This window comes from Temnothorax nylanderi, unplaced genomic scaffold (assembly GCF_030848795.1).
Source record: "Temnothorax nylanderi isolate EJ_2023f unplaced genomic scaffold, tnyl_v1.0 TNYL_tig0005_pilon, whole genome shotgun sequence".
Classification (NCBI taxonomy): domain Eukaryota; kingdom Metazoa; phylum Arthropoda; class Insecta; order Hymenoptera; family Formicidae; genus Temnothorax; species Temnothorax nylanderi.
In genome coordinates this window covers 908,330-1,152,122 of record NW_027249067.1, presented here as the reverse complement: position 1 = coordinate 1,152,122, position 243,793 = coordinate 908,330, and the positions used below count along the sequence as shown (strand labels likewise).

The 243,793-nt window shown below is 42.7% G+C and overlaps 2 protein-coding genes and 2 long non-coding RNA genes across 7 annotated transcripts; 3 read left to right on the top strand and 1 right to left on the bottom strand.

The window, feature by feature from the left end:
* Nucleotides 1-614: 614 nt before the first annotated feature.
* Nucleotides 615-229,091, top strand: Ed (hemicentin protein echinoid). 3 transcript variants are annotated; one of them, XM_071712358.1, is made up of 8 exons: nt 615-914; nt 1,469-1,521; nt 218,453-219,932; nt 220,456-221,684; nt 222,345-222,513; nt 222,631-222,809; nt 222,932-223,207; nt 223,496-229,091. In XM_071712358.1, the coding sequence occupies exons 3-8, from the start codon at nt 218,485-218,487 to the stop codon at nt 223,648-223,650; spliced, it is 3,456 nt and encodes a 1,151-aa protein (XP_071568459.1). In that variant the 5' UTR covers nt 615-914; nt 1,469-1,521; nt 218,453-218,484; the 3' UTR covers nt 223,651-229,091. The 3 variants fall into 3 exon arrangements, with proteins under 3 accessions (XP_071568459.1, XP_071568466.1, XP_071568453.1); XM_071712365.1 differs by lacking the exons at nt 615-914; nt 1,469-1,521 and adding an exon at nt 190,878-190,994; XM_071712352.1 differs by lacking the exons at nt 615-914; nt 1,469-1,521 and adding an exon at nt 198,232-199,347.
* On the bottom strand, nt 13,039-37,164 carry LOC139775294 (uncharacterized). Its single transcript, XR_011718794.1, has 3 exons — nt 37,134-37,164; nt 14,279-14,434; nt 13,039-13,254 (listed from the first exon to the last, which is right to left on the bottom strand). It is a non-coding gene; the product is annotated as an uncharacterized lncRNA (long non-coding RNA).
* On the top strand, nt 46,671-47,751 carry LOC139775958 (uncharacterized). Its single transcript, XR_011718969.1, has 3 exons — nt 46,671-46,862; nt 47,149-47,319; nt 47,421-47,751. It is a non-coding gene; the product is annotated as an uncharacterized lncRNA (long non-coding RNA).
* A 749-nt stretch (nt 229,092-229,840) lies between the features above and the next one.
* Nucleotides 229,841-240,352, top strand: LOC139775945 (uncharacterized). Of its 2 annotated transcripts, none has more exons than XM_071712338.1 (11): nt 229,841-230,006; nt 232,308-232,810; nt 233,103-233,526; nt 233,820-234,026; nt 235,490-235,560; nt 235,637-236,915; nt 237,050-237,171; nt 237,257-237,541; nt 237,667-238,204; nt 238,653-238,909; nt 238,968-240,352. In XM_071712338.1, exons 2-11 carry the CDS (start codon nt 232,388-232,390, stop codon nt 239,127-239,129), a joined length of 3,768 nt encoding a protein of 1,255 aa, XP_071568439.1. In that variant the 5' UTR covers nt 229,841-230,006; nt 232,308-232,387; the 3' UTR covers nt 239,130-240,352. The 2 variants fall into 2 exon arrangements, with proteins under 2 accessions (XP_071568439.1, XP_071568429.1); XM_071712328.1 differs by lacking the exon at nt 229,841-230,006 and adding an exon at nt 230,679-231,192.
* The last annotated feature ends 3,441 nt before the right edge of the window (nt 240,353-243,793 follow it).

Sequence of the window (243,793 nt, the reverse complement as noted above, 5' to 3'; positions counted from 1 at the left end):
AAGGGTGTTTTCTCGGAAGGGCCGCGCTCGAGACGTTCGCAATTCGGCGCGGCGCGTACCTACCCTCTTCTCTTCCACCTCATTCCAAATTTTCCATTAACTTCAGTCGCATCGTATTCAGGGCCGCGAGCCGTGTCCGGGTCTTCTACATATCTGGCGTCGACACTGATTCGCGGAACGGAAGCCGAGCCGGCAGGCAGGTAGGGTGAATAGGGTGATTCGAGTACAGCTCCGTGTGTCGTCGCATTATCTTTCGAAACGCACAATAGATACTGATTATAAGAGAAAATGCGATCATTTTCTATGAACGATTAACGGTTGCCAGCCTGCGCACACGGCCGAGCAAGGAGAGTGTATTTTTGAATATCGTATTCCGGGCATATTTTAATCTTTAATCTTACTCTCTCTCTCTCAATTTTTCTAAATACTATTTTCTAATTACATTTATGTAACAAATTAATCTGAAACGCAAGAATATTCGGCGCATCTTAACGCGTATATTCATTCATGTACTTTTGTATTCTTAACACAATAATTATTTTAAAACTTGGTGCGGTGAAATATATATGATATACGTATGTCGTCAGTTCGAGCGATACGTGAAGCGCGGCGCGGCGGCCGGCTAGTAGCGTCGCTATGAAGTTAGCCGTGCAATCTTTGAATCCGTCCGTTAACGCTAATTCGCCAGATGTCGTGGATCTCGAACTCGCGCTATTCTTTTATCGTGACTAATTGTAAGTGCGCATACAGTTAATACCGGGAGTGCCGTGTTAAACGCCGCGCGAACGTAATTAACCGTTTTTTTTCCGCGAGTGAGTGTCCTCGTGCCACGAAGGTGCAGCGACGGGGGAATCCGAGAGCCGAGAGGAGGACGAGGTCTGGGAGGCATCGGGCAACGGCGGAATAACCCTGCGGTAAATAAATTATTACCATTTATATACGAATAATAATGACTGTTCAATTACACTTTTATTGTTATATTATTCACGTAATAATTATTATTTATACTATTAGTAACACATATCTGTTTCTTGCGGGCTTATGTCCATTTCTACCAATGCAGATTAATTTTAATCTCGGTTTAACTTTATTTTTCATCTCTTTCTACGTCTAAGAATTAGAAGAAGATGAAAAGTAAATTAAACCGAGATTAAAGTCAATATGCATTGGTAGAAATGGATATATTAATCGTTTATTTTCAATTACATTTCCTAAAACGAATGATTTATATGAAAATTATAGAAAGAAAGATTTCTATGTATAAATGTTAAAAGAAGCTTGCATCTAACGACAAAGTTTTTCGTAAAAACTATGTAAATAATTTAATAAATATATTTACTTGAAAGAATAAAGATTTTGACGCGCGCAGTTATTATATTTCCTGAGATAATCATTGCGCGCATATGTACGTAGATATCGATTATCTTGAGCGCTGCTATAATTTGATTTGTACATTTATATTTTACAGATCACAACGTAGCGACGATGCAGTTACGACTCCGCTGTTGCGCATCGGTGCCGGTGAGTCATCTCTCATTTTAAGTTACAATGAAATCTCGACATAAAATCGTCGTAATCTGTACGATTTCCATACAATTTTTATATTAGTAATTGCTCTCGAGATGTTAAAAGCTCAGAAATATTTTTGATATTTCTGAATTTCTAATAGATGTAAAAATTACACGATGATTATATGCCAAGATTGAACAACAACAAATCGCGGATATATTGCCTCTTACGTTTTCAGTCTTCAATCTCTTCGACAAATTGTAAGTCGCGAGATCTTTCGAACAAAAAGCCGCCCGATCTTACGGTAAGAAAGACTCAAGTGCACTCGCGCGTCGGCAGCGGCTCGTTTCTTTACCGAGACGCTCCATTAAACATCCTCAACTACTTCTACTTTTGCACATTTTTTAGAGCTCGTTTACCTCCTATTGTTTCGCCTCGGCTCTTCCTCCGATTCTACTTGTCAAGGAAAGCATTTCTTCCCTCTGGCAATATTAATTGCGATTAATAAGTCAAAACAATTACGGAACAAAATGGAGAAAATAAAATGTTTTCCCGTCCGCGCGGTTGCATTAATTATTTCTCTAATTAGTAATTTCCATTGTCAGATCTACGACGTTGTATTTTTTCCCCCGTTATTAGAAGACGAGTGACATACACTTAATTTCTCGTGACTTCTGAACAAAATATCTCCCGCAAGGGCCTCGCCGTCATTATTTTCTGAGAGAAGGCCTGGCCTATCCTCGCACCGAGAGCTGCATTACACGAACAGACCGTATTCCGCACCACCTACTAACCGTCAGAGCGTGGCCGGGTTTTCTCCGCATTTAGCACCGAATTATTACGCCCCCCGAGCGTTCTCCATTCTCGCCATTTTACCTCTTCTCGCGTAATCTGTCGCACTGCCGAGCGGAACCGATGCCTAGGGACGTGGGTGGCACGACGGGGAAATGAGAATGTGAAGGTGAAACTGCTTCCTGGTTAAACGTCGCGTTTTTTGACAAGTTTGCGGTTCTCGCTGCATCACGCTGTCATTATTTTTCCACACGGTGTCGTCGCCCTTTTCACCTGCGATCGAACGCGAATCGTATATATAGCTGCGGAATACTTTTGCTGCAACGATTCAACACGTTGAAGAACGCGCGAGGTTGCGCGTGACAATTTCAATAAATTCTCAAGTGTTTATTGTCAAAATCACATATTCAAAGCTGCAAGAAACGTGAGAATATTTTCCAAAGCCGCATGGAAAATAATAATGGAAAATAATCTCCTCTTTTTATATGAATTAAATCAAAATAAATGTAATATTATTCTCTTTTGATGAAACTTCCGTTTGCCGGGATTGTGAGAAGCTCAATTACGCGATGTATATCAAATAAATATCTCCGTTTTCTGAGTTTTAGTACGAGACAGGAGCGTGGAAATTATGTGCAATTTTGTACGTGACTTTTATGAATCCGTCGCGACTTTACGACTCGGAAGACACGCTCGCTCCTAGGTATCTAGATTCTTTCATTACATCGATGTTCTCGCAAGTTACTGCGATCCGTCGCAGATCCGTTGAGTGTGTGCTCTGCACTCGAAACGGCTCAGCCGCCCTTTGTATTTGAATATTGCTGTCCGGGATCAGCGGGGCCGTCTGCACGTTCGCCTTCTCGCGGACACCGATCCAGACATGTCTGTTAGTTAGCACTCTACAAAAAACCCCCCTACAAAAAACCCTACAAATAACACATATGCAGTAAACGCGATCATTTCGCCACGTTCATATTTCTTCATATCGACAGCAATTTCCAAGGTACTTTCTTATATTGCTGAAGGCTCGCGTGCGCTTCTTCTGTCCGAGATCAAAGGAACACGAATATATGGCTGCGCCGGATATGAGAATTTGGGCGCCCGTTTTCGATAGGGAATTTGCGATAGGTCTATTCCGTTACAAATCTTTCGCCGCCAATAAAGGTCTTTATCCGAAAAAGCTTCCGCGGGGGATTACGAGGACGGTGGTTTCTCTATTGGCTTTCCCCGGGGCCAGGGGAGCTTCGAACGTTCTCTCCGTTCTCCAAGCGTTTAATTGGGATTTTATACGACGAATTAGACTAAAAGGCTATTCGCGTAGAATCGTTTAACGAGTATGGAAGAAAACCTCGGACGTCGGGCTCGCGCGCCGTCCGTCCCGCGGATATCCTGCGCACGACGGATATTTAAGCTCGCTGACTTTCCAACACTTTTTTCTCGCATAATACCCAGGCAAGACTGCTTGAAAAAACACCTGCGAAATCGTCTGGCTACTTTGCGCTCTCAGTTCAGGTGGACGACGGCCCGTAGAAATCTTTTCCAACTATGTAATGGGCCCGCGCTAAATCATTCCGCTAAAACTTTCAAGCGCGCTGAAAATATATTTTTTCGTATTATTTGTAATGTTGTACGTGAAAACGATTTTTTACTTTCATTATTTTTTATTATAAAATAAAGATATAACACACAGACTGAGAACAAAAGAGCTTGGAACTATAGAGAGCGTGTTTTACACGAAGAATCATCCCCTTTTCAATTAAATTACGTCGCTTTCTGTTATTTTATTATTATAAATCAATGTTGCGCAATGCTGTTTACGTAAAAAAGTTATTTTAATAATTATAACATATTTGATTGCTACAAATGAATTAATAAACGTTCGTTTGAGAAAATACAATTAGTACATTTGCTGGTGTGCACGTAAAGATTAAGCGGTGTAAGGTAAAACAAATTATGCGCAGATTGTCCGCGAAATTATTTCAAAGGCCCGTGTAAAAAGATAATATGGCGTTTGATACGTCGCGATTGGTGTCCGGTACCTCGTTACGATGGATTTACGACGGGCAATACACGCCGACCGATTTTCTTGTCTATCCGCTGGCAGTCGATGAAAAAGGAAGGACCGTCCGGGTGGACGAGGGGGAGGGGGGCGTGCAGGACGAGAGGAGACGACGGGGAGGATAGGACGGAAGGCACGCTTCGTCGATTCCGAACCCCCCTTGATTCTTCCCACGTCCATTTCCCTTTGTCGTCGCGTTTTCCTGCGGTTGCCAGCACTATGGCCGCTCTACATCGTGGCCGCCCTTTTCCCCCCCTATCGATCGCGAAACGCGAAATGGGGATTCCCTTAATTTAGACCCCGTTTTGATGGAACACTCGCCCGATAATGGATTCGGGATGCTTTGACGTTTGGACGTTTCCCGTACAGAGTACTCTGATTTAGTGTGGATTTGACTCGCGGAAGAGCGAAGAACAAAGGCGCTCATAAAGAAGGACCCGGGACCGATGCTCCCGATGCTGGGACAGCGTTGGATAAAAAACCGTTAATGTTTCTATACATCGAGAGGGATAACGCTAATAATAGTTAAGACAAAGAAGCGCCGTGGAAGTTTCTTTCGATCTATGCCTATAATAATCCGAGAACGATTTTACGTCTTGAATAAAGGAAAGTAATCGTGAGAGAGCGATAGCTAATAAAGCTGCAGATTTCAATAATTACAGACAAATGGAAGAGAAATAAATTATAATCGGATATAAATAGAATTAGATTGCTAAATATTAACACTGCAACAACGATAGACTCGCGCAACAACAGCTCCTATTAATTTCGCTAATTTTCCATTGTTTGCTAATATGTGCGCCATGTTTCTCAGATCAGTACGCACACATTTTTCGCGTATTTTTCACACGTTAAGCTCAATTTACGATTATACACATGCGGTGAATAAACAATTGATGTTTACTCTGCTTCAAAATGCAAGCAATTATCAGTACCATAGCAAAACAAGAATTGCTATATTTGGACAATTACCGCTGCTTGTTGAAAACTGACAATATTTTCAAATAGCTCGCGCGTCGACACGTACGGGAACGTAAAAATCTTTATTCAGCCAACGATTATTACTCGTTTCTAAAGTGTCGAGACGCTTGCTTCGTTTTTTCGCTAAGCAGGTGATGGCGGATATTGATAGGACCTGCCGTAGAGCCGTACGGATACTTTTGTATCAATTTTTTGGCTTCATTCAGTATTTGAGTGCATTGTGCTCGGCGAACAATAACTCATCTCGATATTGCTGGGTTGGCTCTCACATCCGATATTCCCTGTGCATATCGATACCGCTTACTCTTTCCTTTCGTCCCTTTCCGCTCTTCTCTCCTTCTCTATCTAATTCTCACGCTATGTAAATCTTTCACTTTCTCTTTCTCGCTCACGCTTTGCCTTTCTCTCTCTCTCTCTCTCTCTCTCTCTCTCTCTCTCTCTCTCTCGCTTCTACCTTTTCTATCAATAAAGTGCATGCCCGTTTACGATTTTACGAGGCGAGACGAAACTTCGTCCATTAACCCGTGACTTATTAGTCGTCGGCTGCGATGCACACGAGCTGCAAGCGATCACGTCAATAACATATTTGGCTGATGAATATAACATATTCATTGAAATGCTAACGAGGCAACGAGTATGACGCGTCTGCCGCCAAATAAAGTAGACGAAATTTTGTTGAAATGCGGTATCGGCACGCGGAGGTTCGCCTTTGTGGGGCTAAAAGTGTTTCATTCAACGTATTTTACACATAGGTATGCATAACTGCAACTACTTTATAATTTCGGAACAAATTATTCGGGTTTGACCTCGGAAAATCGCTCGAGTTTCGATCTCGCTTGTTATCGACTTTAACCTTCAGTTCTATACATAAATAATGTATAAAATTATTAAAAACATTAAGAACGACTCTTTTATCGTTGTGTAATGTCGGTATAAAATTTTTCTATAAAAAATGCATTGCTTGAGAATCTCTTTTCCTACTGCGATCATTAAATCGAAAATCGTAATGTACGTTATCTTTGAATTACATTTAACATTTTTTCCCTCTTCTAAACCATCTTGAATAAAATTATAATTCGCTCCCAAAATTCACGAGGATATTTTGCCTGCAACTTAGCACCTGCTCGCATTCTCTCGGCTTCTACTACGCTCCGCATCTGTCACAATCCCAAAGATCTCTCAATACCTGAGCCCGGTTGTCTGATACTTTCTTGCAAAATAATCTTTCGTGACGGACCTGGACGGCCTTGCCAGGTGTTTCTAGAAAGCATTGAGTTTAGACGAGCTTTATACAAGTATTCAAACCAGTTTGAACATGAAAGAAGATTATTTTTAAAAGATTCTTCATATATGACGGAGTCGTGTGAGAGTTAAAGAGAGAGGGAATGAGTCACACAAAACAAAAATTTTCAACAAGAATTCGCAGCAAAGTAGTTTAATAGGAGATACAAACAATTGAGTTATTTCTCGCAGCTTCCTTTTCTCAAGGGTTAAGTCAGAGTTCCTCCGGAGTTTAGAATAATCTCTCAGTGTCGCGTGGCGTCTTATTATGCGCGCCGGAGGTTTCGCGCTTTCGTTTATGTTTGCGCGGCACGTGGACTTCTCTCACTTGTGGGATTGTCTCCGCTCGACAGGATGGCGGGCACGAACGGCGCTAGATAATGAAGGATGGAGTCGGCTGCTGGCCGGCCGACACGGTCAGTGTTTGAGAAGCACTAGTCCGGTCCCAGCAGAGTGGTCGGTCTTCTGCAAGGCTATCCGGCGACGGACCCGGCGACGGAACGGGCCACTTCCCGTGGGAGCCTGTTCCATCTATCGCTACCTGGCCGAGTGTCTGAGCGCGTGAGTGAGAAACCAGGTTATATGCAGATACGTACTCCCTCGCCGTTCCCCGTACTCCCAACCCCTTCACGCGACCGCCATCCCCTTCTGCCTACTTTCCTCCGGATTGTCACCCACGAGGATCTCGCAACGGTACCCCGCGGTACGTGCTACGCCGAGAAAAGGAGCCTTTCCCCCTCACCACGTACGCTACATACACGCGCGCGCGCACACACACGTACACAAAGGACTCGTTCTCCACTTCGTGCGATATCCTCCGGCTTTCATCCTTCGCGAATCGATATTACGCGTAGCGCCACGTCTACTTTAAAACCACTCTCGACGTTTTCTCTTTCTCGCCCGCTCTCGACGAAACCTTGGAATCGGAGGCTCTCTCCGACAATGGCGAGAGGGTAATGTTGCTTCGATATATCATTTGCTTTTATACCACGCGATACGCGCGTAAATCTCTCTTTCGTAACATATATAAAAAACGGACTCCCTCTTTATTTTGTCAATCCTATAAAACGTATATAAATTAATTTTTTATACATTTTACAATTTAAAATTAATTTCTTAAAGATATATATGGAAACAATCGTTTTTTTAATGACAAACGATTCTTGAGATACACAAGAATTTCGATGAATATTCTTTCCGCAGTGTGGTTTTTTTTTCGAAGAAAAAAAGATAGGACGTTGAGTTAAGACTTCATGGGCTCTTACGAAAAATGATGAAATTATCTGCGTTATCCTGGATGACGGGGAAGCCATCGCACGTGCAGGGCACGCGCCTACTCGAGTTACGAAATAAATGATGTAAACGTAAGTTTTCAAGACCTCCGGACGAGCCAGATGCGTAAAGTTTTTTTCCCGGAGGACTCGATTGGATTGCCGGAAGTTTTATGTTGCTTCCGTCCGAAAGGATGTTAACGAATCCTTATCGAATTTATATGGCGGGGAATTGATTCGGATTGACAGGAAGAGCGATAAAACACTGAAAATTCTCTCGAGCTGCTGTAGAAGTCTTGACGATTTGTCCAGTCTCACGAAAATTTTTCATTTAATAGCGCAACGAATGCAAAACGACAGTAATTACTCGTTCGGACTGAAGCACACTCGCGATTTTTCTTCGCTGTTTGCGTCGCCATTGTTTCTCCGTAACTGAGACTCGTTATATGAACCGGGCTGGTGGTCCTCGAGCGCATAATAATCTCCTTTACCCTACGATACGTCCGAGTAGCTGGTATTTTGCATGAAAATGGGCAGATTGTGCGATTGTCGCGTAAAGGCTTGCACGATTCCATTGTCAATGTTACGTGCGCCATACCGAATAATCCCGTTCGATTGAAATTCACTAATCTTTTCTTTCTCTCGCGTGCACCAAATTACACGGTACATTTGCTTCTACAGCAACTATACGATTTCGATAACACGAACGTCAACATTTGTTTCTGTCGTTTGGCAGTTTCCGCGTCGCGCAATTCGCGGCACTTTATTTTTTTGCTTCCTCGCAGATGCTTTTTCCGGAACGCGAGATGTAATCTGCATATAAGGGAAGAGTGCAGTGTATTATTCGGAAGCACCGCGCGCTTCGCCGTGTTTTTAATCTTCAAACCTCGTTGACGACGATCGATCATCGAAACAATTTGTCGTCGCTTGGTGATTCGCTTATCGCTGGATCGAGCGGCGAAAAATAAAGGAAAGTTTGCGACAGTAAATGCCTTCACGCCGTCCGCGTCGCCGACGACGACGAGTTCTGTCCGCGTTCTGGATTCGTCGCGGCGCGGCGCGGCGCGGCGCGGCGCGGCGCGGCGGCAGATCGTTAATCACGTTAACAGATCGAAGCAGCGAAGACCGCGATCCCTCGAATATCCCGGGCGCGCTGTTGCTTTACTATTTTTCCGTCCTTCGTACTTCGTAATTCTCCACTGTCAGATTCGATTAGACGTTTTCCTTCCGCAGGTCGGATTATGCGAGAGGGTCTCTCAACCGGGCGGGGAAAAGAGTTACACTCTCTCTTCTCTCTCTCCGCCGCTGCTGGGCTTGCCCTGCTTCCTTTCGCACGGGCGCGGGAAACTTCTCCGCAACTATCCTCCACCCTGAGATCTGCGTTTTCTTTCCGATTTTCCTCTTGAAATATGTATAATGTATATAAGCGCTCGTCCGTTTCGAAAGTGGGAAACTTACCTGGCCGCTCTACGGCCGGGCTGACTTTTCTCTCCCGGTGTTTCTTTCCATTCCGGTTGCTTCCGAGATTACGAGATTTCATTTAAATTATAATCGCGAGCGCCATAGCGACGCCCAGACTCGAGTGGATTTAATTAATAGCGTCTACGGGAACAGCGCCGGAAAAAGGGGACGGATACCGAGGAAAGAAGAAGTCGCAGCGGAATCGCGGACTCGTCTCGTTAGCTAGGACTTAGCGCGCCGGACGGAAGACAGTTCTCGTCAAACAACGGAAACGAGACGAACTAACGATTAGTCGACAATTTCTTCCGCGCTGTTTCTACACTGGAAAGTCATTATTCAAACCGCGGTTTTAAGTCTACATTGTTTTTACAATAATAGAGAACAAATACAATAAATAGATGAGATATCGACATGATTTGTTGTTTGTAACTACTTTCATATTTTTTTCTTATGTTTATTACAACGTTACACCAGACTAGGGTATCTTTCTTAGACAATAACTATTTGAGAAAAGCAGGATATAATATTCCAAGAAATGAACAGTTGCAAGCTCTTAAATTATTACACTTCGAGAAGTGTACGGAATGCATTCTCGTATTCATGGGTACTGTACGCGATAGGCTTAATCTAGCCAATATGGTAACGGCTGGCAATAACGCATTCGCATCTCCGTCGAGACTTCAATGATGGCCGGTGCGCATCCATAAAAAGGGATCGCTACCGCCCCGTTTTTCAAGCCCGTTTAACAAGCTCGACATCAAAGTTTGTGCGTAATGTAATCTCTATGTTCGGAGTTTTTAAACATTGACGAGGTACGACACGCAGCGCGCCTGGACGATAAATAATTTAAGCTCAAAGCTCTCTTAACGGTGTCGCGACGGTCGTGACGTGCCGCTTCATCGAATCTATTCAGGCTTGGGAAGAAACGGAAGGATGAGAGCGGCTGGCGATGTTAAAGGCAATGGTAAGAACGAGATCGTAATCGAATGGACGGAGGACAAAAAAAGAGGACGGATGAAATCAGACAATAAAAAAAGGGGCGGACGTCTACTCGGTCTTATTTAATTCGTATATACCGGATGACGTAAACGTCGCACATTTTCTCTTTTCCATAAATACTAAAGATTGAGAAGAATATAGTTTGTTTCTCAATGTCGAGGAGTACGAATAGCTTTTAAAATCACTAGCGATTAAAGATTAAAAAGTTTTCACGAATGGACGTTCACAGATAACGATATAACGAAAAGACAAACAAAAGATTATTTAATTGTGTAAAAAGGAGCTTCATGCTTTTCAAAGACAATTAAATTTACAATTTTATTATCAAGATTTAATATAAAACATTAAGAAATTATTCATGTAAAATATGTCACTATTAAAGAGCAGAATACATAATGTAATATTTAACGATGAAAATTAATTATGAAAGAAAATAATTAAAATTCAACTAAAGAAAATAGATTGTCATAAAGATATTCTTGATGGAAAAATAGTAATATCTGAAATATCCCGTAGCGTTGAACGTATAGTGTAAAAGACGTCTCCAAGAATCGAGCCAAGTAGTATCTCCGGGAAATTATAACGGACGCTCAATTTAAATCCTTAGGGATACACCTGGAAACCCGAGTGGTTCTTTCTATGCAAACTCGGCTGACTCTTACTTAACAAAGCGTAATTTATCGAGCCGCGGAAGCGAGATGGAGAAAAAGGATGGAGATGGGGGAGCCTTCTCTTCTCGATATTACGCGTTTTCCATCTCGTCGCTTCCGTCTGCAGCTCTGGAGAGCAATCTCGGTACGACGGACGGGCTACGTGTCTCGCAATTTTTCAAACTATTGCGTCATAACACCGGTAATCAACTATACGTACCGTGATAACACTGAGACGTGCGAGAATCTCATTTACGCGCTTTTCCCGTCCGTATGCTCGACTGCGCATAATTTTTCGTACGTTTCTCTTTCGTTTTTTTTTTAATTTTAGAAATACCGACCTAGAGTAAAAAGCTCCTGGCAACTTTTAAGCCATACAAGTCGCATTTATTTTCCGACTTCTTACATTACATGCCATTTATTTTTCTCCTCGATTTTCCTTTTCTTTTCTCTTGATAATAATATCACGTGATTGCTCCATATCTAATAATACTCATATAAAACCTAATAATACTCATACAAATATATACATGATATTTTAGAAAATAAATAGCAAGTAACACATTAACAGATTTGGAAATCGGGATGTTGCGAAGAATTTGGATGATCAAACTCGTTACGCCGCACAGATTTCGGTAACAGTGAAAAATCCAATAGCGATAATCCTCGAACGCTCGTAATAACGTATCGAACGTTTACGCTCATTTTCACAGAAAGTAAAAGGGTTCTCTCGTTCGCTCCCCACGCCGATCCTCTCCCTTGCGAATACCATGGGATCTCCGCTGCAGTGCTGCATTATTTTCCACGCAAATTTTTCCCACTAGCAGAATCTCCGGGATTAGGTTCCTGCCAGTCAAGTGGCTTCGTAAACTCCTCGTTATAAGGCCACACGCACGAAGACGACGATGAAACGAATAAACACGCGCGTGTGTCCCCTCGTCTCGGTTTACGATTTACACACGCAACCGGTGTATGTACAACCGGTTCTCATAAACAATGTTTGGTTCTTATATAGTGAAAAAATACCAGATACTCGAAATTTCAGATACCGAAAATTAAGATAAAACCTATGCTCTTTTCTTCTGTATAAGTTTATATTAAAACTATATCACATTATATATCAAACTGTATTGAAATTGCAGACTTATATAGTAGGTGTATTAGAATATATTAAAAGATGACATGAAATTATTATACGATACATGTAAAAGAGAAAAAATGTAAAATTATGTGTGTATATAACTTATAAACAAACAAATTATAAATATCAAATCTTTTTGTTACTCGCTATAACTTCAAGTTTGAGAACCACTGACGCATACATTTTATCCGGGTTTCATCCAACCTGCTTGTCGAACGGACCTGCGCCGGCAATAAAAACAGACCTATTCTGCGTCTCGAACGGGGCGAAAGAGAGACACATGGTTACCCTTACAGAGAACCAGATCCACGCCGAACAATGAATCCCCGGCTCGAGCTTGCGGACTCATCTTTCATCTCGACGTGGCACGCGCCGCGGTCGCATCTGGCAGGTTCGTGGGGGGTCAATTGAAATTGCGACGGAGATTATACCATGGATCGCGAGTTCGCGTTACTGCATAACTTAATTTCGATCGCACGAATTCGTGTCTCTGCGCTCGCGAGGGATTATCGCGCCGATGAGTTTATCAGGGTGATAATAGCTCTTTATAAACTGAGATAAAAACGGTATTTGTGAGATAAAAACGGACGATATATTGCGGTGATTTTGCAGGTGCATTGCTCAAGTACGATGCTTCGCCTACGAGATTCCTACGATCTGGATGCGTATATCGGTATCGATCGTGCTAGTTTTTAAAATACTAAGGAATTTTCTGAGCGCGAAGAAAAGTATAGCATATACATGTACATATATTGTGTATTCGATGTAGAATTGAGGGCATAAGACAATAGAAATTTAATAGAAATATTCACAATTGTTTAATTAATATAAAACAATTATAATGAGGCCGAAGATAACAGAGATATCAACTAGTATTCGATAACGACCATTCATCAACGCGTCGGAAATTAAATCGACTAATCATTTCTGGCTGGGAGGTATTTTGCACGATTTACTTACTTGTGATATGAATCGAAGCTCTCGGGGGCATAGGAGTTATATAGAATTGCTCCATCGCGATGCCCATGGGCGAGAATCTCTTTGATGACGCTAGGATTCACGTCGTGCTTTGAATTTTTCACAGATCCGGACGTAACTCATCCACCGGATCTAGAACCAAGCAGAAACGTAGGAATATCTTTGATATATATTTTTGTCATCTCCGATCTCACCGTAGTTATTTTTGTGTTAATCGAGCAATTATGAATATTTTTATAAGATTATTATATTGTCTCTTTCGATCAATTCTGCATCGGATCGACACAAAATCGATAAGCACAGTATATATACGTATATACCGTGTAATCTTATAGAAAAATATTCATAATTGCTCAATTAACATAGAAACAATAATATAATAATAAAATTAAAGATGACAAAAATATCAACCAGTATTTAACAGCGATCATTCATCGACGCATCGATATCAAATCGACGTCGATTCTAATTATTTCTTGGCGGGGAGTAACACGACGAATCGCTGAATATCGAGGAAAAAGCGGTGGACAAACCTTGGCACAAAAGTAAATAATAATTATCGCGAAACGCGGGGCGAACGGAGAGCGTTCGCGGCGTACATTTTCGCCGTGCGCGTTAAATATGTATCTCGTATTTCGCAGCGCGTTAAATATTTCGCGGAAACGGCGAGTTGGCTGCTACACGGGCGCTCGGTGTTTGTTTTTCTTTTCCGCGCTATCGCTTTGTATTCGGGACGCGTGCCGCTCGTCCCATTACTCTGCGAGTCATCGCGCAGGCAACACGAGACCGGTCTTTACGAAAGACGTAGCGCAAAACAGTCTTGCTTAGCGTGTCGGGACTCGGGAGGCGACGGTTACTCACGGAAGCCGATATCTCGGCCGATAATGCTTTCGACGGTGCGTCGGTACCCGGGCTTGCGTTATCTCCCTGCGCCTTGAATTTGAATCTCTCGCGGTCGCCATCTTTACTCGCGAATCTCGCGACTTGCTCATCGTTTCCGGATTAGCGGCGCGAATGCCGCGAATACGCGGATCAGAACCGAGTCAACGGCGATACGTCGGTTGTTTGTAATACACGCCGTATTATCGTGATTATCTGGGAATTTGACGCGTGTATAATACGGATTTTCGATTGTATATTCCACCGGGCGGTTTACCATGGTTCATTAATTAGTCGTTGATTTGACTGCCATTGATTTGTATCCGAAGTTGCCGTCGGCTTCGCCGCCTCGGCTCGCCTCGCCGGTCATTAGCGGGAACGGTCGTCGGTCGGTTGATAGGTTGAACGGGCACCGTGATATCGGCGGTGATATCTGCAAAATGAATCAGAATCGTAATATCGGCGGTGATAGTGGTGATACGAGAATGCAGCGGATGGAGTCGCGGCTTAATTCTCGGCAACACGAGTGGTGAGGATGGAGGGCGGGGGGAGGGTGACTAGGTACAGTAGGTACGCCGAACGCGCACCGTGCCTAGTCGCAGCCTACCACCCCTCCGGCCCCACCATTCTAGTTTTCGAAGATTCGCGGCCCCATTGCGACACACTTCGGGAGTGCGGGACGGGAGTCAAGCGGCGTCGCGACGCGTTTAATGTTCTGTGCGCTTAAGTGAGTACGATCGCAAATGAACCCTAGGGGTCAACCGCAGCTGCGGTTCAATATTTGCCAAATTATCATGCATCGCAAGGCGTTCAACGCGACGCGGTGATTCGAGCCGCACCGCGTAATCTCACGAGGTTCACTCGTGACGTAGGACTTTATCGTGTTTTCGAAATATCGCATTCCGCGAATGCTCATCATCGATTTCGTCGCGCGTGATCCTTCGTTGGCGTTATATCGCGTGATAGCGATCGGCGAAAATGCGTATCATTTGTCGCGGAAAGTGCACGAAGGTGTAAGTGGTGCAACAGGTGTAGCGTCGGTGTGAAGTTGGCCGCGCGCGGTCTTCGAATTCCCTCTCGCCGTTGGGCGAGGGACGGGAGGGGTCTCGTCCGCTTCGCTCGTCGCTCGTCGTGTGCGTCGGTACGGATCGCAGCATCTCGCGAACCACGAAGCAGTCAAAGTAAATTACAATACGCACGTACGCTAATTGCCACAACGATGGCGACGCTCGCACGGCATTCCCGGCATTCCCGGTGAGCGACGCGCGCTTTGTTACGTCACGGCGAGAGAAAACGCGAAAATCGTGAGTCATGAACTCATGGAAGAAGCCGCCGTCAACCGCGAAGTAGAGAGGAGGAGGAGGGGGCTTGGGAAGCATCGGGCAACGGCAGAGTAAACCGTGCGGTGAGCAACCAATTTGTAGCTTGTTTCATTTATTATTTATTATATTCTCTTTGTTTATTTGGTTTGACAGTGCATACGTATTCCTTCTTACTGCATTTTTATAAATTTATTGAGTAGGTTATCTAGGTTCAGTTCTTATCTTGTTCCAGAATTTGGGGTAGTACTGCAAAAAGAAATAAGTGAGACGTATAAAACTCTCTTCTTTTTTATTTGGTTTGACAGGGCAAATGTATTCCTTCTTACTGCATTTTTCTTTATAAATTTATTGGGTATCTTATCTAGGTTCAGTTCTTATCTTGTTCAGAATCTGGGGTAGTACTGCAAAAAGAAATGAGTGAGACGTATAAAAATCTCTTCTTTGTTTATTTGGTTTGACAGTGCATACGTATTCCTTCTTACTTTTCCCCTTTGTCCGTTCGCGACGGGGCAGAATCCAAGATAGCGCGCGGCAGAATCTCTCCCGTTTTAGGACCTACGAGAGGCCGGGAGGCGATTGTCTGCATGCGGCAGGGAGCGAGACTAAACATAAAATATAGCCGGAGGTACACGCCCACGCATCGACGGCGGTTCGCTGCCGTTAAATACCTAAACCGGCCGTCAGCTGCCCCTTCCCCCCCCCCCAAATCCCCTCAATACGTACGAGCGGCATGTTAAACGATTAATCGTGCTGATTGGATTCCAATTAGCCTGCTAACGGGTACAACCGTGGCCATCCCGAATGCCGGATACTTTTTGGATTTTGCGTATTAATGTACGGTATCACCCTCCTCGTACACCCCCCTTCGAGTTCCGACGTATACGCGCGCCCTAACGTGCGGCACGTGAGCGCGTCGCGTTTGGCGCATACATTTTCGCACGATGATTCTCACGTTTGGTATACGCGATGAAAACCAATTTTCCACGTACCATGAATCACGTATACAACGCGAGTTCTCGAGAAAGAAAGATAGAGAAGGTTCGAAATTACTGCTCTATATGAACAGGCTAAAAGTGAGGATGATGAACAAATTAAATCTGATGAGTTTCTCACGTCTCGAGATTTTTATTGTTGCTTGACTGTTTTATACCAAATTCGCGATTTCCCAGATTTCATTCACTACCTTTAGGTCCGAAAGCCTTCTATTTGTGAATCTTATAGTTTACAAAATTTTCAACACTTTGTCATCAAAATCTCGCTCACGATCTTGTCTTTGAACGCGTTACGAACGACGTACGCATCTATGTTCGATAAAATCACAGTCGCAGACATCCCACGTATATCGACCGGTCTTCTCTTTTATTAAACGAGCTTAAGTGCTCGCGACAAACTTGATAAATTTCACAGTGCAACGAGTTCGAGTTACCTTTCTCGCTTTCGCGGCGGAATCGCGCGCGGGCCTCGGGGAGGGTAGCCGAAATCGCGCACGCGGCACAGCGTCTCTCGCAGTAGCGCGGATTCGCTTCCACTAGCCGCTAAGCCGAACTAAGCCCCGGTAAAGTGTCGTCGACTTAGAATACGAGCGACTGCCCCGGCTAAGCTGCGCGCGTGTAAAGTAATTCCGTTTAGTCTCATGGTGAATTAATAAAGAGTCAACCCCGATGGGACCGTCTGGATGACTCAGCGCCGACGGAACGGTCCATTTTGCTCTTGCGCGAGAGCACTTTAAGCTCTTCCCTGCTCTCCCTTCAGTCGTTACGACGTCTCTTTTCTGTGCCACGCGTGTGCCCCGATTCGAAAGTGTCGAGAGCGATTTCGGAGCGACGATTTCGAGCAAACTGTGGCCGAACTGCAAATGACTATTCTCCCCGAGCGAAAGGAGGAACGAGAAGGGACAGCGAACCGTGTTTGCGTATTTGCATTCGATTTCTCGTACCCTTCAAGAAGAAAGAAAATACGGAGGGGCGACTGATGGCCTCATATAGCCCGTTAATAATTTTTCAAAGATACTGCAAGGGCGTATTCTATCTTTTTCACGACGCGTATCTTTAAAGCGAACGGTAATTTTTAAATGAAATAAAACTGAGAAAATATTTGGCAGTTGAGAGATATTTTCTATACACTTATAGCAACTCAGTCTCAAGCGTTCCAGAAATAAAATCAGTGGTCTGACTAAAGAGCGTATTGCTCGCGGTAAAGAAAGCGCAAACTTTAGAAATTCCCCAGGTATTGACCCAACTAAATGACTGCGTATAAGCCCAATAATTAGCTAACCGACTCCGGTATAATCTAACTCCGCCCATATAATGGCACACGTGTACGCCTTCGTACACACGCGGCGATGCGTGTCGTGCTACAAGAGCGCGTGCACCACGACATTATGTACGCGCCATCCTCCGGTTGTGTAATAAGCAGCATCTCCTGTAATCTGTAGCGCTGTTACCACCCACGCTGTAATCGCCCGCGTGATTCATCAACGTCTCGTTGTTACGTCGCGCCAAGTGTCAGCGTGCTCAAGACACGCAAGTCGAACTTACGCCCGTCCGCGATCGACAGAACATTCTTCCCTTCTTATTCGCCTTTCCTCCTTTCTCATTTCGTTCGTTATCGTGTTCCGTTTTCGTTAACTCAACACGGATTATACTACGCACCATGCAACGCATACACTGTTTTGTTCCCGCAAGTGTTACAAAGTTGATAAGCATCCAATTGTTTATACGACAAACAATTGCCCTGTTTGTGGGCTGTCTAATTCGTGTTTCGCAAAATGAGTTTGACTTGGATGTCGCATTGCTCACCCGCGGGCAAGTGCAGTCCGAGTTAGGAATATCCGATGAAAGGGAGGCGGATTGTTTGCGCCTGGAATAAAATAGGCATACGTGTTATTTCACTGCGAGTGGATTTAACGCCTCGATTACATTTTGAAATATCCTCGTGTAATATAATTTAATAATGACGGATTTTGAACAGGCGACGTGACAGGGAGACGCGGGATGATTCATTCGATTGGACCGTTAAGAATCGCGCGAATTCATCACGACTATTCATTAGGGGATCGTGAATTATTAAGAGACTCCCTCGACTTTAGTCCGCCCTACCCCCCTCCCCCGTTCCCCTGCCCCACTCTTCTTCTGGTATAATCTGCATAATTCTAGACGGCGCGACTGCCCGTGTTTTATCTTCAGTTACACAGAAACACGGGAGACGCCTTTTGAATGCCACGGTAATCGATCAGGTACTCGTTCACATAAATTTTCTGTGAACGCCGAGATGCCGGCGCTCAAACGACGCGCTTGCACCGAATATCTCTTTAATAATTTCATCTGGAGTGCGCGCGCGCGCGCGCGCGAGTATTCGTATCCTTTCATCCTTTGGAACGATAATCCCTCGTGTCTGAGTAGACTCCGTTCGTGGCAAATGGGCCGGAATAGAGAGAATTTTATCAAGTGAGCTCTCAAATCCTTAAAAATACTACCTTTATACGCGGATAAAGGCCACTTAGGCAAGCAACTATTATTTCATCTTGTGTGAACAACGATTTTTTTTCCCCAGTTACCTTTGTCTTTTAATCGATATTTTCCTACAGATAGAATTACAATTCGCGCATATCCCTTTTTGAATTTTTCACAATTATTCTTGAAATGTTGTCATCGCATATTATATTTTTTTGCGCGGCGTCTGTCGTAGATAGTTATCCTTTCTTATGTAGAAAGTACCATTACCGCAGGAGACGCGAGTTTGCGAGAAGAAACGGAAAAGAAAGGCCAAAAAGAACGGCGCAAACGGAAGGAAGATCTCGAAAACCAGGTAATTTGCGCTCCCAAACAAGAATTCCTCGTGAAACTTTCAATCCAGTTTCCGTGCTTTCTCGTAAGATACTCTGTATTTCTCTCATGTCGCTTTTGCGAGAATCTCTCCTCCACGGAAACGGGATCCGACTAATTCATTCGTTGAATGTACTTGAGTTAATCTATATTAAGAAGATCGCCCCCCCCCCTGTGCTTGGGAAGGGATGCATTAGTATTTGATTGCTATTCAACGATCGTTACTCTTTAAATGCTCACGCGATATAATGATCAACAAAGTATCACATGAAAAGCTTTCGATATGATGTATGAAGGAACTATCTAACTCGAAATACACGAAATCTTTAGGGTAAGCGAACGTATTTCGGAACACTTTAATTTTTCTCATGTTAGCCGTCATCATAATGCTCTTTGTCACCAACATCAAAATTTGACATTACGTGACGGCTAACATGAGAAAAATTCAAGTGTTCTGAAATAGATACTGTTCCAAAATACGTTCGTTTACCCTATATATTTTTACATATATGCCGTCATAATACTCGTTTTATGAAGGACCCATTGTCTCCGGTTAATAATATTTCATTGTAACAATGGGTCGATTAAAATTCAACGAAACTTTCGGCCGTACTCTTATAACACGTGGCGCAACGAGAGTATCCTCGCAACGGTAGATGCGGAATTAAAATTAGAGGCGCTCGTGTATGTAAAATCCTCCTAGATATTTATCCGAATCTAGGTATATGAACGAAAAAGACAGAGAGTGAGAGAGATAGATGGATGAGTATAGTATATCGTTGAGCAATATATGATGGTCCTGGCTGGCGGAGTTGGTGGGCCGAAGTCGGCTGCGATCGTTGGCGAGATACCGTGTCCGGGAAACGAGCGGCAGCGCGATGAAGTGTGCATTATGCAACGGTTTATGCATCGTCTCCCTTACTCCGGCGCAACCCGCACAATCCTCGCAACCACCGACCCCCTCGTTCGCGGCGGCGGCGGCGGCGTCGCGCCTATCTAGGAGCGCATCCGCGAATTAATTAGTCCCCGAGTAGATAGCTCGAATGCGAGCTCGTATACATCGAAAATTGTCGTCTGATCGGTAACGGGCGGGAGACACGTACACCACGAGTGCATTTTAACGACGGTTTCGCCGATCGATCGCGCCTATTATTACCTCGCGGATGCTCCGACTGCTCCTACCAACGCGCGTGGCTGCTGTTTCCCGTTTTGAACCGGATGTGTCCGTGTTAACTGCGATACGGTCCGATTATCCGATTTATCGGCGATCGTGCGGCGGCGGGCCGTTAACGGGTCGCCCGCGCGGACGCACGGGTGCGCGCGAATTAGCGAGATTGTTTTCTAACGAGGCGTACGCGCGCGTACGACATCGAATTAACAATCCGGTGGCTGTATCCGATGGCGCCGATATCCGACGCGTGCTAACGTAGTTGGCCGGCATTTCAACGGAAAACACGCCGGCCTGGGGAATGCGGCGTATGCGTCACGCGGCCTCCGCGTGCCCCCCGAAACTAATTGCACATTCCGACGGAGGGAAGTCCCGGAAAGGCTTCGCTTGATTAAATGTTCTATCTTCTTTCCGGTGACATCTTCGACAAGCCGCCGCATGATCGATGCCGACGCACTTACGTTGGCTACGCTCGTGTCCGTTCCACGATGAAAAGTCGTCGAGCCTAGGGCGACTTTGAAAGAACGCGTGATAAATGTCCCTTCACATATGTTACAGTAATTTGTTTAACATCCGTTAGAAAATTCACGTTTGCGATCCTGACAGATCGCCGATATCGTTTAAAAAAAATTAATCCTGTTATTTTGTTATTTTCGATATTTCTTAGGTTTTTCTTACTCAATAACAGGTGACTGACCATTTCCCAGTCAGATTCAATTTAATTCTAAATTCCACCGCATAGATTTGTTTAAAGACGAAGATAATAACTTTGATACGAGAGAATGATAACGAACGATCCGTAGATTACGGCGATGCTATCGTCGATTAAAATGTAGAAAGTAACCGAGGTGCTTATAGAGAATCACTGAGGCGTGCCGTTTATCTTGAAGAGGGTCTCTGAATTAAGAAGATCCGGAGGAAATTTCAAAGAAGTTTAACCATACCATCTTTGACAACTTCACCGAGCGACCTTTTTATCGATAGCTTCCCGGGCTATTCGATCGAAAGTAAAGATGTTATTACCGTCTGTACGGGCGCATTGAAATTTTATTAAATTAATATAATACTTCTCGGGGTAATATCGCCTCCTATACACTAACGCCGAATGATTCACAGATTACGGGTAAACTCGACGTCGACGACGTCGATCGTAACGATTGGCGAATATAAGAAGCATTGGGAGTCTCTGGAGCATCATTGGCGGCGTGTCATTGATCGTGAAGAGGGGTTCCGGGTTGAGAGGACTCGCAAGACAACTTCGATTTCAGCAATAGCGCTGTGTGCGGCTGTCGTGGCACGCGGGCCCGAAGCACATTGTCGATGACGTTAACGACGTCTTGTCGTGAAAACGCGACGGTACTAATGCCGGTAGGGCGGGTGAGAAAACTATTAATAAGAGAAAGGCCATAAAGATGGATTGGATAAGCCAGGTGTAACGACGCGCGCAACGCGTTCATCTTAGCATTATTGCGGATCGATACAAAAGCACCACCGCCGCGGCGTTTACACGGAAATATACGAGGGGGAGAAAAAAAAATCGCCGCCGTGTCGCGCCGACGCGTAATTGGGTATTACTTGCATATCTAATTAATATACGAGCGAAAATTGCGCTTGGCCGGGCTCGACTCGATCTTTATCGTTGCGTAAGCGGTCATCGGTAGCGTTGCCGCATTAATTTATCGCGGTTATTTTCATGAATTCAATTATTCACCGTAATTATTGAATATACCGAGATTTAACCGATATCCGTGTTACGTGCCGCAACGCTACACCATCCCGGAAATCTCGTTTATTAGAGGCATCCCGGTATCCCTCTTTTGCATATTAAGATCCGCGCCCCGCGGATCCATTAATATTCATTTTCATTCGTCGATAACGGATTCCCTCCCTTCTTTTTCCGCGAAGGGTAAGGCGAAGATAGGTAAGGTCGAGCGTCGTTCTGTCCTCGTCGAGTCAACGCACGATCAGATTATTTCACTATTAAAATAAGGAAACTCTGATAAAGAGTTCGCGGTGGGAGCAGGACGACAGAGATCATACTTTCAAATGCAATCAGCTCGCCGCCTCGGGAGGACAGGTAATACCCAAGTATCCGCGCGATACCGATGACCGACTTACCTACCTTCAAGGTGGGTATCGGGATCCAGCCGGCATATATTACACCGGCGGACAATGTGATTTATAGGGAACACTCGCGCCTTGAATACCACATCCCCGATTCTCCGCGCGAAAGTCTATTATCCGAGGCGATATTCGCGGCGGTGCGCGTCGGTGCGCATGTTCCAACTGGGAATGAGATCAAATCCTTCGCCGGTAGTTTCCAAACAATAGACTCGGACTCGTACGAGTATTATAGTGCTTAAAGAACAGACGTGTCATGGCGCGACGTCGAGATCTGACAAGGTGACGGCTATAAGTGATGTACGGCATATCACAGATCAACCGCGCTTTCTTCGATTCGCGAATTTCTCCGGCCAATTTCTCTGTATTCAATCTCTCATGTCAGTAGTCTTATCGAGCAAATTAATTTCAGTAGAAATTAATTTTACCGTTCTCTAAATTATTACTTGAGTCTAACAACATAATTATAAATACGACACATAGTCTGCTAAATACGACCGTTAAATAATGTCGAACTCGGTTTGGTATATATTTTCAGTTTCAATTAAGCTCGGATAGTATAAACCGATAACTCAGCAATTTTCTCCGGCCCAATGATATGATACTCGAACGGCGGATTGAATCGAGATTCACGAATACGTATTGCCTTGATTCCATCCATGGTTCTAAAGCGCATTCCGGAGCACGCCGCAGCGCGGGCGCGGTATATCTTTCGAAATTGAGTGGTGAAGCGCGGCTTCTCCTGGGGTGCAATCGGCCGGTAATTCATCACAATCGTCGCGACCAGCTTGACCAGAATCGCAAAACGCGCGGGTTCGCTCCGTGCGAATCGTTCCAGGAGCGACCGGAGATTACAGAGGGAACGCTTACACGCTGAATATTTATCCCGCTTTTCCCGTGTGTCGCATCGTCGGCGTAACTTTTATTATATTATTGGAGCCCGCTCGCGTATGTGCGTCCGACTTTAAAAAGCTCGACACAGCGGTAATAACGTGCTCCGGGTCGTGTTAATTACACTATCGTATATAATCGCACAAATTACTCTCTCTCGATCGGCACGGGGGCGAGTCGTTCCGAATGAGGCAGCCGAAATAAATTTTTATGTTTTAATGTTCGTGCCCCTCCTCTCCTGTCCCCCCCGGACCTCGCCATCCGAACGTCCGATTTGAATAATGCTTCGGGCTTTCGAGCGAAGCCACGTCCTCACCGGCGGCTATTTTCGCAATTTCCTCCCCAGATGAAATCGATCCCCATTATTTTTAATTGCCTGCAGCTGCTTTATTCGCGATTTGTCTGTCTGGCGTCTAAATGCTAGTAGCAGGCCACAACAATAGCGCGGATTTCGGATGAGCTGAATAACAAAGATTGCAAATACGCGTTGAATACTGACATCTCATCGCGACATCCGTATCGATAAACGGCACAAAAATAGCCGTCGAAAGGCTGCGCGTCATCGAATCGTTGCCTCGCGAATCGGATGCCATTTAGATTAGATTTATTAAAATGATAGGCTGTCAGTTATCGTATATACCCGCTGCATGCCGACGCATATCCTATTCACCCTTCACCAATTCCCCGTGTGTTCAGATTTTAATGGCTGTCGGCTACCCCGCGCGCAATTATTATCATCGTTCAGCTGATCTATTGGCTGGCTATCGTGTATATTATCCGGCACCGCGATTCTCCGGGATGTTTGCCGACCCTGACTAAGTATCTCTCATTAATTAGTTAGCCGCGATTTGTCGTTGATTATTTACGAATAATTGATAAATTTTCCGAGGCCGTGGTATATTATCGGCTCTGTTTATGACCCATTAACCGCGCGCGCACAATTTTTGCATAATTAAAACACTCGATGTGTGCATACACTGTTATAAGTTATAAACGGAATATTTCATTTGTTTTATATATATGATAATCGACACAACCCATTTCTCTTTTCTATTTGTTTTTCCTTTGAACATATATTTTTCCGAATTAAAATGCGCGCTTTCGAACCGATTTCGTGCGGACGGCGTAAACGTCAAAGAATTACCGGACTTCTTACTGCTTTTTTCTTTTTTTTTCTTTAAAAATTTATTGGGTATCTTATCTAGGTTCAGTTCTTATCTTGTTCAGAATCTGGGGTAGTACTGCAAAAAGAAATAAGTGATACGTATAAAACTCTCTTCTTTGTTTATTTGGTTTAACAGGGCATATATGTATTCCTTCCTATATACTACATTTTTCTTTATAAATTCATTGGGTATCTTATCTAGGTTCAGTTCTTATCTTGACAAATAGACATCGCCTCGATACGTTCATTGCTTTGCTGTTAATAAACAATTCTTTTATTCTAATGAATGTCTGAAGTACGTTAGAGTCTAAGAGATTCTGCGGCTCAAGCTGTTTTGATGCGCGATAAATGTCTCTATATATGAAATCGTGAGAGGAACTTCCTCATTGCAATATCTCGGAAAAGCGCTGTATATATCTTGATCGGGACCAGTCGGCAAACATCTCTCGTGCATAATAAATGTAGCGACAAGAAATCTGTTTACGATTGCTGCAGACGGTTCAGACTCTTGCAAAGATCGGGACGAGTCCAGCTTCGAAAGTGACTCTCGAAACTTACCATGAATAGGAGACTTTATGACAAACGCGCTCGTACAAGGAACTCTTCACGTACGAACGTTTTACTCGGAAGTTTCGCGATACATGCTTTCGCCAAATTTTGTTAATGGTAACAAGAATATATCGAATGGTTCAGTAAAAAATTTTCTTGCAAAGAGAATCACGTCTTTTTTTATTTGGTTTGACAGTGCATATGTATTCCTTCTTACTGCATTTTTCTTTATAAATTCATTGGGTATCTTATCTTGGTTCAGTTCTTATCTTGTTCAGAATCAGGAGTAGTACTGCAAAAAGAAATAAGTGAGACGTATAAAATTTTCTTTTTTTTTTATTTGATTGAATCACCTGACCTGTCTATCGTCTCTACTGTTTGACGGCGGCTAAATTCGATCGGTCAGCAAAACAGCGATTTCCGCAGCGTTTATCTCTTTTTGGAAGGCGAGTTTTACGTTTCTTCCGGCGTTTGTACGTGCTGATCCTCCAGTTTCATACGCAACCCTCGTAGCCAGCCATCCACTTCGGTGCCGCTTCGCATTTTCGTTTTCGTCCGATGCCTCGCTATCTCTCGTTCTTCCCTCTTCTACCAGCAAGCTAAACTCGAGACGTCTGGCGTTGGCGGAGCCTGATTAACTCGAAAAATCGACTGCGCTCGCTTCTTTCTCGGGAAACTTTGCCGGTACCCCTCTGTGCCTATCCGGCATCTCTCTTTCCTCAGATAGAAAACGGAGGAGCTGAGGAGAGACAAAGAGCGAGAGAGGCCGCGTACCATTGTCGACGGTGGAAAGTAGTGAACGCCGGGGAAAGAAGTTAAAGGCAAATAATGGCGCGAAGGATAGACGGGGTAGCGGGGCAAATCGAATAAGAAAGCGTGCCGTATTTTATTTCTCTTCCTCGGGAAATCTCGCGCCTCTCTCCGCGGTCATGAAACTCCGCAGCTCCGCGAGTGTTGAAGGAGAAACGCCTTGTTCCTGAGGGTGCCATAATACCGACAAAACGGATCGAGAGGATATAGGCATTACCGTGGAACGGAAAAGGAAGAGGACCGAAGGACCGTAAAATACTATCGCCCGGTGAGTCACCGGAGATCCGATGAGCGGTATTTCCGCTTTTAACGTGAGACTGCAAACGGCATGCCTTCGAATTGAATGTAAAAGGACAAATGTCGAAAAACATTACGAGTTTACTCTGAGATTTCTGAAGATTTCTCGAAATATTTCTCTATCGATATCGATTTAATCGCAGTTTATTTTACGTTAGATTAATAACGCATCTATTAGTACAAATGAAAAAACCTGCTAAAATTTGGTTTAATTTCCAAAGACGACAATAAAAAAACCGGAGTAAAATGTTTCGTGTTTTGAAACTGAAGCCTTTCTCGCGATGAAATATGCGAACGGTAATAATATGCCATTTCTATATCAACACTGATAAATTACTAGTTGATACCTCTTTTCATCGGGTTTTTAATCACGCGGAGCAATTCTTTTTAGCTGTTGATCTGGTGCTAGAGCAGCCCTTCGTCTCGGTTCATTATTTAATGAGACCGGCGTATAGAATCGCGCGGTTACGCAAGAGATCTTTGTTTATCGTGGGCGCGAAGGGAGCGAACTGGAGGGTTGATTTAATTCATTTACAGCGTAGACGCATGTGGGGTGCGGGGCCTCTTTTCTCGTGTGCCAGGGGCGACGGGGCTTCTGCCAAACATCTGCGAACTCTTGCGTGTTACCGGCACGGCTCCCCTGGGAAGGAAACCCGATAATATTCTCGCGGCACGAGCCGAATCTCCAACATCGTGAGAAAATCCGAGGCCTCGATCGTGAATTTCGAGATCAGTCCTCGTTCCGTTCTGTCACCCACCGTCAATTAGAACGTCCTCGTAATCTTTTAGTGCACCGCCAATGAGAAACACTGTCTTATCAGTTACAATTACAGAAATACAAGAAAATGAGAGTTTGATGATTAATTCGAACAACTACCAACGTCAAGAAATGTCTATTTGCACTTCCCTTGTCCATTAAACAATGTCGCATTTACTATGTTATTCATTACATCCTTGGAATAAATATCTGAATTGTCGCGGATTTTACTTGCATAAACAGCGTTTAATTTCTTCTTCGGACTTGATCGATTATTTTATTCGCAATGAATTTTGTCATGTTGAAAATGCACGTACCCTAGATTCTCCAATGGTTTCGGACATAATACACGACGCGAAGTGCAAGGTGCAAGGTCGACAGTGACGCAATGCTTTCGTAACATACGTACGTACGTACGTGCATACATTCGCGGATGACACATGCTAGTGACGGTAAGACGCGAGCGTGCAACGTATTACGTAGATCCGGCACGATGTGTCATGTAACCCGGAGCCGTTATAAAGCGCGAGCGCCTGTTGGGACGGGATTTACTTAACGAGTGAGCGTTAACCTGTCGGAATAATCCACGTGGCAGAGGTAATAATGGACTCAAGTGCAAATGCGCCTCGGGGGTGTCCGGGGCCGCCCCGTGCCCGTAAATAGTGCACGCTTTAACCGGCAGCCGTCTCTGTCTGTTCGGCGGACAGTTGTTTCAGCCCCTGGCTGCTGCCGGGTCTCGACATTAGCTCCCCTTAACGAATGACCACGTTCGCGTTTGCGCTACGCGAGTAGACCCCGAGATCGCGTTCATCTATGACGATATAGGAGACGGGACTTAGGAGAGAAGCATTTTACCTATAAGCCGCGACCTCGACCGGTCAAAGCTCGTAGCCTGCCGAGCCCGGGTAGCTGATGGTGTCGCAACATTTCAGCTTAGGTTACCATAGCGATAATAGGATTAAAGATACGTAGCTACATAGTAGTTGCACCATGTATCCCGAGTATATAAGATACTCCAAAATACGCTGATACATGCTGCAACGACGGACGTTGAAGGCGAAAGTGCGAAAAACGACGATTGTTGTAGGTGTCAAATCACATTCAGCTAGATTTAGTGAAATTAAATATTCTACAAACTATCGTAATGTTTAAAAAAACGCTTATACAAGTACTTTCAAATTTTCCGGGATGCTAATTGGCAAGAGTTATAGAATCTGCGAGAGTCACATTTGAACTTACAACGAGCTGCGGCAGGCGACAAAATTGCGAGTGGCTTCTCTTGCTTTAATGACGATTGTTCAAGTAAGATTGCACGCGACGGACGTGCGAGATATTAAGATAATTACAGCGAAATCGTAGACGCGAGACGGGAGCGCGGAGCGTAACGGAACAAACGTGACGTTCGCGCGCCCCGACGAAATAAGAGGATATTTCACCGCGCAAATTTCCCGGGGCTTTCCCTCGGAGATGGGCACGCACGCGCGTCCGTGAGCGTGCACCTACGCTCACGGTTTAGCGAATACGAATAAACTTCAAAGAGTGGCGGGACCGCGACGGCGGAGAAATGTCGTTACGAGCGACGGCCGTTTCAACGACGCCGCTTAATTGAATTTCTCTCGGTCGCGTGATCGCCGCCATCCCTGTAAAAATGCAACTACCCTCGCCAACGAGCCACCCACCTGTTTCTCTTCCTGAAACTTTCTTTCTCTCTCTTTCTGTCAGAAGAAAAGTGTAACGCCGCGGAGTATCTAGCTAATTTTTTGTGTTCGAATTTTATTGAATCTTTTTAACTTTTATTCTAAAGAAACTGCCAAAGGGAGGAAAAAAGAGAAAGAGTCGTACTTATATGCTTAGCTATGTATAATATATAAGCAACATCCACCAGACTCGAGTACATCAACGGTGATGACAGAGCGATGAAGTCGACAAGATAATCAGAAAGACGAGTTGGGTTTCAGATCCTGAGATAAGAACGAGAGAATTCATGAAGATGAATTTACATGGTTCAATTTTCGTGATTGTCTGTATTGATGAATTAAAATAATCGAGTTGAATAAAGTGAGTTTTATGTAAAGACAAACTTCGGGCAGAAAGAGATAATTAATCAATTATTTCAACTATTGAAAAAATTATTAATAAAACATATTTTAATATGATATTAAATTAGAAATGGATAAAACATTATATAACTTTTATATAAATAATATTAAAATATTTCTAAAAAATAGAGAAAAAAGAGGAACGAAGAAGAAAGAGAAAAGCAATATGATTCTTCAGCGTCTGTAATTATCTTTACAAAAATATTATCCCTTTTCTCTTTTCTTCGTTTTGTCCCTTCCTACGATGAGTTCATCTGGAATGTTCATCAAAATGAGTCGCGCGAATTTTACCTTATACCGAGAGAGGCGCAACCGCAATGACTGGCGGTGGAGGAAAATCAGACTAATTACTTTGAACGTGCGGCTTTCAGCAAAATGGGCTTGCGATTATTTTCACGACTGGTTATAATCACGGGGACGTCTCTCTTGTTCCATCGCGACGAATTTATCAACGAACTGCTCGTGCTGACGCACAAGAAGCGGCGACGAGACAAGATTTTGCGCGTTATCTCTCAGTCGCGGCAGCTCGCGCAGCATTACGGAAATTCGTGCTCCCGGCAAACCGCGCAAACCGCCGCCGAATAATGAATTGTCTTGATACACGCGATTAATTATCTCCCCCGTGTGTAACACAGTCGGCCGCCGGGTGTGCTACACGGCCATATATGCAGATATTCTTTATTCCCTCTACGGTCGAGCGAGGCTCCAACCGTAATACGTCGGGAGGCGATTACGTTGTTCTTTCTATCGTGATACCGCAAGTTTTGCTGAAAGAGATATATTAGACGCCGTGCTATTTTCGAGCATACACGCGCGCTCGCCGATGAGAAACAGGTGCATTTTACAGCGAAAACGCAAAAAAAGAAGTAGGGAATTCGCGATAGATTGTTCCAGCGCGGCGACTCGACTTGAACCCTCATACGAGTGAGGGATGAAAACGTCGTGGTACTTTTTATTTTTATACCCGTCGCGTACGTGCTTGGCCGTCTCGCGCGACCACTTTCATAAATTTCAATTAACGCTATTTGGTCGCCCAACACGGGAGCACCTTGTTACCCGGTCTCGCCGTCTGCATTTTAGCACCAATTTACAGTTTATATAGCTTACGGACGCGAAGCTGTAGTACACATCCAACGTTATCTTCATAACTTAGAACGCCCGATGTTTTCAAATTATTTCGGCGGCTTTCCTCTGTAATGTTTCTGTCCAAAAATTAATCTGAGGAGCATGAAGTAATGAAGCGTAATACAAGAGTAAGTGTAAATCAATGAGTATAAATAAGCGCAAATCAACGTTTCATAAATCGGCAATTTCTGTGTGAAAACTTATTTGATGAAGTTAGAAGTTCGCGGAACAAATAAACACAGGGTAACGATCAGTCATAAGTTTCCTAAAATTATGGTTATTCATCAAATAACCCGAGGCTGTGAATAGCTTCCCCGGAAGTCTCTTCTGTGGAAATATCCTCTCCATTTGGCCAAGACGCACGATTCGAAATTAGGGCATATGCATACGACGGTGCTTTATCTAAGGCGGCCTCGTTACGACGGATATATCTTGGATAAAGGAATTTCCGTACGAGCGTACTCTACGCGTGGACGAATTTTCAAAACGGAAGAGCGAAGCGATTCAACAAGTGGAGCCCGTCGCAATCCTTTACAATCCGCGACATCTTCCTCGTCGCTAAGCAATATCTCGGCCAAGCAGCTGGAGACTATTCTTCTCCCGAAAAGCGGATTGGCGGAGTCTCTTATCATGCGACTCGGCACGTGCACGTATTTCATAGCAACATCTATTTCAACTCAGTCAGTTATAGTCAGTTATATATCTTACTTCTAAATTGGTACTATATATGCCTCCACCTGCCATTTATATTGTGGTTACACTCTGTTATACGTTTTACACGCGTATAACGTATTAACGTATACTCTCGTTAATAGTAGTTCGGATTTAAAAAAATGGCGATCTGACTGAAAAATGATGGGACTTTTTATCGAGATTTTTGCTTTGACAACTTGTCAGACAAATTGCCTAGCTGGAAAGATTAATGATGCAGTCAGATTTTACAGAGGCACGAAACAGTAAAGCGGTATAAAACTTTTCTAATGAGAGTGCATGTATACATCTCTTATTTTTTAAATCTTTTATATACATAATTTATCATTTTGATAATAAAAATACAAGAATAAGTGTCATACTATTAATTAAAAAAAGGTAAAAATATCTTTTTTTAATGAAAAATATATTTTTCATTGCTGAAGACGCGAAAATAAAATAAAATGTAACCCGGATCAGACTATGAAAACTAATGTGCGAAATTTGTATTCATTCACTGTCATACGTAATTTTTAGTTATTATTTTGCAAGTCAAATTTGTACGATATTCTAGACACCATTAAAATTGAAAGAAAATTAATAACGAATAAATTAATGTCTCAGTCACCGGAAGACGAGAATTAATGATTAATACTCTTATTTCATTATTACAGTAATATTGAATTATCAGAAGCGAGAAATGAACTTTTTTTCTTGTATGTCGAAATAAATTAATTCTTTCGCGTGCTATCACGCAATTTTGATTTGTAAAATTATACATAGCTGTAAATCTTGATCACCTGTCATAAAGCCCATTCTTATCAACGCGGAAAATAGGACGCACGCAGACTAAATTACACGTTTACATTTACTGATGCAAGGGTAGTAAAAAGAAGTGAGATTTTTATGTACTTTACCAATCTGTACTATCAAAGCGGTGTGGCTTACAGAAAACTAAATTTATTTCGACATGTAGCGTAAGAAAAAGATTTATGAATATAAAATAATTTCTCGCATCCAATGTCATAGTTCAATACGATTGCAGAACGACGAAACGGAAGGCTTAATGCCCACGAGCGATGCGGTGGAATCCGTTACTGCAAACGATTCGAGAGGAATATTCGAGAGGAGTCTTGATCCCCCGGACGAAACGGGTTACAACGTTCGAAAGCGCAGTAAAATTGCAGCAGAGGGTTTCGGAGAAAACCGGGCGCGCCATCGTGATACTTGGCTCCCGCTCGTAACACGCGCATATATGCGCTCGTGCACACACACCTATAGCACATGTCGATTGGGCTTCGAGAATCTCGCGATTCGGGAGAATGGCGCGACGGAGCGAAAAACCTGAACGCGCCCCGAAGGTGGAACTTGCTAGTAAATTGTCCTAGCCTCGGGAAGCGGGGCCACTCGAGTCGGTTTTACTGGCAGGGCTAAATCGAGAAACGATCGGTGCCCTCGCCGACCTCTTTCAATTACTTTTCCTAATGAATTTAATTTAGGGAGCCGTCATTCTTCTCCTTCTTCCCCGGACCGTCAATAATCTCCGACCGGTTTCGTCGACGAGGCGGAATCGGATCGACCGCGTTTTCCCGACGCCCGTAAATAGAATTCGTGCCACGGGGGGCGAGTATACCAGTTTAGAACGCCATCTCTGCCGAGTGTCTGATTGTGATCCCGCGCGCGGCGCTTTCGCAACGGCTGCGCGAATCGTCTCGACCCAGCTTGAACTTTCGCAGAATCTCGTGCGTGCCGTAACTGCGGGACTACTCTCTGAGAATACTTCTGGCTCGAATCGATAACTGGAGTTGAAACGATACGGCCAAATTTCGATACTGGCGAATTTTCAAATATTAATATCTCGAATGTTTACAAAGTAGAATTTCTACAAGTCTTATAAAGCCATCGTTCTAGAATAGGATCGGTCATTGATCATATCGTAGCTAATATCTTCCTCTTAATAATATAACATAACAATATAAACTAATTGTAAGAAAGACCCGATGGGGGTTTTTTTTTTAACCGGGACCAGTAGCTTGCGATCTCTCGACATCTTTCAATTTGTTATCGATCAGCACCAAACGCGGTGTTTACCTCTCAGAATATAGTCTTGAATGTGTCCTGTGGCGGGGACGAAGTGGATGTGTACGATTAACAGGCAAGACGGCGGTTATTTGTATTATCCCGCGGTGTGGGATCCGCGCAATGTACTATAGATCATCGGCCACGATCTCCGGATATACTTCGGCCGTTGCGCGTTGCACTCGACAAAATGGGATAAGAGCAGTCCATTTGTAAAGGCTGAGCTGAACGTCAGCAGGTGGATAAGAGCAATTTGAGGCTGTCTTTCGTGCCCCTCTGTCATTCTCCTTTCAGATCGACGAAGAGAAACGTGCTCCGTCGTGAACCTCGGTCGCCAGGAAGTGAAAAGCATGGATCTTTCCTCTTCTTCACTTTCTCTTTCTTTCCTTCTTAGTGGTCATTTATGTGGCCAATTTTGTCCACGCTTCCACGTACGGTTTCCACGGGCGAGCTTCCTCGAAGCGATCCAATCGTGTCTCCAACGATACGTATACGCTCGCAGTTAAGCTACAACTTCGCCGCACTTTTTTGATAAGAGATCGCTACTTTGCACGCGATATTAGATGCGACAAATAAAATGGAGAGTTGAAAGAAACGTGACTTAACCAGATGGACGGTTTCACTTGTTTTTACGTATTTGATTTTGCTGACAGGCTATTAGTTCTTTCCGAGTTCCGTGCTTAAGGCCGAAGCACAGACTTTTGCATAACGCATAATGCATAAGAAAATGGATTGGTCTATTTCCTTATGCACGTCTATATAGATCAATCAATTTTCTTATGCTTATGCATTATGCGTTATGCAAAAGTCTATGTTTCAGCCTTTACAATACAATATAAAAGCAGAGATTATGTTTAAATATGCGTGTTATTCATGCGTATAGTATCGAGTGATTGAGCAAATTACTGCTGTCGAGAAACCACATATATCTGATCTACATTACGATTTCAAACGTTATTACTTTGAAACACAAAACGGCGAGCTTTTAAATATCTTAAAGTTTTACAAGCGCATCGAGAAATCAAACATTTAACTATACAATCTTGACTAAGAGCTCGCTGTCGAGCGATCATAAATGAAGAAACGAGGATATGAACTCCAAGCTCGGGCGTACACTTTTAGATTTGCGAGTATACACATATGTTTCGTCGAGCAGCGAAGCGACCGAGAACAGGCATGAGGCGAGTGTCATAAATTCGGCCGCGGGCGGTGTGAACGTCTTCCTTCGTTTCAGGATTCTGTACTGGCGTACGTACCGTCCCGAACGTAGGATGCTGGAGTACTCGCTCGTAAATGATCACGATTCACGCGGAAAGGTAGCTCATGAGTATAGAGTGCCATTATCGTGACGTACCGTCACTAGAGCGTGGAGAAGTCGAACTCGAAAACCGGAAATGATGGTGCGGGTGCGTCGGCAAGGGTTGAGGCAGAAGAGCGGATGTAGGCAACGTAAGAGGATCGAAGGAGGTATCAAGAGGGTGGCGGGGGGAGGGTGGAGGGAAGCTAGGAAAACAGCGAGAGACTGACGGGAACGGAGACGCGAAATTTACGTGGGGTAGTAAGTAAGGGGGGCATCGCATGTAAATTGCAGAATATAAAATCGCGATACGACAGAACTGTCAAGAAGGAAGAGGCCTCAATTGTACGAAGTTTACGATAAATCAAATGGGGAAAAGTCTATTGCAAGCTAAACGCTCTAGATTTTACGATGCGTCGAAAGAGACGCGAGCACTAATTACAGCCGTAGAATTACCAACTAATTTAAATTTAATTTTAATGAGAGATCATTCAGTCAACTTAGAAATGTAGATTTTTTTAAATTGAAATTTGACATGTTAATAATTCTCGAGTTGTCAAGTACTTTTGATTTCCTTTGAAGTCGCTGCTACGCGCCGTAATGAAAACGTGGGTATTTGCTTGGTACTTTTGACGCTTTCCTCTTTGCATATGAAAAAAGCCCCTGTCTTCGTCGACAGCACACCGTTTCTCTCGCATTTCAGGAAAGTAGTTAATTCGAAATCACTATCGCATGATTCACTATTAACGTATTCCTTCTTACTGCATTTTTCTTTATAAATTTATTGGGTATCTTATCTAGGTTCAGTTCTTATCTTGTTCAGAATCTGGGGTAGTACTGCAAGAAGAAATAAGTGAGACATACTGTCTTCTTTTTCTATTTGGTTTGACAATGCATATGCATTCCTTCTTACTGCGTTTTTCTTTATATACCAACTCATTGAGTCTTTTATCTAGGTTCAGCTGTTATCTTGTTCAGAATCTTCTGAATGGATGTGCAAAACCGTTAGGTCTGGATGATCGTAAATACGTTTTTAATCTTCTTAACGTCGAAAATGAATGCTCAGCTGTGCAAGCAGAGTGGGGTATAGTCAACATTAATCTGATCAACTTTGCGAATTGAGGTAGTAGAGTAGTAACTGAAGGATTCTGTTTAAGAAACGTCACCACACATCCATTAGATTAGTTACTGTGTCATTTCTCTGTTGCAAAGATATGATGAAACCTATTTGTATGAAGTCTCAGTTGCTCTGTATCAAAGTGGTTTCGTTCCTCGATTTTTTCATTCTTTTCTCTTTTTTTTTCGGGTATGGAGTTTCTATACCCGGTGATGCCCGCGATGCGAGAAAAGTACGGCGTCTGTTTACACCCTTCAAGATTATTTTTCGACTCTACGCCATTGAGACGCGCGCACGCACGTACGCAGTCCCTTTGTTTTGCCAGTAGGTTTATTTCATTTCGCCGACCCTCGTCGTTCCCTGTGGATAGAAGGTCGATTTCGCGGTATAACAATGGACACGCCACCAAATCACGGCGCTTACGTATGCACTGGACGACGATTCCTCGATAATCCACCGACGCGCGATCGTATACATACACACACGTACACATATATATTGTGTATATATATATATATATATATATATATATATATATATATATATATATATATATATTCAGTTTGCGAAGTTTGCTCAACCTACAGCCATCGGCACCGGCTTTGCGTACGATCAGCAAATGTTTACACCGGACGGCAGTGGGGAAACGCCGAAAGCTCGAAGCTCCCTCGCAGAGTCTCGCTTACCCTTTGTTCCACCCTCGATTGCCGCCATGAGTTCGATGTTTCGCCTCGACATGCATAGGATGCACGTATTCTAAATTCTAAGTACTGTAAAAAGATAAATAATAACTTTAAAAAATGTGTGCTCGTCTCTTTCTTTAATATGATGATACTGCCAATCTGGTGGGTATGGAGTACTCTAGACTTATTCCATGCTACCGTTACCAGTCATTCACATCGGTCCGGAGGGCCTCTTTCGTACTCCACTCTACGCAATTCCTCGGGGTTGCTAACAGCCGCCGCCGCCGCCACCGCGAGTTCTCGAGTCTCTCGCGGCTGGTGGGTTCTTTGTGTTTGCCGGTTGCCCGGGCAACCCTCGAAGAGTTTGCCCAGGATTAAATATGTAGTTTCGAATTAGGCGAGTCTCTCTCTGCCCGTGAAACGCAGTCTAAGACGACGCGTTCTCGAGCTATGCGGACGAGCGGTTCTTTAGATCCAAAGGCAACAAAGCGCGTCTGAGGGTTGAAAGGGGTCCGCGTGTGGCCGTCGGGGGCGGATCCGGTGTTTTGCGATGCGAGATTACTCATTTCGGCGACAGAGAAGTATAACGCCGCGACTGGAAACAACAAACTATTTTGTTTCTTTTCTTTCGCTTCTAAAACGAAACTGTTTTCCTTTTGGAGAAAAATTTCACTTATTTTATCGGGATATCTGACGACATATATTCAGAAATCTTTAGATTAAACAGAATATCGATATTTTTAGTTATTCCGACATTTCAAACTTTTTAGCTATTTAATAAGTAAAGGGAAAAGCCCAGAAAAGTACGTGGTTTATTCATTTTGTCTTCTCTATTTTTGTGCGTGTTTGGAAGATTAGGTTAATGCAGATTTATTTATGGTTACTGCAAAATTAATTAGTTTTTTACAAACAAAAAATCGATTCTAAACTCGTTAAAATATTTTCTTTTAAAATATCTCTTGCTTGTTTGTCTTGTGTAAGTTAATTGTATACATTATTTGATTAATTTCTTTATAAGTGCACAGTTTTTAATTAACTAATTATAATATTTAACTTTTTATTAACTACGGCTGTAGCTTTCGTTGCAGTTTTCGCTCTAGATTTTATGCTGTATGTGAAAAAATAATTTACCACTCACCAGTACGATGCGCAGCAGCGGAGTTATACACAATGACGTCAATCTGTAAAATACAAATATATTCGAGAATTAAAGAAATGATCAAAATAATTAATGTTCCAAAAAAATAATTATTGCGCATATTAAATGCTTTATTCGTTTTTTAAGCAGATACCCAATAAAAGAAATTTTAATTCAATAAAACACAATAAATTTAATTTTGACAACAAATGATTTCCAATATAAACTTTAATAAATTTTTAATTCAATAAAACAATTAATTTAATTTTACAGCAAATGATTTCCAATATAAACTTTAATAAATTTTTCCAATATTAATTTTATAAAATTTTTCAAAACAAAAAGGAAAAATAATGTACATGTCTGAAACATATGTTCAAACATTTTTTATCTATAAATATCAAATAATTTTATACATATGCTCTCTAAATTTTTTAGAGTGGAATCTCAACTCTTTTGGACTACGTATCTATATCGCTATACCATGTTATTATATTTTATTATATCTTTTCATTACCTATTTATATGTTAGATAATAATAGAATTATAATTTAAGGGATGCATCCTTGCATTTGTTCTTTCAGTTGTTCTTAAATGTTCAAAAATAAGCGTGACAGAAAGTTAACGTAGCATTCTCTTGTATGACGATACTTTCAATGTATTACCGATTGGAAAAAAGTTTTAATAGGCGAGCACTTTCAAACACGCGGAGTCTTGCATTCTTAATAACGATAAAAAAAAATAAATCCCTAGAGTTATTATTGCAACTTTAATACTTTATCGATGCGGAATACGGCTATTGTATAAATAATGAGATTGCTCGTAATAATCAAATTATAAAATCGTTATAAGCCTTCGAGTGTGCCAGGTAACTGTTAACTGATTAATGTCCAAGCTTTTAGCGGGCTAGCGGAGTATAAAGTTTCATACATCATTTATATCATATTTATCAGAGCTTGATAGATCTATTACAATATGGTCAATAATGGTCTATTTTAATCGCTTAAAATCGTCAGAATTTTTGACAAGACATTCTATTCTAAAATTTTCACGTATTTCGAAATTCTATGAATACTATATGAAGATTCCAGATAAAAAATATTATCAGTTAAAAATAAAAATTGGAATATAAAGTACTTAATACACACAAGTAAAAGTAAACTTTGCATTTAAAAAATCCGTTTTCTTTTCATTTACAGAGTTATATATATATATATATATATATATATATATATATATATATATTGTACAGTACGTTCCTTGAAAAAATCAATGCTCTAGAAAATATTTAACACATTCGCTAGTTAAATAAATCATTTTGCGTCTTTTTTATTCGTTTTTTATTTCTCATTGTCAATTGTCAAAATTTCCAAAACGGTTATCCAAGGATATGATAAGCGCGTAGATTTCCGGATAACATGCTAAATTTTCTTTCGCACGTTTTCTCGAAATTCACATCCGTTTTGGCATCACTGGTCGAATATATCGATCAAGGGTCAAAATAATTTATGGGAAAACCAGTGAGACGAGTAGCCGCTTTATTTCGAACTCGATGCGCCGTATAAAAAGCAGTTAAATAAAAAACACGGAAGCTCTTTCTCATATTGAGAATATGCTATCCATTTTATCTTCCACTATATCTGGCAATAGGGATCGAATAGGATCGAAAGCTTAAATCAAGCGTGGAAAGATGTTTTTATTATAGGGGAGAAGGGGGCACTATAGGACACTTTTTTTTAAAGCTCATATCTCTTTCAATTTTTAAGAAATTGGTTCTTCGACTCAATTATAAGTTAATTTGGTTGTTAATGCTCAGATGTCCTAAACTGCCTCTGTCCTAAAGTGCCTTCTTCTCCCCTATAGATTCATGTCTGACTGACAATTAGGATTAGAAAGGATTACGTGCGGGTTAGGCCTACGATCCGATCGGGATTCCGATGTTCGTGGGGAGATTGGGAACGTATCGGGATAATGGGACCTCGACGTAGAACATTCCGACGCGGCGCCACATCTCTTTCTTCTTCCTCCTCTTCTTTACGCCTCTCTTGCTTGTTCCTTTTCCTCAGTATTCGTTCGTGCGGATAAAGAAATTATGGGATTATCCAATTTCTTCTATGCTATTTGTTTAATCGCTCGATTTCCCGATTGCCATGCATATGCGCATTCTCGTCGAAAAGATTTGTTCATTGCGTTCATGCTTTTATATATTTTCCAAGTAGCCAGTTAATCGATCTAATTGTAAGTAAACAATTCGATACAAATGTTAATTTTAAATATAGAAATATATAAGATATACCTACGATTTTATCGTCTTAATTGAGACAAGAGAGAGTTCCTTTTACGGTTAAAATTGACATAAATTGCCACTTACGTGGCTTAGTTTAATCATCACAATGGACGCGCGAGAATCGAGGGTACAAGTCGCATTTATTTCAACCACTGCCTGTCCGTGAATAACAGTAATCATTGACGGAATCTGCAGGGGGGATAACATCGCCCTACAGTTTCGTGTGTCGCTAATCCGAAACGCATACAGACACAGATAAAATGTAAGGAAGGCCGAGGGTGATGAACTTAATACGAGATCGGATGAACAGCCCTTCTCATGATACCAACGAATCTTTATTCACGTTTCTTTTATAATGCAAAGAGCCTTTAGGCGATAAGAATCGATTAAAGTATCATGAAAGGGTCTCTCATCATTATTTAATTAATCGCTATATAAAATTTTTATCAAAAGATATCAGTATAAATAATAATCTATTTTAAAAACGTAATTTACGTTAAATTTGGGAAATATCATTAAAACGCCAAAAATTTTGAAAAGTTATTAAAGTATTCTCAGCATAGAGTTATTCTTGCATTTTACTTAAATCGTTATCTTAATTTGATCTCGCAACTATATTTAAACGTGATTACACACTATTTCATGCTTTCAGAAATTAGATTACACAGGTTTTAAAATAAGAGGTTCGAATTTACGTAACTCCGAACCGATTGTTAAAGTTATCTTTTTACCTTGGGTACGCGCACGCGAATAAAATGCAGGAGCGCTTCCCTATCCTTTCCACCACATATATCGAGATTTCGTTCGATTCAACTTCTTTCTTTTAATATCCCACGCCATACTTTTAGTTCGCAAACGGCTGCGTTTTTCGCTACCCCTTTCTCACTTATTACGGTTACTAACCCGACTATGTATAACGCTGTGCATTACGGTTAACACCGGTCCGCGCGGCACTTTACGAACAAATTACGACCACCCGGTAGTTTCTACTTTGCTCTAATCCTCTCCAACTTCCAATGCAGATTTTCCAGCGATGTCTCTCAGAAGGCAGAAAGATTCTCTTAATCCTTGCTAACGGGAAATTCGCCGTCGGCTCTGCCTTCGTTATTTAAAAATAATAAAATTGCTACATGTTTCGATTATAATAATATTATTTTTTTTTTAAGAGAAAAGGGATTATTTCAAATACTGGTGGATAATTTTATTCGTTTTATTTTTTTTTAATAATGCCGAAACATCGTTATCATTTTGAGAGCATTTTAACTTGAGAGTCAAGTTTTCCCCCTACGTCCAAGTGCGATCTATTTTAGTATTATGCAATTGTATAACGCGCACGTCATATAATAAATGTGTTATGGACGCTACTTCGTTACTGCGAGAGAATATAGCTCGACGCAATCGCAATGGGGGTGCAATACGGTATCTCGCGACGCGGTAAGTGCGCAAACTCGAGGGTTGCGATCCCAGCATGATGCTCGATGATAGATAGAAGACCCCGAGGCAACGGCACCCTAATACAATGGCAGCTCGTATAAGCGTTTCCTCGGTACCCTATGGGAATAGTAAATGGAGCGCCGTGGGCAACGAAACGGCCCCGGCCATCCCACGTTCGATCTTTGCGCGCTGGGCAGCGTTTTTTATTTCTCAGCCAACAAGATCATCGTAATATTAAACTTTATTCCGTCCCTGCGCGTTTCTCCTGTATACAAATGCCCGATACTTTGTCAGCATCTTACGTACAATTCGCCAGTTCGAAATCCAATGATCGTTCATCCGTATAATCACGATCCATTTTGCATCTCGACAGGCCCAATCGACAATCTAAATTCGATATGCTTACCTTTGAAACATCAGTCAATTTACTCAATTCTTATCCTAAAATTAAATTTGATGGAATGTTCAATTTTTTGGCTTACGTAAGCTTTACTACAAATTTATCTATGATAAATAAATGGCATTATAATTTTTGTACACTGAAAAAAAAATTTTGGTAAATTTGTGAGATACATTTAGCAATAGGTATTTGATTATTAGATATTATTAATTTTAATAATAATAACAAAACATTTTGTAATAATTATAAACATTAAAAAAATCAAATTTTGCGTTTAGTTGAGCCAATTAAATTATGTAGTACTTATTATCAAACAGTTTCGTGAAAATTACTCTAGTTTAGTGATAATTAATAAACAGTTTGATAATTTGTACTAAATTGTCTTAAAAAGCCTTATCTGGTTGATTGGTTTGCTGACAGTTACTCAATTATTTAGTAAGCAGTTTGGTTACATTTATCATTACTTGGTAATAATTATCAAACTTTGCCAATATTAACCAAATCATATCAGGTTTTGCTAGAATTATTTGTTAACATGTTAACAACGAAATTTGGTTAATAATGCATCAACCAAATTATTTCGTCGCAATCACCTATACGTTTAGTTGAAACTATATTTCACCAAGGTTCTTGCTGGTTCTTGGTAACATTAACCAAGCCTGGATTATTGCAACCAAGGATTATTAGACATTTTTTTCAGTGTATAATACGTTATTAAAAAAAATATATTCTAGAAACCAGTGCTTTTTATTATTTAATGGTCGAGAACATTTTTACTCCACGAGAGATAAAATAGAAAATGTGGAAATAATTGCTGGCGCGTCAAAAAAGTTTCATGATAGCTTGACAATTTATCAGGAGAGAATAAAACATCTAACTTCTGACAACAACATCTTGTAGTAATATTGTCTGCATGTAATATTGTCATCTGCATGCGCAATGTATTAGCTGTTCTCATAACGGATAACTTTTAAAACTTATCTCATTTTGCGAGAATTTATATACACGCAACGTATTCCCAATTAAAACGAAAACTTCGCTCTCGCGAAAGCAGGAAGGCGCAGTAGTGGAAAAGAATATCCATTTCACAATCTCGACTAATTTCTCAACGAGAACTAAATCCCATCTCGGTTAAGATATGGGTTCCGGCGGTATTCCATATAATACGCCTGTGGGTCTTCCTGAGTGTCAAGCTGTGTCCGCAGCCGCGGCTGCGCGGTTATGTCGAGCGCGTTAAAACGTAACGGAGAACGGTATCAAACGTTAAAATGTCTCGGACAGGCGGTAATAACGTGCGCCCTGACACTGTGGACCGGGCGTACCGCCGACACGCGGGCGCGCAACGTAAACGAACGACACAGTGCAGTGGGACAAAGGGGGACAGTGGCAGCGCGCGCTTAATGAAAGCCTGCCGTTATAGCCGGAAACTATACGCGGGATTACCGCGAGCCGCGTATCTACACGGAAAACAGAGACTTGCGAGATTATCGGACGTATTAATATTGTGGAAGCAATTTCTACGTCGCTGCGCCTCGGACAAAGACGCCGCCGTTAGCGATGTTGTCGTTTGCACAGAGGGTAAGGGGATCAACCAACACGACCGGAAGACGGGGATACTGTAGCCGCGTTGACGGATAAATGGATGTAATGTGGCGCGTAACGCCGCGCCGTGCGCGCTTCGCTATGCGTCACTGTATCTTCGGAAAAGGCACTATTAGAAGCACTATTAGAAATCATCCGTGGGGTCTATCGCACTTGAAAAAAGTGTACACCTATTGTCGAAAATAGCAATAAATTCCACATTTTTGCAGTTATTTATGCTCTTTGCTACGATTTGCCAATGCTTTCACACGGAGAGAATTTTTTCTTCAAATTTACCCTGAAATCATGGTAGTTGTGGGACAACTGGTTACCACAAAGAATTTTATACGAGCTATTCTGATTAATATCTATCATAATAAAAAATATTAATATCTATTACATTAAAATATAAAATTTGTTTTATTAATTTTACTAAAATATATGTAGGAAATTTCAATTATTTTTCAAAAATTACCAATCTGCTAATTTTTATCACGTTGTTTGTAAAATGTCTTTTGTATATTTCAAAAATTCCTTGGTTGCCAAGTTGTCCCAAATTTGTAGTGAATTTAACGGTAAAATATAACAAAAAATTCTCTCTGTGCAACAACACTAAGTGTCCCATTAGAATTTTAAAAATATCTGGATTACTGGCATAAATTTCATACCTAAATCAATTCTTTCTGATCTTGATGAATAAGTTTTATCAAATCTGATTTTGCAAAGGTTTCCAATTGGTTCACTTTTGCCTCAAAATCAAAGGCCCTCTCCCTCTCCCTATTAGTATTTATTTCCTGTTTATTTCTTCTATTGCTGCTTTATAAAACACCATTACTTTTTATTTCCGCCTATTGTCGTATTGCTTTTTTGTCTAATATTGCCGCTTATTTTCTAATATTGCCTAGTTATTTCCTTGTTTTTGCCGTTTATTGCCTAAAATTTGTACACCTATTGCCGAATGCGGTAGATCCCTCGAAACCATCATTGATTTCTACTTTCTTTCTCTTATTGTTACATCACTTTGCATCTTAAATTGCATCGATTTCGACGCTCATATTTCTCTAATTCTTTTAGTTTTAATAATAAATTTAATGAAACACTTCTCCCGCCGTCAAAGGCTGGCTGGCATCGGTTCACGCTTGACTGGTGATTACTAAAGCGCGGAGGTTGGTGAGGTTTCGCCGTGAGCCTTTCTACTCGGGTAGCCTAAAACGCATTTAGCCGGGTCACTTCTCCTGACAATCGCGAATCGCGAAACGGGTGGGATGTTTTGTTTAAATTAACCTACGATGTAAACGCGCGTAAACAATTCCACCATTTCGATATCGCTTAAAGCCAACCCGCCTGGAGAAGCTCACTTCAATTCTCGCGAAATTTCGCGCCTTAGTGATTATTGACCTGAGCTGAATGCTGCAAACTTTCACAGCAGGCTTTTAGCGACGGTAGCAGCGAGGATTCGTAATTCCCAATCGTAGGAAAAATCGCGTCGACGTTATCCCAAATGCAATTCGTTATTCGACGGCAGCAGCGTGGGGAATTCCGTAGAAATTCCGCAGTCACTTCGCTCTACTTCCCGGAGAAATCGGTGTCTCCGTATATCCGCGTTGTTCTTCGAGGGATTTTTCCTTTTCTTTCCCCGGCACGAAACGAATCACCCCGAAGCACACCGCATCGCGGCGCGGCGCGGCGCGGCGCATCGTAACGCTTACGGAAGTCGTGGTGCACTCGAATCCACCCTTTGTACGCATCGAGATATCTCGCCAGCGCTTCGCAGTAGGTAAAAATATTCCGCATAAATCCCGCGGCAACATTGTGCGCCGTGTATACGCGAACCGACCTGCATAAATGTGACTTTCGATCCTAGCCTCGTTTACATTGGTCGTCGCTGTATTCGCGATATTATCGGTATTCTATTCGTATTTACCCTATATGTATATCCAACATCGATCTGACTAGATCGGCCAAAGCCAGCTTCACGTCTCGCATTAGGGTTCATGAGCTTTTGTATAGTATAGTCCGGAATATATTTCATAAATACCGGTACAAGCAGACAAAAAGGCACGTTTTCGAGAAGTATTGTTTCGTCTTCCTGGAAAGAAAAAAAAACGCTCTCAAGAATCTATTCTTTATTTCGGTCATTTCATGTATAAGCGAGAAAATTTTTCTATATGTTTGTAACCGTAAATCCGTAATGCAAAATGCAATAGAAATAGTATAACATTCGCTCATCATTATACGATCGTACAGCTAATTCTGCATGGTGGAAAATAAAGCAGCAAAGAGACAAAAGCTGGTTTCACAAAAAGAATAAATTGTTACCGTCAATCGGATTTTTTTTATTTAATTTATTAAATATTTTGTAAAATTAGATAAAATGACACAAAATTAATCACATATATTTGTACATTCTGACAAATTTTCATTTGAGCAAAGTTTAGCAAAATAACAAACGTCACGGATATGTAATTATATAATATATTTTCAAGCGTAACATATGTCCTTTTCGTAAACGTGATAAAAAACACATGTCAACGGGATAAAAGTAAAACAAGAGGAAATTTGCCAGCGAGTCTATAAATGCGTCAACTTGTATAAACCATGAAGCAAATTTCTTCACAAAAAGAATTGACAAATTGAATTGATAAACTGAGATATTCTAAACTATACTTTTTTTATTTGTGCTACTTTCTCAAACATTCGTAATGATATGACAGTTTGCGTTTCGTGTAAACGAAATACAATGTAGACGGATATAATAGAAGCATTTCGCGTTTTATCTTTGCGTGATAAAACCAAAAATAACGATGGCCTTTCCATTTGTGACCCAACTCCTAAGGGAGCACCGTGGGGATCCGTGCAAATCGGCAATCTATTCCTAATGTCTCCACTAATCCCTGATCTCGCGAACGGTGTAGCCTATCCGCGTCTAATGGTCGTATTTACCAATCGGCCCTCTTAGAAGATCTCGCCGAGTTGTCGGGGCTGATACGAGTGAATCTTTTCCGATGGTCCGCGCTATCGTTCAGATTCCCTTCGTTGTATTGATCCTGGAATTCCAGAAGTCGTCGATCCTCCCCAATCGAGAACAGCGGCTGTCGTTTCCGCGGCGCATTGTTTAGGGTGTCGTTCAGGTCATCTGCGACAGAATTATGGCGAATTCAATTATTTCTCTCTCCACATTAGTGTCGTCTGTGATGGAAGATTTCGTTATTGGGCTGTTCCGTCATCTGAATCAGCGCTCCGTGTACGTTAAGTGCTGCTAATGTCGCGCACGTAGTATTCTGCCCTGATGGATGAGAATATTCCTCCACTCACGGGATGCCGCGCCGTTGCGTGAAAATCACGCAGCCGTGTCCAGGCTGTTATATGTACGGCCCGGACGCGTACAAGTAACGCACGGTGGCGGCCATCGGCCCAATCGCGGCGATAGCGCTCGCGATTCGAGTCGGGGTGTCGGTCGCGGTGCGAGGTGGCACACACGACACGATGCGGCCTATCGAGATGGTGTAGTAGTGTAGTGTAGCGCGCGCGCAAGGCGGGCCCCTGCGTGAGCGCGAGAGAAAGAGTGTGTTTTCGTCCTCGCCGTCGTCCTCGCCGTCATCGCCGTCGTCTTCGTAGTTCGAGAGTAGAGTGCACCTGCGGATCGCGACTCGTCTCCTGCCCTTCGTCGCTCCCGTTGCATCGTTGTTCTACTCTGTCGTCCTCGTCGCCGACGACCGTCTCGACGATCACTGTGCCATCGTCATCGACCTCGTCGTCGCCGTTGTCGTCGCCGCCGCCGCCGCCGTCGTCGTCGTCGTCGTCGTCGTCGTCGTCGTCGTCGTCGTCGTCGTCATCGTCGTCGGCGGCGGCGGCGGCGGCGGCGGCGGACGTCGCGAGACGCCCGACGTCGTCATCGAGACGGATTTCACCGATTACCCTGGATTACTCGCGACACGACGCCCGCGGATAATAACACAAATGTGTGTTTTTTTGTATTCGCCTTTACATGAACGTGAAACGAGCGAAGAAGCTTGTACGCATGAAGGTAAGTTTTTATTACAAAAGTAAATCATTTATTATACATTATCATCTTTAACCCTTTAAATACGGCTGTCGTCAATAGACGACGGAACGAAAATTTCGCGAAACACGGCTGTCGTCAATAAGAGACTATACTATATTTTTTTGCGTTTGGACAGCCAGTTTTATTAATATATACCAGTAGTTAAAGAGTTAAATGTATATTACATATAGATCTCGTATATTATATTGCGTATATTACATTATTATATTGCGAACAGAAATGAATAAAATTGTACTGGTTCATACAGTTGCAGTAGTGGCGATAGAAAACTTGACTGGCCCAGCATTTAATGAAGTCAACAATCAAGAGCAAGATTCTCAACAGACTGTGCAATCTGCAAGCAATGTAGTAGAGGACAACTACAAAGATATTTAGTTTACCAAGTTTACCAAGAGTAAAGGACTTTTTTCTCGAACAGGTAAATCTTATATAATAAATTGTTATAACTATTTTTGTTGCTTTATTATATGCTCAAAAATATATATTACCTCTAATTTTTGTTTTGTGTAATTTGTGCAGAAAGTTCCAGCATTTGAAGATCTAATTACACCTTTTCCTGGACCAAAAGTATATTACAATGATACTACAGCCTGGCTTGTAATCAATGAGATTGATCAACTGACGATTTATGTTGCATCTGCGGAAGAGGCAGTCGCTCTGGGATTAGCTGTTTACTACATAAAAGATCTGAGTTATCCATCATCTTTTAGCCAATTGCTTGGTTTAATTGAATCTTTGTGCCTGGGTAATAATAATCAATTTTTGGGCAAGCGAGCTAAAGAAATTCTATCCATGTGTGTTTCATAAATTGTAATGCAGAGTTTTTTCTATTATTATGTTTATATTTGTAGTTTTGTTTTTGGATTTTTGAGCTCATCCTTCCTTTTCTTTTATAGGTATATAGGGGAGACCGGGGCTAAGCCGACACTATTTTTTCAAAGGCAATTTTTAATATTTAATTAAATTTTTAGGCAAATTCAATGGTACATATTTAAAGAGTGTTTCTTCAGGTACAAAATTGATTCAGGAAGTTTTGCTGTACGTCGCTTTGTTTTGCCGCCAGGAAAAGAAAAGTGACGCGAAGACAAATTTTCGAATTGAAAAATGCCGGGGCAAACTCGACACCCCGCCGGGGCAAACTCAACACTTTGTCTGATCGACACAATTTGATCTGGAACTTATTTTTTACTGTCTGAAAATGAAAATACATTGTTTATTGTGTATTTAAAAAGTACAAAAATTTGGAATAAAGTAGCTAGAACAATCATTTGAAATAATAGAACAAAAATTGTTGAACTTTCAATTATCTTCATCTAAACTCATGTCTGAAAAACAATTAATGCAGGTAAACTCGCGATCGGACGTGCGCATACATTTGTCATGAGCCATACGGCTGCATGACAAGCATTGTTAGTTACTGGGAGCCGACGAAACGGCGTGGTGTTGACTTTGCCCCGGACGTCGTTTTTCACTTTTGTCACTTCAAAAACATGAAAATTTTGAAAATATGCAAAAACGATTATCGGATTCATATAGAGCATCAAATTTCCCATCAAAATCACTTACCGGTAGATTCGCAAGAGTAAAGCTCGATGAAAGAGTAGACATTTTCGAGAGATCAGAAAAATTACTTTTCACTATCAAAAACGCTTATGTCGCGTTAAAAATTACACTATAACTCAGAATGTTACCAAATTCCGTTGATAATACTGGCACATAAAGACGCATTTACAGTAGGAAAGGCAAGTTTCTACGATAGATTTAAATTGGCAAAAAGCCTAGTGTCAAGTTTGCCCCGTTGTCGGCTTAGCCCCGGTCTCCCCTATTATATGTATAACTATATATGGATAAAGATTATTTTTTAGTTTCTACTTGCTTATTCATACTTTATATATAAATTTTCTAATCACATAATATAATGTTTTATATACATATATGTAATAAGTATATGTGAGTACAATAAAATATTGTCTTTCAGGTAATATGTTCTTCTTCATATCCGGAAAAGAATCTAAAAGGACACCACACAAAACCACGGGAAAAGGCCTTTCGGTCAAATTGTCTCAAACTTCTAAATAAAAGAGGGCATAAAATAAGAATTTTAGCGCAAACAAAAGGTCGAGATGTTGACCCGTTCGGGAGTTATTTAGGGTCAAAGTTCGAAAAAGCTAATTATTTACCCTAAATAACTCCCGAACGGGTCAACATATCGACCTCTGGTTTGCGCCAAAATTTTTCTTATTTTATGCCCTTTTTTATTTACGAGTTTTAGACAATTTAACCGAAAGGCCTTTTCTCATGGTTTTGTGCGGAGTCCTTTCTAAATATATGTATATGTTATATGTATATACGTATATGTTACTTATATGTATATATGTATGTTATATATATAATATATATACAGACATCGCGTATTTCCACACATTCTCTCTCTATATATCATAGATAGATCACAAAGATCAAACTGTGTCTGTAGCAAGAAGGCTATTTGTTTCTATATCCAGAGTATAAAAAGCTTTCGCGCGCGCATATGTGTGTTCTACGTGGTCAAAAATAAAACTGAATTTAAGAAAGAGAAAAACAAAAAGAGAAAGAGAAAAAAGAAATAGAATAATAAAATATTGTTCTACATTATATGTTTATATAAAAGTTATCTAGATATTTTAAAAATTAAATTTATCTTAATATACGTATAAGAAATTAAGAAGATGTGAAACATTTATATTTGCAGTTTTGTTGAAAATCAATTTTGCATTTTGCATGGTCGTTAATTTACAAATTATACAATAAAACAGTAATATACGCGCAAGTAACAGTTCATATATTAAAGTTATCGAAAGAGAGGCGGCAAGAGAGAATATTCGTGCTGGTTTTGCACTGAATCTGATCTTTGTTACATTATATTGCGGTGTTATATCTATGATCGTTGCGCCGGGAGCATTCCGTGCCGGGTTCAGGAAAGTTGCCGCCATCTCCGCTAATTGTAAGGTACTCTAATAATAGTAATAAATATATGGCAGTTCGCGGCAGGGCGCGGTGGTTTTATGAAAATATGGTGGACTCGAGACAATACCATACCGTGGAAACAATTATCGGACTCCGTGGCGGCGTCTGCTGTTTGCATCGCGACAACGAATTTCCGTTGGGAAGGAATTACCGTTGCGTGCGGGCGACGTCTTTTGCGAACCGTGGTTGCTTCGGCCCTTAACTCTCCGATGCACATTTCAATTTTCCATCTACTTAAAAGTTATACATAATACAATTTATCGCGATAACAAAATATTTACATTGCTTGCGCAACGGAATATATAGTAAGCATAGAGTAGAAAATATAAATTCTAGCATGAAAGACCTCCTCAAGTTAAAATTCTGTTGAAATAAATTTGATTTAAGATTAAATAAAGAATGAGACTTTGCGCGCTTTCTAGTGGTTTCTGCTAATATCAGCAAGTCTATAGAAGGTTCTATTTGCCGATGTAATAATTTCGCATACTTGCCCCACATTTCGCTTCACCTGAACAAATCCCTCATTGTGTTTGGAATGACAATTAAAGATAAATAGTTAATCACCATGAAGTTGGGAATTTTTTAGCATATGTGGTCCAGCTCTGCTATTTTGCGTATATCTTGAAATAATAACAATAACTATTTAATTCAAAATCAACATATGTATTAATATTAATCATTGCAAACTCGTGACTTTGATATTTGATGCCTAAGCAGTTAAAAGTCTTAGGAAATAGAAAAAATATATAATTTAAGAAAGCCAACAAAATTTTATACAATTCGTGGTTTGACATAAAAAAGATTAAGAGAAAAGTGCCCACTGTGCTCGTTGAAGTTAAGAGTCGGAACAATATAATTTTATGACGCGCTGCTTTACGGTATAGGAATCTTATAACTGTCGATTAAAAGTCGCGAATAATACCGAATAATCGCTGACGACAATCTGCGGTGAGGGTTCTCTTTTTGCGGTTTACGTTATTAACCCTCGTTAACTGATGCTTTACGAGCCTTAGACAAGGTCGTCGTGAATTATGCGACAACGTAGACATATCATTTTCCTCGGAGCATCTTCTGGTGTCCGTCTTGGTGTAATCCACCTTGAGAGGATTGCACCGGCGACGGTCATCTCCGCAAAATTGCAGCCCTCATCGGGGCCGAGATTAAACCTCGCAGTCTCCGCCAGTGCAAACGCATGTATGGAGGGTCTTATCGTTATACGCGCGTGTACGTGCATACATGTGCATACGTGTGTGAGCTGGTGGTCGTGCGGGTGCTCACGTACGGAGGAGCGAGCAGACATCTGGTTCGCGCATCTCGTCTAAGAACGTAGAGGGGTAATGTGGGAAAAGGGTTACGTCGGAGAAGCATAGCTCGCGCAACCCTTTTAGCTATTTACCCTTCGCCACGCGCCATCAGCGTTTCCTCTCTCGCACTTTCGAGACATAGTCGCAGCGCAGCGTGTCGTCCTCGCCAATGGTGCATTATCGTACAGGTGCTTCGTGTCTCGAGAGATACCCGCAAGTCTGAAAACACAGGACTTTGGTGTTTATTAATTTCTTTAAAGATGTTGTGCGATAATGTGTCAAAAATACAAATAATATTATATATTTATAATGATATATACCATTATCACCGAGTGAATTTATCATTCTGATCGAGATACTGTAATCTGGCTACATTAAATGCAAAAACCGCTACATTTATCAATGGATACCACGACTGTCACGACAGTGTCCCGACGACACGTCAAATTATACAACTGTCGCAACATTCCGCGATCTTGCTAAGTGCTCAAGCACGCGTACACGACTCTCGAAAGAAAAATCCGCATGGTAAGATATGTGCATATACCCGGGACACATAAATATTTAGATTCGCGCGCGATTTCCATAGACGGACCATACCATGGCGATATATTCAACTGGCTCGAGCAGCGGTAACAGCGTCGGCGTAATTTTTCTTCCTTCGCGCAAAACGAAACGATCGTTGTTGCGCGACGCGATGAGAAGGGAGAACAAGTAAGACGGAGGAGAATCCGATGAAAACACCACTCCGAGATAACGTTCTTTACGGCGCAATCTCGAGGCCGGCGGGAAAGAGGAGCGCCTTGGTCATTACGGTGGAACAAAGGACTGAAGGAAACTATCGTGAACGTTAACCGGCGGGAAACATCGTTGTCGTCGTTCTGTGATTCGCGGGATATATAGCGATGTATAAGCGAGAGCCAGCTGGCAGATATGCTCGTCGGCAGACGAACGCCATAGCGTTCTTTCTTGATAATTGAGCTGTTATATGTTACAATGGCCTTACACCCCCTATACTGTTTGTTAGTGAAATAGATCCTTTGTACGTGTAACTCTTGAAATGGCAATTTGCCTCAATTTGTCGCAACGTCTTGAATTCTTCTTTCTTGATAAATTGGAAGATAAATCGTGGCCGGATTGTTTTTTTCGCGTTTGCAAATGATATGGATGCTCATCTTAATTATAAGTTGCTTTGCTTTAATCAGAATCTCATTTATTTTTAATTGATAACGACGCGAAGACGGCATTTCGAAATTACAGCCGTTAACTAATAAAAATTGTGGTATTCTGCGTATGTAATCTTTGACATTAACTTTTTTACAAAATGATTATACAATCACGTTGATGGAAGTTGCACATGTTGTTTAGCTGTTTTATAGCGTAAAGAAAATCACTCCATTGAACGCAGTTTCAATAAATTAACGGACACGATAATTGATAATTCGCGCGCTGCGAGTTTTTGTCTCTCTCGAGACCGACAAACCCGCGCAATTGAGTTATTTTTATGGATTGTCGGACAGTAACCACGGTGACGAGAATTCGACAGGATATTATGTGTGGGGAGAATCGCTTGATAAAACACAGTTCCCTGCCAAGCTTCTCTCGCAAACTCGCGTTCACCGACTAGGAAAGGACCGATTCGGCCAAACTTTCGTGGCACCGCGATAATGACTGTAATATTTCTCCATCTGGAGGAAAGGGCGCACTTCCTGCCCGCGCGCCCCCTCCTTTTACCCACGCCTTCCTCGCCACTATTCTCGCTTCGACGTCGTCGGGAATGCCCGGCGCCAGCGATTCTTCTTAAACCGACCGCGACGATTGCACCTCACCCCCTTTTTTCATCTTTTTGCTCTTCCGCACCTCATTCGTTCTATAGCGCGACACCGCGAAGTTGGGGCAAACTATTCAACGAGCATTAACAGTAAAATAGGATTATCCTCACGTTACATGAATACACTTACGTCACGTTAAAGTGAAACTCAATTAAAGAACTTATATATATCCCTTTTACTTTTCGCGAGAGACATACGAGAGATAATTAACCGAGGGGACAGCTTGAGATCAAATTTATATTCAGATTAGATCAATTTAAAATTAAAGAAAATACGAGGAGGTTTTATTATCGTGAGAAACCTAGGGGAAGATTTAATTCCGGTCATTTAGAGCTAGAAGCAAATGAGTATAGGAATCCTCTTGAGAAACTATGTCAGTGTTGTGCTCGAGCGAGGTTATTAAGCGGCAATTTTTCATGTCGCATGAATAAGAAATTTATTCAATGCGTGCATTTCAAAGGGGCGATAAATAACACAGGAACGTATCCGCGATATTCGATGATTAATTGCGTCTAGGGACCGGTGAGAACAGCGCACCGCGTTCAATTACTTTTTTATGCTGCATTTAGCCTCTATCCGTATCTATGCAAGCTCAACATTTTAAACAAAGGCTGATAAGCACAAATCGATATGTCAAACACATTACCGGTATGCATAATATATGTATATTAGATATCCGTGTTTCTCTAATGCAAAAAAAGATTAAGGATTTTAATGAATAAAAAATTCGCGTGTTTAAATACCCAATTTTGTTACAAATATAAAACGTTACGTATGTAATATTATTCTCGACAAATATCATTTGAAAATTAATGTGACTATACATATGTCACGTAAATATCACAGAGAAGTTTTCTCTTTCATCTACTTATCGTGTCATTCATATAAAAAAAGTTTTTAACAAGTGTATGTTATATTACTATTTTCCTAACATTTTTTTTGTAATGTGTTAATAAAATACACGGCGATAAATATTTTTGAATAAATTACCACATTTTACTTGTGTATATATATATATATATATATATATATATATATATATATATATATATACTAAGATATATAAGATAATATACTTTATATATTTGATTCTTTTTTATTTTATTTTCCATTTTATATATTGTTGGTCAATTACTTTATATTTCGTTAAAGTTTCGATCGTATTGGCTGACGTGAAACCTTTTGTCACGGTATTTTCTTGAATTCTGAGAAAGTTTTGTCTAGGACAATAATAAATGCGCCTCTTTTTATCTCTCCTCTCGTTTCTCTTTCTTTCTTCGTTACAAATAGATTCGAATTTGCGAGCCAGTTTACTAGAAGCATTCCAGCCATTACGGTATCTATCTCTCCCCATTTGCCTGCGAACTTTTCTCCCTTCGGGTGCATCTTTCAGGTAGAGCCGGGCGTTTACTCGTGTATGCAGACCGTCGATTTGCCGACTCGCAAACACCGATCGCTTACGTTTAGACCGACGTATTTGAGTTCATTACCCTTGCGTTAACATTTATGTTATCATTCGTCATGAAAAATGAAAGACGCGGATCGATGTCATCGTGAACTACGGTCGTTTTCACGGAGTATTAGCGAGATAGCGATATACACAGTACTCACCCGTACGATGCGTCAGTATTTCGCCGCTATTTTCATAATGTATAACATTGCATTTTATCTTGCATTCCCTATTTTACTCTTTCTTTTTTTTTTTAGTATTTTTTGAAATTATAATGAAGTCGTAATGACGTGCGAATTATGTAGCATTAATTTTCTAACAGCCCTTAACGGATAGCGTTTGTTGCTGATTTTGCAATAAAGGAAGTTCATAATCGCGAAACTAGCGATGCTTCAAATCAACGATTACTGATCGTATGCAATTGAAATGGCGTAGTTATAGCCGGCACAAAGGTTTGCGGTTTCCGGCGACACTGTTAGTCACGTTATCCGTTATATTACAATTGCTTGGGGCCCGTTAAAACTGGACAATGCGAAATGCTAGGCTGTGATTGATTTTAAGTGACGAACGTTGTCGTTATACGACGTTGTCAAACGTGTACAACGTTTCGCGTCGCTCGTACTGTTTGTCGTGTGCGCACCAACCGGAAATTTAATCAGCGGTAAATGGCTAATGTGTATACTCGCTGTCTCTAAACTCTTACGGTACGTTCTTACTTTCCTCCTCTTGACTTCTATCTCCACTCTATTTCTCTCCGTTGCTATTTTAAGCTTCGATCAGATTGAATTACATCGAAGTCAATTGCAATGCAGTTCAAGTGTAATTTTATATAGATCTTGTTTAAATATTATATTACTATAAACAGCATAAGAAATTTTATCTGTATCAAAAAGATACTATAGACATATTCTTCTGGAAATATTTTATAATTTTTGCACCTTTTTGTTGTAAACTAAGTATTTTTGAAATATTAATCTGCCACGGAAAAAAAAGGTTTTGCTGCAACAGCAAATCTATTTGTTAAATATAGGACAACTAACATTTTTTGCTGCGAGAGCTAATTAATTTTGCAATAATAGCAAAACATTTTGTTGCAATAGCAAACAGTTTTGCTGAACTTTGCTATTGCAGCAAAAGGTTTTGCTATTATTGCAAAATTAATTAGCTCTCGCAGCAAAAAATGTTAGTTGTCCGTATAGTAGCAAATCCTTTTTTTCCGTGTGTGTCTTCTCATCTCGCCCTGTATATTATATTATATAAACTGATCCTTAATAGAGTTTCGTTAAAAATTACTTTAAATTACTTTAATCAAAACTTTTAATCAAAACTTTAAGCGCAATCTTTATGTCTTTTTTAACTTTTCCATTGCACTGCTTTTTTTTGCAGAAAGATGTGTCAGAACTTCGAAATGCTTTTAGGAGTATATATATATATTTTTTTTCCTTTCGAACGCCTCTCCATTCTCCCGTTATTGACAGAACAGTTATTCACGACGCGACGAGATAAGCTTCGGTGAAATTGAATTAAATCAAAGCTCGACCGCGGCGGGCATTAATCAGCGTCAATTACGGTGCGTAAACGGAGCGCGTGCCCCGCACTCGCACCGTCTTGTTTCTTCGTTTACTCGCCGCCGTTGGTCCCGCTCTCTTCATGGCTCGACGCCATCGTCCACCCCCGTCGCGTATGCTCACGGCAGCGTGTTATTACGATAGCAAGCCAACACGAACCCACGGCGGAGTCGCGCAGCGCGACACGCGGCTCGTTTAATATCGATAACAACCCTCGTGCGGGTAGCCCGCGTTTCTCTCTCCCTCTCTCTTTTTCTCTCTTTCTCTCTCGGTTTTTCACCACCCCTTTTTCGTTTCCTCTTTCCTCGCGTGTCACCGCGTTATTCCGCTTCTTCTTTGCTTGCTGATTATTATCGACGCGCGGTGCTTGACTAAGAACTCTTCGCGCTTTCACGCTGGACTTGCAACTTTTATTCGCTATTTTCGATAATCGAAAACGTCTAGTCTCCGACATTTCATTGATATTCTATTCAAATATTAGACGCGCTGTACGATGACAAAAACGGAAGTTTACAATTTGAATGCGTCTAAACGATAAATTATGCAGTACAATGTCTGCTTTGAATCGATAAATAATTTTCAATCCGTTGTCTTCCAAGTTGACAAATCCAATCCAGGAAAATAAAGCAATTGGGAGCTAAAATTGCAACTCTTTAAGCGCGTCGTATTTAAATCCTGTTCTGCCAAGACTTCGTGCTTTTCGTCGCGCATACGATATTCTGGAAGATGGCAGAGACGATGGCGGCAGCAGTATTTCATACTTAATCTCTTAACTCTTAAACGTCTCCGCGATAAATTTCGAGTGATTAGCATAATGCGTTAGCGTATACGTGTGCAATTAAGTGAGTGTGCCATACTCGGCTTTTCGCGCGCTTTATCTCTCTCCTGAGGGGCGCCGAGATACGTGGATGTGTTGCACGTGTGCATCCTCTTTGCACCAAAGGCATATCGTCGTTGGTCCCCTTGATCCCCCTTGATCGATGAGCTTCGTCCGTTCGTCCCCTTTGTGGTACTTTTCGTTCATTCGGCGACATTGCCGTTTGATAGCTTGCCTCGGAGTCTGCAGGAGCGAGATCGTAGCATAAATGCAATTCAAAGTTTTCGACGACGGTAAACAGTTTCCTCGTTGTGTGTTGTGTTGATACGTCGGCGACTCAATCGCCCTTTGTAACAACATAAAGCGAAATAGCCTTTCTGTGCATCTTCATATAAAAAAAAATCATATGTGTGTTTTACATTAAATGCATATCTCTATAGCAATATTTTGCATTATGAAATATAAATCCCGATCTCGTTTAATATGTCTATAAAAACATATTTCTGATATAAATTGATTTATGAATAAGTCTAATTTATTTTTTCAAGGATAAAATAGTAATTTGTTTTATTTTCATATTATTTTAACCGTATTTTATATATATATTATTTTAAAAGAAATTTACTTTTCTCCCTTTTAATCTCTCATCTTTTCTAAAAGAAAATTCTTGTTCAGAGCAGTTTACATGTTCTAGCTAAATATCACTTGAATATATAACAATAACGATGGTTTTTGATTATTTACTTTATTAATAAATAGTAAGTAACATTTTTTTATTAACTCATTTTCTCACTACTGCGGTAGAGTTAATGGCACATTTTTTTTTAAGTGTAGTTATATTGTAATCAAAGGATTGCAATCGTATTCGTTTCGATGGTTCGGGTTGTTTATCGATAAATTCTTTGTTGTCATTATTTTCATGTACTTCAATGCTCTTCCTCTGTTTCACGCAGTACTAATTCGCATAATATCGAAACATCAGTATCTATCTGGATTTCTTCGTCATTTACGATTCTCAGTTTGTCTTTTTGTTTATCTGTTTTCTTTTCATCATACCACGCATTGGTCAGTATTTTAAAGCCTGTATTTTGAAAGCAAACGGCAGTCGTTTTTTTGTGTTTTTCAATAAGATCTATCTTCCCCGAAAAATCTTATGAATGCCAGTGTTCACTCAACGACCTGATTAGTAAAATAGAAGGTGATTGTTCTCCAGACTTGCGAACAATCAAATCTCATTTATTGCAAAAGTACGAGGAAGATATATCCTTATCATTGAAAAAGAGAAAAACCCTTGCTTTCGAAATACAGGCTTTAAAATACTGACCAATGCGTGGTATGATAAAAAGAAAACAGATAAACAGGAAGAAAGACTGAGAGTCGAAGTAAATGACGAAGAAATCCAGACAGACAAACATTGATGCTTCAATATTTTGCGAATTAGTACTGCGTGAAACAGAGGAAGACATTGAAGTAGACGAGGATAATGACAACGAAAGATTTAATGACGAACAATCCGGACCATCGAAACGAATAGGGGAGACCGGGGCTCGTTGACACAGTTTTCACAATTTCGGCATTTGAGTTTTTAAACAACTAATTATCATGCTTAAACACTACTACTATGATAGAGAGAACCTTTCTCTACATTTTCATGCCAGGAACGCTCCTGTATACTGTATAGTTTCTTTGTAATAAGTGAAATACGAACATGCTGCATTGTAGCCAACTTGCCCCGATAGTAGGGTAAGTTGGCTATGCGACAAAGTGTCTCCGAAGTACTTCCACACACATGACACGTCGCAACGGAGAATCTTATTTGATATGCAAACTTTTGGAAATTTGACACATGAGACACCTTTACTTTATGACCATGCTGGAACATTCCCATAAACACAAGGATGTCTTTTGATTACCATCTGACGATTCAAATTTGATGATTAGACTGCACTTGATAAGGACTCAAACCTAGAGTCGAAACGTAGTGCTTACTTTTTTATATTGTTGCCAGTTAGTCGAGTAATAAAATAATATTTTTGGTTTTAATCACTGACGGAGGAAGTTATTTTTTTCTATTCATTAGTGAGTCGTGCATCCAAGGATTAAAACATTCGTATTACTGAATCGCTGTTTTGATCACTACTTTGATACTTGAAACGTACGATTCGCATGATTTTTTCTAGAGGTCTTATAGCATTGCTCTCACATTATCGATCTCGGATTCGAAGTAGGCGTAGTCGACGGAAAAGTTACGCGTTGCGGAAACAGTCTCTGGAAAGTCTTTTCTCAACTGAACCCTCAGAACGAACGGTCGGCCCTCTTAAAGAACCACCCCCAGAGATTGGCTCTAAAATTTCCGATGGTCATCCACAAAGGCGTGATTTTCAAACATATGTCTCCCGTGGGGTATATCTTTATCGTCGCCACTGTTTCCGCGAAATTCACGGGGGTGCACTTGCATATATGTTACACGGTCTCTCTGGTTATAAGGAGAAACTACACACAGTTCGTGTGGTACACTGTTTCTCACTAGAAGCAAAGGCTCTCTCCGTTTGCATTAACGTTAATTTAAAGTCGCTCTGAACGACACGTCGACACAGAAATTGCTTTTACTCAGGATCTATCGCGCAGAGATCATCCATCGAGAGTGAACTATATGTAAATTTCATTTCAGGAACCCTCTCTCTCTCTCTCTCTCTCTCTCTGTGTGTGTGTGTCTCTCGCCTTCCCCTGTTGTTTGTCTCGTATTTTCCTGATCTTCCTCTCTCGCTCTCTCTCTCTTGCTCTCTCTTTCAACAACCGTCCACTCAACGACTTCGTCGCTCCGCAAATTGCCAACATTGTGCGAACTTCCGCTAATCCTAATCAACGTCGTCGGAGTCGACGTTGTAGCGTCAACGTGGCCTCTCGAGTTTCTCCGAGTTTATCGATGCACCTGAGCAAGACTATGGCTTGTCCGCGCTACTCTTGCCTCGAGAGAGCTCTCCTTTTGCACATTTCATTTCACCAGGAATTGCTAAATTCGGCCCGTGGCGGTCATGATTCGGATTATAAACGCTTACGTTAGCGAATATGCATAATGCGAATAAGCTCGAGGCAATAATTACTATGTACCTATCGCGTTATAATAACGCGAATAGGTAGGTGAATCGCGTAATTTAAAACGTTTGTAAAACGTCGTTTGTAAAACAAAATTTGCGACAAAAAGAAAGCAGTTTCAAATCCAGACAGTAATTTACGGATAGCTCATCATAAAACGTTTATTTTTTTTCGGCCAGGACTTTTTTACGCATTTATAAAAGCAAATAAAAAATAAATGTATATTTATAAAAACCAATTTTAAACCTTACAATAAAATATGTTGCGTAATTTAATCATCGCATGAAACGGAAATAATGTTGATTTCGACGTTTATGGTGCGAATATCCGCGGATTAAAAACGGATGAGTCGAGTATCTCTCGTTCGCGACAAAGTCAACCAAAGTGTATCGGCGCATCTGCGCGTAACGCGACAAAGAGGAGAGAACGAGCGTAGGAGCGAGGAGAACAGCAAAGAGAAACGATGCATACAGGGTCGAGCGAGGGGGAGAGAGAGAGAAAGAGATGGGCGAAAGAGCGATGCGGTGATTTGTGTATCCGCGTTAGGCGTGAGGTCGATGCGGCCATAATAATTTATCGTTGTAAAATATTGTCTCACCGACGATGCCAATGACGCGGAAAGCCCGCGGTAAATCGGACGAGATCACGCGAACGCGCGCGGCCAGGTATCGCGTGTCGATCGCGCTCGATTCGATTTGAATCTATTTGCCGCCGATTCGTTCGGCGCGTGACTTCGAGTACGTGCGCTGTGCGACATGGAAACTTATTGAAACACGTTCGACGTGTCCGAGTAAAATACCGCTTATCGTGCGGGGACTCCCGCGCGAGCGTCCCGCTGCGCCGCGCCCGCGCCGCACGGCTCGCCGATTGAATCATCTGAAATTACGGGGATCGCGGCCGCGATCGTTGTGTAATCTTAACCCATAGTAATTTAAAATTAACTTTAACTTATCGGTTTTAATCTGGGCTTCATTGAAAAATATGTTGCATAATAAAAGATTTACAGAAATTGCTTTTGAAAGAGTTGGCTGTGAATTTGTCGGAATTCTATTTGCAGAAGTCGAGAGAAGACACGTAACACCCAGAACGCCTTATATATTTGCATTTGTATGCACAACATGTATTACATATTCATTATTTTAATTCAATTTAATTAACAATATTCATTCGTTAAAGCCTCTTTCTTTGCAGCGCAAAATGTAGGTGAAACATTTATTAAATATCTTCCTTGCTCGAAGCAATTCAGAGTCAATGAAAACGGTAGTAACGTCAGTGACGATAGTGACTTCTGTAACTCCTTCATTGTCACAGGAGTTACGACAAACCATACTGCCGGCGAGAACAATCGGGGAATTACCGTTGTCGCCCGTCTTGTGTCGACTGTCCCCTCACCCTTTCCCTCACCCTCTCTTTCTCTCCTTCATTTTCGTTACTCTCTTCTTGTCTAATGGTTTCTCTATCGGTACCACACAAGAAGGGACCAAATCATGCCGAGAAATTATTTTTATCTAAAAATATCTATTTGACGACTACCGATGATTTTTTTTTAAGAAGCCATTCAAAATGATAGGCGATAAATGCGTCATTCAAGGATTAATTTTGTCTTACAATTCGAAAATTTACCAATCAGATTCTTCTCTCATCTCTGAGAATACCGAAAGGTACAAATGTACACTTACTTTGCGATGCTCATGTTCGATAATTGGCGTGATAAGGACGGCATGGACAGAATCGAGCGGCGCGTGGCGATAGACGAAAATCGCGCGGTGCTCATTCTCATTTTCGCCCACTTACGATAAGACCGGCGCTTCCGATAACGGCGGAAAAAAGATTTCGCCATTAGTATGCACCGAGTTCTCTCGTGGTGGGGGGGGAAAAAAAGAAGGGAAACGGAAGAACAAACGTCGGCACGGACGTGCACTTAGCGACGCGCCAAGCGTGTCGTAAAGCGATCGCCGTAATGTCGTCTGAAATAGAGTTACGGACATTTACGCGCTTCCGCGCGCACGTTTCACCGATATGGAAACGACTTGCCAAGGAGTTACAACGACCTAGGCGGACACAGTAATGGCGACGCAGGACAGTCCGAATAATGGATTTCTCTTAGGGGTCGCACGGCATACCGATCATGCGCCGACATATTCCGGTATCCGTGAATAAATCGATATCGACCAACGCCGATTGGCACTGTCGTTAACGTTAACGTAGCCTCGATCCGTTTCTCCATCCCACCCTGACACCGCATCGGTAATCCCGCTCAGCTGAATATTCCGTCGCCCCAGACTGTCGAATTTGCTCTGCATCAGCGTGATCAGCCAGCTTATAGATCTTGCAATCGCGTAACCGTGTACCCACCGCGTGATCGTCGGATGTGAAGCGATACATCCCTATCAAGCAGATCAAACCGCTCGCGCTACGCTGTAGTGTTATCGGATTGGGGTAATTTTAACCCAGAAATACGAGATCTTCGATACAATGGGGGGAGATTTCAGAAAAAATAAGATTAATCGGGATAAAACAAATATAACACACGGAAATACTTTTCAGTAATAATCTTATTAGTCGTAAAATTAATATTGTTAATAACTATTTCAGAAATGTCACGAAATTATAAACTTGATACAATGAACTATCGATAACCATTATTGGAAAATATCACGTTATAACAATATTTAAGGAAGGCATAACGAGCTTTTTCTTAATTGGAGAACTTTTCATTTTTATTTTTTAATATTTTCTGAACTTCTCTTTTTGCTCAGATATTACGAGATTGTCCGATTAATTCTTCTCTCGGTGCACTCTTACTTCATAACCGTTACAATTACGCTCGCGATTGGCCCGGATCCGGCTGGAGATAAATAAAAGTAAATGAAAACGTGCGGCAATAACGTGGCACGCGAATGTATCTCGAGGTTAAAGTCCGATGACAGGAGCCTCGAGGGAATTTCGATGGAGGCGGTCCGCGCCGCGACAAGGACCGTACCGATAAATTGAATTTCTTCGTGCTCGTGATTGCCATCGGCGAATCGGCTCTGGCCTCAGATCGACGCAAACCCGCTACATCCTGCACCTACTTTGCGCCGTTGCACACGACGCGTTCGTTGACGGGCGACGTATTTGCACGTCCGGATATTCAGTTAACGCCCGGACCAGCTTGGAACATCGGGATTGCCGTGTTAATCGGAACTCGGTCACTATCGTTAGAGAGAGGGAGAGGGGGAGGGAAAGAGAGACTTTGCTAGATTCGGAAGCCACTAAAACATCGGAATAGTCATTGGCGATTCGTCGATGTGATATGTTCATGCATATAAGTATACACATTCATACATCGACTGCACATTTCAAAGTAGAATTTTCGACGAGTTTTCTGGGGCACGTTCGTTCCATTATCGTTACTAACAACCTATTTTACTCTCATTATTCGAAATATATGAGCAAAATTATGTGTACATTTACTACGTTAAAATGACATACGCGAGACAGTTCAACGCTATTTAAAAAGAAATCTGCGCGTTAATTTTCCTCTTTAATGTTTTAAAAGGTTTTTTTTTAGCACGCGTTATTGACAATACCAGTTATTGAACGTCAGTTACTTCTTGCGTTATTGCTTGCTAGGCAAATCTCGTTAAATCTTTATACATCCATAATCGTTGGATCGACGCTAATCAATCACTGCCAACTTGGACTAGCAATACTGCTGTCCCTGTGGAAAAAACGGCGAAGGATAATTAAACGCCACTCGAAGGATCCCTCTAACGTTTCGGAGGGCAAAGTTCTATAGAGATCACGCTGCTGGGAAGAGTACAGGCGAAGGTTAATGAGTAGCCGTCAAAGAAGACAAAGACGAAGGTGGATCTGTTGATAGCGGCTAGACCAGGCGACAAGGACGGTAATTTAATCGAGCATTCTGCGCGCTGGACACGGACACAATGTTATTGTTATACCGCAAGTGATGGAACATGAGCGTCAAGCATGAAACTTAGACCAGATCTTAGACGAAAGTGCAACAAGACAGAATATAGCGGTAATAAAGCCTGAAGGTAAGCAGAACTTGGAATTGCAAAATAAGTGCAATGTTGTAGAGGATACTACATTGGTCGATAATATGCGCTCGGTTATTAAAAAAAAAAGCTGGTTAAAAAATTCATCAGGAGCAACTGATCAATGTGTGCTTCTTACACGAACGCATTAAGATCTTATTCTTCATGCATGTAAATTATGATTTAAAATTCTTACCTAGAACAAAATAAAACCTCGTACTCCGTCTTGACGTTTGTTCTTTTGATCCGATCAATATTATCACGAATACTCAGTTTGCAAAGTGGAGACAGATAGTTAAATGCAATAAAAGTTATTACACCGCATTTTTACATCGTCGGGCCAAATGCGCGATCTCCGATACTTCACACGAGTTGGGAGCACTCAATAGAGATTTTACCTTCGAAATGTCAGAATTAACTCAATCAGGTTATCTAAAACCAAACTCGAATTACGACTTATGGTGCCGGTAAAAGCATCACAATTGGTATCGCGTCGATAAGCAGAAGTAAACACAACCACATCGCTTTCGGAAGTTCTGCGCTTTGTTCGTAGGATATACTACCATTATCAAACAAACTCTCACGATACTCTCAATGAGTTAAAGTTATTGTCTGGAAAATTTCAAGACAAAATTATTATCTCTTAATGATAACACGTTGTGTGCAAGTCAGGAAATGCAACTTCGAAAATCGCATGCTTGCTGTACGGAATGTATACGGATTGGAGCTCTTTCTTTCTAGTCCTGTTCGCGAACCTTATTTGCCCGTTTCCATTATCTTTTCCTTTTTACTGCGAAGTACCATAACTTGCCGGGTATGTCACGCCGGCCGCCGTACCGAAACGGCCACGATCCGCGAAACGAGATTTCGCCGGACGAGCGTCGTGGAACGACGTGGTCGTACGTATCAGTCCTGTCTCCGCAAGCTTTTCCGCTGCTCTCTCGTTACTCTCGTTATTTCGTGCAAACGTAACACGTCCCTTACTCGTTTAGCGACAAATCATCACGACCCGCGTAATCTTAAACCTCTTAATAATAACAAAATATATAATTTGATCTATGAGAGACGTTAAAAGTGAATATGAATCTTAATTTTAAATTTGGTTTATTTTATAACGCAGGAAATATCGTTTCAAGACGCATTCTTATATTTGGAGTAACATGCGAGCTACAAAATAATAAAGAGAAAATATGTAGTAGGTAATGTGAAAAGGGGAAGCACTTGAGAATGAATGCATTTTTCACTCACAATCAGACAAAATTACGCGCTTTCGCGTAACTTTCACATTTAGGTATGCAACGGCACACTCGTCGTTTTGCTCCTATCTGAAACATACAGTACGCCGTATTTTCCGTCGCATAATAATCTACATTAGAATCTACATTAGAATTCTTTAAGTTTTATCTACGTTCTGATGCATACCGCGGCGTCACGCGAGAGGTTAAAACCACAGGCTTTTACGATTTGTTATTTCATATAAAGAGTTTGCATACGAAGCAGTTGTGCGCGTTGCAACATTGGCAGTGTGTAAAATAATATGAATTTAAGGCCAGTCACACGATGAAACGTTTACAAACACATGCACCGGACAGCCCAATAAAATAAAATATTCAAACGAACATCAACGCGTAAAATATTAACACATTCTCTCTCCGAGTTTCCCCCTTTCGGTTCTGGTTCAAAAACGTTTTAAGAGACGACTATTTTGACGCACCAAAACATTTCACGCTCAGCCCGTAGAAATGCAGTTGACGGATTAATTAGAAAATGTTTCGGCGTAGTCATGCGCTGCTACATATTTCGGCGTTAATGAAGTTCCCCTCTAACAAAGTTTCTAACGAGATAGAGAAATCGTTCTACCATTTTGAATAACCCGTATTGTTCGCGTAAATCTTCGCTCGGAGTAGTTTAGACTTGAGCCCTCTTTGATCCAAAGTTACATAACCGGTGGGTGGTTCGTGGCATTGCAGACGTGGAATTTTAAAAATCGCTAAGCGAAGCGCAAAATCTTGCACTAATAATAATATGAATTGAAAAATAACGTGTTTACGACTGTCGTGACATTTGTGCAAAATAACGTAATTACTTCATCATTTATTTATAATGGGAGCTTTCCAGCAAGCGACACAAGTCGACACAAGTGTCGTTTTGTCTTTGTTACACTGAGAAAAAAAATATTTTAATCCAAGTAAATATGTCAATGGTACCCACCAAATAAATAATTTTCTTGAATAAAGTAATATTTTTTTGGATCAAAATATTACTTTATTCAAGAAAATTATTTATTTGGTGGGTACCAATGACATATTTACTTGGATTAAAATATTTTTTTTCTCAGTGTACTTATTGCTAAAAAAGAAAGATAGAACGAAGTTTGTGTCGACTTGTGTCGCTTGCTGGAAAGCTCCCAATACTTATAGACATCACAGGCGCGCGCTATTTAACTTTAATATTTCACTGTTACTATTACACTATGGGCGGCATTCATAGTCGGATCTTAAGACTCCGTTCAGCCAATCAAATGACCGTATTAGCATCTTAAGATATTACTTAGGACGGTCTTAACCACTACTTACCACTACAATCTTTACATAGATACGTATATATAAAAGATACATATTTTAAAGGATTAAAGAATAAAGAGTTCAAAATCGAAGCATTATTATTAAGTTATAGGCCAGTTATTACTTTATTAATATTTACTTTATTAATAAATAGTAAATAACATTTTTTTTAAGTACATTATTAGAAAATACTCTCGAGGCTTGTTCTAGAAACGGTTATAATCGATATGTCAATTTTGATATATTGTGGCAGAAATGCATTTTGATCAATTATCGTATACTGATCAATCACTTATCTACTATCTTGTATGAAACATTTATTTGGAAAGTGATGTAAGCTCAGTTACGAAAATTTTGCTAAAATCGATACAGCGCACTAGTTGATATTCATTGAGTGTTTCATTAAAATTCATTACTGAATCGGATTCCGAAACTGAACCTGCACTCAAGATAAGTTCACATGAATCGATACTGAATATATCTATGCCATTCATGTCACGAAATACGCAAGAATGAAAATTCAGAAAGAGACAATTATTCAAAAATTATTGTACAATAATATAAATAGATATATGTGATATAAATGTATCCGACTGTCACTTTATTTCAATCCACACAATATCCACTGGATTAACTCATTGAATGTCAGCAGTCGTTTATTAATATTTTAATTATTTTGGAAAATTAATAAGTCAATATTCATTAAATAGGAAAAATAGTTATATAGTTACTTTAGTTACTAGGTGAAATAATGTCATAAGAATTTCTACTAATGTTAAATTCGAGAATGTAGGTATTTTAGACTTATCACAAAAATGTGTAATAAAAATTAAGTCGTTGTTGCTTCTCAAATTCTTAACATAAGGAATTTCAATAACAATCTTTAATTAAATTTATCAGCATTTGAGAATTAAGTAAGTATAAAATTGATAAAATAATCTTTTGTTCTAAAGTAAAATATTTAGATACGTAATAAACATGAATCAGATGTAATAGTATACTCGTAATCTTTTACATTCTCTTTTATCATGAAAATTCGAGCAGAAACGAATGTTTTTATATCGAATGCACGTTATCGTAATTCGAAGTGTTTGAGCCCTATGTAACGGGAAACGTTGTTGAGGAAGGACTTCCGTTGCACTGTAGCAACGATCGGTTTCCCATCGAGTCCGGTTTACGTTTACAAGGGCTGGGAACGACGGAAGGTCGTTAAAACGTCAAGCAAATTGTTCTCCGCTCTCTCTTGCCACTGCTGTGGTACGTTTAGTAATACCTGTTGTGTTTTTGGGAATGTTAGGAACAAGGTGTTAGAGACATGATGAGCAACGTAAAAGTAACACGTAGTACTTTTTTTTTATCCTCAACCGCGTGTTAACTAAAATTTACAAATTTCCATAGCTATTGGTTATCTATAATTAAATAAGGTTATTTTTAATAAATCAAACGAGGAAAGCATATAAATGGAAATTTATATTTTGATCAGCTTACATTTGCGTTTTAACGACTCTTACAGTATATTCATAACAATATGAAATGCCATATTTTTGCAAATTAACTATTGATTGTAAATCAGTTTTGCATCCAAATAAATTGTATATATTACAGTTTCGATTTGTAAATTGGGATACATTTCTGATAAATCCAAACAAAGCTGTTAGTCTCTTTTAACAATTAGTTACTAAATTAAATATATTCGGCCAATTTGTCACAACCTATTGATTATCGAGAATAATAATAGGTTACCAAACACTGTCAAATTAACATTAATATGAAAACAGCAGTAATTTCTACGTTACGAAAGTGTCTTTACGGTGCAATGTCATTGACCGTTTTTTCTTCGGTCGAGTACTTTTCACCTGCTTGTTAAGCAAGAAGAGTAGAATTAAAAGGTCGTTAGATGATTCATTATATTTTTCGAGATGACATCGTCGATACATCTTGAAGGAAATCCAGCGATGCTTCAGTCGGAACGTAAAATAAATTAATTTTTTTTTATTCTCTGACAATAGTTCCATTCTTTAACATTTTTTCAAGCTTCATTATTATTTCGAAATTATATTTTTCAAATGATATATCTAAAAATATCATTTTATTTAATTTTAGGTAATTATTAATTAATATCGAAATATTAGTAGTCACACAATGTCAGGATTAACATTTTGAAAATGTTGCTTCGGTTTTTTTCTATTTTTTCTATTATTAAGATATACTTACAATACGTTAAAGATTTACTTTTTGTATGTTTTTTGTTTCTAAAAATACTTTAATAATGAAAATTATTACATATATAATTAATATTAAAAATACAGTTAGAGTTAAATAAAAACTTGCATTTTCATGGTGATTATTAAATCAGACCTGTTCGATTAGATTGAACGAAGGAGCTTCTTATTTTTGTGTAATATAGATTTCAGCAGGCCTATATTAAATATTTTTTTCGCATAGATATCAAAACGTTAAATTTTTTTTAAAATCCGACGTCCATGATGGATGCTTCGATCGTTGCATATTGTGTGTCATCATCATGAAAGACGATAAACATAAAACTGCGTTTCAGCCAAATTTACGCGAGTTAACTACGTTGCTTGTAATTACTGTCTAATGGTTGTGCAGCAAGAGACAATGCGATTAATCGCGAAACGCCCGGGACGTGGAAGACGAGAGGCACGCGATCCAGCAGCGGCGCCAGCTTCTGCGTCGCTGTCATAAGCTCTAAACACTTTGTTCGAAAATGCCCTAAAAGCTTACCGCGCCTCTCTCGCGTTCGACAAATTGGAGCACCAGCCGGACAGTCGCGTCGTCGTTAAAGACTGCCGTAGCTCTTCGGGCGTGGCGCGCTTTGCCGCTCGTTAAATTGGAAAACTCGTTAAAAATTACCATTAGAGGTACAAAGGGCGCGAGCATGGAGAGAAAAAAGATTCCGCGAATAACGTGTGGAAAAAAAAGGAGAAAAAAAGGACGTGAACTTATAGCCATTGCCGTTTAACGCTTCATGATGAATGACATTTTCGCGATATTTAACATTATTAAAATTTCGTGTCATTACAGTTTTATTACAGTTAATATAATATTTAGAATATTATACGAATCAAATTTGTCGAATTACATTTGTCGGATTTATGCATTTACTTGAATATTTACTACTTCTATCTTGCAATCTTACAATCTTTAATGAAAACGCAAATTGGGAATATGACAAATCGGAAACTAATCAGTCGTGGAGCAGACGCGGCACAACGATCTTTCGATCGCCATTCGATTGCGATAGACTGCTCGGCATAATTACCCATCGAAGCGCTGTCATTCGGTTAAATACGAACAGATGGGGAAAGGGAAAGATAAATAGGCCGATAGTCGTGGGGAGACGAACGGAGCGTAAGGGGGAGGGAGGTTGATCGGGCGACGAGGAATGTGATTGGAACTGACCACCGGATACACGCGGTGGGTCAAGTTAATTAATCTTATCGCTAATTAATTTCACCTGGCGCGCGATAAGCCGCTTCCGAACGAATAACGCGGAAATCAGCCCGCGATGTGACTCGCGGGATGAGCACGCTCGCGCGCATACTAACGCACCGCGTTTTGTTAGTCCCGAAATAGATGCATATAATATATGCCTCTCGCAATGAGAGACTCGGAATAACACTTTAAGCATTATACGGCTGCCACGCGATAATACTCGCCACCACATTAATGTCCGTACGAACGATAATTCCCATTTAATAATTACCGGTGGCATGATAGCGCGCGCGAAGCCCGGGGCCATAATTACTACGCATCGACGGAGTACATCCCTGCCAATAATGTCCATGAGCACTATGGGGGATTGCTTAAATACGACTATGGATAATATTTTCATTAGCTTCCCCATTACCGAATTAATTAACGGATATATGTCACTGAGAAAGAGCAGGCTAGAGGGAAAAGAGAATTGACAGTAAGAAAGGAATTTTAGTTTCATTTTCTTAAATTATGTAGCTGCACTTAAGAAAATATATTTAAGATTTCATATATCTATTTAACATTCATGTAATAAAATTTTCATGCAATTAATATTCTACGGTAAACGTCATCGTGATGTTGCTAATTGACTGTTTATAATTATCAGAGAGACTCAGAGAAATAAAGAAACAGACAAAATTTTTATCTGCTAAGAAATGTACTATCGAATATTGAATAAACGGTAAATGTCGGTTCTCTCGATGTTTTTGCTGAAAATATATTTATCGGATTCATTTGGAACATCTCGTATAATATTTTTAAAAATTAACCAGCGAGTATCATATTTTTGTTTTATACGCTAATTGCCTAAAAAAGAATTTATAATTTCAAAATGAATATGTGAGTGCAGTTATACCTATGTATAATACATGTAGTAATACGTATGTATATTATATGTATTATACTAATATGTATTATATATATATATATATAATTAATATGTATAATACATAAGCTAATCATACAGATTACATAATCGAAATATGTGCATATGATTGCCTCTATATAAATACGGGACATAACATGTTGTTACGAAGCTATTGTTATTTCGATAATGATGCGACGATTGTTATTTCGGCGATACACCTTTTCTCGCTTTTGGTAACTGGTCTTCATGGTAACTAGTACGTCCGTTTCCATCCATCTCCCCCTTCTTGCATCACGCGTAAATATACACGTGCTGAGTACTCTCGCTGGGGCATCTCTTAACCGCTGATAAATAGAGCAAGTTTCGTGCAACGTGTTGCTTCGCCTTCCTCGTCTCGTTACTCCCAGTTCGCCTAAGTGCGCAAACTTTGGCCTGGATGTGCCGCCACGGGAATGCGGATAGGCAATGGCGCGCAACCAAGGTGTTCTGGGAACAACTTAAGGGGAGCTGGTGCACTCGCGACGTGGGAGGACGGCGAGTGCGGACGGAGAAGGAAGTGCGTATGCGCCAGCGATGCTAACGAGGGCAATCGACGGTACAGGACGGCGGGGTTAAGTTTCACGTCGAGGGTCGATGAAACGGGGAAGGAAATTGGCCACCCTTTTGACAAGACTTGTTCCAGTTCTTTAACCCTGGCACCTTAACATTTTAATCGTATAACTAAACTCAAGTACCTTTTCTTTTCTATCTTTTAGTTGAAATAATTATTTGCTAATATATCTAGTAAATAGAGTATTACTATAAATTCGGACTCCGCTAAAGATAATTTCCACGTATGTACAAATAAAACTGTCAAAGTCTCCAGATTTCTGTTTAATAGAATAGACTTCAAATAGCTAAAAGATTAGCGAAGGATTCTAGAATTGTCCCACAGCATTTCGGATCGCAAGAGGTGTGGACTTCCATGCGGTGTTCGGTCAGCGTGCCATCAGCGTAACGAACAACTATTTAGACTGTTATTTGCGATAAGTTTTTCTCGGCGCCGGGTGCACGTGTCGCCTCTCCGTTCCATCTGCTCGTTACTAAATCAAAAAAGCATGTTCGAAACTTTACGCTTTCGCGGACACACTGCAGCGGGTGCGTTATTCATGACGAAAACCTCTACGGATCGTCTTCCCTTGGTTCTCAGCCACGGGCTACAATTTCTTGTATACATGACGTAACGAATATTCGGCCCCTCTATTCCTCACCGTGTCCCTTTCCCCAACTAGCTAATTATACTCGTTTATACAATGATTATAAATACGATTTTAATAGATAATTGATTTGGTGACAACGTGATGTAACGAATCTATTTTCCCCCGATTAATAATTGTTTGTCATGTTTTGAAAGCTCTTACGAAATATAACCTTATAATTAATTATTTGTAACTTTGTATTAAAATAATAGTTTCGTTCTAAAATATACATATCAGTTTACACCACTGTGTTACCGAAATATTTAAAAACAAATGGAATAAGATAAATAATAATTATAATTTATATATTTAAAAATGATATTTAAAAATTTACTATATATGTTTCTATCGATATTGCCGAAATTTTCCTTAATCCCCGCCAGGCAAAGGGATATTTATGCATACTCTCGTGTCGTAGTTTAGAGCCCGAGGGACTCTATCTCGAAACACGTAGACAGTATCCATCTTACTATACGTTTATCTATCCTCCGGACTAAGCCACGTTCGCGGACCGCGCTTAAGGCTACCGTTACATTCGCCGGCCGGCGCCGCGCTTCGCAGCCAACTATCCAACCCGATACCGACCTCTCTGTGCACGTACGTAGAAGCGTACGTTAGGCACGGAAAAAGATGTACGGCGAGTAGATGGAGAAGGAACATATATATAAAGACAGAGAGAGAGGGAGAGCGAGAGAGCGAGAGTTACACCAGAGTACTTAGGTGCAACGTGCGAGTCCGTTGAACTCCGGTCGAGACCGCGCGACCCTTTCTCGACTGTGTTGTCCTCTTCTTCATCCTGCGTCAGCTCGTGCGGTATTGCCTCGTCGTGCCTTCTCTCGTTTTCTTTCTCGTTTCGCCCGTCCGCCTATTTACTCCCGTTTCTTCGTGGTTTTTGCCTACGGTGGAAGGGTAATCATGGTGCTTTACGCGTTACTGGACCCGCCGTCTTCTTTTCTTCCTCCAAAGACCAACCTCCACCTCCATCACCCCGATTGTCGCTTTCTCATCTCGTTCTCTTCTCCCCCTTTTCATCGTTCTTTCTTCGTGCGTTTCATTCGTGCCAAACGCAGCCCTCGTCCGGCTGGAGATCCCTTCTTCTCCGACTCGTAATGACAAAATCGTGCACTTCTGTCAACCGCCATCCGCCATTACCGGTTTTCTCAGGATAGCCGCGGGAAGCATTGGAAGATTTTTGTTTCTATTGTCTCCATGATATAGGTATTCATATAGTCTTTTTTACGCTGTTTATATGCTATTTGTAGAGAGTATAAGAAAGAGATTGAGTGTGTGGGTGTGTATATTGAAAAAAACATTACAATTAAATATATTGCGGATGCTAATGGCTCTCAAAATATTCACACCGCATCACGTTCCGTCGGTATCAATTTAAAATAATAACTGAAGTTTTACAAGTTTCGAAGATTTGCCTTAGTAAAAACGATATACATCATAGACGATGTATAGGTAACCGCAGACGCGCAATACTACGACCGCGCGGGGCCGTTTTCAGTTATAAAAAATACAGAATGGTTTCCCGATTCCTTTTTAGAATACGCGTGTCTGATCGTAGGCTATCCAATTGTAGAATCGACCTTCGTACATTTTTTCCTCTATACTTTTGTGCTCGAGCTTTTTTCAGCAAAGTTGTTTTCGTGAAATGGTCAATACGTACATGTTGCGCAGTGCACGGGGTATGTCGGGTGGATAGCAAGGGTCGGAAGGAGAACCGTAACTACGCGGGTACGCGGTTATGAGCTCTTGTTGCGCGTCGCGTACGCGAATGAACCTCTCATCATCCTCCCTTTTGGCCGACATTCTCTTTCGAGCAAAGAGAATCAGCTACCGCGAGTCGAAACAGCATTTCATTAGTCGGGCTGGTCTCGAAAGATTCCTCGTTTGCGTAATAACGCGGAGGCGGTTGCTGGATGCGGGAGAAGTGAGAAGTGTACTCTTGCGCGGCTACGCGAGGGCAGTAAAGGGAGAAACGGGGCAAAAGAGCGGAGCGAGGCGAACGGCGGAATAAACAAATTAAATCGCTCCGCTTCCGCTTTTCCTTCGGTTCTCTTTCTCTGCCCCGTAATTGCACCGCGAGGAGGAGGAACGCCGGACGTTTCCTGCGTGTAACGTTTACGCGCGTCGCAACCAACAATAAGAGTTTTACTGGGTCATGCGTCGTGTGTTACGTGCCGTGCAAGGAATTTTTATTCGCTGTTTAGTTTTAATCAAAACCGCGTGCTGGACGTCCGCGCGCGGTACAGTCCGGCTGCCAGCGTTCTCCTTCTACCTCAATGACGGCCTTTTTTTCGTTCTCCGACATGCGCGGGACGAGACTCAAACAGAGCGGGTGAAATGAGAACGAGGATACTAGACACAGAGGCCACCGTCCCTGTCGAGAAATAATTGAAAAAAACATGAAGTGGATCAAAATTCGGTGCACCGAAAGAGCAGCGCGACCCAAGTGTGCTACGGGCTCTCGAAAAAAATTGATAGCCCTCCGGGTTTTCGCATTGGGCACGGACCGGAGAGAGGAACAATGTCGCGCGGTAAAAGCGATGCGAAATTGTTTTCGAAAGTAACTACCGGGAATTATAAGAGGATTACTTCCCCGTAAACGGCGGACTAAAAAGTAATAAGCACTTTCATTAAATCATCTCCGCTCGCTATCGCGCATACGGATAAAGACTTCACCTTGGACGGTTTATAACGAAAGAGTAACGCTTACTCGGTGTGTGGGGATACGTTGTTTTTTCTGTTATTCGTTTGTAGGTCGAGTTACACACATGGCCGCGACATTCTACCAGTATCGCGCGATATTCGCGAGGAAAAAGCTTTTCAGTGTGCCGTATATTTAATCCCTTCGATTAAATAAACTACGGGAAGTAAAATAAAGTCGTTCCGTTCCGCAATAATTGCTACTAAAGTAAATATTTGGCTAATTCCATCTATGCTGTTACATTTTTAATCCCTCGTATTCTTCCAATGATCCGCAGTAGCTGTGCTGTTGCGCTATGAATAAATACCTGTTTCACGACTCGCTTATTTGTGAATAAAAAAAAAGGGGGTAGAGACCAATGAATTCTCGGTTAGTTGGACACAATGGAATATCGAAATCGCAGGACGTTAATCGTCTCGATGACGCACAGAACAGATCGCGTTTGCTTTTTGCTCTCGCTCGCTCGACTCATGCCGCATCAATAATTCCGCTCGTCTATAAATCTTCGCGAATTGGTATAGGCGGAAGAAACGCACGAGATTTAGCCATATCGTCGATCGTAGGTCACATTGTCCAATTTAACGTTCGTTACGCTCGCTCCACTTCGCGTTTGCGAATTAAAAAAAAAAGGAAAGAGTCTCCTCCCTGTCGGAGTATATTTGATAGCGGCTCGCGAAACTCCTGTGTGCCAGTAGATACCCGGAGCAGAGCCAGAGCGGTGCGCTGCTAAAAGTTATACCTCGTCATAGGTTGCACTAAAATTCCCGACGAGTTCAACCTTGCGCAGAGGTGAACGATTTACCTCACCGAGCCGGTAAAACCTTCTGAAAATCCGACGCGCGTGGGGCGCGCGAGTTTACGCTTTTCGCGTATCAACTCGCGGGATACTTTTATTACGCTTCACGGCACGTAGCGCGCAGTTTTAAAACGATTAATTCTCTCAGAGCGATAACGAAAGCTTTCCTGCAATCCCTTAAACCCGGGGTGATCCGAATCTTATCGTGTTGAGATCTATTGCGGAATGATGATGAACTACGTGGGAAATTTGTATTGAAGTCAAACAGAATAATCGTACAACGCGTCAGAGGAGTTTTCAATAAATAATAATCGCATCATGAGGTTGTTGAAATAATAATTATGTAGAATTATAATTACCAATTAGGCTTTTGGGAAATATTATGATATCGCGATATAAATATTGTGTTACCAAGTATCCCGATTAAAATTAATACCTTACACGAGAATACAATAACAAATACGAGATAATGCAAAATATATACAACGATATTTCTACTTTATTCTGCACAAAATTAGACCGCACTTTACGAGCAATATCATAACACGCAATTGGTAATTACCATCATATCATGTGTGCAGCTTTTAGGTGAAATAAAAAATGTGTGTAGCATTACAGGATTAAGAACATTTAGCTACGGGTCATAACGAGTAGTTGTTGTCGGGAACGTTGGGATTCACGACGGAAAAAATGCCGCTCGAGTAGATTATATATGCGCTCGTTGATTATCGCGAGACGTGCATCGTTGCGGACGCTATTGCGAAGCTACGAAAAGCCAGCGCTAGTCGCTGTGCCGGAGACTTTTTTAGCTTTTTTTTCCTCTTCTTATTCGACTTTTTTCCTTTTACCCGACTTTGCCGCGGTGTACCTTCCCTCCCCCTACGGATTCATCTGTACGGTTATGTGTGCGGGTTCTGGTCGCAAACCGACCTGGCTGGATGCCAGGAGCAAAAATCTTTCCGCACGTATTTACCTGATATCGCTGTTATACGCGGAGACAGGATGACCGAATCGGCTGAGCGTGCTCAGTGACTGCGGATACACAAGCCTTCCCAATCAAATTGGATTTGTTCAGTGGATAATTCAGTACGCGAGGAAATGTCAGAGACAGATTATTCCAACTTTCCCCCGTGCTAACTCCTATATTACACTTCTCCGATTATCCATGTAATAGATTAAATAGATCATTGATATCTCTTATTTCTAATACAAACCTGCTATTAATTCTACATACATAGATCTATGTAGATTCTATCAAATTTTTTGATTATGTAATATATATTGCGCGGATATTAACTTTTTAGTTATGAATGTCTGAGATAGTTTATATACAGAATTATTATTAATATATTAAAAGAATATGTCGAATTTTTCTTTTCATCAAATCGTTTTTCTCGACGAAAAGTGGCACAATGTTTTATATGGAGACTAGGGAGATTTTGTGTATTTTGTAATTATTCCCTACGTCTCGGCAGATCGAATGTGAACGGAGGTGCCACTAGACCATGGCTACTGTAGAAATCGTGGCTGGCAGGAGAAGCCGAACGAACGAAGAAGTGGAAAAAAAGAGAAGAAAAAAATTGGCGCACGCACGGAGGGGCGGAAATTGGTCCGCAATCTTTGCACGGCTTACGGACAATTGCTGTCGGAATTGCTTCCCTCTATATATGCTTTGTCCCTTCCTTCTGTTCTTCTTTTCTGCACTTTCTCCGGCTCGTTTCTCCGTTCTTCCTCTCCATTATTCTTTCTCCCTTTGCTCTCTTTTTCATTATCTTGTTGGATCACCTGCTTCGCGTCGTTCCACAGTTACAGCTCTTGTTGCATTTTCGAGTCGGCTTCTTCCGTATGTCGTGTAGGAATACCGAACAATAAGGAGAACGAATATCGAATGAATGTCTAGCTCGTAACATGCTTTGAGCTGACACGTGCTTCGTGTGCAAAATAATTTTTAAGTGCGACGTAAAGTTGAACGATTTCCACGTAACGTATTTACGTATATACTAATACAATTTAAATAAATTGTATTAGAAATATTAATATATGTATAATATATATGTATACATATATTTAAATTGTAGAAATATTAAATAATATATATAATATAATATTAGATAATAAATGATATCTTTTGCGCGCCATATTTTCTCATTCAATGCGATGTAAGTACCTTACAATCGCAGTGTTTTTTCTATTTTAAGAATATTTTTATTAGCACGTATAGTGAATCTTCTATTTCTAATTATTCTGATTCTAATAATTCTTATTCTTATAATTCCAATATTATGCCAACTCCTATATTATGTCACATCCTACTAATTAATTAATTTCATTGTCTAATGTATAATATAAAATTGCATATAATAATAGTAATAATATATATAATATATAAGAATTTCAGTGTATATACTATATATAGTTTCTGTCAGAGCTCCTTGAGTAACAGTTACACGATACCGTGGAATTAGCGAGCTCGAAACAACATTTTCTCGTCTACAATCACGCGTGGCATCGCAGGTGCCGTTGATAACCGCGCACGTACGAATAATTGCGTTTTTCGCCGTGTATTTCGGCGAGGCAATTGAGAGAGGCGGCAAGGGAGCGAGAAACAGTCCCGCACTCGAATATGCGTGCGCTCAAATTGCATCGACTATAGGATAGCGTTCCGCGCTTTAAACTTGTTCCGCGTACATTTTTCATCGCTTTTTTTTTTTCAATCGCGCCCCGTGTCTATCGCGCAAAATAGTATTAGGATCGCGTACAATAAGTCTCGGCGTTATTGCGAGGCATCGACAGCGATATTACTCCAACGTAATCCCGTTACACAAATACGCGAGTGCGAATTTCGTGTATGTTTTTGAATACGTGGATTGAAATGCCGTTATAATTCTGTTGGGAGTAATTTTCGGTATTATCGATGTTACAGGTAAATGTATCTTACAGCGTTTATAACGAAAGTATCAATATCGTAATATTTTCAATCCCTGGTTTGGTAAATGTATCGCGATAGAAATAAACTCTTCATTTTACTGTAAGCGTATAATCCTAAATTACGTTTATTGGGTTTAATGAATTGTTATCCGAAGCGGCATTAATTCTTAACCGAAAATGTTTATCTATATGTTGAAACATATATGATTTTGGAAACCATATTAAAAAAAAATCTATTTAGGAATTTCTGAAAACGTCATTTCTTAATTTTATTTGTCATTTTAGATATTTCCTCCACATGTTTATTTAATATTTCTTTTCTATAATAAATATCGTCTTATAACTAACGTTATCATTTTGCCAAACTGTGTAATACCTACGTTATATTTTATGATAAAAGACACACCAAAAAAGTATTATTTCAGTTAAAGATTAATCGCTTTGTACACAAACGCGTTACGTTTATTTATGGTCACCGTGTTCTTTCAACCATTGTTTGCGCGTTGGCGTTTAAATCCGCATGTCACGAATGCGAATCGCGGCGCAACCTAAAAATGCAAAACTGAAGCTGGCGATCTGTATCCTCCGGCGCTGACGCGCGTTTGCGTTTTGCATTACGCGTTAATCTGCATCTTTGACGGCCGAATCGAAAATACAACATATATGGTGGCTGGCAGCTGTTAGCTGAAACGCGGCTCCACGGTATATAGAAGTTCGCTTTTTAATCAGACTCGCGTGTGTGTTACATCGTCGCTGCTAAGCGAAGGTAGTTAAACGTTCGCCCGGACTCTTACTTCGCATATTGTGAGCGCGACTAACGCGCGGACCCAACCGCTGATTCATTAACGTGGTACGCCCCGAGTTTTCGAAATTGTGTTGCGCGTGACGCATAATTGCACGTGGTTTCTTGCCCGTCCTTTATTTAATCATCATTTCCCAACATCGTTGAAGAGAAAGGAACGAAATTTATTCAAAAAAGAGTCTGACTACAATAAAGAATATAATAACATAGATTTTTGAAAAGAATATAACATACAATAGGATGTATATAATGTCTCGTTTTTTAAATTGCTTATGAATGCATATAGCATGTACGAGTATTTCTAATTTTCACTTTTACCTTATTCTATATGGAACTCTCTTTTCTATTCAAGATAGGATTCTTTTTCAGCCTGCTTAAAATTAAAGTCCGATATAGGTAATTAGATAAAAGATCGACGTGGTAAACGATCGTAATATATATCAATGGAAAATCAAATGAGAGAGAGTTAGGTTAACTTATATAAAACCGTCCCGATAATCATTTAAATAAAACACAGATTAAAATTACACGAGAAAAACGAGAAAAACTATTTTTAAATTAACAATATTCTATTACATTAACAGGATCTGGAACAATGATATAATAGAGATGAACTTTGAATTAATTTTTATTATCTTGTATTGATTTATCCAAATATAAATTCTATAGCTATAAATTCTTTATGGACTTGCAATATTTGTCCAGTTTGCAATATTTAATGTCTTTTCAACTTTAATCTACTTCACCGTCTTTTATTTTAGATATCAAAAATCTTCTCTATTATTCAATCGACTTTTATATTTTAATCTGAAGCTCACAATCAGTTTAATTTATTCCGCGATGTGACAAAATTGACAGATATATCCGGGAATTTTTACAATATTGCTACGAGACTGACACAGATTTAACGATGAGAGGAATGGAAACGCATCAATGCACTGTAAATATAACATCGAAAGCGATATCGTTTTCGCGTTGCAGTGACACTTTCTGGATTGCAAATTCCATCTCCAGAGAGATGTCCAGGCGAGTCGTCTAGCTACATCTCCCACACTCCCGTGCGTTCACCTTTACTCTTTCACCTTCTACCTTAGTTGGATCTTTCGCCACTCTTCTTACGACCGGTGCGTCTTTGTCATGCACGTTATTACAATCGCACATCCGGCCTCCCTCCCTTCCTTCTCTCTTACTCTCCTTCTCTTTTGGCATACACGCGTACAAATACACGGTTAAACGCGTGTACGTGCATATATCAGGACGGGTGACGGGTTACCCGGTGCTTGCCCGTAATACGTATGAATCACAGGGTTGCGTTCGGAGGTCTGGGATTACGCATCTCTGCGTACTCTCCGCGTTCCTCCTTACGCCCCGTCCCAAGAGTGTCGGTGCTGTATAATACACGAGCGTGCCGTGCGCAAGGCTAATAGACGCGCATACTACTCCTCGCGTGAGAACGCACGAAGGTTATTTCGCCACCGTTCTCCCGTAGTCGTCGGCTCCTCGTCGCGGATGGGAATTATAGCAGTGCGACATCCCGGAAAATTCAAGGACATGACTATCTCGTTTCTCGCGTAGCTATATAGCATGACGCGTAACTTCACGACCGATCTCAACTCATCGGCGATCGTGACAAGCAGTCCTATCTAATCGTATGGATATAAATGGACTTGAACATTTTTACCTCATCTTACAGATTTGCAAGTGTTTAAAAAAATAATTAGAGTTCTACTTTTTATAATATTTTAATAATCTAATTACGCAAGTTATTTAACTTTTTCCATGAATGTGAAGAGAAAAGGCGGGAGAAAACCAAACAAATTGTATCAAGAGTCGTGGGTGAATTATCAACAATCAATAACGATAAAAATTGACGTTAAAAATATCAGAAGTTTGCAGTTATGTATAATAACAAGATATAAAAATCGTTTACGTTTTAAGCAAATAAGAACTGTGCTTGTTACTTGATGAAAACAACATCCTTTTAACCTGAACTGGGTGGAATTAAATACTGCTCTTATATCATTTCAAATATACACATTTCAATTTTAACTGTAACTTTATCTTTAATTTCAGTTTTTATATATTTTTTTATTAGATAGAACGGTCGTCGGTGTGAAATCGATAGTGATAGCAATCTATAGTTGTTCGCAGTGCGAACGTACCAGATGTATGTATAATTTTTTTTACGAATAGATTCGCACAGATTATAATCGGTTTAACTACTTCGTTGTGCAAAAAATATGCACATACACATATATGCAAAATTTAACGTGAGTATTCAAAGAACTTGCTGAAATTATCTTAAATTTTGAACTCTCTAGGAGTAGGAATACTTATAATTCTTAAATTTTTTTCTAAATGTTTAAGCCTGAAATTCTTAGATTTTTGCTTATATTTTTCCTAATTTAAAATTGATAAAAAATATCAAATGCATGAATTTGGCAAAACAATGGTATACAGTCCAAAAATATCCATTCTCTGGGTGAACGAATGTAAATAATTCTCTCCGATAATAATCCGGTTACTCGCGCTACGAAAAAACAATATTTTATGGAGGATATTTGCTTCGTCGGTATTGCGAATATACAACTAGAAAGATTATCTCATTTATTGATCATTTGTATTCTTAGCTCTCCATAAAATGTTAAAAATGTAAAAATGTAAAAATTGATAAGTACACACGTACGACATTTATACGAGGTGAAACCGGAACATCCTGCACAACTCGATGCATTTTGCAGATGTGATTTCATGATGTTTCGGTACGAAAATATTTCTGAACACTTGAAAATTGCACTTACATTTGCCCGCAAAAGCTATATCGATAAAAACATTTCGCTATTCGTGCTGCGACAATGATAACGATCCATTACTTTTTTCAAGCCAAAATAGAATGACTAAAATTTCGTATAATATTACTATAGAAATAGCAATCTGCTACAACATTCCACCGTGTTATAGTTTGCTTGATTTTATCGTTTCCGGATCGTTATTTTCAGCAATATTACAGTTGAACTATGTTTCTCTGTTATCTTAATTTGCACAGACTTTCGCATATTTCGCATATTTCACGAATTCCCGATTTCTAAAATTGATTTATTAAACATATATTTATTTCTCTAGTAAGAAACTGTTATTACAATTTCTACAGAGTGCGTTTTGGATAACACAGTGCGATCGATAACGTCACGTTAATTAATATATTTAGATAAGGAAAAGTTTGTATACTCAATACTCAGTCTGTATTAATTACAGATTATTACGTTTAAAAAATATCGGTTATATTAATTACTACGGTACCAATATATCGAAGAGATGGCAGTTAATCCGTTTCGAAAGTGGGTTACGATTCTTGCATATAAATAAAACAAAATAAGTTAAAAGCATGTAATTCTGCGAAATTTACATATTAACTCACAAGCAGTAGCGATTTAATACAACACAATATGAATTTACATAGGTTCGCATAATTCGCGAATTTCAATAAAGCATCAATTTAATAGCAAAACCTCGTTTCACTTGTCGTCATACGTAATCACCGTTGTGATTTTCGATTAATTAGTGACGCCGCTACCGTAAAATGGAAGCTAACGTTGATGTGTGATGTACATGAACGTGCCCACTCAAAGCTTAATATAAATGCAATGTATAATTAATATACGCGTAATACGCAATAGCAATCGAGATGCTTCCCAATCGTCGCGCGCGTAATAGAATATATTGTGGTCTATTTAATAATAGAATAATCTTATCACAAATGTAAAACGTATCGTTGCTTTGGAATTGTATCAGATAAATTTTTTATTTTCGGAATTTTCGCAAATTTAGATATTACGCCACATGCAATAATGATATCTCGTGATTAGAGATGCAAATATTGACTTGACTGTATTTGATTCGAGCGGTGGAATAGCAACGTGTGATCTCACGTGAAAATATACCGTTCGGGAAACTCGGGACGTTAAGCGATTTTGGCATTTTGTCACTTAATCTCATCGCCATTTCTAACGTTCCTCAGTCAGGCGAAAAGAAAGGCTGTCATTGGACAGAACTGCACTTACGAGTGAACGATCTGTCGTCACTCGACTTTACGACAATCGCGTTCGCAGTAGGGGTTTTTACATTGTTTTTATGAGCGAAGCTCGAGCCTTCTTCCTGGCGACGAGGGACTCGATCGCGAGACTTTGCTCCGCGCGCGTAGGACCACCCTCCTCGTCGCGTTGCGTCGCGTCGTCGGACGAGAGGGCCACCCTAGGATTCCCTAGGAACAAAGCAGGAGAAAACCGTCGCGGTGTCCCGGATATGCGCGCTGTTTCGTCTCGCCGTCGTTGTCGGGAACACAAAAGGGATTACAGTTTCCGAATCAGTGGATGTCTCGCTTAGTCGGCGTTGCTTCCGCGAATGGGGCCGGATGTGCGGGGGCTGCGGAAGGGCCGGAGGCCGAAACGAAACGGGGTTGCGATGAACTCGAGTAAGTCTCTTTCGCTCTCTCCTTTCTCGCTCTCTCGATCTCTCTTTCTCTTTCTCTCTCTCTCTGTCTCTCTCCGGGTCAACATTCGCCCGGGGATCGCACGCCCTAGGCCGTATGTTTGCTCTTTGTCGAGTGCGCCAAACTCTCCCGCGTCGCGAGCGAGATCGGGAACAAACGAAAATCCAACTCGGGAATATCTGACAGCGCGGGTCGATGAACCGCGCGATTCTCTTGCGGTTTCTCGCGGATTTCGTGCTGTGGAAGTCAATTGCGTTCGCGGTAACACCCGCGAAAAATCGCGACCTATTGAAAGCTCCCGCGATTCAGGAATCGACAGGGTAAATGCGGAAACGCGGCGGGAACAAGAGTCGAAGGTAAAGAGAGGAAATCCAAGAAGCGATTTGTCGGTTCTCAACGAAGTCGCACTTGGAACTACGAAATCACGTCGTCTCTGCGCTTGCCACTCTCTTTTTTTTCTTGTTTCTTCTAATTTAACTCTCTCGAGTCTCTGCCGCCGGCAGATGCTCGACTCAATTGAAGAAATCCCTAAAGGGGGACTAGACTAGAAGACGGTAGGAGCCGACAGGGTAGATTGAGAGTGGATGGGAACGTGAGTCGGCAACGATAATTATATCTGCGACAACATTGCAAGTATTTGTTTTACGTTGCTTCCACGTTATTCACGATTGTTACAGTACAAGCGTTACATTTTCCAGCATAATTTCGAGATTATAAATATTTTTTTATTGGTATGAAAAAAAAAGTACAAAAAGGTCAAGATTTATTAATATCGCTAATTTGTTCTGTTCTGTTCGAGGAGAAACGATAAACTCGAGTAAAGTCGAAGTAAAGTCTGTCGGATGATAAGACAAGGAGATAAGAAGTTCGGAGTCTCTTAGGCAGCTTTTCAATAAAGCTCGCGGCCCACTTCTCAGACGATCTCTATCGGCCACCCACAATCTGTCGACTTTTTTTATCCGTTATTCACCGACTGGTTCGCTACTTCGTCGTTTCCGGTCTCGATATTTCTTGCGCTTGCTTTTCTTCGTGCAAGAAATAGGCGTATCCGTAAATAGCGATTAAAGTTCGAAGACTGTCGTAAGCTAAAATACGACTTTCATATTTTCCATAGAATTACTACCATTTGACTTAAAAGTTGACTTTATAGCCTCTCGAATTGAGACCATCGATATTATTTGATTTTCTATATCCAGACTAATTAATCTCTTAAAAAATATAGATATAATAAATTCATGCTCCTCGATCCTCTCTATCATCTGCGAGTAGTTTCATTTTTAATCCTTTTCGTTTTTTATACTCACTTCCGTAAAATGGATCATAAGATCAAAAGCGCTTTGAAGATTCGCTATAAATCGCTACGACATTGCTTAGCTAGCGAGAAAGGGTAAAGAGAGGTCCGCGACATTGGTAGCTAAAATTCTGGAAGATCTATGGATTGGAAAGAATTATGGCCAGTTTGCGGGCTCGAGAGGATCGAAATTTCATTGGCTGATTTCGCAAAAGAAATTTTCACAGTACCATTAATCATCAACCATTTTGCCTCTTGATAGAAACATTCGCTTTGACTCGTCGTCAAATCGGATTCTCTCGCTTTAGTTCCGGTTCCCCGAGCTATGAGGGAGAGTCACGGCACCGTATCGAAATACTTTTCTATCGAGAAGGAAATATAGCGATATTTTTTTTACCGCTCAAATTTATTTCACTCGAATTAAATCATTGATCGATCAACTAACAAGAGGTCTATTCTTGAGGTGTTATATTTATTTTATTTACATAATTACCTATATGGATAATGGTAAATATTTTTAAGAAATTGTGCTGAGACAGCGCTAGATAACACGTTATGTAATTCCTGATAACAGTCGTTTTCTGAAGGTATCAGATGCGTATAAAGCTCCTCGATTTTGTTGGGTAAAACTGCAAGATTTGCATTTTCTTGGAAAGTTGGTAATTCTAGGAAAACTAAGAGAGATTTATTGAAAAATCCACACAGACTAATCGGCGAATTTTAGCAACTTATGTGCTAGCATGTTCTAATTTTTCTCAATTTTGTAAAAAAAAAATGTTTGAAGAGATGTAAAATAGTATTTAAAAAAAAGGAAACGAGAAGGTCAAAGTCGAAGGAATCGTTGTACATCGGAAATGAGCGTGACATTATACAAGTTTACGAGGTTTGTTTATCGTGGTAGTTATAGATTGAACGGTACGGGACGAATGTGGGGTACACCACGAAGAAAGCTCATTATGGCTTTTAAATTAGTCGCTGAGCTGGGTGAGGGTTCTCCCACTAGAGTTTCCGTTCGTGCGACGTCTCACTGCGCTCGTAAAAGAAATAGTGATTCTCGATTTTTGTGTGTGTATGTGTGACTATGTGTGTGTCCTCTTCCCATTGTCTCATTTTCTGTCTGTCTTCGTCGTAAAGAAGATACATGCGACGAAGAGCGATGCAACAGTCTGAATTTTCGTAAAAAATTGTCCACAATGTACATTTTTCGGTTTCCGAATAGGTACAGATGTATTTCTTGCGTTTAAAATGATTGCATCTTTTTACGTAAAGTTTAATATGTTTTTATAATATTATACAAAAATTCTGCTTTAGCTTTAGTAAGATTTGAGCTTAGGGGATAACTTCTAAATAGCCCGGAAGAGAGCCGCGCTCCTTTTTGTTGAAACTCCAAATATCCTCGGCCTAGATCCGACAGATCAAAGTGGAACGTATTTACGATCGGAGAGGAAGAACATGAGCTCTTATATACGCTAGCTGGTCTCTTGATCCCAAGACGAAACAAGTAATTCCAGCCAGCTATCTATTTATCGATCTAGTTCTCCCTTGCCTGCCCTCTCTTTCCGCTTTTTTCTTCCAACTATCCCCTGGTGAAACATTGCTGCTCGTGTCCATGCTCTCTTTACCGGCGGGATGTTTTGTCGTATGCGCGCGCCTTGTTTTGCGTGGTCTCGGTCGCAAACAGGAATGAAGATTTATCCCATTGGTGTCCCGCGGTTGACTTCCGTTTGTCAAACTGCCCGTTCCGTCTCGCGATTTCCCCGTCGAGCGTAACGGCCGGCGATAATCGATGCCATACTCGCGCGCCCCGAAGTTTCTCTCGAATTCGTGATGGGAAAGGGAGGACTCACGGCATTACGGGGGTGCATGGTATCCCGCATAGTCGCACATGGACACATCTTGCTTACCCACGTGCGAACGTGTGCTCTTATTCTAAGCTCGCGGCGCACCGCAAACGATCCGAAATTAGTCAAGTCGTTAAATCGCGCGGCACTCGGAAACTCGTATAATTTTCCACCCGAACGGGGTTAAGCAATATGGGGGGACTAATTGCGAACGGTCTTGTTGGGATATGTCAAGTCGAACGCGAACGATTTAAATCTACGGTGATTCGCCCCGATAAGACGCGAATAAATGGCGTTCTTTGATCAACAAAATTACATTTTATTCCAAAATGTGTATGCATGAGCATTGCATAAGTAAAAGTAGAGCATGAACAACAGACATTCGTGTATTCCTTCAATGTTTAGAAATAATTTGGGTGCAGCAAAATTAAAAGATGTGGCGATAAACTTGTATTTTCTCGAGCGCCGAGTTCTCTCGTCTTACTTCGGTCTTATCGCGCGTGAATGAGAGAAAGGAAGGCGCAGGCGATTACTAAGCTGAGAGAATAAGGAGATAAGAGGAGGCGGGCTTCTTTTCTGCGTGCTACTTTCTCTCTCTCTCTCTCTCTTTCTCTCTCTCGCGCGCGCGCGCGAGACGCGATTTTCTCGCTTTGTAGTTTACTACGGCTCCGATACTGTCTCATTCGAACGTACGGCCGACGATACCGGTGTTGTTGCCAGATATCGGATTTGGCTTTGTCGGTAGCCATCCGCCCAGCCTTTCCCGGGCAGGATGAATCGAGTGGGATCGTGTTTCGGAAGTCTCTCTAAATCAAGTATCCGCGTCGTTCGAAACAATTCCTCGAGAAGGGTTGCGGTCCGTGAACCGTAATCGTCTTGCTGAATTTCGTTGCTGAAGTAACACACGTAGTTACTGTTATTGGAGAATTGTTCGAGGTGCCACTTCGAAGCTCGGCGAAGAGGCAAAGACGGGAAGTTTAACACGTTTCTTCGTTTCGCCCAGTTCTTTCCAGGATTACTAACCTAATGGTTCGAAATTGATTGTTAATGATTACGAAAACTTGTTACCACGTAGAGCAGTGTAAATGGCCCATGAAATCAGTGATCTACTATTTATAATTACTACATTTTTATCACGGAGTTAACTATATCGATTTATCACGGTGTTACGTCAAAGTTGTACAATACCCGGAAAAGGAACTTGAATAAATTTTAATTTATCATATTTACTAATTTATTTCTGATTTTATATTAATCATTTATTTGCATTTGTAATAAAGAGATAAAAATAAAAATTGAAAGCTAATAACACAGAACGTTATACAATTATTGCATAATACTTCAATAGCATATAAAACATTTAATATTAAACGAAAATTATATCAATATGCAATATAATGTTGCAAAATTAATGTATAATACCTTAATAACATATAAAAGAACTTTAATATTATAGAGATTAATGATCTACAATTTTTACACAGAAATTATTTAATTCTTTTTGCATAGATTATAGCTATCAACTATTGACAAGTTAATTACTGATGACAGAATTCAATCATTATCAGTTGATTGTTATAATATACGTAATATCTGCACGTAAGAAAGTAGAAAATAAAATCAGCTAAATAAAGTAAAAATCAATATCTGAAATGTAAAAATTAATTAATTGCAATTATTCATCTGAGTGCACAAATTCTATACGATACCTATTGGTTACTTTGATTATTTGTAACTCATAAACGTTATTCTAATTTACATAACAAATTTTTCTAGTCTATTAATCTTTAGAACACATTAAAAATTAGACTTACAATTATAATTATAATTATAATTACTGATAGTTTCAGGATATCATGTATCTTATTCGTTATTTGAAATTAAAATTGATACAAGAGTAATATTACTCGATATATACAGGGTGTCTAGTAATTATCGGACCAACTCTCGTGAGCAAGTAAAGCAGGTTAAATTGAATAGAAGAATCCTTTACGATTTTGTAAGTTTCCCAATAAATAATAAAAAATTAGGAGGCATTAGGAGGAGTGCTGTAAATAACGGCTCGTGCCTTAAATTTATAATTATTAATATGTAGTATAATAGGGTGCAAAGTGTTTTCGTGACTGGAAAGACTGCACTATGGGGTGCCTAAATGTGTCGTTTCTGAAGTTTTAAATCCGCTACCATCTGGTGGAGCGAAAGAGCGGCGAGCACGTTGACCGTCAACGCGCCAATCGAGGACGTGCCTGGAACGAGTCGACGGCTCCGTCGTCATCACCATCATCGTCCTTTCTCGTCGAAGTTGCGCTAGGTTAGGCTAGATGTTTTGTCTAGACGAAGGAAGAGGCAAATCGAGAGAGAGAGAGAGAGAGAGAGAGGGGGGGGGAAGAAAGTGGAGGAACCGAGAGTGAGTAAGACCGAGCAACTCACCGAGCGTGATATTGGGACCCATTGTTCTAAAGTCGCGACGCCCATAGAGACGAGGAACCATTGTGCGAGGGGCCGACCGCCCTTGTTGTGCCACATTCGCCGGCATCACGGCTCCGCTCGATTAAAAGGGTGTTAATTGATCCCTCGATCGACGCTTGGATGGCGAACGCTGCCCGAACGAATTCCTCATATTGCCGGACGCTTACAAGCGACTTGTCCTGTACTTGCCTGCATTCTGCGAGAGTGACATTCTCGCGATCGAAATAAACTGTCGATTGGCAATTTTATGAGATTTAATAATGTTATAAAACATTGTATTATGTAATAGTTTTAATACACTAAGGTTTTTGTTGTAAACAAAATTACGGTGAAATTTCGATCTTTTTCTTCCCTTCTCAGACATTCGCTGTTTAATAAATATGTATAATTCTAATTTATAACATTATTTTATTTTTATACAAAGACTAGTATTCTACAAATAGATTCTTTCTCTATAGCATAGAGAAAAATATGCTGCTCAGGTTCATGATTTTATCTGATGAAATTTGGCTGAAATATCCATGCAACGTCGCTTACGACATAAAGACGCGCTTCCATATATGCTGAAAACGTGGGAAGATCTTCGAGATACTTTCTTTCGAAAGAATATTTCGGGGATCGCCCGGCGTAGCAGCGTCCGGTTAGAACGTAGCCTTCTAGAGAAACGGCCACTGACCCGATCGCGCGTGTTGCAGAAGGAATCGATTCCGCGACCGTGGCGGTATTCTGGACGTATATCGATCGATCTTGCTTATAGGTCTTGAGATCGCGCGGAGCGTGGAAACGGCTTTTATGGTGCCGACAACCCCGCGTAATACCGGCGTAATACCGCCGTTGCTTCGAGGGTCTACAGTTCCAACGAAAGTGCACGTCGCGACAGTTGTCAGTTAGAATGCAAATAAAAGCGAATTTACACTAATCACACCAAGCGATCATTCATAATTATCATCGAATGCGGTTTTTCTTAGATCGGAAATAATTAATTGTCCACAAACTAATTTATACTATGATATAATTCTTTTCGAAATTCTCTATGATTCGTTCTGAATATAATTGTTCAAATAATAATCCAAGAAAAAAAAAGCAACATTTTAATCGTTTGTCATAAAAAACAATCATCAAGAATTACCCAACATTGTACAAATCGAGAAATCGTATACATCTAATTTTTAAAATCCACTTTCTGCGAATTGCTCGACATATTCCTTTTTCTCTTTCAATACAGTTTGTCCAAGATATGGCCGGCGGAAGCGTAACACGTAAATTCGCCTTAAGTATATTCCCACTCGGGCGGGCCCCGGAGTTAATAAGCAGCCGAAGTACCGACCAAATTTGTGGCTCCTAACCGTAACGCCACGTCGCCCGCACCAGGGTCGCCCACTAATATGGCTCGCGTACGCGTTCACCTACACGCCACCCACCAAGCTTCTACCATGCCAAATCCCCATGCGATACGTTTATATCTGTTGTAGCGGCGGCTGTAGCGGCGGCGGTGGCGGCAACGGCGACGGCGACGACGACGACGACGGCGGCGGCGGCGGCGGCGGCGTGCCAGCCGGTTCGCCAAGGCCGGTATATCCTCTTACGACCCTTCAAACTTCCTCAAGTAGGTACGTCTAAGTTTGCGCGGACGGTATCCCATTGGGCCGAGATATCATCCGTTATTAGGGCGTTAATCCGAAATATGCCGGCGCGCCGACACGATTGCAAATTACCTCTAAGGCTGCGCTCAACGCGACGAGGATCGCGATCATCTCGAATGTAGGTCGGAACCGTTCGATCCCGTCGCGCAATTAGGTACGCTAAAATTTAATGGGTTATCGATTGTTGGACTTTTACTTTTTCGGACCGAATGCCAGGGATAATCGGTAATTCGCGGTGTCGTTAGCGATCAAGGAGGACTGGTTCGCGCAATAACGAGTATTATACAGCTGGTATGGATATTATGCAAATATGCAGTTACAAACGCATTTTAACGTAGAGAAACATTCCTGGGATAAATCTCGCCTGCTCTCCCGTAACACCGACTACAATGATAATATTAAGGACACAAATCTAATAGAATGAGTCCACGCGGCATACTATATCAACGTACCCATGGCGCTGAACACGCCGAGAGAGCGTGATACATGGCCGTGCGAATCGAGTCTCGGTTTATCTCAGGCAGTTTCTATCGCTAATGCACACGGGTGGCCGAAGAACCTGGATCCTGGAGACCGAGCCGGCGCGATAGAGCGTAATTAGAACGATCGTGACGCGATGCGAAATGCGTGACAAAGAGCCAAGGAAGCTTTAATCATTCGCGTACGATGGGAGACACGACACCATACGCGATCGCATCCGCTGATACGAGCGAGTCACATCCAGCTCGGCGTTTCCCATCTTCTTTTGTTCGCGTAACATCTTTTATCGCCAGTAATAATTTTTAAATTGAACCCAATCTCGCGATTATCAAATATCTACACAGTTCTGGAAATTAAGCGTTAAATATTTCACAGATATCCTTCGGGGCCTCTCGGAGTCCCTGGATTTTTCAACGTACGTTTTCTATCCGACTTTTCATCTCTGATCTAGCCGCGGGACGGCACACGGCACGCCACTTGGACGAACGATTCACATGCGAGCGTATATCGTCTTCTTCCACGACGAAGTCCACGAAACGGTGGCTCGACGAGCCGTGACGGAGGCTTCCGGTCGCACGGCCTACGCACGCATCGCATCGCGCCAACATAGACGTTCAGGGAAGATAAAGAGTAGACCGCGAGGAGGTCGCTCGGCGAGTAGGGGAATAAGCGCGGGACACACAATGAGAGGGAAACCGGAGCGCAGAGTCGGTCGCGGTCGAGCGTGACCTGTGGAATTATTCGTATCGAGTCTCCTCGGTCTGATTATAAATAAGAAAAAGAGATACAAGATACAAAGTACATATATATACCACATCGATTACCCTCTCAATTGCTGCTTGCCTGATTTTAACTTCGGCCCTATCAAGATATTTCCCATGTTTCTTCTCTCATAATGAACCAAAATTTCAGTGTAATAATAATAATTAAAAGAATGAAAAGAGAAAGAGAGAGGGGGAGAGACGGAAGGGGAAACCTCGTAAAGAGGACATAGTCAAAGTTTCTTAAACTTCCTAATAGCGGAAAATGGTAGCGACCGACAGTATTAGCTTACCAAAGCCAAGTATTAGGTAAACGTGCAAGGGCCGCAGGTGATAGTGACTCGCTCCATCTCATTCTCATACCGGCCTCGATTAACGTACCTGACTCATGATTAACAGGCACCGTCACGGTTTCCGCGCTTTGCGTAAGAAAGCGTTTTTACTCTTCACGATTATAGGGCGATTATTTCTTAACGCTATTCATTTCTTTAGATCGTAATATTTATTAGCAATGTTTGAAATGAAAATTCGTCGCATATGCATATATAATTGACGACGGTAACGCGATGACGCGGTAATCTGTCGATTTTCTGGTAAGGTTCACCGGGGTATCGTTAACCAAGTTTGCCTTCTCGTTCAGCAGCCCTATCTATTGGATAATTTATGATTTCCGACGTCTGGGTGTCGATAGTACGATGCATAATTGATACGACTTCGACTACGACATTGGGACATATCTCGAGAAACAATTCGCTTAAGATATCGAATACCTACTTGAAAATTGAAGGGACGATTAGCGATGCTATGTGACAGAATATTATCGCATTACACATAAATCAATTATCGAGAATTTATAAGCTTTATTTCATATATCATAGTCAAATATATCTGATGTATAAAATTAACACTGTTATTGGCAAATTTTTTTACTTTTATGTGGAAAAGTATTTCTCTTGCAAATTATCGCAAACTATGCAATCAAAAAATATATTCTATAGTTTTTACTTCTCTCTTTCTCACGAAGAATTAGTCTCCAGGTTTTCATTGCGTGATTTATTTAATTCATATTTACGATTTTCCTAAATGTATAAAGCTTTTACTCATCGCGGCTTCAATTCGTGAACCGGAAGATAAAACTTGACGATAGGGCGACGTAAGCTTAACGGTTTTCATGTGCATCACCGTGTCCATTGCACACGACGTCCGACATCGGGGTTACCGGAGTGGCGGTTGGCAGGTGCCCTAACGACCGTTTATCGTTTGATCTAACCGTGACCATGATGTAAGAATATCAGATACATGCAGGTATAGCAACTCGGCAGAGAGCATTGCTTTAAAATTCAGGCGGCGCCGGAAGTTACATCATACATCGATTTAAAATTCTACATTAATGTTGCGTTGGATTACTCCCAATCCTCGGATTTTCATTTCATTTATGTTTCAATACTGTTTAAATCACTTTTCGTTATTATGCGCGTAGTATTCTCATAATAATGTTATATTGTTGTATAAATCTAAAATATAAAACGAAAATTTCCCTGTAACGCATACGAGAAGCTGAAAACAAAAATAGCAACTGTTTAATAATAAACTGAAGTACACACACGGTGCACACGTTATTCGGTTATTATTCCAACAATATATCGCCATGTGATAGAAATACGAACTTTTATAATTATTGTTTTCAGGGCGTAAATTATGAATCATAACTGTATGTCATAAAACAAAGGGAAATCTTCAGAGATCGTAGGTATCCAACAGTGCGTGTATAAAATAACGTGTCTATCCGAGGGTTAAAACGAACATCGCACATTTCTACCGTGACGTACAAAGCGATGCACCCCGTGCACATTTCGCGCCTCGCTGAGTCATAATGAATACCGGGCAACTGATCCATCACATCAACGCTATTCATACTATTACGTCTTCCCTTATCTCACGTCCTTGACACACCTCCAACTGTCGCGTGACCGCTAAAAGAGCAGGTTTTGCAAGGAAATACAACAATTCGCATACACATAATACAACAAATCGTTATTGAAATTGTGAGAATAATAGAATGTTTATTCGAGTGTCGGGCGATGGAAATAATATCCATTGTTATATTTGAATCAATAAACAGGGTGTCTGGTAATTATTGGACCATCTCTCGTGGGTAAATATTATATAATAGAAAGGTTAAACTAAATATAAGAGTCCTTTTTACGGTTTTATAAGTTTCCTAATAAATAATAAAAGAATTAATTAATACAAATCCGCGAATCAGCATGCGTTTTCGCGATTCGGCGAGAAGAAACAGTTCAGCGATTACCGTTGCTAAACGCGCGGAAGTCCAGCGTCACGTATTTTTCGTGCATAGCCGAGTGGGGTTAAATGTTCAATATTACTTGAGTTTAAAAGTTCGGCTAAAAATGTCTACTTAGCTCTATAACTATATGTATACTATTACATTAAAAATATCAACAAATACATGATAAATTTGTAAGGTATTTAGAAGATTTTTAATAATTGTGTGTAAAATGTCGTTGGATCGTTTATCAATAATTCCGCCACTGCATTTAGGATGATAAAGGAAAGTATCGATTGTTTGGTCGAAACGAAATTTTGACAAGATGACGTGCCTCCGATCGAATGGACGATTGCCGAGTAGGGAGTTCGACGCTCGAATTTGCAGGAACGACTTGACGCGTCGCGTCGCGACGCCGGCCTCGTATCACGGGCGCTCGTAAAAGTCGACTATTTCGGCCGTTTGATATCGTATTGAGAAGTCGTTGTCTGTACTTTCCCCATCGATACCGCCGAGAGACAATCACACAAAATTGTACGACGCATCGCGAAGAAAGTATTTTATTGCAATATAAAGGCATATTATACATCAACATTTTATATAAGGATTTTATATCCGCAAAATAATTCTCCGATATGCGCAAACCGTCGGTTAACACGTTTGCGAGCTATCGATTCGCCTAATGACTCAAACAGTTAAAGCGTTCGGTCGCGACGCCGTTAGTTTTCTTCAGGAAATGAAACGGATGATAGGCAGGATGGTAATCTACAATAAGGGCGTGGAACTGAAGAAAATAATTACGAAAGTTGAAGAACATTTATGAACTTAAGTGCACGGCAAGTAGTTGAATGTCGTTAGCATAGCTAACAAGTACTCGGGGTAATCGATGCTGTGAGCTCTTAAGCGCGAAGTAGTGACTTCGCGGTTTCTCAAAGATGCATGAGCCGAGTTTCATGACATACTCGCGCGTACAGTGCGTGAAAAGATTTTCGATAAGCGACGCCGGTACGTCAGGCTTCGATGTCTCGCACGCAATGCACGTTGCCCGTGTATAGTGCGAATGTATGCGGGTTAAAGGGATGAAGGAAATGTCATGCTCTGCCGATGCCGATGCAAAAAAGAAGAATATATATAATTTACTTCTAACATCGTTGATGATTGATATAAAAATAATTTTTTTTAAATACTTAACGATGGATCGGTAATAAGTTACTAAATAAATCATCTGTAACTTGACCTTTTTCATTTCATTCTGCTTAATAATAATGTTACCTTAATCGCTTAATTTGAGTTGTTAAAGTTACAACTTGATACATGACTTATCTCTTCTTGACAAAGTACTACTTATTTCTTATAATTCATATATTTATGAATTATGTTCAAGTTATCGTTAAGCCAGATATGTGATCGATCGATTTTAATGTTACGATCCGGATTACCACGGCGTATATTCGCGTCGTCACTTTAGGACATGTCGTAAAAGACACACGACGATCAAAGATGTGGTAATGGCATAAAGTATAGCAGCAGGAGGTAAGGCGCGCGTGTAGCATACAGAGACACGGAAGCTGAGAAGCTTCGTTCTATGGATCAACTTTAATATCTCCGACGATATCTTCGTCCTTATCCGTCTCCTCTTAGCCCGGTTGGCTCAATCTTCTTCTCTCGCATGGTGATCAGGTACGCTAGCGTCGTCGAAACTTTTCCAATCGGGCCGAAAGTTTGTTCCGGTAATTAAAGCCGCATGAATACTCGATGGGGTTACCTATGTCGGTTACTTCCACCACTCCTGCTTACTTTTGAGATCCACCAGAGCGAAGAATAGTTAAAGACGAATCGTCAATTTCGTTCCTGTCCCGCTCATGATCATCTTTGTCGTCGAGAAAAGGATGGGAAGGGAGAGATCTCCGTTTCCGGCTCCGCTACGCTCGACAGGCTGGAGATCCGGCTTTCGTCACCGTCGACTATTTTATGAATCAGTAATGAGGAGTATAATTCGATGTAAATCCGCGCCACGTGTCGCTCGCTATAACAACGCCATTTACAATTTGTTTGCTAATAGCTAAATAATGTAGTTTATTTGTCATTAATATCACAATGCTAATTGAATAAAACCGAATTTATCTGTAATTGATAGAGGTTAAATTGAAAATTGATTCAGTATTTTATTAACGGAAGAGACCGACCCCGGGAAAAACTAATCGAAATTTTGTAAACTGAATCCATGCCATGGTAATTGGATCGTGTTGTATTTCTAGTGAATAATATTCACTAGGGATACATGATAATATACTATGAAATTAATAATATTAATAGTCAGATTTGTATGTGTGAAAGAACGAATAAATTGCAAAGGATCAAACGAGTCGTGTGTCCGTATCGGCAGCATCGCGATCTTATCGCACTCCAAATTCGTTCTTGCTCGTTGCTCCTTCACGATTACTTTCTCACGAATGGGATTCGTTGCGCTTCTTTCTCCCCTTTGCATCCGCGAGTTACCGCTATCGCGGCCCCGGCAAAAGCCACGTAGCTTCTCTCTCTCTCTCTCTCCCTCTCTCCGTTTCCGCGGCGACCGCGGCAGTTAGATTAGGCGAAACTGCTTAAACTGCTCCCTAGACATCCCTTCATTAGATTCCGCGCGGCCGTTACTGTACCACGTGCTACGAGAACCGAAACTCGCCGTTTTGCTCGCTCCTGGTCGTCGTGTGCCGCTCGGTTGCATTCCGAATCTTCGATCGGTCGTCCTCTCTCGCGTCACGCTCTTCGCTTCCCCGACTTCGCCGCGGCCCGGCCGTCCCGAAGGATACGTCCGAGGATGTACGAGCAATTTGGACGCGTGCGCTCTATTTGGCCCGAACCATCGGGAACGAATCGTTAACTCTCAGATTCACGTTATTTCTTTCTTTACGCTGTTACATCGCGAAAGTAACAAAATGTCTGCGACTGCAGAATCGCGAATGTGCTTCCTGCCGATGAATTATACAAACAAGATACATGCATAACAAACGTTTATTTTGTAAATAATCGTTATAAATAATATCATAGAACGACATAGTGCAAAAGAGATCAAAGTAGCTATATAAATAAAATTTTGTATTCGAGAATACGAGCATGCGCCATCTTAATTGTAGATAAATATAACATATCGAGAGTCAAATCGAACTTTTATATTCTTCGAGAATTTAAGAACACACGGATAAATCTGTGAAATTTATTTTCGCATGTAGCACGAATGTCGACGAACATGTAGTGAAAATGTACGCATTGACACATTTCTATATTCACTGTGGATTGTGTATTGAGAAATTAATGGGCGCAATGTGACTTTATTTGCATATCTCTTGGTAACATTTATCATCGCGAATGACAAATATTACTATGTGTGTGTACGTAATTAATAACTGATATAAAATTATAACATTTCAAAAACATCCTGACCTACAAACGAGACAAGATTACAGAGTGATGACACAGCTCTGGCACCATGATTTTAATCCCTCACATTTAAGTGAGCAAGAGGATGAGTACCGCGCTGTCATGAATTTTCAAAATTTTTTATAATAAGATAGTAAGAGATATTTAATTGTATGCACACATCAGATTCGATTTAAAACGTAAATGCATTTCGTTTTTTTTTTTCGCTTTTGTATTTTCAAAGGCATACATGCGTTCAGCTGCTTTGTCCTTTTAGACCATAATGCACCAACTGTTATGTTATTAGCGCGTAATTTCTATCAGCAGGAATTATGAAAACGCTCTCCTCGCGCATTATCTTCATTTTCATTCACAACATTATCTCCATATTTTCGAAACTTTCGAGTCGATCCAATTCGCTACAGTCAACTACGGGGCGTTAAACACTCCATTACCGCGCTTTTTATATACAATGGATTATGTTTGCTTTTATCGGTAAACTACAATTTTTCTGCCGAATAATTCTACATTATGAAGTCGGGCCGGTATATATCGAGGCAATTTTCCCCAAATGAGGTAATTTTCTGTTCCGCGGTGACCGAAATATTAATATGACATAAAGCAAATGTCGAGGTGCATTTGCAGTTCCATCGACTACTCTAGCAATTAATATAATTTGATACATAATGCATACGTTCTTGCTTACTTTACGCTACTGTCAAACTTTTCGTCAACGTTTTCAATCTGCATGTTCATTTACGTTTCTCTTAATTAACATACAATTATCCTTTTGTTTACGTTCACGAAACTCTAAAGTTATTTAGTTTTCAACACTAATAATGACTGCTCATAGGTACATACATGGGTGTGTATTAAAATAAAGAAAATATTTTTTACTATTCTTTGTTTAAATAAAATCGTAACCGTGATAAACCGTAACGAACATACTTACGGTTTTACAAAATTACTTCAAGAGATTACAGCATAATAAAGTGAAATAACAAATTAAATCTCTCATTCGCCTTTTATATCGTGCAATTTTAATCGCCTGTGTGAATAATCATCCGTGCTAATGACATATAACTCCATGAAATATGGAATATCGGAGATACTATACGTATATTAGCGATCGGGGATACGTTACGTATAATATTTATAATATCGGTGAAGATTTATAATATCTGCGTGTAAAAAAAAACGGGCAAATTGTTGTTAATGTGTTAAGTAGCTAGAACTGCTCGGTTATGGTCTGTAGATTACATCGACGTTAAAAATCCTTTCCTAGCGAAAGTTTCGAATGCTTTTCGAGCACTTACCGCGATCGAGACTCTCTTCGACATCAACCGTGCCGATCCGCGGCGATCGACTCGCAGAGCGAAACGAGCGCGTCCATGTTCTGCCGTAACTACGAATCGATTCTCGTTTTTCCTGGCTTCTCGACCGGAACGAAATCGGCTCGCCATCGTGCCGTAAACGCCCCATTGCATCCAGCTGAGAAGGAACCGCAAAGAGTACGACATCTCGCCGTCCTTCTAACATCCGTCCGGAAAAATCGGCGACAGTGGCGTAACTATAGGTCTGCATGGCCGCAAGGCACCGGGCTTCTTAAAAGCACATTTTTTTTCTTCCTCTGTATCCTTTTCTCATAATTTGCTAAAATCTATTACGACTAAAACTACAGACCTAATTAATGCCGTATTATACGTATCGATATAGTCGAATAATTTTACGATAAGGATTTTTTTTTCAATCTAACCGTCTATCTTTATTAATTGACGATCGTCACGACGTTTCGACCATTGATTTTGGTCATTATAATCGTCACGACACTTTTTTTTTACATCCTCAAAGATCTTGAATTCTAGGCGTTGCGACTCTTTTCTCTTTCGCTCTCATCTGAGTACGCCGTTGATCGTCGGATCTGCCGAGCTCTGGCGATGCGGAAAAAGTTCACGGCTCGTCTTGTCTATGGTAGTTAGCTGTCCTCCGTGGCCGATGAGCAATCTTGCGGCCACGCATGGTTACGACAATATTTCTAGCTGCGGGACAATTGGCGTTCTTGTGGTACATGTAATAAGCATAACGAAACTTGTGTGGCGGACAATCATTGGACGAACATGTGCTTGATGTATGAACATGATTACGTGTGTGGTTTCGAAGATGTAAAGTTAGCTGTATATATATATATTTTTCGCGTATAATTTTTGCATAGAATATTTCGCGCGTAATCTTGTCACTGAATGTCGCGAGCTTGAGATGTTTTTTTACTGTCAATCTTGTCGCCTTATATATCACATGGTTGAAATATCCTTTTTAAAAATAGATGCTCGAAGGACACTTTGGTTAAGTGATCCCATAAAAAGGTTTATGTCCCAATATTTCATCAAAGATGCTGTGAAAACAGCCTGACAGGTAAAATGCGCAGCGGCATTTCGATCTCTGTCCGAGAAATTGTTAACTTTCAAGTAGGTAGAATAGAAAGGTAATATAACAATAAAAATAATTGGTGGAGTCAGCAATGCGTTGAATATTGATTGGGCGCGAATATATTGAGACGGCGTGCGGCGCATCGAAGACGAAAATAGTTAAGTAACATATTTTTGTTACATTACCGTTGCATTTTTAACGAACTTAATGCCCGTACAATTTCGTACTGCGTAAAATCTTATTCAGGTTGAGGAATATTACGCGACACTTGGTCCGCGGTTGGTTTGCTTTATTTCGAGCCGCGCAGTGCAATGTGCACTCAGGGTGGTTTAGTAGATGCAAATTTCTTGCGACGGTAGTTTTCGGTCAGCGACACAACGTTACCTAGCCTCTATACCTAAATCCGGCGTGCCGAGAACCTATCTAACTAGCTCATCAATTTCAGATACCCTCGGTCCAATGTGGCGTGCGCTAATTGCATTTGCTTCTGTGCCGATACCCGTGCCAGTCTCCATCAGATTATTGTAATTATTGTTATTACGAATATCCCTCACGCGTAATTTACGGCGAAATAGTTTGAATTACGGAGGCCCACATCAATTATGTGTTACCGCGTCGCGGCGGCAACGCTCATTGGAAATTGAAAATTTTTAGCGCAATGCAACGTCGACGTTATTTCGACATTAAATTATGTACGTCGATGCGCCGTCCGCGCGGTGGTATAGTTTATGCCCGTGCGGTCGAAACATTTCGATTAAATGATGCGGCACTTAATCGCCACGGCTATTTTTCATTCTTTAATGCTCATCTTTAAATATAAACATATAGCTTAGCGTAATGCATAGCTTTCATATATGTTTGATATATAAATATTCCAGACCTATATATATTTACTTCTTAATTTAACCATCGACTCCTTTTTTCTTCAGCCAAAATTTAACGGAATATTTGTACAAAGTATAATGCCACTTAATTTAACGGAATATTGTTATTTGTAAAATTTCCTCAATTTTTAATGTTAAAACTTCAGTAATTCAATTCAATTTAAATTAAATTTTTTCATTAAATTCAAATTAAGTGAAATCATGTTATTTCCGAAAGCAAGTATTTCCATAATTAAATATTCCATAAAATAATCACCGAGGAAAAATTGAATTCAAACCATTTTAAAAAACTGAGGTTAAAAGAAATGACGTTTCGTATGTATAGTATGCATGCGCAGAACTTTTTCGCATTGTCGTTGTGTATTTATAAAACTAATTTTCTTTTCGTTTATATACGCGAAGCCCGAAACTCTCTTAAAGCGAGAGCACGTGTCGCGGGCGAAAATGCACAACAGAGAGCTCGTTTTCGCGTCGCAATCATTTTGCAATTTGTTTGAGGCGCACGGAGTCGGAATGTTTCCTTAATTGTCAGGTACACGGTATCCCCCGACGTAATGTCTCACGTGGCAAGCCACCTGCGCGAATTTGCAGGGCCGTAAACCATCTAGCTACTATCGTCTTTGAGATGCTTTGAACCAATCTCACGGTAAGAGTATTGAATTTGCATGTTATTTGGTAGCGCGCAGTTCTGTAGTCCTTGTGAGCCACACAACCGAGAGACTTCCGTCCTTCCTGCCTGTTGAAACGGCTTTTCGGACCGGATATCCAGGGCCCGCAGGATACCGGGGGTATACTCGCTACAATCCGACTTCTCGCTGTTCTCCGACGCTGTCGCGGATGCGTTCGTCCCGCGCTCCACTCCATTCGTAAATCTCGCGCGTTCGACTCGCCTCTGTCCTACTCGCTTCGTTTGTGCCATTAACGAAACAACGAGAAGCATCGCGGTTCCGCTATATTTCCCTCGACGGCGATAGTCGTTGTGATTTAGTGTTTCTACATCTTGTGTAGAGCAACGAGAGAGAGAGAGAGAGAGAGAGAGAGAGAGACAGAGAGAGAAAGAGACGGAGAGGGAAGCAAATGCCGCTAGACGTGTCGTTCGCTCGTTTACTTTATTTCGACGACGGACGCGTACACTCTCGCCGCGTTCAAACTCGTGAAAAGGGTAAATCTAAATCGCGGCTACCGGGATACGTTCCCCGACCGGGGTAAATTGTGCTGCGCGCGAATTCCGAGCGGTTTCTAAGTGCAGCGGCAATGTTACATACAATCTAAGCCGACGATGCATTGCGCGCTCCAGTACTTTGCACCGCGCCATCGAAAGAGGTATGGCGATGCCGTTATTCGCCGAACAATAACGCAATGTAACCTTCCTCCCTCCCTACCTCCCTCTCTTTTTCTGTCACTCACTCTTTTTCTCTCTCTCTCTCTCTCTCTCTCTCTCTCTCTCTCTCTCTCTCTCTCTCTCTCTCTCTCTCTCTCTCATTGTTCACACTTTCGTAAGGCCACGAACGCTTTTTTCCGACTTAACTATAGAAAAAACTTTACTATTTTCAGACAATTTCAAATGTTAAAACACGTTTTCTGTAAAGAGTAATTTCATAGCAATATTATATTATAAATCATCTTTTTTTAGTAAAACTGAATAAAAATACACCTCGATACACATAATCGACCTCGTTTTATGCATCTCGCATTTTCTCCTTTGCTTCAATATTTTTTATTTGAGATCAAAATATATTCAGAATAACTTTTTTTTTATTAAGAACTGTTTGTTCTTTTACACATTTATTACTTTTCATGATGCAGAATAATCTTTAAAGGTAGAATCTTCTTTTTTCGTATATAAACTGTACTTTGTTGCTGCAAAAGGCAAGTGAAATCTTAAAACTTCCTCACGTCTGTTTGCATTCAATCTTTGACTACTTCTAAACTATTCAAGAGATGTTTCAATAATCTCCGTATTGATAACACGTGTTCTATCGTATACATATTGTCCTTTTTTGAGACTATCTCCATCTATTCTGATTTATAAAACTCTAAGACACGAAATTCCGGTTGATAATCCTCTTTGTTCGGATTTCTTCTCTCGCTCGTTGACGTTATTCTATATGACCGAGCTTAACACATATTACGAAAGACTTATTCCGACTTTTGAAGTCCCCTAAATCGGCTTTAGGAGAGAACTCGCTCCGTCTCTCGGGTGTTCAATTATCGTCCGACGAATTCCAAGTTGCAGCTCGGTAGTGAAATTTTTAATAAATGTCACCTGTGAAACGGTATGAATAAGGAAACCCGTGAAATCTTCGTCCGTAAACCGGTATAAAACCGTCCAAGGTTTACCAAGCGTACCCATACGTGGAACGCGCGCGCGTCGACAAACCGGTTTCCCCGTACGATCGCCTATGGCTCTACGGATGTGTGACAGGAGTCAACGTCTCCGGGATGTCCCCTGCGCCGTAATCTTCGCCGTCGCACAAGAGCGCGGCTTCTCGCTACAGTGAATCTTCGGAAGGAGTGGCTATGCAAAGAAAGCGCGCGGCACGCCCAATTCGCCTTTTATACACGAGGGCTTCCTTAATGCCCTCCCGGAGTTTTTCATCGCGAGAAATACGCGTCGCGTATAAGCGGCCGGATTACCAGCGAGACCCGGAGAGCTTCACGTTTTGAATAGGCAAATAGGTTTACTAAATTCCGCGGGATTAAGCGGACACGAGTAAATGAAGCGAGAAGCTAAGTAAGGAAGCTACGTACACACGATTGTGTATGCTGCTAGATACGCGACCGCTGAATCCGCTTCATTAATTTACGCTACATAACAATTAAACTTGCATAACTTCGTGGTATGTAAATTGCGCGTGTATGTAACACAATTTTCGTCCAATTAATTGCCAGTAAACAGACAGATTTCTCTCGTGCGTTAACGGGCCAATGTTGTTATCAATGATAAGAAATTTACAACGCTCGATACCAATCGAATAATATTGAGTTCTCTTCAAAACTATTGACTTAGATAGGACGTTATTTTATTCTCGAATAAAATGTTTCGGCCGGTGCAAAAGGGATTCCGTTTCCTTCGATCGAACAGAGAGTGACGGAACTTTCTATAAGGGATGTCAATTTACACCTATCTCCATAAATTTTTATCATCTCGGGCGCGCGATTCCGCGTGGTCGTCGTGACGTAAAAGCAACGGCGTCTAAAAACGTAAAAAGAGATAGCTGATCTACGTAGCGCGCAATCGTCGAAAACTTTATCATGATTCTCGACAAAGGTAGCAATGCGAAGGCAGAGAGATCAAAGAAATGATATCTAGCTCGCTCACGCTTTTTTTTACATATACTTGGCAGTGGCGTAGTAGGGTGCACTATCATCTGCAATGCGCCTTATTCGTACACGCGCGAAATGCTCGTTCCATTAACGTTATATGACGATGTACAAAGAGAGTCTCGAACACGTGACAATACGCGATGCTCTCTTTTCCGCGCGATGCAAAATATTTTGACACAGTGTCGGGCATAAAGTGTTATTCGACGCGTTCCATTTCCGCCGAAACTTTTACGCCGAGAATACACGCGTCTCCATTAAAGTTATAAATGATTAAGTGAAACACATTAGCTTATTGCGTGCTATCCTTCCTAGATTAAAATAATCGAATAATGCAACGAAACGTTTCCTATTTCTTCCGTCGGGGTGAACTGGGAATCGGGAATTTATTTGGAGCACATGAAACGTGAAGTCGTCGATGAATAAGATATGATATTAGGGAGAATTATTGTATTTTTATTATTACGCTACGATTTTTTTATATTTATGCACATTGTAAAATTGCCATTCCTATATAGATTTATGTTTCAACTTAGTTCCCCTCGATTACGTCTTTTTATTATGTCCACGTCGCTTCTCTATCAACCTCTCTCACGATATATCATCCTTTGTCAAGCTGTCATCCAAGTATTGCTTTCTATGAGGACCCACCGTCTCGCCAATACTCCAATTCAATATCGTTACATCCTCGCCAACTTGACAATTTCTCTGTCCTACATTTTTCAATTATTCGGTACACTCGCGAAATAGAGATATACACTTAATTCGCTGAAATCACAATTCCGCGCTCGGTACAATGGAGGCCCGCGAGACAAGAAGATTTACCGGCAACATTCAACATGTGAGTTATGTCATTAATTAAATCTACATTTGAAAATGCAATAGGAGATCGCATCTCGCTCTCTTTGCATGCCCTAAAAATGGGCTATTCATCGCTCGCGAGTCAGAAATGGCCCAGTTTATTAGAAAGTTTTTCCCCCCGGCGCAATTCTTTCTATTTTCGAGTTCCTTCGTAACGTGTCTCACGAAGGTTTTCGAGGAGCGCTCATGGTTTTTACATATACATACATCTCTAAGATGCCGTACATAGAACGAATCCACTTACCGACGCACCATATTCTCCTCCTATTTCCTTACTCTCGATCGAGATGTGCCGAACAGGATTTGATACTTTTCCGAAAAGGATTTTTTTGTCATTCATAATACATACATGTTACGTACATGGGATTGAACAGCCAGGCATAAATATGTATTCGCTTAAGTCAGTTTAGCAAAAAAATCCGAGCGTACTAAAACTCCATCAAAGATGAAAGAACGTTACTATCTCTTCGTTGAAACGCGGAAGGAAGAGAAAGAGAAAGGAAAAGAAAGAAAGAAAAAAAAAAAGAAAGTTAACCGTAAGTCGCGCAAGTTCTTTGGCACTTGGACATTTTGGAATAGGTCGCGCTTTAATCCTTCAGGAGAATTAAATCTGGAATTTTAAGAATTCACGCGAATTCCGGCTCAGTAATCCCGGCAACTGCAAGTCGCTTCTCTATCTACCGCTGTCCTCTTCGTTCCCCCCCCCCCCATCCCTGCAGGCCCACGATGATGCGGCAGTCCAGGCGCATCCTGGACAGGAAATTAAAAAGGACCACCCGCGGATGTTGGTTGCAATCTCACGAAATTCCGAGGCGAAAGCGATGATGCGAGACGAGACTCACACTTTGCGGTGCTGCAGCGTGCTGCAGCTGCATCGAGAGAAGCGCTTCTCTCTCTCTCTCGTATATCGATATATCGATTCGAATATGTTGGATGAGAGTGGTTATTGCCGAGGGAAGTTTTGCTTTTCTTTACGTCGCGCGAGCACACACGTCTCATTTTTCTTTTTCTCGCGATGTGTTCAAGATGTGATTGGCTGTTTAACAGTACATCCTGTGATTCTACCTTTTCGTTTTATTATCGTACCCGTTATCCGTGTTTCCACATTTGTACGAATAAATAGCATTCTCGCTTTTTTTGTCGCAGCGTTGTCTAAACTGAGAGAAATTATACCGGTTTTACTTCCTGTCTCGAGCCTTCCTGAGTCTCTGTAACTCATATATAAGCGCAAAGCCATCAATTTATGGATCTGCAGGTGCATCTGTCTTTTATCTATTACATATCTCTATATCTCTTCTTTTTCTTTTGACCGCGCTTCCTCGCGGGCATTGTAAAGAGATATACGCGCGCAAACGTATATAATGTTATACGGCAATAAACGCCCCTAGAATTTTCTGTTTTATAAGAATGGGGGAAGAAATTAAGAAATGCTGAGAGGAAGGAGCTCGATGATGCGGAAGATCCGTCGTTAACGAACCAGAGGATACTAATTAAGGAACGTTGAACCTTCAATCGAAAGCTTCCGTGATTTTCAATATAAAAAGAATAACGTATGAACAATGTGTACGTTTATTGTTAAGGATTTATTACAAATCATTCGTAATGCAAAATCTTGTCATAATGTATTAATACATTCTTACACACCGCTTAACGCTGCGCGTTAATCGTCTTCGTTGTTTTACCACTCGGTTCACGCGCGAATATCGAGTGCAGGCGCGTTAATGCGCGGTTTTGCGAATCGTTGGGCACATACTTACGATTCTTTTTCGCCGCGGAGCCAGCAGAGCACACAACAGACGTTCTCTTCTTCCCCTTTTACGGCCACCGATCGCTGCATCTGCCGTGCAGATATCGCCGAGATGGGGCGGGACCCGGCTGTTATTTCCAAGTCTTTTTGCGTAGGCGCTTTGCACGGTACCTACCATTATCCCGATGTCTTTGTCCGACCGGTTTTCGCAACAGCCCTCCGTCCTTGTTCCCCGAGCATCTCTTGCAAAAAGATGCTCGCACACATGTCCCCTTATGATCATCTCCGGATTTCGCTTGCCGAATCGGCAGACGAATTCAGCCAGTACGCATAAAACGCGCGAATATACCGTTTAGTTTATACCTCGAATTTTCTAAGAATATAGTAGTATCTTATATATTTTTGAAAAGAGAAATCGAAGAAAAGAGAAAGCGATAAGAGCTGGTCCCTCAGAGGTTACCCGATGATTAGCTCGATCGATCAAGCTATCTGTAGTCCATTCTATATAAAAATTTACTAACACCGGAAAGAAAAATGTTTCATCATCTATAATCGCGAAAGAATATCTACAGGCTCATCATCTATATCGCGAAAGAATATCTACAGGCCCGCGGGGCGAGGAAGCCGTTTGTTCAAGTCCGCGAATTTTCCGAGGCACGAACGGTCGCGAGAAAAGTTGCGCGTCAGAAGAAATAAATTCACTTTTCCAATAATATCGACGTCCTCGAGCACGAATCGCGTAATTCAACGCTCGCCGCTGCATCGACGTTAGTTCATTAACTTGTTACGTAGTTGCATGGCGGACGTTCGATATCCGCGTTATCGATTTTCAGTCGACTTCGATGGCCGAACGACGCGACGTGGAGTATCTTCGCGGATACAAGCTAATACTCTTCCGTCCAATACTTTCTCTCTCCCTCACTCACTCTTTTTTCCTCTTTCTCTCTTTCTCGGGGTGAAAGACGCATATATGCTCTTTTCCAACGATCTCATCGATCGTGCGACCTACTCATCGCGCGCGCACACGTGTCGCAGGTGCCGTTTTACAGGTGCCCGTGTCCGTATCTAGGCGTCCAACTAGGCGACTCGTGAATTTATCACGACGTTTTCTTCCGTGGTTTTCTCTATATGCTGACGGTAATACGACACCGTGCGCATCGCGAGTAAAACCGTGGGATGTCATCAAATAACTCAATTATTATCGAGCAAACTTATTATACTGACTTTTGTGAGCCATAATTTTTTTACTCTTTTGTCCTAGTTTTCTAATAAAATTTATGTTTCTCATTCCACGTAATATCTTTTTTTCATAAAAATTTAATTGGTTAAATTTTTGTCTGAAAAATAAGTGATTTATATAGATCCTATTATTTATAATAATTCTCATAATTATTCACGCTTTGATGAAATCTCGTAGTTTTTCGGAAATGACTTTCTCTGATAATATGCAGACTATACTCTAAAGATATCACAATTTCTTTTGACTTTGGGTATTCTTAGTCAAGTCGATCAATCTCTTTATACCTACAGAAGATTTATTACACGCCGCTCTTATCACGATTTTTTAAGTCCCATCACTAAACATCCAGATAACTAAATGCCGACCAAGTTTTCGCGAAGGCAAAGATCCATTTCAAATTAACTCTCGCTCGGTCTCGGCGTAAACCTTGGTTAATCAGAGAAATTATTCCTTCTACGATGCTCGAGTTGCAAAGCTACTCTAAATGAGACGAGAATGCGAATTGCCCCGCGACACTTCGTGTATACGTCGAGAGATCCCAAGTCTCGTGCTACAAATTTTCGAGGGTGCACGGGGAAGCGGAGCTCACTTGAAATTGTATTCCCGCGAACGTGACGGACCGGAAGAACGACGGCGCGGCGCGCGTGCGACACGAGGAAGCCGAGCGAAGATCAGTTCGGTCCCCCGGGAGTGCCGTCTCTTCGTGACCGACGCGTAGAGACACGGTAAACGGCACGGAAGCGAGGCGTGCCCGTGTTCGTCGCCAACCTTGCCTCGCGTGCCAAGTCGAGTACAACGAGGAGGGCGGAAGTGGCGACGACGATCGTCGTCGTCGTCGTCGTCGTCGTTGAGAATTTTCCTGGTCCCATCGCGACGGCGACGATATTTCAGGGGAGAGCGGACGAACCGGTCGATTTTATGCTCGTCGACGACGGTACCTGGGTCTCTTAACGCGTCGGGGCGCTTCCCATGTCGCGTCGACGATCATTAATATACCCACCAACCGCCTGAGGGTCGTCCTCAGCGGTGTGGCGCGGTAGCGACGTGAAATACTGCGACGCGTTCCGTCCCGACGCTTCGCCGCCGTTTCACGTGCCGTCGCGCCGTCCGGCACGAGTCGTTTTCACGTTAACGCGCCGCTATTTCGTAGCTATCAGCTGGTTCCGTTGCTCGCGCGATTCGCCGCGATAATTACGTCCGAAACCGGCTTCCCGTTGGCGCGAGGAAAGATCGATCGACACGGCGGGCGCGGCGACGCTATGAATAAAACCGTACGGTAATTCAAAGATGATCGAAAAGTGAGATTTCAAAGTTGGTTATATAGATTCTATAAACCTTTAAATATATCATGTAGTTCATGAGATAGAATTTCACTACGATTATATTATGGCAATGACGTTTCTTAATTAAATTTTACTTATTCGCGAGTGACATAGTTTTATATGTGCAGGTATTAACCATTTATGTAAAAATATTAGATATTCGTTTAAAAATGTGACATATTTTGCTAAGAATTTAATGGAAATCTATCAAATTTAAATGATTTGCTTTTTACATAATATATTAGTTTTCATTAATCTTTTATCACTAATAAATATGCTCTCTAAATCTGAATCAGTGACAGGTCACTATGGAGTGGCTATTTTAGACTGACAGCATCAGTGATTATTTACTAATATCAGTATACCACTTCAATGACTTTTTTTACTGATTCAGATTTAGAGAGAGAGTGTGTGTATATATATGTATATATATATACACACATATATGCATGTATAAAATTAATCATCCCGTAGAAGTCCTCGCTAAATAAATTTAATAATTTAAACGTTGTCCCAGTTTATAACTTATTAAAAATGTTTATAATTTAATACAGATATTTTTCCAAAATTTTAATTTTAATTTGATTCCAGAAATCTGTAACGTTCAAATTAATTTTTACTTTCCACATAAAGTTATCATATTTTTATAATATTGTCATAATATTGTGTTTCTCGTATAACCTGTATATAATCATTTCATATACGTCACCTAATAAAGTTTGTTATTCATTACTATATCTGGAATTCCTATTCTGATCGCTCATAACTCGAAGCATTGATGCGTAGGCACACGCGTTTCAGAACACCCAGTATGGCCGACGACGTCGTCGTCGGCATCGCGAAACTCGATCGGAGAGCGTATAGGGGAGCACGTAGACGGCGTATCCGCGCGTTGCCGGAGGCGGTAGAATCGTCTGGCATTGTGCTTGCAAATCAAGCAGGCCGAATTTACATGAGATTTATGGCATTCCGTTTGCTCGTGCCCTCGGTCCCTCCTGTCCCTAGCGCGTGCTCCTCTCTGTCTCCGCCGATATCCCCGACGTAATGCACCCGACTCGATCGTTACGTCCGTACGTGTCCCGGTCTAGGATCTACGCCGATCCTACGCGTTTGCTTACGATCGGAATTCCGTGACACCCCGCAACAGCCGAAAGAACTACATTAATCCCAGCCCCTTTGATGGGAAAATATCCAATTGTTTCAGAGTTGCAAAGTTTAAGTTGTTTAAGCGTATGTTGATAGGGACATTTTGCATCTCCGCCACATCAGTCAGAATTAATATACTCTTCCGGCTATTATTATCTTCCTATTATAATGCCTGCCTACGTATTACTACCTTCCCGTTATAATGCCTATCTGTCTATCATAACGCTCAAGCGCATGCTGAAACTTTAAACATAATCGAGAAGTGCAACCTATTTATATAATAGACTTGCTCATAATAGATTTCTCAATAAAAACCGATCGTGTTGTTAAATTAACACCTTCTCTGGCTAATTTTACAACAAGAGCATCCATAAATAAATCGCTTTATCTAAATCCATTTATTAAGAAAATAACGCAATATCTATGTAGCACGCGTTCGTTCTCACTTCATGGTCGCTCATTCCAATTGATAAGCAATTCTTTCTCTCTCATTCCTATCGCTTCTTTCTTGGACCTCGAATTTCAGAGTGACATCAGCTAACGCGAAGAATGTGATTACGTCGTGGAAAATAAGCCGACGTGCGGAGCTTCCGCAGTTCCGCAAAGCTCTCGCCGCTAGATGCATGCGCGGAATAATCCCGTTTTCCCTTTCTCCGTTATTCACGTTGCTACGTACATTTTTAAAAGCTTAAAAAAATATCACGGCGAAGTGACCGAGCAGCCGGTATTCAAGTGATGTTCCTTTCGAGCCGAGATTGCACGGCAATTTGCCGAAATTGAAAGCAACGGCATTACACGCTCGATTACGGCACCTCGCTCGCTGTTAAAGTAAATGGCAACGGAAGATAGTGCTATTTGTTCTCACTTCGCGCTGTGTAAAGAGTTCTTCAAGCAGGCGCCGTGATGGACCCTCGTTGAAACGTTCCCGTGAGATATTATCATAATTAGCTCGTTTTCAACCGTGAGTATATGCTCATTAGACGTATGCTCTTGCCAATTATCTCAACGGTCTTTGTAATCATCGAGGGTATACGCAACGATGATCAAGTGTCGCGCTACTGTTCTCTGATCGAAATCTTTCCATGAGATCAGTATCATAGTGGCTCATTGTCTATTATGTACTCGTACTAACTGACCGTAATAATCAGTTGCTACGAATCCTGTAATCATTGAAAATGTACGATTACCTCGTGTCGCGACATTAACTCTTTCGGGCAATTCAACGTGGTGTCCAACTTGGCGCGACACCTCGATGTCCTGTTCGCGCTGGATGTCTCGGCGAACAAGTTTCTCGTTCAACCGAGCCACCTTCGACCGACCAATTAACGTCGAAGCCGCTGCTAGGTATTTAAGTCCTCGAACCGGACCTCGCGTGACCGGAAGGACAAGTGACCGAGGTCGAATGGCATCGTGCGCCTACCGACTCCCAGTTTTACGATCGCCGCGGTCGACAAACTCTGCCTCTATGATTATTCTCCTCTCTTCTCGCATCGTTATCATTCATTTATCTAAGAAATTAGCGAGAGATGTATACAGGACACATTAAAAATTTTTTAATTGTAAGTTGTAAATGAGAAAAGAAAATGTAGTTTTTTTTTAAATCCTCGTCTTTCAAAATTTTAAATTTTGTATTTAGTTAGTCGCAAATCTGATTTTTTTTCGCCGTCAAGCGATAATAAAATGATATACTCTCGATGCTCAAAGATCGTTAAAAATTCAAAGCGGACCTAAGCATACAACCGGAAAGTGTCCCCTGATTTATGAAGAAGACAGAATCTCATTATCTAGTGTTATCACTGGCAACACCGCGAGAGAAGGAGAAGACGACGCGACGGCTCGTTTGGTTCGCGTCTTCTTCTCTCGTGTCTTCATATTATATCTGCACGTTGCGGACGTTGCCACGGGGAGAGAACGTCGTCTTGACGAACGTACGTCGGTGTACGTGACTCTAACGTTGTCGGCTTTATCTCAGGATAAGCCAACGTTCGCACCGTGAGACCGCGTATAAAAAATCATTGCACCGATGTGACGAGCCGGTGCTTCAGTCTTCATCTCTCGAGTTTCTGAGGTCGAGAAAATATAGTATAGGCAGCGCGTTTGAAAAATAAAAACATTGCTGCTAACACGAAGAAGTATGGCAGTCTGATTATTGATGGCTACTTAATCTTGTAGCTAAATAAAACTGTAAAAATTAAATTATCGAAAATTATAGAATGAAAAAGGTAGAATAAACACGCGTAATTTTTTGTAAAATTTTTATAAAAAATAAGGCATATATATATATATATATATGCCAGAGTTTCTATTAAAATATGTAACCAAGTTTGATGAAAATAATTCTAAAATTAAATAATATAGAGTGAGAACGAGAGAAAGTTGAATAATAACATTTTGCGTTCAATTCTAATTCATGTGTAATGTGAACAATTGCGACCTATTTTTTGCCATAATTTTAAATTTTTCTTTTACGCATAAAATTTATTGCGAATGTTCTAAATTACGCAGAACATAAAAGTGTAATGCCCCACGTCAAAAAACGACCACTAGATGTCCTATTTATGAATCCGAATATGTTGAAATAATTGTGATATAACATAGTCATATAATTGTACATATTTGTATTAAAAAGTAATAACGTAGCAACGTTTGCTTTTATCGAAAAGCGTTTGTTTCTGGTTTTTTGTTAAAATATGAATTTTTTCCCGGACATTTGCTAAAATAAATGTTAATGTCACATTATATACAAAAAACTAGAAGTCTTTTATAGCAATTAATACGTAACATGGAAAACGTTAATAACGTATATATTGAAAATATCATCTATATGCTCTACACTTAATTCAGATTTGTCAAATATATACTATCGAAATATCTAAAAATAGAAATGTAGTCACTTGCAAAATATAACAGTTACAAATCCGCGTAACATGTAATATTTCTGATTACATAAATGAATAAAAATACAACGGCACATATAAATACTTCTTTTATTATTAAATAAGATACAGATTTTTATAATTAATGTGTATTACATTTAAACATAAATTTTAGAGCATGTGTTATTTATGGAAAGAGAGAATTATAACAATCTCTGTGTTGATTCATCAAATATTTGAATTGTTATGCAATTTAATATTTCATAATTCCGCGAAACTATTTACATCCACATTTTCATTATTCAAAGCTTTAACACGAGGGATTAAGTAAACGGCACAAAAGCCAAAATTATAAGTGCACTTACCGCTGCATATCTCATTCAAGTTCAATGACATTTTATATAAGATCGTCTCGCAAACGTGGCGGATCGATATTAACGGCTACAAAATAATACAAATCTCCCATTAACCAATAACATGGCATTGCCGGTATAGTTTACACCGTATACAAAGCCATTATAAACATTATTTGGATTGTTTGAGAGTCAACAGGTTATAATGGCATTGTTCGTGCGGAGTATCTTTGCCGCGCGCATATTGGCCTTTATGCCAACTGGGACTGAATTATCAACGCGTAGCCATGCAGAAATTTATACAGTATACGTATAGAAAGCATTATATCACCGAGAGGGAAAGATCGTATGATGAGAACGTTTGCATTATGTGACAAAAATAATTGCGCTTGAAGAAATCAAATGTGAAATTTATTATGTAACCATAAATTAATCGAAAGATGTATTTTTTCAGAATTTTCTCTACGTTAAATAATTTTTAATTCTTTTTAATCGAAGTTTTGTAAGGAAAGGTCAGTCTTAAATATCGCGAAGTTGTTTGTGCAAACGGAGCGTAACAGGATATTTAGTGTATTTCCGCAGTTATAAATAACGCGTATTACGCATATAACGGTATATCAAATAACAGAAAACAATAATAAGCTACTCGAATAATTTCAACCGTTTAACGAAATAGCGGTATAACACATTTCCTCTGTTTTAAGGAGAGAGAGATAAATTTTTCAGAATTTATCTATAGGGCAAAATTCAATTATCTCATTGCAGTATTCTCTACGGTCCTATAAAGAAGTTAAGTCGCGTCGAAATAATTGTGCACGAAAACTGTTATATCCCAAAATTGTATTTTTACCGGCTCGCGCTGCTATTCCACGCGGTGGCTCAATTATCGTAATTTCGCCTTAAAGCGTGGTGTGCGCGGGAGCATCTCGTGAATTTGCGCAAATCTATAAAAACGATATGGTGCGCTCGCGGCTAGTTCGGGTGCAGCGGGGTGCAGAAATTGGACGGTGAGGAAGAGGGGGCGGAGAAAGAGTGAAAGAGAAAGAGAAAGAAGGAAGTTTGAATAAGAGAAAATAGAGTTGGGTCCCAGCCAGGCCCGTGGGTATAGCCGACGATTACGACGTAGATTACGGCCGAGAGGATTCTTAGGTAACTTCCGCCCTAACGTTACCCTACTCGAGCAGAGCAATACTCTCAATCCCGGATTTTCTCGATTACCCAAAGCCGAATTTCATCTCACGGCGTTGTCCGCGCTTGCACGTCATGCGATAGGATCTCCGCAAAGCGATTTCACTCGTGTACATCTTATCCCGTGAAACGAGCGACCGTAATTTCTCAGCGAATATGCAACGCTCGAGAAATCGAGGAGTCGTGGGATCATCCGTCGCGGTGAAAATCTTAGATCTGTCGCGAGGTTTCCCAGATCTTTTTGCACTTGTCAATTTTTTTGTAAAAACATTTCTCTGCCATCTCACTTCGAGCTTCCTATAAAAAAAAGTACATATTCTGATCTTGACGTATAGATTAAAATAAATTTTTTGTCAATTTTATGAAAACTATTGTTTATTAAAAAATGTAAGATGATTGTATAACCGATGACATATTCAATCCTTCAAGCTCTTTTTCCAAGTCAATCGACCCTGCAGAAAGTCGATGCCAAGCCGGCGTTCGGAATTTTTGATCTACTTTACTCGTGTCTCGAGATAAAGTGCATCGCGAGCAATCGTCTTCACATTGGCGAGATTGGCTGCATTTTAAAGTCTCCGCAAGAAGCGACTCGCCCACCGCGTCGGGCCAGCCCAGCCAGCCATGCAGCCAGCCAGCATTCGTCTCCGTTTTTCGTATTTTTCCTTCCGTTTCTTTGTCCATGCGGCTTAACGACACCGCTTGCAGGATAAACCCCGGCAAGCTAGTTCGTTTAAGACTAAAAAGCCCCCTCCTTCGCGTACTAATTACCGTGAACCGTCCAGCTTGGTCTCTCCCGTCCCTTCCCTCTCGCATCGCTCCCTCCTCTCCGGACAGTAAAATAAGAACACGGACTCCGCCCTTTGTAACGCTCGTTTGGACGAAATTCCGGGCTTTTCCGCGTGCACCGTGAGCATACCTATTTCGTATGACCGCATTACAATGGGCTCAGGAATGAACAACGCGGAAAATAGCGGAAAATTCTGATTGGCCGTTGAAAAAAGTAAAATTCAGTGATCACGTTGATTCCGCGAGCTGATTACATTTTCACGAATATTTCGATGGCTAGCGTCGAAACGTATCTGGGAAAGTATATTCCCGACCTCTCGCGAACGGGATAGTCGGCATTACCGACTCGTCTCTGTGATTTCGAAATCATTCTCGGTCTCGCCCTACGCGAACAATATATAACAAAGAGAATTGTCCGCCATCCTCGAAGCCTCGAAGTCATTTTGTAATCGGTCTTGTCCTCCGTAAAAGTTTCGGCTAGCGTGTTTGCCGATTCGTACAAGAAACGAGCTTACTAAAAGGTATATCCACGACTGTCCCGCAATCCTGATGCGAACTGCGAACGGCGAAAGGAAATCTCGCGAAATGCACCGGCACACGGTGCTCGATTCGCTGGTGCCGTATTCGCCTCGCGATTGCGCTCGGAATCGCTAAAGCGATTACGCTTACGCTTAATAAAACAACAGTCGGATGCATTTAACGAGAGACGCTCTGCTACTGGCGCGGTAATTTCCACGTAGCCTCTCCACCCTTCGTCTCAATCCCGCTACTCCTGCTACTACTCGCAGTACACTTGAAGGCGGATTTACACGGTTCATTTTTGATGCATCATCCCAACTGAATCGTTTGAAGTAAATAAAAAATACGAACGACAAGATGTCACAGTGGATTAATAAGAAAACCATCTTATACTGTCATAAGTCAACGTCGCAAAATTGTAACTCGAATTGCGTTTGAGAAGGAATTTATATTGAAATGGATTCAAAATATTGAATAAAATTCAATAGTCGAACAAACAAGAAGCCTTTCGTTTCATACGTCAACTTGGCGCGATTCACTCGAGACACTCGTCGAAACGGTGAGCGTAAATTCGCCTTAACCAGTATATTCGCCGCGTATTCTCTTTCATCCCTTCGCCGGTCCCTACTTCCGCAAATGGCACGTGCGTGCTCGAAAGCACTCCGTCGACCTCGTTTGGTAATGTCGCCGATACGCGGCTCTTACGAGCCTGGCGCGGCGTTTCTCACGAATGTCGTTCGGATATCAAATTAGTTTGCTTCGGTATCGGTTGTGATCGTTGTGATACATACACGCGCGTTGCGCGCCGATTTTCCCCGATTATTCGAAGCGAATAAAACCGCTCGCCGTCTTTCGAACTTTGCGTCGATATTACAATCGTCGAGGCCGCCAACGAACGAGGCTCTCATGGTGAAATATAATAAAACGGACTTTTACGATGAATTTTGTTTTACGCGGATCGTACAATTACGATCATATGCGAAACGCACGAATCGCAGGTAACATAACAAAAGTCTCTAATTATTGTAATTTAATTAATGAAAAAGCATTCGCGGACATTCGATAACATATTTGTCGAAACAAAGGGCATATAATTTTCGCAATGGGTCTCCCGCTGAAACCCGAGCGAAACGCGCAACGCGGACGGCAAAGAAAAATATTACGAGCCATCTATATAAACTATAAATACGCAACAAAGATATAACGTTGTTATCCCTTCAGGGGGTACGTCTTCAAAGCAGCATCTCCCTTCCGCGTGTAAATATTAATATATCCAGCTACACGGACAGGCGGTGTAATTGCATAAATGTTACATTGCGTCTAAATATTATCGGCGTGACACTTGTCTTTACACTGGAAACGTACGTCGTCAAGTGTAACTGACCCCGTGCACTCCTTGTGCACTTACGACGCCACGAGCGCGATCGATCGTCTTTGACAACCCTCTCCTCTTTCATCGTGGCTTTACATTGAGACAAAGAATTAGAATAAAGAGAATAGAAGAGAACAGGAAGATTAAATATTAAATATACGCTCATGTTTCCCGAGAAAGGACTACGAGACAAGTAAAAAAAGAAGCCGCGAATTTCTTTCTTGTCAATTTGCTAGAAGTGAATTAATGTGTTCACGCGTCCAGCACATCGAAGGGTAAAACAATCTTTTCCACTGTCGTACGCAATATTTGGTTTCACGGTGTATCGCACGTATGTCGTCCGCTCCATTCCGCTGTAGTGCATTGTGTCTCGTCGCCTAGCTGCTTTCTCGTACGCGGTACGGAGAGAATGAAATTTCCCCAATAGCGGACGGGTTGCGAACGAAGCAATATGGTAACCTCGAGAGATGCGTTAAAAGCCATCCACACGGTGGGATTATTCTCTTCGCTGTCAGGTAGCGGTTAATAAAATGATTGTGCACGTGCTCTGGAAAACATACGAGTATTATACCAGTGTTGTGAAACATCTCCGACTCGCGATAAGAGGTATCGTTGGTCTGATATATAGGATAGGGTGTCTGGACGCGTCATTGCGCGCTTTCTCTTCGAGCGTGGATTTCTCGAAAGATGATTTTTAGCCCTAAAGATTTTATTTTACAGCTCGATATCTTTTCGCGCGTCGCTTTAATTTACGTCGGCTTGAAAATTCGCGAGCAAGCGGGTATCACTCCTCGGCTGGCGATCGATACGATTACGTTTCATAATCCGCGGCGTATCTCCCGATGCTCACGTGAATATGAAACAAACGCAGCATCACTCTCGTATTCTCGTAGGTAGGTGAAAGTAAAGCCGATGTAAAAGAAGGACTTCATTGCGCATTTAACGTACAGGTATAGCCATATGCTTCTCATATCTCGCATTTACATACACACACACACACACATTACGTACCACTATTAGACGAATAAAACTTAGAGGCAGACAGTTTAAAGCTAGGAGAGTAGCTATTCTTGAATATCGCGGTGTTTGCATAAGAATTTCGAGTTCTTCATATCTTTCAATAATACGAGTGGAAAAGTAAAACCGCGCAGTAAACGTAAAAGCAAGGGAGCAAACGGGCGTGCTCTCGCGGCAACGAGATCGACGGTAGGAAAAGCCCAGCTTTACGCTGTCAGGAGGGGTTAAGAGCAAGAATAAACGTCGTTGAAGCCTGAACACAGTTGCATAGCGCTGCGTAAACGCAGCCATTGAATAAACTCGGCGTCCTGAGGTGGTGATCTATGCGGAAGCGATAACTAAAAAAATTCGCATTTTTCCGTCGCCGTATCGTCGAGTCCGTTATAACCACTCTGACACTTATACCGTTATATTAGCGCGGTTTTTTTCCGTATTTTTTTCCGATTTCTTTATCTTTTTACAAACGATGAAGAACTAGAGGACTTGATCGAATTAAGTTGGAAAAGCGTAATATGAAATCGATTCTGCTCCAGAACTGAATTCGATTTCGTCTTGATTAATGGATATTCTTAGTTTTGAATATTAATAATTTGATAATAATATTTCATCTTAAAATCGCATATATATCGTTATTTGCATGCTTAAAACTGAGCGCAGACTAAGATTATATACCATCATGATTTAATTATAACACATATCTCTTGAAAATAATATTCAATAATATATATTCATGACGAATTGACGAATATAATATTCATTGATTAACCACATTGATTTATTGATAATGACTTACTTACTTACTACTTAATTACTAAAATTCAATTTGGTCTCTAATATCCATTATTAAGAGTACGTATTTCCTTACAAGACACCCTGTATATTTGCCAAGAGGTGCCTTCCACTTTTACGCTGTCTTTCTCTTCCGGCTATCCTCGGGGTTTCTGACAATGCTGCGGAATAGCATTGCATTGCCAACCATCGGCGGCGTTGCAGTAAACCGACCAAAAGATCAGCCTCCCGACGAAGCCGCCTGGGCCAATTGGGTCACGGATAATTTCATAAACAAACAATAGCTACGCTAGCGGAAAATACGAAAAGCCAGAGACAGTCGTGCGGAGGCGAGAGAGAACGCCCTGAGTACCAAAGGCAGCGTACTTGGTTCAAAAAGAGGAAAGAAGAAATTCATTCTACGTGGCCTTAACACTCGCTGAAAAAGATGTTTACGGTCACAATCGCGGACGACAAAGTTCAAGTCGGACAGTCAAAATGAAGTTAAAATATTCTGCATAAGAATATGTAACTTCAGATACGGCCACTTGTTTACTTTTTTTGCGTCCACTTAAATATAATTTTTAAAAATAGCAGGATGAGAAAATAACGAATATACGCTAAGTCAAATGCATATATTCTAGGACAGATTTGGCGAAATTTGATCTAAAATTGGAAATGCTGACGTATCAGATGATTTCAGAGTTTATGATCTCAAATTACTCGGGTGAAAGATATTTGACGCATCATCTCAACTTCGGTAATCTAATCGGTTGTCCCAACTTCTTTCAGCTGGGGGGGGGGGGAGAGAGGGGAACAAGCACGGGACCAATTATCATTCGCGGTCGAGTCCGCGGTTGATTGACGATTTATGATTTTCAATTTATACAGGCGCGGTCGCGCGGCTTAATGGGTCATTTGCCACGTTCGCATCGACCGGCGAAACGTAATTAAGACCATCCTGAAATCCCAGCTAATAATACCGTGGGGTGGGATACGGGGTGGGCCGTCATTGCGAAATATTTGCTCGACCGGCTGTTTGCCCGTAACCCATATCGTCATCGACAGTCACGTTTTATCGTGGCGCGGGCATTATTTCGTTCGTATTGAACGCACGCACGCATGCATACACGCGATTGTTCGGCTCGTATGGCCGCAAAGTGCACCGCTTGCGCGTCGAAGTTACTCCGAAAATAATGACGGTTATGAAATCGGGATTATACAGGAGCGGGTCGATCGCGCTGTTACACGAGTCGCGATACGAGAACGCTCGCGAAAAATTAAGGTCGCTCTTCAAATTTTAGCTCGCCGCCGAATTCACGCTCGGGAAAAAATGCCGCCGTGTTCGTCTGTGTTCCGCTACCTAGCTAATTCCCCGCGTCTCTTTCATTTTTTTTTCCGGTCACTATAGTTCGACATGTTCAGAATGGTCGCGCGCTAGTTTTGTTCGAACGCTTTTCAACCTGTGCAGAGAAATCCGCTTAAAACCATGTTAATCCTAGTCGAACCAAGCCCTCAATTGCGACGTGCGAATTACAGATGTACCGGTTAAAATCAAACTGTTTTGGAAATACTGCATCTATGGCACTATTCCTCTATTTTAAATTTCTGAAACGGACTTTCGGGCGATACTTTGTACGGAGATACCTAACGATCGCGACGCCGTAGAATCTTGAAATATTTCCCTTCGATTACAAAATTACAAGCGTTCTGTCGGGGGAGTGCACTTGGTGGTGACCGTCGGTACGTCATCCAACGACGCTGGTCCGAACGTTATCTTGGACGTAGGTCCAACGTCGCGGCCGTTCGGTCGGTCGCGGCCAGCCCAACCCAGCCGGCCGTGTGACGTTCCGATTGCCGCAACGCGATTCCGACACGACGCAACTCACTGTTGTTACTCTTCCCCCTATCGCCTGCGGCGCGTTCGCAATTTACGTAATGCATCGTTCTCCATAAATCCACCGGTGGAAAGAGGATCGACGGTGCGGTGCGATGGACAACGCCGTCGCATCGGAGATTGAGAGCCGACCCGCGGAGATACGAATGTTTTTTTTCCTTTCTTTCCTTTTTTTGGTTTCTCTCATCTCGCGTCTCTCTCTCTCTCTCTCTCTCTCTCTCTCTCTCTCTCTCTCTCTCTCTCTCTCTCTTTCTCACTCTTTTTTTTGGAAGGGGGCAAACTGCTGATTTTTTCGCAAGCGGCGATTTCCGGCGAGTGCGCTCGGGCAAATAACGTTCCGTGCATTTGTTTCGCGCGTGTGCATTTTGCACGGGACGCGTGGAGCACGTCGTCGGGAATTCATCAGCAGTTTAACGGGCCGAGCTAACAGTTTTCATCTCAATTGACGCACCGGTATATTAATCCTCTCGTTAATCTTTTCATTCATTCTAAAGTGCGTTTCTAAAGCGCTCCATTTAAGGTATTATCTCGAAATAAAAAATTATCGTAAAAAATTCTCACACGCCGCTGACAGACATTAACTTTTACGATATGTCTGATCGATAGTTCACCGTTACGTGATAACGGTGAAATCTGACATTTACTAAATTGTGCCGGCTGTTATCGACATGAGGGCGAATTGGCGCGCCCCGTGGGTCGCGACCATCTCGCGCTTTAACTTCGCTGGGATTAAAGGAGGAAAAAGTCAACGAAGGCTTTTGTCCGCGTTCTTCGGAAACGTCGCCTGCGTCCTGCAAGACGTCGCCTTTACAGTCGGTTATAGACTTGGTCTATTTGACCAAGTTGATGTGTAACTTGGGCAACGGGACAATCGCCCATCGAAAATGCAGCGCTCTGAGTGATACCCCGGTAGTGTTTAAATATAAAACGTACTTCCACCGCGCGGTGACGTGGAGCAGCGTGAATCGCTCCATGCTTCAGCATGCGGCTGTGTTCCCGTCCGCCGTTTGTTTCGGCCGAAAGCTAGCAATTCCGCTGGTCGGCGCGTTGTGCAATACTCGTGGATCTTCGGCGTGAGTAGTTTGACTTCGCCGCGACGACCGCATTCCCAGCGGTGCATACGTAAAAGATTTACGAGGAATCGCGTGTTCGACAAAGTCGCGAATTATTGAACGCGTTCACTGTCGAGAGATTCGAGAGATTCACGAGAGGGAAACGAAAAACGAGAGAGCTTCCCCTTTCCTTCGTCGCGCGAAGAGAAAATGAAAAATCTCCTCTCGACGAGTCCTAATTTTCGTTAAGATTTTCCGACGATGTCGTCGCGGAAGATACCTACTTCGTCGAAAAGTATTTCACGTTTTACGTTTGTTCGTTAGCAGTAACCGCGGCGTAGATACACGGGAGAGATGCGCCTTATTAAGAGATGCGCGCGCGGTATTCATTATTCATATCTCACGTCACATTTAATATTAAATTTCACAAGTTTTTCTTTTACTACCGCCTTTAAACCTGAAATTGTTTCTAACTCGGATTGCATTCTATATATCGTAATCGACAGTGTATTTGCATCGAGGCGACGTCGCGTGTAGCTTCTGATTATGGGTGAGTGGTTACATCGGTTCTGATTAAGAGCCGCTTACCGCTGCTCGCCGTCTGGAATACCGTACCATTCTAGTATTCTGCGAATCAAGCTATTTGTACTGATTCGGTACGCTTTCCTGTTGCGCGCTTATACCGCTTGTGCCTCGCTACGTAATTTGGTAGAGAACGTGAGGCGGGTACGTGGCACGTTGCCACGAAAGCGAAGCACTATACCCTTCCTCGACTTCTCGGATCTCTCTCCGTGTGGTGCTCTCTTGTCGTTATTCTGGCCCTTGAATGTTATGCAATTTCACATGCGCAAAGCTGCGCCGCATTAACTTATGGACAAATACAAATCGATATCTGCGCCGAGCGTGAAGAGGGTAAAAGTGTTGTCACTCTGTCTGAAGCAAGAATATGTATGATGTATGAAGACCGAGGAGCCACTTTCGTTCTGGATCCACTTTTCGTCTTCTGTTCGCAGTGCATGCTTAAAACATGATAACGTGTAAACAGTCATAGATATATTGAATTTTCTACACCAGAGAGAGATGGATAATGTTTTGAGATGGGGCGAGGATGTTTGAAAACGACGAGAGAGAGAGATAGAGGAGGGGAGAGGTTCAGATATTTACAATCTTTTTAATAAAAAATTGTTTATCTTTCCGACAAATCAATTTGAAAGATTTTTATGTTTCAAAATTTTATGTTTTGGCTATATGATCTCTATCTCGGAAGCTAAACTCACATAAATCGAAAAAGGGCTATAAGAGTTAACCATACCTATTTATTACACGATACACGGCTATAATCAACGAGGAAAGTTTATCGATAGCGCTTTGCCTGCTGTCAGTTTAACGGCGAGCGTTACGGAGCGTTGAAAAAAAAAATGATAGCAAAACCCGCGTGACTTGATCAATGATGCGTCTTGTCGTCGGTGTTCAGGCCGTTGGATGGATGGATTCCTGTTCTCACTTCCGCCCCAGAGATTGTATTTTAACGGAGTTGTGTGTGCCAAGGGATAATAGTTTCTTTTTGTATTCCGTCAAGCGTGGTCCGACTCTCCTCCCATTTTCGTCCGCCTTGATACGATCGGACCGCGTTGCTCTGACAAATTGATCGTGCAATACGAGAGGGTGCATAACGATCCATGAACGGAGACTGCAAAATGCGCGAGTGCAAATTTTCTATCGATTTGCAGCCACGGAAACGTCGCGTAAAGACTACTTTAGCGTGTGTTTTTATTTCGCGTTGCTATTCTGAATGAGAGCACATCGATCATTTATGCGGATTCCGTTGATCAAAATATAATTCACGAAGTCACGCTATAATTATATGTATCGTGCCGAGAATCGACAAATTTATTTATCTGCGACCAATGTAATAAAATCAATAGTTACGTGTGACCTGCTGTTACGTGTATTAAATCTGTCCAAAGCTCATTCTGTCATCTAGAGGATCTAGAGGCTAGACCGGCTCTTTGTTGCAGCGGAATTTTCCAATTTAAACTCGGTCGCGAAAACTTTTCGAGTCTCTCTGTGCTAAATTACGGTTGCTCGATAATCCTTTTCGCTCTTCAACGCAGGACTGCGGAAGAAAATAGACCAATTCTTTTTAATCTTCAAACGTACGAGCCGTGATAAAAGATTTCGGAAGAGGCGGAATGTACATCGCGAACATTTCGTGTGCATCATTTTGCAAACGTTGGAGCATGTCGCTCGTGAAATTTGCGTTTTTAATGGAGCTGCGCACGAACGTGGAAGATACTGAATGAATGAATGAATACCCTTCGTTCCGCGTATTTTATCGGTCGTTTTTCTTCTTTTTTTATATATATTTTTTTTTCCAAACGCGACCGTACATGTTATGGCGAGTTTCCGCTGATTGTAATTCCCTACTGACTTACATCGTGCATAATATACGGATGAAGCGCTGAACAAAGAGTTCTCTCTTTCGACCGGGGTTTTTGCATCGCTCAACTTGACCTGAATTTACAATACGCGTGGCGTAATTCGTTACGATTTACTCGGATATTCTGAATTCTACACGCAGATTTCCAGCGTGGTTCACACAAGTCACTTCCGCCCCAACTTTTCCCCCGATTGGTTTTTCCACCGTACACGGCCGATATTCCGACGTATTGTCCAGAGATTGAATCTTTTGCTGGCAGCTAACACACACACACACACACATACACGCACGCACACACACACACACACACACACACACACACACACACACACACACACACACACACACACACGACATATGTTGTAATGGCCTCGGTGCAGCGAACGTTACGGTTAACAACGTTACTTGTCGTTCAGAAGTGATGCCATTAACGACTCTCCCCGTCGATGTGTTTTTTTTCTCATTTTTTTTTGGCGCTCGATTGTCGCAAATACGACAATGTACTCACGTCAATCCGGACGTCGACTGTCGCTAATTAATCACGCTGCGATTATTTCGATCGAACGATTCGTGATGGGCTTTCGAATTTCGCTACACCTCGTTCGTCCGATAATGAGATTATCAACGGGATAACACAACGGATTTATGCGGCATAAAAGATTCAGCGATGATAAAATATGGTGTCGTCGATTCGGCAACGATCTCGTAACTTTGACAGAAATCCGATGACACGGTGTATTTCAGTGAATAAAGATATCAAAGTCACTACACACGCTATTGATATACGATCAGGGTTTTTCGCATCAGTCATTCGTGTAAAATTAACGCACGGACCTGTCGAAGGCTGTCAAAGCGCACACTCTTTTAGGGTTAGGGGATGTATTCCTTATATAACGCGCAAGGTCGGTTGATATCGGAGATACCGGAGCACATAATGTCGATTGCTCGTATGACCAATAATTTATGCGTGTGATGCTATGTAATAATTAACATAATAAGTTTCGGTTCTATTTACAACACAAACTCACGCCGTGTTAATTGCACCTGCACGATATTTCACGCCATAAATTTGCAGCCTGAACGATTTCGGAACGATGCATTTCACGCTTAATACTACTACAACGCATGAAAATCAAATGCGCGGGATCGTGATAGTAATTTCAGTGTTAATGGCAGTTAAACGATACCCGGAAACGTATAGTGGCGGAAATAACGTGTAATGGAAAGAACATTTAGTAAAAATATTAAACTGTTTAATAACACTTCTAATAATAATATAATTCCTGACAAAAAATACATATATGTTGTTCTCACTTTCTCGGTTCCTTATTTTCTCAATGCCGTAGCTGTGAGAAATCTGTCATTTGCGTGTGTGTCTATAAAATCGAAATCTATATATTCACCGGAATTATATTCTATAATAACCTCTCCTCTTGAGACATGAATCAATCTTCTGGAAGTTACCGGAGCAATAGTTTCTAGCGATATATCAATTCTCCTGGACAAGGTATCAATCCGTCGTAAGCCCATAAAGTCGATAAAGTATCGTTTGAATAGGACATTGAGTAAGAACGCGTTTATTCCTCCGTTATTCTGACACTTTGAAACTTTACATTAATATATCAGCAAAGTCGCCGAGAGGAAAAAAAGCCGAGAATACTACTGTACACCTCTTAATACAATATAGGCGGAGAAAAAAAAGAAGAACATTGTACACTGCCTAACAAAACGGATATTAAATACTAAACAGGCATTTCCTCTTCGCTTCAATGTTCCCAGTTTACGTAATCGTATTTCAAATCACATGATAAAATGATTTACTTATTCGTCGCTGTCGCCACTTGTGCTCGGGGGAAACCGAGGGGAAAACCACTAAATTCCTCTACTAACGTTGCACCGACAAAGCTGCATTAACCGCTAAGGGAGAACAGGAGGATTACGTAATGACGCGGCATCGCGCCGGATATTTACTAGCATATGAAAATTTCGCGTAAATTCTGACCTACATGCGTAAAACTCTCCGGTGTTTGCGCTTGTGCAACCATCCGCGATCTTAACGCGCTGCTGTGACCTACGGCGTTACCCTACTCACCTACCGTCTTTTTCTCGGCGTTACCTTTTCCCTTTTAGCATGTTTCGCACCGGCTTTTCCGCCAACGATGGCGTAGAAACACGGTTAAGTGCGCTAGATGACCCCCACCGGTCATGAAAGTGCCGGTATGATCTCTCGGCGAAAAACGACGCGATACCGAATACCCAAGTAACCCGATTCGAATCCATTGCGGGATGATAACGAGCATGAGCGAGTAAACGTGATGCTAAAGCGAGTAAGCGACTCTAATGTATATGCTTTTGTTAGAAATAATTATTAGCCGAACGACTTGTCGCGAATTTCCCATAGAACTTGCATCATGCAAATAAAATGATTAAAAAAAAAAACCTATTTTGATCCTAACCAGGATGTCGTATCACGTTACTAACTGCGTCACCTAACTGCGCTCTAAAAGTTGCGTTCAAACTGTAACTCTATTTATTTAAGCATGTCCGCGTGTACGAACGACGAAAGTTTCGGTCGATAATTACCGTGCTATCTGGCAGCGTTTTCGTTTTCCGATTCTTTCTGGTGGCGAATTATCCGGAATCGTTCGGATAAAGGACCAGATACGAGCACGACACCCGTGTTGCCCGGTAATTACCGCGTACGACCGTATCTTCCACACCTTCCAATTTCATCTGAATCCCGGCCGACAATCGTATTAGCGAGGCGAGCCGCACTGCGCGAGACCGATGGAAATCGCGCGCCCATCGATTCCGTCCGCGATGCACGGTTTAATACGAACGATAGCCTAGCGGCGCACAACTTTATTACGGTCGTAATAAAGTTACCGGGGTGAGCTGACAGCGGGCACGACGGAGAGAGCGCGAGAGAGAGGGTTGTTTCGTCGCTGGCCGGCATTAATCCGCGTGCGGGATCGCATGCACAGGGTGATACACGGAGCTATACCAATCGCATCGTTCTAATCGCGGACTATCTTCGCTTTTCGACTACACTCTGCAAAATTTACTTCAGTCAATATAAGGGAGGACGATATTCTTTCAAACGGCGGAAAGAGATTTAATCAATCCGTGTATACGCGGCTATCGGCACGCGCTTTTAAAAAACGCCCGCGAATTTCTACTAAATACACGTTCGACAAGTCGCCGATTACGCCCTTTTTTTTTCTATCGTTTATTTTGGCCCCAACATGTCGAAACGCGTCATCGCCTGTCGATATATTCGCCGGGCACGGTCAACGCGCGCGTAATTGCGAAGTACGAGGAGAGCGATCCTGTTATTCTGAATGGATTGACGGCGCGCTGATCATTCCTCGATACTACAAATACCGTTACGTTTTACGCGTTTGTTTATTCGTGACCTAGATATACAAATAGATTCATCTGCGAGGACACCTCCGAGTTTATGGCAATATTTTCCTCCACTCGATCGAGCAACATCGGGAACAAGTTCGCTTCTTCGGTTTCCCTGCGATTGTTTGGAAAACAAGCAGTCTATTTTGCATTCTTAAAACAATGCTATAATTCAATTATAGCGATATATTTTTATAAGGTTTCATAAATAATTAAGCGTATTTAGTAAATTATATATAAAATCGCGCTTCGCGAAACAATATATTTTTACTTTCGTAATTAGTTAACTATTGTGGCTACACTTCATCAGAGGTTGCACCCTGCAAATTGGACCATGCTCTTAATCGTGTTCCGATAACCAGTACACGACCGGAATAGTAGATGATCTTGCAAGTGTTTCGCGACAACTAGAGAGATTCTCGATCTCAATTGCTACTATTCTTACTAATGTAATCTGCGACTGTAAACGTTATCATAAGATAAATCTTAAATAGATTTAACTTCAATAGAGAAATAAATTTTAATCGGGACTTACGAAAATACACATGTTGGAAATTAATTGAAAATTACATATATACAATTTATCGTCGGAAAAGAGTCCATTTTCAACGCGAGAGTAAATTTTTTATATATCTCTCTTTTTTTTATCTACCAATAATCTTATAAATTATTCGGTAACATAATGCGAAAATAAAACTAGCGAGACGGGGGGATTAGATTTTGGCGCTTCTGAATATTGGGCGGACCTTCGTAGCGAAAATTCAAATTGAGGCATGCATACTGATTTATTTAACACTCAAAACTAAAGGGTTTTGGCAAATTTTCAAAGAGAGTCGTCGCTTCGAACTTAGTTACAGAGAATATTTAAAGTTGGAAATACAAAAGCTGCGAGAAAATATGATGTTCAGTCAAATTGTGTTACGGAGGAAATACCGTTCTCAAATTCATCAAGTAATTCATTCCTGAAATCTCATCCAAACTTTACAGAATATCGCGCCGATTAATATTTAAAGCGTCAAACGGGTGACAATAATACGGAAATACCGTACAATATTTCAACGCTCTCGAATTCTGGAGTTGATCTTATCTTTGTGAAAGTTTACTAAATTCTGTTTGCTAAAATCCTAATTACGGCTAATGAATCCCCGCCACGCGCGATACGACGTCAATCAGCCCCTTAGAGCCTGACGATATCCTGCGAACCCTGTGGAATCATATCAGAAACATGAAGGATGTGAGAAACTAGGGCAATAATAATACGATCTGGATATTGGCACTCCTTGGGCGATCCGTTCGTACGCGAACGTCCGTGTTATCGAGCAGCAAGCGCACCAGTTCCGCGCGACTCGATTGGAGCGATATGCGTCGGGCGAGGCGTGAAAAGGGTAAGAGAAGGACAAGAGGAGGTAGAGGTGGGGTGGAGAGGGAGAACTAAGGGGGCGAGGATAAAGTGGTCCGTAGAGAATGCCGAATCCACGGGAAATATCGAAGAAATCCTCGGTGCCGGAAGGACCTTTGGCAAAAGAAATTGAAATAGTTTCGTAACGGCTTCTTAGGGTGAAATCAAGTGGTTGGATAGGATCGTTACGAGATAAAGAGGAAAGGATCGATTCCTTTGTGCGAACCTCTTGTGCGAAAGGACTACTCATCTCTCGCGCCCGTCGTAATATCGTAATTGGTCGCGTGAAACGTTTCCGTCCTCTTCCCCGGTTCTCTTTTCTATTTCTTTCGGTGGCTATCGATCGCGACGCAAACCCCGCGCGGTTGGAGAACTGCATTTCATTAATTTTTTCCTCTTCCCACCCCCGTCGTACCTGCGTTTCTGCGCATTTCATTCATTCTAAACAGGACACGCGAGACTGTCGTGGAAAAAAAAAAACGAGGCAGGACGATAGAGGCAAGAAACAATATAGGTTCGCGGAGAGATAGATCGATTTTCCCGGTCTCTCTCTCTCTCTCTCTCTCTCTCTCTCTCTCTCTACGTACGCATACATATGCTGCTATGTCAACTGGTGCGCTCCTCGCAACGAGCATCGAGCTATTTATTTGCAAACCCATCAGACGTAACGAAAAGTTTTCCAAACGAGACGATCAACCTGATCGCTCTTTATCGTTATATATTTTTCAACCGGTTGTAAAACTTAAATCAATATTTTTTATTAAAGCAAAATTAATAGGAAAGAAACACGATAAATATTTGACATTAATATTTCAACTAATTGGACAGGACTTAACATCCTAGGATATTACCACAGGTTTATATCAATTTCTGATATAAATAGTAGTTAAACGATTGAGAAAATGTTATTGATATTTTTGATATATTCAATTCATTCATTTCAACTCGGCGAGAAACCGCGAAGTTTTATACATACAAATAGACGACAATGAAATACGATGAGCCTACAACGCGAATTTATTTAGCAGAAGGAGCGCATAACGGGCTAAGCAAAGATTCGACAGAAGAGTAGTAGTGGTGTATGTATAAGCGAGCGGAAAAGAATACTGGAACAGAGAAGACTAGCTTTGAGGCGAATTCTCTTTCTCCCTTTTTCGTCGAGAAAAGCAAGACTAACATCGGCCTCCATGTTTTTTGCTGCTTTTAATCTACAAATGCGTCGGGGTTTAAGTCAGAACGTGGCTTCGGCTAAAAGATGCTCAGTGGAATATGACTGCCATATATGAGCAAACACAGGTGTACTCAGCATTCTGGAATTTTTATTTTAATTAATTTAGCAGAATAATTATTTCTAGTGCGTTGAATCTGAGTTTATTTGAGAAAAGAGTCGTGTTAATAACGATGTATATCTAATATAAGGCCATATCTAAATATTGAATGACGCTCGGTTTCTGTGGTACGATTACTTTAATTACACTAGACCACATTTTTCCATTTTTGACGCATAGGCAGATTGTTATTTTTTTAAACATTGTACCAAAAAATAATATTTCATATACAGAAATTTGGGGAAAAAAAATAATCCTGTTTTTTTTTATATAAAATAGGTATAAAAAGTTTTTTTAAATATATTTTCTCTTTTGTCTATTGATTCTGTGCACGCGAATAATTCCTCCGATATATTGTTCGTAAAATTTATTATCTTAACCATCGAAGAGCCGTGTCTTCGCTTGATTAGCATCGCGAGCTATAAATCTCTACATAAATCTGTCACATACGGCGAACACGTGCCCGGTCTTCGCTGACATTTCGGTCGCTAACGCAGGAATAGAATTTATTCGGGAGTTCTTATCCTTCGGTCAAGCCCCGTGACTCTCCTCCAAATTGTATTTTTACGTTACGAACTTTTATCGCTAACCCCGGAGTTCCGCGTTTCGTCGTCCGACGTGTATCCCAGACGTAACTAATGGCAGATCGTCGTATCGGGAGAGCCGTGCCAATCCTGAACGGGATACCGATAAAAATCCTATACGTTTATATCGACGTATCTCCGTGGAGTAGCTGGACGCAGGATATCGGATTTAGTACGGTCAACTTGTTTCTCTCACCCTTTTTCCCCTCCTTTTTCCTATCGGTTGAAACTTATTCCCTCCGAGCGGCATTTAATTGGAGCCACGACCGAAATTCGGACGATCGCCATACGAGAGAATGGATCCCGTCTCTATTATGGGATTAAACTATAAAGGTGGCAAGCACAACGCGCCATTATATCGGAGCTAATATAACGTGGAATCTTTAAGCTTGATAAAACGTGCAATTAACCGGCTATTATAACCCGATCCGATATACCACGCGCGCGCATGTTGAATATGAATTTCAATTAGCGTAGTTTCCACAATGTAGGTCGAGGATTAGATATCGTGAAAATTAATATTTTTTTAGTTGGAGACATTGTAAATTTCTAATATTTCGCGGGTGAATCTCCAGTCTCCAGACATCCTCGGACCTGGCACCGATCGTGGCACCTGGAATGCTCTTGCACGCCTTCTGTCTAAAGTGTTAAGAGATTAACCATGCACGTAGTAATACGATAAGCGTCAAATTTTAATCCAACGGGAGTGACCATCCGCACGAATTACCGGTTAAAAGGAAAAAACGTACGCGCAGACTGCGACAATCGCTTGGATTTCGCAGCGAGAAAATTAGTTTTTCTTAATTGAACGAGGGGTATCCACGTTCGATCCCGCGTAATTGGAATCGTAAACCGTCGTCCTCCGATGAGAGAGTGAGAGAGAGAGAGAGAGAGAGAGGGGGGGAAGAGGGAGGCTAACGGTTACCTTCTCGATGACTCTCGCGCGCTGGTCACGATTATCGCGAATGGATTTAATCGGAGATTAGAATCTCGGAATACCGGTGGCAATCTTCGCGGTTGTATCAAACATGCACGAAGAGTTGGATACATGAGGAATCGGAGAAACGACGTACAATTTCTTTACCGTCGGTCTTGCTTCGACGAACAATGAACCATTGTGTTACACATAAAGCGCGCGCGGAGGAGAAAGAGCGAGAATTTAGAGGGCTATTTTTTTCGAGAAAATTATATCTAAAATTTTGCAAAAGTTCTTCTCTCTCCCACAGAAAAAGTTTTCTAACAAGAATGAACGCAATCATCTGCCTTTGTACATCCCTTACCCGTTCTTCTATTTTATAAGCAACCAGCATAATAATTCTTTCAGCACTATGTTGTACAAAGATTTTCTTAAGCTTTCTCACACCACGGGACGACGTTGTGTTTTAATTCAAGGCGGGTGGTGCCCGCCTTCTCCTCTAGACGCCCCATAAGCCGCGGGTCGGAAAATTCCCAAACGATAACTCGTTTTCCGTAAACCCGCGCGCGTATCCGCCGGATGCGAGGTTGGTGAGGAAAAGTGCGCTAGCCTCGTCTCGCGCGGAAATTTACGCGCGCGTACGTGCGTGTACGCACCGCTGGCATCTGCACATCTGCACTCGCGGATAGACGAGGGGGGAAAAGGGAGAAGAGGGAGGAAGAGGAAAGGGAATAAACTACGCGCACCGTGACTACATGACACGCGAACCCCGCTTTTCATCTCTCTGTTGCGAAAAGACGACGCCGCCGCCGCCGCCGCCGCCGCCGAGTCTCACGTGCGCGCCAGCGGTTTTTCACGGAAATCTAGTTAGATTCGCCGGGGCGGTAGATCCGTTCCGTGAGTGATTTAAGTAGTGACCGAGTAGTCAATGCTCTCTCTCCCTCTCTCTCGCACGGAGAGATGCACGGGGGTGCATCATGAGGGGGCCCTTTCCCCCCTTACGCCACGCCGCAATCCGGTACGAAAATATCCGGCTGGCCGTCGGCCAACTAGCCGGTTTTCCGCCCGTCGTTCGCTCTCGCGGCCCTCCTCGCACGTACCGTCAGGTATTTATGGATCGCCATTCGCGGATTTATTGGTATCGGGCGTATTTTACGCGATACCTTGGCTCGTATAGTTCGCGCCCTAATAATATGCCGGCTGCGGCGCGGCATACGCGCGCCCTGCTGCCACCGATGGTATCGTTCGTCTCGGGCCGCGAATATTTACGACGTTACGCCTTGAAAAATCGCGCCCGGCTTGCGCGCGAATATACTCTCGTCTTCTTTCTCTCCCGCTCTCCCCCTGCCGAATTCGCCTCTGCTCTCTTTCTCTTTCTTTCTCTCCTTTTCGCCTTCCCATCGTTTGTACTTTTATCGTCGCGACACTATGACTGATACTGTTTCTTGTAACGCGAGCGAATCTTTCTTTCGATTGTCCGATACACGCAACAGATCGTTCTCTGTGGCACACATGATTTTTTGATGCAGCACAAAGTTTGGCCCCAGGAAAGCTGAAGTAGCTTCTTTCCAGATGAACGAATGTAAATTATTAACTGCGGAACTACCATAAAGAATAGGAAATAAAAGATCGCGAGTAGAGTACCCCTCGCCGGTGTGATGAAAAGGGAGAGAAAATCACTAAGATCACTCTATCCATATAGGGATTGCCTTGCGACTCGCAAATATTTGATGGAAAGGCTCTCCCATCCAAACTGGTGGAAGGTGATTGCGGTTAGCCAGTTACATCGGAAATTCAATCGCTGTGCGCCAGCGAGCAAACGCCGCGAGACTCGCAAATCCCTCGCGGCTTCGCCCCCAAGGAAACTCGCTCGGAAAGCTGGGCGGGATATAGAAAGGGAAGAACAAAGTAGGAAGAAACAAACGAACTCCTGGCACAAACTATTCACATCGTCCTCGACGTCGTAGTCGTCGCGTCGCCGTCTTCGTCGTCGTCGTCGTAGTCGTCGTCGTTGCCATCATCATTCACGTCGTACAAAGCTCCCTTTCCATTAATTTCAAAATTCATAGCGCTGTCTCATATCTGAGATTTACGTTACCCGAGAAATTTATCGATCGCGATTAATGTTCGTGAAACGCGGACTTGACAAGGAACGAAAGTGGCACTTCTCTTTCTCGTCGTCGTCAAAAAGTAAATAAAAAGTATAAAAGAAAAGGGGGAAAAAAATGAAAGGAGTAACGACGTGCGTTCCCGGAATTCTACGTTTTCTTCATTTTTTCGCGTTTCTCCCGTCCCGGCTTTCAGCGACTGCGAAAGGGCCGAGTCACGAGCGGCGGTTCGCGGGCGTAAGAGGGGGTCGCGGGTGCGCGAAGCGTATCACGCGATTCCGCAATCATACCGGCTAGGGTAACATGCACTCGCGTCCTTATCACGGCCCGCAAAGTGAAATTATTCGACGCGAGCCTCTGTTTCTGATACGCGGGTCCGACGAGGCGCACTTTTCGCGCGACGCGTTTGGCACACGTTAAGGGGCCGCGAGGGGGTTTCGGGTGACGCGCCTCGTGGATAAAATGTACCCGAGAACGCTTATCGTCGCGTTCTCAGCGGAGCAAAAAAAAAAACAACGCCGACATTTGCATGCATAGGGGACACCGCGAGCCAAATGCGAGAGATGATTCGTGACGCATCGACGCGATTGTCATCGCGAGAAAAATGGGTTAACAATGAATGAGGCTTTGAACATGAAAGCGCGAGCTGGCAATCGAGGTTAATTAATTCTTGGATTAACGGCTCGCTAATCTCTCTCTAGATTTTACAAGACTACTTTGCGCTATATGCGGAGATATAATTTGGTTAATCATGATTAGCGCCAATAAATGTAATTAAGTTCAAGAGGATTACACGAATCGTTAAACGCGAAAAGATATTTGTGCCGCCTTCGTGAAATCACCGTGAAATTCAAAGTAATCCGAATATAAATGTATATCGATTAAAAGTTTTACAGAAGCAAATTTTCATTTGTAAAATCATATTTTTCAATGATTATTCACAAGCGTAATTCACTTATGGATAATCAATAGCTATGAAAATTTGCAAATTGCGGCGCGTGCAATCTAGCACAACCAAACGAATATAAGGGCTCTCCTGTACTATTCGTCGTTTGATTAATAACGATTGTCGAGATTTATCGTTCCACCGTGCAAAATGTATTTATCGTCCTGAATTGTTTATAGCAGCATAATGCTAATATAATAATAATGTTGAGTATGATTCATCTTTGACAGAGAGATTGAATCTAATAACAAACGGCCAACTTTCGCAAGAGGGGGGGGGGGGGAGGCGGAATCTCGCGCTGCAGCCGAAATTGATTTTTATGTTCGTGAGCCGGGCTGGATCGAGGAGTGCTCGGCCGGCCGATCGTGTCGGTATTTCTTAACGAGGGTATACTTTTTCAGTCATTAGCCGATCGCAATCGCGCTAACCATTGTGATTACGCGACGACGTTGGTGCACGGTACGTCGTTGGAGGCTCACGTGCCTAAATGGCCCCGGCCGCGGCCGCAAGGTTTCGTTGTAACGATCACGCGGGTGAGGGGGAGGGGAGGGAGGGGATTTGTAGGGGCTAAAGACCGTCGTTACACCCCTGCTGGTGAGAACACAGCCGGCGTGTCGGGGGCGTGGAGCAGACGAGGAAAGAAAGCGCTCCCCGCGTGAGTTCACCGCGAGAGTTCCCGCTCGGTGTGTCGAACGGCGAGCTGTCCGATCGCGCGAGAGGGACCGACGGGAGTACCTGCCAATTACGACGATGTAATTAATAAAGATTACCGGTTATCGAGGAACGATCGATGGAAACGCGAGCCTCGGCCGCGGTTCAGCCGAGGTTTCGCGCTAGATTACGCGCTATCACGTCGCTTGTTTCGCTCGGACGGCCGATAAGCCTCGCGAAATACATACTGGAGTGTATACACGATACGGGAAATTTTAAAATCATTCGCGGCCGGAAATTCGATGAAAGTCGACGATTAAAGCGTGTTTTTCTTGGCCGCACACGCCCGCGAGAGGTCAACGCGACGTTGAAAAGAAAAGCGCCGAGAACGAGGGAGTAGAGAACGACGGATGGAGCAATGATTTGTTGACTGTAACAATATGCGTGTGATTTCTTCGCTGTTCGTCCTCGAGCATTCAGATATTCTCATAGGACGAACGGTATCATCTGGCGAATAGGCAAATTCGATCGGTCTATAAATCATCGGGATATTGCTATCGACATCGGTCGCCACATCGTCGTACTCAAATGTCATCCAACTAAACACAAGCATCGAATGTCAAGAATTAGGCTAACATATCAGCACACACGTATTTAACAGAAATTCGTACGCGACTGCACGAAATGAAACAAATATTGTTTTCGCCATATCGTGGCTTTGTAAACTTTTAAATTTATAAATTTTATAAAAATTATAATTATTTAATCGATTTCTTGTCCTCACGTATATCATTTTTTTTTGTGATATCGCTGAATATCGTTTAGTAAAAAGAAAAATATGTGAAATATTTTAGCAGCTTACGTCCCGACAATGGAAAACAAGAGTGCTTTCTTGCTCCCACATATATATTCAGGTTTAAGAAAAGTACGGGAAAATAACGAAATGAAAATAGATGGAACGGAGAAGTCGCGCTTATCGCGATATTTCGCGAGCGTGTATAAGGAACACATCGAAAATATTAACAATCCTTTTGAAAATCGTTTACGACGTAGACGATTTAGAATATTGCTCGCGTACGGAGTAATCGAGGTTAATGAAAATACAAAGCGATTGCGAAACACGCGAACCACTCATTCGAATATTCTCGTTACGTTTTATAAAAGGTGCATGCAAAGTACAAAAACAACATGCCACTTAGGCTGTAACAAATACTTGGCCGCTGCTAAAGCGCATCGTTATTAATAGGCGAAAAGTTCGCATTATCCTATCGAAGAAAAGACGGTGAACCGATGAAAATTCTGTATAATTAGCGATCGAGTATAATTAGCAATCGAGAAATGGTAAACATACAAATTGATTCTCTGTAGCTGGTAGATTCGCATCGTTTAGATCGCATTACATTACATACATGCGCCGAACTGAACAATTGTACAGTCGGGTAAATGCGCACGTGTTCGCGGTTCGAATTTTGTTTTGTCAGTACAAGATCGTGCCATTAAAGCGTGAAGAGCGGCGAACGCCAGGCGCTCTGTAATATTAATCGAACGGTAACGCGCGGTGTGGAAGCGCAGTCGCTTAAGTGCGGCGCATCCGAATCCACCGGTTTCCAAACAGGTGGAGAAGAGACGCATCGTTAAAATTCAATTCCACCGGTGAGCATTAGGCCGAACGAGTTAAACGCGCGCACACACACGTTCGAGTTCGAGGCCTCGAAGAACGTTGTTCCCGCGCGTGACTGGTAGTAAGGTCAGCGACTTTTGCCGTATGAGAAGCTAGAGGCGCCGCGTATCCAACATTTTCTACCCCCTTCTTTGGCACATACGTATACCGGCAATACCTTCCGACGTTTTATGTGCATCTATCTACCTACATGCGTGCTCGGCCATGTGCATGCGCTCACGCGTTTTATTTATTCGCATCCGGAACGTACAGAGCGTCCCGAAACTATCGCTACTATTGGAAAACATCAGGGGATTTAATGATGGATAGTACTCAATAATGGATCAAACACTTTTAGCAAATTAAACTAGGATGTTTATTGAATACTCTCAGCAAATTAAACCAGATGTAAATCAAATTATTATATAAATTTTATTTATCAGATTCAAGCGCTTTTATTAAGATGAAAAGCGCGAATGAAACAAAATTGTCAGGCTAGCTAGCGTCGAATATTTAATTATGAAATATCTTCCGTCAGATTTTCTTTTAAGGTCTCGAAACGCGTTAAAAAATTCTGTAAACGTAATGTAAACCCAGCAATTCTGGAGCGTCCAAATTTCCAGCAAACGCGCAGGTATCTGGCGCATTATTATATCGTTCACGCATTCCTTTGAGCAAAGCAGATGCATTAGCAATACGCGCTTCACAATTAATGGCTTTTCGACGGCAAGATTGAAACCAACGCGGAATTTCAAGGATTAACGCTCGGTTAAGCTTATGCATCGAGCAACGACTCGATACGAACAGCGTAACCGTTGGCGATGGAGTAAACGCTCGGTGACGAATACCAATGAACCATATACGTCTCTATTTACACTCGCGTGCTATGTACTGTGCGTCCCGTGCACATTGGGCGTGGAGGCTCGTTGCGTATCGGCGTGGCATATCAACGTACATTTGTACGTATATGTATATGTATATATACATATATATGTGTAATATATATTGTACATGTATATATACATATATATGTGTAATATACATTATATATATACATACATGTATGTATGTATGTACAGACACCACGTATATATATCGGCTCGACGTGACACGCGCGCTCAGGGACAACGAGGCGAGAGTCTGAGACATTCCTCCCCCCGCGAGCTGAATTGCTGAGGAACTTAAATATTTATTGGAATTTAAAAGTTCCGCTCCTCGGAGTATTTAGGAGTTTGCCGGAGCAATAACGGGGCCGGGTCCCGGAATGAACGCAAAGACGTACTCGCTGTTGTTGTACCGCGCATCGCGCTTCGGGAAACAGCGTCCCGTTCCCAGCTTTCTTCTCCTCTCTTTTTCCCTGTTCTCCGCGCGGGAGAATGATAGCGGTGAATACCTGTGGGGCACCGCGGCGAAATGGGCGAACGATAGGAGCCTCGCCTCATTTTCTCCATCTTGTCGATGCGCTTGTCTGTGCCGATAAATTTCAGAGTTTTCGTTTATCCTCTTCTTAATTTTCGAATGTTCGAATAAAGGATGGAATCGAATGCTAATAATGACAGAAAATAATAATGACAGAATACATGTATGACGTTGTTTTCTTAACTGACAATATTTTAGAAGAAGTACAGCCGGAAAACCATTTATTTATATGTATCTAAAAGTTAGAAAGAATGAGTAATTCGAATGCACTTTATACACGCATCAGTATGTATTTACCATACATATTTGAATAATTTAGAAAACGGGATTAAGTGCCATCTTTTTTTGCAATTTTGAAGACTTGGACTATCTTTGCAATTAATTTTCAAATTGAAAGTCTTTTAAAGTCCATTGAAATTCAACTGAAGAATAAGGTTTTGTTATCTACTCGCAGCCTCAAAGCCTTAATTCCTGAAAATTGTCAGCTTTTCATAAATCCTTATGACTTTTAAAGTCACGGCACTATCCCAGGTAAAGGTAGCAAAGGGCTAGGACGCATTATGCAGCCGGTAAATATATATCTGCCTCCGGCTTTTCCTTCGACATTCTGTATTATTATCTAGATAACGAGGTCGTCCGACGAAGTCGTTGGAACTCTTTAAGCGAGATAAGTGCGTTTCGACTGGATGAATTCCGGCAACAATCCGCAAAGCGACGCTAATCGTCGACGACTAAGAAAGACGCCTGATACCGGATGCACCGGTACGGTCGCCCGGCGCGCTTCCGCTCCTCTGGGCGGGAAAGTGTGAGCGATAGCGTTACGGATGAACGGAAGCAGCCGCCTTCTTGGCGCAAGCTCGTCACCCCGAACCTCCGGCTAATAATATCCTCGTCATCGAGGAAAACCTGCCTCGGATGCGCGAAGCTACCGTCGATTGGATCGATAATTCGACTCACTTACGCGACTCGGCCGACGATCGGTCAGAATATAGTCACGGAAATTTCGTCCAACGTGCCTCGATAGAAATCGTGCAGAAATGGCGATTTAATTATCTCGTACTACGAAACCGCGGAATTATTGTTTTTAACACTTTCCGTCGGTTGACAAAACGATCGATCGCAAATGTTTTACGTGTTATATTTACTTCCGTTTATTTTCGATCATTTTTCCTTAGAAGCGACTGCATACACAAAACCGCACATAAAACACATATACCTACGTGATTCGCAAGCGATAACTCTAAGAAGCCGCCTGACAACATGCTCCGTTTATTCTTCGGGAATAGCATGCTGGACATTCTATATAAGACTCGCTGGACACTTTAATTGTTCCACGACCGACAGGAAACGCGAGATTATTTTTGGAGACAGAGCATTTCATCGAGTAGTAAACCAAACGGAAGAACGCGATTTTACGTCGGTCGATCACAGAAGCCGTCTCGTCCTACCAATAGTTGCATAAAGGCATCCCGAAAGGAAGAGGGCATGGCTGAGAGTATGAGAGACTGCATATAGAGCAGTCGCCGGGCAAAGGGATGGAAAGGAGAAAAAAAAAGGTCGGCTTTGTAATGCAGAACGACTCGCGCTCGCGATCCCAGGGGCGGGCGTGGTTTCGGTGCGCCGACTTCCGGAGAACGGGAGAAACGAATTGTCACGCGGATTGTCGCTTTGCCAAGATGAAACGCGAAGGTCGTAACCTTAACGAGACGGAAACCGTGCCGTGACGGGGAAGGGAGGGACAGGGGGGGGGGTCGGTAAATTTAATTAACCCGGAGCTCCCCGCTGGGGGCTGCCGTTACCATCGCCTGCGTATGAATTGTAAAACCGCGCCACGCGAATAACTCGGGAGGATATTAAAAAGAGTGCGCCGGAAGCAGCAAATGAAATGCGACCGGGTTGTTGTTGTATGACGCGAGGCGAGGCGAAAAAAACGCGAGATCGGAAGAGAGGAGAAGCACCGCAAGAGTATCCTTTGATACCTACGCGCGATTCGATGATGACTCGTCGATTTCGCTCGCGCCAATTAACGCAACTACGGCGTAAAATTTGCATCGCGAACCCCCTCGCTGTGATCGACGAAAATAGAGACATCGCGAGCCGCGTATCAGATCGTCGTGGAGCGTACCGGCGGCCGCATTCGCGACTTTTACGTTAATTACCCGGCGGTTTTGCATCGTGACAGGTCGCTCTGTCCGGACGTAATAAAGCGTCGTTGTATTCATGTATACAGGCTGCATCAAATGCCCTGAGCTTTTTTCAACCAGCGCAATGTTAAAAATGCAAACATTGCAAACTGAAAACAGTTTCGCGTGAATATTTCAGTATCGAGATATTGATAAATTCTGAGTTTAAGGGTTTATCAAATTTTTTGGTGAATTTTGAGAGATAGTTAAATCTTGCTTTAATTAACTTATATAACAGACTACATTAATTCGACAGATTAAATTCGACGTTTAAATATTTAAATAATTTTATGTTGGGAAAAATTAGAAAAATTGTAATTTTAAATCTGGAATTTCCGCGAAAACGTGCGACTTTTGACGCATCCTGTATACATGTCGGAGCAAAACGCAACGCGCGATTTCGCCGGAGCCCCGATTCCTTTGCATTTCGCACAACCGTAATCAACGACAATAACCATCGATCTTCCGAAGCTGCTGCGCTTCCTCCGGCTCGCGGAAAGACGGCGGGGAAAAACGTTCTGTAATCTTGATCGGACTGTTGGGTCGTAGAAAGCGGCGATAAATACTATCAACCACGGCAGCTGACATGTTGAGCTACGATGGGCTGTGAATCTCGGCTTTTACCACGTGGCGAACATATAGTCCCATCCATTGTCGAAGTTAATGGACGACTAAGGATATCCGCGGTAATTTCGCGGTAATGCAAGTTCAACCGCGTCGCGAGGCAAAATGCAGGAAAGAAACGACGCTAAATAAATGTCAATATTTGCGGCAGAAATATTAGTATAAGATATAATAGCCAATTAATCATCTCTCTGTCTCTCTCTTTCTCCGGGCGTGTATTTATGTATTTTATATCGTCATGCGCATCACGTTTCACTTATGTGGAGTACACGAAACGCCATTTGTCTTCCATAAAATTAACAGTTAAATAGTCGTAATCAAAAATGGCCGGTAATTTCATCGTTCGTTAATTCCATATGCGGGAAGCGATTTTCTGAATATTGAAATGGAATGATGAATGTTGCAATGTAAAGTTTTGACAACGCCGCTGCCGCGCCGGCGGTGGAAGAAGAGTATTAAATTAATGTCGAATACGAAAGCAGAAGGGTACGTGATTTTTCAGCGAGGAGGGGAGGAGGAGGATAAAAACCCGGCAGTGGAATAATATGCGCGGATGGCAGTCGGGAATGCAAATGGCCGATGCAGTCCATTCGTGAAACGACGGTGACATTATAGTGACGTCGTGTTGACGTCAAGGCGACATTCAAATCGCGGATTCAGACGTCAAATAGCTTTTTTGTCCGCGAAAAAATAGCGTATGCAAATCGCGCCGCGGAAACGGTCGCCGGATTTTCTTTCATAAAATTCGCGCTACGAAATTTCCGGACGGAAATCTCTGTTACGCGTGTTTCAGGCTCGGGTTACTTTGCTTACTTTTCCGCGTTCGCTGGTGCGCGAAATATCATCAGAACCGACCGACCGGTCGGGCAGAGGATATTCCTATCAGAATTTGTAATTAAACTTTTCAAAGCTTCGCCGGTGATTCCGATATGTGCGCGCGAATCTCGGACCGAGATGTAGCAATATGAAATATGGATTAATTGCTTTATTATAAATTCTCTCCGATGTCATGAAGATCGCGATAACGTTGCTCGCAGGTGCGGAATCTACGCGACAGTCGAACGAAGATTACTATTACGTTTCTTTATCCAACTTTCTCGAATGTCACTCGGTCGCCGTGTTCTCATTACGTCGCCGACAGTTACGATGACAGTTTGCGATTACATTGTTGAATAAATTAATTATCGTCCTGCAGACACGTTAAATCTTTTTCTCCAGTCTGACCTCTTCGCCACTTTCAATTTATTTACTAAGCTTTTATGCTTTTTCGCTTATCATGTGGTTCGCCATCTGTCCGCCGTTGGCTATTTATTTGCACGTTTAACAACTCTGATGAAAATAAAGAAGCTTTAACTCTCTTCTGTCGTCGTTAAACGGTTTTTATTCTACGGTTCAGTCTTTTCGCGTTTTCCCCTTTCGTTTTCTCTCTGTTACTAAACTGACTAAATATCTCTCGTTTGATTGCGGCAATAAATACCAATTGCGCGATGTTTTTTTCTGTATATTACTTTATTGCGGGATATTTAACGAGCTCTCGTTTGAGTACGCTAGTTACTAATGAAAAATGATCGGCGCGTTGTTGTCAGGAAATAACTCGCGGAGCCTCCGAGTGGCCGTCTAATAATTATGAAGATAGCCTCACGCGATTATTAATATTCATTAAAAGTACAACAGCGAAACTCTTGCCTCCCGTCTCGGGGTAACGGGAAGGAGAGCTCCGTTTAGGAAGCAATACCTTTAAAAATAATGTCGCCACGTCAAGTTCGGCCGGCATGACAAAGAGTAACTACCGCGCGATCGTAATGAGCAAATATAAGTCAGCCGCACCACCACTGGTCATTATGCATCACGTTCATGTTCGTTTACTCCTTTTTTTCTCTGATATTACTTACGCGCACGCTCTCCTGCGGTGATACTTTTCTCAACGTGGGAGAAGCCATCGGATATGGTTAACGAGTTCGCGCGACGCAAAGTCCGCGACTGAAAACTTTTGCATTGTAATATGAAGACGAGTCTACTGTTTTCCTTGTCCGTCCTGAGGTAGTCTCCTTCCATATCTCTCAAAGACTTTCGAGCGCATCTTCCTCCACGCTCGTCACCAGTGACGGATTTCTCGATATTTCTCTTTGGGAGTTCCATTACTACTTCCTTTTCCTTTAATTTAAAGAGACTCGCATTAATTATTTTAAAAAACCAAGTAGGAGCAGGTATTTATTTGTAACGACACGATAATAGTATTTTTATCAAAATATTTTATTCGGCTCAGCCGAAATAAAACTTTTATATTTCTTATATTTTAGCTTTTGTGATATTTTTCAGTATTGTTAGACGCGCATAAGCGTACGGCTAATGTTACCTCGAATCGTCTTTCAAAAATGAAATTTTCGACAATGCTCTCTCTCTCTGTCTACCGACATTTCACGATTGGACATCGCGTTTACTAAATCCGCTACTGTTGGGCCAACATCTCCTCTTCATCTCCGTCTGTTCCTTTAACGCGCGGTGACGTAAGACACTCGCGATAATTAGGCACGACTCCCACCTCTCCGGTAAATACCGTCGAAAGTTCCGACGTTCGTCGGTTCAAATCCCAAGTAGATTCAGCACGATACCTCTCTTAATCTCGCCGAGTCTCGCCGTTAATTTCGAGTATAAGATGCATCGTGAGTTGCACGGCCGGGCGTCGTCGTTAAGCGTTCTTCAGGACGCAACGGCGTCAACTTGTACACCTTTCTTGGATGATAGAAACGCGGACAGGCGCACTCTCTCTCTCTCTCTCTCTCTCATTCTCATTCTCACTCTATCCCTCTTGGAGAGTTTCTATTATCCATCCCATTCGTCATAAAGGCTTTGTCGCCTGATGCGGGCGTGTCACTTGCGTGCGCGAGTCGTAAATCTCGCGCGAGGTGGTGCAAGCTATAGAATCTTCAAAGTTGTTTGCTGTCAATTCCAACTCTGTCCTAGATAAGCGCAACAACACCTTCGGGTTTTGTCGTAGCAAAATACAAGAATTACAGTAAATTGATGATGGTGCGAGATCGAGAAACGCTCCGCACCTCCTCCCGAAAAGACAACGGAGAAAACACGTGATACATACTGGTTTTTAATAACTTACTACCAATATTTTACACATGTGAAAGTTACTTTTATGTGTACATAAAATGTAGGATTTGTCATTTATATCCGCGTGCGATAAGAATGTAATCAATCATGCGTACCTATTATACTTTATTTTGTTGATTAAGTATACCATATATGGTCTATATATTTGCATGAGAAAGGCGGCCGCAATGGATAACTGTAAACAATCCAAGTTAATTAATACAAGGGATATGAGATTGTCCAACTACAAAAATTATTGCGTTCTAAATAAACGATCGCGCTTCTTAAGAAACCCCTTATGCAAATCTTTTACTCTTTGACTCAGAAAATATAGTTCTTTTTACTTTAAATATTAATAGACTCATTAATAAAGATGTTATCGACTACTGAATACTAATCGTATCAAATGTTTCCCGCTACTCTAAATTTACTTGCTTGATTTTGACCGATGACATTCTAAAAAATACGTCATGTTGATAACCAGCGACCTTGAACGACGCGTCATCCTGTGCAGCATAATGCAAAGGCCACGATCCTGGCAATGTTCGTTCACGCGATGCAGTGTGCCCTTTAAAAGGCCAAGTATTTGCTAGATAGAGCAGAAGGTTCATCGATAAGACTTTAACTATTAGCAAGCACGCGAAATACTCGGAAATGTCGGGACGATTCGTCGCGAGAAGGATTCTAGTACGGACGTCTCCCGAGACACGTTAGTCGCGGAATCGATTTTCCGCGCCGGGCATACTTCGCGAGCTTTGTATTTTAACTTCGCCATTGTGACCGACCGGCGTACAGCACGGTCGTAATCGAATACGTATCGCAGGAACGTAATGTCCAACGAGACCCACTTTGGCGAACGCGCGGAAGTAGTTTCGCGTTAACTGCAGAGCCTTCTGTACGAAGTTCTACACAGCCGATAATAACAATCTATTAATCGGCGGCGTGTAGTCAACGATCGATGGGGCTGTAATCCGCGGATGTCGGCGCGCAGTAACATATATGACCAATAAAATCCAGCTACGCTGTTGTACAAAAGGTATCAATAATATGGCAGCTTAAATGGCCATCTTGAAAGCATCTCACGTAATTTTGATTTTCCATTTGTTCAATATTTCAGTGGGCAAATGCACGGAATGAGAACAACTTTTATAGAGCATTTTTATCGAACAATAAAAATGACTTTTGTCACGAAGAGGTTTTAACGGAAGCTTTATTTAAATTTCAGTCAGTTTGACTTATTTGTAGGGGGGACACTATTATTTATAAGTAATAATTTAAAAATAATGGTGTTATCGGAGATATTCATATTTGATACATTGGAGATTTTCTGTGCAAGAGGTTTTACGTAAAGACGGCCAAATGAAATTTTTATCCTAAAACTGCCAATAAGAAATTAATTGTCTAGACCCATATTATTAGAAAGATTTTTTTATGTATTTTGCATACGCTTGAATGTTATACGGTTCTTACAATACTAAATTTCTACACTTTATTAATAGTATCTCAAAATATAGTATTTTAGTTGTAACAGTGTACATTATCCAAAAATTGTTATTTAGTAAATTAAAAGCGTCTATGATATCGAGATTTAAACGGAATGCTAGCATGCATTTCAAAATTAAAAGTAAAACGGGAGTAATGGAAATGGTTGAAAGAGGAAGCGTATTACTATTAATTCCGCCACTAATTTTAAAAATTGGGACAAGTGGTCATGACATTACAGTGAACTGCACAATTTTACAATGGAAGTCAGAATTTTGCAATAGATTTACAAACAGAATGGATTATGTGCGTCGTGATTTCGGCAAATTTTCACGAACAATATGGACAACCATCAGTGTAGCATCAATGTACATAAATATATTCGCTGTGATAAAAATTTCGTTTATAAAAAGATAAAAGAACAATCGTATGTGACAATGTAAAATTATTTATAAGTAAAAGAGTACTGTGTCATCCATTTGCAATTTAATAAAAGCGAATGATAAGCGTTTTTTTTTATGGAAACATTAATCGGTCCAAGTTTTTTTCTCATCTTACATTCGATTATATTTCGAGAGCTTCTTATAAATCGAATCGCTGTGAGGGTTCTAGGAAGGCGGAAAGCAATGAAGCGATGAGAGAACGATGAAGTGGTCCAATAAGCAACTACAGATTCTATGAATCTCTCGATTCTATTGTTTTCGAGAGCATGAGAGACTGAGGCGCTCGTATGACCATTCAAGGCTTCTGCGATTGTTTCTCCTTTCAGTAACAATCGGATTGTGCGTTATAATCCACGCATAATAAGTCATATACAGGGTGTTTCAAAGATTAATTCTCCTAAATTCAATAGATGTCAAAATCAGAAAGACAGACAGAGGCAGAACCGACAATTATTATAGCACGTCAGAGACTTAATCGTATTATGTAAGTGTTATATTAAAAATTAGAAAAATTATCATGATAAATCAAATTTTCCAGGCTGTAAATTAATAATACAGTTGCTTGCTCTGACCACAATTTTCACCCAGCTTTCATAGATCCGCTTAATCGCAATCCGTGCGATAATTAAATAAGTCCGTAATCCTGTCGTGATGTCTCGACATTGAAACAGCCGGCGCAGCCGGCGGATGTGCGAAACACTGTATACGCTCACGGGATAGAATGTTCTTCACGTAATAACGAACTAACTGCATTATTCCTGTAACGTGATTTAATATCTTGGCACAACTGTACGTTGCGAGGAACGCAAAGACAATCCTATTACAATGCGCCTGGCAAGTTCCAGTTTCATGTATCAAGGTGAAACAATGGGATCGAGGATTTCGTGGGATCTTTATGTATCTGGCGCCGAGGCAAAATTCCCGTTGCATCCTGCAACTTCTCGCTCGAGAAGAAGGAGAATGGCCCGTAGGCCCGCGGGCGTGATGTTTCGCGGTAACTCTCCGCCTTCCTCGGACGCGCACCGGGCATTAAAATCGCGCGGGCAACGTACACGGCCCCGGTTAAATTTATCCGCGAAATACTGAACATTCCCCGCCGCACGATGGAAAACGCAGGGTCGTACCGTACCGCCGCCGTACTGTACGGCCGTTCGTGGTGCTCGTTTATAGGGCTCGTCGCGCCGCGTTATTATCGCGCCCGGAGAGTTACGAGCATCGTCCGGTCGTGTGCCATTGTCGGGGTTCGCCGAGCCAGACCTCGATTTCGACCAGGACGAAACTGAAACTTCCCCGAAGTCTGGATCAAAAATAATTCACTGACGAAGCTTCGAAACTAGATTTAGCAAAAAAAAAAAAAAAAAACAGAGATTCTTACAATTAGATACGAATACTTTCGTCGTGTTTATAGAATGATTCAGTTATTGATGATGATTCTACATGAAAAATTAATTAATAATGTAGAAATGTTATCGAGGCTTTGATTTAGAAGATTAAATTAAAAACCCGAAAATTAAAAATATTTTTTATCATTTTTTTAAGCTCATATAGCTAACTTTTAATCTCTGAAGATTAATAGTATATAAATCAGCGACGAGAAAACTGACATATTTTAACAATGGCTGTCTAAATTTACATTAAATAATTTTTGTACATAATAGAAAATAAATATTTCATTAAAAAGTTTCTAAAGTTTTATTCCTAAAATATTAATATTATTATTTTTTAATATTATTATTTGTAATATTCTTAATAACATTACGTATAATAAAATATTACACGTTTTATTTATATTTAGATTTACTAAAACAACTTCGGTAACCTATGTTGGCTATTATTACAAAATATTGTTAAAACTGAAAAAATACGTCAGTATTTTTACAAAATTTAAATTTTATCTTATCGAAAACAAAACTTTATTTAAAAATATTTCGTTATATTTTTAAGTTTTCCATATATAAATAATAAAATACATTATTTCCAATTACACAAACAATAACGAGCTATCTGCAATATTCTTTGGGTCCAATTTCCTTTTTAATTATTACTAGACATCACAAACGCGCGCTACGCGCGCGCTATTTAGCTACACAACAGATACACACAACTGTCAAAATATTCCATGACAGCCGCTAATGAAGTAAGCGCAGCGAGAGAACCAATCGGCATCGCGGAAAAGAGTCAACAATAAACTTCGAGATTTTTTAGAAAACTTCGTGAGATGCGAGTATCGATTTAACGTGCCTTTTTTTAGATAAAGGATCTCATTTTCAATTTAATATAATTCGTGTAACTCAGTCGTTTTTGAAATTGTATTACTGCATATTATTTTTTGCTACGAAAAAAAATGGCTCTCTATATCTATCTCTTTTTCTTTCTCTCAGGACTCTATCTTGTAAACCTTCTGACGTTCCTCGGTATATAAGAGCAATGCGTATGGGATCCCCGACTTTCAAGGATTCTCAAAAATGCCGAGGGCGAAGAGTCTTTTTTATTATATTAAATTGAATACCAAGATTCCTCGCGTTCCTCATATCGATCCCAGCGCGCCGCGTCCGTCGCGCGGACGCGTCTTCGAGTCGGACGTCGTTTGGCTGGTGGTCGCGAAGTCCCTCGGCAAATTGTTCGGGAAAGTTTATTCGGGATCCCCGGGATCCGCGGGAAGTGCGGCGCGCCACGCTATCCTCCGGAGGACCAAACTTGACGCGCTTATCGCCCGCTGGTTTTCCGGGGACGGACGCCCGCGCCGGCGATTCCGGCGATAGCGGCAGTTTTTCCTTTCCGGTCAGCAAGTAGATGAGCTTCCGTGACGGGTCCGCCTCGCGGCGCGTCTCGGATCCGTTAAATAGACAGGGGAGCTCGGATATGTATATACACACGTCGGCGTGGATATATACGCGTGGCCGCAAATATTTGCGGAGCGCTTTCGCGAAGTTGCCGTACAGCGAGGCAGTTTCTGCCCTCCCCCGAAGGAGGAATCCGTTTGCCCTCACCGAGTAATCACCGGTATACCTCACATCACCGGCGGATCGATCGATCGGAACGGAGAATCAATGCGAGGTGACTCGGTCAAGCGCGCGGTGTCCGGGGAGTTTCCCGTAGGAAATGTGGAAAAGGCATCGTTAGCTACTTTATTGATATTGATCGCCACTTAAACCCTTGATGCCTTGATGTCGTTATCGGAGAGCAGCGTGATGTAGTTTCTAATTTTTTACATAATATAACTATTATACAGAAATTCGAATTTTTGAAAGATATTTTTAAAACGAAATATTTTTCCTCCCTTTTATTCTCGTACTTTTCCGATATCTACCGAAATGTCTTTCACGATTTGAGTATTCACGCTATTAGCATCCTTCCTCAGAGATGAATAATGAACGAAGTACTCTTTTTCTGGATGCTGCATCTCTGCAGATCCGCCCCGTTCCTGCAATATAGAGAAATCAAGAAACAAAGGGGGGGGAGAAAAAAAGATACACAACGAAGCGGGAAGGAACTGTACGACACTCGGGAGAATCGTTTCTCCTGGCGGATACGGAGTATACGCATTAAAGGCATTTTGATATTATGCAAATGCGATTAAGCGCACGGGAAGGTAACATGGCGCGTTGTCGTTCCCCATGGTCTCCTCTCGGGATACTTTCAGAAAAACGTCGGTGCCGCTGCCGCTGCCGCGGCGCACCGTTATCGGCCGGTATTTCCACGGTAAACGCCAAAGGATCGTATACGCCGTTCGCGAAACGCAGCGCAGCAACGAGTATAAAATCGTTTCGGCGTATGGCCGACCGTGCGATAGCCGCGTACATAAAATCGCTGCTTCGATCTACAAATCGCTTCCACGATAATCCGTCTACAGCGGCGTAAGCAGACGAGACCGCGCCCGATACACTAACTTTGACCTCTTTCCCGCTTGTGCTTTTCCCGATCGTGCTTTCTATTTGCAAATTGTGCCAAATAGAGTAAATGAAACGAGGTAACGCTAGCTCGAGGAATTTAATTTTAAAGAAAAACGCCTGGAATTCCATCAGAATAATGGCATTATGTACTATTGGAACAAAATTTTGCGATACGTATTTTTGCTGTCCTATTTTCTTTTTTTTTATTTCGGGAAAATAGGATCCTTCCGTTTGTAATTTTATGTATATCCTTCTGTCTCTTCGAAATGTCACGTTGTAAAGATAACTGCAACTGGCAGCCCTTTCAGACAACTATATTGGCCAACAATTACCGGCATGTAAACGAGTTCTCAACAGTCAACAAGTGCTAGCCTCAACTCTATTGGCTAACAAAGTTGTGAGTTTGGAGCGAAATTCTTTGTTGTCCAACTAGGAACCGATGTAAATAGCGTACAGACAGACCCCCGAACGTTTAGATGCGCTGGGATATCCATTAACTGTATCGTAATATATGATGCAAGTCTGCAGCCTGCAAGTGAAGTTCCGTGCACTGTCCGCTATAATATGCGCCATTAAATGCAATTTATTTCCAAAGACACTTTTTGTTCGTAAAAAGCCTTTTACATCCTACTGATTTTACATTCTTCACACTCTCGTTTATTAAGTTTTCTATATATGAAATATTTTTTCCTACAAAGTTTCTCGCCCGTCGTTTTCTTCCCTTTTACGAAATTCGCAATTGTTATATGAAAATGCCACGCACATAGCATCAATTACACAGTTAAGGAAGGCATATGGAAATATCGAGCATAACATTTCGTTTCCCAAAACCGGGCTAATGGAGCCACGATGATAATATTTGGAATAACGCGTCAGAATGCAGTTTAGCAGTTACGGTAAGCGCGGAAACCTTTTGCCACGGGACTGGCGCACGAATTTACCTCGGGGCAAAATATTATGCATATATATGCGCCGGAAGTGGATCCTGTAATGCGTTCGTATCGATCAAATGGTACGTTATGGGACGCGTAGGATATTAGAATACTTCGCATAACGCTGGGGTTTATACGGAACGCGCCCTGTACGCGTCCACATACGAAACAGCCGACATTCCATCGATGCCGAAATGTACCTATTACGACGACCACGAGCCCGCGGCTCGTGGCCGCAGCCACGGCCTGGCGAATCGCGAGGTCGAACGTGACCTAACCAGAAGCTAACCTCGGGGTCAAAACGGGCCGAAACGTCGAGCTGAAATAAACCTTTGGCGTTATCGGATTTAGGAAAATGCGACCACAGTCGTGCGCAATACAAAAATCAGCTGGCAGCGGGGTTTAGAGCGAACTACGTCCAACATGTGTACGGTCTACTTTAAGCGTGGCACCGTATTTAGGGTATACACCTTAAAATTTATGGACCTCGCCCCCGCGTTTCCGCTCTGAAACTCTCATACGTACTGGTACTGCAAGAAGGAAGGAAATTTACATATAGTATGTCGAGGTAGACGATTACGTACTTGTAAATTTTTTGTTGATAAAGCGGGATATCTTTCGGTGATATGCAATTAATCTCGCGCAGGCGAGAACGGACGAAGTGCGCAAGGTAAAATATAACATAACCGTCCGTAAAATGCTCTCCACAGTTCATTAATCGTGCATGAAATTCGAGCTATTGTTTCCCAAATTGCATTTAATAAGCGTGGCCTCGGCGCGCCCCGATGAATCTCGTCAACCTGAAATAAAATTCGCCGAGCGCGCTGGCGTCTAATAGGAAAACTTCGACGCGATCGCGCGCCGACGCGCATGAGCCGGCGACGATTTACACGGAAATAAAGTTACACGCTTCGTTACAAGCCAAGCGCGGCTGTGCCGGCGTGTCTTAAAATACGACCCAACGCATGCTGAACCATTAGATCGTAACTTCGCACGTGCGACGGTATACGCGGGTTCCGCGAGAGAGAACGGGAGTAGAAAATCTGGCGTTACGGTTGCGAGCCAAACCCGTTTTTCGCTACCATTCGTTGTATCGCGCACGTGCGTGTCTCACGTGCGCCCGCCGCCGCGCCGCCGCGCCGCCGCGCCGCGCCGTGTCTCCGGTAACAAAAACAGAACAAACTGTACGAATTGTCAACGAATTAATAATAGGTGACAAGCGCGAGCATAAGCTGCGTCGCGTATTGAACGCTCCGCGAAAAAAATTAATGGAGCCACACACCGCGGCTCGGCATCGCGTATTATTGTTAAATACGTATCAGCCGGCGTTCTCGCAATCATATTGCATAAAAGCGCGCGGTTTACCGTGCGCGGGAGTTCTTCTATTTTCATCGTACGCACCGGCGGCGCTTATACGACGGCAGGTAAACGTACTGCAAAAGATATTCAAGGGGGGTCCCGTGTATGTTCCGCGCGATAGCACGCGTGTTTAACTTAGGCGAACCCTCCCTCTCCGCGTCGTCGCGAGCGAAGGTAAGTCGGGAGAGCCGCCACGCCACGGCAGCGTGGCTGGCATAAAGTCGGAGCAATAAAAATAGTTGTAAAAGTCGGGCGTATCTCGGCTCAATTTATGCTAATAGAGTTGGCCCTGGTCTGGTTGAAGATGCATTACGTTTATCGCGCCGTGCACGCTCCGCGTTGGAAAACGGAGCCGCGAAGTCGCCTGGATGAGAAGACGCGCGATGCCGCGAGCTTGGTGACCGCCGCGCTCCGCTCTCCGTCTCTCTCTCTCGCGCGGCTAAATCGATCCGCGCCCCGTTCCACGCGAAACTCGTACTTTCGCCTTGTTCTCGTATCATTTCGACTTAATCTTCGAGCAGGTGCAATTGTGCGCCGCTTTTCTCAAACCCGTCGCAAGGCTGTCACTCTCCTGAAAATCGGGAGAGAATATTCTTTTCTTTCGCAATTAAAAAAAAGAACATCTTACGCGCCTCCTCATCTACGTATGCTAAGCCTCATAAAAATGATAAATTTTCAGCGTTGAATATTTTGTAATGTAAAGCGTTAATTTACGTTTCGAGGAAACTACATCTGCCAGCCGATTTAATTTGCGACGAGAGTTTAATTTCGTTAATTATTCCGAATATCATATATTTCCTTGTACTTTTTATACCAGTTATTCTGTGTAATTGTCACGTTTCGAGCTCACATTAATCTCTACTTATTTTCATTAAGGATGATCACGTCAGTTTCATTTTATATCAATACTCTCCACAATTATTCTAATTGCTGCTTAGTTAGCTCATTATTATTTTGTCATTATTGCGTATGTGTTTCTGTGTTTATGTCTCTCATTTAATAAATGTATTATATAACATTTATGTCGTTTAAACATAATATTTTAGAGCAGTGATTCCCAACATTTCTTCTCTAGCGAGTTTTCAATATATTGTTTAGAATTTAGTTTATGTTTACATTTTCTTCAGCTCATTTTTAATATATTGTTTTTATCAGAAACACTTAAAAATTTTTATACTTTAAAGGAAAAACGTTAATATATTTTTCATTAGAATGAAAATATGTACAAATTAAACACACGTATTTTACGTATTAAAATATATGTAGCTTTAGAATTCCATTTGCGAACCACTGTTGGGTATACCTTTGCCCCGTAGCATATTAAATGATCTATGTCTATATCACTCTATTTTCGTGTTGTAACAAACTGAAACAAACTCGCTTACTAGCTTTATACTACGTTGAACACTATTTAATTATTTCGGTGAAACATATTGGCATATTTGTGTAACGAAACGTATTGTATACCGAAAATTACTCTCAAAGCAGGGTCAGTTTCGAAATGTTATTACAGAAGAACAATTGTTGACGGCTATCGGGTTTTTTTAACGATTTTTCTGACTGCATGGCAATAGTACGCCACGCGAATACTGATGAAGCCAGTACAACAATGGAACTTGAAGGGAAAATTCGCCTCGCAGTCCGGAGAGCCGTTTGTCTCCAAAAGTCGGGAAATACCAGCCAAACATGCTGGTAGCCTTCGCGATCGTTGCGCTAAGTATATTTCAGTCAGTCGAAAGTTACTGCTAAGAAGTCGCGAATCCGGCTTCGCAACAAGCTATTATTTATTGATTTACTTCGAGCAGGCAGCATACGCTTTTTCTTGTTTATTTCATCCGAGTCAACAAGACTCCACGAGTCCGTCAGGCTTCCCTCCAGGCTTCACCCTCCAGGAAAATAACGACGAATATTTATATCGCATTCAGTGGGACGTTCACGTCCCAAAGTTTACAATATTCCGCCGTAGCTCCGCGGTGCGGACTTCGATTTCCTTTTCCTTTCGCGTAGACCAGAATTGAATATTGCCGGATTAAAATACGGCTCGATACGCCGAATTAAAGGAGCGCTCCGGTGAGATAGCCCGGGCAAACGTTTTCGTCGCGATCTGTTTCCGCGCTATGAACGATTTTCGCAAGGAGGAAGATCCGATCCGCCGCGTCTGTGGTGCGGTTCAGTGACCGTCGTCGTTCAATCTCCAGGCAAATTGAATTTTTTCGGAGATCAAAGAACGCGGTATATAACCGGTGCGACGGGGCAGAGGGAAATATCCGTCCTATAGGCTTATAGAATGAACGAAGCTCTTTTATGCGGAACGCGACTCCGTCTCTCGTGAATGCACCGGAAGGACACGGGACCGAGAAACGTTCCAGCCCGTTGACGGTCTTATCCAGATTATCTTGTCGCGGAACACACGCACGCGGTCTCGTGTGCGCGGCACTTGACATTCCCAATGAAAATAGCGATTGAAGCCAAGCCGACGCCGGCGGGCGAGGACCGGGAACATTTGTTACGAGAACGGTGAAACTAATCGATATCCCAATTGTCGCAGCAATCATGCTGCGAGTCCGCCGTCGCGCCGTCGTGTCGATTTGTATCGCCGAGCCGATTTCATAAAACGGGCTCTATGTTTATTAAACACGGTATCCCCGGGGGACAACCCAAAATTTTTCGTGATTTCGTTCCGCGCGACCACCGAAACGCGGTGCAATATATACACATTTTTACATTGGTTTTAATAGTTATCGCGACGTTTTGGAGTTTCATCGAAAAACAAATGATACGGCACCGCATGCACAATTTTTGAGAAATTTTATACATCGAGCATTAGTATTCAAGTGTTAATTATATATTTTTTTTACTTGTATTTCCAGCTTTTTACTTTTATCTACATATACTTTGGTAGGATTTCCATTGGACAGAAAGGATGGCAATAATTATGATCAAAATCCTTCCCAAGTAGAAGGAAATAAGTTGTTATCCGAGCGAATTCTATCGTTTTTTTTTACTTTTGCCTCGCGAGTATACGCAGCCCGGTTTCTAGTATGCTACTTCTCATTACACGTTTCAACGAAGGCATGTATAGGTACCCGCTCCCTATTCTCCCTTCAACCGAATAACGTTTGGTACCCGGTATCCCATTGAGTGGCGCACGGTGCAGCTTCCGATACTGATACTATTGCCATCATTGTGAGCGCACCTGCCTGGGTCCCGCGCCGAAGATGCGAGAAAAGAGCAAAGCCGGATATAGTCGGTAAATTTGCAGGAGAACGATGACGACGCGAAAAATTGACGTATTTCAACAACAACAACAAAAAAACGAAAAATTGGGCCACTCGGCGATTACGCTAAACTCGTGAAAAATTAACGCTTTAGAAAACCATTGGCAATTTTTGTCACGATTTTTCCACGCTTTTTTTTAAAGCTATTATTACGTTTAGGCGGCACTTGACACGCGCAATATTTTCGATCGTAATATTTTCCGAAAATGATTGCCAAAAACACTCCATTACATTCGACATATTTGGAACATCAAAATAAAATACAGTATATGAATTAATAAAATGCACAAATTAAATTGAAAGTCTAAATTATTACTGTTGGGAATTGATAGTCAGATAAACAAGTCAGATATATATTTAGGTCTACAAAAATAATTTTTATCTCAGAATATACAATTCAATACAATAAAAAACACTTGAATACAGATTCGATACAGAATATAAAAAAGGCAGAAAAATATGGATCGCTCTAATGTTAACGGACAATTTCCGAAATCAGATTTTATCACATCACGTCCGAGCCAGGGTCCTTTCTTAACGAGATAATACCAAGTTAAGTTTGACATCACGTCGTACTTGGCATATCGTCCACGGATAAATCCGCGCGACTAACAGAACGCGCCAGAAACTTGTTCGCGATAAAAACTTATCGGGCCGCCACGCCACGGTGCACAAGTAAGTTGTTGCCGAATTCGGCGCGTTCTCGTAGAATTTCCTATGCCGCGAGTCGGCGGCGGCGCGGCGGTTAGGTACCCTCGAAATCCCAAACCGAAGCCCCGGGAGAAGCTCGTTCAAGTATCGTGCAATTTGTAAAAGTGCATCGGTGCGCGAGTCCATCGTCCAAATGAAAAGCGAGTGCTACGTGGCGCCCTTACGCCGCCTTCCTACCATCTTCGCCTTTTACGCCGGCTGCTTCCTCGTGTACGGACCGAGTTAATTAAGGAATACCTTTCACGTCGAAGCTAATATACCCCGTATAGATCGAAGACGGCGCGCGGCCCGTCTAAACGTGGCCCGGAAGATGGGAACGTCAGTACAATTTGTTAAGTAACAATAGACGCGCTTAATACCATTCGTCTTCTTATTTGATTGCGAACAGAAACTTCCATTTTGCTAAATATTCATTACAAAGGTACTTGACGCGAGATATTTTAAGATAGCTTCTTAACGTGGCTTCCAGCAATCATTGCGCTTTATAACTTTCGGATGATTAAATTCCGGTGATTATTGCCCCGACTTATGAATGCATATTTTATTTATACACTTATTGTCAAATATTGTTCTCCAAGTCTCATCAGTAAGATTTATATATATTATATACAATAGAATATATGAACGCGTAAAATGATTATCGTTTAGCAAATATAGCTCGAATTACGAAGAGAAAATATAGTTCCTTGAAATTTTTTTGCTGCTTTTATGAATATTATAATATTAACATCTTTACAGTATCTGTCGAAGTAATGACTCGATTTGTTAGAAATTCATTACTAATAAAACTAATGTTATGAATTTAACATATATATACGTACAAATGCATTTGTATAATTTATAAAGTGATAGTGAAAATATAATTCACTAATCGCATGAAGACAATCTTTTTATAATGGAAAATTAGAAAAATACATGAATTAAAAATAGGTTGATAAAAAAACGTGGCAAAGTACATTACAAAAAAACAATATTAAATTATATAAAGATTAAAAAAAAAAGAATCTTTGAAAACTGATCGAAAGAAACGTCGAAGATCCGTAAGAAAGCGAAAGCGGAGGACAATCGGTGAATCGTGCATAACAGCCCAGGCCAGCTTCGTCATCGCTCGGAATAGTCATCTTTTCGCGACTTGCAGCTTGCGAAGGCAATTTCCAATTCCTCATTGTCGTGCACGATGGTGCCGGGAGGACGATAGGTTGGATCTTTGAACCTGTCCCATCGCCCGTTAATGATCGGGTGCTGCGATGCTATTGTTCCTCGAGTGACGCTTCTCGATGCGGAGGACGCGATAACAAGTGCCGACTGATGCGACTGGCGCGGGAGGATATAAAACGGACAAAAGGGGGGGCGAATGAAAAAAAAAGGGAAAAAAAGGGAGAAAATTGCAACGAGGCGACTTTGTAATCGCGCACTTCCTCCTACGATGCCATTAACCTAACCGGGCCGTTCTCACGGGCTGTTAATACCGCGACTCGCTATACACGGAGCTGCGCTATTTAACGTCGCGCGGAAGGAAGCTATTGCGGAGACGCGACGTACAAACGTTGACCTTTGCTCTTTAAAATGCTTTCATTCGAGAGAGGTTAAGATATTTTTCCCAACCTCTGGGATTATATTAGATCGGTAAGCGAGCTCGTATTTTTTGCGTGTATTATTTCATTTATATACCGCGCTTTACTTTAATATTCTATTTAGAGATTTAGACATTAAGATTAAGAAAATAAGTTGATATTTAAGATGGGGTGATAAAATCTTATTTTTATTCCCATTGACGGATGTAACTAAATATCATCAGATCGCAAATTAGAAAACATATCTATACCGGTCTGTCGAACTTCCTGTCCTTCCATCGAGAACTACCGTCGGGATAATCACGTGCGTGCGGAAACCCGTCCGCATAAACGTTCCCGCAATGACTCGCGGTATTTATCATCGTCGCTGAACAAGTATACGAGCAGTAATTTCGCGAAACGACGGTCTCAGGCGCTTCATCTTTCCTCCGTTCGCCTATCGAACGGGTTTCGCACGACCAGCAAAACTGAGTTTTCTCATCCGATGGAAATTCCTGAGATATCGCGAACAGATAAATCAGTACAAATATCTATCAGATCCTGTTAAACTTTGACGAACGTATTCGCTGATATCGAAATCTCCAAATATCCTAAATGTCTTCATTCCTCGAAAGTCTCTGCTTTGCAGAAAACTGTACGGGAGTCGCGATAAGGTACACTCTTAAGCATGTGTCGCCAAAATTGGAGGTACATGTTGAAAAAAAGTCCCTACGTAATTACGAGGGACATAAGTACCCTCAAAAATAGAAGGAAAGATGGTACCTCGAAGTTAGGAAGTACGTTATGCGGTATCGACACGGACGTGTCTGGACGTGTCATATCGTTGCTCGAGCAAAGGATTCTTAGACCGTTTTATACGACTGTTATATTATTTACGCAACTAACATGAATATGAATATATTCACAAGCAGTGACATTCGCGGAATATTTCGCGGTGCGTACCGGGAGTTACAGTGCGAAATTTTTTGAATATTTTGGCATTTTATAATCAATTATTTTATGTTTTAAAAACATAAATAATGTGTTAAACTTTCTGTGATTTTTCAAGAAATATCAAAGCAAGGTAAAAGAAATAATCATTACTTTAATTTCGAAGTAAATGTTTGGGAAAAGATAAGATCGGATTGGAAGGAAAAAAGATATCTCCAATCATCTAGTACATTTGTACATTTTGCTTTGATATTTCTTGAAAAATCACAGAAAGTTTAACACACCATTTATGTTTTTAAAACATAATATAATTGATTATAAAATGCTAAAATATTCAAAAATTTTCGTACTGTAACTCCCGGCACGCACCGCGAAATATTCTGCGAATGTCACTGCTTGTGAATATATTCATATTCATGTTAGTTGCGTAAATAATATAACAGTCGTATAAAACGGTCTAAGAATCCTTTGCTCGAGCAACGATATGACACGTCCAGACACGTCCGCGTCGATGCCACTACTATTTGCGAATGTCTTTTGTTCAACAGATGTCGCGATCATGGTTGGCTACGTATACGAGGTACGTATATAGGAGGTACATTTGTACGAGGTATGTATGTACGAGGTACATATGTACGTACGAGGTACGTATGTACGGGGTACATACGGGAAGCCCCCTAAAAAACTGTACCTCCTAAAACTGTACCTCCTAAAAAATTGTACCGTGAATTTATAAGTGCGGTACCTCCAATCGGTACCTCCTCCTTTATCAGTATCTCGTGTATTCCGTACCTCGTGCTACTGTACCGGGAAAAGTATCTCCTAGCAGCATGTAACTCGAAATGTCATTTCCATTTAGAAATTAGTACCTCGAATTTGGAGGTACTACGCGGTACATGGTTAAGAGTGTATGTGCAGAGATAAGGTATTCGTCGTACGAAAAATTCTTACAGCGTGAGAAGAAAATTTTCTGTTTGCCGTACAATGGTTATACGTCGCGAATATCCCGGATGAGGGAGAGCGAAGAATCTCGTAGCTCTCCTATTTCTCAAACGATACAACCGGAAGGCAGGCAGGTAAGTGGAGTGCTGATACTCGATCGTCTCACGATTCTAGTACCCTCCTCGACCGACGACGACGTCTCGCGCAACCAAACTATTCCATGCACGTTTCATGAATCATAGATATCGACAAGGGTATCGACATTATCCCGCTAAATCATTTTAGGATGGTGTCTCGCGCGGAGATTGTACGGTATCCCTCTAATGAAGCGTGGTAACTCCGTCTTCGCGCGCGCATCCGTCTTCGCGCTTTCACCCTTTCTCCATCGATCACGTATCGTATAAGGCCAAAGTGATCTTAGTGCCACCTAATCGCGCACCGCAAACGACACCGAGCCCGAATTACCGGCGTTACCCTGCGTTGCGCGCCCATAGATAACCGGGCGTCGCTTAACGAGGCCAGTCGACCAGATCTAGTTTCTAACCCGGACGCGGCTCGTGTTCCATTGACCGCGACGTTATTGGCTTTCTAGAGACACCGGCGATTCCATAATTTTCATTAAGCCCCCAGTAAGTCTATATATTCGCAAACAAGACAAGGACAAATTTAACTGACCCTAACTGGCCCTTCTCGTCGCCATTTTGCGCGTGATTAACTTTCTTCAGCCGAGTTAAGAGAAGCGACGAATGTATATCTCTATTTATGCAATCTGTGCGCATGACATTCCTTTGTCTTGCTGTTCCGCGGAATTGAAATGCACGCACGCTCGTCCCACGCAGAGAGAGAGAGAGAGAGAGAGAGAGAGAGAGAGAGAGAGAGAGAGAGAGAGAGAGAGAAAACGCGAAGACATACGTTTACTTCACTTAACTCACGTCAGAGCGCAGCGAAGTTACTGCTCTGGACGCGGAAATCTATATGCAGTCCGCGAGCCACAATGGTCTGTAAACGCGATGGTATCATCGCACGTCACGGCAACGGCAGAGACAGCGTCTCCCCTTTCTTCTCCATTCTTTCTTTCTCCTTCCTTCCTTCCTTCCTTCCTTCCTTTCTCGTTATATTTACATTGCGATATCCGGTAGTTCGATCGGGCTACCTCGGATGTCAGAACTGTCGAAAGAAAAACAAACCGTATATCTGAGTCGTTCGAGTTTAATGCACAACAGTGGCATCGTCTGCCCGAGCACGCGACTATCGGCAAAAGGAGAGGAAGCCGTCCATGATAAGAATTTCTCACGTATAGCACGTACAGCACGCCGATGTTCTGTTCGGGCTGTCCAATACACCTGCCTCTATATTGCCAGCCAAACTAGGCTAAACGGCAAATTTTGTAGTGTCGAGAAATCAATCTATCGTCAATTCAATTTTTCTGCTCTAATGTAATTTTGCAACATATTTTGCACTGTTTGAAATGCATAGTGATTACTTTAAAGCGCAATTTTAGATATTTATATATTTAATGACAGGAGAGCGAAATCTAAATGACGAAATATCTTTATCTTCTCTTTTCCTCTATCTTGATTCTTGCATCAGCTGTGTGTAAAATCTGGGGAAACAAAACTACAAAAGTTTAACTTTGCCGCTTGTCTTTTTAAATACCGTCGGTATATTAGCCAGATCATTTTTCCATTCGAATCTAGAATTTGTAAGCAGGAATGTTAATAGTTCAACTAGAATGAAACTAGGATACGATGAAGTAATTCAATATTATGCACGATCATTAATCGTGTTGTTCGTATACACTGTATAAAACGGAAATGGATATTTCGAGCGAACGAATGGCTGAAGCGTAATTGACTACCATTGTTTAGATATCTCCTGCAGCGCTTCGCTTTAAATGTCACAAAGCGGTAATATATGTCGCTTTTAACGATCGCTGATGAATACACATAGTGGCCTAACACGCAACCGCACACTTTTTTCTCGGTTATAAAATCATTAGCGTTCATATATTATGGATTCTTTGACTTTTATTAATCTACTATTCGAAAGTCAATATTGAAACGAACGATATTCTCCTCAGTGACTCTTTCGAACCGTATAAAAATGCTTGAACTATTATGTAAATCACCCTATAGCGCTATGTGCGCTATGTGCGCCGTAGAAAAGAAATAAACATGCAGGAGTAGCAGGGAAGAGTAGCAAGGAGTCGACAGTAAGCAAACATAAATTATCCGACATTATTGTGCTTGTCTGTCTATCTTGTCGCGTCTCGGTATAGCTTTTTCCAGACACGCGTACGCGTACCTAAAAATATCTTGCGTCCAGCTCAGTCAGCTCAGTGTAGGATCCCTCCACAGCTGCAGCAGCATAGCCGAATAGGTCGAATTCGGTGTCGAATATCAAGTAGACCGACGTAACTTTCAATTAACGCGACCGCACACGATGAATGCGCGCGCGTATGGAAAAGCCGACGAAGACACGACAGGGTGACAGACGTAAAGGGAGCGAAAAGAAATATCGTACCGAGAGCGAGCGGGCTCGGCGAGTAAACGGCACGATCGCACGTCGCGTATTCGCCGCGAAATCGAACTGCCATCGTTGAATCGGGCGCGGCGCGAAAACTCCGGGCCCTGTAATTGGATTTCGCGCAAAATTTGATCATCCGAGAATTATTTTGGAATAGATCGTTTATTTTTAGCGCAACACAGAACAAGCTATCTCATGCCGGGCCGATTTAAAGCAAACGAACGGGGCGCTATTTTAACACTTTTCGTTTGAAACAACCCATTGAAACAGATTTCCATTTACCGCGGAAAGTTCCATTCCGCTCATTGACTTATTTTCTTTGCGTTAGAATTATCGCGGTATATATCGGACTATATCTCAGCCACGAGACATCCTGTACAATCTCACGATGGTTTCTATAAAGCCATTAACAAGCCGCGTGCCTATCAGAAACACTCCGCCGCCGGAGAATTAACCGCGTGCGCCTTAGTGTGGAATCAACAGGACCGGCTTGTTCGATCCAACATACTCTCGTATTTGCCACTATTGTTCGTGCATATATACATCGTGGGTTTGGTCAGAGGCGCGAAAGATTAATACCGATGCCACTCACAATAGGCTACTCTTATCGGGCCATCCGATCTCGGGGATGTTTTGTCTCGTGTTTGTAGAGTCAAAGCATTGAAGGACTACAAGCCACAAATCCTAAAGAAATAACGTAAGCTCATAAGCGTCTCCACAAATAGTTTACACTTTTCCGTTTTAAGATTTTCCACGAATCCCTAAGACTACAAATTATATTTTTGCAGTCGAGAACTGCATACACAACAGCCTGTGAGACCCAGCCGGATGTTTTTACACGTAACTCTGTTAAATCTATATTTTTTTATGTGAATTATTTTTTTAGGCATAATACCAGATATTGAAAGTATTTATAAAACCAATATTTATAAGTTTGCTAAATTCCAAAATACAAATGCTTAAACGAAAAGAAATTTTCAAGAATGTTAGCAATTTGAAATTTTTACTGAGTTTTATATTCAGTAAATTCATATACACATATATACATATGTAATTCTAGAATTAATATTTAATATGAAAATGTATTCTTACATACACAAAAAGTCATTCTTGAAACGATCACTCTTGATATATGTATATAGTAGTCTATATATAATCTATAGGTATATATTATATGTATATATAGATTATATGTAACTTAATTCTTTAAAATGTATCATTATTACGATGATATGTAAGTGAAAAAGAATTAACTCATTCTATTTTGCCTATTTCTTTATTATTTTAAAATAACGCTATTTTCGCTGTTTAAATAATTTGCTAAATTCGTAAAATTATTTTTAAATTCGCTATTTTCAAATAATTCGCTAAGTTTATTATTCTCAAATAATCATTAAACTTTATTTAACTATTAATTTATGGCTAGTCGAGTTATTCTACTGAATAAATAAACCTGTCTATTTATATGCCGAAGAAAGCTCGATTAGAGGATAGTTTAGAGGTTTCGTCATATATATAGATAACAAGTTATCTTGTTCTATAAATAACTTGTTCGTAATACGATTTATCTAATTGTGAGTTCTAGCCACGAAGCGGCAAGAAGGTTGGAAATAATGCTCGCGGCTTGCGCCGCGCACAATACTCGAAGGAAATCACCGCCTGAGACTTTAATTCCTCGATTATCCTACATTGCCCCGTTAGAGGATATTGCTGGCGTTATGCAGCTTCTACAGGATAGCTTCTAACCTGCTTGTACAGCTTCTTCTTGGCGCAAGTTGGAAGCGATCCTGTATATCTGAGATATGCTTGTATCTGTGTCCTTCGTACTTAAGAAAGACGCCAAGAAATTCGCCTTTTCCGCTTTTTTCGCCTTTGTGGATAAAAAGATGTATATACTCATTAAAACAAAATGACAGATATTTTTAATCTTTAATCTTTTAATTGCGAATACTGTGCATATATACATGTATATGTATATAACTTGGACAGAGATTGAGATATTTGCAGCAGGCAAAGCGGATTGTGTATATTCCTCGTGTATTTCTTACATGTATTACCTATATATATTGAAAACGACTTCATGGATCGTATAGTCGCAAAAGACTAAAATATCACATACTTAATACCGGAAGAGCTGAAAGAGCCAGCAGATGTTATACTGGATTATTTGAAGATTCTCTCGCTATTCGTTCTACCTCTTGTAGAAAATCTTCGTATTTCCTGTCGACGAATCATCGTATGATGTTAGCCGCGGGGTGTACCGTCGAAAAAATGCGCTCGATTTTCGCGGAATTGTAAGACGAACGATCTTATCGAGCGAGTGAACCGGTATTTCCTTTTATTTCTCGCTCATCGTAACTATTGCCCATCCGTTTATCACGCGATCGTGTATCTCGCGGCTAAACAAACGCAACGTACTAACGTATATTATTTTTGTTAAACTTATTAATTACCCAACTTATTTCTAGATTAACTCGAATAACGTTCCCCCGGCATTAGTGCGGCCGGTACAGCTTGTTCTGGAGCAGGATTGGCCCTATCCGGTCGGTGCTACGTATTGCGCGTATATAGCCAGGCGATTACCCGCGGCAGTGTCGCGTTTCCGGTACCACACTCGCGTCGTTCTTTTTTTCTCATTCCCTGTTCCGGGTAATGGAAACGTTTGGGAGCAACGATTCGGTTCTATCTTTGCCGATTTGGATTGAATTGCCTTTCTGGTTATCGTTGGTATTACTATCGCGGCCGTTATCCCCGTCCTTCTCCTTTATCTCGCCGCTTTCCACCGTTCGCTCCATCTATACGTCGTTGCTCGTTGGAAACGCCTCGTTACTAGATTCCCGGAAAGTATTCCGACATACGTAAGCCTCGGTCTGGAGAGGCCGTACAACGTGCACGCAGAAGACCTACAAAATGGCGAAACATGCGTTGCGATGCGACATGTACGAAGCATGATGGGTCGGGTGATATAAAATGCAAGTATTAAAAAAAAAATTAATATTTAGTGCTTAGATTATTAGAGTAGTTATTATAGGATTGCGATACGAATATATTGCTTCGAAATAACTATTGAAAAAGTATTTTTACCGCCCATTATGCATCAAGCAAAAATTTGAGCTAAATTCCTTCATCTCTACTCCAGTTTACAATAATTCGATAAACCCGCGTTCAGTTTTTTTCTCTTGTTTACAAAAAACTCACTAAGGGCAAAAAGGGATTTAAATATTCTTTACTCCGAGTTGAAAAAGGCTCACAGCTAAAATGAAAAATACGTATTTCGGTGTGCGCATGCACATTTTCTTGTCGTTTCATTACAAGGGCTGCGGGAGTAGCCCGGACATTTTTAGAGGTACTCCGCGCAATTCTGTCGACACGCGGACGTCCGTGCGCGCATTGTCAGCGTCTTGTTAATCCTCCCGCATCGTCAATCTTGTTCCGCCGATGCAGCTTCCCGTGCTCTCCTCTCAGCAACATGATACGAGCGTTCCCGCGCGCTGAAAGCGTACGACGAGTCCGCGCTTGGGAAAAATCGTAGTACGCAGAGAGAAGAAGTGACCCACGGGGTGAAAGAGAAAGAGAGAGCAACGGCAAAGGGACCCGGTGGCTGTGTGGATCTACCGGTTGCGGTGACATCGTACTTGACCGAGATACCGATACCCACAGCCCCGCTATACTCTTGAACCTCGTATGGGCGTTCCGGCCTCGAAACACGCCGATACGCTCGCGGAGCGCCGAGTGCCGCAGGAATACGCGGACAAAGCGATATTCGCGAAAACTAAAGTCCGCTCTCACGCTAGTTCGCAAATTGTAAAACACGAGTTAGGCAGGCCTGGATTTTTCTCTCATCAAAATCCCCGGGGACGGTGGTTTTTAAATTAATTATTTGTAAACATGCTTATCTCGCGTAACGTTAAACATATGTTAATGCGGTGTTGGAATACTGTTGCAAATTAAGAGGACTGGCATATATTTCCGGCTGAAACGTGAAACCACCTACAGTGTTTCTTTTCCTCTGGCAGCGCAGCGCCATTATCTCTCTATGTGGAATTATTTGAATATATCAATTATTTGCAAATATAATGATGTATATTGTATATATATATATATAAGTAATTGTGATATTATTACAAGAATTACATTCAATATTGTGCGTTATCCGATCTCCGTTTCGAATGGCTTCACAAGCTATAAAATTTCATTTTTGTATCATAATACACATAATATTTGTATAGCTTCGATGCGCTATTGACACTCCAGCTATTGACACCTAATATTCATGAAAGCTTCCATTAACGAAAAGCCGATTCTATGTTAAATGAAAAGATCCATTGAAAGTAACGCTGAAATCCTGGCCTATACGAAAAGCCATCTATTATCACACGGCTCTTCATGATTCGACGAGCGTGCGTGATGATACTCCCTCGAAATCGAAAATACATGTATTCTCGCGGTCCGATGGGTATTCTCGGACTCGTCCGCGAAACGGACAGCCTCGTCCAAGAGTGATGATATTCCACAACGAGGCGTCCACGAATAATCGGAGGCTGCTTTTCATTTCGAGGCGATGCACGCTGCGCACGGCGCGCTTAATTGGCGCGACGGCGTCTCGTTCGTTCGCGGCTGGAAACCGGCAGTGTACGCTAATAAGCGAAGCGCCGACAGGGAAGCTCGCTTAGCACATCAATTTAATTTTTAATTTCCCCGGGCTCTTACCGTCGCCTTTTCCTCTTCCTTCCATCCTCGACAGTGGCCCTCCCCCGACCATGTTTCCATCTGTCGCGAGCGATATACGGTCACCCATTCCGCATCCGTAATGACATAACGACGGCCGCATCTAGTTGTCAATAACGTGGTATATATATCCGATAACTTAATTATTCCGCTATACGTTAGGCGCGACCTGGAAACAGCTCGGTGCTCTAAATCGATCGACATCTCCCCTCGAATAGGACGAATAAGTAAATTAGGTCTCTCTATGCAGAATCGCGAAGTACGGATCCGCGCGCGCATTACTCACCAACAATGCCAGGCGTTTGCACGCAAATAAGGTAGTCTAACATACGTACAACGTGTAAATTTTCCTTTGCGTGACTGTAATGTCTGCGGGCATAATCTATCCGTATAACACCTTCGAATTTCGAACTCGATTATAAGTCTTGTCACTTTTATTGATAGCAATTATAATCTGTAAAGAAATAGTGAATTGTTAAGCTAGATTTTTATTTAATCTTGACTCGTAACAATGCGAATAATATTCTTCTTTAAATCTTTATAAAATTTTATTATAACAAGAAATTTATTTTTCTGTAATAGAAAATATTTGTGTGCTATATATTTAATATATGAACTATATACACTGTAAGTAAATCCAAGTGTGTTATTTTTATACGCATAAAAAATGACAGATTTGATTGAAGTTCTTCTTACACATTTTTTACCGTTTTAAATTATGTCATTTAACACGTTTAATTGTATTAAATTAAAAGTTAATATGCTTAATTGTGTCAAATGACGTGATTTAAAATAGCAAGAACAGTTTTTCAGCTAAAATAACTAAGATTTGCAGTATACTTTAGGTTTAGGTTATACATATATAATATATATATATATATATATATATATAATTTTTTTCAAGTTACTCAGTCTTATCTATACATATACGAATCCACTCATTCACTCATACACTGCACATACGCACACACGTACCAAAAAATGCATCGTAGTTAAGAATCTTGGTACCATCTCACGACCAATTTCTGTCAATATTAGTTAAAACTGATTGAAGTTTAATTGAGTCTCCTTCTACCTTCTCTCTCTCTCTTTCTTTCTTCTTCTTTTTCTTTTTAAGTAACGATATAAAAAGAAACCAGAAATAATTTAAACTTTAATTAACTCTTAAGCATTACAGAAACGGGTCAATTAAATAATTAATTACTATGAAATTAGAATCACTAATGCAACTGAGTCAGTTCTAAATCAAACTCGCGTTCGCGCGATACCGGAAGCGGATATCAACTTTCGGGCAATAACGTCAAATTTCGGGATAAAATCGTCACCTGCTTCGCATCTCGCGCATCTGTCGCTTCAAAATCGCTCCTCGCTTAAGTGTACGCGACATTCGCGAGTATTCGAGTTTCGAAAGAGCAACGGGAAAGTTTTATGCACCGATATTCGGTATCCATACGATGTACTCGGCCCTTCTCACTCATTCGATCTTAAGAGCGCCCAAGAGTCGGAGACAGCTTAACGCTCGGGTTACAAGCTTCACATGGCTCAATAGGAGCAAAAGGTTCGAGGCGGACAAAGCGCCCGTTCATCAGACCCTCCGGCAATGGCCACGTTGTCCGATGGTAAATAATCTGGTGGTAATAAATCCGGCAACAAAACGCGCGCGCGCGGGGAAAATACTTTCGTTCATCCTCTTTCACGACGCGCGTTTTCTGTTTCAACCGGTTCTCAAAGAAAACCGCAAATATTTATCCTCCGTATACGGAGATTGAATATTTCGTCTAAAAATGTGCCTGTGTTTGAGTTGGGTTGAGTTTTTGCAGAAGGGACGAGAGGACCGTTGTTAACATGAAACACACGTTTTACGATATGGTATTCGCAACGTCTTAGATACACAAAAGTCAGAACGTGTGATCCTCAATTATTTTCGAAAGAAAATAATTTTCTACCTTCGATAAGGAATTTATTTGAGAAAACGTTTTTCATAAAAATCGTCTTTGCGTTTATTATATTTGATAAAACTGTATCGCGCTTCGCTCGAGCTAACGATCTGTCGAGGTGTCGACCGGCGCGTTCCGTTCTCCTTTTAACCGTGGCCGAGTACGAAAAGTGAGGAAACAACGGCTGGGCAAAAATCGTCCCGCCGAGTTTATCTTTGCGATAAAAGTTTACCTTTCGTTAGACGGAAGTGCTTCGGTTTCAGAAGGCACTTACGTGCCGCGTATCCCGCGCGCGCTTCTTGCGCTTCTCTCGTCCGTGATTCGCGGGAAAAGTACGGTCGACAATACGCTTTTCCGCGGGGAAAAGCGAGCAAAACCCACGGAGCCAACCCAGGGGGATAGCTCTTGTCTCGGACAAAGTCAAATATCGAAGCGACGCCGGTCCGAGTTTCCCGCCAGCTTTCCCGTTACTTACTCTGGTCTCTAATTACAACGTAACTCCCCGCCGACGACGACGACGACGACGACTTGGACGCCGACGAGAACGATGCGGGCCGGCGATTTATCGCGCTCGGCATATTGCCGGGATATTTTCTCGCCGAATCTGGCTTTCCCCGGAAAGACGGCGGCGGGTAACTTCTCTCCGCCGTGAAATACGGCTTTGAGCGAAAGCTCCTCAGCGAAGAGTGTCCAGGGATCGCGCGCCGTTCGCTCTTCTCTCTCACCTCTCGCTCTCTCGCTCTTTCTCTCTTTTCCGCTCTGCCTCTGCGAAAGGAGTCTACGCGGAATCTCCCGCTCTAGGAGGCGAAATGCGAGTTCGCCGGGGCCCTCGGGAAAAATGAATGAAAAATATTGTCTTGGACACAATGGCCCCGAATCCGTGACGGGATATCCCCGGCGTCGTAGCTGACGCTCTTCACGACGCGGAGGGTAAGATCGGGCTACCGAGATGAGGAGGTGGCGGTAGGGGCCCCTGACCGAGGGAGGGTAGGTGGTTGCGGGAGTAAGTTATAGGCTAGGATTACGAGATTGCCGCGAGGGGATTACGACGATGGGCTCCTGGGACGTCCAATCTCAAGGATAAACACTTTCTGACGTTCTTACGCTCAGCCGGGCTCCCATCTCCCCCCTTCTTTTAGCGACGTACTTCGACCGTTTCTGTTCCCCCTTTGCGGCCTCGGCCGTGGCGCTCCCACGTCCTTTGTCCTCTGTCTCGCACCCACCATCAACGGGTCGCCATCACCCCCGCTTTCCACCTTCTGCTTATAAAGAGCTCTCGCGGGTAGCCGACTACTTGCGAAAACTCATTTCTCCTGCGCCGCGCCCCCCGTTCCTGGCCTCGCCCCCGTCGTCACCGACGTCGAGGATTCTCTCGGTGTTTTTGACGTGAACAGGCGCATCTATCGAGGCTCGGAAAGGGGCGTAAATGAAGACCTCTTTCGCGCTTTCGACCCCGAGTGGCGGGACGTGCTTTTCGGTGAAGCGTTTGTCAAACATTCGCGTTTAAAAGGTGGAGGACAGGGAGAGAAAAGTAGACGGAAGGGATTGACCATTGAATTTAAATCGGTTATTTTGGAAACAATACAGATCTAAAGATTAAAATACCTCAGGTAACGAAAACTGCGTTCCTTTCATTATATACATATATAAGTGCTCTTCGGTAATGGAATAATATCCAGATTTAGTGTGTATTTCATTCTGTTCTATGCTCGAATCAAGTACACGCATTTACCGCGCGAGCAGATTGTTTGGTAGCTGATCCTTGTTAAACAAACGAGAATCGATTTATTAATAATTTGGTTTCCGGCATCTCGGCGAAACATTCCGGGGGCTAATTAATCCATTCTGCAGAAATGTAATATTCCGTTGTACCTACGCGCTCGCGCAGAGAAGTAGATTATCGCATAAATCGATGCATGCTAACCGGTTAATATTACCGCATTTAACGATCACACCGTTTTACTTAATATTTCATCAAGTTTCGATCAATTGCAGCGTTGTATATTTAAGCAGCGATGATTTCTCGCTACGTCACGTACGTCGCGCATATGAAAAATGTGTTTCATCGGGGCGATCAATTTTTAACGCCGCATCGACGCTGAATTGAAATCAATTTTTCGTCGGATGAAAATGTTCGCGCATATTTTGGCGGGCATTGCGGTGGGACTATCGCTAATTCGGCGCGGTAATTTCGCGAGCCATCGTTCAAGACTTTCGGCGAGTAGAATGGTGGTAATGCGCTTTGACGGGCTTAGGGGAGAGAGAGGCCCAAACCAACCACCGCGACCAAAAACTTTCTTCCACCACGAAGAACCATTTCCCACTACTTTTACTCGGGCTCTCTTAGCACCTCCGGCAACACGTCTTCACCCTTGGCCACCTCCAACTCTCTTGCTCGCTCGCTCGCTCTCTCTCTCTCTCTCTTTCTCTCTCACTCTCGCTCATTCTCTTCTCGACGGAACCACAGAAGTTTAGGAGGGATGCGTCGGACCTACGAGTTGGCTCGTTCTCGACTTAACCGAGCTGCCGATATACCCGGGCATAATAATTCCCGCGCATATCGCGCGGGGCTTTTCCTACGGTCTTAGAGCGGTGAATTCATTAGGAAGTTTCCACGCGGGCGTGCATCCGGCGAGGCCGCGCGCGAGAATTTAAATTCAACGTTTAAAACTGGTATTTCTTATAAAACCCCGCGCGCGCGCAGCGCGAGGATATATATGAGGTGAAGGAGAAACGGTTGAGGCGCCGCGGAGTGCCGATGACGAGACGGAGAGAGAGAGAGAAAGAGAGGAAAAAGAGAGTCGCAATTTATTATTCCGCAGCAAAACTCCATCAGAGCAAGAACGCACGTAGAACGTATATAAATGTGTCTGCAACGTATAATAAACGATTTTCATAGAAGAAATGGTTCACGCGCGAAATTGATATGGAATAAACAACAGTATAGATTACACAGACCGCAGTAGCATATATTTCCATATTAATTAATAAACTTTTGTAAAATGTTATTGAATCCACATAATGGGGATGCATCCGCATAATCGATTTTATTTCAGTCATATGAATACTTAAAAAAACGTAATTGTGTTATTTTTTTATTACTTTTACATGCTGATTATTATTATATGCTGATTTTATATGCAGCAAATATAAAATGTTTATATAGCCCGAAAGCTAAGAGTAACAGGAAACCTATAAATATTGTTATCAAGTTACATCAGCTAAATTGAAGATGGTATATGTATAACAATAATATAATATAATAATAATGTAATAAAATTTTATATAGATACGGAGATCTTATATAAAGTATAGAAAATCACACATGTATTAAATACAGAAATGTATATTTAATAAATATCAAATATTTTGTAGGTTGTTGATTTATCGTAAAATATTGTGTCGTGCGTAAGCTCCATTTCGATAAAACGATAAATTAAACATGTGACCGAGTTTTAACCTCGGTGACTGGTAAATATAAATAAATAATATATTTATTATCTAATTTTTCATTATTTAATATAATAAACCGAAAACAAGAGCTAAAAAACGTTACGCAAAATTTTATTAAACTTCTGTAAGGTCATTATAATTTCAGAAACCGTAGTTCAAAGTTCGTGGAAATGGCAAGGCCGTAAGAACGTTTACACTGGAAAATCAGAGCGGTTATGAATTTTCAGTCGATACACAGCGGCTTATTGACTTTATTATAAATATGACGACGGAGGGTGGGCGAACGCGGCGCGAGAGAAGATGCGGCGCAGAGAAACGAGAAGGAAGAGAGAAGGGAAAGAGAGGAGGAAAAAAAAAGAGTAACGAAGGAAGTGAAAGCGGAGGCGGAGAATGTCGCGGAAAAACGAGGATGGACGAAGGAGAGCGCCGCGGCTAGAAAAGTTGGCGAGATCGTCCGCGCTTAGAGCCGAGCTAGAGCTATATCGCCGCTTGGAAGGCGAAGGAAGGCGCTGTACGCTCGTGTAAGTCGCTCTGCTTGCAGCTGCGTAAACGCCGAGACTACGTAACGATGTAAACGCAATGCCTATAAATAAGGCGCTCGCGGCTAATAACCGGCAGCAGGCACAGCGGGCACCATGAGCCGCAAGGCAATCCGTTTAACTTCGCCACCGTTGGCGATCGCCGCCGTTGCTTTATAAAGCATTTCGCACCCCCTTGGTCTTGGTGGCGATGGTGTTGCTTTCCCCGGGGAAAAGTCAGCGAGCGACAAATTATTAGTTACGAGAATTAAATCCACCAATACGCGCCAGAAAGAGAAAGCCCCATTCCCTTCCTCTCTCTTTTTCTCTTTCCCTCTTGCAGTTTGCTTCCCCATTCTTCTTATCTTCATTTATTTAGCGCCATCCAATAGTCTGTTGTTTAAACTCCGAATTAAAATCCCGAAAAGATAAAGTCCATCTGAATTTGAATGAAAAGTAAAATCTTCCTTTTTTTTATCGCCTCTCATTAACTTAGTTCGCAAACAGCTGTTATATCAGTCACTTATAATTCGAAAGTTATGAATGACTCGACATTTTAATTAAGGAAAACATTTAAACTAATCCAGGAAAACCTGTTATTATAATTAATACGAGATAATATGTATGAACTTAAACAATCTCTCGATATTTTCGTAAATATTTCGTAAAGCTTGATTTCTGCTCTCTTAAATAAACGAAAAAGTACGGTGTTGCAAATAGACAATATGAATGAAGCATACTGGGGGAAAAGCTGTATTTACGGTTGTCGCTTATCGGGTTATATTTATCGTATGACACTACTTCAATAGGAAAACGACTGCAGGATACAATAAAGCTGAGTAAACACGGGTAAACAAATGTAGTACGCGATGTTTTATCTCACACAGGTGACGAACGATCACAGCGAGAGGCAGATAACCGGAGATCTTTGCAGCTATATCGTATCACGTAACGCTAAAGTCACAAATGATTAGGTACAAGCTCGGAAAGTTCATCGTCCGCATAGATTGAACGCTCGTATATCAGCATTGCAGATAATTCTAGCTCTGACCGCAATATTTCCGCGCGTTTCCTTTTGTGCGAGTCCCTTTTCGCCGTGCAACGATGGATTCTCGGAAATGTATCTTACTCGCGATGCTAAACCCCATCAAACGTTTTTGAGTGCATACACCCGGGACGTACACGGGCGCTATCAAAGAGCGCGCACGGCACACATTAATACCACGATTAATTGGAGCGGTTGTATCTCGGTGACGGCGAACAGAGCTTTCGAGCTCTCCATCCATACAAATTAAATAAGGAGCCGCCTTTATACGCGCGACTCTCTGTAAATGGGCTCACTTAAGCCCTGATCATCCTTTTGTTATTGCCGCCGTTGTAGTTTTCCGTCGTTAACGAACCCCGGTGTCGAATAACGACGGAAACATCTAACGCTAGACCCTGATCCGTTGTGAAGACGGCTTTAAGTTTTGGCATGCTGTACGCTGTACCCTGACTCTGTACGCGCGTATGTATACGTGATACGGGAGGAATATGCGGGAAGAGGAGAAAGAGAGATAGAGGAAGGTTGGAGGTGTACGTGTGCCAACGATGATGAGAAGGATCGAGGTGAAGGTGAGACAGAGAGAGAGATAGAGGGGGGGGGGGAGAAAGAGAAAAAGAGGTGTGGGGAACGGAGCGGTAGAAAGAAAAGGAGGGAGAGAACTGAACGTTAGGTAGGTAGGTTGCGAGTGAAAAGACAGGAGGAAAGACGGGGCGAGAGACGTACCACGGAAGGGAAAGGAAGGCAAATGCGTTGGTAGGAGCGGTAACCGGCTCGACTGGAACCCAACGGCGTCGAGCGAGTGATTTTCTTCTTCTTCTTCTTCTTCGGAGTGCAAGGCCGGTCTCTTACGCTATGAACATTTCGGGTCCTCTATTCAAGCCACCTCCATGAAAAAGATTACCGTAGTCGGCTCGCAGTCACGTTTTAGGGTTCTCTCCCGCAGGTATTAGTAGTAAGGTTTACTACAGATAACCGAGGTTTTACAACCGAGATTTTTTTCACTTTTGCATTCTTCTTCCATTCCTCCGTCTCCAAATGTCTGCATGTTAGTTTATAAATATGCGTAAAAGTAGTTTACAGAGCTAAAATACATGTTTCATCTCTTTCTAAACCGTGATAAAACGGAAGAGAACGATCGTCGGTGCTCGTTCGTCGCTCGAATAGCGCACTATTCATAAACCAGAATGTGAAAGTAGGACTAATGCTTGACATGAGGGCACACGTGCGCGATACGTGTAAGCATACGCGTGCTGTCGGACATATACAACGTACCGCAACCGGGTATGTAATAACATTGCGCCGTTATTACGCTAAAAAGTGGTAGATTAATATAAAGATGGTTTCATGACTCTGGACTTCCGGACAGTGGTGTGATTGCAAATGTAATGAAACATGAGAATGCCCGGTGGTATCAGGGAATCGGACGTAAAAAGGGCGCGTGTGTCTCTATGTCCGCGTGTGCAAAAAGGCCACCTCCCCCGAGTCAAATAAATGTGGGCTTTGTAAAGGTGGTTCGTATTCGTCGCTGAGCAAATGAACGTGTCAGGCGCACGAATGGCGGGGCGCGCGCGTTCGGTGCACAGGCACACTTTGTACGATGAATTTCGTAACAGTCGGAAAGGGGAAAACGCGGTATTGAATGAAAATGTTCCTTGCAAAAGACTTGCCGCGAATTGTAATTGGTATTCGAAGGTATTCGGCCACGTGCCGTTCCTGCAACCGCGAGCGGCACACATATCAAGATATGTATCGGCAGCGAGAGAAAGAATGAAAGAGCAAGAGAAATACACGAAAAAAGTGAACGGAATATTTATTACGCACTATGAAAGATAAATAGAAAAACAAAGTAGGTATTACAGCAACGTAGTATATAGTATAAAGTAAGTATGAGTAACAATTAGTAAGTGAACCGTTAATTATAAAAATGCAAATAAAAGTAAAAAATTAACTTTGAGATTAAACAGAGTAAACAGAAATAAAGTAAAAATATTAAATAAAAATTGGAACAATAGCATCCTAAAAAATTAAAGAGAGAAGATTATACAAGTTATATAAATATATTTAAATAAGTACGTATAAGTGACATATATATATAGATAAATATATATAAGAATATGACGCGTGTATAAAAAATGGAGAATAAAAAAGAGAGAAAGAGAAAAGAAGAGACGTGAAAATCTCGCGTATTCTACGCCAATGAAAGAAGTGGGACCGGTGTGACTGGTTCGCAGATGCGAGACCCTCGCGGCCGCCATTCTCGACAACATGTGGTCGAAGCCAGTAGCCGATCGCTCCGAAGTTAAATTCCTCATTATTATATCGTCCCGAGGAGACGAGAGCCCCGGAAAAAGCTAGTGGGCTTCCTGGATGGGTCCTGCGTGACTTTTAAATAGAGAACAGTCCAAATACGTCGCGCATTGTAAAAAAAAATCCACCGTTCTGCCTTTAATCGTTCGTCATTATTCCTTATTCTTACATTCTTACACACGTTTATGCAACGTACTTATATCTTAAATTAGACTTCGTTCAAGTAGACGCCGATGCATAAATGCCGGCAATATTCAACTTAATGACATTCCAACTTAACGAGTCGACAGATCAAACAATACGTCGCGTTTCCGTTCTCTTTGTCATTTGCAATAGATATTCGTGTATTTTAAGCAGATTCCGCTAATAGGTACGCCGACGTACCGTAGAGGGGATTTCCCCTCTCTCGCGGCCATTGATATTTAAATATTCGTTCACCCGAATAGCCAAACAATATTCATTTTCGCCGTCCGAAATTCAAACGTTGGAAAAATATCTTCTATGTATTGCGCTATTTGTCAGAATGACATGATGTCAACCAGTATCGTTGCTCACTCATCAATTTTTCGATATTTTCCAGAAAAAAGATATTTGGAAAGCGTGTCACGGAAAATCCGATTCCACATTCGCATACTCAAGTATCCGGGGAATCGGGTTGAATACATAAGATCATCTCGAATACATAAGATCCTCGTCGTATTCTCCAATCAAAAATTTAAGAAAAAATGGAGGTTGAGTGGAAACAAATAAAGAATATATTTGTTTCCATTGTCATTATGCGCGTATTGCTTTTTTATTATCGTTAGCCAAGATAAAACTAGGATATTTCGACAAAACAACACGGCATCTGCGACTGTAAATAAACCTCAGTTTTTAGAAAAACATTATCGTATTTTTACCGGTTTTTTGCCAAACAGCCGAGTTGGCTGAATTGAATCGAGACAAATCGATTAAACGCAATTCAACGAACAACCCATTTTTTTCCTCTTTTATTATTCTAGCGCAAAATCACGTCAAATTCGCAATCAGCAGGTTATTCCACGAACATAAGCATTGCCAGCGAAGGTAATTCGTTAACAGTAACAAATGGCAAATATAAATCCAGTTTCGGTCAAAAAGATTCGTGACCGATCTTCCACGTCGACATTTTCAACGGCCAATTATCCTTGTCTTTCGCGTATAAAGAAAAAAAGGTAAGAAGGGGAAAAAAAAGGTAAAAGTGCGTTCGAGATGTCCGGTCACGTAGAGGATCTACCGGCTGAATACATGTTGGAAAATAAATGCGGATCTCGGAAATAAATACGTAGTCGTGATGGCACGCACGTTTCGTGCTTTCGAATATCTTGAAGGCAGCGGGGAACGTGTTTTCTCGAGACCGACAAAACCGAGAAGGTCGGGTTCGGGCGTGTTCGAGAGGTAAACCGACGACAACGACTAACTACGCGGGCTGGTCTATTCTCACGTTTCGCAATCGCGCCGGGAACGCGCGGTCGAGACATTTTGGGATCCCCTGGTGAACCAGATGTGACTATAACGCATTTGCGGAAAATTGAAGAGCGTTCGTTTACGATCGTCTAACAGTAGGGAAACGTTTCCATCGGGCAAAGCTAGCTAGCTAGCGACAAACTTTATGACGTACTCCTGATTCAGTCTGCGGATCGCGACGCATGAAAATTCTAGGAAAACACGAGGGGGAACGTAAGTCGCGAGGAGAAAAGTAGGAAAATGAAAACGCCAGCGTAGGTTTCAACGTCGGCTTTTCGCAACCTCCGCGCTGTATATCCGCGGACTCAGCGAAAAGTTGTGATTTTGACAGGCCGTCACGCGAATCGTCGCACCGCGGCGCACACACTTTACCCATATACAGCCGTATGCAAGCGCGCACGTATGTGCGTACACGAAAGGGGGGAAGCGTGTGCCGGAAATCTGTGCAACAGGTGGCATCGACGGGCACACTGCAATACAGTTTCGTGCAGTTTCGAAGGAACATTCGGCGAACGATGGCAAGAGGACAATTTCGATCCGCGTCGAATGGAATGAGATTAAATGGGCTGCGCGGGATTCGCGTGGGGATGTAATCGTTACACGCGCTGATCGATAATCTCCCGCATCTCGACGATGGAATTTCGATATTGCGAAAGATAAGGCGCGCGCGTTTCGCTGCACCGCGATACGCGCGGCATTCTGCAGTTGCATCGCCGCGCAAGAATCGCGATCGGACGACGGAAACCTTGAGGCGGAACGCGCGGCGAAACCGAGCGTGAAGCTGCTCAATGCGGAATTATTGAACGTGAATCATTCACGGGAAGGGGGGGGGAGGGAGCAGGACGGCGGGGAACACTTTTACGTAAGGCATTCTCTCGCGATTACGCGCGCGACGACGACGCGAGGACGCATCGAGAGATGTCGTAAAATTCGCGGCGCGGGGTCGCGTTAGACGACTGATAGCTACCGTATATCTCCTCCCTTTACCCCTTTATTCCCCCTCGCAAGTCGAGCCGCTCCGTCGCGGCCGGGATAACTCCGTTTATCTAGACCAGTGGCTTTCAATCTAGACATTCTAGACCATTCACGGAGGCGCCACGTCATATTTAATAACGGCCGCCTTTCACTTCCGCTCCGTGGTTGGAAAGTTTATCTATTTGAGAAGATTAAAATTACACGATAACGAATTATGAACGGGAGCGAAATGCTATAATTCTTACGTCGATGAGCGGCATTATCTGCTCCGCGAACGAGACCGGCGGCAGTGGCGGCGGCGCGCGGCGCGCGGACTTTCAGCGCGAGCGCGCGTTCTCTCCACTTCCGTCTGCTTCGGGTGTCCCCCGCCTCCCTCCCCCCCGTCTTGGTTCTACGACCTAAAATCGCCGGTTTCTTTCGCGGGGAGAAGAATGGAGAAGGGACGGCATCTGCCGTCGTACGCGTACGAGTATGTCCCACGCTCTCGCCCATTGTTCGCGAGGATACACACGTACGAGAGAGAGAGAGGAGTATTTTCCCTCCGAAGAAATCCTCTTCTGTGAAATATACTGTTGGCCGGGAGAAGCGACGAGAGAGGCTTGACGACTTTGGCTTTGGAAATCGCTGCGAATGGCGGCATGGCGAGAGGGCATGACAAAAGCGCCGAAAAGAGGACCAGATCGGACACCCACTAGCGTCGATTATGAGAACGAGCGATTTGACCAAGGAATGCTGAGAACAGTGGGAAATTTTTTCTCGTCGAATTGTAGTAACGCCGCTCGTAAATAAGTTGTGGTCTGTCTGTCGGATGATAGGTTCGCTTCACTAGAAAATATATCGCTGCCGAAGAGATTCGAATCTCATTTATGCGAAGGTCCTTTTAAATTTTTACGAGAATTTTTATGTCGAGAAAAGTGTTCTCTTATATAGATCGACTCTGGGAAAATATTTAATACAGCGATCAAGCGGAAAATATTAATTACAGCATTTTCGCAAATTAAGTTACTAGAGTACGAGACGGTGGAGAACCTCTCAGTTAATTTTAAGCAAATTTAACTTCAACCGTGGAACTTATTTAAGGAAATTTCCGTTTAATCTACGAATCCCACACGTATTATTACCTGCTCAGAACTGTGGATACGAAGTTCTCTCCTCGCGCCTAAGTCTGTGCGCAACGTAATACTCGAGGCGGCCACAAATAATCGGGAGGACAGCCCTCTGTACTCCAGGGACATCGTTCTCGCCGAAAAAGCACTGTCAATTCGCCCGTCAGCCCGTAAAAGGACAGGGCCGTCACGCGATTTATCAAAGTAAAGCGATGAGATTAAAGTTCGGACCAGCGTGGACGGGCGCGAGGGATGAGCGACGATAATGTAAAAGTGCAGGAGGAAACGATGTCGTCGTCGTCGCCGTGTCGAAAGTTAGTCGCCGTCGCCGCGGCTGTACGGTCGCGGCCAGCGACCCGCTCCCCGTCCCTCCTCGGCGTAGGGGGAGTACCTACCTACCTACCTACTCGGGGCACTCGTTTTACGAGGAGACGGGCGAGCACGCGAGCGAGGCACGAACGAAGTAAGTAGAACACGGACATAAAGTCGTTATCGAGTCGGGTGCCGGGGGTGGAGAGAGGAGGGAGGGAAGGAGTTTGGCTTATCGCTCACGGGCAGACTCTTTGACTTCTATCCTTGGCGGAGCGACTTGCGCCGATTAGCGTGTCACGTTTCGACGACTCTAGATCCAATTATAGGGAGAGACGCGGAGGAATAGAGGAGCCGGGTTTCTAATTTCTCCCCGCCCTTCCCCCCCCCCCTCCTCCCCACCCGCCTCCTCGATCCTATATAATGCTGCATCGTGCGCCGGCTACGGGATACAATGCCTCTCGTTACAAAGGATTAACGTAAATTATTTCCCTCCCCCGATTCCGAGCGGGGATTACGCCGGGCTATCGATGTATCGGCGCCGAGGTTTACGCCGACCGACCGGGATGCCGCAGGAATTGCGCGATTCCGTTCTTCTCAGAGGTAACCATGAAAATCGCGGCTAATTGAACGCGGTATCGTCCACATACTGGAATGAACGATCGCAACAGAGAAAAATCGCGACAATTTATTTATAATAATTTACATTTTTCAACGCGTCTGTCGTCAAAATCTGTCTCTCTGATTACCATAGTAAGAGGACAATGCCACTGGGAGCGAAATTGATGACACCGCGTCGTGCAACTTAAGTGCGATTGAATCGTCACCTGTCCCGTCCAGTCGTCAGCGATCGAACGATCGTCTGCTCCGCGCCGTGGAACAACTCGTAGTATCGCACCGTAATCCAAATCGACGGCGATTTTCACGGCCTTGAACGAGAGAAGCCGGATCGTGCGCCGCTATGACGCGGGGCACGGTTAAATTTAGCCGCCAACGTCTCTTAGGAAACGTTGAACCCAAGACCTTTCCATCCCCACTCACGCGGGCGAGCCTGCCGCGTCGTCCCCCTTCGCGTCCTCTCCCCCATCGCCGCCGGGCGTCTGTCTCTCTCTCTTTCTCTCTCTCTCTTCCTTCCGCCGTCATTCGCCGTCTCGTTCTCGCGTCCCATCGAGTTCCTGCATCTCCCCGCGGTCCATTCTCGACTCTCGTCCCCCCTTCCCACCCTTCACTGGCGAGCGAGGGTGGGCCATAGCGTTCTCTCGTCTAGTGTTTCTCTTTGCGTCGCTCCTCTCTCCCCTCTCTCTCGCAGCCGCCCGTCTCTTCGACGGAACCACGGATCCAGAGGCGTACAGACACAGACCCCCGCCGCTCTCGCGGAGAGATAAGCAGTTTGACGCACTCCTCGTGAACAAAGTGACGATAACGCGCAGCCGACGTCGTCTTCTTTTTTTCCGGTACCGAGGGATGCGCGCGCCCGCGCGCGCGCTTGAGGGAGCTTCAATATTAAAGTTTTATAGTTTTGCGACACGTAAGAGAGCACAACTCTCGAGTGTCTCTCTTCCTCCGTATCTGCATATCTGCCCCTCTTCGTTCCATTCTCACTCCACCTCGTCTCGTCTTCCTTCTTGCTCGCTCCTCTCTCTCTTTCCTTCCCCTTGCTTGCTCTCATTTCCCTCGCGTCACGCTCTCAACCTCCCGGCCGCTTCTCCTCTTACTTGAGGGTGATGCATTTTTTGTTGGCAATGTCTGCATGGCGGAGGGCCGCGCGCGGTCGCTGGAAATGCCGGAATGAAAGAACTCCTTGTTAGTTTCCGAACTTTCGTTCCACGGCGGCTACGAGCGCGTGTCCGGAATGCGCGGCGTACGCCTTTTCGCGGAATATTATGGCCGTTCGTTTACGCTGACGCTTACAAGCCGTAGGCCCAACGGAAGCGACGGAGACCATCGCTGAATCGGCTGACACGCGGCAGCCGGATTAGTGAAAGTCTCCATTTGCGAACTACAACGTTTAACTCACTTGCGTCCATGAGCATATTCAATTCACGCTGGCTGGCGAGAACATACGCTTCCATGTAGCGTGCGCGATCACGCGTGCGCCGGCACGCGAGATGCAGACGTGACGATGCAAGACGTTTGAATTTTCCAAATCATTGTTACGCAGTATTTTACGTAACGTAACAAAATAATTCGCTAAAATATGACGATTGCGGAACAGCTGGAAAATTGCTTCGAGTTCGCGAAAGTGAAATCCCAAGAAATAAGCCGGATCACGAAGAAAAGTTATAAAGTGAATCCGGAATGGCGGACTATCGAAGCGGAATCGAAATATTTCATTCTAGTTAGCAGCGAGATTGATAAGACCGACGACAATAAGATAAAATGTTCCACGCTACGAAATAACTCGAAGAAAATATGACGAAACGGCCAGAAAATTATCTCAAGTTCGCGAAAATGGAATTTATCTGAGAAATAAGCCGGATCATTGAATAAAATCCATAAGTCTAAAGTGCCAAACTGTCGATATCGAAATACTTCATTCCGCTTACCGAGAGAATAGGACCTAATAGTTCTTCTTAAATGCACATAGATCTAATAGTAAGATTGAGATACTCGACTTATTAAAATTTTCTATTATTTACAACAGTTTCAATCGCATTATCGTGTTTTTGCAGCCGCGTCTAGCTTTTCCTAATATCGGCCAAAGCAATTAATTACGCACAGACATATCTAGGTGCGCGCATTGATCTTGCCGCGAGCAAGTTTTAGGAACAATAAATTAAATAATTGAAGGAAAGCCGCGCGGACGTTAATGAATAACCCAGAGATGTCGAACGTCAGGAGAGAAATCGCATTTCCCAGACGAATTTCGGAATGTGATTTACGACGCCGTGATATAAGAGAACGTGCGAGTATACTCCCCTTTTAGAGTTCGAGAATATAACTCGGTTTTAATGAAGATGTATGGCTGGGGAGTCAAGAATTATCCGAAGGATGCGATGATGCGATATAATACGTCGCATTAACCCACGCCGCATTTTTCATATAAAACTCGACTCGGTATCGCAGTTTCGCGGTACTCGCGGTAGTTTCCTGATGAACACTGTCGATCGAGTATTAATTATAAACCAGAGGCGAAATTCGTTTCCACCGCATTTTTCATGTTTCTCATATTTTTGCGCTAATTCTCTTCCATACGTGATTTTCAATTATTTTGTTTACTGCCTTATACAGGAAATCAGAGGTTGATTTTACTAAAAAAAAAATTTGGCAATATTCACGATTTAACGGAATTAAATATTTTGCCATAATGCGGGGTAAGCCTCTTTATAAAATTAGTTGTGAAACCTCTGAATATTTTTGTGGTAACAAAAAATTACCGTTATAATAAAATCAGTGGTTACCAAGTTTCTTTTCTTTTCTGAAATTATAAAAGGATACCTCAGAAATCAGTACCTTCATCTTTCTTGTTTCTGTCATCTATTATTAAATCGGATCTTCTTCGATTGTGGTTTGGGACTAGTATTTTATTGCAAATGTCTAGTAGAGAGATTTATTCCAATGAGAAACCTCAAATGTAGCTTCTAGCAATCTTTCCTGATAACGTATTATTTTCATACGTTTCTCCGAACCCGTCACTCACTAAAATTAATTTTGACAAAGGTAATCGGTATATTGTTTCTTAAAAAACGAAATAATCCCGATTGTAGAGGAAGACGTCAAGAGATGGTTGTCGCAAAAAAAACCGGATCGGAATCATTATTCGAGGCCAATATCGTTAACGATCACGTGTCACAACGTAAAAGTTTAAAGGGAAATGGTAGTACGCGCGATCCTCGCAGGTAAAATGGCTCGGCTTCGTAGTAAATACGGCTACGCGCGCGAGCATAAGACGTAAAAGAGGGCCCTTACCCGGCCTTCCTCGCCTGAGGCCAAGACAATGCCAGCCAGCGTCAGAGGCTTAGCCGGTTTCTTGACGGTCTGCCAGGAACGGCGCTAGACCTCTTCAGGCCCACGGTCGTCTGTATGTAAAACGAGCCTCGGCACATTCCGAAGCGTCTGCTGCGAGCAGCGAGCAGCGAGATCGCTTGCCAAAACAATGACTTTGATGTAAGAGCCGTGTAGTCGAGACTCTAGCGAGAGGCAATTGATCGATCTTCGCAGCGATACGAAGGAGGATCGATTCCGATTTCCGCCAATTTCCTTTTTACCGCGGGTGCCAACTCTTAGATGATTTAACCAACGAATTCGCGCCACAATATTCGTAAGCAGTATCGACCAAGGATATTATAACAGCGCCGTTCTTTACTGTCATGATTTTTATCCGCTGTCGCGAATCGCGATTCGATAAACGATATATGGCGCCTCCAACCGACCAACAATCTCATGTCAACGCCACTCATAAAGCGGTTTAAATACATAACTCGTGCGCAGATATAATGGGGGATCGCAGGAGTCGCGAAGAAGCCGGCCCTGATCGCGGGGCCCTAACATCGGCAGCAGGCCCCGGTTGCAGCACGTCGCGCGACGTTGCCGTACATTCTTGAACAGCGGGTCAGTGAGGAGATCGTAGAACGGCGAGGGGAGCGGGAGAGTGGGGGGGACGAGAAACGCGCGCGGGACCCATGCTTCAGCGCGGGTCGCCTCGCCAGGTATAGGGTTCACGGCAGCGCGCGTGGAGAACGGAGCCAGCGTTCGTGCCCGGAGGGCCCGGGGCCCGCTCGACGCGCGACGTTGCCGTCTCTCCTGATGACGCCACGACGGGGCCCCGCTAGGTAGGCTTCTCTCGTACGATCCGCGCGCACGCCGCACGATGCACAGCCATCGGCGACCATCTGCTGGCCCTCGGGGCCTTTGAATCGCTGATGGTTGGCGTGACTCGGCAGCCGTGGCCGCAGCCGGAGACGAGATCGACAAGTTTCGTGCCGTGGCGAGATGCTGTACACGCGGTTAGAGGCCATCTTGGGATCAGCTCGGCTCTCTCGCTTTCTATCTCTCGTTGTCTTTATCTCTCTCTCTCTTTCTCTCTCGTTTTCGATCGCATCGTATAGAGGAAAACGCACAGCCACTTCGATCGATGGCATGTCTGTCATCAGGCGATGAACTTTGCCTTTTAACCCGTCCCTACTTACGCTCATTTAAAACTCAGGCTTCGACGGAGCGATTAGACGCGCGACGTCATTAACCCCGTCGAGCGCTGCTCATAACCTGGGAACCGTTTAAATTTTGATGGTATGGAGACACTTCCCATACTCATCTCGAAACATCTCGGGGTAATTACCGTTGCGGGGCTCGATGTCGTTATTACTCCGGACGACGTTACTTATAGTTTCACATATTTTTCCTGCCTTTTTTTTTCTCGTTTATGATAGGCTGCAGCCGGGGAAATGGCATCTTCATGTCGCGATTATATTTATAACTATAGATCGTATGGTTTGATCGTCGTGTGTGCTCGGAGGACACGAATACAGAGGCCTTAATCAGCCGTTAAGTATACCGCGTTAAAAACACTGGGGAAGAAAAATAGGGTCATAGGAAGTACACCTGAGGCGCATAGCGAGCGCCGTCGCCGCCGCGCGCGCGGCCACCCCAAGATAAAAATGGAAATTGCACGACGGACGGCGCGATGATTTTCCGGCAGATAGTTGCTGATAAAAATAAGACAGTATAAACAACATGAAGAAAAACAGCGCATTAGACCACCCTCTACATGGCCTCTTATCTCATCGCTCCGAGTTATGAAATTTTCTAGTGCTTCATCGCGACGTTGTAACTCTCGCCAAGCGCATTGTCACTGTTTGTCGAGATAATACAATTTCGTGGCAGAGTGACTGGAATAACGGAAGAAGAGAGCGGAGAGAGCAGAGAGAATGAGAGGATGGGGAGGGAGGAGAAGAGGAGGGAAGGAGAGAGAAAGAGCTTCAAATATCGTCCATAACAAAGATGATCCGTCCGAGCGTAGCCGTGCGGGGACCGTCCTTTCGATTTAAAGCTGACAAGTTTTCGATGACTCGACGTCCCTGATCTCTCCGGGTGTCTCTTTCTCTACATATGTGCTACGAAATCGGCGTACGGCGATGCGTAAAAGATACGGGTTCAGGTGTGTACCGTTACGTCGTTCAGGCAAGACGTAACTCGACGGCAAGTATGCCATGCGTGCTAAGAAGGTCATCGCGTTCATCGTGTCGCTCTTATCGCGAGGATCAGAACTTTAGATAAATGCGAGAGATCCACCACCGTTTTAAGATATATTAGGTAGGCTCCAGCGGCGTGTGAGATACGGTGTTACAAAGTAATATTCTTTCACTAGTTTCGCGAAGCTAATAATTTCCCCGTCCGTATATCTTCTTGTTAACTGCAAACTTTTCTGTCGGACGAAAAAAAAAAACTTTCCGCAGTTACTCGACGCGCAATAGGGAATCAGAAGTTAAAGCGGTTATTAAAGGCTGTTGTTTAGCGGCTATAAACAAGCGAAGTGTGAGCGATGTGTTAGAACGCGAGTGGAAAAAAAAAGGAGAATCGTCGAACCTTAATTTATGCAGGATTAACATTCTCTCACGAGACTCCTACAAGACGCATCGTTGTTAATATGTAAACAGCCTTTGGCAAGTCTTGCCACGCATGCTTGTAACTTATGTATAAGTTTGTACATGAAACATTGGGATAAGGTAAGGTTTAATTAGCAATCTAGATGTAATACGGAAGCCCGCAATGGAGAGAATTTTGTCCAAAGTTAGCGTGTTTAAGCACATGCATGTACATCTTGTATTTTTCGTTTACCCTAATTAGATATAATACAAGTCGTATCTTGAATTCTTAAAGATGAGGATTTTTAATTCTATTATTATTACAGAAAATTTACTTAAAGAAAGCTACGAATAGAACGCGGAAGCAATACATCTTAGATAAATAAGACGGCTCGTGTAAAATCTTATTTTCGTGCTATAACTTTCTTAATATTCAATGCAAAGTAAATTTCATGTAAGTTGTTATGAATTATCTTTTATCTCTATGAATTATCTTTCGTGATTATTCCTGCCACAGCTTAATATTTTAAATAATAACTTGTGCATTACCGGATGTATTAATATGCATATACGAAAGTATACGTGTAAGAACATAACATTTAATTTTACAAGAATTGTACAAGGATATGTACAAAAATGATGTTTAACTGATCTTTTCGTTTTTAAATCTTTTATCTCAGCCGATTTATTGACATTATTATATCTTGCGTTGGCATAATAATGAGTTTGACGCTAATGAGATGAAAATGTAAAATAGTATTAAAATTCAATTGCACAGCCGAAAAAAGACAATTATTTCACGATATTTAATATCGCGAGCGATATAACCGCGGTATTTAGTATTTTATGGCATTGTATACGAATTTCTTACTAAGTTTGCTTTTCCATTTGGTTATTTATTTATTGCACGACTGCGTTCTTTTAGCCCGTGGTATTCCAGATGATAATCGAATATACGTCCTAATTTTTAATTCATATTTTTGGGGATATTTGGAGCGAGACAGTCAACTTTAAATTTTTATCACTTGCGCGCCGATATAATGGCCAAGTTATTCGAAATAGAAACCCGAAATGCTCCAATAAATACGTTTTGGAATTGTCGGCAATATCTTTAGAATATCCATTAGAATAACGATTACTCGCACCAGCGAGTGAATATTCGCGAGATTCGGGCCGCCGATTCGTCGAGGGAGGTCATTGTTAATCGCGGCGAACGCGAGTGAGCGATTGCGAAAGGAAGAGCAGCCCAGCATCCGCGAATTCAAAGCCGGGCGCGCAGTGTTTGCTCCGTCCAATACGCGAATCGGAACGCAATTGTTGCCGCCACAACTATGCCAACGATGCTTTCTCTCTCTTTCTATCAGAGGGCGGCCCTCCGGCTTCCTCCATCGTACAGGAACCGGAGTAACGCGGGCAGATGCTTCATTAATACGCCGATCGTGAATTGTTACCATTTAATTAAATCGCATTTTCCGCGCGCTTTCCATGACTCCGCGGATCAGGAGGAGAGACTGCTTCGGCGGTCCGTAATTAAAACTGCGGCTCTTGTCCCTCGCCTCGTTTGTTCGCTCTCTGCCTCCCTCGCCCTTCACTCTCCCCCCCTCTCTCTCCCTCTCTCTCCCTCTCTCTCTATCTCTTCCAAACGACGATAATGAAGTCGCTGACGTCAACGTCGATCGATCCTCTGGACGGAAACGTCTATCCTAGCTGCGAAAAGTTACGAGATCACGCTTAGGCTGACGCGTCCTAAATAAGCGTGATGCTTGCTTCCTCCAACGATACAGGCTCCGTCCTCGTATCTCGTGCAATACGCTTACAAAACGTTCATGGATTTTCCGATATCGATAAAACTTCGTACATTTGTGAAGTGTTAACGAGAATTACATTGAAAATATTCTGCGAGAAAACGAAAGAGAGAGAGAGGGAGAGAGAGAAAAAAATTTTGCAAATATCGCGGAAACTATGACGTGTAAGATAATTTCGGACAAATCGTATACATTTTAAACTCTACAAAAATAAAATCAGGATATTTCTGTAATTTGCGATTGAGCATAAACGGATTTTAATAATACTTATACTCATAGGGGTAGACGACCCTTTCGGATTTGCTTGCTCTCTCTATGGAGAAATTTTTCGAGCGCAGCTCAAAAGGCGCGCATGCTGCAGCAGCTCGCGTATGTAAAGCCAAGAACCTCGTTCAAGGCCAGCGGAATGCATCCTTTTAGCCCGAAACTTTTCACTCATGGGAATTTTGAACGTTCGACCGTATACGGTGCTAGCCGTTTTGCATGTAATATATGTTAACCTACATGGAGAAACTCTCCATCATCAAAATATCCATACAGCGCGATAAATACGCGGCGAAGCTCGCAATATCCAGAAATTTATTATAAATAACAAAATAAATTTGCTTCGAGCGGAGCTTCGGCTTTCGCCACGGCGAATCTTTGATATAATAACTTTCAATATTCTTTCCGGTAATTCTCGACGGGCTTTTATAATATCGGTTTATGCAATATCGTCGCGGTGAATTTTCCTCAGCTTCTCCGCATCTGTATATACAACCGCGCTTTCCTCCCATCGTACTATCAACTAGTTCATAATAATAGATTAAATTTCTCAGATTGTAATACAATCGCCGCGCGTCCTTCCTCCCTTCCTGCGGAACCTGCGCGATGTCTTCGAAAATAGCGCGAATGTGACACATTGACAATTTTATTTCCTGGATTTTATTTCCAGGAAGATGATGTATCAGAACTATCGATCGTGGTGAGGCAACTGGCGAAAAACGGTAAACGTCTCTCTCGCGCGTGCAGCCAAACGGATACGAGGGGGGAGGGGGCCTGATGCTCCCGTCCCGGAGAGTCAACGGAGAACGGAGAGACAAGACGGTAAGAGACAGTCTTCGGGGCTTTCGTGGAAGGAGGACAGAAGAAGGGGAAGCGGAATCGCGCGATGCGTTCGCCGGGTCAAAAGGACTCGACGGGGGTAACGAACCGCCGACGATGACGACAATAACGATTCGAATACTGGATCCGGGATGTATTTGTGTGTCGCTTGCATTGGCACTCAGGCGAGCGGAGCGCGCGCGCCGCGGTTATCGCTTTATCGTCACCGCGCGATGGTGACCTCGAAGAAATAAAGACTCGATTGTGCGACCCTAGGTCTCGACGGATTCCCCCCACAAATCCCTCCTTCCCGACGCGGAATCGCGGGTCCGCGAGATATAACGTCCCGAACGGAATCTTTATACAATCGTAAATATTCAGGGGATCATCCAGCGAAGCGCAAAGTTACAAACGTACGTATGAAATTCTCTTTAAACCTTTTTACTGCAAATATATTCGCGAGCTCTGCCAAATCTAACAGAATGCGTTCTATCGTAATCATATCTGCCGCAGCATCTTAAATAACACTGTGAGATTAATTTTCTAAAAGTGTAAACTATCGTAGTGTGCGTTCTACGTTACAATAATTTCTTTCGTCAATTAATTAATTGCATAGATATATATTTTATTTCTTAATGGACTATCTTATATAGAATTTAAGCCCAATAAGTACACACACGTGTCATAATTCTAAAAGTCGTTACGATAGATTGAACGATACAAGCGCTTTAGAGGCAATAACGGAGAACTCTCGGTGTCGACGTATTTCACGCGCGACAACGAAATATACTAATCCCTTGCGGTTGCAAATGGGCTTAAAACCGCGTCCGGATATTACGCAGCGCGCCTCGCGATGCGCGTCGCGTGCAACCGGTCTCGCGATCGAGCGGTAGAACGTGGGCTGTGTGTTAGGCGAGCGAATGCGCGAAGGCCGGGGTGCTTACACGCGGCCGTGCGTCTGCCGATATTATTTAATCGCCGACGAAAATCGACGCGATGGGCTTGAAGCATCGGAAAGCAAATGACACGTAATGGCGCGGTCGCCACTTTTGACAGGGCTCCAAAAATTGAAGCGCGTCAGCCGCTCCCGAGCGAAAATCAAAATCGTTCATTGGACGGGTATTAACGTAACTTCAAGTGGCGATAACGCCGCGCGCTTCAACTTTTTCCCCGAACATTTTCCAATACATCGCCGATTATTGACCGATGCAACGATGGGTCAATGTAGCGCGCGTACAGACAGCCGCTCGAATCGGCGGCGTGCTCGGCTGGACTCTCGCCAGATTGTAGCTGGCCATCGACATTCGAATCGCGCGTAACTTACAAACCGGGCAAATTATGCGCATACAATTACCGCAAAATGAAAGTCTTAATAAGGAGCATTTAATCTGCGCGCATATGGGAAACTTTCTTCAGTCATTTACAATTTCTTTACGATTATTTCTTTACACGGAACACAGCCGGCCGGTTATCGCTCGTACCGGCAGCTAGACACGCAACTCTTACGTATTCCGTCTTATCTCCGTGTATATGTCGATCGGTCACTGCAAGAGATACGAGAGCGCGCAAATCTGGCCCCCGTACGAGCGCGAGGGCGATAACAATGGTGGGAAACTGCGACGGACGCCGCGCCGCGCCGCGCGAGCGCGGGGGGATACCGTTCTTTCCTTTCCTCTTTGCTCGTTCTTTCGCCGCTCCCGACCCGCTTTAGCATGACAATCCGAACAAATTGGACGGCTCAATTTGAGCGAATTGCAACGGCGAGTTTCGGCCGAGCTTCGGCTATACCGGCGCGGCGCGCGATCCTCTCCTCCACCGCGCTACCGCATCAACCCTCGGGATTCGATCTCGCTTCACTACCTCGAATCAGACCGAACTCGCTCGTGTCGTTCGGAAGATCGAAAATCGGCGTGGGGCTGCATCGTTCGTACCGAACAAACGAACGAATAAACGCACGCTTGTCCCGCACGCACTCCGTCACGCGTCGATGCGCGCATAATCGGCCGCGATTGACTTTCTATGTACATAGCTAATTACCGGGCGTTGATCGCGAGGATTTGGAATGATACGCGCTCAGTTAAGCCCGCTTCAGATTCAGATCATCACGGACAATACATTTTCCATTTGGGGCATTAGAATCGGGCGACTGGGTACAAAATGTAAATTAACCTTTGAATATTATGGTCAGATATTATATTATATTATAAATTCATATAAATATCTTTTTACCTTAAACATTATTATTGATGTCTTAATGACATAATATTTTAGATATCTTATTTATTGCGCAGGCCGAATCGTTTCTTGTCAATTAATAACATGATTACGTCCAAGATATTGTTTAATTATTAATTAAATTAGAAACTATTTGTTAGTATAATGAAGCACATTACTTTTAATTATACGAGATAGTAAAGAATTAAAAATTTTAATTATTGGAATTTTATAATGAATGTGCTAGCATTTTATACGGAAATCCGCTAATGGACGCCGGATTGAGGACTTACACATTATGAAAATCCACTTCGTCAACCTGATTCTAAAAAAAATCCGCTCGGCGATATCGAATTCGATATCGAGTGATGACGGTATCGAATTCGATTTGTTAGTTAATTAATGGAGTATACAATACACATCCCATGAATGACTAGGATGCATATTTTATCATTACTAATCGAATTCGTTATTTGCCGAATTTGTCGACCAGTTAATTATCTATCTACCCAGGATTGATTGATTACCGTTCCCCAACCTGTGCGCACTCGCCACGCACTCGCGGGTCGCGCTACTGTTCTATTTCATAAAGCTTTTGTTAAAAGTGACGCTTTCTCTCGGAGCACGACTGTCGAGAGCATAAACGAAGCTGTAAATAAAAATACGAAAGTCTCTCAAGCGGCATCCGCGGTACCGCAACGTAGTTGACATAATTGCTGGCAACGTTTCGGAGATAAATTTCGTTGCCAAGAATATCCCACGTTGTCATATTGAATTTACTCCATTAATAAACGAGACGTCAAGTTTCTCGACGCGCCGCCACCAGTTTTGGAAAAATCCAATATTATATATGTTTGTATTAAGAGCGAGACGGACGAAATTAAAAGAATTGTAACGCGATTTGCGGCGCGGAACTCGCCGGAGTATAACGGAAGGCGAAAATAAAGTTGCGCAAGTATACCAGCTTTGACACTGTTTTCAGTTCGAGTCATAACGTGCTTCGATACAATCTTTTAAAGTAAAGGAAGAAGTGACAGTAAGAATACAAAAGTTCCTCTCGCATTGTACGCAAACTGAGTTTCCAATTTTTCGGCAACTTTTCTTTGATGTTTATCGACCCCGCGACAGGGAGCAAATATTTGTTGGCGATAATGTTACCAGCGCGCATACACACATACGCACACACACACGCACACATACATACACGTTCGCCAGCGTCAGGTGGTACTTTGCACATATTTGTGGACAGCGCATGCCAATGCATGTCGGTGTGAACATGATTGCGATGCTTTGCGCGACGTACCCTCATGATGGAAACCTGCGCGCTGGCTCTCCAAACCCTTTCCCCATCATTTTCGATCCAACAATGTTTCACGAAACAAAGAGAAAGCTGGCCGCGCGCGCGAGGCGATGTCTGAGGATTCGGGCAGGCCAGTCAGGTAGGCGAAGGGCAGGTGAGCATCTCCCGGAGGTTGCACGGGGGCGTTAACGCGCGTGTTTTCAACGAAATACCAATTTCTGCGGCGTGGAGAATAGCGTCTCTCAGCTGCTAATCTTGGCCCCTCTCGCCTAGAGGAGACCAAATTACACGTCCTTTGTTCGCCGAAGATAAATAACAACTCGTTTGTAAGAGGCCGAAAGATTAAAGTTTGCCACAGACTGGCGGTGATCAACTGAGGGAAGTGACGACGACGACACGCGGGCGCTCTCGAACTACGACCCTAATAAACGCGGCGTTACGTAATAAACGCGTCCTCCGCATTCCACGGGTGGATTCCTCGAGGACGTGGCGCAACGTGAAATGGGATTGTCGTGTCGGTGGCTGCGCGAGGTAGTCGGGCCGGGGTGTTTTGAACGTTTTCGACAGCATCGCGCGCGAAAGCGCATCGTTTTATGATAACGTTGTTTTCTGCGGCGCGATGAAGCGGCGATTTTTATCGCCGCCATCCCCGTCATTATTCGACCATTAAGATTTGTTTCGACACGTTCCGAAATTTATCGAAGTTCAATTTACATGATCGCGACTACTGGCAACTGGGCCAGCGTGATCGACATTCTATGATGAGCCGCGCAGCCAATGCAAAATACAGTTTTAATCTCCGCAACGGTTTATCATTTACCAACGGCGAGACCCCAGTGCATCAAACGCTAATTTATGCTATCGTGCACGTCCGAATTCCGCGGCTACAATCGACAACGAAATAAGCTGCAATACAAACATAACACACATACACGCGTTGCGCGTACGTGTGTGCATTGGTGTGTGTGTACGAAGAACTCATTTGGTTGGACCCCAAACCCCACGTCGGTGTTGGCGCTATCTTTCCTCCGAATTGCGAATCTATGCAAATCATACCAGTGGAGTCTTCCATAAAGAGACGCTTTTATTTAAAAGGGGGGGGGGAAAGCGGGAGATTAATGCATAGAATCGGCAAACGAGCCGGCTATATATTTATAAAACTCTTTCGGAGCTTCGCGATACACCTATCGCGCCGGAATTGCAATAGGACACGCAAAAATGCTAACAATGCTGGCGGTTATATCGAAATATCCCCGTTTCACCGCATTTTTGATACATATATACATATTTTTAAGTCGACGCTTGGTATTTTGGGTGAATATCAAAATAAGCTGCGCATGAAAAAGAAAGGCTCTTTTCTCTTTTTCCGGAAGCGAGAAGGAAAATTGCCCGAATGACATGGCGGATTGGGCGACGTGGAAGGATTGGCACGAGGTAATGTTTCTTTATTAAGAATCGTCTTACAATCTCCTCGCATCGATCGGACAAGCGGATTTCTGAAAGCCGCGAATTTGCAAACGACAGAACGAGCTTATCGGAACGTCGGGCTGTGTTATTACGGACGCGATCCATTAAAAACCCCGTCGCGCCCTCCAATCCGGGGTGCGGGCCGCTGCCGTATGCGCTCGCAGCAGGTTCGCGCCACTTCTCCGCGATGGTACAGACGGCCGGCCGAAAATGCTTGGTGGTCCCTCGAGTGGAGCCCGCGGGAGAAAGAACCACCTGCCGTAGGGATCGGTGGGGGCAAACTGCCGTCGTGCACCTCTACCCGCCGTTCCCGCCGCCCCCTACCCCCCTTTTCGCTCCTGCGCCCTCGACCTCGCACGAGATGGGGGCCCAACGTTCACCGACACCCTTCTGTCCCTTCCGCCCCTCCGCATGGATCTCCCCACCATTTAACCGCCGCCGCCGCCGTCGGCAGGGTTGGCTCGTGCTACGTTCATGCCCAGGGCACGAAACGGATCTTGCTCCGAATGGGTTTTGCGTGTAAGAGAAGAGTTTACTTAAGATTTGTATCAAATTCTGCGAGATTACAAGTTGAATATTTACACGAATTGTAAAATTGTATAACTGTGTACTAGAAAAATGGAAAAAAATATGCTTATGATCAGATAAAGTAAAACAAAATTATTTTAATTACGTATTTCTGGATTTTAACAATTTTTTCTCAGAGGATATTTCATGCGTAATATTGAATTGGTAACACCAATCAGTAGGAACGTTAATGCTATTACAATCTAATTATAATAGCATTAATGGATATAATTGGATATAATAATATTGATTACAAAGATACAAAAGTATATATCAGTAAATATCGACAAAGCGGAGAAGAAATTTCTGAAAAGCTCATATATAAGTATAGACAGAACATATAAGTCTATTATACCCTTATGTCGCTCAGCTCTATACACGCATTAAGCAAAATTGGTCAGAGCGTCTATTACGTAATTAAAATAATTAAACTCGTTCAGTCCCAACGCAACCATATGGGTGCCGATTAGCAGACTTAAATTAGAGAATTATGTAAATTTCAACAAAATTGCCTTCTGCCCAAAATTAGCATGTCCAAATGTAGACGTCGTTATTGCTAGCGTGCTACGTATTTCATTCATCGTGGCAATTTTGCGCGGTGCTTATACCAAACGATACTTTTAATTGACGGCGTCTTTATTAAAATTTACCGTATTAAACATTACCTCGGACGAAGCAGTTCGGTCTTTTTTTTTTCTATTTAACAAAGATTCATTCGGATTGTTTGCATATTGATGCATGCATTCATTGTGGATTGCGCAGAATTAAATTATAATAGCATTAACGTTTCTATCGAGGTAGGATAAATTTATATTGCATAAAGTGCGCAGCGTTTTATAAAAGGAAATTATTAAATTCAATCAATTAATTGTTACACTTTGATGTTCGGTCGTAAGCACAGCCTTTTCCCATTTCTGTAATATGCAGGACTGTGTAATTTTACAATCCCTCGGTACCATTGGACCTCTTGAGAAACATGTTTCGTCTCGTGAAACGTAACCAGTCGTAGGAAACTTACAAAAATTTACCGCCTTCATTAAATTTCAGCGTCATTTCAAGAGGGCAAAACGTAACGCGGCTTCTCTCTCCCTCCCTCTCTTTCTCTTTCTCTTTCTCTCTCTAGCTAGCCAGAATGCACTATTACCAGCGAGTTGAAGTAGTTCCTAGTGTCATCCAAGTACTTCACCCGCCGGTGCATATCTCAAGAGGGACCAATATATGCGCGGCAGAGACCGCATTTCCCCGGGAGCCTTATTTAAAGCCACTTTATGTCATAACGAGATTAAAACGCTACGGAATACTAAATAACAATGGGGCCTTAGAAATAAGTCACGATAGAAACGTCGCTCTTGCTCGTCCGCTTCTAATTTCCGCTTTCATCGCCGCACGTCGTAACGCCACCGGGGGAGAGAATCACGATTTCGTCGAAATTCCCCCGTCAAATTGAGGGGGCCCCGCGGTAAGCGAGAGGTTCTCTCTCGAGGTGGACGAGCCTCGAGTTAGCGCCTCTTGCACCTGCAGGTGTGCATCCGGCTCTGGCCGGTTACCACCACCGCCTTCGCCGACGCCGTTGCACTCCGGCCGCCACGGACGGTTGTAGCACGACGCGGCACACTATGCGTGGCGGCACGAGTGTTCTGTGGAGAGGGGGCGAAGATGCCGAGGTGGGGGTAGCAAAAGGCGCGATGAGATCACAGGCTCAGTTGCCGTGCGACTGTCGAGAAACGCACTGGCGGTGTCGACGGACGCGCGACAGTTTCCCAGTTTCAGCCTCGCGCCAAGCTGATTTTACGGGGTTTTCCCCTCGTTTCCCATCCGAAGGGGGCTCGCGAAAGGAAACTCGGTCGGTTCGCCTCGTCGCCGGACGGTTTTCCGCAGTGGAACGAGAAAAAAAAACAGAGGGAAAAATAATTTCGCTCGACGGAGAACCATCTTCGGTTAAGGAACGAAGAGGAGGAAGAGGAGCAGAAGGAGGAGGAGGCGAGGAGAGGAGGAGGGGGTTCCGGAGAATCCCGATTTAAATCTCCGACCGCAGAAAGCCATTAATACCGTCAGGTGCACGCGGGTCCACGTATATACGTACAGTGCGGCGTATCGCATAACACACACACCATCCACATCGCCCCCCGCGTGCGGGAATGGAGTTTCACCCCCGTGCGCGCAGTTGAGCGATGATCGCGCGCGAATCGGCCGCGAGGAGCGCGTCGCCGTGTCTTCTTTCGCCTGATGCATCGTCGGGCCGCGTCTGCAGCGTTAACGCTCGCGTAAGGCTGCCGCCGGTCGTGTCACCGGCGTGTACCCGCTCGCGAACGACGGACAACAGTCGCGGACGGTAGCGACCGACGAGGGAAAGGAAAAAGAGCGGGTGAACTCGACGTGGGTGAAAGAAATGATGCGGCGTGCGCGCCCGTGCCCGCCCCCGCCGTCGCCGTCGCCGTCGCGACATTTTCGCGGTGAACGTCATTCGGATGTGCGCGCGTGTGGTGTCGCGGGCCTGTGAGGAGGAAATGAAGGTGGAGGAGGCTGCGTGATAAAAAAAAAAAAAGAAATTGACAGGTGCGTTTGTTGCTCCGATTTTGATCAACGTGTGGTTCTTTTCGGAGTACAGGCGTTTCTCGTGCGAACGAACGGTCAAGAGTGCCGGCGAGAAGAAAAACACAAGGTGAAAATTATTATCTCCGCGCGCGTGTGAAGTTACTCCGTGAACTCCGCCTCTCTCTCTCCGGGGTATAGCCATGGATAGAAAGCCGAGGATCATCAGCCGCCGCACGCGGATCGCGATAATGAACCTATTGCTGCTCTGCACCGGTGAGTATCCGCCGCGAAAACGAGGCTCTCCTAACGAACGCGCGCGGACGGCTATGATTAAAAACTAATTCCGTCGAAACGCGCACACGGGCGAGGGGGGAAGTTAATTAATGAACGATTCAGGCGTTCGCGGGTTCGGCCGAGTCGGTCGGTCGGCGCCGCTTCCCATATAAATATCGGATAAATTGATGATTCTGCGGCGCGCGGCGCAACACGTTTTGCGGGAGGACGACGAGAGGTGGTTGTCGAGGAATGAAACCGGATTCGTATGGATTGCGTGGGCTTGCGGATTGTACAACATGCACGCCGCGGTGCATCGAGACAACGTCGCGTCGTCGGGGCCCGGGGGCCACCCGATGCTTTGTTGCATCGAGATGCGCTGCACCTTCGACATTTCCTCTCGGGTTGCTTAAAGCGAAACGCTATCATTCTTAGACAGATCGCATGACTCTTCAGCTTTGTCCGATATGTAGACGGGAAGGTACCCGAGGACCGCGTTAAAGTGCTCGAGAACATATCGATAGGGTGAAGAAGGGGCGATTAGGGCGCAAACTTATAAGCTATGCCGACGACATCAGTCTTTCTAACGGAAATTACGGAAGATATCGGGAATTCCCTTGTCGCTATTGAAAGCTAGCACCAACGAAACTAGCACCAACTTCGGTCTCGCAATCGATGGAGACAAGAGCGAAGTGGTGTAGAACCGCGCGAAAGGGAATAGGCTAGATATATAAAAATCATGAGCGAAGGGTTGTAGCCGAAGTAGCACGGAGTATATCTTCAAATCGTTAACCGAGGGGGGAGAGGACTGCGTGGAAGAAATCTGACGATGCGCTATAACCACGGTCGTAAAATCGATTAGGAAACGTACGGCGCGACAGAAATATCGTCAAGAACAAAAGGACGCTTTTTACCAAGTTTTCACTACTTCTTGCCTTTCTACGCGCGGCTGGGATATAGACATTTAGATTGTAAGATCGACGTAAAATCAACGTAAAATCGACGTTCTGGAAACACGGAGTGCCGCAGGCGACTCTCGGAGATAATCTAGATCGCCCGCCGCACGAGCACAGCCTCATTCCAGCCGAATTGACGATCAAAGAAAGATTCCCGTCGACCGCTCGACGAATTCTCAAATATCTCGGCCGTGTTATAAAAGTGGATGGAAAAATTTGTAATCCAAGGACGAGTCGCGGGTATGCGGTCACGCTGCCGATCTCCAACAGCAAGTAGTTTCATGGAAGACTGCTTCGGAAACGCGCTACCAAGCAGCATCAGCAGTGGCCGCGGCGAGTCTTTATCAGGAATGACGCGACTTGAGAATAATAATAATTTGTCTTCAACAACGTAAAGATTTAGTCGAAGATTTTATCGACGTAGTACACCTACACAGTAAAAAATAAAACGCAATTTTAACATTTTTTACATGTCCCAGAAAGTCCACTTAAAATTTTAAGTTAAAATGACTCATTCATCATGTGTTACTTGTTGACAAATTAGAAATGTTAATTAATTGACACTATACTTTACATTTATATTTGTTCTTTTGACTTTATTTTTCAAGTTATATTAACACATGATATTAATTATTTTACAGATTTTACTTAAATTATGTGTAATAGAAACATTTAATTTTAGTAAATTTAATTATTTTGTATGTTAAAGTTTACGATTATTTGAAAATTTACGTTTAACTTTTGTTTATGTGTTAAAATAACTTTAAGACGTGTTGATTTTTTAAAGTAATTGTATTAAAAGAACTCAAAATAATATTTAATTTCTAAATGACATATATAAAGTGTTAAGTTATCACGTTGACATAAATGTAACATATGAAAATGTTAAGAAAAAAGTAACATAGCTGTTGTATGTTAATTTTACATTGAAATAATAATCAAATCTTGGTGACACAAGAAAATTTTAACATATGCACCGCTATGTACACACGATTTTTTACTGTGTATTGTTATTAAAGTGACAAGCAGGAAATTATATGATGTCGATTTATCTACTTTCGCTATTTTTATTTCCTTTCGAGCTCATCTTACTTTCGTAAATGTGAAGTTGCACACTTTTGACAGGATTAAATGTGCTCGCTGATAAATCTTTGAAACGTTACCTTTAACCTGTGTCTTCATCGATATTATGTAGCGGTGCAAAATCGCATGTTAATATTGCATCAATGTTCTTAACTCTCGGACATGTATTTTCCCTCCTTTGGGACCTCTAAGCTGCTTTCTCAGTCAGTTTCACTTTATTCAGACTCAAGTATATATGAAAGCCGCATGTAGGCCACTTCGCGAGATTAAATCTAGATGCCAATTAATTGTTTCCGCAATGATCGAAAAATTTAAAAAAAACTTGAAAGAAACGTTAAGTACAGAGAATCCTGCTTAAGGGTTAATCCTACGGGCGATTAAACGTCACGAGCAGGGCGGAGAGCGGAAAGTTTACTCGCGAATACAACGCTCGTGGGTGCCAGAAATGCAGATGCACCTTTGCCGTGCACCGATGTAAGATGATGTTACACAGATCGGCCCTTTGTGGCATGTCAAACGCGGCAAACCTAAACAGCCGCCGGTTTCCGCTTTAATCGCTCTCGCCACTCGGCGGCTCTCGCCTCTCGGCGTTTCGGCTCTCTCGCCACTCGGCTCATCGTGCGCGCGGTGACTCGCAACGAGAGAACTCGCAACGTTGTAAACGTGAAGAAGAGAGGGGAGAGAAAGGAAGAGGGGGAGGGAAAGAGATGATTTGCATACGCCCAAGGTTACGCGTCGTGCCCCACTCGCGAATAAACTTTTTCTCGGGTCAAATCACAACGTAACAGAGCCGCGGGCTAAGACTCCGATTTGCGTTCGCGTCAAAGTGTTTGGTCGGATATGCAAACAATCGAACTACAGTATCCCTTTTGCAACGAACGGGGATACAGTTCGCGTGGGTGCACACAGAGCTTTAATTAGGAGGGCGGAGAGTAGCATAATTAGGTGCGGGGGCGTTGCGTAGAAGCGCAGCGCAGTTACGGCCGATTACGTTGTTGCACCCGTTGTAGCCGACAACAAAGATCGAGGGTGGTGGGCACTCTTGGATCGACTCCGAGGGCTCATCGGCCCTCGGAGGGTCGCGCCGCCGTCGCCGCCGCCGCCGCTGCACTAACGACGCGCCGCGTTTTCTAATAGTTGTTCCCCGCGCGAACGGCCGCTTCCCACGAAGATCCCGCGATTCGAGCCAAACATTATCGCACCGCGGAATTATCGGAAAGTAATTAACCGCTAATCGGCGGGGGATGGTATAGCCGGGATTGGAAATCGCGATGCTCCTTCTTAATACCGGTGATACGTTTAAGTGAAAGGGGAAGGGAGAACGTTGCGTTTCGAGTACGTTTACCTGCGTTTCGTCTGAAATACGATAGATTTAATCGCGTCGGTCACGCAGGCTGGTTTGCACAAGTGTCTACAAAATAACATCTAAGGTACTTTAAAAGTAGCGCCATGGAAAGGGAGAGAGACAGAGAAGAGTTTATCAGATAAATGTCTTGCCGGGTATTACACTAGTTAATTAAAGGGAGGAAAAAAGGCTCTGGGAAAGAGGTATTTGAAGAGAGTCAGTTACTGGCAGATCGGCGGACATTTACGGGCGACAAGCGTTTATTTAAAGCAACCGTGGCACCGAGTAATCGATCGACGTCTTTGCGGCAGACCTAATAAATTTCCTGCTCTTATTGCCGCTGCTTTACCCCGCCGAGCTTCTAAGCTGTCTGTCCACTCGATAAATTTCGACGACGCTTTTCTGCGGCGCGCATTTCTTTACACGAGCGCGCGCGCGCTACAACGCAGGTGCGAGAGCGCCGTTACCTCTCCGTTGTTGCATTACGAAAAGAAGATTACGAGCGTCTCGGTGTTAATGGCACACAGGAGGGTGCCGAGACGTACCTCTTCTCTCCTCCGCGCGGGCGCGAAACATAAGCGATTAATGGCTTTTGTAAACGACCCCTTATTTCTTGTCATCGCAGAAGTAACCCTGAGTTATATTCGCCGCGAACGGCAAGGCGGCTGGATCAAAAATTATTTCCGTGCGCAGCGATTATGCGTAATATCGTCCCTTTATTGCGCTTTATCTATCTTTATTTCCGATCCCCTGGAGAGTGGAGAGGTGCCCGCAGCTAGATTTCACTTTAATGGAATTTTAATTCGAAGATAATCTCTCGAGGAAGATTTTTAACGGTGAATATAAAAATGAAAATTACGACGAATCACGTCCTTTTTCACCTTGATGTAGCAGTTTAAATTAATGGTCCTTCCGTTCTTCTTTTAATTCGCACGTGGGTTCGTAATACGAAGAAGATAAACGGTTTCGCTCAATCAGGATTAGGAACGATAACCGATGGCGATCGTTACATGATTAAGCAATGCTGCGGTGAAGACGCCGGTGGCTATCGTTACGCAGCTTTCCGTATTATTCATCGTGGATTTTCGGTATTCCGTCCGCTTTCGTACCGCTGCAGTTTCACGTAATCTACCTGATCCCGCGCCACCGACAGTCAAATATTTTCTACTGTATAGCCGAGCGGGTCTACACCGATACAACGGCCGGCCCCGCAGCGTTGCCCGTACCTCGAAAACGGAGAAACGGCGGTGGAATTAATTCTTTATATTACCGGACGGAAGAAAGGCAGGAAACGGAATGGATGTCGGGCGAGAGGCGTATTTGTCGGAGGTAAACGCGCACGCACGTACGGAGCATTATTTCGTCCGCGCCCGGGGGCCGAGACTGTTGCGCGATGCAAAAAAAAAAAAGAGAGAGAGAAATATCCTCTAACCGACCCGTTTTCAAATCGTTTCGCACATCACGCGCGTACATCCGATAGCTATACTGGCCGGGCCGACGAGAGAAAACGGCCGTAACTTCGGAGGCGAGGCAGTTTTCCCAACTTTCACCGTACGTTTCGCACGAGAAGATATCGCAAAGGTCGGATACCGCGGTATTGAGTAGGCTATTCAACATCTGCGTTACTTCCCGCAGCAGCGGGGAAAAAAAGCGGGGCTTTGTCATACGATGCGTACCGGAGCGCGCTGCTGGAAAGCTCGCATTTTCCGCGCGGAGCACGGGGTACTTTAACAAATTGGATATATTAAATCCAAACTCTTTGTCGCGCGCACACAATCACACATTTTTCAAAATTAAATTAAACGTCAGAACCGAACACTCGACCAGCTCAAATATGCGGTAAAATTTTAATATTTAATTTTAAAAAAAGCTGTGTGTCTTCCTTCGATTATTTATCTACAAAATCCTCCTCTTTCTCTCTCGTCTTTTTTTTCCAGATATAAAATGTTTATAAAAAATCGTTAATCCATATCCCCGAAATAGCTTATAGTATCTATGATTAATAGAAAGGAGGCGACTCGCTTTTATGACACTCTATACGTCTTGCTTTATATTACCATCTGGCGGATGGTCTGTCGATCCCGAAAGCCGATGAGCGTGCTGGTATATCGCGTTTAAAGCGTCAAAAGCATGAGGGAGTGAGAGCAAGAGGGCTTATGTTTGGTCGCTGTGTTGCTTTCGTCGAAGGGGTACGCGCGTTTTTCGCATGCGTTATGACTCTGCGACTCTCATCGTCATATTGCCCGGACGTATGAGAGCCAATATCGCGCGGCCGCACGCGGTGCAGGAATGCCTACGGCGATGATATTCGACGCGCGGTAAAATAAGGTTCGGCTGCTGGCTGTGCGCGCGCGCGCACGCGCGCAGCGACGTATTGTTATTGCCACGCCGTGGACATTAAGCGTTTCGCTTTGTTATGTCGTGTCCACAGGCGCTGCTGGGCGTGGGCACGTACAGGGTGTCGCGAAAGCAAACGCGCACACGTCAAAAGGGCGCAGAGATTGATTGTAGGTCACGGGATATCACAGCTTTTTCCCGAGCAAGACCGGGATTTAAAGGATACTCTTTCGGCAAACTGTTAAAAAATATAAAGCTTTTACATAATGGATTTTACTCTGATAAACAAATGATGAGTGCTTTAAATACACGAATTTTTCGAGCGAGTGTTGTTTTGACAGAAAAGTAATTTGGTGCTAGTCAACGAGATATTTAATCATTAACTGGTCTGGTGAAATAAGTGCATGCATTTTTATGGCCGCCAGACTAGTTGACGGTCAATGTAAAAAATTAACTCTATCATGAAATGTCGATTCTGAAAGTCGTTGAGCACCCTGCTATCGCGTTTAAAGTCGAAAGCGATGGTGACAACAACTAGGAATTCGTGGAACGTATAAATAAATTGTGCACAATATATTTCAAGATTCTATTAGATTTTCCGCCATTAAATATAGATCCGCCCTATATACCTCGTAGCGTATAATGCACGTAATACAATGTAGTTTTAATTTCATACTGCGCTATCGTATCACTTCCATATCATATATATATATATATATATATATATATAGCATCACATATAATACCCCCGTTTCAATATTTCAGCGACATGAATTCTTCACGTTCTTATAATTATTTTACATTTATTTTACAATCCTGAAATAAACAATGTAATTTATCCTGGCGTTTATTCACATATGGAGCATCATATCGTGCAAACAAACAATAAACTTTGCGTGGAGAAAGGATACGAATTTGTAACAATGTTATCTGATGCTATGCAGCCACGCATAGCACCAGTTTTTAGATTGACTATAATTTCATTTAATGCTCTGTACGGTCGAAACTCTCGACATTTATTACTTCGGGAAGGAATATAGAGTGCAAAGGAAAGAAACGGGCGCGAGAAGATATTCGTTAATACCGCGGAGGCAACACCTTCGGAGAACCCCGTGCATCAACGCACCGCGCCGGAGGCGGTCGAATGTCGAATCGGCATCGGGTCACGTAAACTTTTCTGCTCGTCGTTGCGGTCGTCCGCGCAAACAAGCGGCAGTGTAAAAACCCCCGGTCTTATAAACCGAGTTTTCTAAATAACTAAAATCCATTAGCGGCACGCGCCTCTCGGCGAAATGGGATGGATATGTGCGAGTCACCTGTCTGTGGGAGGCACTGCCGCCGCCTGCCGAGAAATCGTACAGAGGCTGCGGTATTACGCGGAGCGAAAAGTTTACTTTTCCGACGAACGACAGTCGCACGAAGGAAATTCCCTATATATATTTTCCGCGCGAGGAAACACCTAAAGGCACGGTCACGTGACATAACACGGGAAAGGCTGCGAAACTGCAACGAGAATTTCGATATTTTTCCTCTTTGTTCCCGTTTCGATTCTGTATCGCTTCCGCGTACACTGGCTTTTTAAACAAAAGCTCAAGATAAAGGAAAGCGTTGTCCGAGCGGTCTAATGCTGTTCGATTAAAAATAAAGTTAATCTCTCGTGCGGTCTGTTGACTTTAATGCAGAAACAATTAATGCAGATTTTGTCTCATATGCTTCTCATTAACATAGTTTTTTCGTAAAAATTTCGCTGTGCGGTGACAAGACGTAGGTCGATCGATGAGTAAAAACATATTTATAAGGCCGATATTCATAGTCAGATCTTGTATTTAAGATCGTCTTAAGTTTATCTTTAAGATTATCTTTAGATGCTGTACTCGTTTCGTTGGCTACGGAATACCTAAAGATGAACTTAAGACGATCTTATATAAGCTTTGACTATGAATACTGGCCTATGTTCGTACGTTGAGATCTTTTCAGAATGCTAATAAGTGACATGGATCTCCGAGGTGAGTGTTTGAGAAGCCCTGGTACAAACAAAACGATTTCTGCCAGTGGCGTCGATAATATCGATGAGTAACATACCTCGCGAGGTATTTAATACGCGCAACGCTGACGTTTGTTCGTTCGTGCTCGTTTCGCGGCTCTTTGGCCTCGCATTAGAGGCCGATCGGCACGTTTCGCGATTAATACTGCAGGATGTTGCGACACGCATCCTGCATCGTGTATCACGCACTGCATTCGAGGCGACGATCGACGCGGCAGTTGGTTTATTCATTTAATTTATTATTGTGTTTAGTTGAAAAGAATATAATATTGATGCCGTATAATTGTATCAAAATAATTTAATATTTGTATCTCATACACAGAAAAACATGTTTCTCATAAACATGTTGTGTGAGTAAAATATATTATATAGATCGCATTATGAAGGGCACATATTTGTACAAGTTATTTTTTCCCTGCTCCGAAATACACACGGAAAGTTCGCGAGAGAGAAGCGCGACTTAAAATCCAATTATTTTATGCCCCAGTCTTCCTGCACTTCTATAAGAAAAGAAAATTAAAACTTTTAAGCTAAACTTTATTTCTACCGACTTATCATATTCTGCGAGAAGAAGCGAAAAATTCCATTAAAATTTAAGTTTCTATATAATATAAATATATACGAACACACGCCGTACACGATACGTCCGGCGGCACAGCTCGCGCAAGATTAATCCTAATCGTTAACAATCCCCGTATCGGCTGCGGTCCAAAGTACCGTGGCGAACTGATTTATGGAGGGCCGCATAAACCGCCGAAACGTAAGGATTCAGGAACGAGCGACGAGTAGTATTAATCTGGAGCGGATCGCGCCGTGCGCACACAGACGTGCAACCGTACCGACAACGACATTAATCCGTCGCGTGCCGCATGCGAGGCGACGTCTTGGATAAAAAAGTATATATCGCGTGCATTCATTAGCGGGCATATTAATGCGAAAAAATTGCCGTGCCCGCCCGGGCAATCGCTTATCGCCCCCTGCGTACGTAAACGAGCTTAAACCGGCGTTATCGCTGATCGAGATCGCACGACCCGCTCGACTTTCCTCGCTTCGCGATTACGCTCGTTGTTGCCGGCGCTCGACTCGCCCCGCGATTTATCGCGAATGTATCAGCTCCGACAAAACCGTCGCGCGTTAATGAGGTTTACAGAATTTACTTACAGGGTGTTGCGTAAGAGACATTCCGCAGAATGCCCGCCCCCGCGATTCTGAGATCAACAACGAGATCTTCGATTTTTCCTTTAACCGAGGTAACACGGTCGCGGATTATATAAGGAATTGAAGATAAGAATCGTCCAGATCGACGCGATTAATTACCAAATACTCATATAGAATGTCGTATTTTCAATATTTATCACACCTTCACAAATAACTCGAAGATCGATACCAAAATAATATCCGTGTGACAAACTATCCGTGTCATAGAAATCGCTTGAAAACTATAATCGCCGCTGTTAATTTGCATTACTGCATATTACTGCTGGGAATTATTATCTAATAACCAGGCATTACCGAATTAGTGTACATATTTTTGGTTTGCGGTTTACACGCCCCTCGCCTTTCCGCCCAAATATCCAATAATGATTTAATGCAATTAACGCAATGAGCAAACCGTGCAGCGCGATTGCCGTTTTGTGTGACAGATTCGCTGGGCGATAATTTTCTAGACGGTAGCGTGTGAGGTAGCGTTAGGCAAAAGGTCGCCCCTCCCTCTCTTCTCTCCACTTCTCCAAACCGTATAATTCGTCATTCCCGATCGCAGCCGATCGCGGCGATAACGCTAATTTGTTTACCCTGGCTCTTATTATACCTTCCGTCGCTTATTCAAACACATTCCGGGCGTATATATCTGACGCAGCCCGGATATTCCGCGTATTCGTTAAGTATTCGAAAGTTCCTGAATCGCGCGTCGTCATCGATCGATTCATTGTGTTTGCGCTCCTCGTGGTATCGTACTGTCGCGCCGGTCCGCCTGCAGGCGAGAATAATATTCCTAGCGGAAAATTCATCGTGATCCCTGGCCCCCGCAACGACGGTGGTTTCCATCGGTGCGAGAAATGACTGTGAGAATTTCGAGTAACTTCGCCGCGACGAACGCGCGCTCGAAATTTTCGAGCGCGAATACGGGTTAAGGGAATCCCTGTGTAAATATAGTGAGATGCACGAAGTAATTATTCTACGTTATTTCTCTCTCTTTCTCTCTCTCTCTCCTCTCTCTTTCTCCTTTTATCAATATCCGTATTATGCGGTTAAAAACTGTTTAATACTGTTTATATTTACGATATTTCATGAATTTTTAACTTTATTCCGCAAAACGCATGTCTCTCATCGTCAGTAACGTCTGACACGAAAAACGCGCGCGTATACAGTTGATTTGTATACATTTTTTTTTCTCACGAAGGTGACGGCGAAAACAAATTTAAAAAGCGGAGAAAACATTCCTCGACGACTCGAGCACTTTTTACGCGCGCTCGTCCTCGCGTAATGTAAGCTCAGGTGTAAAGTCGCGCAAAGTGACGAAACATCTTTTCTCACTTTAGAGAAGACACGTATATAGATTACGTCGATTGCACGGCGACCGGGAGAAGACACGTTGACAGTCGCGTCGACATCTGGCGAGGAGCGCCGGCTCTCCTTTGTCTCTTCGTCGCGAGTAACGGTATAGCATCCAAGAGCGAGTTTACGCGTCGAGGGGCGTACACTCTCATCTTCTTGCTCCTCCTCGGGCTCTCGTCTTGCCGTCGTCGTCGTCCTCGTCGTCGTCCCCCCGTTCCCGATCTTTTGTCCGCCCGACCGTAAATCTGTCCCGGAAAACAGTACCGCCGAGCGTACATCATGCCGCGCGGCGCGCGCGGCTTCCTTATTAGCGCAATGCACCGCGCGGCATTGCCGAAGTCTCCGTATACCACCGTGCGCTCCGTTCGAGCGCGTCTTTTCTTTCCTCTCGCGTTGCGAAACTTAATTGGTGCACCGCCGGGAGAGCAAGCCGGCGCAACGCGCCGCGCCGGCTTCCACCTTCCACGAGCGTTTCGCGGTTTTCGCGCGAGACTCCCACCCAACGTCGAAAGACGTTTTCGTCTCTCCCCGTCTGTTTTTCGCGTGATTTACTGCGACCAAACTGCGGCGTTTCGGGTCGCGCGCTGGAGTCTGACGCTCCCGTTTTCGCGAGAGCTCCCGGGCGGCATTGAGAAGATAAATTTAGAAAGGGTTCGAGAGTATATTAAAACTCGATAGTTAAATTTACCGGGGCGTCCGCGTCGCGTCGGACGGAATGAAAACGGCGAAAGGGAATTTCATTCCGATCGTCATATTTCACAGGTCTATTAAGCGTCTCGGGATGCGTATTTGTTTTACTCGCGTCGACGTTTATCTAATTATCGAATTTGGAAATACAATGAATTATTAAATACCAAATATATCGAAAATATGCAATTCGAATAAAATTAGCCGTTACGATATAGCTAGGTGAAAACGTACGTCGAGTTATAACGCCGCATTATCAATTTTTTTTTTTAACATCTTTCTCGTGATTTTCTACAGCCAATTCTGATGCGGCAACTTCCAACGCAGGAAACGTTTCAACATTCGCCACGGTTTTAACCGTGGCGACAGTAAATCACAGTAGAATTGCGTTCGGAACACGACACCACGTGGCATTCCTTCGACAACGTGTTGAATTTCACTTCCTACCAGGCAGGACAGGCAGATTTTGAACGTGGAACAGTTTCCGTTAACAAGTAGAATACGTTCCGAACGCGCGCGAACCGAACGAAATTTCAAGCGTAAAGTCATCCGTGGAATTTCTAGCTAATCTTTACAAAGGATTTAACGCGACTATAATGAAAATGAACCCTAAAATGTAGCTCTATATTTAAGTAGCTCCAGCGATCCGCAATTCGAATTATCGATATCACGAGAAACCAATAATAAGATAAGTGCGAGGCAATATAACTTGTAATGTAATTTCATTCTTACAAGGAGCACAAAAGCGCGCAGACCCGACCGAGAAAAATACAAAGCGCGCAACGCGCGCAAGCTCTCTCTCCCCTTGTATTGTACTTTAAGCTAAATACGAAAGATATTAAACTCTTCTTCTTCCTTTTCCGCACTAGCTGGGCGAATAACGCTCGTAAGATCGCTGTAAGTCACGTAAACGTCCGTTATCCGAAGTTCTATCTGCGCGTTCTTGTAGATCGCTTCCTTTATCGCCTGCCACGAGATAATGATTTCTACAACTTTTTCGCAGTCCGCCGGAGTAACACGTCGCAGAAATTGCCTTCACGTCGAAATTGCAGCTCTGCCCAGAGGCTGCCACGATAGCCGATCGATGCACACGACCGCTTTTACTTAACGCCAATTGGCTAATCCTGGTATCTTCTTAATATTGCACAAGTGTCGCGCGGCGACAAATATCGAGCTGGTTGTTTTAAAATGGCGCAACGCGCGTCTTGAAAATTCATATACACCGCTGACGTATTCGAAACTAGCGAGAGATGTTCATGTTACACGCAGACTATTACGTCGAGCCCACCTGAACTTTGTGCGGCCTGATTTCAAACTAATATGCCGCATGTTACTTCCGAGATTAATTAAATTTGAAATTTAGCATCGAAAGTCGAAATACGCTCCGCTCCATTTTTCGGCCAAATTTTACAGGAGCGCTTGAAAAAGAAATTTAATTCCGAATATATGAATGCAGATGCGAGCGCTGCGATTTGAACAGTTAATATAATCTGAACATTCCTGTATCGCATTTTTTCGTTAATTCCGTAACTATATATCCGTAAATTAAAATTTTTATCTGTACCGTAATTCTTTCCTGTCTCATTATTATTCTCTCCCGGGACGGGGGAGCAATTTCCTTACGGAGAACTGGACGGGGTTCCCGAAAAAATCTATTACGTACACGACACATTGTATGTCGCCACATCTTGCATTATGCAGTATTAACAGTTTCGCAATTGGCACACTGGAGAGTAAAGGTGTGCGCCGTGTGTGCACACGATCGAACACCTACGAGAGATCGGCGCGATTGTTGTGTGTTACCTGCCTGCATGACTAAGCTGTATTTACGCAAGTCCGTATTGCGCGTAACCTCGTTATGCCACACTATATAGGGTGTCTCAGACCCATAGAAAAGAAAGAGAGAGAGAGAGAGAGAGAGAGAGAGAGAGAGAGTATTTGCCTTTTTAACTGTAGATGACATTTCGTGATAATGACTTCAGCAACAAGCGGTCAATTAAAAAGATATATCGCGAGGACGGAAACGGTATAACTGTCATCTTCCTCCTTTCTTTTCGATTCCGCGTTACTGGTTCAGGAACCGTACGGTAATCATGGACCACGCAATGTGTACTATACACGTAAAGTTTTTGACAAGGAGAGAAACGCACGGCGTTCGTCACGGGGTGGGAAAACTGGGAAACGGCGGAGCCGTCGCTCGTCTGAATGTCACGCGAATTATCCGTTATGCATTACGCGCTGTCTTAATTACTCCCAGTCCTCAGGTGATATACGCGGCCGGCTTTGTTCATTTGTGCCGGCGCACGCAGCCATAAATATCGATTACCGGGATATAGCTTTGCGTCTATCGGGCCATTAATTTGTCGAAAGTTTGTTGTCCCGCCGCCGCCACCGAGCGTCACGCGCCGCGCAAATTGTTTGCAATACTCCTCGAATTCTGTGTCGCGCAGAATCTGCGCCGCGGTCGCGCGATATGACGCATCATAACAAGTGCCGCCGCCGTAACAACTGAACTAATAGAATGACTCGTTATAACGCCGTTATAACGTCGTTACAGTCGAATTGATAAAATTTTAAATCCTGTCCTTTAATACCATCTGGCGGCGCAGGACGTCACGTCCTGAAAGAAAACGTCACGTATGTGTTGTTTGGTATTGTCCTCTATTATATTGATGCTTGGGGGACAGAGCGCAATATCAGAATATTTCCGTCAGCGATATTATTTATTCGACATCGATATTCGACGTACGGCAAAATATCGGAGATAATTCTCCTATGTTTGCATAACCGTCGCTACGTAAAAGCGCATCTCCTACGCGCTCGCGATGCACGTACGTGCAGTACGTTGATAATATTGCTATACATAGAAATATACAGCAGGTGATACTCGCGCATAGGAATAGGATGCGCTATACACATTGGCGTTATAGCTCGTCATACTTTCGACGAGAACAACGCGTCGTTATGCGAATCGACGTGCGCAACATGCGTTCCTCGCGGTTAAACATTCATTATGGGAGAAAGTTTTAGTGTGACAGAGACGGAAGGGGGACAAAACCTTAATTTAGATCCGCCGTCGCGCAATTGACAAAAAGGCGGAAAGCCACAGAGTAAAACTACAAAGGGATGATAACGAGAGAGGCGATTCCGGGGGAGACTGAATAAAGATGGGACGGCGACTGACTCGGGGGAAGGGGGGGTGAGAGAAGCGTACGACAATAAGATATATTATAGGGGTTGGCGCCGCCCGCGCCGCCGCTTTCATCCACCCCGTTTCTCGCGGCACGCATAATCGCGGCATAAGCAGAAACCTAAGAATTTACGGTGTATTTTAGATCTATCCAGTTTCAGTCACAGGCATCAATAGCGATTTAAAGAAGATTTAAAGCGGCCGGAAGCTAACGGTTTTCGTATAAGAGTAAGAAATTTGCAAAATTTTCGCTCGCAATCATTCCAAATGCACCGGTAGATTTCCGATTGCGAGTTTCAATCGCGCAGATATTTAATATTAATGACGTTAGACGTTCCGATTTGAGAATAAACGATTGAAGAGGCCGATAACCGCGACCACGAGAAGTGACGAATGGTAAAAGTGTCGACAGCCTTTGCAAGTTCTTGCTCTACTTCTTATTGTTAGATCGATCCTTGTACGGTAAAAAAAGATTAATGCGCCATTTTTAATCGGCCGTATCTTGTCGCGGAGAAATCGGTGCACGCAACGCGTAGCGCACGCAAAGAATCGAGCAGGTACTTTCGACGAAACTTACTTAGAAATGGATTTAAGCAAAAGTAAGAGTCTCTTTGAGGAAAATATAGAACAGAGCGGAATAACCTGCCGAGGAAAGTTGATTTTGTCAGGCAACATAACTCACTCCGTACGCGGAGCACACAACGTTAACGGTTTAAAGTCGCTCTGAAAGCGTCTTACGACGACAAATCATAGCAACACTTGCGACATATCGACGCGACGTTCGCGAGAAAGAGAGAGAAAGAGAGAGAACGAGAGAGGAGAGAGAGGAGAGAAACGAGATATATTGAAATCATATATAAAGGCATAATTTTGCCGGAAAGCTTGGCAAAGCATCGATATGGAAAGAAACAAAAAGCCAGTTTTGCCATCTGGACCGCCGCGCGAAAAAGGTCTCATTTTTTCGCAAACATGAGCCATTAGACATTTATATCAGTTCAGAGAGGTTTTTGCCGCGATATTTTAGATTTCACATTGATTTTTCAAAGAACAACGTTAAATCCAAAAGATGATTAAATTTTGCAGAACTTCCTCTCTTGATCTTTCATATCCCATCTAACTTCTTTCATTTTTCTTCCTCAGCCTTCACAACTTTTAAAAACCTAAGGAAAAACTGCCGATACCGTTAAACGGGTTCAACGTTGCCTCAGTGATCAATACTGCTCTAATAATAATCCATTATTGGCTAATAATCGAAACTGTGACGTTCTACTCCGAAAGTAGACGGACATTATTTCAAACTGCAATATTAATACAGTGCCAATGATGCTTAATAGTACTCTATTTCTATGCAAAGCGAAAAAGAATCAAACACAATTTTGCACTTTTCAGTGTTATAACCTGATACTTTCTGATCTATATTGCCGCATAAATAATAATTAGACTAGATCTTATTTTTACCTTATTTTTTATAGCAAGACATATGAAACTCGAAAAGATTCTTTTATCTCGAATCACTTTGGCGATATTCGAGCGCGGTTAAAAATCGCCAGAACTTATTCACGTCTAAAAATGTAATATCGTAATGGCGCGTTCTCGAGGAAGCAACGAGTAAAGATTCGTACCGAAGTGAATATCAGCAAGGGAAAAGGGGAAAGAAAAGTTTCATGGAAACGATGCGAGCGAAGATCGAGACAAATTAATAGGACAATGCACATCACGAAGAATGGATATACGAGCGAATTTGTCGGACGGACGGACGTACGGACGAACGGATAGGTGAACAGGTGAAAAAAATGAACGAATGAACGGAGGATGAAATGGCTCGTAGGCGAATAAATCGAAAAGGGGCAAAGATAAAAACGTCGCTGACGCGAAATACGAGTTGGAAAGAGAGGCGGCAGGATGCTCCAACATTTCCAAACACAAAATGGCGCGCGGCGGAAGAGGACGATCCTCAATAGCGTTGACGAGTCGAGTCGACCGCGGCGGTTTTACCGTTACGCGACCCAATGACGAGAGATACGCTCGCCGCGAGAAACGTGGCCGCTTCCGACCATTCGATGGTGCCTCGTGGCCGATAGTACGGTATAATGCGAACGCGTGTTCCGCGAGTGTTGCCGCTACGATGAAGTAGGTTCCGCACCGCACGGATCGCGGAGAGAAGTCGTAAAAGGTCAAGAGATTTATTTCACTGAGAGCGGCGAATTCGTCGAAGAAATATCTGATATAAAAATGTCTCCGGAGATTCGCGGAAGAGAATTTAAATCCCCGTTACTCGCTCTCCTACGCTCGACAGTAAAATGATAAAATAAGATTGCGTTCGTTATCCTGCCTCCTTACTTCGCGATTGCTTGTAGAAATTTTCATTTCTCGAAACTTATCTGTCCTTCGGTTACTTCGTAATAATTCCTGAATACGTATATATTGCAAAGGTTCCCATTTCGTTCTCAATTATTAACATTGATATATTGAATATACTGCATTCTTATTCACGGCGAAGTAGAAAATTCCAGCTTGAATGGCTAAGTTCGTGGGTGAATGGGGTAGGGTAAGTCCGACAGGCAGATGTACAGATGAACCTCAACTGAGACTCATAGGGTTTCTCCATTTGAATATACGAAACCGTGACAAGACGTACGCCGCAACGTACGTCATAAGCTTCATTGTTGAGTACCACGAGTCTCCTCTGTGGGAGCAGTCGAATAGACAACATTTCCTGCTCCCATTGAAACTTCGCCGTACGTTCTTTTTTTACGTCGTACAATCGTCGATTACGATTGAGAGTGGGTGTTTAGTTAATTTTGATCAACGGTGACCAAACAGAGAGAGAGAGAGAGAGAGAGAGTCCACCGTAAATATCGCGACGTTTGGCGATCGCGACAGTGCGGCACTATTAGTTTTCAACGTCACCGCGCGCTGTGATATTCGATTTTCGCAATGATTTGTGTCGACATTCGATGTTACGTTACGATAGCGAAACACCATGATGCTGTGTCATGTGTGAAAATCGATTTTTATAATGATAAAACCGTCTGTGTAACGTACAAAAATTACTGATACACATATCAAGAATATTTTAAATATACATATTTTAAATATTCTCGCTCGATTAATTTTTTCGTCGACTGGTTCAAAAACTTTTTTTGAAATATGATTTTTATCTTAAATGGGTTAATTGCACCATTAAATATTTATTAAAACGATCTTTTGAGTAAAAATAATTATAAATTAAATTATCAATGACGTTCTCTTGAAACAATATCCTTTTCATTTTACGTCGTTATTCTCACTCTCGATTATGATTAAATTTTTTAATTAAAACTGAATTCTATGTATGCCTCCTTTTTCAATTTATATGAAATATTACCGAAAATTCATATTTGGTAATTTTTGCCATTTATATTCACTGAACAAACGTAACGATGCGATGGAGAAGTGGATGGGAATGACGTGTTGTTTCCACCGTGTTCGCTATGAACGCACAAACAGCATTGGAATGCTGATATTTTTTTTTTAATTTCTTCTCTCTGTATAAAGATATAACAACAATCAAACTTCAACTTACAAATACTTACGCACACGAAACAAACGTTATTTCAAAATGGGAGACGTTTAACAACCATTTGTCCTGTTAAATACACATTTACAATTGTAAAATATAAAAAAATTTTTCCCATTGGCCATTTTTTTTGTGTTATGACATTTTTTATATTCTATTACAAAATTGCGGATGTAACACACATTGACTGTACGTGTGTAACAGCTTTGTACGTAATAGATTTTTTATGAATTTCCGCGCGAAATTTTAGTGAGGAAAAAGAGAAAGAGAGAGAGAGAGAGAGAAACACAGGAACGAGATCGTTCAATGCTCGTTGTTGGAGCACACGTTACAATGGTGCCGTCTCTATAGACACACGTGGGCATTGAAGTTGAACGTATGCCATTGTAATGGCCGAGTAAATACGAGTTATTTCAATGTTATAAAATTTTCTCAAAACCTTTCCGCGTATCCTCTCTCCCCGAAATTAATCTTTATGATCGTCATCCTTCGCGCTTTAATTGGATAGTTTACGGCGAAAACACGAGCGAGGGTAAACCAATTTCTCTGTAGAATACCAACGTTCCGGATATTCTCTAACGGTACTGCCGCTGCCACCGCCGCCGTCGTCGTCGTCGTCGCCGTAAAGACAGGAATTCACGCAGCTCGGCAGTGCCGACTAACCGTAGCTGGCGACGAACCGTTTTCGCCTGTTCATTATTTCGTAAATGCGACACGGCGCGAATATCCAACGCCTTTCGCGTCGCTAAATGCCGGCGTATTATTCCCTCACTTGCTTTAATGCTCGAGAGTACGTACGATTCGTCGACAATCGGCATTGTCAACGCCGGCGAAACGGCACGCAGCTCCGGCGTTAATTGCGCAAAAGGGCGAACTCACACAGGCAAGGGGGGGGGGGGAGTCGGTGAACCCAAAAACTAGGTTGACTTCCGACAGGTAATTTGTATCGCCATTATCGCGGTCCCACGCAGCCGGCGCGGCGCGTTCGACGGGCTAGCTGCTCGCGCGTCCCCCGCGAATTTATTCCGTCTTAATGGAAAATGTGTGTACGAGCGCGAAGCTGTAAAGCTCGGCGATGGAGAGGCCGATCGATTCTTACACATCGAGCGTCTCTCTTGCGGTCGATTTCCTCATCGGGTCACCGGGTTATCGGGTTACCATGACGCCAATCGATCGCCCGTTAATGCTGTCACCGCGCCTATGGCTATAATGCACAAAAAAGTTATAAAAAGCATTAAAAAGAAAAATAAATTCAGCTTTTTTCCTAATGGGAATTTTTTGCGCTAAAATATTAGTTCAGTCGGTTTGTCGTCGTTTTAACGAGTTTTATTCTTTTTTTTGGTTTCAGACCTTGTCAGAGCGCGCGTCGACGAGACGCAGATGGACACGCACGAGGGCTCGACGGTGCAGCTGCAGTGCCGATTCCCGCCCCCACGGGAGAACGTCACATGCTTCTGGCTGACCCACACGAACAACAATCTCGACAACGCGGCGATCGAGGACCGCTCGCTGTCGCCGAACTACAAGGTGTTCATGAACCTGCAGGAGGGCCGTTACGATCTGCAGATCAGGAACGTGTCCTACGAGCGTGACAACGGCAAGTACGAGTGCAGAGTGAAGGTCAGCATTACCGGTACTGATCTTCACAGGAAGTACATCACCCTGACGGTGCTGAGGGCACCGGGTCCGCCGACGATATCGCCGGCCTCCACCGCGGCCACGGAGGGCCAGAGGCTGGAGTTGCAGTGCAACACCTACGGCGGCAGTCCCGAGCCCGAGGTGAAGTGGTACCGTGGCAACAACACCACGCTCATGCACACCGGCAGAACCCTGGAAATCGTGCCCACGCGGGAGGACGACCGGGCGATCTTCCGGTGCGTCGTGAGAAACCGAGCGATGCGCGAAGGCGAAACTCTGGACGCCTCAGTGACGCTCGACGTCAACTACTTCCCACGCGTGAGCGTCGGTCCGGAGAACCCGCTCAAGGTCGAGGTGAACGGCACCGCGACCCTCAAGTGCCATGTGGACTCGAAGCCGCGGGTCGGCATGGTACGCTGGTGGCGCGACGGGAGCTTCATCGCCACCAACTTCGAGCACGTCATACCCAAGGTGACGCTGCAGGACGTCGGCAAGTACACCTGCCACGCGGACAACGGGCTGCAGCCTACCAGCGGTATGGATAAGCGCGGCGGCGACGCCTACCTGATCCTGGACGTGCTCTATCCGCCCACGGTGTCGATCGAAGGCGACACCGTTCGAGTGGCCGACGTGGAGGACAGCGTGACCGTTCACTGCAACGTGTCCGCCAACCCGTTGCCGACCGTTATCGAGTGGCTGCGAGACGGCCGGCCGGAGTTCAGGCAGGGTGGTTCGATCCTGCGACTCACCCGTGTCACCGCGGAGCACGCCGGCAACTACACGTGTCGCGCGGTGAACACGATTCACCCTACCGGCGGCGAGCGCAGGAATCATTCGGCCTTCGCCAGCGTGACGATCCGGGTGCGGCACAAGCCCGGCCCGGCCAGAGTGACCCCGGACTCGCCGGTCGCCGTCGAGGGTTCGCGGGTGATCCTCACGTGCATGGCCAGTCCGGCCGGTTACCCCGAGCCGCAGTACAAGTGGTGGAAGGAGGGCGAGGGTGGCATGATCCTAATGCCCGCACCGTCCGGCCCGAAGTACGAGATCGACTCGGTACACCTCGGTAGCGAGGGCACCTACAAGTGCCACGCTATCAACGAGATCGGTATCGGCGAGGCCGCGTCGGTGAACCTTACTGTTCACCAGCCGCCCAAGATTCTCACCAAGCTGCAGCCCCACGTCACGAGGAAGTAAGTAAAAAGGATCATGCGTATAAAAATTTTTCTTGGTCTCTCTATTCGAAGCAGAAAAATATTCAATTATTACAATATTTTGAAAAATATTATTTTTTGCGAAACTGCGGTATGAATAATTAAGTATTGTTCGATTTTTAAATATTCCTTGACTCTTTCAAGCTTTCGAAAAGCTTGAAAAGATTATTTTCTGAAATAATATTTTTAGAGATATGTATTCGCTGCTTTGGATGTTTCATTCTACATGCAACGGGAAATAGCAATTTCTCGTTGCAATTTCCCTGACAATTCGCTTTTTACAAGGCTGTCACGTTTTTTCTTCATCTCCCTTTGCCCTTTAATTCTCAACTCGTAGGGGAAACGTCGTTGATGTAATTGTAGAAAGTCTGCGGACTTTACGTCTACTTTCTTCTACAAATTTCTTCCGTGAGCTATGCACCGCTCGACGAATGAAATAGCTTCTAGCGAGCAGAACAAGATATATCTTCCGTCCTAATAATGTAACGTCTTCTTATCGCAGAGTCGGCGAATCGTCGTTCCAAGTATCCTGCGTAGCGCAGGGTAAACCGCGGCCTAGCGTGCGCTGGCTGAAGGACGATCAAGAATTAACGGCCGACGAGAGGCTCTACAAAGTAATTACGACGGCGTCGGAGGGCCACGGTAGCGTAATAACCGTAAATTCCACCCTGAGTTTTCTGGGTCACGCTCGTCCGCAGACCGACGAAATCGTGGCGGGCGATCGCGGCAAGTACACCTGCGTCTTCGTGAATGAGGTGAAGAAAGTCGAGTCCACGATGATGCTCAAGGTGGAGCACGAGCCCATAGTTCTCCATCAGCACGGTAAAGTGGCTTACAATCTCCGGGAGACCGCCGAGGTGGCCTGCAAGGTACAAGCGTGGCCAAAGCCCGAGTTCCAGTGGAGCTTCGGTACCAACGTCGCGACCCTTCAGGGCTCCTCCAGCGACGGTCATTACGAGATCACCGCCACGAGCGACAACTACGACGCGTACACGTCCGTTCTGAGAATGACCAACATCCGCGAGTCCGATTACGGCGATTATACCTGCCGCGCCGCCAACGCTCAGGGTAGCGTCATGTCCACTATCAGGTTGCAGCCTAAGGGAGCGCCGGAGAGACCGACCAATATTACTGCCATGGAGATCGGGCCGACGTACGTCGCCCTTTTGTGGCAGCTGGGCTTTGACGGTGGCCTGCCCATCACGAAATACTTCGTTTCGTACAGAAGAGTGGCCGGTGGTGACGAGATAGTCGCGCCGGACTGCGCCCCTCCTCGAGGACCAGCCGGTCAATGGCTCGAGCTCGATTGTCGGCGATCGAACCCGTGTAACGTGACCAATCTGGAGCAACATCAGACCTATACCTTCAAGGTTAAGGTCTACAATACCAAAAACCATTCCGATTATTCCGACGAGGTGTCCGCCACCACGGCAGTGGCCAAGATACCCACGCCGCTTAGAGTTAGCTTCGATCCGGAAAGTAGCACGCTCGCTATTAACGTGGGTGCTACATGCTTGGCACTGGTAGCGTCTATCGAGAAGTTCGACGGAGGTTCGGATAGTTCATGGCGAATCGTCGACGAGTGGCCCCTCGAAGTTCTCGGAAGTGCACCTACTCAAAGAGAGGGAGTATTGGACGATCCCGAAGCGGCCGACTCGGAACCCCGACTGAGAGTTAGGTTGTGCCTCAAAGCAGACCGGCAGAAATGCGGTGAATACGCGGAAGCCGAAAGTAAGTAATTTGTTTTACAAATATACGGGATAATCGGAGGGAAAAGAGTTAATGTTTATAAATTTATTTCAAAATTATTTATCTCGCGAAACTACTAAAAAAATTGCATTATTAGTAAGCTTTAGAATATAATAATTAATTAATTTACAGTTTAATATTAATTAATTAAAATAATAATTCTATAATATTTGTAGAGTTAAAACTTTATCACATTAATTCCTAAATTAGACATCTCTCAATAAAAAAATTTTTTTTTTTTTGAAAGTTCCAATGCTACTTTAAATCATGTCGAAAAATTTCCAATCAATACATCTCCATTATATAGAAATTTCCGTCAGTTACAACAATTATTTCTTCTCGCAGTTTATAAATACAAGCCCTTTTAATAATTAATTTTGAAAGCAGGTGCATATATTTTTTAGCTTAATGGACTTTTGTTCCAGTTAACGGTTATATTTTCCCTAGTTATTAACAATGCAAAATTTTTGTAATAATTAAGTAGCCCAATTTTTGAAAGAACGATAACAACTTAATAAATATTTTTTTCGACAGTTATTTATTTAATATAATTCTAAAATAAAAATAGAGTCGAAACGAAGTTATTTTAGAAATTGTACCTTCGTGTCGAGACTTTTCACCAAGCGTTCTTTTTCCTCACAGTTGGACCATCGTACATCGCACAAGCCGGCTCTCTCGGAACGCCGACTTTAATCGCCCTGATAGTAAGCGGAGCAGTTTTTCTACTTTTCGCGGCCTTGCTGCTGTTGTTTTGCCGATGCCGGCGGAAACACGCGACCAAGGCGAAAGATTACGAAATGGACTCGAACGCGTAAGTATTCGAATCTAATGCTCGCTGTAAATTAAGAATACGAAACGATGCGTCGCTTCGCGTGGCACGAATGTGAAGAAGGGCACGGCTCATTGAATTCTTTCTTTTATTTCGTAGCGTCCGGCCGAGCCTTGTGGCAGGTAACGGCCAGCAAACCCAACCACCCCCACCGTATTATGCCGAGAACAAAGCGCTGGAGCACAGCCTGGATCACGCCTTGGCTTTGGAAGATTCAAAGACGCCCGCTTATTCGCAATCTGGATACGGTTACCATCAACCTAATCATAATATCAACGGTAAATGTCACAGAAAATAGTTTCCCCGCAAAAAATATGTCCCTTTCGACCGCATCGTTACGTTTGTAAAAACGTGTTAAGGTATGCAAATGTATTACACGTGTTCCCTTTTTTTTCCCCAGGCGTGAATATGGGTTACATGGACAACAGTTACTCGAATTCCAACAACGGCGGTTCCGTCAATTCGCAGGATTCCATATGGCAGATGAAATCTGCCGCGGCGAACGGTGTTAACCAGCCGTACGACCTCGCCGGCTACGGTACCACGGAGTCTGATTACCCTACTCACCCTCATTATCTCCCGCAGAGAGAGGATTACAGGGAAAGCCATAATCTGAGCCGGCAGCAGTTCTGCACGGAGCCCTTCGCCACCGTCGTCAAGTCTCAGAAACACGTCGGTCGGTATTAGCCTTACGATCGTTTCACGTGACTCCCTCCGTCCAGTTCGCCTAGCTTCTAATGACAGTCCCTATATTGCCGGTGTGCGTGCCGGGTTGCAGCGTTATAGATTATATCGTACGTTACATCGATCTTCCGCGGCTACACCACATTGTTTCGCGATGCCTCCTCCACCTCCAGAGAGGCCTTGTTTCGTCCTCCCCCTCCCCCAGATCGTCCGTTGCCCTCTTCTTCCGCAATCTCGTAATTCCGCCCTCGTATTAATCGTCTGCCGTATCTCCCAACAGATTCGCCTTACGACGTGTCGGGTTTGCCGTACCAGGAGAATTACGACGAGGACACGAAGCCGCCGCAGCAGGCCAGCCTCTCGTACGACGAGAGCCTCGAGTCCGGCTATTCCACGCCGAATAGGCGTAGGATCATCCGGGAGATAATCGTTTGAGACCTGCCTACCGGCTCACGAGCCGGAAACACGCGCACCACCTGGCTATAGCAGCAGGCCCCCGTTTGCCATACGGTCACGCAGCAGCATCGTCCGCATCACCTCTATCACCGCCATCGCCATCGTCACCGTATGGAGATCGTCCTTGAGAATCCTTCCGTGCCGCCGATCGCGACGGCCGCGACGACGACTACGCAAATGGGTCTTCCGACGCGTCCGCCGCATCACTTTCCACATCGCGCGGCGTACGACGTAGGTTTAGGACGTAGCCCGTCGTTGTTGCCCGCGGAGGACTATTACGCGAGGAATCGTCACGCGTTAACGCCGTACGGCGAGCTGGACGGCGCGCCGGCCCCGGTGACGGTCCGGCGAATCGACAAGTCCGGATTGCTGGAGATCGCGGAGACGGATCCCGTCACGTGTCCGCGTCCTTGCGTGCTCACCGGCGCGGAGGACGTGGCCGCGCGTGGCGTATCGTTACGGATCGATCGCTCCGGGCTTCTGGAGGCTGTTCCCGAGGCCGTTGATCAGCCGGAGGAACACAACGGCGGCGCGACGACGAAGATGCTCGACGAGGCCGCGGGGATATCGCGAGGGGAGACGTTAAAGGTGGACGCCGACGTGAATCCTCGCGTGTTCGAGGGTGGTTGCCTGCTGGAACGGCCATCATCCTTGGAGGGGCAAGCCTGTCCGGACGAGGTCGACACCAGGGCCCATTCTGCGGATTTCAAGGTGCTAAGTGGAAGCCCACGAACTCAACTCGACGTTTCCAAAGCCACGGAGAGGCTACCGTACTTGCCGTTCTCGCCCGGCCTTTCCCTGCGCCGTCTTCGGAACGATCCTTCGAGAAGATCTCCGTTGACGAGCCGTTGCGTCGACGCGGATTTGGTCCGCGGGCCGCGAAGTCAAAGATCTCCGGAATTCACCGCGAAGTGTACTGCCGCTAATTCCGCCAACCCGTCACAGAGTCCAGTTACACGCGAACGATCGCAAATAGGATGCACAAAAAGCAACGTTGATCCTGCGTCAACCGACTCGGATATTCCAGCGGTCGACGCGATCAAAACGCCTCGCGAATCGCTGTTGACGAGAGACGGCGCGGAACAGGAGGACGATCCGCCGGGAGAGGAGAGGGCCGAGGCGGAAGGATGCGAGCATACGACCGTCGAGAGTCTCGAAGAGGACGAGGTATCGTTCAAAGGGTCCAACAAACTTCTCGACAACGACAATGTCCAGACGCTCAGAGTGATCATTCTGTCGGAACAATTGTGAAAGTGACCGTACTCGAGTGCAATGATACAGGCAGTGATATCAGTAAACGCGCGAGTGCTGGTGAATGCGCCAAGAGTACCGGAGGATACGGTCTCTACGAAGGAATTGCCAATTATCGTCAAGGAGGACGATGCATCCTGCGCGATGCGTCGTCCTTCCTCGTCCAATTAATTTACCAACTTTTACTGATATCTGACTCTAGGCAATTAAGACTTTCTAAGAAATTTATTGTTTTTAATTGTATGTATTTTTTGTTGAACTTTAATCGCTATCTCGAATATCTTGCGAGAAGCCGAATTTTATCATCCAAAACAGCATTCGAGCTCGTTTATTTTTAACCCGCTCGAGATTGATTATTTTATCGCTAACGCTTTGAATCCGGCAATTTTATCAATATTTTACAATGTTGTTGATTCAGACGATTAACTGCCATCCCGGATTCAATGCATTAATCGTTATTCGTTTAATTAATTAATCTCGACGCTGTCCACGAGGACATTCCTCCATGCGACATTATTACGCAACATTATTTCGTTAAATTTGATCAATTATCACAAACGTTCATTATTTCATTGCATTTATATTCGCTATCTTCGCGACCGTGGATATTTCTTTCTACAGAGCGTGTTTACAGAAGACGCGTGCACTCCTCGTGAGACTGTGTCCACGAGCGTTCTCCGAATACGGCGTTAAAGTACCAGGACACATCAATTTCCGGCCGCTCACGCGAGAAAGGATGTCGTAGGTATAAACGGGAAGATATTTCAAGAACGAGGGCAAGTCAGACGGAAAATCTCGCGAGTCAATGACGCGCAAAAGCTGCCCGACTACGTCTATCGGTGTGAAGACTCGATGCGGCGTTCGATGCATTTTATACTTTTATATACACGAGGGTGTGAGGGTGTGACGCGCCGTCTCTTTGAACGACAAGCGATCGCGGTTTATCCGTATCCGCGCCGATCGGAGTTATTATATAAATATATTGACCAGGCGGCGACTAACGCCGCCGGTTGTGTAAGTACCTAGGCGTAGCGTTTATAAGTAAGAGATGTATTCTTTCGCGGAGGACAGTTTTTTTTTTAATCGAGATTCAGCCGCGTCGTGCGGGCCATCGGGCTGAAATTGGCGAGACGATCATTCTCGACGCTATCTACCTCGTGATGGAACAACCCGGCCAACTCGAACCCAAAGAGAACAGAAACTCAAGATGATATCAATTTTGACGTCATATTGATCAAATTAACGTCATTTTTTGGTCAAATTGACATCATTTCGACTTTTTTTGCTCTGTTTGGCAACAGTTCGAGTTGAGCGTCTGGGAAATATCTCTCGGACATCCCTCAGATCTGTCTTTTGGACTGTCGCGTTGTCCGGCGAGGGCGACGGCGCATTGAGCGTTCTCTCATCAACTGTAAATAATCGAGCGAGTTCTCTAAGGTACTTAATGCAAGCGTAAAAGACCCCCGCGAGCGCTCTACAATTGTATTCGCGCCGCTTCGCGAGTCACGAGTTGGACGCGACGAAGGAGCGAACGAAATCTCGACGACAACGAATTTCGCTGTTTCAGCCCGCGATACTTCGGACTAACGATAGACACTAAATGTATACACACACATTTTTTTTTATTACGTTCGTACGGATTCTACGCGTCACTCCGTTTTATAGTTGTACGCGGCGTGTAGAGATTACGTGCGCGGCGCCTTTTGTTGAATGTTTATCTCCTCCCCTTTCCCTCCACCTTCTTCCTTTCATTTATATACGTATGTCCCTCTTTTTTATTTTTGTCGCCGATTATCGCCGATCGAACGCGCCGGCAAAGTTTCGTTTCCCTTCGCTCGCGCAGCAGACGTGAAAATATAACAGAATGGAGTGCAACGCATTTTACTGACGACCGTATTAAGATGATCGATCGCGACGTTGTATTACGTTCTACTTTCTGTCGTAGATTTTCGCGAACGCTCTGTAGCATAATAGATTATGAAACGTTCGTCTCGGTCGCGCGTTTCCACCAAAACGAAACGCCATCAAATCCCAGGCTGCCCCTCTTCGCCGAATTTCGCCGACCGCGTTTCCGATACTTCCCCCATTCTGTCGTATCTTCTGTGGTCCAGCGAGGGACGGTAAACGCGGCGACTTGGCCTGCGCGCGTTTGTTCGCATATCGTTTTGTGATCTCATTTGCTCGTAAATGCAATCTCGGAGACATTCGCGGTCGGACGATCGCGGTCTCGACCGTTGCGATTGCGCGTCCGCTATTGCGGATCGACGTACAACCCTGTGTGTCGGCCCTACGCTGGCCATTTTAGTCTCGTGTACCACGACGTAGGCGCAATTAGGAGAGAAAGGACACATAAGTACTTTAAGTGTATTCCACCGAAAACGATGTCGTGCTGCACGTACAACGCGATCGTAACGAGTCTTGTTGGACGTAATCTTCTTCGCTGATTACTTCGCTAATGAAATACGACGGTATTTATCAAGCGTGAGGGTCGGTCAAGCCATTACTGCCCGCTCGGCGGTATTTTTACTTTTATTTTCTCTCTTACTATTTTGTTCCCGATTTTCCCCTCTGAATGTATCTTCTACTAGAGAATTCGCTTTACTGACGCTAATACGCTATCCAATATTGAAATATTCCGTTTTACACGTGAAAAAATATTTGATCTTCTCTTTTTCCCCTTTCCCTCCCTCGTTCAGTTTTTTTTTGCAAATGCATTTTACTAATTATATACGTTCTATCTTTTCCTAATATCTCTTTCCACCCCGATTTATCTGATTCAGTCGCATTAGCGTTTTTATTATTTGATTTATATATTTCCTTTCACTTCTCCGCGCTATATCACATTTTTTATCAATGCGCTCTTTCGCGATTCACCGATGACCGATGTATGAAAAAACACGCTGGAAATCTCCTACTTCCATGTCTTTCATAGAACGAAAGTTAAGCGTTAACGTTAGACGTTACGCGCATGCCGCGCGTCTCGAGACGCCGGTATATTCAAGATAAACGGAATCTATTCGTTTCTCGGCACGATTACTCGAGGGACACGGACGCATCCACGGCTATACCCCCTCGGTTCGGATGCCACGATAAATTCTAGCCGCGATATACGAGGAGAGAGAGAGAGAGAGAGAGAGAGAGAACGAGAGTGAGGCAAGCTGCGGAATGGCAGACGCGTGGCGGGGTGGGACAGGCGAGCGGGAAAAGGAACGGAGAAAAAGTAGTCGACATATTTTTGCACAACGAAAAATCGTATATAGATGGGTACATGTACGTTAAAAACACGCGTATGTAGGGTTAATAAATTTTCGGGAACGCCAACAAGACCGTGTTCGATCGATTTTTCGCTACCTTACGCGCGAGAACAAGGAGAACAAGAATTACCCTGAGATTTTGTACATAATACATAGCGAAGAGAGAGAGAGAGAGAGAGAGAGAGACAGACAGAGCGCGAGAGAGCGATGGAGAGGAAGTGCGTGCATGTGAAAATGTGTATGCGGGTATGTGTGTTACGGTAAAAGAAGAAAACGAAAAAGAAAAAAAAAAGAAAATGTTACGTTGTAAGAAGATGATTGTAAGACGAGCGGAGCTAAGTTGTAGAGTTTTTCCCCCCCCTCGAATAACGTCGCTCGCCGAAGTAGCTGTAAATACGAGGACGTACGTTTCTCTAAACTAATTAAATAGCGCCAGCCCTCCCGATGTGAAACGAGAGAAAGACGGTCGATTTATCTCGTTCAAAGTCGTCCACATGCTCGGGCCTGGATAGACGCGTTAGACGCGCGTATCCGGGAAACGCGAACGAAGGAGCGGAAAAAAAGGAATGCCTACAAATGCCGGATGCCGGTTAGGACGACAGCAGATCCTCACGAGGAGGTCCTGTCGGCTATCGTCGGTGGGATCGGTTTCGCGAGGATCGCCGAGCCTTCGTGATGAGTCCGGTACCGCACCGCGTGCCCACGTGCCTCTGCGCGCGGATGCTCGCAATATGTTAATTAATAGCGCGCGTACATCGCGTACGCGTATACGCGTCACGCGCATGTGCGTGTGCACGCGTTGCATCCACGAGAGATCCGTATATTAATTAATACCCATCATAGTTATGACATTATAATGAATTATTATTTGTACAAATTTTATGTTGCAATATAAAATAAACGATGAAGCGACGATCTCCCGCGTTTTAGAGAATCTCTTCCCATTTATCATATTTCTTCTCTTCTCGCGAGTCAGGAGCTGCGATCGTTTCGCTGCTGTTTGCAGCGAGAGAAAAAGGTTCCTTGAAAAATTAGTTTCAATCTATATCAGCGCTGCCATTTAGTCACTTAAGTCACTTTTTGTCACCTATTTTTTTGACAAGTTACTAAAAAGCCTCTATCGTCTAAAATGGGTCGCTATAGTCATTATAATAAATCGCACGGGGTTTTAAATAAAATGCACGCAATTTTAAAGAAAACAAACGCGGTTTTAAAGAAATAGCACGCGATTTCAAGAAATTGTACGCGATTTTTAAAAACGCACATGACTTTGTAAAAATCACTGGATGGCAGTGCTGCTATATTTTTTAGATTACTTGTATTATGTTACATTTATAATTAGCGTTTGCAGTATCTCGAACGTTTGTGTCTCGACATATTTCGAGCGAAAGTTCGGCGCCGGACAGTCGGGATTTATGGAAAATCTCGTGCCGCAGATTCCCGCGTGCGATTTATATCACAGGGGATGCGAACTATCGAGAGGTGGCCGTTACCTTCGTCGACCTCGGCATCGAGACATCGACCTCGTGGGCGCGATGGCGCGATGGCGCGAGCTTGCGCCGTCCGTGGCTTTCTCCCCCTTCGTGCTCGATAAAACAACTGTGTAAGGCTTTTCACCCTGTACGATATCCCCCGTTTCCCTCGGAAACCGAGGCGATATTTTACAGTCGCGACGCGAGGCGGCCGGTGAAAAATGCGCGGGGCGGTACGACGCCGTGAACAATCGATAAAGGGCGAGTTGGCCGAGATGCGAGTTTCCAGTGGCACGCGGGAACCGCACGGTGCAACGCGTAACATGCTGATGGTGCTGTCGAAACGCGAGAGGATCAGGTAAGAGGATACGCGCGGAACCGGCGCGGCGGGCGCAACACGCAACGCTCCTCTCCGTCGCGCCGAATTACACGGCATGCTTCTAGCGTTACGAAATAACTGCTCTGACGCGCGAGGTGCTCCACCGAGCATGCTCGTAATCTTCGAAATCCTGACGGTGATTCTAATTCGTTATGATCGTAATAATAATGTTACGAGGCTAATGCTAGCATAGCAACATCATCGAGCTTTCCCGCGTTCTCCAAGTCGACTCGCGTACACCGGGTATTATAAATAATGTCGATGGACAAGATTCAGTCGTTAAATAACCCTTTAACGGAATACTCGTATTTTATCTATCTCAATATCTTGTCTATGTTATTTTCACGTTTTTACTTTGACGAGTGTAGAAATAAAAAATCGTAATTTTTATATTAATTTATAATAAATACCTTGAAATGGTTAATTGTGAAGATAAATGCGCGAGATTGAAGATAAAGTATTTAAAAAGTTTACAGAAATCTTTTAATTTGTAATAATTGACTAATTGTCTAATCGAAATGTACTAAAGGCGCTGCACACAACAACTTTTGACCAGAACTGTCGTCAGTTTACTATACCGAAGAATGCTTGTATTATTTCTTGTCCTTGAGATATCCCCCGAAATTGATTTCCCGAGGCATAATAAGAGGCACGAAATAGCGCCGATAGTACCGCGTTCCAGTCGTGTGACCGACGTTACCACGTGGCGCATCGAATCGTTACACCAAAGTCTTAATCTCCTAGTTTTCGGTGCTCCAAAAACATTACGTGTGTCTTCTGTGAGGAGAAAACATTTTATTCACTAATATTCCGTACGGTCACCGGTGATATTAATACGCGACACGACAAAGAGTAAAAGACGTAACTTCAAGGAGAAATTAACATTAGTAACCCGTCCAGATGAGGCAAGAAGAAAAAGCACTAACTTGTTGACTAAATAAAAATGAATGCTGTACCGAAGAAAATACATTATGCTAATTATAAACTGAGCGTTAAACCGTACATCTACAGTTTTGCGACGATTCTTCCATGAATATATAGATGTGCGAAAAATTTTGTGAAGATCTGTGAAGTCTTGTCTCTTCACTGGAGAAGATATATCGTTGACAAATGTCCGGATTTCAGACGTATCCTATAGACCGGATTTTATCCATGCATCACATTAGTACGTATCGATGTTAAGATATTGATTGACGTAGTTTTGTTTCGCTCGACGCAGAGACCCGTATCCAACTTATAGTTATAATATTAATTGTTAAATACATTTGATTTCATTAAGAAATGTATTACTTAATTGTCGACAGATTTTGTGATCGTTTATCTCTGAATATTTCGAATGCCACGCGGAAATTTCGTGTTATTTCGTCTCGTCGAAAAGGAAATTTGTCGCGACGGTAATCGCGACGCAAAAATCCACGCGAAAGTTTTCGCTTTCATTTTTTCCCTCCTATGGGGAAATTGCGCGATCAATCCCTGAAAGTTCAAGATAATAATAGTTGCCAATGACACCGACGTGTATAACATGCCCTAGTAATAACAGATCGATGTCCTGTTATACGGGCATGTTCAGTTAGTGACGTTAGCGTTCAGTTCAGACGATAGCACACGCCGTATCGCTTGGTTACCGCATGTGACATAAGGTTATTAATATTGGCACTGTCAATATCCGATTACGCAACGATATCCGAGAAATATCCAGTTATCCAGAGGTAATTCAGAATTAATTTGATCGAGACAACGTCAATTCACATTTTCTTCTTTATTCTCGTTTCATGTATAAGCACTGTTTTAAATATGCAAGACTCGTGTTCTCGTCGCTCATTTAATGCTAATCTGATCTTGATATCTACGTCATTAGTATCAAAGGTCACATTTAACATTAATGCGATATAAAATAATAAATTGCTATTTATTACTTATGCATTTTTTGCAAATCACAAGCGATTTATGTAGATCGCTATATTTATCGTTTACGTTTCTGTCTCCGATTCTAAGATCTCGCGCAATTCCGATAAATTGCAGGATGTAGAATGAATCAGTTAATCTAAATTAATTCTTCGTTTTCCTTTAATTAATTAATCATTCAGTCGATCCTAATATAAGGTAATTTCGGGGAACGATTCTATTTGCAATATAGTTAAAAAATTTAGTTAACTATAACTATTGTTAAGTTAACTTGATCAAGTTGATATATGAGTGATCTTGATGCGTTATTGGATTCAAGTCATCAAGCAGATAACTTGGCGAGGTGGTGACAATTTTTCGCGTTTGCTTTCGCAGCAGCCGACGCGCGGCGAGAACGTCGTCTGAACGACGACGGCGTGATCGCGGGTGCCGCAGCTCCCGATTATCGACCACGGATGCAGGCCCGCCATGGTCAAGGCGCAGTCGCGGCCCAGGCGCGGTCGCCGCGATCAAAGCTGTCGGACTTCTTCCATGTCTGGGTCAACAACATCCGACTGTTCTACTCCTGGAGCGACTTAGATAGCCTGACACCGCAACTGCCCAGCACGATGGGTAATCTGCAGAGCGACGGCAAGAAGAAGCAAAAGAAGAAGGAGGCCCCCCCGGTACCGACGTCCACGTCCACGTCCGCGGACGTCGAGCCCGAGGCAACCGAGGACCAGAGGAAGAACAAGCGGGACCAACCGCCCAGAGTTCCGGAGAGGCGTGACGAGCCTCGCGAGCCGGTCAAGATCAGCTTCGAGAAGGTGCACACGCCGGGACATGGCAAGAGACAGGCACCGCCGCCGCCGCCGCCGCCGATGGTGGTGTTACCCAAGGTATTTGGTACCGCCTTTTTCTCTCAAGACGGATTAACAAATTATCGATCGGATGAGGGGCTTTTCAAAGACGAGTTCTGCGAGACGTTCCGTATAGTTTGTTGATGTTTAATACACTGAAATATGTATTAAAGTAAAGTAAAGATATAATTTGTCTGTAATTATTCGTGAGAAATGTAAAGCGGAAGATGGAATGTCGTCAACCGAACAGGAAATAGGGAAAATAATTTTATGCTCTACCTGCCTCCGACTTGAGTAACAGTCGTAGTGCAAAATATTATTTTGTAATTAGGACACGCAGGAAAGTGTAGAGCCTGAATGTCGCAAGGATACCGCAATAACAGTGAAACCATGCGTGACCACGACGGAGTCTTTCCGCTCGAGTACCACGACAACGACGACGACACCGGCCCAGACCCCGACGACACCGCAGACGACCCAGCTGCCGCCACTGCTGGTGACCGATTCGTGGCGTTTGGCGAACAAGGGTCTGGTTGTTACGGAAATGCCGACGCCGCCCAGCCAGGAATCCTCGAGCGACAGTGTCTTCACCGATCCCGGAGAGCTCACCATGAGTCCGGTCACGGCAACCACGCGGCCGGAAGTGGTGAAACGTAAGCCGATCCCGGGGACGCCCGACAGCAAGGAGGAGAGGGCTCCGTTTACTATCTCGAAGCACAAGAAGATCCATCTCTCGGTGATGAGTCCCCAAATATGTGAGGATAATTTTGTTAATTTCGTAATTGAGCATCTTCTTACGCAGTTTTACGCGGCAATTAACACGCTATTAAAAATTAAGTAAGTCGACGATGTAAATAGGCTATACGTGTAATAGTCTGTGTAACGTAGACAAGGTCATGTTAAAACATAGATTTACGATATCATATGGAAATCGTATCTTGTATAAGTGATATTGTGCAAAATGAGCGTGATATGTATATTGGACCTAAGTCAGCATAACTAGTTTCCAGTTTCATCGACGTCTCATATAAAAACATTTCATTTTTAGGCATAACGTCAAGCGAGAAGAATGCGATATCGGAACCGAGTCCGAGCACTCTGCAGCGGCGACACAGTGTTTATGAATCTCCGACGATCGAAGGCAGAGTTCTGAGAAGAGTAGCCAGCTTGACCCTCGATCGAAATAGCGCCAAGAAGAAAAGAAGTTCTAGGAGTATCACCTACCAGAAGACGGATCATCGCAAGCAATCCGAAGGTAAGATAAACATGCTCTCGATCAAGATAGGAATTGTTTAAAACAGACTCAATTGTATTGCAATTTTACGATTTAACGAATCTTCTCTCGAAAGAAATGGCAACGGGGACTTTTTGATAGCAGAGGACTCGTAAGATGTAGGCTATCTACGACTTCGGCTCTCGTGAATCCGGGACATAAAAATGACGAAGCACTTCCAAGATAGAACGCTTTATAACTACGTATAGGTCAGCGTACGACCTAGTATCCATCACGCACTGACGATTGCGAGTCTAACGCGAATCTTATCTCGTGACGGAAGAGAAGCCGCGCGATAACGTTAAGGGTAAACACGGCGATATACCTTTTCGCACGCAGTGACGTAATGCGCGTGAGATCGTTCGCGAAAAATTACGAGTGTCGTAAGACCGGATAACGTGGATAACGATAATCGTGACAATCGTGATCGGCAATTAAGCGGAACGCGCAACGATAAGGGTAATCAAGTTCTTTCATCGTCGGCGGCGTCGATTACGTGTTTTTAAACGGCCACCAAATAACCCGTATCATTCGTGGCCGAGGTTATAGCGGAGGTGATACGCGCGAATCAAACACGTTTGTTTGCCGATAAGTCTTATCGATGGGGCGGTTCGCAGGGTTCGGTTCGGATTCTCGTGTTCTCCCGTGCCTGTCTGCGAGCGAGATGCGGCAGCAGTTTCTTGCGGAGCGGCGCGGCAAGATATCCGTGACCGAAGTATCGTCGCGAGATGAAGAAGTGTCTAATATTTTAATTCGAATGGACGTGAACTCGAAGAGTGATTGCAGGAAAGAGACGAGAGTGCGTTCGCACGTGTATGACGCGTGTACGTTCATTACGTGTGCAAGCTTCGCGGCTGAATACGAAAAGATATCGAACTGAAACAGCGTAATCATTTTAATCGTAATCAATGACAAGTATAGATGACAATTTCCCAAATAGTCTTCTCTGCTGATTATCTTTTCGCAACGTAATCGCGTTGTCGTTACGAGACGTTTGAGCGTTTGCAGAAATGTCCAAAGTTCACACGTTACACCTTGTTTATTGACATGATTTTTCTATAATGTCCTCTTAGAAATTGCATTAGTGATAAAGTGATTAGAAGATAAGGTATTTATAAAAGAGTCGTTCATCCCGAATATAAAACGAGATAAGAGCTAAAGTTGATAAAGAGTCGCTCGTTGCCTTTACAACATGCATCATTAATTAGAACGGATAGCAAGTTCATAAAGATACAAGTGTCGTTAATAACTCGGCCTATATAAAGCTTACAGTTAAGAGAAAACAGTTGCTTGTGCAGAAATTTATTTAATGCTCGTGAAGAATTTATCAAGTGACAATCAAGAGAGCAAAAATAATTCACTCGAAAAGAAATATTCGTCGAGCTTCAGCGTGATCGCAATAATATGGACTAATTTTATATCTCGCATATTAATGGAATTTTCAGAACAAAAACTGCCAATCCCTTTGACCTCCGCGCTATCAGACAAAAGCGCGAAGAACAACTTTACGTCCCTGGTAAGATCCTGATCTCTATTTTGACAGCAATCAGTGTACACGATTACTTACTTTTGGAATGTCTTGTTTTAATCAGATAGATCGGACAGGCACCTGCGCAGATGAGCTTTATTCAACTCGAACTGAATCGAGCCAAATCTGCCGTGAGCACTCCATGCTTAAGGATACTTATTCGTATGAAGAAGAAGTGAAGAAGCTGAAAGATGAGATCAAACGGCTGCGCGAGATATCTGCAGACCGGCAGATAAGCATCAGAGACCAGTCCACTCAGTCCACTCAGTCCACTCAGTCCACTCAGACATCACCGAGAAGCTTATCACCGGTTGATGGAAACGTCAGTGAAACGAGCAACTTGGATCTCGATCAAGTCAAGATGACTCTCGTGCTTTCCTCCACGTTGGCCGACAAGGTCGATCGGTCGTGCTTATCGCATAGCAGTCAAACAAACGCGCCTAGCGAAGATTTGGCGCCGTATCCGACACCGTTACCACCTCCATTACCGCCGGAGACATTCTCGAAAAGCAGATCTACAGCTTCCTCGGTATCGTCTTTTATCCCACCACCACCGCCGCCGCCGTCTCCGTACACGCTTGTCACCGAATTGGTGCACGACGGCGAAAGGACAGTTCCGTCGTCGTCGACAACATTGACGGACGTTTCTAGGATACCGACACCACCGCTGCCACCTCCCCCCATGCCAATACAAAGTACATTATTATCTCCGCCGCCCGCTCCGTCTCCACCACCATCGACGCCGACTACTACGAATACGATACCCATTCCTCCACCTCCACCTGTACAAGCGATCATAAGTGCGATACCTCCGCCATCTCCTCTGCAAAACATGATACCTCCTCCTCCACCTCCTCCCCCACCTCCGCCCCCCGTTTCATTCAAAGTGAGCATTGAGAGTGGCGTACCTCCTCCTCCCCCTCCCCCACCGCCACCACTACCTATGCCTCTTCAAAGTGCGACATATGAGATGTCTTCGTCTATGAAAATGACCATACCTCCTCCGCCACCACCACCGTCCACGCCGATGTTGAACGCGTGCGGGATACCACCACCGCCTCCTCCTCTGCCTGCGTCGCTCGTGGCTGATGCTACTAGCTCGATACCTCCTCCGCCGCCCCCGCTACCTGGGATGGCGCAGGGTCCTATGACTGGTCCACCACCGCCGCCACCGCCGCCAGGTATGCAGGGTGGCATACCTCCACCACCTCCGCCTCCCATCGGAGGTTCAGGTGCAGGTCCTCCGCCACCGCCTATGGCCCCACCGCCACCCCCGGGGACAATGGGACCATGTCCTCTACCCGCTCCACCGGTCGGGGGATGGAACCCGCCCAGTAGAGCCAGTAGGTATCACGATTTCAAAAGTACAGAGTACTCTCGATAATTGTTTTCGTAAATCGAGAGTACGCTGTACGCTCTTTCCGGCTTTGGGATTCTGATATTTGCACCGCGTAACACAAGTGCCTCGCTTTTGTAGTTATGAGAAAGCAAGCTTTAAATCCTGACGTGCCTATGAAGCCACTTTATTGGACGAGGATTTTGGTGCCTGTTACTGCGGCCAGTCAAACTTCAGTAGATACTTCAGACTTGTCACCCCAGGTAAGCAGAAAACAAAGACTCTATAATAAAAATTGCTATTGACACAAAATGTGACGTGAAGAGTGATTTTCTCTGTCTTATTTAGGTGCCTCTGTGGTTGGAACTCGCGGAGGAGGAAAATTTAAACATGAAAGAGTTCGCTGATTTATTTTCGCGGCAGGTGAGAGAGAGGAATCTGACCAAGAAAAATGAAGGGACGCCCAAAAGTTCTAAGATCCAACCGGCGAAGATATTAGACTCGAAGCGTTCAAAGATGGTGGGAATTCTCGAGAAGAGCCTGCACATTGATTTTAGCGAGATCGAGAACGCGGCCTATAATTTAGACACGAGCGTTATCAGTTTAGAAGCGTTGCAACAGATCTACGAAATTGTGAGTAAATTGTAAAAAACTATATAATTAAAAATACTTAAATTTGTATAAAATCCAGTTTTTTAATTTCTAAATATATCAATTTCCGCAAATTTTTAGTCACTCTGATATCTTTTGATTTGTAGAAACCGACGCAAAAGGAAATAGAAGAAATTGCAGCTCACGAAGCAACTTTTCCGGACATTCCTCTCGATCAACCGGAATTATTCCTCAAACGATTATCCGGAATAAAACACTTCTCCGACAGAATAGCCTGTTTAATGCTGCAATCGGAATTTCAAGACGCGATATCGTCGGTCTCATATAAATTGAACAACGTGCGAACTACCTGCGACTTTCTGCTCAATTCTGAACCTTTGAAGAAAGTAATGGCCATCATACTCACCTTGGGCAATTACATGAACGGCGGAAATATGTTGCGCGGCCAGGCCGACGGTTTCGGCCTGGAGATTCTCGGCAAATTGAAAGACGTGAAGTCCAACGTACCTGGTGTCACCTTGTTGCACTACGTCGTTAATGTTAAATTGTCCCAAGAAAAAGATCATAACTTCGAAGAGCCGTTGCCTTTACCTGTGCCTGAATCGGCTGACGTAGAAGCCGCATCTACGATCAAGTTCGACGACATCTCCAAGGAATTGGACAGACTGGATAAAGAATTACAGGGTGAGTGATATTATATATATATATATATCAGTATTAAGCGCCAATCAAAAATTGTTATATTTATTTCTTTATTTTTAAATATTTCCTTGCTTAAAAGATTTGGTAGATATGAAAGAATCGAGATAATATTACATCCGTAAATATTAGCCTTCTTATTTGAAATATTCAATAAATTTTATCTTAATTATAGTGTTAAAAAATGTACACACAAGTTATTTTTTGCGCTTTTAATAAAAAAAATTTTTCTTAACAATAGAATACAATTTTGTTAATATTTCTATACTAATCCAGATTATTAGATTAAGAAAGCGAGTGCAAATAATGTGGCGAATGCTGTTGCATTCATCGAATTGTTTTTTCGTATTTCACATTTATTTCCTTTATTTGGATCTAGTTTTACATATAATTTATGCAAATAAATAAGATAAGTGAAATTAATTTGTTTTAGCATGTGCACAAATGTGTAATACAATCGTGGAAACGGATCATCCATCTACGTCCAAAATATTCAAAAAGAAAGTAGACTCATTTGTGAAGAGGGCGAATATCGAGTTGGCGAGCGAAAAGGAAGATCTACTGGAGGCTAAAAACAAATTCAAAGCTGTGATGAAATTCTATCAGTTTATTCCCAAAGGATCCACTCTAGAGACTGCAGAACCTTATGATTTTTTCAATCTATGGCTCGGTTTCTGTCGGGACTTTAAGGTATAATTCACGATGAAATTACTGCGCGAGCAAATTACGATGGATCACATTTTTGCAGGATATCTGGAAGAGAGAGCAGCAACGAATACGAAAGGAACGAATGGAGGAAGCTCGCAAAAAGTTCGAGAGCAAATCTGATGTCGTGAGAGTAAAATTAAATCCGCATGGATTGAAAGCGAAACTACAAAAACTTACGCATAAGAAACATACTCAAAGATAGTCTCATCGAAATGTTCATAAATTGTTTAAGAATTTAGGTCAGTTTAACGTACAGTTTATACGTACAATCATATTCGCTAAATTTTGAATTCCATAAATAATTCCCTTTAATACTCTGGCATCCAACGGGAATTTAATTGTATATTAATTTTTCTAATTCATACTCATATATTACTTTCGACTCGAATCGAAAATGATGATATCGTGAACTAGGAATTTTGTATAACTTCAAAGCGGAAATTAGGCTGTTTCGCGCAAACTGCTACATTCGTTATTATACAGAAGCTCCGAAAAATCTATTGATCTGCTTACGAAACTTTATTCCTAACTTTGTATTTAAAAGTCATGCAACACGAGAAATCGCTTTTCAGATACAAATCTCGAATTGCTAAAAAATAATGGGAGTTTCAAATATAAATTCCAATTAATTATTATACAGAAATATTGAGAACACTCGAAATTAACGCAACGAAATGCGAAACGGTTTTGATCCAAATATGATATATGGATTGCCGATCGCGAAACGTCCTTAAGCAACCAATTGATAAGATTCTATGCTATACGATTATAGTTGTTACAGACTGAAACGTTAACAGTGCACTAAAACGATAATGTATACTTAAGTATAAGTAAACACGTTCGCGAAATTTATTAATTATTAATACCATATTAAAAAAAAATATTGTTAGTTCAGCGACATTTTTACGAGTGTTACTTATGAACATATTTCAATCTCTATATTGCTCTGAGCGATTCTGCAAGCGCATTCGGAGAATGCGGAGAATAATGTTCAGTAAAAGAAGGCCATAAACAAGGTCTGTTCTTTTTAGCTGCACTTTCTTACATCGTTTGCATTTGACACAAAATAAATGACGCAGAGTTCTAAAGAAAACTGTAGGAAGCTGCAAAAAAGGAAGCTAAAGAGGATATACCTATATTATAAACGTCCATGATGATTCTAGAAGAGAGAAACTTTTTCTGACTCTTTATAATATATATTTATTTCGCCAATTTTTGTTACTCTGCGAATAATTTTGAAAAAATATCAATCGTGATAATTATTGTTAATTCTCATTAGCTATTTATTTATTTATTTATTTATTTGTTTGATTGTGTTAATTTATACTAGATTGTCATGGATCAATAAATAAGTGTACATAGAATGTTAATTATATGAATTATTGATGTTATTTAATAAAAATTCTTTATAAAAAGTAGAAAAAATGTATTCATTAATCTCTAAAATTCATTGTACCATCTGTCTTAAAAACACAACAGTCGCTTATTAATTCCGTGATTTCAATTACATTATTAAATATATCGAACGATAAATTAAACATTTACTTAAACTTTTTTGTTTCACGTAAGTTTATCATAGATAAATAATTTCTCGGGAGAAAGGATAATTTAATTTACTATACATTACTAAGTATATCGAATGATAAATTGATTTACTCACCAGCCGTGATTATCTGCACCTCCGTAGACAGCATCACATCGGGGCGGTGCGGCTTCGGTTCACAATGGAACTTCACTCACGTGCGCGGATAACTGCGAAAAAGCAACGCTAATTACGATCCCGTGCAATTTTAACGCCATACGATCGCGCGACACGCCCGGTGACGCTCTTTCGTCACTTTCGCGGTCGAGAAGGAAGGAACGCGACGAACGCGACTTAGGTATTTCGCGTCGACGCGACATACCGCGACGCCGCGACGTTCACTTTTCAACGCATGCACTTATTGTTAGCCGAATTCGGATCGAGCGTGTGAACCAACAGACGCGAATGAGCAACTCGCTGACTTTTTGACGCACGCCGAATATCGCGATCGAGAAGACGCACGTTCGTTACGGCGCGCGGCGCGCGCTAAACCTCGATTCCCGGCATTCATCGGCAATTTGAGCGACGCGTTCCCGCCGAGCACTAAACTAAAAAAATGGCGGTCGAAGTCTCGGCTTTTGTCAAATGGCCGCAATCGTGAATTGCCGTCACGGCACTTGCACGGCTCTTGCACCGTTGGCGGCAAATATTGGAAACGTTGCATCGTGTCGCTATTGTCATCGCGCGCGAGCCATAATCGCGAAACGTAAATCGTCGCGTGCCGTGTTACTCATCGTCACCGATCCGCGCGGCTGGAAAAAGTAGTTCTCCCCGTAAGCGATTCTCGTCACTTCGACGCAGCGCGAACGACATGACCGAATGGCAATCTTTGCGACGCGTTGCACCGCACTTCCGCGGTAACTTTGTCGACCGGAAAATACTCGCGTAGAAAGCACCCGTTTCTCACCGCGTTGACCGAGATATCGAAGAGACGCGTATTAATTAACTCGACGCTGATTCAAAGACGCGCAGACCGTGCTCGCGGCGGCGCGGGCGGCGCGGCGCACGCTCGACCATCTTGGGACGCCAAATTTCGAAGGGCGAATCTTCCGATCGCGGGTTTAACATAAAATGGAGGAATAACTTACGGTTTCAACGCTCCACACACATTCCATATCATCGCTTGCTGTCTTGCGAAGCACCTCGGACACTCACTTGTACGCTAGATTCACCCTTGCTCGATGATAAGTGCGAAAATTACGGAGCAACCACCCACTCGCGCGTTCGACGCGTAACTCCGCTCGCTCGGCTATGTTCGTCCGCGCTCGGCCCGCCTCGGTCTTCGGTCGCTCGCGTGACGTAATGAGCCGGAGGGGTGACGCGGCTCTCCCGAATTCCCGAAAGTCGGGTAGTGAACCGGCGCGATGATTTAAAATCCGGGTACGTGTATTATATGGAAGTTTTCGGAGTGGATTTCGATCGGAATTATTTCGTTTCCTTTAGAAAACACATTAAAATCTAAAAAATAATTAAACAATTTCGATCGAAATCCATTTCGAAAAATGCCGTAATACACGTAAACTATATTTCTAATATTTTTAACGCTAAAAATTATTCCATAAGCGTATGTATATGTTTACATATTTCTTATGCAATGCTACTATCATCATAAATATTATTCTATTCTATTAATATATTATAGATTCTATGAAGCTGATACTATATGTAATGTCATAGAGTTTTAAATGTAGAGAGTAATCTTTTATATTTACGTCAACGTTTGCGTCTAATCAATATTACAATCAATTAGAGAAAAGGCCATTTGGTCAGTTTAATTACAGTATTACGTAAATCTTGTATATTTTTTCCAAACTAAGGGGCCTATTCTAAACGTAAACGTTAATGACATCATTACGTGCTTTGCGCAGATACCATAGAAAAGTTTACCGAACAGGCCCCTTACTAATAAGCTGCGCACTGATATTTTTGTCTTAAAAGACAGCTCTTTTGATGATTATTCAGCATCAAAAGTTTAATCGATTATCGATTTAAGTATGTGGAGTTACCGTTCCAATAAAGAGCAGTATTTTAAGATCGAGAAAAAAAATCGGAGCGCAGCTTACTGAGTTTGGAACAAGTATAAAAAATTCACACAATGTCATTATTAGGCTACCAAGATCCAGCCTGAACCGTAATTCTTTTATCGATTGTATATTATAAGAGTCTTGTTTTACTTATTATTGATAGATATTAATTGCAACTCAGAAACATGTAAAAATTTCCTAGAAACTTTTGGAAATACTTTTATACAAAAAATTATTTTATCTTAACAAAAAATATATAATATCTAATTTATTGAAAAACGTTTATTCTATAAAATCTTTCGACAAAACCGAAATTTTCTTCTTTGAAACTGATATGAGACGGTTAATGAGAAAAAAAATCAAGAAATTAAAAACGTACTTTAATTATTTTAATATTAAGAAATAAAGATTTAACTATAAAAAGATTCTTTAAATGTATACATGCATGTGTACACTTCACACATTTTGTAAGAATGACAACAAATCGACAAAATTTGTGTTATTTGTCAATTTTAGGAACATTTTCGGCAAATCTTGGATTCTCTTCTAGGAGATATAGGATATACAGAGAAGACGGAAGAAGACATTTTTAAAAACTGTTTAAGACAAGAGGCCGCGAAATGGGCATGCATTTTAAATTCTTGGCCCTGTATGAAAAGTGCCTCCTTTAGATTAAATCAGCGTCGCACACATCCGTACGGATATTACGTCCTATAATTACGGCTTTTCTAATTACGCTCGAGAAAAAATTATCAAAATATAAAAGATAAAAGCGTAATTGTCGTAACAAATCTTTATTCTTATTTCACCAAATATTCTAGAATTTCGCCAGGCTGGAAGGGATGGGCGTACTGTAAAGGACTGATGTCAGCGAACGATATTTCATGGAATGAAGTGTTTAATTTAGAAGCATTAGATAATAACCTTTTAGAATCTTTAGCGTGCGCTAAAAATCATACCGTCATCATCGGTTATCTCAATCTATTGAAATCGGGACATTTCATTGAAGCACAACACCGTATTACAATTTTTCATTCTATCATTGCACGACACGCGAGAAATGACATAGTGCTCGATTATATTCTAGACAATTTTGCAAATTTAGTACCTAGGTAAAAAGTTCTTACTAAGAACATTCTTTTCTCATAAACATATACTGTTTGAAATCATAAAAGTTTGTTGTATGTGCTAATTGTAATTTCATCTAGCCTGTCGTTTTTACAGGGAGATTAAGGCGATTGTGGCGTTAACAGACATTAT

What these genes read in the sequence shown, in the direction of transcription:
- Ed (XM_071712352.1), top strand. Translation starts at nt 199,275, where the DNA reads ATGGATAGAAAGCCGAGGATCATCAGCCGCCGCACGCGGATCGCGATA. An exon ending in TGAATACGCGGAAGCCGAAA is followed by an intron (nt 221,685 to 222,344) that starts GTAAGTAATTTG and finishes TTTTCCTCACAG; the next exon opens with TTGGACCATCGTACATCGCA. An exon ending in TACGAAATGGACTCGAACGC is followed by an intron (nt 222,514 to 222,630) that starts GTAAGTATTCGA and finishes TTTATTTCGTAG; the next exon opens with CGTCCGGCCGAGCCTTGTGG.
- LOC139775945 (XM_071712328.1), top strand. Translation starts at nt 231,138, where the DNA reads ATGTCCGGATTTCAGACGTATCCTATAGACCGGATTTTATCCATGCAT. An exon ending in AGAACAACTTTACGTCCCTG is followed by an intron (nt 235,561 to 235,636) that starts GTAAGATCCTGA and finishes TGTTTTAATCAG; the next exon opens with ATAGATCGGACAGGCACCTG. An exon ending in CTTCAGACTTGTCACCCCAG is followed by an intron (nt 237,172 to 237,256) that starts GTAAGCAGAAAA and finishes TGTCTTATTTAG; the next exon opens with GTGCCTCTGTGGTTGGAACT.